This window comes from Monodelphis domestica, chromosome 3, assembly GCF_027887165.1.
Source record: "Monodelphis domestica isolate mMonDom1 chromosome 3, mMonDom1.pri, whole genome shotgun sequence".
Classification (NCBI taxonomy): domain Eukaryota; kingdom Metazoa; phylum Chordata; class Mammalia; order Didelphimorphia; family Didelphidae; genus Monodelphis; species Monodelphis domestica.
The window spans coordinates 434087732-434376089 of NC_077229.1; the positions used below are offsets into that span (position 1 = coordinate 434087732).

The following is a 288358-nucleotide window of genomic DNA, read 5'->3' on the forward strand; positions in this document are numbered from 1 at the left end:
TATTCCACACTCATGGTCATGTTACTTATTGATTATTGTATTTCCAAATCTTCAATCCAAAGGGCAGAGGAATTCCTGGGCAGGGCAATACTTGCCAGGGGGTCCTAGCTCACACATTGTTGGACCACATTCCTTGCCAACTCACATGTTTGTTTAACCTCCTCCTCTTTGATTATGTGATTGTCAATTGAGTCAGTGTTAAAGCCTATGCCATGTCACATGCTCATTGGCTACCTCCCATTCCACATTCCTAAACTCTTCAATAAAAGTTTGAAGGCACATGTAGTGCCCCTTCTCAGTTCCATCAGAGGGGCATGGCAAGATGGAGCCCATATTTTTCAGCTCCTTGTCCGTGAGTCTTTATTCCTTTGTCTCTCTCTTTATCTTCTCTATCCATTTTCCCTGTTTCCAATCTCCTTCTCAGGTGTCCATCCACAAGAATTTTAAGATGTAACTACAGGAGGTTACTTAAGAGAATCATAAAAAGGTAAGAAGGAAAGAGATAATAAGGGTTTCAATAAGATTAAAGTATTTACATTCCTAAACTGGCAGATGACACTTGTAACTCTTAAGAACTTTATCACTTTAGGGCAGTTAGAAGAGTATATGTAGAAAGAGGGCTCAAGAGTAAATTAAGTATGATGAGATGATATCCAAAACAAACAAAAAAAAGTTAAGGGGTGAAAAACGAGGATTGCCCTGGGAGAAGAGGGAAGGGAGAGGTAGAATAGGGTAAATGACCTCACATTAAGAGGCACAAAAAAGCTATTACAATGGAGGGGAAGATGGGAGGGTGGGGGGCAATAATTGAATCATACTCATTAGAATTGACTCAAGTAGATAATAACATCCAGATTTATTTGGATTTAGAAGACTGGATTATTCTATAGGGAACTAGAAGGAGGTGGAGAAAGAAGGGATTGATAGAAGAGAGGGTGAATTGGGCAAGATGGTGATTAGAAGCAAAACACTTGTGAAAAAGAGACAGGGTGAAAATAGACAGAGAAAGAGAGAGTTGGAGGAGAGAGTGAAAATAGGATGGAGAGAAATAGTAATCATAACTGTGACTGGGGTGAACTCACCCACAAAATAGAAGCAGATAGCAGATTGGATTAAAAACCAGAATCCTACAATATGTTATTTACAGAAACACATTTAAAACAGAAAGACATACAGAATAAAGGAAAGGGGCTAAAGCAGAATCTAATATAATTTAATTGAAGCAAAAACAAGTAGGGATAACAATCATGATCTCAGACAAAGCAAAATGAAAACATGTAATTAAAAAAGATAAGGAAGGAAACTACATCTTGTTACTAGTACTATAGACAATGAAGAAATAGCAGTACTAAACATGTGGTTGGTTGGTCAGTTGTTGTCCCTCATACTTGAAGAGGACCAAAATGACATCATTGGTGATGTTTTTTAACTCATGCATAAAATGAGGCAGAGTTGAGGCATGCATAAGTGAGTAGAGTTGCACAGTCATCAGTCTTACTTTCTCTTCCAGAGTTATTGAATTCCAGTGGCAAAAGCGTCAAGACAACTGGAGAAGGCTCAGGATGCAGTGGATGAGCTTGGTGTCTTCTGTGTCTTATCACAGCAGCTGTTTCAACCACCTTAATGGCCATTGGAACAAATTGCTCTCATCTGCCCCTTCTGCTGGGCACAAGCCCAGGGTAGATAGCTCCCTAACTCACAGGTAGTTTGAGATCTGTCAGTCATTCTCAACCTGGTTTTACCTGCCTGCTGAGATGGTTTTGAGACCTGGGAGGCTGGGGGACACCAAAGGTGGAAAGCAGTCCTGAAATGGGCTCAGCAACCCCTCACACCAGAGATACTAGTTTTCCCTGAATATCCTGAACCTCACAATGTATAGGAGCTAGCTAATGTAGTAAAAAGAGTGGCAGGCTTGGAGTCAGGAAGATTCATCTTCCTGAGTTTGAATCTGACCTCAGAAACTTACTAGCTGTGTGACCCTGGGCAAGTCACTAAACTAAACATACATACATTCATATATATGTGTGTTTATATATATAGTAATAGATACTCCTATTAGGATATTTAGCAAATAGGATAGGTAGCAAAGAGGTGTTGGAGTGATAACACCAGGAAATAAGTTAGAAGAAAGGCAAAGGTTTGCACTCCTTTCCCCCACCCCTCTTCATGTTCCTCAATTGATCTTAACAGCTCTTCTCAATATGGTAAGTTATTAGAAGTTTCAGGGGACTAATCTCACACTGTAACTCTTTTCTGAAAGGGGTTTTATTCTTAATTTAGGAGAATAATTAAAGGAGGTAGGAGAGGGAAGAGCGAAATTAAGTTCTCCCTAATCTCCTATGGGGTTCAATACAGAGAAATAAAGTTATTTTGTCTATGAGAGGATATTGCTGATAAACTGAAAAGATTCTTCAGAGCTAAGCTCCAATCTTTTCACTATTAAGTCAATGAGTAGTCAGGAATCCAGAGCAAGCCTATCTCTCAGCCTCTTTCCTACCAATCAGCCAGGAAGAAAAGTCTCTTAGTTCAGCTGCTGGTTTTCCCAACTGCCTTCTCATCAGATTCTATTGGAATCTTCCTTCCTTCTGGTTGATTGACAGTTTCTTCAAAATTCCATCTCTTGTGTTTGCTTGCCAACATCTCTCTGGTGTAGTAAACTCTTTTTCACAATATATAATGGAATAATATCCATTTTTTTCTATAGGTGTATACTTTTTTTTGCATTGATTTCTTTTTTTCCATATTATTCATTTTTGTAAGTGAATAATCTTATAAAACCAAAACCCTAAAGCAGATACCCAAGTAAACAAGTGAAAAATCTTATGCTTTCATCTGCATTTCTACTCCAACAGTTCTTTCTCTAGAGGAGGATAGCATTCTTTTTCATAGGTCCCTCAGAGTTGTCCTGGATCATTGTGTTGCTGTTAGTAACAAAATCTATCACATTTGATTGTTCCATAGTATTGCAGTTACTGTATATAATGTTCTCCTGGTTCTGCTTATTTTACTTTGCATCAGTTCACATAGATCTTTCCAGTTCTTTCTGAAATCATTCTGTTCATCATTCCTTAGAGTGCAATAGTATTCCATCTCCATCATATACCACACTCAGTCATTCCCCAATAGAGGGACATCCCTTTAGTTTCCAATTCTTTGCCAACACAAAAAGGGCAGCTATAAATATTTTTTTTTTTTACAAATAGGTTCTTTCCCATTCTTTAGATCTCTTTGGGATAAAGATCTAGTAGAATAGCACCCAAATTTTAAAGGGGAAGTAGAATGAGTTACAGGAGAAAACAGATAGTATAATTTTAGTAGTGGGGGACCTCAACTTTTGCTTAACAGAACTAGATAAATCTAACCAAAATAAATAAGAAAGAAGTTAAGTAAGTGAACAGAATTTTAGAAAAGTTATATATAGACCTCTGGAGAAAATCAAATGGCAATAGTAAGGAATATACCTTTTTCTTGAATGTACATGCAACTTCAAAAAAATTCATCATATAATGGGACTTGAAAATCTCATAACCAAATGCAGAAAAACAGAAATACTAAATGTATCATTTTCAGATCACAATGCAATAAAGTTATATTCAATAAAGAGCCATGAGAAAATAGATTAAAAATTAATTGGAAATGAACTCTAAACCTAAAGAATGAGTTGGTCAAAGAACAAATCATAGAAACAATAAATAATTTCATTAAAAAGAATGACAACAATGAGACAATATACCAAAACAATAGAATGTAACCAAAGCAATACTTAGGAGGAAAATTTGCCTCCAAATGTTTACAGTAATACAAGGAGAAAGAGCGGATCAATGAACTAGGCACACTACTAAGAAAATTTAAAAAGGAACAAATAAAAAAGTACTCAATTAAGCATCAAATTAGACCTGAAAATCAAAGGAGAGATGAATGAAATGGAAAGTAAGAAAATCATTGAACTAACAAATAAAACTAGGAGCTGATTTTAGGAAAAGCCAATAAAATAGATAGCCATTGGCTAATTTTATTTTAAAAAGAAAGAAAAAAACTAGATTACTAATATCAAAAATAAAAAAGTTGAATTCACCATCAATGAATAGGAAATTAAAGTAATTATTATTAGTTTTTTTGCCTAATTACATGCCAATAAATCTAACAATCTAAGCAAAATGTATTAATATTTACAAAAATATAAATTGCCTAGATTAACAGAAGATAAAATATAATTTTTTTACTCAAAGGTATTTTACTTTCCCAATTACATGTAATGCCAACTTTCAATATAGGTTTCCTGAAATTGTAAGATCCAAATTGTTTTCCTCCCTTCCTTTCTCCCTCTTGTAGATGGTAAGCAATTTGATCTGGATTATATATGTGTATTATCATGCAAAAATACTTCTATATTGGTCATTATTGTAAGAGAGTACTCATGTAAATCTACAATCCCAAAATAAAACTGCAAATAAATCAATGTGAAAGATAGTATGCTTTGATCTGCATCTGACTCCAACATTTCTTTCTCTGGAGGTGGATTCTTTGGACAATATTTTCTGAGTTCTATTTATTTCATTCTATATCAATTCATGTAGCTCTTTCTACCTTTTTCTGAAACCACCTTCCTCATCATTTTTTATAGCATAATAATATACCATCACCAACATATACCACAATTTGTTCAGCCATTCCTCAAATTGATGGACATCCCCTCAGTTTCCAATTCTTTGCCACCACATAAAGAGCAGCTATAAAAAATTTTGAACAAGTAGGTCCTTCCTTCTTTTTAATGATCTTTTTGGTATACAGACTCAGTGGTGGTATTACATGATCAAAGGGTATGCACAGTTTTATATCCTTTGGGCATAGTGAAAATACTGTGAATTGTGTATTTAATCTATTCCACTGATCCACCACTCTTAGCCAGTACTAGATTGTTTTGATGGTTATTACTTTATAATATAGTTTGGAATCTAATATGGCTAGGCTACTTTCTTTCACATCTTTTTTCACTAATTCCCTTGATATTCTTGATCTGTTCTTCCAGATGGATTTTGTAATTGTTTTTTTCTAGCACTGTAAAATATTTTTTAATAGTTTGGTTGGTATGGCAATGAATAAGTAAATTAATTTAGGTAGAATTGTGCCATAGGTTCGTCAGCATGGGTCTAGAGTGTTTTGGAATACAGGGTGTGTGATTCAAAAGTCCTAGTGTAGTTTTAAGTTATTAAAGTGTAAAATTGCACTAAGATTTTTGGGACATGCTGTAGGGTTAGTAACAGACTAAGAAGATCATATTAGTTTATGATAGCCCCCCCCCCCAAAAAAAAAAGTTAAAATCACTCTTTGACAATGTTGTAAATAAGGCAGCAGGAATCTCTGCTGCTGCATGGGTTTAGTTTTCCCATGGGGTAGGTGGCCATTTCTCCTAGCTTCTGGAGCTCATGTAGATGACCTCAACTACCAAAGTAGAAAGAATCAAGAGCTGAGTGGTATCACTGATGCTCTAAGTATCATCAATAGGAAGACTTTGGGAAATGTTGGGGGGGTGGGGGGGCAGAGGTGATTGCTGCCCTAGTGGGAACACTGATATACCAGCAAACATTTTATCTCAACTGGCCTGATTTGATAATTTAGCTAGAGAAGTTTAAGCTCAATTTATATACCACATTTCCCTTCCCCCTCCAATTACCTGGTCTTTCAGACCATCCCAATTTTTATCCTACTAAGAGATTATAAATGGGAGTGGGTCTAAAATGTATCTGAAAGGCATTTTGCTTTTTTGTAATTGAATTTAGGTCAATTCAACAAGTATTTGTTAAATTCCTACAGGGCGCTCTTAATAGGTTTTGGGGATACAAATACAAAAATGAAAAGTTCCTTCTCTGGATCTTTTTTTTTAAACTTTGCAATGTTAGGAAAATTTTGTTTTATAATACTCTTTTTAGTTAAGGGATCGACATATTTTTGACTGAGGCATATAAAGAACAAAAATTTAATTTAACTTTTGAAATGGACAGATTTTAAGTACTAAAACAAGACTTACATGAAAAAAGTTCAAGTGTAGTAAGTTGAACATTTGAGATAAAGAATAAGGTGAAGTTGGAAGTTAGAATACTGTGCATCAGCATTTCAATAGTTCAGTATTTGAGGTTGTCATTGTAGGTCTCTCCCTACTGATGGAAATCTCACTACCTTAGTAAATGGTTTCTATTTGTTCTGGTCTCTCTTTTTTATCTTTATTTTATTTTAATAACAAAATTCCCCATAAATTGTCTGAAGTTATATGATTCATGTCTCCCTCCCCTTTTTCCTCCCTTCTCCTGGGATTGACAAGCAATTCAATCTGGGTTATACATGTGTTTTCACACAAAACATGGTTCCATAGTATTCATTTTTGTAAGTGAATAATCTTATAAAACCCAAACCCCAAATCACATAAATATAAACTATTTCCTGCACAAAAGTCACAATTTCCATTTCTTACTGGATCAGCTTTTCATCAAAAAATGAATTTCCCTTTAGTCTTCCAAAATTATTTTCTAAAAACAATTTTTATGAAAATCAGTAGCAAGTACAAAAGTTTTGATTGGACTTTTAGAAGTCATTTTCTACTTTCCTCAAGTCCTGCTTATGTAGCTGCTAAGATAGGAGCTCCTCTAATATACTCAGATTTCCATGAAGGAGTATTCCGTTGGCCACAGGATTGTAGGACAATCTTTGAAATGATCTTTATTCTAACCAAGGTCTACATCAGTCTCCACTAATCAGGCAATTGTGCTGAACCAGAACCATCTGTAAGATCTATCCACTAGGTGGCGCTCTTTGACTGCCATTTGGTGAAGAGCATATTAACTGCCCAAATAGAAGGGAGTATATAAAAACAAAAAATAGTAATTCTATGAAACTGACATTTAGATAGTACTTTATGGTTTACAACATTTTATTTCAGTGAAATGACAAAAGAAATCAGGTTTGCATTTTTTGGGGGGAAACGGGGCATATTGCAGGGTGGGTGGGCAGTGTGATTCTTGTCATGAATGCACAAAAATATCTGTTTCTGTTTTATGGGCTAAGGATGTGGCCAATACTACATTCTCCAGACTCCGACCCAACTGCAAATTTCAATCTAATGACAAGAAATTTTGCTAAAGAATAGGATAATTAGGGGGCAGTTGGGTGGCTCAGTGGATTGAGAGCCAGGCCTAGAGACAGGAGGTCCTGGGTTCAAATTTGACCTCAGATACTTCCTATCTGTGTGACCTTGGGCAAGTCACTTAACCCCCACTGCCTAGCCCTCACCACTCTTCTGCCTTGGAGCCAATACACAGTATTGATTCCAAGATGGAAGGTAAGGGTTTAAAAAAAAAGAAAAGAAATATGCCCAAATAGGGGTCTATCTTTTTGCTTATGTATCACCCCTTTGGGCAGCTAGGTGGCACAGTAGGTAGAATGCTGGGCCTGGAGTCAGACATCTTTCCGAGTCCAAATCTGGTCTCAGATACTTGCTAGTTGTGTGACCCTGGTCAAGTCATTTAACCCTATTTGCCTTGGTTTCCTCATCTGTAAAATGAGCTGGAGGAAATAGCAGACAACTTCTGTGTCTTTGCCAAGAAAAGCCCAAATGGGGTCATGAAGAGATGGACACAATTAAAAAACAACGGAAAAAAACAACCATCCAGCCCTGTGGGATATAGGTACATTAAGATTGGGAGTAAGCAATACCTTTCAGGGCTCATAAGAACAAAAATATCCCCCTAATACTTATTCATGATGCTCTTTAGCCCATAATAACCGTCAATTGCCTACTATTAACATTGCTCTTCAGAAAAACGAGTGTTAATTATTTTTCTCTAGAGAGTGAAAATTAACTCAATTATGGTTTCATGGGGAATGACATTTAACTGTTTTTCTCTTCAGAGTGATAGTAAAAACTCAGAATGGAAGTGAAACTTTCCCCCTGATTTGCACACCTCCCTCAGTGCTTCCCAAATCTGTCAGCTTCTTAATCAATGAATGGGTGTTTAAAATCTCTGCTGAGTGCTTACTTAAGCTCAGATACACTCCTATTTAGTAGACACACCTCCAAAGCTCCAGAATTCCCTTTCCTTTACAAAGTCTGGCTCTCCTCTGACTTTACTCTTTCTGTCCCCAACAATGTATCTGTCGAGAGCGATCTGGAATTTTAACTCTACCCCCTTCCCCTTATATGTCGATCCCCATCCATCCTTCCTTCCACAATCACTCTCACATTAATTCTCTCCTTTCCCCATCCCGTCGATCCAGTTTTTAATGGTTTCTGGCCTCTATTGCTGTACTAACTTCCTAACTGGTCCCCATTCTTCCCCTTTTCCAGTTCATACTCTACCTGGAGCCTTCAGCTCCTTAGTTCCAAAATATGAGAGGCTCCCCACTGCCTGAAGCACAAAGTCCAAGGCTGAGACAGTTATTCAAGGCTGTCCCTGATTCTTGATCTCACATGACTTTAATTTATGAGCTGATCAACCAAACTGGATTTTTCAAGTTCCTCATGTCTCATTGTGCCTCACTGAGGCTATGCCCATACCTAGAAAAGCCATTCCCCAAAGGAAAAACGTTTGTAAAATCCATTTTGTTGGTCTTTTTTAAAAAAAATCACTTCTATTTCTCATCATATTCTTCTCCTACCCCCTTCTACGAAATCCATCTATCCTGTATATAAGAAAGGATGAAGGATGGGGAAAACAGGTCCACAAGACTAAAAATATATAAAAATGTCTGACATTATATTCAGTATCCCATACCTGGGGCCCCTCACCTCTACATCCTGCCACACTTCTGTTGATTGAAATCTTTTTCTTCTCTCCTAGTTGCCACCTCCTCCATTGAGCTTTCCTTAATCAATGGATGAACAATCATTTATTGCCTACTGTGTGCCAGGCATTGTGCCAAGTGCTGGGTACAGAAAAATAAATCTGTCGCTTCCCCTGCCTTCCCCCAGCCTTCATTATAGGGCCAGAGCTTTAGAGGGGGAAGGGACCTATAACCTTATTTTATAGATGAGGAAATGGAGGATAGTGATTTGTCTGAGGTCACACAGGCTACCATAGCAGAACTTCGATGTCAACTCATGCCATCTTATTCCAAATCCAGTGTTTTTTCCCATTATTCCATGAGGCTTCTCTATCTAAATTTGGCCATGAATTGTATTCTCTCCTTTATTTCTTTCCCCTTGCCCCCTCTCCTGCCTTGGAACCAATACACAGTATAGATTTTAAGACCAAAGATAAGGGTTAAAAAAAAAGTAAATATATTTTGAAAACAACCCAATTTACCTTGAAGTAGTCAGCCAGAAGGGCAATTATAGTGCCCAAAATGCCAAAGCTTAAATCTGGAAATGGACCTCGCCTCCTCATGAGCTTCCCCTAGAACTCCTGAGAAGTGAGGTCATCTGGTGCAGCATGTCACAGAGGAGACCTTTCCAATATAAAAAAGGGGCCACTGGGAGTCATTTTGGTTGTTGCACATCCACGAGCTGATCTGACATTGCAGATGTTTGCCTGGGCAGCCAGGAAAGGCTGGTCTTGACATGGAGACTTGAAGACTTTGAGCATCTCTAACTCCCCTTCTCCAGTCCTCCTGGCTGTAAGAATTATCTTCCAATAAATCTTACTAAGATACACATTTTCTGTTTGAGCTTCCTTTCCTTTCCTAGTGTGGCCACTGAATTATTTACCAAAACCTTCATTTAGGCAAATAAATATCTGCTGTTAAATGGAAGGCATGACAATGAATTGAAGAGATAAATCAATAATTTATTCCTACACACCCCAAAGAGCATTCATTCAATGGCTTACTCTGACTTTGTGCATTTTTCAGCTGTGCCCGACTCTGCCTAACCCCATTTGGGGTTTTCTTGGGAAAGATCCTGGAGTGGTTTGCCATTTCTTTCTCTAGCTCATTTTACAGATGAGGAAACTGAGGCCAACAGGGTTAAATGATTTGCTCAGGGTTACACAGCTAGGCAGTGTCTGAGGCCAGATTTAAATGAATGACGATGAGTCTTCTCACTTCAGGTCCAGCACTCTCCACTGTGCCACCTAGCTGTCCCTTATCCTGACCACTACATTATTATCTAATGGGGAAGGGACTGGGCTTTTTAACAAATCTTTGTATCCCGAGGATTTAATACAGTGTAGGTGCTTAGTGGATGTGAGTTGAATTCCATTGTTTCACTTGGCAGAGTGCTCTGTTCCTACCTCATTTTAATGGGGGAACTCACAGCACTGATCAGTCTCAGACACATTTTTTGGTGTGTGAGTATTTTAAGACATAACCTTGTCTGTTTCCTAGAAAACATATTATTCACAAGCCTGGCTATTGAACCCCAATTAAGAATATCTCTATTTTGAGGGGTCAGCTGGGTTGCTCAGTGGATAGAAAGCCAGACCTAAAGACAGGAGGTCCTAGGTTCAAATCTGGTTTGGAAACTTGGCAAGTCATTTAACTCCCATTGCTCAGCCCTTACCAAGTTTCTGCCTTGGAGCCAATACACAGTATTGACTCTAAGACCAAAAGTAAGGGTTTCAAAAAAAAAAAAAAATATATATATATATATATATATATATATATAAAACAATCCAATTTAATTCAGTGCCTTGTGTTTACCTCGAGGTAGCCAGCCACAGGGATTTTTGTCATCACTATCTCAGAGAACTGGTGACATGCAAAATCACCCAGGTAAGATGACAACAAAAGGGGCTCATATCCAGGACTTTGACTGTTAAGTCAAGTGCTCTTCACTTCCATGCCTCAAAGTATATTTACTTCTGCTTTAAAACTCTAAAGTCATTCCTCAATTTCTAGACTCATCATTTTCAACTATATATCACCTAAGCTTCAGATTCTCTCTTCTAGGAAAAAAGCTTTATACACCTGTGAAAAGATGATCACTTTCCAGCATATATTACTAAAGCATTTATTATTCTGTAAACAAAATATTTACAAATAAATCTCAGATTTACAAATAAAGGGAAATAATTTTCCAAAGCAATTTGCATATTCAGATTGTTGATATTGCACCCTACAGTATAAGTCTTTGACACATTCGCATTGTCAATCTTGCCCCACATTCAATTATGACAAAACAGAAGCAAAATATGAAATTGACAGAATTATAGACTCAGTTTTTACCATTGTTAAAAAAAAGTGAATTTTACATTCCTTTTTATTCACATGATAGAGGAAAAGTTGTAAACTTTCTTAATTTATTTCAACAAAATGAAGAACTATACATTCTCTTGTCGCACCTGGAAGAACTATATACATTTTTAAGCTCCTTAAAAGGAATTGATATGACAGGCAGACATTTTTAACATCAAGTAGCAGCGTGTTGGTAGAAGGCAGTACTGGTGAAACGTGTTTATATCTTCACTAGCAAAAGAAACTAGTTTATGTACTAGACAGAAGGAGGAAAGCCTTTGGACAAAAATGGTTTTTAACCTCATTAGAGGATGCTTCCCATGATTAAATTAGAATGATCATTTGAAATGAACACATACTACCATCCTTCGAAATGTGGTTAATAATATTTTTTTCTTTCTCTCAAGGCAATTCTAGAAACATCCAAGTGAAAAAGAATGAGGTCTCTGTTACTCACTTCTCTTATAAAAATACTTTACAATTATTTATAGGCAGGCACAAAAGTTTGCTTTTCAGAAGAAAGCTCTGCAAAATACTAGGTGATTTATCACTATCTCCCACATTTTCATAATTATACACATAAACAACAAGTTGTCATACAAACAAAAAATGTAGATTTTCCTTTAGAGGAAAAGAACGTTTTTTACAATAGGATTCTAGGAGGATCCCTAAACAACATGCTTTGAGAGGATTAAAAGTTGTTATGATGCACTGTTTTAGACTTGCACTAAAAAAAGAAACAATGCCAAATTCAACGTATTTCTTTGGGATTGCACTCATTTGTTAAATCAAATATCCAAAAAACAAGGAGAGCAGAAAACCATGCAGCCCATTTACAACTCCACAAAGGCCTTCAGAACCCTCAGTTCCCAGATAATGATTTTTTTAACCCTTACCTTCTGTCTTAGAATCAATACTGCGTATCAGTCCCAAGGCAGAAGAAGAGTAAATTGGGCAATTGGGGATAACTGACTTCCCCAAGGGTCACACAAGTAGGAAGTGTCTCAGGCCAGGTTTGAATCCAGGACTTCCTGTCTCTAAGCCTGCTCTCTACCCACTAATTCACCCATTTGCCCCAGTATTTCTAAGTAGACTCTTTTACCAGTATCTTCTTGACTTAGTTTTAATTTTGTTATACATCATTAATATTAACAATCCTTTTTTTTTTTTGCTGTTTCACGTCACTCCCTATGAGTATAAGGTTTAAAAAAAAAACCCTTTGAGTTAATAGCTTTAGTTTCATGAATATGTTTAACAAATGGAATTTTTAAAAAATATCCATACTTGGTTTGTTTAATTTTTAATAGTCCCAACCGAGTAGATTTTTATGTATATCTTCAATATCCTTGTGTCAAATTCAATTAAAAAAATCCTGAGAGTCTGTCATAAAAATATATAAATTTTTTTCTTTGTGCAATTATTTCAGTAAAACTATTTCCATGGAAAAATTCACATCAGCTGTCTATGGTTCGTCTATATTCTGCAGTTCCTTCAGCTATTATTGCATCCAGTGGGGCTCGCTTTTTGCATATGCTCCGTCCTGAGGCGATGAGGTCAGCATATCCCCGTTGATGGGAGAAAGCGTAAGCAGAGCGACGAGATGATACTCCCCGTCGAAACACATTTTGCCTTCGTTTCCACTGCTCTTCTGCTTTATACTTCTTACGATTCTTCTGAATCTGCAGCAAGGGAATGAACACATGGGATTAAGGCAGATGGATCATTTGAATGTTCTTATAGGACCCACCCCAAGTCCCACATTCTACAAGAAATCCTTCTTAGTCCTCCTTAATCTTAGTGCCTCCTGACATGGTTCTCCAACGTATCCTGTATATGTCTCGTTTTTAATAATTACATGCATGCTGTCTTCCTCTTTAGACTGTGAGGTATTTTTAAGCAGCAATGATTTTTTGTCTTTTGTCAAACCCTCAGTTCTTAGCACAGTACCTGACACATAGTAGGTACTTATGAAATGCTTAATAAATGACCAGGTCTTCGAATCAATAAAGCATAAAAGAAATCAGGCTATAGGCAAGAATTATAATGGAGGCACAAATCTTAAGTATATAAATCACAAAATATTGGGAAGTGTGTATAGAATAGTAGATATTTTACCATTTCCTATAGTAGATTAAAAAAAGGCTAACAAGAAACTGTTGGCTTAAATTGATTTGCAAGATATGCTGAAAAAAGATGAGAAAAACAGAACACAAACAGAACACTCTCCTCAGTTCAAGTCTAACAAAATTCCAAGCAAGAGAAATAACTACATTTTGAAAATCATGTTAGCATCTATATAGATTATGTCCCTTTCCTTCTGATAAAGGCTTGACCTCATGGCTGGTCATTGTCATGTTTCTCTTCACTGTCACCCTTGAAGCCATCCTTCTCCTCTTGATTTGTTAAATTTCAACCTTGGGCAACACCTTTTATTCGTGCCAAGTTGCCCAGTACAGCTGACAGAATGTATGAAGTCATGTGGACTGCTCTACTGCAAATTTAAGCTGCCTAATCTCATGTGGACTAACAGTGCCCATAGCAGTCCTTTTATTCATCCTTTATTGACTCTATTACATTCTATACAGCAGTTGGGTCAAACCTTTTTCATTCACCTTGAACACCAACGTGCATTTCCATCCCACTCTAGACAGATATTCTTCTACTTTATTGGGAAAAGTGAAATAGTCATTTGGGAGTGGCTCAACTACTCTTTTACCTTATAGCCTCTTTATATCTTTCCTCTTATTCTTAAAGGATGAAGTACATTTGCCTATCATCGACAACAAAAATCCCTCTGTGCTTTGAATCATTGATCATTCTACCTGTGGCTTTCATTTCTGATGTTCTTTTTTTTTCTTTTGGGTTTTCAACCCTCTGTCTTCAAATATGATCCAGGTTCTCCTATTCTTCAGGACTGATCACACCCTTAGGTTTTAGTTCAACATTTCCAATTATCTGCTGGATAACTCCGTAAGACATTGCTACAAAAGTTAACATTTAAAAAGCAAACTATATATTCATACTTTAAAAACTTCTTACCTTCTGTCTTAGAATCAATACTAAGTATGGGTTCCAAGGCAGAAGGAAATTTGGGTTAAATGATTTGCCCAGGGTCACACAGCTAGGAAGTATCTGAGACCAGATTTAAACCCAGGAACTCTTATCTTCAGGCCTGGATTTCTATCCACTGAGCCACTTAATTGCCCCTCATGTGTTCATTCTTCAAATAAATGTCTAATGTGCACTCAGTCTTCTTACCATGCACCAGGAGAGGTATAAGGTCTAAGTAAGGCATGGTTGCTGTCCTCAGGATCCAACAGAGAAATAACAAACTCTGATGATTAGAAAATGATGGGTACTTTTTTTTTTAAACCAGGCACTGTCCTGAACACTTTTTTTGGGTAATTTTATTTAAAGATTTTTTATTTCCCCAATTATATGTAATAACAATTTTTGACATGTTTTCTGAAATGATAAGATCAAAATTGTCTCTCTCCCTCCCTTCCCCCTTCCCCCCCAGATGGTAAACAATTTGCTCTGGGTTATACATGTATTATGATGGGTACATTTAAAAGGTGCAATACTTAACAACAAAAATACTATGTGAGGACAAAGGGACAAAAGATTGTGGTATGGAAGCAAGAGCTTAAGGATGTTTTATCTGTGCTTCTAGAAAAACTGACATCACTACAAAGGCCTGTGCGTAGATGAGGTATTGTCAACATGAAGAAACTGTGGGGAAATGTGTAATTACAGGAAAGAATGCTGTCCCTAGGCTGGACAATAGAAAGCACCTGAATGACTTGAAGTTCTTGTTCTTAGAATGTGCCCAACACCCTTTGGTAATTGTGATCCACTAAACATGCCCTCATCCGTTTGCTAACTTTGTACTTCCTTTCACTAGCTTTTTACTATTCTCTCCCAATTCATCTTTCAGTTTTTTGGAGGGTGATGAGTAGCATTTGTTTTAGACGTGTTAGTTCATGTTTATAATTGGGGAAAATGCAGGAAGTCAGACCCTGAAAGTGAGTCCTAATTAGTTCCCCTGTAGCAGGTGGAAAGTAGCGGATGAATCTGGTGATAAGTAGCAACTTTCAGCCAAGAGCAAAATGTTCATCTTTCAATTCTGAACTACCTCAATTTATTCCTTTTCTCCTCCTCAACCCAACAATAAGAATATAAATTGGCCAGCCATACTCTATTTCAGGAGAGTATGACTGTGAATCCTATATGGATGGTCATGATCAAATTTGCCCCTTATGTAAACAGGTTAAAAAAAATCCTTGGTAAACCTGACAGAACATAAATCTTTGACAGTGGAGAGACAGAGATCAAGAAAGACTTCACAGAAGAAGTAACGCTGACCTGGACTTGAAAGGATGGATAGAAATTCTACAGATGTCATAAGACACTAGAAATTGAGGGGAAACTTATCAATTGGGGAAGGGTTACAAACTGTAACATGTGACTGAAAGAGAATACTACTGCTCCATAAGGAATGAGCAGATTAATTATTTTACAAGCATGGAAAGACCAAATAGAATTACAAAGAGTAAAATGAGCATAATTGAGAGAACATCACATATAGTGTCAGAAATATTGTTTGAAAAATGACTTGTGTATGTCCACCTCCAGAGAAAGAACTGATAAATAGAAACAAGCAAAACATAGTTTCATATGTACATATATATCTTTTTGTCAAATGATGATGGGGAGCGAGAGAGATACCTGCTGGGAATTTTAATGTATCTAACAAATAAATCAATATATTTAAAATTTTAAAAAGCCAAGGAAACAAACAAACCAACCAATCAACCCAAAAACAACTCTATAGGAAAGGGCAGGAAGGGAATACATTCTAGGATGAGGAAAAGTATATGAGCCAAAACAAAGAACTGGAAAGGAGAGGATGTGGTCAGTGGCAGAGAGCAGACCATTCTGGTTAATGCATAAACTGTATGGCACAGAACAATGTAAGATAGGAAAGATAAGAATCTGCTGAATATTAAAGAGCAATGAATGCCAAGTAAAGTAGTTTCACTTTTATTCAGGAGTCAATAAAAAGCCATTGAGTCTTTTGTTTTTATTTTTTAGCATTCCATAAGATCATAGATTTATATCTGAAAAAGACCTTATAGGTCATCTAGTCCAATTCCCTCATTTTGAAGATAATGAAAGTGAAACCCTTAGAGTTTAAGTATACGATACAAGGCCATATAGATGATGAGTCAGGATTTGAACCTGGGTTGTCTCACTCTATAGTCAATGTTGTATCTATGGCTTGTAACATTTCCTTCTCCAGCTCATTTTACAAATGAGCAAACTGAGGCCAATAGGGTTAAGTGACTTGTCTAGGATCATACAAATAGATTTGAACTCATGAAGATGAGTTTTCCCAATTCCAAAGCCAGAGCTCTAGCCACTTCACCACCTAGCTGCCTCAGAGTCAGAATAACACCAGTTTAAAATGCAAAAAGGTGCAGGGAATTGTGGTGTATCTGACAGAAATAGTGAAGTAAGTACAAAGAGAAGGTTTAAACAGAAATTGCTTTGGGTCATATTGAGTTTGCAGTTGCAGGGAGACATATCACCTAAGAGCTGAGGAAGAATGTCAAGGCTAGAAATGGAACTTTAGGAGTCATCTGCATTGGATGGGAAGATGAAACAATAGTAAATGAGACTAGCAAAGAAGCCAATATAGAAAGAAGAAACAAGGGCAGAAACTTTGGGAAAACCACTTCAAGGTGACAGAAAGAAGAAAGAAAGTTAGGAAGAAAAACAAAAATAGTATTCACAAATGAAGGAAGCGAGTCAGGAGAGTTCAATATCTCCTTCATTGTGGGAGCAGTGAGTCAGTAGACTCAAGTGATGTAGAACAGTGCTGTATATGCCTGCCAAGAGGTCAAAGAGTATGAGGACCAAAGGAATATGACTAGATTTGGAATCAAAGTCATTGCTGATTTTCCAGGGAGCAATTTGGAATGATGGGGATAGTAGTCAGATTTCAGAGAGCTGAGGGGAAGAGTGGATGATGAGAAAATAAAAGTAGACTATATAGGTAATTTTCTCCAAAAGTTTAGACTGAAGAGGGGGAGAAATAGAAGAGTGGAGGGGAAAAGAAGATTATTCTTAAACTAGGGAAACATGCAGGCAGAGGAAAGGGAGGAAATTCTCTCCCCAAACTCACTCCTCTAGCAAACTTACTCATTTCTGTCCATGGGAGAACCTTCTTCCCAACCATTCAGGTAAAAAAATCTCTCATGTTTGGCTTTGACCTTTTTCTCATCATCCCACTCTACCACCATACATAGCTGATAAGTTCCTAAATTCCACTGAATCTATATTTTCTTTTTCTTTTTCAGTCTTGTTACACTACCACATTCCTTCCTCTTTCTCTCAGGAAAGGTCCTGACCCTATAAGTACATGAAACATATTTGTTTTTCAATCATTTCAGTTGTATCCAACTCTTTTTGAGAATGTTTGGGGTTGTCTTAGCAAAGATACTGGAGTGGTATGCCATTTCCTTCTCTTGCTCATTTTACAGATGAGGAAACTGAGGCAAATAGGGTTAAGTGAAGTGACTTGTCCAGGATCCTACAGCTAGGAAGTGTCTGAGGGCCAGATTTTGACTCGGTCTCCCTGACTCTGGCCCCAGAGTCCTCTGTGCTGTCTAGCTGTCCTACAAGCTCATTATGCTTTGCCTTAACTATTGAAACAGTCTTGTAAATGATCTGTCTCTTAGTCCTCTTCAAACCAAATTTTTACAATGTTACTAGAGAGAATCTTTCTCATGCCCAGGTTTGTTCCCCTCAACATCCTGCTCAAATATTTTGCATGGCTACAAATAGCTTACCACATAAAAATATAAATGTCTCAGCCTGGCAGTCAAAGCTCTCTATGGTCTGACTGCAACTTGTCTTTCCACTATTATCTCACAGTCCTATATTTACCTTCATCTGTTCTATCAAACCGTACTACTTCATGTTTATCAATTCTTGTTCTGTCTTCCCCAGTGTTGTTGTATGTGTCCATCCCAGGAAGAACCTTCTGCTCTTCTGTCTATTGAAATCCTTCTTTCTTCAAAGCCAAGCCCAGTGGTCACCTTTTCTATGATACTTCCTCTGATCTGCCCTGCTGTGCACAGTGATCTCTCTCTATGCACCCATCACATTGTACCTACCATTTGACTTCTAGATCTATCATATCTCCCGCATTCAACTATAAACTCCTTAATGGCATTTTTGCCTTGTTGTCTTCTTTCCTCTTTGATTCCCTGGTACTCAGATAGTGCATTCTATACAGTAGATGCCTAATAGATCCGAGTTGAATTAAAGGAGGATTATGCTTCTACCTACCTTATCGCTTTCTGATGGCCAGATTGTCATACATAAGAAACGTAAGGCGATAATTGGAAGCAAGCATACTGCAACAGCTAAAATGATGGTCAACCAAAGATATGGCTGCCTTAGGGCATTTGGAGCAGTTCCTATGGAGAATAAGATGAGAGAAATATAACTTTTGTCAGTTGGCAATGACAGCTTCCCTACTGTTAAAAAAACACAGAATCAACTCCTGAATATTCATGACTCTACAATATACATAGTGATTTTTTTTGAAATGCCTCCCACCCCCAAATTCCCATAGCTCCCAGAGCATTTTGATGGAACACAACTAACCGAGTACCAGTCCATGCAAAGCAAAAAAAAAGTTAGAAGTAAATGTGCTTATTTCCACCCTCCATGCCCCTTCTTCTGGGGAAAAAAGAAGAGCATGTATTATAAGACTTTTTGGATTATGCACTATATGGATCTATTATGGAAAAAATAGTAGTCCATATAATTGAAAAAAGTTCAAAATAATAATATTCCTGTGCTATATATATTATACATATGGGAAAATCAAATTATGCTCTTTCATCAGGGTATTTTTTTTTTAAAAAGGGTTGCCTGATTTATAGTTTTGGTCAGACATAATTTTAAAACTCCAATGAACATTTATTAGGTCTGGGAAAAATACAATATCAATTCAGAAATAAACATAGTCATCTGACCCAAGTAACCAATTTAGATGCAATAATTAGCATCCCCTATGGCCAAATTTGCTTGGTTATTGCTTTGTGTGTTATGACTAAGTTTAAAGGAGTCATGGAATAGTCTTTTTAACTTTAACTTTTGCAGTGCTAGTAATTATGGGTACTCATTAAATGTAGTGAACAGCTTCTGACAATTGTTTACCAGGACACTGGGATTATTTTGGGTTTGAATAAAGGCAAGAAGAAATGAGTTATCAAAATTTCTGAACTGCCATAGAGAAAAAGAGGTTTATAGCAAATTTCTTACAGAATCTTAGAATTTACGTAGATTTTTAAAACCCCTTACTTTCTGTCTTAGTAACAACTCTAGGACAGAAGGGTAAGGAGTAGGCAAATGGGATTGAGTGACTTGCCCAGGGGCACACAGCTAGGAAGTGTCTGAGGCCAGATTTAAACCCAGGTCCTTCCTCCAGGCTTGGTGCTCTATCCATTGTGCTACTTAGCTCCCCCCAAAATAGATTTCAATTTTTTTCTTTGAACTAGAATTTTAAAGATGGAAACTTAATTTCTAGGACCACTGACCAATTCAGCAATATATAGAAATTAGAAAATTGATGAGGCATACTTTCTTTTAATTTACATTTGAAAGTGAAAAGAACTGACCTGTGAACTGGAAAGCAGATGGGAAGAGAACATGGATTCCTGCACTGTGGAAGTCAAACATGATCCCAAAGTAAAGAGCAATGCTCCCAAAAATGGAGAAAGCATTTACAAAAGTCCAGTAGGAAGTGTCCAAACCTATCTGTTGGGAATCCAAAGAGAAAATAGTACTAAGTTAGGGGTTAGTGGAATAATGAGTAACAATTCACATTTAGCTAAAGGCTTGAAGGCTGTGAAGCACTTTCTCTACAACATCTTATCTGATCCTCACAACCACCCTGTGAGACAGATTAGTAATATATTATTTCCATTTTATAGAAGAGGGAACTAAAGACTCAAGAGAGATAAAATGAACAAACTTAAATGACTGGTAAAGAGGTAAAACTTAAACTTGAACATGGATCAGATTCTGACCCCAGGTACAGAGCTTTAGCCACTATAACATGTAGCCTTTCAAGAAGAAAAGAATAGAAGGGCTTAACATTTAGCAATTTGGATATAAATTGATTTGAAGGTGATTTAGCCTGAAATCAGCCTTGCCATCCTCAAGTGTTGGGGGGGGAGTTATCAAAATTACATTCATAGTACAGAAAGTGTCAGAGAAACTTGGAGAGAGGACAGAAAATCATGCATAAACAAAATATATTTTATATGCAGAAATTATTCAATTAAATTTGTTTACCTGAAAATTGACTGTTATTACAAGGGCAGATGCTACTGTAACAGCAAAGGATTGGTAATCTGAAGGAGCTTCCCCATCTTGCCCCATGGTTTGCAGATAAGCCCCAAGTGGTATGAAGAAGAGGATCATTGAGGTTAAGACTCCATGGAACAAGCTTATAAAGAATTTCTTATAGTTAAACAATAAGTCTTTTTGTCCTACTTCGTATAGGCTGGGGAACCGAAGACTCAGTTTGTCACTCACATCCTTAAGAGAAAAATAAAATAAGAGTTACTAGCCATTGGCACAAAAAGGAACCAAAGCAACATTATAGTGCCCAGGGCACAACCAGAACTTATGGGCACTTTATGCCTATGATTGATGTTTTCTACTCTACAGATGGAAATTTCATTTAAACCCATGTATTACTTACTCTTTAAACTGCTTCAACCTGCTACAGTATGGAAATGTTATATTGTTGTCATTTTTTGACCCCACTATCATTTCCTCTTACCCAACTCCATCCTTGCAACAAAGGAAAATATTTCATCAAACCCAACTGACAGTAACTATGTCTGACATTGTGGAAACACCACACTCTACATAAGCCACCATTCACCATTCACTACAATTCAGGGTTCAACCATAAACCACCTTACTAATCATTCACATTATTTTCTTGGTTTTGTTTCCTTCAATTAGTATTATTCTGACAAAGAGCTCCAGGGATGGCAAAAAACTTCACGGTGGTCTAAACATCTAGCTGCCCCGTAAGTACATAGATTATTACTGAGTGGGTACTTGAAGTGTTTCCAGGCCCTTCCAGATTTACCTATATGTTCTTCCAAGATTACCTACACAAATTCTCCCATTAATGTCCTATTCCAGTGAATCATCATGAACTGAAGGTGACAGTTGAGTTTGGAGAAAGGTATGTCAACAGTGCACAAACTTTGGAAAGTTTTATCAAGATGAAAAGGCTTCTAGGATTTGACTTAGATCATTATCTTAGATAAGTATCTTATACCAGAGATGTCAAACTCCCTGCCCTCAGCTGCATGTGCCAGTTAAAGGTTCTCTGGTGACTCAGAATTGCATTAAAATGTAATTGAAAAATGTTTAACAAGATAAGTAAAAATACAACACAGCAAACATAATGTTAATTTGTAGTTTACTAAGACAGAATACAGTGGCAGGAATATGTTTCTATTTGAATTTGAACCACTGTCTTATACTGTATCCAAATGGTTGTCACCTAAATATAAAAGGTCACATCATGTAAAAAAATTGGAAAAAATGGAAGCAGTTACTACCTTGCATAAGGGGAGGTAGAAGAATTTTTAACCAAATAATGAATAGATGACCATAAAAGACAATTTTGATTACATAAAATTACAAAGCTCTTCCAAATCAATTTAGCTAGGTTAATAAAAGCTGCAGTAGTCTGGGGGAAAATCTGTTGTAGGTAACATTTTAAGTTACATCCCCTGGGTAGCTAATAATGTTCAGTGCCCCATCCTCAACTTTATAATGAGCAGAAAGCTGGGAAGAGAGGTGATCCTTGCTTATTTGTTACTTCAGCAGCATAATCGCTCTTATTGCACTCAGGAAAACCAAATCATAAATTAAAAAAAAATTTAACTTCCTCAAATGTGCCCAAGCTCTCTAACTAAAAGTCTAAACAAGGGGTCATACCTGATCAAGCAAGCCAACTAGCAACACAGGAAGGCTGGAATACAGGACGTTGTACAGTGTAATGAACCAGTCTTCATAAACAGTCTAATGTGAAAATAATGAAAACAGATATTTATGAAGCATTAAAAAATTTGCAAAGTATTTCATGTTAATTATTCATTCTTTATAAAAACACAGTTAGGAATAATGGGTTATATAATCCCTATTTGATAGGTGAGCAAATTAAAGCTCAGGAAGGTAAGAAATTGGTTCATGTTCACATCGTTAGTATTACAAGGAGGAAGGATTTGAACCCAGTACTTCGTGACTTTATGTCCAGTACTCTACTAGGCCACAAGGTCTCAGACACACAGTGGCCCCAAACTACATGTTGTCCCATTTTGCTAAGGGGAAAAACCAGTAACAAGGGTTTCTCTAGCTGGGAAAGGTGTTTGATCAACATAAATCTTAGTCAATTCTACTATTCAAGAAATGATAAATTCAGTAAGTCTCTTTTTATAAAATGCATATAGGCACAGGCTATTCCATAAACTAGATCATAATTTCCTACTACTAATACATTAAACACTCTCTTTAATATCATTCTGTTTCCTTATGAGAAATATAAATGGAGGATGATGTGAAAATGAACACGACAGGGATAGAGACTCCTCAAATGGATGAAAATATTCCACCTAGGGTAATATAACTTAATAGCACAAAAGATATTAGAGATGTTTATATGTTTCCATTACTACTTTGTATTTCCATTACTATTCTTATTTCTAAATAAACTTAATTATTTTCCCTCTAGGCTCAAGATTTTAAATATATACACACTATATATATACATATATTTTATACTATATATATGCTATATCAAACTGGTAAAAAATTCAGAAAAACACAAAACAAATGACTATTTTGAAACTACAAGAAACATTAAGAAGGGTAACAGAAGCCAAAATAATGTCATGCACTATGCTTCAGCTATAAAGAACAATATCCATCCCCACTCCCTACAACAGCCAACTACAAAACAAAAATGAGCTATTATAACCAAAAAAGCCAAAGTAGTTGTAATTATTTATAACTTAAAGTTTTATGGAAATTCACTTGGTAGTAATCCCAGTCACTGAAAATTTATATTAATTTAAAAAAAGTCTCATATTACCTGTGCTGAGTACCCATTGAAGAAGGAATACCAGAAGTGAGCCAAAGTGAATGCAAAATTCTTGTAGAAGAAGTATCTGAGGAACTTGCACATCCTGATGTAGGACCATCGACCATGGACCAACAACAGTCTTTGCAGATATCTGAACTGAGCAAAAGAGTAATCACTAGACATGACCGCTTGCATACCTTCTTGTCCACTTATGCCAACACCAATGTGAGCAGCTAAAGGAGAAAAATACAAAAGAAATTGTCTTAGTTATGGACTTATTAGAAGAGAAAATACCAATCCAAATGGCTAAACTCCACTTCACCCATAACTCCCTCTCATTTTCTCCTCCCACAACTGTAAAAATGAGCAGAAAATACCTTAAATGGAACACAGTCCTATATTAATAGCACAATTGTTCTCTGAATCTTTTCTCTGTATAGCGAGGTTCTTCACCTGAAGTTTTTGAATTAACCCCAGAGTTGAATAATTGAATATTTTTTAGCACCACTTGCCCATCTAAAGTTATTTTTGAAAGTTGTTAGGCATAAAATGAAAAAAGGCCCAATTTTTTTTACTGATTTTTTTTACTTTTCTAAGAGTCATTAGATCACTTTTTTTTTTTAGGATAATGAATAAGAACATTGAGAATCAAGTTTACAGTAGTGTTAAACAACAGCTTTTTAATACTTTTTCTCTGATGAATCATTAGAGAAAATTACTGATCCTGGATGATGCAGTGTTAGGCCAGTAGAGTACATGCTTTATGAGGTCCTTCCTATGCTGGAAAGATTTTGAGTGCTAGCTCCCAAATAGATTGCGTCTTTGGCTCAGCCAACCTAGCTAAACATGGATAGGTTTATCACCAAAAGTTCACTCCAATTCATGGTCTTTTCATACTGCAAGTATACTTCATCCTTGTGGTCCCTTCCTCTGATTGGCTAGTTCCTCCCCAAACCTCCATTTTAAGGAAAACACCTAACCCAGTCACATCATCATCATTCCTTTCCAGGCTCTACTACTGAGTCTAGATTTTCTCCATCATGCTTATGTGTGGGTATTTTCCTCCTCTTTCTCTCTTCCTTTCCAGCTTCCTTTTCTATGTGTCTTCCCCATTTGAATGTAATCTTGAGGGCAAGGATTGTTTATCTTTCTTCTTGAATTTGTATTCTCAGTTCTGAGCATAATGATTGGTACCTAACTTGACTTGATTATCAGATGGCAATTATTTATGATCTCCACTAACTCATAAGGAACCATATACTAGGGAGCAGAGGGATTGTAGTCTGCATTGGTTGAGGTGGTACCCAAAAGATGTCATCATACATCTTCTGAAGCACTTAAGCATTAAAAAATTGCTATGATGATGAAAAATAATGAACAAATGCTAGGGAAAATGTAATAGAGAAAATTAATTGCTTCTTAAGAGTCCAGGAGGTGGTCAAAATCCAAGCAAAATGATAAGTAAAAAAAAAGGCTTTCAAAGATGAATTTCAAGCTTCAAATTGATCTGAAACTTAGACAAACAGAAAAATAACTTCATGATTTTTTGACTTAGTAAAGCTATTCTAAAGGATATTTAAAGTAGTTACAGCCTGTTAGCTCCTATTTTCTTCTATGTGGCATATCATCAAATTAGAAAAAGACATAGAATTTAAATGAGACAGGTATTTCTAGATCTGTGGCTCTAGGACTGGTAGAAGAGAATAGTGTATAAGACCATCACCTCCATATTATAGATGAAGAAACTGGCTCAGAAAAGTTCAATGACTTGTCTGTTGGTTAGTCATTTTAGTTGTGTACAATTCTTTTTGACCTTACTTGGGGTTTTCTTGGTAATGATACTGGAGTAGTTTGCCATTTCCTTCTCCAACTAATTTTACAGATGAGGAAAATGAAGCAAACAAAGGTGACAATGTCCAGATCACATGCCAAGTAAGTATTTGAGGCTGGACTTGAACTCAGATCTTCCTGGCTCTAGGTTCATTCTCTATCTACTGTACCACCTAGCTGACCTGTAATGACTTGTCTACAATCAAATATCTAATAAATATCAGAGGTAATGTTCTTCTCTCTATCTTCTTGTTCCAAGGCCAAGGCTCTTTCCAAAGCAACAGAGTCTCCAAGAACTTAATTTTAAATAATATATATTTCTGGAAAAGTTACTACCATTTCCTTAGAAAACTCAAACTTTACCAAGTTTGCATTTAATATCTTCTATTTTGTATGGTTAAGTATAGTGCAAAGTTACAAAGAAGGATGTAGGTAGGGGATGTATAATCTACAACTATCACTCACTTGTGACTTGGCTGACTTATAGAATTAAAACGTTTTTAGTTAGAAGGAACTCTTAAGCAATCATCCAGCTTAATCATCTAATTTTAAAGAGAAGCTAATACCAAAGGAAATTCAGTGCCCTCATTACTAACCTGAGCTAAACAATTAAAATGATAAATCTGGAACAAAACTCAAAAGTAAAGTAAAAGAAAAAGAAAATCTCTTTGTTTAACTGGAAAACAAAAACATGCTCCAAAGGAAAGTTAGAAACCATCAGTCAACATAAGAGGTTCTGATGAGTGATGGCCTTGAATGTAGAAATGTAAGCTCCTTGAGAGCCAAACCATATTTATATCCTAGTATCTTAACACAGTGTCTTGCACATAGCCGACTTTAATAAATGCTTGCTGTTGAAGTGAATAAACAAATGTAGAATATATTGAAATGGGTATATCGCTGGCTTGTAAATTTAGAGAAATTCAAAAAGTTAGGTGTGTGTGACTTCCAAACTCAAGTTACTATTCTAGGCTAAAAGTAGATGTAAAAAAAAAGCCTCAATAGAATTCACACCAAATAAACCAAACATTGTTTTTTAAATATATTCTCCAGAGCCAAATAAAAAAAAATATGGTTTATCTGCTATTTTGCTTTATCTGTGACATTATCCAAACCATTCATGTGGCTAAAGGAAAGCATCTCTAGCAGTCCACAAACTAAAAAAAAGGTCCTACTAATAATAACATATGTCACATAAGGTGTGAAAATACATTTTAAACAAAACTGAATTGGAATAGAACAAGAAGTGGAGACAGATTCAAAAGGCAACGAGACGACAGTAAGAAGGCATACATCATTCAGCAGATTCTTGCGAAGGAAGCTAATATAGTCTGAATACATATTGAGAAGAGGAGGAGTAGTAGAAGATTCTAGAAGAAAAGGAGATATGAGTATGAGTCATTAAATAGTCTGGAAAGAGAAAGCACAGTAATAAATGATTACTATTAAGCTACTTAGCAAGATATTGTGACCTCAATTGTAGCTATAGAACACAAGATAGATCTAGATTCTGGTGTTTTTGTTGGATTTCTACTATCTTTTTGAATGACCTAAAAACAAACAAACCCTTAATTTATTTCCATTCCAGTTCTTTCATTGACAATCCTTATAAAAAGTTTAGAAGACCTGTGACAAAACTTCCCTGGAGCTGTTTTAGTGAAGCTTCATATTTTTGGTGAGACGATATAGGTTTCTTTAAGGAACTTATTCTTTTTATATGGTGTCCTAGATGGACTTTTGTCATCCAAAATAATAGGATTATAGATGTACGAAATAAAACAATTTCAGAGTTGGAAAGGGCTTCAGAGAATCATTCAGTTAAAGCACCTCATTTTGAAGACAAGTGAATCGACATGGAATAGGTCACATAAGAGTAAAGTTCCAATAGACACAGAAAGCATTAAAAAGTTCCCAGGACTGTCTGCCCTTTGATCCAGCCATAGCACTGCTGGGCTTGTACCCCAAAGAGATAATGGACAAAAAGACTTGTACAAAAATATTCATAGCTGCGCTCTTTGTGGTGGCCAAAAATTGGAAAATGAGGGGATGCCCCTCAATTGGGGAATGGCTAAACAAATTGTGGTATATGTTGGTGATGGAATATTATTGTGCTAAAAGGAATAATAAAGTGGAGGAATTCCATGTGAACTGGAACAACCTCCAGGAAGTGATGCAGAGCGAAAGGAGCAGAACCAGGAAAACATTATACACAGAGAATGATACATTGTGGTACAATCGAAGGTGATGGACTTCTCCATAAGTATCAATGCAATTTCCCTGAACAATCTGCAGGGATCTAAAAAAAAATACTACCCACAAGCAGAGGATAAACTGTGGGAGTAAAAACACCGCTGAAAAGCAACTGCTCGACCACAGGGTTGGAGGAGATAAGACTGAGGAGAGACTCTAAATGAACACTATAATGCAAACTCCAACAACAGGGAAATGGGTTCGAGTCAAGAACACATGTGATAACCAGTGGAATCATGCGTCGGCTATGGGAGAGGGAAAGGCGGGGGGGGGGGGGAGGGGAGGAAAAGAAAACGATCTTTGTTTCCAGTGAATAATGTATGAAAACGACCAAATAAAATAATATTAAAATTAAAAAAAAAAAAAAAGTTCCCAGGCAGGAAATACTAGAGTCAAGGAGTTTACATATACACACATACTACAAATCCATATATGCTTGTTTAAACATTGCCTTTTAAAAATATCATGGCCATTGTCCCTTAAGATTGCTGTTCTAATGAACTTTTTTTCATAAAAAAGAAGAGCGTTTAAGCAAAACCAAATGATGTCAATTAGTGTGTACCACATTCTATGTCTATAGGTTTCTTCACTGAGAGGAATGAGGGTATGTTTCATTTTCTGGAAATGACCTTGTTTGTACAATTCAATAATTATATGTTTGAAAAATAGGTCGAGAGAAAAGTAAATTCAACATTTTACATTGAGAAGATATACAAAAATGTATTGAATTCCATGCATTAGAAAACCTGGGGAATGACATCTATAAAACTTCCAAGTTGTTTTTCTGATCATTTCTTTTCAGTAGGAGTTTCTGCAGTCTGCCAGAAGGAGCTCTTTCAACAACTTTGAGTGTATTACTTACTCTTAATCATATTCACGTCGTTGGCACCATCTCCAATAGCTAGTGTTATAGCTTTCTTGTATTTCTTCACAAGATCTACGACCATGGCCTTCTGCTTGGGAGTGACCCTGCAGCAGATGACAGCGCTGCACTCACATGCCAAATCAACAAAATTTTTCTGCTGCTGTTCTTTATTAGCATCAAGTCTCCTTCTACTCTCAGTACGTATTCTTCTTTCTTCTTCTGTTCTGGGAAATTTCAGTTTCAGGATTTTACTTCTCTTTGTCTTCTTTTCTAGGAGAATTTCATTCTGTAGAACAGGGAGAAAAGATTAACACTCAACAACATTCTTTTTTTGGGGGTAGCTGGGTGGCAGAACCAATATTTATTTGTGATTCTAGGACAGAAGGTAAGGGTTATATAAAATGTTTTCCCCCCCTCCAAAATTACCACTCTCTAGGAATCTGACATGAACTTAAATATTTGCCTTTATTATAAAAATTAATGATAATGATGATGACAGTCAACATTTATATAGCACTTATGTTCCAGGCACTGTGCTAAACACTTTACAATTATTTTCTCCCCTTTACAATTATTTTACCACCTGGGAGGTGGGTGCTTTTATTATCCACATTTTAAACATAAGGGAACTGAGGCAGAGGTCAAGTTAATTGCCCAGGATCATACAGCTAGAAAGTATCTGAAGCCAGATTTGAACTCAGGAAGATGAATCTTCCTGACCTCAGGCCCAGTACTCTATCCACTGCACCACCTAGCTGTACTTATAACAAAGAGTCACATGAAACAAATTCCCCTATTGAGCCTGTCTAAAACTGTATGTCTCATTTTGTACCTTTATGCTATTGCCTTTCTCTCAGGAGTTCAGTAGCCTGTTTCAACAGTTTTCTTGAGTCATAACTGGTTATTGTACTGATTGGAGTTCTTAAGTCTTTAAAAGCTGTTTTTCTTTTGTTGTCATCATATGAATTGTTTCCTTGATTCTACTGACTTTGTTCTGTATCAGGTTATACAAATCTTACAAGTTTCTCTGAATCTGTCTTTCCTGTAATTTCTTTGGATATAATAGTACTCCATTGCATTCATATAAGAAACTTTGTACAGGCATTCCCAGTTAATGCACACTAATTCTGTTTCCAAATAGGCTATGAACATTTTTGTACTTATGAGTTCTTTCAACCTGTCTTTGTCCTATTTGGACATATATGCATAGTAAAATAATGTTGCTTGCTCAAGGGGCATATTTTAGTCATTTGGGGGGAATAATTTTAAATTGTTTTGGAATGATTGGATCAATTCATAGTTCTATTAATAGTGCATTAGGATACTTGTTCTCCCATGGTTTCTCCAAGAACTCTCATTCTCCATTTTTTGTCATCTTTGCTAATATGGCAGTCTCATCTTAGCTAGAACACACAGTCAGGAAGTGTCTGAGTGCAGATTTGAACCTGGGATCTCCCATCTCTAGATATACCTTTCAAATCACTGAACCACTTAGTTGCCCCACTTCTTACTTTATGAGAGCTGCAGGCTAATATTTCTAACTGCTGGTTAAACAAATCCAATGATGTGTCCTGCCAGAATCTCAAATTCAGTATGTTCCAAATGGAATTCACCATGGTGCCCCCCAAATCTGTCCTTCTTCCTCATTCCCCTATTTCTCTCCCTTAAAAAAACTTTTATCTTCTGTCTTAGTATTGGTACTAAGTATCAGTTTCAAGGCAGAAGAGCAATGGTGGGTTAAGTGACTTTCCCAGGGTCACACAGCTAGGAAGTATCTGAGATCACATTTGAATCCAAGATCTCCATCTCCAGGCCTGGCTCTCTATGCACTGAGCCACCTACCTCTCCTTGAGGAGGTAAGTTTTTTTGAAACCCAGGACGGCATTTGTTATGTGCATTCAAGGAAAGTTTAAGCAAAGGCTTAGAGATTGGAGGAAAAACACAATCCGGATATATGGAGAAATCTAACCTGACTGGAATAGAATTTATGCATGAGTTAGAAGAAGTTTTTGACTAACAACAAGTGAGAGATCTAAGAGATTAGTTTGTGTCAGTTTTTTCATGTGTAAAATGAACTGGAGAAGGAACTGGCAAACACTCTAGTAATTCTGCCAAAAAAAACTCATAATGGGGTTATGAAGAGTCAAACAAGACTGAATGACTGAACAGCAACAATCTAAGAGAGAGCTTTTATTGAAACATTTAAAAATACACAGAAGAGAATAGAAAGAAGTTCAGAAGGGGATAAATAGAGAAGGACTCTACGCATAAGAAGTAAAGAGGGAGTATACTACAATGGCCATGGGAGATGGCCAATACAATGGAAGATGGAATGTCATGAGTGGAAAACAGAGAGAAAGCCAATTTGGCTGTATCATAGAGGATGGGGAGCAATGACCATTTAGTCTGGAAGCATAGATTAGGACAATGTTGTGTAGGACTTTCAATGAAAAGTTTATGTTTTATCCTAGAAGTAAGAGGAAGCCACTGAAAGAACACAGAATAACAGGCACACTAACACACCATTGGTGGATCTGTGAATTGGTGAAAGCAATTTGGAATCATGCTTTTAAAAAAGTGATTAAAATGCCCATAATCTTTGACCTAGAGGTTCCACAGCATGGTATATATCACAAAAAGTCAAATATACTATGCTACCTGAGTATGAGTACCATGAGTGGAATAGAGAAGAGGGGAAGTAGGCTCATTAATGAATTCCTAGAGACTACAGATATTACAATAAGAAGTTGAATCAAGAAACTTCAAGAGAAAAGTGGTTTCCTAACTAATGACGGCAATGGTGTTGTCTGAAAGAGAGTAAAAGACGTATACATTCTCTTTCTGACCAGGAGTATCAAAGGCAAGAGAGAAAAATCACCTGGAACTGAAGTGGACAGTCAAGGAAGTAGTTTGTGAGTGCTAAAAGATAAAAAACAAATTGTGAGAGGATGAGACCAAGGTTGAAAGCAGTGTATGGATGGAGTAGAAGCAAAGAGAAGTGATAGGTTACAAGACAGTTTATAAAGGTAGAAATGGCAATAAGTGGCAACTGGTTGGTTATATGGAATGAGTGAGAGTGAGAAAACAAGGATAATGTCAGTGTTATAAACCTGAGACACTGGAAGGGTGATGGTACTTTCTCAAGAAACAGACATTTTAGAGGGAGAGAAAATAAGAGTCCAATTTTGAACTAGTTGGGTTTATGATTTCTTCAGGACATTCATCTAATATTTCCATTAGAAATATCCAATAGGCAATTGATTTCACAGGGCTAAAACAAAACAAAGAGATTAGGGTTGGATATGTAGATCTTGAAGTCATCAGTAGAAGGATAATAGCTAAATCAATGAGAACTGATAAGGTGACTCAGAGAAAGAGAAGAGAAGTGGGATCATGAGGGAACACTGGGAAATAACCTGAGTTAGGAGGTATGATATAGACAATATGAAAGCAAAGATGACTAATTTCATTCAGGCAGGAGACAAACCAGGAAAGCAGTGTCAAGAAAACCTAGAAAGGATTAGAGTAACTGGAAGAAAAGAGTGGTCACCAGTGTCAACCACAGAAGGATGAGGACTGAGAGAAGACTAAAAGGTCTGGGAATTAATAGATCATTGGGAACTTGGATCAGATTGAGACTGTAAAATGTGTAGATGAATGAGAAAAGAGGAAAAGGAGGCAGTGAATGTAGCTTTTCTATGAGATAGCCAGTTTTGTTGACAATGAAAATTGTTTACATTTACATGTATTGGATACTCTTTCTTTGCCTAGAGATGCTTTTAGATATGTGTATTGAATGAAAAGCACTTCACAATATAAGAAAAAATAAATCAGATTGTAATAGCTAAGCATATAATGCATTAAAAGTTCCAAAGAACTTAATGAACTACCTCACTTTATCTTCACAACATCTCTGAGAGACAGGTGTTATTATTATTCCCATTGTACAAATGAGGAAACTGAAGTCAGAAGTTAAGGGATTTGCCTATAGTCACAAAGATAGTAAGTGTCTGAAGCTTATTTTGAACTCAGATCTTCCTGATTCTAGGTCCAGTATTCTCCCTACTGTACCTCTTATCTGCCTCAAAAGAACATTGGAAAATTTATCAAAGAAATAAAGAAAAACTAATCCCAGTGGCTGCTCTCTATAGTTCATAAGATACATACCAACCAGGAACCAGTGATGATCAAAGCCCGGTTTCCACCAGTTGGAAAGAAAGGTTCATTCATGACAGGAGCGAATTTTGCATAAACTCCACCTCGATTCTTCTGGTTTTCTCTCCTTGTTTGAAGAAGTGCACTGGGGGAAAAAATAACCATGAGTTTTAAACCTAAAACTTTCTAAGAACTAAACTTGGGAGATTAATGACACATCATCTTATTGAGACTTGATTATTTTATTCTAAATATGCTGTACTCCTGGAGAGAAATTTGTCTAGGCAAGCTTATGGAAAATAGAATAGAGGGCGAATTTTTTTCCCAGCACAATAAGGAAAATAACAATGGATTGGATCAGGGTGCAATGGGGTGGCCTTTTATTATGCAAGTCCCCAAGTTCACCCTCCCCTTTTTTCCACCAATGAGTGATTAAACATGAGCTTGTGCCAGCATAAAAGAAGAGGAAGTTGCTGGATGAAGCAAACAAAAGAATTAGAATGCCTAATGTGAGAGGAGTGACATAGGACCTGGCCAATATGAAAGTCTGAAAAGAAGAGCAAGGATTGAGAAGGGAACGTGGGGTAATAGTGTGGTGACACCTGGATCTATTTCTTAAACAGGTCAGAAGGTGACTCCAGAGGCCCTCAGTCCCTGAAATTTGCTAGAATAAAGGAGAAGAATGTCAGAAAAGCAGCAAGAGGAGCCAGCAGAGAACAAAGCTGAATTGCTAATTCTATTCCTTTTCCATAGAAGCAGGAGATGGAAGCTGGGAGCTAAGCATCTGACCTCTGTTCTTTTTGAATGTCTTATAGATAAAGGGTGGGTTTGAATGTAAGTATGCAGAATATTTTTTTCTAATATTTATTTTTTCCCCAATTACATGTAAAAACACTTGACATTAAAACAAAACAAACAACTTTCTTTTAAAACTCATATAAGGCAAAAAGAGTCTACTATGTGGTGATTGTTAACATTTGGATTTTATAGCTTTTGCTTCTAAGGATACCAATCAAGAATTGTATGCAATGATGCCATGCTTTAGTGATTTTAATGCCACTATGTCATTCTTGTATGATTTAATTCCATTGAAATGTAGCATCAAAGGGTAAAAGGTAGAGTTTCTCAGTGGGCGGGGTCACCATAAGTCATAGGAGTCTGTCTACATAAATCCACAAAGAGCAGCCTTGACTAACAAGGCTGGAGCTACCATTTACAAAGAGGTCTTGGAAATAGAAGCAGCCTGTCTTCTGAGAGCCACAGAAAGCATGCCAGCCACCTCCAAGGCATCCTCTGTTTATTACTGCACAGTTGGGCATGAGATGGTCAGCGCTAAGCCATCATTACCAAATAGGGTCAGCCTGTCAGCCAGAAGAGCCTTGTGATAGTTAAACTTACTGGGGGGATCCTGTACAACAATGGCTTAAAGCCTGTTTCTATTCAAATAAGTAGCTTTAATTTGAAGAATCTGTAATAGTGTCATATGTAAAAAATAACTGAGTAGATTAACATAGCACTCCTAACATATACATGAATTTTGGAATTTTAGGTTAAGTTCCCTTTCAGCTTTAGCTAGACTCATGTCTTTATAGATGAGAAAACAGAGGCTCAGTGATAAAATGATTTGGTCAAGATCACAAAGTTCCTTTTAGAAAGAGCTGAGTCTAGAATCCACTGTTGATAACCAATTGAATGCTTTGCCTACTTTTCCACAATAAGGGTTATAAGAGTAGGGGCAACTTGGTGGCTGAGTGCATAGAAAGCCAAGCCTAGAGACAGAAAGTCCTGGGTTTAAATCTGCCATCATCACTTCCTGGTCGTCACTTAACCACCATTGCTTCGCCCTTCCTCCTCTTCTGCCAATACTTAGCATTGATTCTGAGACAGAAAATAAGGGTTTCTTTAAAAAATTACATGAATACAAAGAAATACATGTATGCTACTTCATCAAATAGATTAGAAATAAATCTTCTTTATTATGGGCTCAAAGAACATAACCAGAAAGTATTTGAGAAGTTATCGAACTCAAACCCAATCTTCTCTTGAAAAATAAAGTGAAGCCCAGAAAGGTCAAATAATTCCCCAAATATCACTCAGCTAGTAAATGGCAGGGCTGAGAGTAGACTGAACCATGCTTCTCTTCACCCCCCCCTCCCATCACTAGTGATTCTTACACTAGTATCCTTCCACCTTGGTTCTCCAAGTCAACAATCTAGTACAATCCCTTCTTTTTATATGTGAGGGAAATGGTTTAGATTCATTAAGTGACTTATTCCAACTGACAGTGAGCTATTCACAGAATCAAGACTAGAACCCACATTCTCCAGCTCTAAGTCCCCTCCTGAACCAAATTTTCAACAAATGATCTATGATCTAATATTGAATTTAAATGACTAATAACATGAGGTAACTATGACTTGCTAAGAAATCCAAGAAATGGATGACAAAGGAAGAATGGGTCAGGCTAAAATACAGACTAACTCCTTGCCATGACTATGTCATGCTAAAAATACATTATACAGGATTAACACTTTCATAGACTACCTGGAATATCAGGATATAGCAACTGATATCTATACCTAGGAGAAAGAAAAGATAGCTTGAGTATGAGGATTAAATGATAAAACTTGCTACTTTAAAAAAATTATCTTATCACTAAGGTTCAAATTTAACTACCTTCAAAAAAGAGATTGAATTTTCATTTATTAAAATGATGATTTGCAAAAGGCCAGTAAAATAATCAAGAGAAAAATAAATTTTGCATACATCAACATGTATGCCATGGATGTGTATATTTTTCTCTCAAAACTATGATTTCATTGATAAGGGAAGTTCCTTTGATGATTGATAACATTTGTAATTTTAGTAATATTTTAAAAGAGTTTCCTAGAGGTAGCTTGGTATCTCAGTGGCTAAAGCCAACCCTGGAGATGAGAGATCCCAGGTTCAGATTTGACTTTCGACAATTCTTAGCTGTGTGATCCTGGGAAAGTCACTTAGCCCCAATTGCCTAGCCCTTACCACTCTTCTGCCTTAGAACCAATACTTAATATCAATTCTAAGACAGAAGGTAAGGATTTTAAAAAACAAAAAGAGTTGTCTGAAGCACTCGGTATCTAAGTGATAGGGATCATACAGCCAGTATGTGTTACAAGTAGGAACTGAACTCAAGGTGTCCCAATACCACACTATTTCTCTATATGCTATGAGAATTATAGATGAGGAAACTGAGCCAAACTGGGTAATGGGACCTTTTGGTGAACCTGGAATCACACAATTAGTAAATGTCTGAGGCCGGAGCTGAACTTAGGAAGATGGGCTTTCCTGACTCCAGTCCTGGCACTCTATCCACTATGCCACCTTGGTGCTCTGCCTAGATAGATAACAAATCCCATAACTTTGCTCATCTAGTTTGGCAAATCCTAATACAGTGCTCTACAATCTCTACCATCATCTTATAGTTAGCGGAATAAGTGTATTCACACAATAAGTATAAATAGCATATTAGCAGGACTATCAATGATCACCAATTTCCTCATTATCTTTGAAGGGTGAGACATATAGTTTTATGTTAAACTTCTCCCTCTGGTTTATTACCCCTTATGGGGATGTCTATGAACCAGGTTGGCAGTAAATGGAGCTATCAGTTAGTAACATTTGGATATGCAAAGTCTCTCAGTATTTTCCCCTTTAAAATAATAAAATGAGGCATTTTCTGCAGATGCATTAAGAGTCAGCAATTAACATGAATAATTTTTGATGCTTCTATCCTAGGTTAATTAATTAGCATTTCAGCTTCAGTCTGGCATTTGAAAACAGACCCATTCTCAACTGGAGGATAATGCCTGGTTACTGCAATAGCTTGAGAAACAACCCACTTCTCCCAAAACATTCCTTATAACCCAATCCAAAATATATTCATTAGTCTTTTTTTCAAAAGTGAGTTTTTGGATTAATTTATACTAAGGTATTAGGAAATGCATCAGACTTACTTTCTACCTCCCAGCAAGGAAAAATATCCTTTAAAGGAAAGACAGATTTTGCTCTAATAAAATAAACTCTAAGTGAGGCTTATTGGCTTTAAACTAATCATAAATTTTTAAGAGTTCCACAAAATATCCACTGCCTGACTTCACTGGAAGGCATATACTCTGTACGCAATTTTCCCCATCATGAGCATTCTTATCAACTACTCTTGATTTGTACCAGATTTAGTGTTAAATGTCCTAGAATGCATTCTCTTTACTTACTTAATATCTTCCCCATAGCAGATTGTAGTTTCCTCTGTCAAAAGTTCACAAGCAAATCCTATGTTTTCAGCAGTTTCTATAACGAGACAATATTAAATCAAAAGATGTTCCTATTAAGGCATTTGGAGACAAATATACAATGACTTTGCCTAATACTCATGATTTTTAAACATAGCCTGAGAATAACTTTAAAAGAGAATTTGCTATGCCAATTTTTATGCAGAAAGACTATTCATAAAGTAGACAAAAATAAACATATTCAGAAACTTAAAATTCTTTACCCTTTAAAATCTGGACTATAAAAACATTATGATATAATTTTACTCATAAAATGGCAAATGTATTCATATTCGACTTTTTGAAAATTTGAAATAAACTCTTATCTCAAGTACACAATGAAATACACACTCTCACCTAAAATAACTATCAGTGAGTGACACATAGGAAGGAGACAGGGAACCTCTATGCATGCCTCATATAGCAGTATATATCACGTGCTGAACTGTGTGGTGCAGAGTAGGTTTTGGAAGTTAAGAAAAGGAAGTGATTGGTATGGGCTGGAGTACTTATGGATCACCGTAAGTTTAAAGGAATTAATTTAGACATGAGAAGAATGGAGAGAGGTAGTACAGTGAAGGACACCAGCCATAAATTAGATGCTGAATTCATAAATTCACTTTTATTTACAATGTACCTTTCTTGTCACCAGTAAGCACCCAGATCTTAATGTCTGCTTTTGCAAGTTTTGAGATGGTTTCTGGGACTCCATCTTGTAGTTTGTCTTCAATAGCAGTAGCTCCCAACAACTGGAGGATACAAAGTTAATTGTTCAGTAACAAATCGAAATACTATGATTGCATGAAAAAAGTAATATTCTATGAGTACAAATTATGTACAGTAGCTAAAGTTCAAGAGTAGGCTAACATCTGATATTAATCAAAAGGCTGGCTAATACTTCATGGAAAATTACACACACATACACACTGCTCTCATGGCTGTGGGGCCACTTTCATTAACTTGTTAAAAGGCAAATGTGCAAAATACAATCATGATGATAACAATAGCATGTATATCAAGTAAAAGTTACACTGCCATAGTTTAAATGAAATCACTAAATTCTCTGAACTTTAACCATAATGAAAATAATTAATAGGTCATATGCTAGTCTTGGGATTATACAGGAAATGTCACATATAACCAGAAAGACTTACTATCACTAGTCATCATGTTAAATAAAATACCATTCATAAAGAATACTGTTTTCTGTTGTTTAAGCTGATTTGCAAGAATAAAAAAAATCTGCCATACATACAATAACATTTATATAATAAGTACATCTTGTTTCATGTAAAAATTCAATTTTATTTAAGATATTTGATTTTGTATTTTTATAAAAACATAGCTTTATATTTTAAAAAATGTTTCAATAAAAATATATTTATCAGATTAGTACCTTCTCTCCCCTAATTTGCTCAGGAGTTTTATTCTTTTCTTGATGGTAACACACTAAGCTTAAATATATTACTTCTATCCTACCATTTTCAGTTGTTGAAATGATCCCTTCTCTTCATCTACTAGACAAAAAATGGAAAGTTTGGTACAGTAATTACCATTATTATAAGAATAGGAAAAATTACTAGTTAAAACTCACAATTAGATCTTTTTCAATTTCTTCATAAACTTTATCCAAGGCTTGATCTCGGTTAGTTAAGGCCAAACTGGCAGCCACGAATTTTTTATACCATTCTGCAAATTCATTTTCATCAATTTCTTTGTAGCAAAGGCACAATGTTCTAAGTGTCTCATTCGCAAAGACCTGTTTTGATTTAAAAAGACATTCCAATTACATATTAATTTTTTGGAAAACTTTTGAAATATTCCTTGGCAGTAATAAAATGAGAGATGATTTTATGAGAGAATATTGATGGTGTACAAACATCACTGATAGATTAAATTAAGATATGTCTGAAAATTTACTTCAACTTTAAATATATCATCTTTGGGGCAGCTGGGTGGCTCAGTAAATTGAGAGCCAGGCCTAGAAATGAGAGGTTCTGGATTCAAATGTGGCCTCAGACACTTCTTATCTGTGTGACCCTGGGAATTCACTTAACCCCCACATTGCCTAGCCCTTATTCTTCTGTCTTAGAACCAATATTAGTACTGATTTTAAGGCACAAGGTAAGGGTTTACAAAATAAAAGATTTTATACTTGACATTTTATTTTAAACAGAAACGGGTCCTCCTCAGGAACTAACTTCTTCCTTCACTCAAATTAGCTAAAGAAAACTTTGAAGTGAAAAAACATACTACTCAATTTCATTTAATATTTTTATAAACATACATTCCTAAACATAGTAACTGTGATCTCCACTAAACTGAATACCAAAAGTATACAATGATATATTAGTGACAAAATGATATTTTAGAAAAAAATATTGACAATTCCTGTGATGGATTCCTATAAAACCCACAAGGAAACCATACCTAGGATCCCAAACCAAATGATAATCCCTCAAACCAAATATGAAACCATCATTTGAGCCCTCACTAAAGTAAAACTGGAAGGGCAAAAATTCCAGAAACTTTTCCATAATGAAGAAATCTATATCATTATTACTTTGAATGTGAAAATAAACTTTTATAAAAATATTCCTATAAAAGTTTATTTACATACTATTCACAGTTGAGACTCATAGGAGTTAGGAGACAAATAATATATGCAGTTTGTGTAAGCGTGTTGCTAATGTTAATGGTTATCAATAATACTTTGTTGTATATAACAACTTTTTGATGTGATGACGTGATGTTGAAATAAGGCTTATTTTTGAACATGCACGACACAGATTATTCATCCAAAGAACTGTCATCCTTCAAAGTAATCATCACTTTGAGAATTTGCATAATTATTTCAATGAAGCCACTGTTATTCACAAAATTTCAAAAGTCCTTTAAATACCAAATTATGACTATATGTGGATATCATTACTTTATAATCAATCATAAGTCAGTTGAAAGAAACATAATTTTATAGATCACAAACATCTAAAACCCAGAAATACTGACAAATATAATGTCTACATCATAAATCCTGGTAGTACATTTTATTCTGTAGTGGTCAAACCACAACAGGGATACTATGCACAATTTTGGGTACCATATATTAAAGAGGATAGAGGTTTTCCCTAATCTGATTGAAAAAACACAGATAGAGAGCCCTCCACACTTCCATCCAAATCTTCTAAAATCTATGTTAGAGGACATTTAAAAAAAAAAAAGGGTGCCCTGAATGGTGAAGGGTCTGGAAACTTCCCTAAAAAATGATCCCAGGTATTAGGGATATTTAGTTTAAAGAAGAGAAGATGAATTCTTGCTTCATGTTTTTATCCTTGGTATCTAACAGAGTTTGATACAGTATGAGCTTAATCAATTTTTACTTAGGAAATCGAAGGGTAGCTATTTTCAAATATATGAAGGGTTTTTGAAAGAGGAGGGAAAGTTATATTATTCACTGGCCTAAAGGGTAGGACTTAGAAAAATGGGCTTCCAGTCTATAATCCACTCACACCCCAAATTTATAAGAATTTAGAATGGAATACCCTTTTAAAACTATTAGAACAACAGAGGAGATGGGAAGTCCTAGATTTAAATCTGACCTTGGACATCTCCTATATCTGTCCCACCCTGGGCAAGTCACTTAACCCCAATTGTCTAATCTTTACTGTTCTTATACCTTGGAACCAATACTTAGTATTGATTCTAAAATGGAAGATAAGGGTTTTATTTAAAAAAAAAAAGAAAATGGAACAGGCTCTCTTTTTAATTTTAATTTTACATTTTTGATTGTTACATTAAAATTCCCAGGTAACTAACTCCTCTATACCCCTTCACTAGGGAAGCCATCATTGAAAAAAAAGATATGCATATATAAAACTATGTCTTGTTTGTTTCTATTTATGAGTTCCTTCTCTGGAAGTAGGCATATACAAGTCGTTATTCAAACAATATTTCTGTTGCTGTATATATTGTTGTCCTGATTCTGATCATTTCATTCTTCATAATTTCATGTAGGTCTTTCCATGTTTTTACATCCTCATTTCTTATGGCACAGTAGTATTCCATAATAATCATATATACCAACTTATTTAGCCACTCCCCAACTGATGGGCATTTCCTTAATTTCTAGTTCCTTGTCATCACAAAGGAAGCTGCTATAAATATTTTAGAACACAAAGGTTCTTTTCCTTTTTCCTGATTGCCTTAGGAAATAAATCTAATAATTTTATTGCTGGGTCAAAAGGTATTACCAGTTTTATGACTCTTAGAGCCTTTCTCTTTAAATAGTGAATATCCCATCAACCAGAGACAGGGATGACTACTTCTCAGTTATACTGCATAAGATATTTATTTCATGGTTAGGAGGTTGGACTAGATGTTTCCTTCCAACTTTTAAGATTCTCTACTCAACTTAATCATCTACCTTATTCACCAGATTTATGAATGACTTTGTTTAAAAAAATTACTCTTTAAAGAATGAAAACTTGCTACCACTGTAGTTAATAAAAATATGTAGTTCCAAAGAAAGATTTCTGCCTGAGGTAGGTGAAAGAGAAGTGGTGTTAATCTTATTTTACCTTAGAAATTGAGGTGCTAAGAGGTTAAGTGACTTATTTATTTTTTAATTTCATGCAAAATCCACTTCCATATTGGTCACTATTGTAAGAGCACACTCGTACATAACCAAAACCCCAAACTAAAATCAAGAATACACTGCTGTAAAAGACGATTCCAACAGTTCCTTCTCTGGAGATGGCTAGCATTCTTTGTCATAAGTCCTACGGAATTGTTCTGGATCATTGCATGTTAAGTGATTTATTTAAAGTCACATGGGAATTTATGTTACCATGCTGGATTAACACATTGATTCCAATATCATCTGACAGTGACAACCAAGGGTGATCCTCTGCATATGGGTATGGATATTCATATGTAACTAGTGACAGAGAAAACTTACATTTTCTTCTCTTAGTTTGATGCTTCTTCCATTATATAATGTTGAATGATGGATGTGTTAGTTAAAGCTTAACTTTACTGCTGGAATTGATGAAGTCAATATGAAGAAAAAAAAACACTTACATCCAGGGCATCCTGCGTTTCCTGTTTTGTAGGATTCATTGGATGTAGTCGTTCATAAATAACAGTGTCGGCACCTTTACAATAAAGTCTAATATGACCTTCTGGTGTTCTTACTATTATTGAAAAAAGAAAAAAAACATTCAGATATTTTCTTTGAGGTAAGCTTCATGCTCATTTGATTGTCAATATTGGGAAACATTATTTTTAAGATCTTTTAAGGGAAACACCATTGATAATGACTTTTAAAGAAGTATCAATCTGTCCTAATAATCATGGACTTCTGCACACAAAGAATTAAGCAAACCATCTAAATTAACAGGATGAAACTAGCAAAGTGCATGTGATGACTGCCTCCTCATCTTTTAGGGCTCAACCTTGATTCTCATTTCCTTCACAAAGTTTTTCTTGGTTGTACCACACTATAGCAATCATTCATGAAAGGATGATTCTTGTTTTCCCCAATCATTTGGAATTATCATTTGGTGTTTTATGATATCTTTTACAGGTATCTAGAACTACTTAATTTTCTATGGATTTCCTATTTCTGGGAATAAATTCTAAGTTTATTGATGAGAGCCTCCATGTGTAATATTTCTTTTGAACTGCCACAGCAACTACAATCATGATGAGCAGATGGTCAGTTAAGTACTTATTAATGAATTACTACAAGATTAGATTTAAGTGTTGTAAGGATTAAATTTAAGAAACTGATGCTTAAATTTCTTAAAGTTTATTTGAATCACTTAGGTAAATGATGAGAAACAGGTAGAAATATAAAAGATTTAAGCCTAATCTAAGTCCCCGTGTGGGCTCCCAAATCTGTCTTCTTGCACCAGAGAGAGAGAGAGAGAGAGAGAGGAAGAGCTCATTTCCTTGTTTCAAATCTTTTTATAAAATCCTTTCTCTGCCTACTAACTCTCACACAGCACATCTCAGGAACCAATCATGGCTTTCCATCTTGCCTGTGCCACCCAGGGGGCAGTCCAGGGAAGAGTATCCTACCCTTCTGGTCTTATAATATTCTTGACTCCATTGCTCTATTTTTCTGCCTGTTGTTCTACCCTCATGACTAAATTTATTGAATGATTTCCCTGGCACAGTCCTCACTTCCAGGCGTGTGCCTGGAAACTCAGATCAGGTATATGTAGTGAAAAGAGGGGAGGGGAAATTTTCTTTTGCACAGTGTCTAGAACTTTTACTTTCCTAACAAATATAACAAGATGACAGAATTCTTATTCATATCAACTGAAAATCTCTAGGGTAGGTGGAGGTAAATGTGGTATTTGACTCATTTTAGAACCCTTCCTCTCTAATAACTTGGCCTTTACTTTGAATATATTTACATATGTAATGGTGGTTTCTCATGATAGAATGTAAACCTGTTGAAGTCAGGAACTGTTTCACTTTGTGGAGCCCCAGTGCCTAGCATATAGTAGGTGCTTAAGAACAGTCTACTGGTTCATTAATTATATTCTCTGCTTACTAAGTCTTTCTCTTGCAGAGCACTACTTCTGTAGGTTGGGATATACTTTCAAGTTCCCAATCACAATCTTTTTCTCAAGCAGTGGTCCTTTGCTTTTTTGCCCTTCCCTTGTAGGGAGTGGAATACAAATATTTATGTTTGAATATAAATATGAAGCCATGGTTCTCTCCAACATGGTATTAATGGTAGTAACTCCATTTAAAAATATTGTCTTCTCTTTCTGTGCATCATCTTACATGCCCAAGACCATCACTCAGCATCCCAAATTTGTTTACTATAAAAATATTCAACAGAATGAACTGAATATTCCATATCCTGAATGTAAATGAAGGACATGTTATGCAAAAGATGGGAAAAGGAAATAGACCTGACCCAATGTAGAAAATCCTCAGATGAGTAAAATCTTTACCAAATTAGGCCAGAAACTTCTCTGCAACTTAAGTGTCTTAGAGAGTTAAATAACAAAGGAAATTTCAGTATGGGACTTAAATTTTCCAAGAACCAAATAATTAGTTTATCAAATGCTTCTACCATGGAGTCAAGCTGGATTAGACTATCAGTGCATAAATTAATTATTATAGAATATTCTTTAAAGGTATTCCTTTGAATAGGTTTTCAGTGAGACTTACCAATTACAGACATTCTCTTTCGGTCACTGTTAAAATCTAAGAGGGCCAGAACATTGTATGTCCTTTCTATTCCCATCTCACTTATCGTGATAGTGTTCTGTGTTCTTGCAAGAAATGCAAAACCAAAGTTGCGGGCAGCAGTGACCAGAGCCCCTTCATCTGGAGAAGCTGCTTGATAGTTGATCTGTCCTAGAATGAGATAATGAAAAGATGAAACAGAGGCAAAGAAAAGCGGAGAGAGACAGTGCAACTGAGACACAATAAGAGAGATAATGATAATTAGAGCGAATAGGCGGAAAAGAATCCAGAACGTGTCAGGTGTGAATGAATGCATGTACAGGTCAGAGGCATGGGTCAAATATCAATTAAATGAAATGTTTTATACCAAGTCTATACACCTTTATTATTTTCACCAAGAGTTTACTGAGGGCTCTTAAGGGCAAGGAGCTGTATTAACATATTTAACAAAATTAGATTCCTGACCCTGATTTTGAATGCTTGGATTCCAATAAAAATATTGATTTATGCCTGAGGGAGAATTAGTTATTGCTTATCTTCCTCTTTAAAAAGAAAAGACTAATTCAGGAAAATTTTCTCTCCCTAGGTCCTGAGTTCCATTCACTAGATACAAAAGAATATAATTTCCTATATCCTCTGGGAGTCTTCTTTTAGTATGACTACCAATTAGCAAGAGACATGAATAGGAACAAGTTATACTGTGATAAATCAAAAGGGAAGGTTCAGAGTAGTGTGAAACTCCTAGGTCCCTCCATACCAACATGTTTTGAGTTACCTTTTAAAAAAAAATCCCTTGATGCTTCCATCCTCTCAAGCTATTGTTCTATATCTATTCTATTTCCTTCATGATTTCTGAAGTCATCTGCACCAACTAGCTTTCTTGCTACTCACTAAGGTCTAAGGCTGAAGTCTGACTTTTGATTCAATTGAAACTAGTTAATCAACAGTTACCAATGATTATTCTAAACAGCTAAATGAAATAGTTTTTTTTTTCTTATTACTTAGTCTTTTGCAGCTTTCAACTCTACTGATAACCATCTGATACTCTCTTAGATATACTTGCTTCCTTTAGCTTCTGGAACGCTATTTTCTCCTGGACTTATCTGACCCCTCTTTCCTAGTCTTCCTTGGTCATCATTTCTGTCCCACAGATGCTAGCAAGCTACAGCACCAACTATTCCCGTCATCTGATATTTTCACTGCTATTTCCTGGTATCAATACAGGATACAATCTTCAAGCCTAGAAAGCCTTCTATACTTCTTGATTCCACTGTCATAATTCTTCTCTTCCTTTGAAACACATCTCATGTGACATCTTTTTGAAATCTCATCTGCTCTCTACCACCACAAATTATCTTGTCTTCAATAATCATACATTTGTATCCCTTCAAAAATATGTAATTTCCTTTACAGTGGAAACTGTTTTTGTTATTTTATCTCTAATGCTACATATGTGTAGGCTTTAAAAATTTTTTTTACTTTCTGTCTTAGTATCAATTCTAAGACATTAGAGTGGCAAGAGCTAGGCAAACGGGGTTAAGTGACTTGTTGTAAAAAATAGACTCGAATACAGGACTACAATCCCCACAAGCCTTTGCTTCACTTCCCCAAAATGCTTTGTAATCTCACGGGAATTCTGAGGTGGGCTGAGATCGAGGAAGGATTTAAGCTGGTGGCAAAGGTTTTTGTGGCTCTTTTGGACTTCCGTTTTGGAGCAGATGCATCTCTTCGGTGATGTGAGGTTATCTGGCCTAGGTCTCTGGCCCAGGCACGTGTCTTTTCTTATTCTGTATTTTCTTTAATCTTTAACCTTTAATAAACCTCTAAAAAATATAATACGCCTTGCAGAGAGAAACTAATTTCTACCTGCCTCAGTCTCCCCATATTGCTAAATTTTAACTGTTACATTGTCCAGGGTCACATAGCAAGGAAGTGTCTGAGGCCATGTTATCCAAACTCCAGGCTTGGCACTCTATCCACTGCATCACCTAGTTGCCTCCCCCATGCCCAACCCCGGCCCCACGTTTAATAAATTCTAGTTGATTAACTGCCATGGAAACATAGGATTAGGGGTTGATGAGTAGTCTAATTCAACTGAAATGTAGACTACTTGGAGCTATTTAGTATTTATTAAGTGGGAAAGATAAGATGGAGTTGGGGCTAACATGAAGTCCTAGCTATAGAGTGGGGAGTGATGTGTTCAGATCTGTGGTAGAAAAAGATGACTCTAACAGCAATGTGAAAGATAGAATGAAGCTTGGGGAATTAAGATGTAAGATAACTAACAGTATTACAGTTTTTCAGGAGAGAATTCCTGAGGACCAGAACTAAGGAAGCAACACTCATGGAGGTAAAAATTAATGGATCTTGGTACATTACTGGATGTAGGGATTGAGGTAGAAATAAGAGTCAAAGACTTTTAGAGTTGGAAAGATCATCTTTTCAACTTCTTACTGCTTGATTACACACATGCCATGACCCTTACCCTTGCTTTTGGAGACCTTGATTTAGTCCAAACTCCTGAATTTATAGCTCAGGAAATGGAAGACCACAGAGGTCAAGTGATTTGCCTAAGGTCACAAGTTGTAAATGGAATAGTTAAGATTTGAACTCAAGTTTGTTGACTCTAACTGAGGTGCTCTTCCCACTGTGCCTTAGTGATACCAGGTTTTTTCAGCTTGACAGAAACAGGAAATTCAAAAATTACAGAATTTGGATGAAAGATGGTAAATTTCATTATAGATATATTGGGTTTGAAATGACAGAAAAATCCCATTACTATCTACCCAGGCCTTTAAATTCATGATGTAAATTCCCTAGAGAATTTAGGAAATATATAAAATCTGGGAAAGGGAATTTCGCCTGCCTCTCATATAACTGTGCACTTATTTTTTTTTTAAACCTTTACCTTCTTGGTTCCAAGCCAGAAGAGCAGTAAAGGCTAGGCAATGGAGGTGAAGTGACTTGCCCAGGGTCACATAGCTAGGAAATGTCTGACTGTGCACTTATTTTGAGAATGAATCATAACCACACATTTACAGAGGAAACTCCATGTAGATTTTTTAAAAAGTATCATCAATTTTTCAAGGCCAAAGAACCAGGTGGCTTTATGACACTGTACTTTGTCCTTATTCTGTGAGTAGATATCACTCAGCTAGTCAAACAGACTTTAACCTCATCTTCTCTGACTAAGCTGGTATCGTCCCTTTGCATCATTCTCCACTATGATCTCTGATAACCTCCTTCTATTTCTCAACCTCAATTTGAACTCTGATAATAGTTTTATTAGACTCCTTAAATTCATCCTTCAAGAATAGTTTACTTGGAATTTATGGAATTGTAACACATCCTATTTCTATTTGTTCAGCTTTTAAACGTTTCTTTCCTCAAAATTGATGCCACATTTAAGAGAAATTAAATCCGTGCCAAGTAAATACTGAAGTGTTTTTGTTAGTTGTATTGATTATAGCACAAAAGTGAGGCTGCTTCATAAACAGATACAAGTTAAGCCTGAGCACACAGAGAAGCAGGGGAACTAGTCCTGCCCCTTTCTTCATACTGGGAATCCATAGTAGTATATCTATATGGAAGGATTTCAAATGGCCACCATTTGTCAATGATGCATCATTTTAACAGCACAATTTAACTGTCCGAGTGTGACTTCAGACAACCGATAGTTATATCTCTAAAACAGACCTTAAATATAACCTTATTTAGAACTGAAAGTGTGAAGAAGAGGGTAGATTTTAAGCTAAAATCTTATACTTCTTGGAATCCTGTACAAGACCTTATATAGAATGAAAGCTCAATCATTACTTTTGCTGGATTAAGCTTCTGAGAAACTTGGTAGGTATGACATTTATATACATTTCAATCTTCAACATGAAATCCAGAGAGCAGATTATATGTTTTCAGATTTTTTTTTCTTAATGCCAGTGAAATGCTTACTTACCATCAGTCCTATCCACCATGACAGTATGACAAATTGCAAGCAAAAAGAAGAATTCTCGAACTTCAGGCTCTTTCCCTGACCGAATTTGTTCAATCAGATAATGGTCATAAAATAAAAGCTTCCCATCTGCAAATGTATTCCAACTAAAATCAACTTCCTGAGAAAAAGGAAGAAAAAATATCAAACATGAAAATGGCCATCTTAGAGCTTCAAGTAGGCTAAAATATTCATTCCGAGTATAGAAAAGAATCATTGCATAATTTAAATGCATTAAAAAACACACAGAACTATTCGCAAGCTAACATTTGTTCCCAAACAAAATGTCACCAACCAAAAACCTTTGAAGTAAGTGAAAGAACTCACATCCATCCTGCTGTGTTGATGCTGGGATGCGTCCCTGTTGTCCCCTGAAGTAAAAGCAAATATTAAAATCACAAGGTAAATCAGCAAAAAAGAGATCCTGTTACCACAAAGATCCCTCTTATCTCTTCTGTTACTCTGTATAGAAGCATTTAATTTGGTCCAATCGAAAAGAGCGCTGGTCCTAGAGTCAGGAAGGTCTGAGTTCAAATGTGGCCTCAGACACTTACTGTGAAACAGCAGATGAGTCATTTACTATCTCTCAGTTTCCCCATTTTTAAAATTATGAGACTAAAACCATTTACCTCAAAGAGTTGTTGGGAAGATTAGATGAGGTAACATGCCATGGCACTTTGTAAACCTTAAAAGTGCTACATAAATGACAGTTATTATTATCTCTCTCTAGGACTGATTAGGTCTCTATCCACAATACATCTGCCACAAATGGTCAGTGAAAAAATGAAATGGTAGTGAAATAACGGCTAATACTTACCATATATTTGTCCATTTATGCAGCACTTTTTAAATGTCATGATATTCTGTGTTAACGTTCCTGTCTTATCAGAGAAAATGTAATGGATTTGCCCAAGCTGCTCATTCAGTGTGGTTGTCCTAGCCTTTGCTGGTGTATCCTTCTCAGGATAGTACATTTGTAGGTCCCAGTTTATGAAATAACTCTGCCCAAGACGAATGACTTCAACACTAGAAATGAAAAAATAACTCTTATTGGACTGCTCAGATACAAAATGTGCACACTGGGTTTTGTTTTCCCCATCCTATCTCCATCACATTTCATCCATTGATCTCTTTCTTTTTACTCACACAAGGGACCAGCTTGGTCTTCTTGCTATTCCTCATCTTCAGTACTCCATCTTTCAACTCAGTGCCACTTAGTTAGCTGTTCCCCGTGTCTGGAATGTACTCATTCTCTCATTTCTGTCTTTCTGAATCCCTTATGCCTTCCAAAACTCAGCTCAAAAATTCCCTTCTTTGTCAAACATTTCCCTGATGTCCCACTTGCTAATATTACCCCTCGTTACTTTAGCTTATTTTGTATATTTGTATGTATTTTGTATATGTTTGTTTATTTATGTTGTGTCTCATTAGAATGTAAGCTCCTTGAGGACAAAAATTTCTTTGTAACACCAGCTCTTGGCATGATGAGGGACACAAAAAAATGCTTTAAAAATGTTATTGATGAACAGAATGGTATATGTACATATTGAATTGTTTCATTTTTGTCTTTGTTATCCAAAGCACCAAATCTATCGCCTGGCATATAATAAGCACTTACCAGATGCTTACTGGCTGGTTGACTAGCTGTAGAGCGATAATTTTCATCTTCCTACAATTTAGTGTCATATAGATTCAACTAAGCAATACTATCAGAATATTATTGGAAAGGAAGAAAATCTTTGCTCCTTCTCCCTTCCTTGAAACTGTATCTAAAACATTTTATCTTGGGACACCCCATTCCTCATCTCAAATGGGGTGAGCAAAGTAGGGCTGATCATATCACAGAGCCAGAGAGCAAAATAAAGCATGCATTTCTAGGCTATGTAAATATCTTGGAATTACTAAGGCCTACACTGCGATTCAAGAGCTGAAAAGGAAAGTTCCTTCAAAACCAGTGTTACCAAGGTTAAGGAATATCTAGAGTAAAAGAGTATAGGGAATTTTCCGAGTCAAGAGTCTAGAATTTCAAGCACTTATTAGACAGATATAAGAAAGTATTCAGAACTCTCAGTGGCTAAGGAAAGAATGTCTCCAAAATTGCTGAGAAAGATGGAAAAATAAATTCTAGGAAAACAGAAAATTCATGTATTCTCTTTATAAAGTGAAGTAATTCATAAGATATTCTCTTTATGTATATCTCTGTTTCTGTCTATCATTGTCTCTCTGTCTCACACCCTGACCCCAGGCTGTACTTTGTACTATTGTTGTAACTGTACTTTCATAAGTGCTTACCATGGTGTTTTGCACACTGTAGGCAATCAAGGTTGAATTTAATGAATCTGTAATACTGCACAAAGCCATAAAAGTATATGTAAATATCTTTAAAACAATCTATCAGAGATGAGTTTAGATTTCTTACTATATAAACAGATGCCTGATTCAGAGCTTTACTTCATATGAAAAGTTTTCCCTTAAGTACATACAATGAAATATAAAATGAGACAATTATCATTACATCTAATTAAAGAACACTGTGCCCATTTGTCTCTGGACTATTTATTAATTCAATTCAAGAAGCAGTTTATAAATATTTATGTGCCTAGGCAATATAGTAAACATTAAGGGTCTATGTTCTAGGTGGAAACCTGAAACTCAAGACATAATAAGATGCTGCTCCAAAGGCATTAGCATTAAATACCAAAATAACACAAAGAGAAAGTTTTGGAAATTAAAAAAAAAGAAAATCACTAAATTAAGCAATGATTGTTTCAGAGGCATGAGGTGCTTGATACTTTTCTTAAATGCAAGGGAGAATAAATCCCTTCTTTTTCTTTACACCACCTTAAAAAGTAGGAGAAGAAGCAGTTTGCCAAAGTGAAAAAGAGCTTCAAATCTGAGAAACAACATGAAGTGGTAGAGTCATGCCCTCCACACATTCTTATGAAGCCACAGTAAAGCGAGAATGCTTCAGAATAGTGTGTGTCCCAGGAATTGGCACAAATGGAAGAGCAGGAAGCATTGGAACTCCTCAGGGAGTGATGAAAAAAAAATCTCTGAAAAAGATAAGATGGGCTGCTAGGTCGCTCAATGGATTGAGAGCCAGTTCTGGAGACTAGAGATCTTAAGTTCAAAACTGGCCTCAGACATTTCCTAGCTATATGATCCTGGGTAAGTCATTTAACCAGGATTGCCTAGCCCTAATTGTTCTGCCTTAGAACTGATACCTAGTATTAACTCTAAGAAAATAGGTAAAGGTTTTTATAAAAAAAAAAGGTAAGAAATGAAATCTCACCCAACACTGATTTCTGCTCTTAAGCCTGATTATGAAAACACTTTAAAGCTCAACACATTTGAGGATTTTTCATAGGGGAAATTTTTTTACATTACAAGAGAGCATAATAAATGAGCATAAGTACTCATTTAACAATAAATTGTGGACTTTCCCATTAAGCTTAACACAAGAAACAAAAGAGGACATTTCATTACCTGACATAGAGGGAGATGGGTACCATGGTGTTCAGAACGATGATGTAGCCCCAGAAGTTAAGGAATCCACGATATGAAGGGGAGTTATCTTGTCCATCATACAGGTACCAAGAATAATTACCAACCTGTGCCTCCCAGTAAGCATGTCCAATAGCTAGACCAGCAGAAAGGAGTATAAGGACAACAAAAATCTAGAAAGTGAAACATGTTTATATGTATTACTCAGATCTTCCTTTGAACAAGAGTTGGGCCATGTTAGATTCCTAGTTCTGTCTATTCAAAAAGCTATGCTTATTCCTTAATTTATAAATATTTGATAAATCTAGAAACACTAATAATAAGCAGCAAAACAGTACCAGAACACTTTCCTTGAAGGTTTTTCTTGGCTTCTTTAATGATTTCTAATAGTATCTCAATTATTTGTTTGCTGCCTTCCAAAATTTGTCTGCAAAAATGATTATGAGAAAACTTTACTGTTGTTGTTCAGTCATGTCAGACTTTTTTGTGACTGTAAATTTTGGGGTTCTCTTGGAAGAAGATACTGGAGTGACTTACCATTTCCTTCTCCAGTTGATTAAGACAGAGGTTAAGTGACTTGTCTAGTGAATAAGTCTCTAAGGATGAATTTGAACTCAGGTCTTCCTGACTCCAGGCCAGTATTTTATTCACTGAACTCCCTAGCTGCTCCAATCAGTCCTTGAGAACTAACATTTGGAACTAAAGGAATCGTGGAGCTCATCAAGCCCAATATACTTATTTTATAGACAAGGAAACTGAAATTAAGAGAGAGGAGTAAACTGCTCTAAGCTGAGCTAGAGATCTTTGACCCCAAACCCAGCAATCTTTCTATTTTACTTCACTCACTATTGTAGCTAAATACTATTTTTAAACTGACAAGTGGAACAGGTTAATTGTTTGTACAGTGAAATAAAAATATTTTACCGTGTAAACCATATAATTCATCAAGTAATCAATTTTGGTCCTTTTAAATCTAGTCTTCCCACTGTTTTTCATTATTTTTGTGTCAGCTCCTGAAAAAACAAATTCAATGTGATCAAAATATGAAAAACAACAATTAACTATGTGCTAAATTTTAAAGTTCACTGTATGTTTTTGATGTTGAATGGGCAGGCAGGAAATATTTTGCCCTTCATTTCAATTATTTACCTCAGGTTACTAATGACATAAGAAAATAAAGTACCTGCAAAAACAATCAAGCCATGGCAGAAATCAGTATTTCTGATCACACAGCCTCTCAGCAAAATTTTATCTGAATCTAAAGGATAACTTGAGTTTCTCCAGAATAGTGTTCCTGTAAACTTATCCAGTCGATTATTTGGTTCTTCACATTCAACAAAACCTAAGTTGAATAAAAAAAAATTTCAATCTAAGAAAATGCTCAAACTTTATTAAAATTAATTTAAGTTAAAAATAAATTTTTAATTAATATAATTTAAAGTAAATTTATTTAAAATAAAAATTTTTAATATTTTTAGAAATTGGCTGGTAACTAAAACCTCTACCAAAGTTACAGACAGAGAATCTACTTTGTACAAACCATCAAATGCTGCCAATGCACTCTCTTTTTGGAGATATCGATCTGTTACATCAAGTGACATCTTGAACTTTAAATTTGTTTCTCTAGAGGGAACAAATTAAAACAAAAAAAATTTAGTTGGATCAAATCAGTCACTTAAAGAGAAAAATACTCATGAAGAAAACTAGTAATAAAAATTATTTAAAATCTTACAAGATTTCATTATATATTCTTATTCTTTCTATATTGAGAATCAGTAACATGTTCTAGTTGGTAGTTTTCAGTTATTTACACAATCATATACAATAGATATGGTTCTATTTTCTAATTCCAATTTTAATTGAAAGTTTTGGAGAGAGAAGAAGTAAGGGGTTCACTGGACTGGAGCCAAATCTTTGGCAAATTAACATCAGGTTCCCTATGAAAGCAGCTTTCTCTGAGCTAATATATGAACAAATATTTGAACATTTTAAACTATCAATTCACCAGACTGAATGGCAAATTAACCAGATGAACTGGCTTTCTCTCTACCTACCTACCTACCTACCTACCTGGTAAGATGGCTGCTATTTCTGTTATTCATCCCAAACTCTCTAGAACCTTTGGCAAACCAAACTTTTGATATTTTACCACATTCAATAGGCATACAATTAGAATGGCATTGGTTTGCCTATGTTCAAAAATGAAACTCAATTATTTCCTATCATCATAGAAACCAAATCATTTTCTTTTTGGATCATTTGACCTGAGAAAATAAGGGTGTAATTGTTAATGATGACACATTACATTTTGTTGTCCTGTTGTGTCCAACTCTACTTGACCTTAAAATAGCATTCCAGTACTGTCCATGGGGCTTTCTTGGCAAAGACACTGGGATAGACTGCCATTTCCTTCTCTTGTGGAATAGACAAAATGAGATTAAACTATTTGTGCAGGGTCACACAATAAAAATCTCAGGCTAAATGTGAACTCAGGTCTTCTTGATTCCAGGGCTAGAACTCTATCTCCTGAGCCACTTAGCCACCTCCATTCACATCAAACCAAAATATGATATATTCTCAGACCTCACTTGGCAAGACACTAAAAACATATGGAAAGGTCTAAGTCCACACAACCTTGCAGGTAATGCTTTTTACCTTCTAGAAATCTCTTTCTCTTTTTTAAACCCGTACCGTCTATCTTAGAATTGTTACTAAATATTGCTTCTAAAGCAAAAAGGCATGAAGGGCTAAGGAATCTGGATTAAGTGACTTGCTTGGGATCTCACAGCTAGGAAGTGTTTGAGGTCACATTTGAACCCAGGTCCTACCAACTCCAGGACTAGCTCTCTATGTAGTGAGTCCCCTAGCTGTCCTTAGCAATACTTCTTATTAAGGATTTTATTTCAAAATTTCCACAAATAGCATATTTAGTTCTGCCTATTAGACAAACGGCTAACTGGGTTTAACATAGTCTAGTAGGCGAGTCATGAGAAGTTTTTCATATTTATAAGAAGTCACGCATCTTTTTCTAGAGATTCCTACTCAATTATTAAGAACTAAAATTGTTCATATAGAATATCACATTTGATCCTTCCAACCAACTTTCTGAGGTAGACAGAGCAGGATCACAGAATTTAACAAGGACCTCAGCAGTCATTTCATTCAATCCACGCTTGAAAGAAATCTCCATCTTACTGCCTTTGCAAGTGATCCTGCAGCATCTGCTAGAAGATCCATTGATCTCCAAGGAGAGGGAACCCACCACCTATTGGGGCAACTTATTCTATTTATGCAGAGCATTAAATGTTAGAATATTATTCTGATCTCTTCTTGCCTCCCACCCCATTGCTCCTTTGAGGTGAAATAGAACACGTGTAATTCTTTTCCACATATTTGTCAGCCCTTCAAATGCTTGAAGCCACTTATCATATTCTCCCTGAGCTTTCTCTTTTCAGACTATAAATCTCTAGTTCCCTCAGTTGGCATGGTCCTTCATCATTCTGGTTGCCAGGAGGTGACACAATCCTGAGAAATAATTTTAGCTACATAGACACCAACTGGAACTCTGCTGCTAAAGGTGGATGAGCTAGGAAATTTCTCAGCTTTCCTTAATAATAATTTCTTCCTTGGACATCTAGGTGGTTCAGTGGATAGAGAGCCAGGCTGGAGAGATAAGGTCCTGGGTCTAAATCTGACCTCAAACACTTCCTAACTGTGTACCCCTGGGGAAGTAACTTAACTCCAATAGCCTAGTCCTTATGGCTCATCTGTCTTGAAATTAATTCTTAGCATTGATTCTAAGACTGACGGTAAGGGTTTAAAACAAATAAAAAAGAAATTTCTCATCTGTTGGATGTCTACCCACAGAGGCCAAATGGCTAATTATCAAGGACATTGTTTAGAGGATTCATGTTCAGGCAGTAGAGGCTAGATTAGAAGATATCTGAAGTTCAATCCAGTTATGGAATTCTTTCCTCATCTTTACTTTAGAGATGAGATAACCAAAGATTGAAAAAGTTTTAAGGCAAATTGCCAAGTTCCCTTTGCTAGAAAGTAGCAAAGCTGAAACTTGAACCTAAGTCTTTTGATTCCACATTCAAGAGACATTCCAATATTTATGACAGTCCTGGAACCTGCGACTTCAATATTCACATGTAAATATAAATGCATACGTCTGTAACTACAAATATAAGCAATATGTATGCTATACTTGTACTTCAATGCTTGAAATTAAGTCACCTTTCAAAAGGTATATCCTTACCCATCTAATTCAGCAGTTTCTACATAACAAAGGCTGTTAGGCTCTGAGCTGGACAGGAGAAGAATGTCAGCCTAGTGAAAACAATAAACACAAGTTAACACATTAAAGATCAAGGTGAAACTATATTTAAGGTCATAAATTAAGGCAAATTTGGATTAAATGATGAAGACTTGTTCACTTACAGGAATAAAGTCATTCTTTTTCAGACGAATTACATCTCCAACTTGAACCTCTTTCCACTTTACAGTTTTGAACCTAAAAATAGCATTTGAAATAGTAACAATTATTCCTTTAAAGACTCATGTTATAAATTTATATTAGAAATATCTAAGAATTAGAACTATGTGGCTACTCTTAAGAAAGATAGTAGAAAATCTGCATTTTTTGCTTAAAATATATTTTATTGGTGGCATAGAATCAAGAAATAATGAAAGCATTATTAGCCTACCTTAAGCTAGCATCTTTAGATCCTGGAAAAAAATGTATCAAGGGCTCACTAAGGATTGGTTCAGGGAATCTCTATTTTGTTGAGGGACTTTCAAGAAGCTACACTACTCTTCAGATTCCCTCTCTTCTCTTCCTCCTCCAAGTTGGCCTAGCAAATAACTATACTATTGATGACCATTCTTGACCCCTCCACAGTCTACTTTATATCACTGAACCTAGGATCTCTTGTTACTTGCCAAGTTCATCTAGCCAGCAGTCATATATATGTTAGAATATTTAACTCAGCAAGAGTTTGGTTCTCTTTTAAAGCAAGGATCATCTAAAATCTAGGGCTTTATATTTTGGTAGAGTTACCAGAACTTTGACACTGTAGACTGCAAATGTTCATTTGTTTGCTGTTTGATCTTAAAATTTTAATATTTTGCAACTTAAATCTAGTCAGTCATCTGTGGAGCTAAACAGGCCACTGTTCTTATTCATCCACCATCTACAAAGGGAGCCTCTGACTAACAATGGAAGATTTAAGAGGACAAATTACCCAAAGGGTGAAACGATCTTTCTTTTTGTTTTTTTGTAAGCAACTAGCCATCATTCTAATCTAATTGAGTGGATATATTTTATTTTGGGGGACTACAGAAGGGGAGAATGAAATCCTTAGATTCCAAAAATGGAATAATTCTCATATTCCATATTCCAACTTCCATAATTCTCAGATCCAAATTGCAAAGGAAGTTCCCAAATCCAGTTTCAAGTAACTCAGAATTTGGAGGAAATTTTATGCATTTTGGAAATAGAATAGCACCAAAAATTTATCCATTCAAGAATTTCACTAAACTTAACAAGATGCCTCTGGAACCAATTATTAGAGGCAAAAAATCAAGGCACTGTGGTCTCCCTAATAATTTCTGACTTAAAATGCATATAAAGAGAAAATCTCACCATGTTGATTTTTCTAATTTGCTAGGATTTACAATCAATAATCATAAGGTTTTTAAAATCTGGCTTCAATTGATTCAGTTTTCACTATTAGCCAAAAAATCAACAAGAATGTATTAATAAACATCCATCAACTTTGTTGGACCATGCCTGGCTCTGGTGATATAAAAAGAAAGTAACAAATGATGATGATGATGATGATGATATAAGCTAGCATTTAAGCACTTTTACAAATATTACCTCATTTAACTAGTGAAAGAATACTTAAAAACAGTTTACAGTCTGTACAGGAAAAGCAACTTGCACAAATGTGGATAAATACAAGATTGATACAATAGAGAGAATTTTTTTTTGGAAAAGGCACCAGCAGTTGAGGGACTAGAAATTGTTTCATGATTTAAGTGGTACTTGGACTGATCCCTGAAGGAAATTATTCTTCTAAGAGGCAGAGGGGTTAGAGAGAGTACATCCCAGGCATGGGGGATCACCACTGCCAAGTCAAGGAAATAAAAGTACTATGTGTGAAAAACTGAAGGCAGTTTGGTTGAACCACAGTGACTAGGAAATGGATTAGTATGACCTAAAGCTGGAAGGTAAATTCAGGGCTGTTGTAAAGGGCTTTAAATGTCAAACAAAGGAGTTTATATTTTTTCCTAGAGATAATAAAGAACTATTGGAGAATATTTAGAATGAAGAAGACATAGAACTGCACTTTAATGCAATCCCTTTGACAGCTGAGTGAAGACAGCATTGGAGTAGTGGAGCAGGGAGACCCAATTAAGAAGTCATTGAAATTGGCTGAGAGGTAATGAGTATATATATGAAAGGTACTACAGAGCTAGAAATGGCAAGTTAAACAACTGATTAGTTATGGGGGACAAATGAAAGTGGAGAGTTAAGTACTGCACCAAAATTGTTAACCCAGATAACTGGAAGGATAGTAGCGACTAGGCATAAATAAGACACTCTGAAATAGGGGTGGGTTGAGAGAGAGAGAAAATTAGTTCTGTTTTAGACATGCTGAGGCTGAGCATGGGACATGCAGTTCAAAATATCAAAAAGCATTTGGTGATGTGTGCCTGGAGCTGTGCAAAGGGACTAAGGCTAGATGTATAAACCTGAGTCATCAGCAAGGAAATGATCATAAAACTCATGTGAGCTGATGAGATCAGAGAGAGATAATGCGGAGAGAGAAGGGGATGGGAGCCTGATCATGATATAGATTTTGAGTCAGCAAAGGAATCTGAGAAGTAGCAGTCAGACAGATAGGAGGAGAACAAAGATAAGGCAGTATCAAAAAAAGTCAGAAAGGAACAAGTGTTCGGGAGAAAAGGGTGAACCACAGGTTTAAATGCTGCAGAGGTCAGCAAGGCTGAAGATTAAGAAAGGGTCACTGGATTGAACATCCAGAAAATTACAAGTAATTTTGGAGAAAGTAGTTTCAACTGGGTGACAAGATCAAAAACCAGATTAGGAAGACTTGCAAATAAGGTGAGAGGAAAAGGATACAAATAGTAGTGAGCATATTTTTTCTAGAAGTTTGGCTGAGAAAAGGAGGAGTGATTTTGGATAATAGTTAAAGGGATGATAAGAGATCATTGCAAGTCACTTGCTAGAGAATAATGAAGAGAAGAGCTAACAGGACGTTGATTATCAATAAATTTGGAGAGAGTGAACCTAAAAGGGAAGAATTTGCTGAGAGGCCTTAGTAGAATGAAATTCTGGACATAGCAAAGGGGATCAAAGAATAGTCTAAATTAAAATAAATTAATACTTCAATTTTAAAACTTGGGTTGGAATTCAGAAGGTCTTTAAGCTACAAATGAACAAATCAATTCCTTCAAATTTATCATCTGTTTCTAATTAAGTTATTTTTAGTAATCCATTGAGGATACAGAATAGCAATTCATATTACAGGCAATCCCGATCCCTGACTTATACTCAATTTCCTTAGGGGAAAAAATTAGACCCTTACCCTTTGTCTTAAATTTTATACTAGATATGGATTCCAAGGTAAAAGAGTGACAAGGGCTAGGCAATTGGGGTTAAGTTACTTGCCCAGGAACACACAGCTAGGAAGTATCTGAGGATAGATTTAAACCTGGGACCTCATCTCCAGGCCTGACTCTATCCACTCAGTTGCCTACCTACCCCTTCTACTCAATTTATTAACAACTCAAAATGACCCCTCTTTCTCATAGCAGCTACTGAAGATTCCAAATTTCATTTTTCTTCACAGGATCAAGTAGTTTCAGTGTCAGTATTTTTTCAATAATTTCAGCTACATTTTCTTTTTTTAAATGTATTTTGTGGATTGGTCTGAGAACCTTATCACTGCTTTTTAAAAATATTAACAAGCATTTCTTTTCTTTTTTTACCTCCCCCTCTCACTTAAAAGAAGACTCTTGTAGCACAAAATGCTGTCAAACAAAACAAGTTTTCACACTGGCCATATTTGAAAATGTACATCTCTTTCTGAATCTCATATCTATCACCTCACCACCACCACAACTTGTAACAATTTTCCCATGAGAGAAGGTATTCTGAGTTTCAAATAAATGGCTTACAAATACAAGTATTCACATTTTAACGTCTGCACTTACTGCAAAAATATGATGCACAGATTCACAACCAGTGAAAAAGCTTTTGTTTAAACATGTCCTTTTCTACTAATAGGTCCTATTCCTTCCTACTAATATCTGACATTGTTGAAATATAAATCAAAAGTAAAAAATACAACCAATAGTTCCCTCTATGTCTTGCTTCACAAAAAAGTTCAGGCCATTGTTAAAGGGCAACCTTTTCTCCTCAATTCATCCTATGTCATTCCATCATCTTTCCCTACTATCTCCTCTTTCACCTCAGTTTCTGATAGGGAAGTGATTCTTCAACTTGCCAAGGACAAATGCTTCACAAAGAAACCTGACTCCATCCTATCCTAAAGTCTCCAACAGATTGCCCCTACTATATTTCTTATCTTGAGTCTCTGTCTTTATTGAGTCCTTCTTGTTAGCTGCAGACTCTGATGTCTCATTCACTCTCACAACTCTCACATTTTACCCTACTACCACACTAGCTATCATCTCATATCTCTCCTCTCCTTCTTGGCTAAATTCCTTAATAAATCATCTACCCTGGGTACCTCTACTTCTTCCTATTGCTCTATTCTAAATCCTATGCAATCTGGCTTCCAAACTCCTTTTTAGTCTCCTTTGCTGGTTTTTCACACCAGGTTATTAACTGTTAATGGCCTCCCATGATTCTAGTCTGGAGCTGCTTCTTGATTCTCTCTATATTCTCCCACAGAGTGATCTCATTAACTACTTTGGGTTCAATTAAAATCTCTACGCAGATAACTTTATATCTAGCCCTAGTCTCTTCTCCTGATTGTGAGTTTCTTGAGGGGAGAGGCTGTTTTTAAAAGACAAACAAACAAAACCCCTTTATTGGTATCTCCCAGTGAAAACTACTGGCATAAAGTAATTGATAAATGCTTTTTTTTTTTTTTGACTGACTGCTGCACATAAAGACTGCTTTGTGCTGCTTCTGTGGCCATTATTTTCAATGCCTTTTATACTTGGATTCAAGGTCTTTTAAATCTAATTTTTTAAGACTTGCACAAAAATCAACCTTATTGGTATATCTACCATCATTAATTATGATCAATCTTCAGTTTTATCAAATAAATTTAGAAAAAATTTTATAGAGTAAAAAGAAATAAAGTTACTTTTACAGTACCTGCCATCCTTGATAACTTCACATGTCCTGTTATTTATCTCTTTATCCATTCTATGACGAGCCTTGGTGGGGAGGAAGAAAGAAGAATTGACACCTTAATAATTCTAAAATTTTAAGTGCTGCCAAAAATTATAGGCTAAAATAATCTGAAAGCATCCAGCAGAATTCTTAGCATAAAAAAAGAACTTACAACATCATCCACAAGATCTTTGATTGCAGTGATGCCCAGCACCAAAAGTAAAGGCACAAGTGTTGTATACCATGCCAACGTGGATATTTGAGGAATTGCCTTAAAAATAAAAGTGTTATAAAATACATAACATTTCCATAGAATTCATTTTTAAACTTAATTTAACACTTGATTTGGGTGATTACACCTGAATTAATGAAGATATATTGGTAAAAGGCTCTTGGTACCTGTTATAAAACTTGTCTAAAAAGTCCCTGCAGTTTTAAGCTTTAATAATAATAATAATTAGACATATTATATATTATTATTATACAGGGTGCTCCAAAAGTCTTAGTGCATATTTAAGTTATTAAAGCTTAATGTTATTAACACTTAAAATTGCATTATGATTTTTAAGATATTCTGGAAAATAACGATGACAACAAGACTATATGTCAATAATAATTATAATGGCACTTATGTAGCGCTTTAAGGAATGCAAAGCACCATACATATTTTATTTCCTTTGAGTCATATAACAACTGTGTGAGGTCAGTGCTCTATTCCTTCTGAGTTAAAATCCAGTTCTCTTATCCATTCTGCCACCTATCTGCTTTTATAATATACATAATAATTAACCTACAACATGCAATATATAATTATTAAACATAATTAGTTCAATATATGTAATAATAACAATAAAATCCCAGGTTTTCCCCAGCAGGTCACCTGGAGCAGTGACCTAAAGAAAATAGTTCTGGTTTCAGTCCTAAAATGAACATTATTGAGGGTTTTTAGCTCTCAAGTTAAAAAACACTTCAATACTCCCGAAGAGCTAGGTTTCATCCACATGGGATATCCATTAACTGGTGCAGACTATAAGCCTCCTATGACTTAAGAAGACATTCTCGTGAATTGTTCTGGTCAAAATAAATACACTACTTTGTAGATAACCCTCTGTGGAAGTTAATCACCAAATCCAGGAATGCCTGGTCCTCAGATGACATATTAGTTGTTTGCCAGGTCTTTACACTTTCCTAGGAAATGATCAAATTTGTGTAGCTTGCTGGAGCCGAGAATTACATTCATGGCATAAAAGGTACTGGAATAAGAGTGAAGTAAAGGTTTGAGATTTGAAAAATGTCAATGGATTAAATCCAAGGACACTGTTAATCCATGACTGTAACTTCAAAAGCATGATGTAGTCCAGGTATAGTATTTTTTTTTCTTTTGCGTGTAAGACAATCTATATCTTTACTTTTCATTTTTACCTTTAAGGATCCTTAATCTTGGTCCTGGGTTCAAATCTGACCTCAAAATACTTCCTAGCTCTGTGACCATGGGCAAGTCACTTAACCCCAATTGCCTAGTCCTTACCATTTTTCTGCCTTGGAACTGACGTTTAGTATAGATTCTAAGACAGAAGGTAAGAGTTTAAAAAAAAGGGGGGATACTTAATTCTCTTTTGAGACTCAGCTCAGGTACCATGGCTTCTTTATGTTACCTCTCATTCCTTAAATACCAAGAGAGAACTCTGTCCAGATGTCCACCTCATATCTTCCCTCTCCATCATCTATGGTCATTCTATTAAAGTAGCATTTCTCTCCCAGCCCTGCTGTCCTTATCTCCTGAAGGAGAATTTTAGTTTCTTAGGGCAGGCGCTATTTTTGTCTTTATCTCCAGCATCTAACCTTGCTCATACAGAGTAGGTTCTTAGTAAATATTTGTTGAGTTGAACTTTAGGACAAGCAGACAGAACTTTCATTATCAGTAAGAAGAGTCCAAACTGGAGAGTTGTGCAAACATCTTTTTTCCCGCCATCTTTTCAGTCAGTCAGTAATCATTTGGCCTCTCACCAGTGTATAAGGTGCTGTGATACTATTCCCTTAAAAAAATCAAATCCTCAGAGCCATCCATCTTTTACAAATTAAACATTATTGAGCAACTATGACTCACAAGAGATTTAAGATCTCAAATAGTATTATTACCTGTAAGATAAGAAGGACCAGGAAGTAGAAGTTGGCAGCTCTCTTGAACTGCTCAAATAAGTTCATTGGTAGAAAGGTGATTGCATTGTATTTGTAGGTTTTAATTGCATTATTCTGTGGAAAAAAGAAGAATCATTTTAAGTATTTTCATTCACTTATCACCAAATCTGATACTGACCCAGACACAGAATACTATAAGGAAATGACCAATAAAAGTTAAGTTTAACAGTCTCATACTTGAATCGTGAGTGACATTTACCAGGCAGAACGCGCTAGTGAGATTTCTCAAATGTGCTTTAATTCTTTATGCCCCAAATGACTCCCAGAAAGCTTAAAGAAGATATATAACTTTTAAAGTAAAAATCTACCAAGTTCCATATTATTGTTATAGATAATTTCTCTTTTGGTCTGGACGGTTAATATTTCTTTAGTGTGGGGAATGCTTGGCAAGGAAATCTTGCCTACCAATGCAATGCAATTGCTCTGCAATGTACACTCTTAGGCATTTGCCCAGGGTGGTAGGAGGATATATGACATTCCCAGGGACACAGAGTAGGCATTTGCCAAAGACAGGACTTGAAGCCAGGTGTTCCTGACTCTAAAGTCAGTTCTCCATCCACTAAGCCATGTTGCCTCTCACTAGTAACAGTAAAGAGAATAAATAATTACTCAAGTTCATACAGTGCTTAAAGTTTGAAAAGTGCTTTTCTCACAACCATCTGAAGAATAGCCAGTAAAAAATACTACTCATCCTCACTTATCAGATGAGGAAAATGAGGCCCATTGCTCAAGACCACATAACAACCAAGTACTGAGGCTGGATTTGAAGCAAAGGACTCCTCAATCTCCAAGTCCTGAACTGACAGCATCTGGGTAATAAGTGTCAGATTTAGGGCTAGATTGAATGTTTCCCAGTCTAATAAACTGCCTCATTTTTTTCAGACTGAGGGAAGAAAAGTAATAGTTATTATAAGATTTTAAAAGCTCCTTTAAATATCAGAATTTATTGCTAGGGGGAAAATTCATATAAATAAATAAACAATAATAACCATGTATTTTCTAGACATAAATATATAGTGTATGATAATTAATAATGGAAAATTAATATAAATATATCTAATCATAACTACTCAATGGAAAGATTTCTCAAACTGTACATGATATTCAACATCATTTAAATAATCCATTTAAATAATAATTAATATTTATTATTTTATTTTATATTTTATATAATAGAAACAATTATTTTATATTATGTTTATTATTATTATTAATAATTAAATAATAACAATATTAAGCATTTATATATCATTTTAAAAGCTATAAAGCATTTTACATGTATCATCTTATTTGAACCTCACAACAACCCTATTATTATCTACATTTTAGAAAGGAGGAAATGGAGTTTTAGAGAGTTTAAATGACTTGTCGAGGGTCATGCAGCTAATAAGTGTTGATTTTCTGACTCCCAAGTCCAGTTTATCCTTAAAGTATTTCTAGAAATCACTTTCCTTCTTTAATGGGAAATATGCGGGTGAGGGAATAACCACAGAATTTTAGTAGTCAACACTTATCTGCTTATCAAGGTAATTATAAAAGCATGAAGTAAATAATAATGAACACTCTATAGAACAGACAATCACCATAAAGACTCTTATTGATAATGAGCAACCACAATTTAAAGACAGTTTGGGGAGTTAAAGACAACTTACTGCATATTTGCTCTCTTTTAAGCAAAAGAATGTTGTGTTCATGAACTGGGGCTGTTCATGGAAGCTCCGATCATTTGCCTTCACTTGCCATGTACATTCTAAAAAAGATAGGGAGGGGGGAAAGAGAAGGAAACAGTGAAACAACTTTTCAAAATAAAAATAAAATATATACACTATTTTACTTGACTGCTCATTTAAAAGGCATTATATTTTTGGATAATTCGCTCTCAATTATGAGAAATTTATATTGTACTTTAAGGTTTGTGGAGCACTTTACATGCAATATTTCATTTAACCTTTACAACAACACTATGGTGTAGGTGCTTTATCATCCCTATTTTACCAGTGAAGAAACTGGAGTCAGGAAAGGATGCGACTTGACTAATCTGAACCCAGTGGCAGGCAATACTAGATAGCTCAATGGATAGATAGAGTGCTGGGTTTGGAGGTGGAAAGACCTGAGTTCAAATCTAACCTCAAACATTTACTAGCTGTGAGATCTTGGGCAGGTCACTTCACCCTGCTGACCTAAAGTTGCTCACCTGTAAAATGGGCTGGAGAAGGAAATGGTAAATCAATCCAGTATTTTTGCCAAGAAAACCCCAAATGGGGTAACGAAGACTCAGACACAACTGAAATGACTGAACAACAAAAATTTGAACCCAGGTCTTCCAGACTCTGTGTCCAAAACTCTATTTTAGTTCCCAGAATTCCTCTTTTAATGAGCTTCTTTCTCTCTAGATTTCTTTGATGCATACATTTTTTAACCCACCAGAAAAAAACAAACAAACAAACCCCAAATACCTACACTTTGATTAGTTCATCCTTTTAAAGTTTCAATCACGGATAAAATGTATACTTAGCTTTAATCCATTAAACAATGACTGCTGACAACTCTGGTATTCTCACAAGTCCCTGCTCTTACTTTAGAAACAACAGAGCAACACAGTTTAACAGCTGCATTTGGACAAACAATTCTCATACCCAAACCAGAGTGCTTTATAACTCCTTGCTCTCCCTCCCCTCTCTCTCTGGTTAGCATATGCCAAAACTTTCAGTTCCCTGTGCAAAGTACTTCCTCCTTTCTGTCTAATTTTTAAAATTTAACAAAATTCTATTTAAAGGCAAATTTCTCCTGAAAAACTTATTGTTAGAAGCTTTCCCCTTGTATTCTCAGTTTATTTGATACAACTAGGTATTGCTGAATTCAAATTTCATCTCTTCCATCAAGTTACTTCACCCAATGCATTCCCCTTCTATAACATTTATTTTCTATGTGTGCACACACACATATTCACATATATATATACACACACTCATCCAGTGTCCCCCAAATCTTATGGCACTTCTAAGTTATTAAAATTTAAAAGATTTAAGCTATTGAAGCCTTATCAGGCTTCTGGGATACTCTGTATGTACATATACACACTCATCTATACACCATAGATGAAAACGCACAAAGACAATCGTCATCCTCAGTTACCGAGAGACTACTACTACTACTACTACTACTACTACTACTACTACTACTACTACATATACACACATACTAGCATAATGAATAATAATTATTTCTGTGTCTTATTTCCTCACTAGTTGGTAAAATTCCTGAAGCACAGGGACTTAAAAAACTGTCGCAAAGCATCTATAAGCCAGTGCCTTGCGCAAGATCTTCTGAATTCATGAATATCAGAACTTTTTCTCCAGAAAGTAAAAAAATTGTTTCTTTAGTTCATCTTTTCCCCTTCCAGTACAATGAAGCACCTGTAACACTTGAATTCAAATTATGATGGAGTTCTCCCCCCCCCCCCTTATAAACAGGTTCTTTGATAATAAGATCCCATTTGCCTAGATATAATTTTGAATTCTCTTGGCAAATGGGCTCTTGACTATTACAGGTCTTGGAACATATCCACCATGGCCCTACTGTATATGTACATATTTATGTGTGTGTGTGTGTATAAAATAAACAAGTGTTTTCTAAGTTAACATGCAGCCCACAAAGATCTTTATGTCCAATACTTTTTCTATTTGAACTTTATACTACTGTTCTTGGCAACTCTATATGAAGAGATGAAAACATGCTTTAGAAGAACATTTCCTCATCCGAATGAAATGAGTAGTTATTATTGGGACTACTTTGTTGTTCGTTCATTTCAGTCATGTCTGATTTTTTTGTCCCCATTTGGGGTATTTGTGGCAAAAGATACTTGAGTAGTTTGCCATTTCCTTCTATAGTTCATTTGATAGATGAGGAAACTGAGTTAAGTGACTTGCCCAGGGACACATAGCTAGTAAGTGTTTGAGGCCAGATTTGAAATCTGAAAGATGTGTCTTCCTGACTCCTGGCCCAGTGCTCTAGTCATTGTACCACTCTACCCTACCTATCCTATTGGGATAGTACACTATGCTTTTCTTTCAATGTTTGGTTTCCTTGCTTCTGTCTTTCACAACTGATTTAATGACTACACATTGAATTCATCCTATTTTCATGGCAACAGTTCTGGTTCTCTCCATCAACTCCTTTTCTGAACTATGACCATTACCTCCATGATCTACGGTTTAGATTCATTTGGATATATGTATTTATATTCACAAGCACATTCACTTAGGAAGCACCTCATTCTTATTTGGACACATTTTAACACAAAACTAAAAGTTAAGAAGCATCATTAATTTCCAACTACTGTGTACATATATATTAAAAAAATCACTGGAGAGCCCCCCCCAATAAAACTATGGGTGTTCTTCCCATTCTATTATAATTCTCTACAGATGTGCAGATATGAGGGGTTTTATGCTCATCAATTTTTAAAAAACTTGTCAATATCTAAGCAAGTGGTAATCCTAATATGTAGTGTGCCTTCTTGTTTGTCTGACCTACTTCAGACAAAAGAAACAGAAAGCTAGCTGGTGGATTGATCAATGACTTTACCTTCCCATTCCTTTCTTTCTTTGTGCTTTCAGAGCTAATTGTTTTAGTATAAGCCCTTCAGCAAATAAAAGAAAAAGGTCCCCTGCATGTTGGGTTTCTAACACTTGAATATTAAGTAAAGCACCCACTGTGTGCCCATATCCAAATGCTTGGTGATCACAGGGAAATCTATCTTCCATGTCCACATAGAACTTGTTCACTAAGCTGGAAATATAAAAACAAAGAAAAGAAGCCTAACAATAGATTTAATAGCAAAATAGTCATCCACATCCACATACTTATGTACAGTATAATTTTTTTCATCAAATGTTTTGCCCCATCCCCACTCCAGCACAGTGTAACTCCTTTAGTGAAGGTAAAGTTTTGCTGTGTCTTTCTTTAGTGCCTGGCACAGTGATTCCTACAGAGAAGGTACTTAATAAATGTTTGTTGAATTTAAAACCTTAAAAATTATAAATGAATGGGCACAGATTGAATGATTTTGCTGTTTCATGTCAGTGAAGATTTAAGGAAGAGATATGGCTCATAGTCCCAGGGAACTTAATGAAATATGATTTACTAGAATAAAAAAAAGAATTCTTTGATGATATTGGCATGTCTATGACATAGGCAGCTTTTGTTCTGATTTTAGGACATGCTATAGCACATTTGAGGTACAATTAGGACTTAACAGACTATGAGTAACCAGAAACTTTAGAGTTTACACTGTTTTATCCTAGGGAGAAAACAAAGGGAACTAGAGTTTTTTATAAATCATCAACCAGGGGTAAGGCAAGTCCCACCAGCTCTGACTGTACCAAACACGAGTCAAAGTGAACATACAGGGGTTGATATAATTCCTTTGGTGCTTAAAATTTATAACTCTGAATTTATGTCACTTTTTCTATTTATGTTTTTTTTTCTTCTCCATGGGGAAAAGTACCCAAACTGGAAAGACTTGTTTCAATATTTGTCATTCATATGCCCCTCAACCCTCCCACACCAAAGTTCCAACAAAACACCAATCTCCCTTCCCACAGTACCCCTTGGAATGCCTGTTCTATAGGCAATAACCTTCCCTTGAATTTAAATCTCTTCTTCTCCCAGTCTTGTTGTCTTCTAGCTCTTACTGCAGCCTGGCTCCCCTCACTGATAACATATCTACCCTGGCAACACTTTCCATTACCAGATACAGTCACTCATTTCCCGTGGTTCACTGGTGAAAGTTGGGGAGTTGGAATACCTAGTTCTCTCCCTAACTTTCATCACTCAGTGATATCTCCTTTGAAATCTATGTTATTCATCTCTACCACTCAATCGAAATACTAGAAGCTGTTGCTTACAGATATGCCCAGGTCATTCCCCTTCCTTTTTCAATCAACTTCTGCCCTCATACTATGAGACTTCAATATACATACTCTTTTTTAAAAATGCTAACCACTCAGTTCCTTAACCTCACTTCCCATGACCTAGTCCTGCACCCCATTACACACACACACACACACAAAGATGGTATGAACCCTTGATCACTCACAAATGAACTACCTCCATATTGAATTCCCAAATCCCCTTATCTGAACATAATCTACTGGCTCTTTACTTCTCTCCCTGTCTTCCCTTACCAAATCCTATACTTTCTCCATCCATAGCATGACCCTTGACCCCTCAATTCTTTCAGACCATCACATCCTCTCTGCACTAGTCATTGTCTCCTCTTCCTCCATTCATCCAGATCAGAAATCCTCTAACATTTAGTAGATGATTCATAAAACTTCCAGTAACTAAAAAAATCCATCACTCAATGATCGATCTATTGCTGAGCTTTTTATCAGTTAGACTATTCCCTCAGCTGATAGACATGTATGATTTGTGGTATAATACAGTAAAGTAGGGCTTTTACATTCTACAAATTTATAATATAATAAAAATGCAATAGATTTGTTATACATAAGTTTTATGATATAGGACAAGTAGGGTGGTAGGGGCCACTAGGTAGTACAGTGGCTAGAGTACCAGGCCTGAAGTCAGAAAGACTCATCAGCAACAAAAGTTGTGAGGTACAGCAGAAAGAATTGTGGCTTTGGAATCAGATAAACGGAGCAAAATCTTAACTCTACTCCTTATTATCTGTGTGACTTTAGGATAACTCCTTTGATCCCTTTGTTCTTCAGTTTCCCAATCTATAAACTAGGTATCAGGCTTGGTGATCTCTCTCTCTCTCTCTCTCTCTCTCTCTTTCTCTCTCTCTCTCTATATATATATATGTATATATATATGTGTGTGTGTATATGTATATATACATATATTCTATCATAGTGATATTAAAGGATAGGGATTAAGGAGAAAGAAGGAGATCAAGGCTGGAAAAGTAAGTAGGCAAGGAGAAGGGAAAGGAAAAACAAGAGAACATGAAGAGTATTCATATAGATTAAATGTTTTCTTAAAGAAATATGGTACAAAATCATAAAGATTTAAGACAAGACAGAAGTTGAAATGAGACCTAGTTTTTCCATTTATTACTATCCAATTCTGAATAGTAAATATCAGAGAATATAGTGGCCATGAAAACACATAGACTTATTATTATTGTATGAGGAATTTTTAATTGAAAAAAAAAACAATAAAATTTAAAATGTCAGTTAAACTACCATATCAATGCTATAGACAAGCTACTATTCAAGATTTCTACTCCCACAGTATCAAGTCTTTATAAAATAGAAATGTGGAGAGAAATTAATTGGTAAAAAAATCCATAAAAGCAGATAAGTAAATCTTATAGCAAGCCAATTATGGCCATTTCTTTTCAAATAAGAAGGCTAGCATTCTTCAACAGTTTAGTAAATAGTTCTTAATATTTAGAGAAAATGCTATCATTTCATAACTGATCTATAGAAAATAAAATGTGGATTTAACATTTCTCAATGTTAAATTATTTCACCCTGTATTTAAGAATAGTTGTCTTCTAAATTTTTATCACATAGTCCATTAGTTTAAAAAAAGTAGCATCTCTAATAAGTGTGTAATATTCATATAAATATATACTATAACAATAGCATATATTATAAAACACAAATAAAAAGAAAATTCAAATAATAAGCTAAAATTATATTATTTTTAAAATAAAATTTTATTTAGCAGTACAAAAACCTTACTGAGTAGAAAATTCTGTGTCCAAGTCTCTTACATGCATAGATATAATAGTGTTTTCCTCTGTGATACAACATTTTAAGTAACAAAAAATTAATTTAAAAAACCCTTACCTTCCATCTTAGAATCAATATTATGTTTTGGTTCTAAAGAGCTATAAGGGTTAGGCAATGGGAATTAAGTGATTTGGTCAGGGACATACAGTTAGGAAGTGTCAGAAACCACATTTATATCCAGGACCTCCCATCTCTGGGCATGGCTCTCTATCTACTGAGACACATAGTTAACCCCCAAAAGACTGGTTTTTTAACTATCATTCTAATTGAAATTGTTTCACAATATCTCAAGTCCCAATATACACAGAGAGTGAAGTTTATCATTAACAAAAGGAAATATATGTTCTTATTTTTAAAACATTCTTAATAATTAAAAATATTTCAGATGTGATTTAATCAGAACTTCTTAACCTGAAGTCTGTGCACTTTAAAAAAAAGTGTGCTTTTAAAAAATGTGTATTTCAATGTAATTGATTTCTTTTTTATCCTATGAATTTTTTTATGCATTTAAAAACATGGTTCTGAGAAGGACTTTAGCAGCCTGCAAAAGGGATTAGGACACAGAAAAGCTTAAGATTTCTTTGATAAGAAGTTTTGTTTTATCCTCCAAAGCAGCTGATGTTACTAATTAAAGGAACATGAGAAAGAAGGGTGTTCTTTGCTACCTTGGTTTCACATTATTATTATGCTCTTCAGATCATACCTTTTTCTTTTTGTTTAGTTTGTAGGAATCATCTTAAGTCACTTATTTTGTAAGGATAAGATTTTAAAATTTTTATTTAGAATATTTTCCCATGATTACATGATTCATGATTTTTTCTACCCCTCTCCCCTACCAGAGCTGTTAAGCAGTTCCACTGGGTTATACATGTATTATTGTTCAAAACCCATTACCATGTTATTCATATTTGCAGTAGAGGGATCTTTTAACATCAAATCCCCAATCATGTCCCCATCAAAACATGTGATCAATCATGTTTTTTTTCTGTGTTTCTGCTCCCAGAGTTCTTTCTCTGGATGTGGATAGTGTTCTTTCTCATAAGTTCCTCTGGATTGTCCTGGGTCATTGCATTGCTGCTAGTAGAAAAGTCCGTTATGTTCAATTGTGTCACAGTGTATCCATCTCTGTGTACAATGTTCTTTTGGTTCTACTCCTCTCACTCTGCATCAATTCCTGGAGGTCATTCCAATTCACATGGAATTCCCCCAGTTCATTATTCCTTTCAGCACAATAGTATTCCATTACCAACAGATACCACAATTTCTTCAGCCATTCCCCAATCGAGGGACACTCCTCATTTTCCAATTGTTTTGTCACAACAAAGAGCACAGCTATGAATATTTTTGTACAAGTCTTTTTCCTTATTATCTCTTTGGGGTACAAACCTTGCAGTGGTATGGCTAGATCAAAGGACAGGCAGTCTTTTAAAGCCCTTTGCACATAGTTCCAAATTGCCCTCCAGAATGGTTGGATCAATTCACAACTCCACCAGCAATACATACGTGTCCCAATTTTGCCACATCCCCTCCAACGTTTATCACTTTCCTTTGCTGCCATATTGGCAAGCCGGCTAGGTGTGAGGTGGTACCTCAGAGTTGTTTTTATTTGCATTCTCTAATCAAGAGGGATTTGGAATACTTTTTCATGTGCTTATTGATAGTTTTGATTTCTTCAAGTTCATATTGCCTATTCATATCCCTTGACCATTTTTAAGCTGGGAAATGGCTTGATTTTTTGTAAATGTGACTTAGTTGTAAGGATAAGATTTTTTGCTGTTGTTGCCGAGTTATTTTTCAATTGCATCTGACTCTTCATCACCCCATTTGGAGTTTTCTGGGCAAAGACACTGCCGTGGTTTGTCATTTCCTTCTCTAACTCTTCCAGATGAGGAAACTTAGATGAGTAGGGTTAAGGGACTTGCCTAGGGTCACACAGTTAGGAAGTTTCTGAGGTTAGATTTGAACTCTCAAGAAGATGAATTATTCCTCACTCAAGACCCAAAACACTATCCACTCACTGTGCTACAGGTTAGCTAAAACTAGATAATACAAATCTGTTAATTTGGAAAGAAAATTAATTCAGACTATTCATTGGAATATCAAATACTGAAGTTGAAGCTTAAATACCTTGGCCACACAATGAGAAGACTGTACTTCACTGGATAAGACAGACCCTGAGGTTAGGAAAGATTGAAAGCAAAAGGAAAAGGAGATGAATGAATAGATGAAGTTATGGAAACAACAAGCCTGAAGTTGGACAGTCTTGAGAAATAGTAGAGGATAGAAGGGCTGGCATGCTGTGTTCCATGGGGTTACAAAGTTGGCCATGACTGAACAACTGAACAACAAAGGCAATATAATCCATAAATTCACCTAAGAAGGCACACAACAACCACTATATGTGCAAAATATGGAAAAAGAATGCATGAGTGTCTAATCATTCATATTGTCAGAATCCTATTCTTCTCTCCATGCTAAATGTGATTGCTGATCACATAATGGTTCTGGGGTCAATCCATAGAGTAAAAAGCTAGTAAAGCTTCTTTCTCCCCCTTTTTTCTTAAATTAAATAATATGGAGAAACTAATATTTTCTTCCTTTGCCCCAATGAGTCACATGCCACTCAATTCTGTATACTACTCTTCTAGAGTTTAAGATTTTTTTTTTCTTTTCTAGCTTAATATATTTCCAGCTTAGAGCTGTAAGGATCCTAAAAGATCATCTCAGTGAAAACCTTCATTTAACAAGATGTTCTAACAGGGGCACAAGGAAGTTCAGGATCTTGTCCAAGTTCACAGAGCTAGTAAAATGGACCTAAAATCTTAATTTGTCTGATCTCCACTTCAGTGTTCTTTCTATTATATTGTGTTGCTTCTCTTGGAACTTGGAATTTAAGAACTGGGTTCAAAACTCAATCCTCAGTATTTACTAGCTATGTGGCCTTGGTTTAATAAAAAACTCTTCAAGTCTCAATTTACTTAGCTGCAAAATGAAAGTGAGAGGTAGTTTAATATAGTGAATATAGACTTGGCTTTGTAATGATATAAACTTGTCAGAATCTAATTTTTTTTAAATTTAAAATCCTTACCTTCCATCTTTAGAATCAATATTGTGTATTGGTTATAAAGCAGAAGAGCAGGACGGGTTAGGCAATGGGGGTTAAGTGACTTGCCCAGGGTCACACATCTAGGAAGTATCTGAAGCCAGATTTGAACCTAGGACTTCCCATCTCTAAGCCTGACTCTGAATCCACTGTCACCCAGCTGCCCACAGAACCTTACTTTTAACACATATTGGAAGGACAATTGAGTAGACACTTCTTAGCTGTGTGACCCTAGGCAAGTCACTTAACCCCATTTATCTAGCCCTTGTTCTTCTCTCTCAAGTGTTGTTACTAGAACAGAAGGTAAAGTGTTTTGGTTTTTTTTAATTGGCTATGTGACTCTGGGGTAAATCACATCCTCCATGTGTCACCAGAGATGAAGGTTCTTAACTCAGAGACCCTGGACTTGGTAACTATTTCAAAACCATTAGTTCCCTTTACATTTTGTATTTAGTTTTATGTATTCAAAAACATTCTGAGAAGATGTCCATAGGCTTCCCCAGGTAAAACATGCCCATGGCACGAAATACTTTTAAGAATCCCTGCTCTAAAACTGTAAACTGAAAAGCAGTTGCTGATCTATAATATGAGAAAGAATTTCCTCATAGGAAATGTCTGCACCAAAGAAACCACAAGTAGGGATAGAAAAAAAAGGAAGGCTAACAATGCACGCACAACCTACTTTTTGAGGCTGGTGTGGGTGACAAATGAGAGTTGCTTTGTAATAACAAAATGATGACTGCTATTATTGGTGTTACCACCATCGATAATAATTATTAAGTATATTTTACAATTTAAAAATATCTAACAGTTAATTTCAGTGGTTTGGATCTTTCATATTGGAATTGGCAAATTACTCCTACATAACTAGATCTCTTTTTTAGCTGTCCTTATAAAAAGAGTTCTCTGCTGATTTTAGAGGAAGCATGATATGGTGGCAAGAGCACTGAACTCAATGTCAGGAGACTCATGTTCTACAAAGAATTAGTTGTGTGACATCAGGCAAGTCAACTCACCTCTATCAACCCCAGTTTCCTCACTTCCAAAAAAGGAAGTTGGGAATGGGACTTAAAGGTCTCTATGGTCTTTTTCTGTTTTATAGCCCTAAGATTCTACAATTCCAAATACACACTTTTGTACTTTAGAAATGCTACTAAAATGGTAGCTAAAATTTCAGCATCATAAATACTCCTTCCATTTAGTAGAATAAAAAAGGAAAAGGTCAATTACTATACAAATGAAATGTTGGCTTTCCTTTCAGCAGCAATTCAGTATAGAATGTTTGCACATACAGACTTTTCATAGTTAATCCTCCCTTTAGTAACCCAAATCAACACTGGGCCAAAATTGAGTGAATGACTGCATGAAACAAGTCTTCATTTAGCCAAAGCTCTTTCTTCAAAGTTTTCCAGACGTCCCTCTGCATTCTTCAAGAGCAGAATTGAGTTTATCCTACAAAGAGAATAATCCTAGTTTTGATTCTTCTCCTACTTTTCTAAGTGTGGGATAAAAAGTGATGCCATTTATAGAGTGTCAATTAGAACAACTACTAAAAAGCAGAAGCAGGACAGCTCCTCTAGAAGGAAAACAAAACAATCCCCCACCCCACAAATACCTTAAAGTAGTTAAAGCAGAATTTCAGTACATGAGCTATGCAGAGAAAGGGGTATTTATCAAATATAATCCAGTTTCAGATTTCATAGCTTCCCCATGTTCATTAATTTTAATAGTCTAGATTGATTATTTCATAGTTCTAAGTAAAAAAAAAATAGATGCACACCCTCATAAGCTCTTACTACTTCTCTGAAAAGATTGGTTTCACCATGTAAAATTATGCAGTCACTTTGCTTACTTTACAACCAGACTTCAAGACTGAAATAATGCCAAGAGAACGAAAACTTCTATTCACTCTATTATTGGTATGGTGATAGGCTTAAGTACATCTTAAATACTCTTAGCACCTGCTGACTATTATTACCAAAGACTGATGGGATTTAATAAAACTCATCTGAATTAGAGGAAAAGATCATTATTAAATAGTAAAAATTTATAGATTAAAAAAATAATGTAGTTTCCAAATGAGTCAAGAAAAATGTCCGAGGAACTTGCTCTGATGGATAGAATCATGAAGAACTGAGATGGAAAAAAAAAGAGCATTGGGCTTAGAATAAGTTTTAAATTTAAATCCTTAATGTTAGAGAAGAATAATCTAAAAAGAAATGCAAATAAAAACAACCAAGCTCTCCATACTCATTAGATTGACAAAGTTGATAGGAAAAATAGAAAATGGCAAAACTGGGAGGAGACTGTTGGAAACGAGGTCCATTAATACATTGTTGGTAGAACTGCAAAATGGTCTAGCAATTCTGGCAAATAGTTTGGAACTATGTTTTAAAATCTATTAAAATATGCACACTCTTTGCCTCAGCAATACTGTAATGGTCTACACCCCCCACGAGACCAAAGAAGGAGGAAAAAGACTCATCGGTACAAAAATCTAATAGTGCTTATGGTGGCAAAGAATTGGAAACTGATGGAATGCCCATGAATTGGGGAATGGCTGAACAAGTTATGGCATATGAAGGTGGTATATCACTATTGTGCCATATGAAATGATTAAGAAGAGGTTTCAGAGAAACAATGGGAAGATGCATATGAAGTGAGCAGAAACAGAACAATGTATACCACCACATTATAAAGACAACCATCAAAGACTTAGAACCTCTGATTAACATAATAACCAACCACAATTCCAAAATAGTCATAATGAAACACACTATCCACTCTCAGATAAACGATGGACTCAGGAGCACAGACTGAGACCCCCCTCTCCCCACATACATCCAATTTGTTTTGCTTGACTATACATGCTTGTAATGGGTTTTGTTTTTCTTGCTTTCTCAGTAGGAATTGGAGGGTGAGATGGGGAGGCAGAGGAGGGCAAAGAATGCATACTTAAAAATAAAATTGATTTAAAAAAAACAAGTTGAGACCCAGAAATTTTTAATGTTTTACCAAGATTACACAGCTTGTGAGTGTTCATGCTAAAATAAGAATGCAGGTATTCTAAGACCTAGTTCAGTGCTTTTTCTACATATCCCACCTTAGTGCTACAGATCACAAAATCTAAGACTTTAAGAGACCTTATAAATTGTCCAGTATAATTCTTATCTAAATAAGAACTTATTTTATAATATCATTTCTCTTCTTAAAGACCTACAGTGAGAGGAAGCCTACTAATATTTAAGATCATTTTCTTAAATTAAAACCTCCCAGTTAAAGACTAATGAAAAATTTTGACTTAATAAATCATTTTAAAAACCAACAAGGAGTAACTTGAGATGAGCTCCTGTGTTAAAAGGAATAAAAAATCTAGCTAATTTAAGTGAGACTTTTTTAAAATGGAAGAGAAAAGAAAGGAGTCTGAAGGGGAAATATAGACAAACAGAATAGTGCTAAAACCACCAACATAAATCCAAATTATACCAAAAATATGAAATTATGCATGGTGGAGATATATGGTTTCAATGAATCCTTCTTTTTATGTTCTTCATTTAGTATGTATTTTTTGATTATGGATATTTGCAAAGTTTTAAAAGAATAATATTAATTAATGAGATTTTCCTATATAATAACCATAATATATAGCTGACCAAAAAGAAATTTAAGAACTTATAGCCAATATAACAGGTTGAAGTAAAGTAATGCTAGAAATGAGACTTAGATTATAATAACAATAATAATTGCTGATATTATGCAGATTGTCCCCAAAGTGTCAGTGTAGTTTGAAGTTTTAATTACTTTAAATTGCCACAAAGACTTAAAAAAGAATTACTTTCTGAGAAACAACTCTAGGACAGAAGGGCAAGGGCTAGGCTAACAAAGTTAAGTGACTTGCCCAGAGTCACACAATGAGGAAGGGTCTGAGACCCTTCCTTTAAACCAGGTCTTCCTGAGTCAAGGCCTAGCTCTCTATCCACTGTGCCACCTAGCTGCCCTCTGCACTAAGTCTTTTTGGGACATCCTATATAATACTGTTACATATTGCAAAGGACTTTAAATATATTATTTCATTTGAAGCTGATATTGAATGATGTACTAGAGGTATTATTATTATTATTCCTATTTTTCAGATCAGGAAACTGAGGCTCAGAGGTTAACTCACTCACTCATCATCAAATGATTCCTAAACGAGAGAATCAGGAGTGGGAATTGAATTAAAATCAGGAGCAGCCTCAAAGCAATGGTGACTCCTCTGCCAGAGCTGATGGCTGTCTGAAGGATACATGCTCTGAGTTCTCAAGCCTTACATGTTTTTATGGATTAAATTGATCATTACCAACACCCAGGCAGCACATAGCACAATTTGCCAATTCACCACTTCCCTGCTCCCAATTCACAAAATCTTGATATATATTAGTCTGGAAAGATCTCACCCAATACAATCAACTCATCTCTTCCTTGACTATGGAGATACTTAATAACTAACACTCATGAACTAATTTAGAGAAATCAGAGAAGAAACATTTCTAAAAACAAAGTACTAAAAGTATCTATTCTTTAACAAGAACTGATTTTAATTCTTCAATTTTATACTCTGTTGCTGCTCAGTGAAGTAATTCATTAAAGGTCAATGAACAGCAAGTGAATTTATCAGAATTCTTCTAAGACTGACGAGAGATAATTACATTTTTGCCTTCTATCTCACACCCCACTGTCATCTGACATCTTTAGTTTATAACTTTACCATTAAGTTTGTGTATCTCTAGTGTACCCCCTGCAAATCTCACAAAGTAAATTCAAAATAAAGCTACATAAATACATGAATTTTTCTCTTCCTCATTGACTTGTGCTTATTAATGACCACAACTCATGTACGATAAAAGCCATTTTAATTTTCAGTAGTCATTTAAAATTTTTTGCCTGATATTAAATTTTAATTTTCCTTTGATATTTAAAGATAAAAAACCACAAGTGCTAATAGCTCAGATCAAAATAATATAATTTAAAAAGATAGGGGCCTGCTATAATCCCAAATTATTCACCAACACATGACTCTTCATAAAGAAACTGATTTTGTTGGTATAGTATTCTGTCTATAAAATTATAGCCTGGTTAAACTGCCAAAAAAGCAATATAGTTATAAGTTCAGAGCAGCACTATTCTCATCATACATATATATTAATACATATGTGTATAAACATACATATAAAATTTTTTTGTTATGTATACTAACATGCATTTGTATAAGCTAGGAATTAGGCTTCTAATTTCATTGCAACAGGAACTATCAGATCTACCAAGTCAGGATCACAAGATTTCTGAAACATAACCTTAGAGAGTTGCCTAGAATTCTGAGAAATTAAAAGGCTTTCTCAAGGGCACATAGCCAGTACGTATCAGAAGTAGAATTTGAATTCTGAACTTTCTGGATTTAAATTATAGCTCTCGCTTTCCATTGTCATGATATTTCTTGAAATCTTCTTTTATCACACATGGAACATACTATATATACACACATATATGTGTGTGTATATGTGTTGGGATGTGGGGTTAGAAGTAGGGGATGAGTAACAAAATCATCAATATCTAGAGTTGCTCTGGAAAAAAGAATAAAAACTCCAAGTAAAGCTATGTTAAAAAAAAAAAAGTCAAACTGACCACTTAATGAACCCAAAGTAACATCAAGAGTGAATTTCCATAGGTTAAAGAGGGCAGTCGTCTGCATTAATTGTCCTCTACAAGTTCAGCAGTCAACCCTAATCCTGGAACATTAGGCTGTGTGAACACAGGAAAAAAACAGAGTTGACAGTTTTCTTCCACTACGTGCTTCTATTAAATTTCTGAATGCAACTGATCCAGAATCATTTTCTGAGTCTTAACCAACTTATGTGATTGTGTGGTCTTAAACAACAAAGTACAAAGTACCCAGCCACTCATTGTGGTGCCAATTGATATAAAGTACTTTATCAGCAGCAGGCACAGTTATAAAAATGTCTATATGACATTGCAGGAAAGAATGAGGAAGAAATCTGTCCAGGCAATCAGCTGGAACTAAACTGTTAGCTTGCTTGGTTTCTTCAACTTTATTCCAATTCTACTAACATCTAGATTCAGCTTCTCCTCACTGAGAGTCATCTCCATTTTCATGTTAGTTCATTCGCTGATTAGCATTTCTCATAAAACATTTTAGCTTTGTGCTCATTGCTTTAAAACTAAAACATACAACTGAAAGCATATGGCATGGCTCAATAATCTAACATCTAAAAGTTACCAGAACGATGAAATTAATAATTAGAATAAAAGAAAACATAATTTTAATAGTTTTCAGAAGCCTCAATAGAGTGAGGGAAAATAGTGGATGAGAGGGAGCTACAGCCACAAAATACAGAGGAGAAACCAAAGCCAAAAAGGGAAATAAATGCCTTGTGGATTCTTGGCACATTCTTGTTATGTAGTAGATGTGATATCTCATGAATCTAGGTAGAGGTTCATGGCTCTAAAAGCTAACAGGGATTTAAGACCATCTAGACTGATTGCCTTGTTTTATAAATGAGGAAAACTAAGATCCATTAAGGGCAGCAAGGTGGTACAGTGGATAAAACACTGGGTTTAGAATCAGGAAGAATTATCTTTCTGAGTTCAAATCCAGTTCAGACACTTATAAGCTGTATGACCCTGGGCAAGTCACTTAACCCCGCTTGCTCAATTCCTCACCTGTAAAATAAGCTGGAGAAGGAAATGGCAAAAGCGCTCTAGTATCTTTAGTAAGAAAATTCCAAATGGAGAGTCATGAAACAATTGAACAACAGTAAAAGGTCCATCAAGCTTGACCAGTTCAAAGTCACACAGATACGTTAACAGTGTCTCAGCTCTAAGATTCCAAATCTAAAGCTCTTTCAGCTAGTCAACAAAAATTTATTGAGTGTTTACTATGTGTCAAGTACCGTGCAAACCATTTGGAGTACAAAGAAAGGCAAAAACAGTCCCTGACCTCAAGCAGCCCCTGCTCTAATGAGGGAGGTATCATATAAACAACAGTCAATGATTGGAGTTGAACTCAGGTTTTCCTGACTCCAGATCCATCATGTCTCTAGAGTAAATGGAAGGCACTCTCAGAGGGAAAGGTATTATCATTTGGGTGAACTGAAAAAGGAATTTGGGGAAAGGTGAGACTTGAAGAAAACCAGAGAAAGCAAGAGGTGGAGAGGAGAGGGAAGACTAGCACAAAGGTGCAGAGAAACAAAACAATCTTATTCAAACTGGAGGAAGTAAAAGTAGATGAATGTTTCTGAAATGTAGTGAATGAAAGCACATAAAATGTAAAAAGACCAAAAAGTCAAGAAAGGTCCAGATTATAAACAGCTTTAAATGTCCCCCAAAAGGGTTTATATTTGATCTTAGAGGTAATAGAGGAGCCATGGAAGCTTACTGAGAAAGGGAGTGCCATGGTCATATCCACACTTTGAAAAACCATCTTGGCATATGAGTGAAAGACAGACTGGAATGGGGAAGAATCCCCAGCAGGAAGACCAGTCAGAAGGCTACTGTTATACTCCAAGTGAGAGGTGATGAAGTACTGAACTAGGATTATGGTTGTATGAGTGGAAAGAAAGTAATACACACACACACACACACACACACACACACACACACACACACACACACACACACACACAGTCACTCAACAGTGATTGTAACTCCAAGGAGTGAAACAGAACCATGTCACAAAATGGAGGGTAGGGGGACCATAATCCTTAAAAGATTCAGTAAGGATAGGTCTGTCTAGTTAGCCAAGTACTGATCTGTGACTGGTGGACTTCCTTATCCATAGCCCATGCAGGACCAGCTGCATTGCTAGAGAAGAAGGAGAAACTAGACTGAAAGAGATGGGTCTCCTTTGTTTTATCTCGAAGTATTCCTTTGAAACAAGGTGATTAATGAGACTCTTCACTTTACCTAAAGCATCCTGTTTTCTCCACCTTGCCTTTGCTTTGGGTACCTACTTCCTTGATAATTGTTCTTGTTGGTAAAGGAGAAATAACCGGGAGGATTGGTTGGGGTTTTTTCTGTATTGAATTTTTAAGGTAATTTTGCTTAATGGACAACTTTGACAGTAATAGGGAAGTTGGGAGCGGGGGAGATAATGAGTTCTTTGTATAGGACATGTTGAGTTTGAGAGGGCTAGAGGACATCTAATGTATGTTGGGATTCCAAGGTTCCATAAGAATAGGAATTGGACTTGTGATTTCACTATAGGAAACTTTCCTATGAGGAAACTCTAATAATACACATCAGTACCTTCTCTGAAACTTATTCTTGTTTTTCAGTCATGTCTGACTCTTCATGACCCCATTTGGGGCTTTCTTGGCAAAGATACTGGAGGCATTGCCATTTCCTTTTCCAGCTCATTTTATAGATGAGAAAAGTGAGGCAAATAGGGTTAAATGCCTTGCCCAGGATCACGCAGATAGCTGCTAGCTGCTAGCTTTTAGTGCTCTCTCTCTCTCTCTCTCTTTCTCTCTCTGTCTCTTTGGCTATCTCTCTCTCTCTCTCCCTCTCTCTCTCTCTCTCTCTCTCTCTCTCTCTCTCTCTCTCTCTCTCTCTCTCTCTCTCTCTCTCTCTCTCTCTGTCTATCTGTGTGTGTGTGTGTGTGTCTTTCTGTTTGCCCCAAAGTTTTTGCCTTTTTCTAAGTTATTTCTTTTTTCATAAGGAAGTACTTCTCTGTACAGTAGGAAGTTGGGGCAAGATAAGTGACTTTTCAAAAGGAATAACCTTTGATTAGACATTTCCTTAAGCCTAAGCTACCTAGAGATTTAGTAAATAGAAAGGACTTTATTAGCCCTCTCTCTCTTTTTCAAAAATCTCTCCATCTCTTTCTCTGTCTCTCCTTAGAACCTTACCTTCTATTTTAGATTTGATACTATAGTATCAATCCCAAAGCAGAAGAGTAGTAAGGATCAGGCCAATTGGGATTAAGTGACTTGCTCAAGGTCACACAAATCTTGGACCTCCCATCTGCAGGCCTGGCTCTCCCTCCACTACCTAGCTGCCTTATGGCTCTCTCTTCTGCACTACACTGTTCATTCTAAGGTTCTTCTGTTAATATCAATTGCTGTGTGACTGAACAATACTGAAGCTTAGGGTAAAGAATCTGATATTTGGAAGATCTCTTTTTTCCTGACCACTGAAGTTTCAGTGCTAAGCAATCTAGAACAGAATGACACCTTCAGGATGCTGTGACTTGTTGAGAAAGCTTTTGGAGGTCATGGAGAGACTTAGTAGAACAGAAGACTTTTGATGGAATTTATCATTTTGTTAGATATTTTATATTATTTTTAAGGCAGTGGTTGTAAATTACCCCTATGGATGACTCCTATTAACAGATTTATATTGACTATATAGTTAAACAAGATAAAAAATTGGTTCTGTGCTTATCTTGTTAGCACGTGCCCCTTTCAAATTCTGGGTCATAACACAGAAATTATTCATTTTCAACTGAATTTTTAAAACACACATGCTGCTGAGAACAAAGTAGATGAATTTAATAATAAAATTAAGAGATTCCCTGGGCTGGGTCGAATGAGATGTGCTTTGTAAAAGTCCAGAGTATATCTGGAATGGGGTGCATATTAAAAGTTTACAATTCTACCCATTTGTTGGACAGCCCTTATACTCTTGTAACTTTACCTTTTCTGACTGGCTCTCGGTTTTCCTCTGCTTCTCTATTGACTCTGTTTTGCTCTGGTTCAACTGCAGGCTCTTGTTCTTCAAGTTCATCCTCTGTTTCATCATCACTATAGGGAACAACTTCATCATTGGGCTGAGAGTCCTCCTCAATTGTAGTTTCTGAGTCTCTTTCCCTATTCATTCTGCTGGCAATCAGGAACTACCTAGTTTTAAAAGAAAGGAAAGGAAAAACAGAACAGGCTAAGATGGGGTTAATTATTACAATTATTCAGCTTGTAATTAACTTTGGCTCTGTCCCCTTACTTCTATTAGAATAGCTTACCTTTCTAGAAATATAGTAAAGATCACAACCAGGATCCAATGGTTTAAATTTACACAATAAAATGGGGCAGCTGGGTGGCTGAGTGGATTGAGAGCCAAGCCCAGAGACAGGAGATCCTGGGTTCACATCAAGCCTCAGATACTTCCTAGCTGTATGACCCTGAACAAGTCACTTAACCTCAACTGTCTAGTCCTTACCATTCTTCTGCCTTGGAACCAATACTTGGAATGGATTCAAAGACAGAAGGTAAGGATAAAAAAAAATTCACACAAGGATAAAAAGCAACTTCTTATTTATAGCCACCAAAACTTTTTTATGATGATAAAGTGTAGGAGCTTAGAATATAACTTAAGGGAGTAAAAAATACTTTAAATGGAAGAATAAAAGCTACATTATATCAAAGTTATGTTTTAAGTCAGTTCTCTCCCTACACTACTTCTGCCTCTGAGGTACTCTATTTCCATTCTAACATCCTTTTCTCTCTACCTTTCAATCTCTCAAATTTATGATTATGTATACATTTTTACTGCAATCTATCTGTACATAAATGTTGAGAATATTTTAAAATTAATTCTTCCATTTAAAAAACCTTTTTTAAAAACCTTGAACAAATTTAGAATTTAGAAGAATAAAAATAGAGACTGTCACTGTTTTTCTATGTTATAATGCCAGGCAAATTGACCTGATTCACTTTGATGATCATAGATCCATCATATATTTTGTTATAATTTGGTTTTTCATAGTCAACTGCAATCTCTGGCAGATCCTGGGTTATGAACAGAATCGAATACATTAAGCAATTAAATTCAACTTGAAAGCAGCAAGAATATACATAGGCATCAGTTTTTGGAAAGGTTTTTATCTTCCTTGTCCATGCTTTTAAAACTTTTTAGAATTCTGAGTAACAATAAAGTTCTCTACCCATGTCAGTTATTATCAGTAAGTTATTTCATCTGAGCCACATCACCATTCTATGAGCCGAGGTACTACAGGGTTTTTGGTCCAAGTATATCATTTCAGAAGTAGATAGCTTCCTACGTGGGAAACTACTACTTTACCCTCAATGCACTTAATCTAGGAATTATTATTATTGTTGTTGTTGAATTAGGAAATGGAGGCTCAAAGGGGTAATGTGCCTTCCCTATGGTCATATAACTGCTAAACAATGGAAGCACACATCTTGGTCCTCCTGACCCCAATTTCTACAGTCTTCCTGCTATCTGTCCTGCCTCTTACAATAGATTTATTTTTTTAAGCCTTACACCTTCTATCTATCTTATTATCATTTCTAAGAAAGAAGGATGACAAGGATATGGGAAGCTAAGTGGTTCAGTAGATACAGAGTTAAGTCTGGAGATAGAGAGGTCCTGGTATCAAATCTGACTTCAGATACTTCCTAGCTGTATGACCCTGGGCAAGTCACTTAACCATAATTTACCAGCCCATACTACTTTTTTGCCTTGGAACTGATACTTAATATTGATTCTAAGACAAAAGGTAAGGGTTTTTAAAAAAGAGCAACAAGGCCTAGGTAATTGGGGTTAAGTGACTCACTCAGGGTGATGTAGCTAAAAAGTATCTGAGGCCAAATTTGAACTAAGATTCTCCCAAGTGCAGACCTGATGCTCTGTCCACTGAGATACCTAACTTCCCTCTATTTCAAACTCTCTTTCGCTTGCTACTTCTTTCTTTGCAACAAGTGTACAAGGTCAATACACTGGAAATTTCTTGATTTTACAGTTAAAATGATTCTGTTCTCTAGATTAGCTATGACTAAGCCATATTTGTTTGGACATTTTCAATTAGGCTTATGTGAGATGCTTTACTATATTAATGACTTAGGTAATATATTAGTAGCATAAAGTAATTTCACATAAATATTTTTTATTCATAGAGTTATGACATATTTAAAAGTGAACAATAAAAGTGTTAGATAAGGAAAACTATCCAGAGATAAATGAAAAATGATTAGTCTAATAGTACCCAAACACATCCTTTTGTAAGTAGAAATTTATAATTTACTACTTCTCAAACTTTTTATCTTTTTTCTCAGTATTTTAACATATTTCACCTTTGTAGAATGTGTTTACAAACATACCTACTCATACACATATAATTGATTTTTTACAAATACAGCAGAGAAGCAAACCAAAAATAGAAGCACTTCCACAACCCACAAACTACATGTGGGCAAAAATGCGGAAGTAGCACATAAACTGAGTAGATCATATCCTATAGATCCCAAAGAGGTCAGCCCAAAACAAATCAGTCTTTGCAAATATCCAGAAAACCTCAAACTGGGGCAGCCACAAAAAATGTCCCACCTTGAGATTTCTTGTGGGGAAAGGCAGAGATACAAAGTTCATTAGCTCCACTGGGCTCAAGAAAGCTAAGAAGAAAGGAACTGAGAAGAACAAAAAGTAAACATTATGATCCCCCGTGGACTCAGAATATCATAATATATTTTCAATTGAAACTAGGGCCATGAGAGTAAGAATTATGGATGATACGAACTATGCAAATTTCATAGGCTGTTATGTTATAGGTAGCATTTTGCATATGCAATTACATGTGCCATATTTCTCATACGTCTCAATATCATGAAAAGTTCATATTTTCAATTAGGTAGGCGCCACAAAATTTATATCCTTTAATAAACAGCCAAACATTGTGAAAAATAGTTCACAAAAGAATTGCAAAACATCAGCAATTATTTTGGAGCTGACTAAATAGTCAGGCTCAAAGAGCAGTCACATTGATGACATATTCTAGGTTATCTTAAAGGATGTCTTAAATGGAGTGATCCAGTGATCTGAGTTGTCCTTGTGTTGTTTTATATATATATATATATATATATATATATATATATATACATATACACATATACATATATGTATATATATATTATCAATGACTTGGATGAAGACATAGCTGGCATACTTATGAGGCTTGCAGATGACACTGGCATGAGAAAGTTGGACAGGAACACCTGAGTTCAAATGCAGCCACAAATACCTATTAGCCAGGTGACCCTGGACAAGTCACATATCTTCTATCTGTCTCATTTTCCTCAACTATAAATATGGGAATAAAATTATCATCTACCTCACAGGGTGGTTGTGAAGATCAAATAAGATAATATTTTTAAAAGCTCTTAGCACAGTGGCTGGTGCATATTAGGCATATAATGTTTATTCTCTCCTTCCCTCTCCATAAAGAAGAAGAATAGATGATACATTAGATGACAGTCAAGATCCCCAGGGTGTTTTAACAGGTCAGGATACTAGACTCATTCTAAAGAGGCAAAATTTAACAAGAATAAATGTAAAATTTTGCATCTAGGTTAAAAAAATTGACAAGACAGTAATACAGAAGGACTGATAAAACTCTGGGAGCATTGTGGATTGCAAGCTTTCTATATGACATCAATGCAATATCAGCCCCCAAAATAGGTGGTGATGGTTCATCTGTTCTGAAATTTTTTTATAAAGTTCCAAATGTCCCCCAAAGTAACAAAACTGTGCTTACTCTTTGACTTGGGAATACTACTATTATTAGTCTTCTATCCTAAAGAGATCAAAGAACAAGAAAAGGACATATATGTTAAGAGCAATTATTTTGATTGAAGCAAGAAGTGCCCAGCAATTGGAAAAAGGCTAGACAAATTATAATATTTCAATATAACTACATGTTATTATAGCATAAAAAAAGATGAAACTAATGATTCAGAGAAACCTGAAAAAACTTGTGTGAACTGATGCAGAGAGAAATTAATAGAACCAGGAGAACATACAATAATAGTAGTATTGTACAAACAACTTTGAAATAATGCTATTCAAATTCACAATCTATTAACTTCTCCAGAGGGTTGATGCCAAAGAATGCTATCCACTTACTGACAGAGATAAGGACTCAAGATGCAAAATAACATCCTTTTTCAGACATGGTCAATATGGGAATTTGTTTTGCTTTACAATGCATATTGCAAAAGTTTTGCTTTCCTTCCCACCTTCCCCCTCAGTATGGAGGGAGAAGAGATTTTGGTGGGACAAAGAATCTAGGTATTGAGTTGCCCCCCAAAAGAAAAAGTGGATCATTAAGGTATTTAATAGAAATAGAATAGAAGGAAGGCAATGAGAAATCACAAAAAGTAGCTTTGAAAATTGTCAAATTTATTATATACTTTAAAAGATGATCAAGGTGCATATAATAGAGATTCACATGTTCCTTGCGTACATGTCTATTCTACCTTACATATTTATAGAGACCTCTTTCTGTTCTATTATGTATATGGAGATGACCATTTTAATTGGTGGTTATTTAATAAAATTCCACCTCCATCTTCCTCCTTTAGTCTTATTTCAAGTGTATTTGTAAAGCACATAAGGTCATTATGGAAGTTCAAAAGAACCTGTCACCCCATCGCTACATGGCTCCTTTTCTGTTTGTTAAGTGGAGGTCCTTGTTAATAGGATGGTTTGAAACAAAGTAGACTAATCACTGAGTCATTGAAAGCCATTTTTCTCATCTCCAGTCAGACACAAGGCTGGGATCAAGGAGTTTCCACTTCAAAAGAATGTTTAACTTTAGGACAGACAATTTCAGGGATGTTAATTGCAGCTATTGTTAATGAACAGTATCAGAAGATTGCGGTTAAAACCGCTGAGGTGGTTTTATTTGGGTGGATGCAAATACTAATTACTAATTTCAGTCTAAAAGATTTATTCAAGATCTAGAGAAGACACTTCCAGGTAAACATGGTGGCTGTCTAGATTCAGGACTCTTCCTCTTTTCATCACCTACTGATACAGACTACCTCAAAAAGCCCCAAACACCCAAATTCATATGAAAAAAAGGGACTCTACAGTAGGGCGCATCATTGAAGGTACATGGGATTTGAGTATTTCCACACCATGAGGGGGTAAAAAAGCTTCCACCAAAATGCGAGCAGATCCACCTTCCCCTACCCCACCACCTACAGAGCCAGAGTCAGAGCCAGCTCTCTCTAGAATCAGTGAATGAGTGAGGGGCACTGCTGGAGTGAATGAGGGGCACCTCTGGGTCCTTGGCATCTGGCTGAGACCACCAAAGGCCTACCCCTGAGAGCAGCTAAACCTGAAACCCCAGCAAGCTGAGGAGTACAGACGTTGGGTGCCGGCAGGGAGATAGCACAGAGAGGGGCAGCAAACAGTGGAAGCTGCAGAGACTCGAGAGCTGGCCTCAGCCAAAATCTTTGCTCCTTAGCTCCTTAGAGAGCCTGCCCATCTCACTCAGATTTCTAATTGGAAAGGGAAGGGAAAACCACCACATTAATGGCAAAGAGTGCCCAGGAACAACAACTTCTCAACACCAAAAACAAACAAACAAATAAACAAACAAAAAACAAGAAGAAGGGGTTGACCCTGGATAATTTTTATGGAGGAAAAACCCAGGCTACAGAGGAAATAGAAGGAAATACAAATCAATGCACCAAAACCTTCCCCAAGAAATGGAAATTGTCCACAAGCTCTTGAAGATTTTAAATTGGAGCTTATCAAAAAGATGGAAGCCTTCTGGCAAGAAAAGTGGGAAATAGTTCAAAAAGAAAATAACTGTTTAAAGGACAAGAACTCCCAATTGGAGAAACAGCTGGAAGCCACAAAAAGCAGAATAGACCAAACTGAAAGGAAGCTGAAGATCTTGCAAAACAGCAAAAATTAATAAAGCAAAGTCAAAAGACTGACAAAATAGAAGAAAACATAAAATACCTCACTGAAAACATGATGGATCAAGAAAACAGAGCACAAAGGAACAATTTGAGAATCATTGATCTACCTGAAAACCCAGAAATAGACAGAAATCTTGACATCATAATACAAGAAATCATCCAAGAAAACTGCCCTGATGTTCTTGAACAAGGGGGAAAAATAGACATTGAAAGAGTTCATAGAACACCCTCTACACTAAATCCTCAAAAGACAACTCCCAGGAATATAATTGACAAATTCAAGAGCTTCCAAGATAAGGAGAAAATTTTACAAGAAGCCAAAAAGAGACAATTCAGATATCAAGGAGCACCAATCAGGATTACACAAGATCTAGCAGCTTCCACACTAAAGGACTGCAAGGTTTGGAATATGATATTCAGAAAGGCAAGAGAATTGAGTCTTCAACCTATCCATCACCTATCCATCAAAACTGACTATATACTTCTAGGGGAAAGTATGGGCATTCAACAAAATAGAAGATTTCCAAGTATTTGTAAAGAAAAGACCAGAACTAAGTGGAAAGTTTGATATCCAAACACAAAGATCAAGAGAAACATGAAAAGGTAAATAAGAAAGAGAGGGAAAAGGAGGAAAATGTTTTTTTATTCAAACTTTCTTCTTTAAGGGCTTCAAAAAGATCAAATTATTTATATTAGTATATGGGGAAAATGTTATTTGTAACTCTCAAAAGTTATATTCACTATTATAGTAATTAGAGGAATCCTTCACAGGAAGAGATTGGGGTGATAACTGCTATAATATGATATGCAAAAAAAGAAAAAGGGAGGGGGAATCAAAGATGGCACCAAGAGATACTTGAAGAAATAAAATAAATAGGATAATCTTTATCACACAAAGATACACGTGGGAAGGGAAGGGAAGGGAAGGGGAAGATTACTCTTATAAGAAGAAGAGGAAAAGAGTGCTAATAGATAATACTTAAACCTTACTCTCAGTGAAATCAATTCTGAGAGGGAAGAGCATCTAGATTCATTGGGGTATTGAATTCAATCTTACCCTACAGGGAAAGTAAGAAGGGAAAACTAAGGTGGATAGGGGGGAAGGGAGTACAAAAAGGGAGGGAAAGAGAGGGGGAGGGAACTTAACAGACCCTGAAAAAATAAGAAGGGAACAAAAAGGGAGGGGGAAGAAAGGGAAGCTTATCAAGTGTGGGGATTAGGGAGACTGATTAAAAGCAAACCACTGGTTTAAAAGGATATAGCAAAAGAAGAAGGGACAGAACTAGGAGAGGATATCAAAATGCTTGGGAATACACAAGTGGCATCATAATTTTGAATGTGGATGGTATGAACTCACCCATAAAACAAAAACAGATAGGAGAGTGGATTAGAAATCAAAATCCTACCATAAGTTGTATGCAAGAAACACACTTGAGGTGGGTTGACACTCACAGGGTTAGAATGAAAGGTTGTAACAAAACCTATTGGGCCTTAACTGATAGAAAGAAGGCGGGAGTTGCAATTATGATATCCGACAAAGCCAAAGTAAAAATAGACCTGATTAAAAGGGATAGGGAAGGTAACTACATCCTGATAAAAGGCAGTATAGATAATGAGGAAATATCAGTAATCAACATGTATGCACCAAATGGTATAGCATCCAAATTTCTAAAGGAGAAACTAGTGGAGTTGAAGGAGGACATAGATAGTAAAACTATACTAGTGGGAGACCTAAACTTACCACTATCAAATTTAGATAAACTCAAATAAAAAAATAAATAATAAAGAGGTAAAAGGGGTGAATGAAATCTTAGAAAAATTAGAGTTAATAGATATATGGAGAAAAATAAAGAGGGACAAAAAGGAATACACCTTCTTTTCAGTAGCACATGGTACATTCACAAATATTGACCATGTACTAGGGCATAAAAACATGGCAACAAAATGCAGAAAAGCAGAAATAATAAATGCAGCCTTTTCAGATCATAAGGCAATAAAAATAATAATCAGTAAGGGTACATGGAGAGGCAAATCAAAAATTAATTGGAAATTAAATATGATTCTCAAAAATCAGTTAGAGAATAAATCATAGAAACAATAATTTCATTGGAGAAAAGGAAAATGATGAGACATCCTTTCATACTCAGTGGGATGCAGGCAAAGCAGTACTCAGAGGAAAATTTATATCCTTGAGTTCATATATTAACAAATTAGGAAAGGTCAATGAATTGGACATACAAATCAAAAAATTTGAAAGCAAACAAATCAAAAATCCCCAGATAAAAATTAACTTAGAGATCCTAAAAATTAAGGGAGAAATTAATAAAATTGAAAATGAAAGAACTATTGAACTAATAAATAAGAGTAGAAGCTGGTATTTTGAAAAAACAAACAAAATAGACAAATTACTGGTCAATCTAATAAAAAAATGAAAGAAGAAAACCAAATTAATAGTATCATAGATGAAAAGGGCGTATGGGGTGTTCAGGGAGGGGTAGTATCTCTGGTATGGAGGGCTTGTCATGCCCTTCTAGGGCAGCTCTCCAGCCTCTGACCCCCACCTGACACCCAGCTCTCACTTGTGGCTCCTAGTAGCTGCTAGCATGAGGCAGCGGCCACATCCCAGGCAACAGCTTCGACAGGCCAGCTAAACCTTGTGAGAGTAGCCATCGTGTCATAGACCCCTGGTGAACCAGGGCCTTGCTCAGCCAGCATGTGAAGACTGCTTTGGCCGAACAGATGGAAGAAACCAATAAGAAGATTCAGCAGCTGAGAGGGTGATGCAGCAAAGCACTGTGAAGTGCTTAGGGCATGTTGGAGCACAAAAGACAATACGGCCATCCAATGCAGCTGAGGAAGTCTCCAGGTGTAACGACTTTTCGTGCCACGGGACCCAGGCTTCCAATGCCGAGAGAGGGGGACTGTCTCTGTGCATCGACTTTTCCACTTAAATCTCCTTCATGCACAAGTGTCTTTGTGCACACTCATCTATCATAGATGAAAACACACAAAGACAATCATCATCCTTGGTTACCGAGAGACTACTACCACCTCCAATGAAGAGGAAATTAAGGCAATCATTAAAAACTATTTTTCCCAATTATATGGCAACAAATATGGCAATCTAGGTGATATGGATGAATATTTACAAAAATATAAATTGCCTAGATTAATAGAAGAAATAGAATTCTTTAAAAATCCCACATAAGAAAAAAGAAATTGAACAAGCCATCAAAGAACTCCCTAAGAAAAAATCCCCAGGACATGATGGATTCACAAGTGAATTCTAGCAAACATTCAAAGAACAGCTAATCCCAATACTATACAAACTATTTGACATAATAAGCAAAGAGGGAGTTCTACCAAATTCCTTTTATGATACAAATATGGTACTGGTTCCAAAGCCAGGCAGGTCAAAAACAGAGAAAGAAAACTATAGACCAATCTCCTTAACGAATATAGATGCAAAAATCTTAAATAGGATACTATCAAAAAGACTCCAGCAAGGGATCATGAGGGTTATTCATTATGATCAGGTGGGATTTATACCAGGAATGCAAGGATGCATTCAATATTAGGAAAACCATCCACATAATTGACCATATCAACAAGCAAACCAACAAAAATCACATGATTATCTCAGTAGATGCAGAAAAAGCCTTTGACAAAATATAACACTCATTCCTATTGAAAACACTAGAAAGTATAGTAATAGAAGGTCCTTTCCTAAAAATAATAAACAGTATTTATCTAAAATCATCAGCAAACATCATCTGCAATGGAGATAAACTAGATGCATTCTTAATAAGATCAGGAGTGAAACAAGGATACCCATTATCACCTATATTATTTAACATTGTACTAGCAACACTAGCAGTAGCAATTAGAGAAGAAAAAGGAATTTAAGGTATTAAAATAGGCAACAAAGAGACCAAGCTATCACTCTTTGCAGATAATATGATGGTCTACTTAAAGAATCCTGGAGAATCAACTAAAAAGCTAATGGAAATAATCAAGAACTTTAGCAAAGTTGCAAGATACAATATAAACCCACATACGTCATTGGCATTTCTATATATCTCCAACACATCTCAGCAGCAGGAATTCGAAAGAGACATTCCATTCAAAAACACCCTAGATGATATAAAATACTTAGGAATCTATGTGCCGAGACAAACACAGGAACTATACAAACACAACTACAAAACATTTTCCACACAACTAAAACTAGACTTGAGCAATTGGAAAAACATTAACTGCTCATGGGTAGGATGAGCTAACATAATAAAAAATGACCATCCTACCCAAACTTATCTATTTATTTAGTGCCATACCCATCGAACTTCCAAAAAACTTTTTTACTGAATTAGAAAAAAACATAACAAAGTTCATTTGGAAGAACAAAAGATCAAGGATATCCAGGGAAATCATGAAAAAAATGCAAAGGAAGGTGGCCTTGCAGTACCAGATCTCAAACTATACTATGAAGCAATGGTCATCAAAACAATACGTTACTGGCTAAGAGACAGAAAGGAGGATCAGTCGAATAGACTTGGGGTAAGTGACCTCAGCAAGACAGTCTATGACAAGCCCAAAGATCCAAGCTTTTTGGGACAAAAATCTACTATTTGATAAAAAACTGCTGGGAAAATTGGAAGACAGTGTGGGAGAGATTAGGCTTGGATCAACACCTCACACCCTATACCAAGATAAACTCAGAATGGGTAAATGATTTGAACATAAAGAAGGAAACTATAAATTATGTGAACAGAGAATAGTATACATGTCAGACCTTTGGGAAGGGAAAGATTTTAAAACCAAGCAAGGCTTAGGAAAAAAATCAGAAAATGTAAAATAAATAATTTTGATTACATCAAATTAAAAAGGTTTTGTACAAACAAAGCCAATGCAACCAAAATTAGAATGGAAGTAACAAATTGGGGAAACAATCTTCATAACAAAAACCTCTGATAAAGGTCTAATTACTCAAATTTATAAAGAGCTAAATCAATTGTACAAAAAATCAAGCCATTCTCCAATTGATAAATGGGCAAGGGACATGAATAGGCAATTTTCAGTCAAAGAAATCAAAACTATTAATAAGCACATGAAAAAGTGTTCTAAATCTCTTATAATCAGAGAGATACAAATCAAAACAACTCTAAGGTATCACCTCACACCTAGCAGATTGGTTAACAATGCAGCAAAGGAAAGTAATGAATGCTGGAGGGGATGTGGCAAAGTTGGGACACTAATTCATTGCTGTTGGAGTTGTGAATTGATCCAATCATTCTGGAGAGCAATTTGGAACTATGCCCAAAGGGCACTAAAAGACTGTCTGCCTTTTGCCCTAGCCATAGCACTGCTGGGTTTGTACCCCAAAGAGGTAATAAGGAAAAATACATGTATATTCATAGCTGTGCTCTTTGTGGTGGCAAAAAATTGGAAAATGAGGGGATGCCCTTCAAATGGGGAATGGCTGGACAAATTGTGGTATATATTGGTGATGGAATGAATACTATTGTGCTCAAAGGAATAATAAAGTGGAGGAATTCCATGGGAACTGGAACAACCTCCAGGAAGTGATGCAGAGTGAGAGGAGCAGAACCAGGAAAACATTGTACACAGAGACTGACATGCTGTGGTGCAATTGAATGTAATAGACTCCTCCATTAGTGGCAATGCAGTGATCATGAACAACCTGGAGGGATCTATGAGAAAGAAACTATCCATATGCAGAGGAACAACTGTGGGAGTAGAAATACTGAAGAAAAACAACTGCTTGACTACATGTGTCGAGGGGGATATGATTGGGTATATAGACTCTAAATGAATATCCTAGTTCAAACATCAACAACATGGAAATAGGTTCTGATCAAGGACACATGTAATACCCAGTGGAATTGCAGGTTGGCTATGGGAATGGTGGGGGTTGGGAGGGTGAGTTGGAATATGATTCTTGTAAGCAAGGAATACTGTTCTAATTTGACTAAATTAAAAAAAAAGAAAAAGAAAAAACCTAGAGAGGACCCAAAGAAGCTGGATATATGAATACCAATAGATGGTAAGAGAGACCTACTCAGTGCAGATATCTAATACCAATATCAAAGCAGAAAAAAATCCTGCAATAGAGGACCCTAGTTCAGCAGAGAAAGCAGCTTTCCTGAAGACACTGCCATAGTTATTTAGGAGCAGGGTCATGAGTTGCCACAGAACATATTCCTTGGGTACATGCATATCCCACCTTGAACACTTCCTGGTCATGTAAGCTCCCTGCATATTCTTCCTCCCTTCATAATGATATGGTTACGTGTGGCAAGGTGACCCTCTATGTACAGCACAATTTTTCTTGTCATGTATTTTTACAGATGTTGTTTAAGTAGCTCTTGTTTTGAACTAGTATGCCCTTTGTTTTGCTAGTAAAAGGAACATAGAAATGAGGAATCATGAGCTAATGGATGGAGTAAATGATGACCAACATCCACAATAGACCTCAAACCTGGCATAGTTTTCAAAGGGCCAAGTATGAGGAAAGGACTGATGCTAGAGTAACAAGGACCATTTTACCAATGAGGAACCTGAGACTCAGGAAGGTTGAGTGACTTACTCAAGGTCTCAAACTAAAAAAAAATCAGAGGAAAAATTAAACTCAGATCTCTCACCTCCAAGCCCATCATTCATTCAAACATATCATATTGCCATAATCTATATTAAGAAATGCAGATGGTTTATCTTATAATAACTTGACAACTGGCTAGGGTAACTAAATGGAAATCCTTCTACTCCCAGATGTTCATCCTTAAGAGGTTCTTTCCACACATCATGATAATGCTTTCTTTTCCCTTTCATTGCCATTGCTGTTGTTTTTCAGTAGTGTCTGACTCTTTGTGATTCCATTTAGGGTTTTCTTGGTAAAGATGCTAAAATGGTTTGCCATTTTCTTTTCCAGTTCATTTTATAGAGGACACCACAAACCAATGGTAAGTGAGTTGCTCGTCAGGTCACACAGCCAGTAAGCATCTGAGGCAAGATTTAAACTTTGGGTCTTTCTGATGCTAGTCCTGGCAACTCTATTCACTATGCCCTTTCTCTCCTCATATTTAAAAAAAAAATCAACACCCATATTAAATATATATACATATATATATATTGAATGAAGATTCAATTTATAACATAATCATGTTATCACTCAAATAATCTGTAATGTTTGCAAAGCACTTTACCTAGGTTAAATAATTTCATCTATTGATTTCTTTCTGAATTTCTTTCCTTTCCTTAATCAACAAGTCATCCCTCTATAACAATGGATGAAGAAAAAAAATGTGGCTTACCAAAGCTAAGCAACATATCATTTGAATCTGACATGTTATAATGTCCCACATCCTTAATCCCTTACCTCTTCAAAACGGAAGGGAGGTGCATGTTTTCATGTCTTCTTTTTTTAAAACCCTTACTTTCCATCTTAGAATCAATACTATGTAATGGTCCCAAGGCAGAAGAATGGTAAGGGCAAGGTAATGGGGGTTAAGTGACTTGCCCAGGGTCACACAGTTATGAAGTGTCTGAGGCCAAATTTGAACCCAGGACCTCCCATCTGGCTCTTTATTCATTGAGCCATCTAGTCGCCCCCTTTACCTTTATTATATAGCATTTAAAATATGCCACTAACAATTCTCTTATTGATGGACAGGTGGTTGGCCACAGTTTTTAAAAATAATAGTCTTTTATTTTTATATCACTGTCTCTGTTGAATATATCTCTTCCCCTATATTTCACCATCCCTGATTTGAATCCTCCCTTATTACCAAGAAAACAAAAAACAGGTCCAGAAAATATCTGATAAAATGACCACAATCCACAATGTGTACAAATTCTGCCCTAATAGTTGCTCAGCCCTCTGCCAAAAGGAGGAAGACATGTTTCATTATGCCCATTATCAATGGATATCTAATTTGTTTCTAGTTTATTGCTAATGTACACACACAAACGTCAGGGCACATTTTATTGGGGGAGACGAGAGGACAAGATCTAGCAAGAATTTTTTGAGGTCACCAAAAAGGTAGTGGCAATAATAGGCGTGCCCCCAGTTCAGTCTCTGTCTATACTACCAATATTATCTTTGTTGTTAGAAATATTTAGAAAAACAAGAGGGAGCAAGACCTCTCAGTTGTTCTCATTTTCCCTCTGCATATCTGAAACTTGCTTTCTCTTATATTATGACTTAATAGTGAAAACCACTGATGAAAAAAAGTGAGGGCTGATCCATTGGAGAATGGATGAAGAGATTGTGGTACATGAATGTAATGAAATATCGTTCAATAAAAAATGCTGCTGAGTAAAACAAACAAAATCACAAAAGCAATATGCATAATGATTTTAATAAATGGAAACTTACTAAAAAGAAGTCAAACACAAGTAACTAAAAACTAAAACTGGTCTCCAAGAACACATAGTGAAGACATGCCTTTTCTATTTCAACAGAGAGATGGATAATAGGGCAGAATCTTACAAACATTGCAAATTGTGCCAATTGTCATTTCCAACTCCAGAATTCTCTTTTGCACACCTTTGCTTCTCCACTTACATAGCCACCACTATAGTTCAGGCCATGATGGCAACTCACCAGGACCAGTGTAATAGCTTCCTAATTGGTCTCTGTCATGTATCTTCCTACTTGAGATAGCACAATATGGACAGTCAGGAAAACTTGAGTTTAATTCTCACTATAGACACTAGCTGTGTGACCTTGGACAAATCACTGAATCTCACAGAATCTCATTTTCCTTATCTGAAAAATGGAAGGATTATATCTGATGCTTCCAAGGTCAGCTCCAAAAATCTGTGATGAGATGCCAAAGTGAATTTATTGACCTCCTACTCTGTAAACTCCAGGGGCTTCCTATTACCTCCAAGATCAAATAAAAACTTCCCTGACACTGAGTGTTTTTCAGAACCTGATCCCTTCCTAACTTTCAGGTTTTATTACCCATTTTCCCTGGCCACACGAGCTATGATAGAGCCATCCTGACCTTCTTATTGCATACACGGTCCTCTATCTACCATAGCAATGTCTTCCACTGGTTGTCCTCCATGTCTGAAATGCTCTTCTTGGAATCTCTCATTTTCTTCATGACACAATTCGAGCACCTGCTTTGGGATCTTTCCTATTTCTGCAAGTTTCTGGCGCCTCCCTTACAATTTTATCTCAGACCTATTTTATATGTTTTGTCTAAATCTATACTTATATGTGCTTGCTTCCTCATTAGAATGTAAATCTCTTGAAAACACACTTGGGTATTTGTAAGTCCAGAACTTAGCACAACACCTAGTACACAAGCCCAATAAATGCTTGATTAGTCAAAAAAGACATCAATACAACTTTTAAAAAAAGATAACAATTAGTAGATTAACTTTCTTGAGACAATCTCTTTTATGTTATTGCCCCATTCCAAACGATATAGAATCTCATCTGGCTGGGAAAAATCCTCGAGTTTTATAGACGTCCAATTGCTTAAATCTACAATTGCTAAGGTATCAAATAGACTTTTGGAAGCGCTGGGAACTACAAAAGTGCAACCTACCAAAGAACAAACAAATGAGTAAGTAACAAAAATAAATGAAATCCCTGTATCGTCTGTTTCCAGGTTCCTTCCATGCCCCTCCCACATTATCAGGCATAGGAGGTTTCCAGGTACTAGAGAAGTAGAAGAACCTTTTCAACATTAACTTCAAGGAAATCCCCAGTCTCCATCATCCATCTTAAATAGGGAAAGAGAACACAAATGAACTTACACTGACCTTTGCTTCATTAATATAAATGGATTTTTTTCACAGATATAAACTCAAAAATGTTTTGTTCATGACAATAAGCAATAAGTCATGTCTATGGAGCAATTACATTGTTATAAAGTACTTTTCATGTTTGTTTATTAGAAAACAGCCTTCAGCATTTGGAATTATGCCCAAAGGGCTTTTGATTCTGCAACACCACTATTAGGTTTGTATTCCAAAGTGAATTAAAAAATGGGAAAGGACCTGTTTTGTATAAAAATATTTATAGCTGCGCTCTTTGTGGTAGCAAAAAAAAAAAGGAAAATGAGGGGATGAACTCCAATTGGGGAATGGCTGAACAAATTGTGGTATATGCTGGTAATGGAATACTATTGTGCTCAAAGGAATCATGAAAAGGATGATTTCAGATCAGAAAGAACTGGAAAGACCTATGTGAACTGATGCAGACTGAAATAAGCAGAACCAGAACATTATCCATAGTAACTGAAATATTGTTGGTTGTTCAAATATGATACACTTTGCTACTAACAGCAATACAATGATCCAGGACAATTCTGAGGGGTTTATGAAAAAGAATGTTATTCTCCTCTAGAGAAATAACTATTGGAGTAAGAATGTAGATGAAAACGTATGATTTATCACTTGTCTATTTGGGTGTATGATTGGGGATTTTGGTTTTATAAGATTATTCTCTTACAAAAATGAACATAGAAATATGTTTTGAGTAATCTAATATATGTATAACCCAGTGGAATTGCTTGTCAATTCTAGGGGCGGGGGGAGGGGGAGGGAGAAGAGGAAGACAACATGAATCATACAACCTGAAAACGTATGTGTAAATTTGTTTTTGGAATAAAGGTAAAATTTAAGAAAAAAAAATAATTGGCCTTCAAATGATAAAAGCTTCAAATGTTTTATGGAAATTAAAAGCTCTCAAGCATATGCTCTTTTAGTAAAGATTTTAATATGATATGCATAGAGAGCCAGGTGCCTGAGAATGAGCAATATGTGAATAAACAAATTAAAAGGCTTACTTGGTATAAATGCTTAGTGCCAATAAATAGCTCCTTTCCAAAGTTAAGGTATCATTTGAAGAACCACAAGAAATTTATGGTGAAATACCTGAATAAGAATGCCTTTCAACTAATCTAATCTCAGTTTGTCTTCTGTAATATGGTCCAGATCTGTCTTTTCATCACTGTGGTGAACTTCCTGGTTTGGAAATTCTTTCCACTGATACAAATTGGTACTTTGTCCAAAACATTTTTTTAATACAAATTTGTTTGTTACATCAAAATACTCAGGAAACTCCCTCCTTCCATCCCTAGACTAAAGAAGGCACAATCTGACAAAAAGATACATGTATATATAAAACTATGGCTTATTTATTTCTATTTATCATCTCTTTTTCTGCAGGTAGAAATATTCAAGTCATTCTTCAACTATTTCTGTTGTGGTATATAATATTTGCTTGGCTCTGCTACTTTTACTCCTCATAATTTCATGTAGATATTTCCATGTCTTTCTAAAGTCAATCTACTCATCATTTCTTACACTGAAGTAGTATTTTACTACAATATATCACGGCTTGTTTAATCATTCCCCAATTATTGGCCACCCCTTCATCCAGTTCTTTGCCACCACAAAGAAAGCTGCTATAAATATTTTATAACATGTAAGTTCTTTTCCTTTTCCCCAATCATCTTAGGAAATAAACCCAATAGTGATATTGCTAGATCAAAAAGTATATACAGTTTTATAATTCTTTGGGTATAATACCAGATTGCTTTCCAAAATAGTTAAACCAGTTTACAGTTTTACCAACAGTAGGGTCCCTATTTTTCCATATCTCCACTAACATTTGTTATTTTGCCCCTTCATCATTTTAGCCAATCTGATAGATATCTCAGAGTTGTTTTGATTTGCATTTCTATAATCAATGATGATTTACAGCATTTTTCTTATACCTACACATAGCTTTGATTTCTTTATCCAAAAAGTCTATTTGTGTCTTTTGACTGTTAATCAGTTGAAGAATGTCTTATAGTCTTATACATTTGACAAAATTCTCTATATATTTTAGATATGAGACCTGTCTATAAACTATAAACTGTCTATAAACCTGTCTATAAAAAAAGAGAAACTGTCTATAAAATTTTTTACCACTTTCCTGCTTTCCTTTTGATCTTAGCTACGATAATTTTATTTGAACAAAAAATTTTAAATTTAATGTATTCAAAATTATCCATTCTAGATCTCACAATGCTTTCCATTTCTTTCTAACTCATAAATTCTTCCCATATATAATCTGATAAGTAAAATGTTCCCTTTTCACTTAATTTGCCTACATCATCTCCTTTTATATCTAAATCGTGTATTTATTTTGATCTTATCTTAGTAAACGATGTAAGATATTAGTCTATATCTAGTGTCTGCCAAATATTTTCTAATTGTCCCGTTAAGTTTTTCTTTTACCAAATAATGAGTTCTTATCCCTAAAACTAAGATCTATATTTTTGTCCAATACAAGGTTGCTATAATCTTTTATTATTATTTGTTGCATGTCTCTTCTGAAACACTGATCTACCTTTCTATTTCTTCCTATGACTTGTTCTTTAAACATACTCATTCTCAAAGATTGAGTTATTTAATCTTCATTTATCTTTTATTCTGTGTTTCCATTGTCTTTTTTTCAAGGGAACATTAATAAGCAAAACTATTAATATAATTACATATAACTAACATAATAATAATAAACAAAAATAAAAACATTCCTACATTTTTACAAAGAAATGACAAGAAATAAGACAAAACATTAAGATGGACAAATAGACAACACAATGGGATGTCTACATGGTACATATTTTACTGCCCTCCACTCTTTTAGGGAGGGAGTTTTCCCTAAGGGCTTAAAAACTGTTATTATAGAAATTCCTTCAAAGGGAACATCTCCCAACTTTATTTCAAATACATGGATATGGAACTCTGAGGACATTTCCCACCTTTTAAAATTTTTAATTCCCCCACATAAATTGGGGAGCTCTGAGCTCCAATTTGGAAGAAGGGCACAAAATAGACAAAACACACAATTGTTTGCTTACCCTTTTCTGTTTCTCCAAGAAGAATTGACTGTAGTTAGAGAGTTTATATACAACTGTCACCCTGAAAGCTCTCTCTTTGGGGACAAATTTGTCCTTCTTTTGGACTCCTGGATTAGAGAAAGGTTTCTGGCAGGGTTCTGAAACATTGTTCTACTCCCTATTCCACCCAGAGTTGCCAAACTGTAGCATCCATATTTTTACCCAATAAAGAATATGAGGCCAGATCTCTGGGAATAACATTGTTTATTAAGAGATTAACATATCTGCTGACAAAGAATGACTCTCTCACTGGCCTCTTAAGTGAAAAGATCATGGAGAGCTGGGTTTATAAAGGGAGGAGCATCCCCTTTCTGACTGGCCTGACAGTTTGACCTTAGGATCTCCCCTGCAAGTCTGCATTGGTGGATATTTCAAGAAAGAAAGTGGACTTTTAGACCTCAACTTTTCTCTTCTTATATATGGATCTCACAAGGTTAGCTAGAACTCACTGATTTCCCTTAAAAAAAAAAGTTCCTGTTTATAGATAACTAAGGAGCACAGTCTCCACCTAGCCTCGAACAGAACCTAGACCAGTGAGATGCCTTCAGGACTTGGAGTAAATTATGTTAGCTTGGAAGCTGGAAGGCCTCCTAAACAAAAGATTTAAGAAAGGTTTCATATAGAAATTATTACAATTCAACATTAATTTTCCTCAACTTTCATTCATTTTATATAATAGAATGGTTAATTACTCTAAGTTTCCATTTTGAAAACTCTGGGGATGAAATTATCATCCATTCTACATTAAATTAATTCTTAAGTCATTAAGTCATCACACAAAAAAGTATCTGAGGCCAGATTTGACCTTAGGACCTCCTGTCTTTAGGTTTGGCTCTATATTCACTGATCCACCTAGCTGCCCCCTTTACCTTTATTTTTTAAACATAGTTTGCATCATGGACCAGAAGAGCTTTGTTAATTAATAAGAGGGCTAAAAATGTAGTAAGAATAGTAAGAGGGCTGACTCTAGCTGGTTTGGGAATGCAGTGTTGCATCTTCCACCTCAAACCATTTTCACAGGAAGTCTGCTCCTATACCTGAAATGTATTTCTTCATTTCTACCTGGTAATTCTTGTTTTCCATCAAATATCAGCCACCTCTTCCAAAATGTCTTCCCTGGTTTTTAGTACTCTCCTTCACTTCAGTTTTCTTTATACAACTCTTATTTGTATACACATGACATCCTCACCCCCCTACTCCGACCCTCCAGGAATTTATAAACCTCTTTAAAGCAAGGTCTATTTCCTTTGAATCTTTGTTACCAGAGACTATCATAGTATCTTGCAACAAAAAGTACACCATAATTTTTTAAACCTGAGCTATAATTTCATTAGTGTAGAGAGATTCTGGTGAAGAACTTTCTCTATTAATACTTATTAGCAACTATTTTGCAATTTATCATCTTAGAAGGGCTAAATGCATAGAGAACCAGACCTAGATTCAAATCTAGCATCAGACTATTCCTAGCTGTGTGACCCTGGGCAAGTCACTTAAACCCTCACTGCCTAGCCTTTAGTGTTGTTCTGCTTTGGAACCAATATAGAGTATTTATTCTAAGATAGAAGGTAAGGGTTTAAAAAATCTATAATTCTAGAGAGTTGTGTGGGTCACAGAGAGGTAAAGAACTTGCCCAATATCACCCAGGCATCTCTCCTGACATTTTTTTTTTGTGAATTGTTCAGGTTTCTGGGACCAAGAAGGACACGTATAAGTCTTTTTTCTCCCTGAAGCATTTGTAGGCAGGGTATTCCAAAAAATCTAAGAGAAATTTTTAATTTTAGTAGCTTAAAACTGTATTTTTGAAGGGTGCTGAACTTGGAGCTGTGATGTCCCTCCCAAATCTTGTCCTCTCCAGGCTACCATTCCTTCAATTGAAGTCTTCTCATAAGACTTGTTATTCAGGTCCCTCACTCTCCTGATTGCCTTTTTCTAGGTCCTCTCCATCTTGTGAATGTCCTTCTTTCAAATATGGAGTACAAAAATAAACATTATATGCCTGCTATTATCTTACCAGGACAGAATTAATCCCCTTTCCTGCTGTCAATGATGTCTCTCTCAACAATATAAGGATAAGACCTGTCAACTGAGGCAAAGTATTTTACTTTAGCTTGAAATGAAAATTTCATCCTATCTTTATTTTCTTTGCAAAATGAATGGAAAAAAAAGCACTGTGAGTTAATAGCACTTGCTCTAAGTATTTTAAAATTTTAGTCTCTCTAATGTTTAATGCAATCTAAGATTATGTGAATTTTTTTGGCTACTGCATTGTGTTGTTGAATCATAATGAATTTGCAGTGCACTAAAACCCTCAGCTCTTTTTCAGACAAACTTCTAAAGACACGCCTTCCCAACCTTGCACGAATTAAGATGATTTTTTGGAACCTAAATACTGTATATGGCTTTATAGTTATTCCTATGAAATTCCATCTTCTTCGATTCAGTCCATTTTTCTTAAATACACACTGTCACTTGGCATGCTGAATATTCCTATGAGATTTGTTGCTGGAAATTTGATGAGCACACAACCCGTGACTTTATCCAAATCATTCACAAAAATGTTCAACAGCACAGTGCCAAAGATAGATCTGTGAAGCATTCCACTTACAGCTTTATTTTCTTCCACCTTCACTGACATCCACCATTTAATGATTATTCTTTGGGCCTGGCCACTAGCCCACTCTCTAACATGACTATAAGGAACTCCATTTTGTCCACTGTAATACCATTCCCCACTTTTATCTTCACTCCCTCCTGCAACCCTTCAGTGAAAGCACTAATTAAAGAGTAACTCTAAGGCAATCTCCTAGCAAATAAACCAGAGAACACAAAAAAGGGCATGCAGATAGGTGGTTAGTCAATAGTGTTGGGTCCAGAATCAGGAAGGCCAGAGTTTAAATCTGGTCTCAGACACTATCTAGTTGTATGGCTCTGCAAGTCATTTAACCCTGTTTGCCTCAATTTCTTCATCTGTAAAATGAACTGGAAAAGGAAATGGCAAACCACTCCAGTATCTTTGCCATTAAAACCCCAAAAGCAGAGACATAGAATTAGCCATGAATGAAACAACTGAAAATACAAATAAATTTGATCCTAAAAACTGCAACAAGACTATTAGAACATCAGCATCAGAACACAACCATTTCTCCCCTTTGTATAAATTTATTTCTGGCTTAGAAAATGTACATAAGTACAGGCAAAAGAAGCACTATTCATGACCCATTTGTGACAAAAAAGAAAGATTTAGGCTAATGGATTCATCTTAGTTATATTCATGAACTAGTCATTAGGTATGTATCGAGAAAACTCAGAAACAAAGTGAACAAAAAAAAAAAGATGGAACATCAGAATGGATACTATCCTCAAACATGAGCTTTTGGGTATTCCTAAAATGTTTTTATTTCCAAAATGTTTATCATGGTGAGTCACAACTTGGGCTTACAGATGGCTTTTGTAATAAATAACAAAAGAGAAAGGAGAAGATAGCATTGTTATTTTACAATTCAGACTCTATCTTGTGAATAAGTTAAGGACAATGGCTCCAGTTTAATTCCATTTCTATCACCTCTATAATTATGTGTACATAGCTCCTGTTATAAGCAGGTTTAAGGAACACTAGATAGGCATGTGTTTTGTAAGTTATACCTAACTGGAAACAAAACCTCTATGATAATAATAATAATAACATCTTGCTTCTAACAAGTCTTTCAAGTTGGATTAGTTGTAATGTTAGAAGAATCCATCTATTGATATAGAACCAAGGACTACTGTGTAAAAAGAAATGCCAGTTTGGCCTCTGAGAATGAATGTTCCCCTGATGGCTTTCCCTTCTCCAAGAATCTATTTCTAGTTTTGACATAAATTTATTAAGAAATAAGCACTTTGTGAAAAAGGCATACTGAAAAAATAAAAGGGTGAAATAAAGGTTCTTCCTCCCTCCTCCCCCCACCAAATGAGGAAGGGAAGTAGCTGATCCTATGCTCCAATTGCTAATGATCTAGAAATCTCAATCAATTGACTACAGGGAGTTAATCAGTCAACTAGCACTTACTAAGCTTCTCCTACTGCCAGTTAGGTGACCCAGTGGAGACTGCTGAGTCTGGAACCTGGAAAACTCATCTTTGTGGAATCAAATCTGGTCAAACCTGGACTCAGACATTTATTAGCCGTGTGACCCTGGGCAAGTCACGCTGTTAGTCTCAGTTTCCTCATCTATAAAATAGTTGGAGAAGGAAATGGCAAATTATATCAGTATCTGCCAAGAAATCCCCAAATGGAGACACAAAGAGTCAGACACAACTGAATAACAACAATGATGAATTAAGGAAGAGTTTGACATGACTGAAAAAATGACTGAATAACACCACCTAGAAAGGGGGAGGAGGGAGACTTTCATAAACATGCACAGTCAAGCAAAATAAACTCATATATTAATGGACATGGATAGTATGTTTCATCATGAGTCCTTTGGAATCATGTTTCATGTGTTGAAGGGAGTTCCTAAGTCTTTTGAATTTGTTTGTCCTTATAATATTGTTTCTTTTTGTAAATTGTTCTTCTGGTTTTGTTCACTTCACTTTACATCAATTTCTGCAAGTCTTCCCAAGTTTCTCTGAAACTATCCTCATCATCATTTCTTATATTTGAGAAAGACTTCTTGTAAAAGATGGGTTTTTAACTGGGACTTGAAAGAAGACCAGGAAGCAAGGAGGTGGAAATGATCATTTTGAAATTTAAATAAGTATCAGAGTAAAATACACTAATATTAGGTGAGATTGAGGTCAGCATCTAACTTCCTTTTTATATTAACTCTAATAAGCACAAATTGTTAACAGTACCCTCAAGATGTCGGCAGAATAATACCAAACTCAAAGGAAAAGGTCTATACTGGATACTAAATCACTATTTTATTCCATATCCAAAGTTCACACTGTGCTATCCAATTTAGATTACAAACTCTTTGAAGAAAATGGTTCACACCCTCATTCAGATTCAAGTAGATTATGTGGCAACCATTCAACTAATATAACTCTTTGAAACAGTGATGAGTTTTCTTTTTTATTGTTGTTTTAATCATCTATACTTGACAAATCTTATTAAATAGGACAAATTCCAAACTAACAGAAGAGAGAATTGTACATTTCAAAAAAATAATGCAATAAATCCAACATGCCCTGCTTATCTGTGACTCTTGTATAAGTATGATTTTTCCTTTTCCTTTTTGGCATCTCATTGACTAGTTCTTCTGTCTCATGAAAATAATACCCCTTCCAATTAATAAAAAAATCTACCATATCATAAATATGCAAAATCAAGCAAAAAAATCAACACATTGGTTGGGATGGAAGTTTTATTTTGATCTCTACTCTCAACCTCCCATCTCTATAACATAAGGCTAGTTTTTCCTTATGTACGTTTAAAGTTTTTTTGAAACTACTTTGAGACTTAATTGGCTCTGGGAATTAAACAATGGATCAGGCTGTTGACATCATCACAACCTGAGTACAAAACAGTCATAAGGAGCTACAGGTGTTTCTGGCTCCTCTTATTCTGGCTGACTACCATAGGTAACTCAGGGTAAGGGAAGCTTGACTCAACTCAACTTCAATGTGTCTTCAATGTGAAATCCTTCTCCCTCCAGGGCTATACAAATTTATTATTTTTGGGGGGTCTGTTGAAAGGAATATAAGTATCTCATTTTACTTCCACATTCAACTTACACTATCAAGGAACTGGCCAGAACATGGGCCATGTAAAAAATCCCTTCCTTCTTTAATCCATCTGGGTTATAGGCCTAGTAACAATACCATTGGGTCAAAGGGTATTTTAGTAATGTCTGGGGTACCAATCCAAAGCACATTCCAGAAATGCTGAATTTAGAGCTCCCCCAGCACTGCCTAAGTGTGCTTGTCCTCATAGCCCCTCTAATAGTCTTCACTTTGCTTCTTTGTTGTCTTTAGTATCACCATCTGAGGCAAAAACTTTAAGCCCTTACTTTCTGTCTTAAAACTGATACCACCCATCATTTCTAAGGCATAATAGCAGCAAGGACTAGGCAACAGAGGTTAAGTGACTTGCCTAGGGTCACACAGCTGGGGAGTCTCTTAGGTCACATTATTTTAAACCCTTATCTTCTGCCTTGGAATCAATACTGTGCATTGATTCCAAGACAGAAAGAAGAGTGATAAGAGCTAGATAATAGGGGTTAAGTGACTTGCCCAGTGTCACACAGCTAGGAAGTGTCTGAGGCCAGATTTGAGGTCACATTTGAACCCAGTACCTCTTATCTCCAGGCATGACTCTCTATTGATTGAGCCATCTAGCTCCTCAGAGTCATTATAATTTAAGTTTCTATTACTAACAGTTGAAAGCATTTTAAGAAAATATGGTTGTGGAGTTTGTTTTTTTAGGAATTTTCATACCTACATGTTTCTTTCTTTTTTACCTTAACCCCTATATCTACTTAGTTGCCAAATCTTTTCAAAATTACCTTCCCAACATTTCTAATATCTATTTCATCATCTAAGCCCTCATCAGCTCTGACCTGCGCTATTCTTGTCTCCTAATTGTTCTCCCTTTATCTAAGTCTCTTACTTGATCTCCCTTTCTCCCTCCCCTCAAAAATCCACCTTTCACACAAATGTCATATCAATATCCCCAAAGTGTAGATCTAAGTCATTCCACTAATCAGGAACCTTCAGTGGTTCCCCACTGACTTTAGGAGAAAATAAAAATGCCTTCATTTGCTAGACCTTCACAATCTGGTTTTTCTGGATTTTTAACACATTATTCTCATGTCTCCTATGATCCTGCTAAACTGGCCTACTTATACTATTCCCCCTATAATATTCTATCTCTTTTACCTCCAGTCTTTCTGTAAGCTCTCTCCCTTGCCTAGAATGCTCTCTCTCTCCTCACACCTCTCTCTCTCTCTCTTTTAAACCCTCACCTTCTGTCTTAGAATAATTATTAAGTAGTTATTGGTTCCAAGGTAGAAGACCAGTAAGGGCTAGGCAATTGGGGTTTATTGGGGACTTGCCCAGAGTCACACAGCTTAGGAAGAAGTAGTTGAGGTCACATTGAACTTTGGAGTTTCCAGGTATGACTTTCTATCCACTAAGATACCTCACTGCCCTCTCACACCTATCTCTTATAGCCTCTTTCCTCAGGTGCCTTCTAACTCCTTTCCTGAGGCTACTTCTTCCTTTAAGGAGTTGTTCCCACAATCTCTGTTTTGGAGAAAAGATACAGGATCAGTCATCCCTAACTCTGAACTATGCCACAGAACCTCACTCGCCTCCTGACTCTGCTCCTGCAATATCCTTCCGCCACTAGTGAGTTCTTTCTAGAACCTCTCTTTGGGGGAAGGATCCATCTTAGCCACCCCTCATTCTCCAGATTTAGCTAACTCCTCTCCCCTCTCCCAGTTTTCAGCTACCATTTCATGTGTTGTTCTCCCCCATTAGAATATAAATTCCTGGAGAGCTGAAACAGTCTTTTTATTTGCACTTGCATCTCCAGAACTTACCATAGTGCTTAATAAATGCTTATTGGCAGAGTAACTACTTCCCTTCTGGCTCAAGTTCTTAGGTAAAATGAAAGGCAGAACAGCAAAGAAGAACTACCTCCTTCAGGAAGCTTTTCCTGATTACTCAAGTTGTTAATGACTCTCCTTCCTCTATCAACAGGTATTAATTTTATACATATTCGGCCAGCTGGGTGGCTCATTGGATAGTCCTGGAGATGGGAGGACCTGAGTTGAAATCTAGCCTCAGACATTTTTCTAGCAGTGTGACCCTGGGCAAGTCACTTAATCCCAATTGCCTGGCCCTTGCTATTCTTCTGCCTAGGAACTGATACTTAGCATCTAAGACAGAAGATAAAGGTATTTTAAGAAAGAAATTGCATATATCTTGTTTTTATTGTATTTTATTAGCCATAGAGGCCATGGTATTTCCTTCTTGTAGGATTCAAGTTCTCTGAGGATGAGGTCTGTCATACTTTAATATTAATATACACAATGCCAGCTGTGTGGAGTGAGAAATTAGTGTTATTCTCAAGTTATTAAAAGTTGTTAATGCCTTTCTATTTTCATCTTGTTATCCCTACCCAGTACCTCCCAAATTAAGAATTACTTCTTTTTAAATGATATTTCTTCTTCCTCACTATTTCCTCTCCTTTATACCACAGATAAATGGACTTCCTTAAAAACAATGGCGTACTTTTAACAAAGGGCACATTTCCTCCAAAATTCAGAATTTATAATAATATACAATTGTGTATGTGGAAGGGGCAGGGCTAGGGAGAGGAGTGACTGGAAATTTATCCTAAAATAACTTTGTTTTGGTTTAAATGCGATTAGAATTGATTTACTCTCTAAAAGTTCTTTCCTTTAGAGTTACAAGGGATATTAATTCCTCTAGTCTCTTATTCTACAGATGAGAAAATTAAGGTCCCAAGCAGTAAATAAAATGACTTTTTTGGCATCACACAAGTTTGTGAGTGGTAGGGCTAGGACTTGAACTCAAATGTCTCACTCCAAAGCCAGTGTTCTTTTCATTTTATCACTCTGCCTTCTTCATTTCCAAACAGGGTAGAAATATATGAGTATGGGGAAAGGAGCAGCCAGGATGAATTAGTTCAGAGCAATCCCTCATCCCCACCCCATCAGCCATTGCCTCCTCACTATATTCTTGCCCCAATTTTCCAAAGCCCTTCTCTACAGGCTTAGCCATTTCATGGCAGCAACAATAATTGGAAAACATTTTGTTTTCTAGCTTAACAGAACTCTCCATCTTCTCAGTTATTGATCTAGCTTTCCTCTCCATGCATTTGAACAAATGGGCTAGCCCCTTCCCCACCCCTGGAATACTCTCTTTCCTCTCATTTCCTCTTCTTCAAGACTCACCCCAGAAACCATTTTCTCAAGGATGACTTTCTTGACCACTTTTTCCAAGAAGTGATCCGTCACCACCACCCCAAGACCTTAACCCCCTTCTTTTTTAAAAACCTCTTTCATATTTATTGCCAAGAACCCAACCAAGCTGGACTGAGAGACAAGAGGTTCACTATGACAGTCACCCCCAGAAATGGGCAAAACGATTCACTGACCCCAGAGATACAGAAGGATCTTGTCACAAACATCAATGAAAAGCCCCAAGTTTATCACTGATTATGAGCATTACCTATTCCTTCCTAACAACCTTAGGGTAAGACTAAAGAGTCATTGCTCTCAAGCTGCCAGGGAAAGGCATTAGAAAGTTGATTGAGGACCAAAGGCATAATAGCAGTTCATTCAGATTGATTTTGCCTGGAAGAGTCTCCTTTACCACCAGAATCAATGTGTTTCTTTTTCCAAGCCAAACATAGTTATACAGACATTCTTGGGGAAGAAAGCTTCCAAATTAATACACACTATTAAAAATAAACAGTTCTTGCTCCCCTCCAACTTTGCAAAGTAAATTATTCAACCTTCTTTTTTGGAAGATTCAGGATCTAGAATAAAAACTCTTAATTTTTCTCTTTTTTTAACATTTCTCTTTCAAGTAATAGCTAAGGACTTTTTTTATGTGCCTCATGTTAAAATGGTATTAATTTAAAAGAAGTTTTAAGGGAGAAGTTGGCATGGAAGAGGGCATCAAAGGAACATTATTCCCTGTCTTGCAAAGACATGTCACTGATTTAAGTGGCCTGTGTTCTATTTCCAGCCCCTCCCCATCCATTGAGAAAGCAAGAAATGGTACCCCTTGTACATCATGCAAATATTTCCAAATTAGCCATGTTAAAAAAAAAAAAGGAAAAATTGCTTCAGTCCTCGTTCACTATAAGTCCATCAGTTTTATGTCTGGAGGTGGACTGCATTTTATATCACGAGTCTTTTGGAGATGTGGTAGATATCTGTACTGATCAGTTACTAAGTCTTTCATAGTTGATCATCTTTACAATACTACCGTTTCTGTGTAGATTGTTCTCCTGCTCCCAAGACAGAAAGTAAGGGTTAAAAAAAAAAAGCCTATTACTCAGGATAGCTAGGTAGCACAGTGGATTAAGCCTGGAGTCAGGGGGACCTGGGCTCAAATCTAGCCTCAAATACTTCCTAGCTATGTGACCCTGGGCAAGTCACTTAACCCTGATTTGCCCAGCCCTTTTGTTTTTCTGTCTTAGAATTGATATTAGGACAGAAGGGTTTTAAAAAAAGAAGTCCATTATTTTACATCACTGGGAGACCTTTAACCTCTTTTAGGAAATGTATACCATAGGGAACAGATGAAATTCAACTCAACACTTTTAAATGTTAAAATTCCACTTTATTAGCATTAAATGAATAATCTGGCACTACTAGAAATGCTTGAAATGTCACTAGAAGCCAGTGCTAGTTCCTCACATTTATTTTCATTTACTGAATCTCTGATAAAAAGAGGAATGCCTAGATGGTGACCTATTGGTGTGTAGACCTTAAGAAAATGTCACCTTAGTAGTGAGAATGACATTAAATATTTTACTATAGCAGCTGCTCAGAACAAAGCAACGTAATGTGTATCCATTACCAAGCTGTTTTCAGATGTGCTGAGTAAAGAAGTACCTTCTCAGAGGCTTCATAATGTTTTTCTAAATATCAACCTATAAAAAGGTGCTTTCTAGAGAGTGCCATACAATGAAGAATAAACCTTGAATTTTGCAGAAATATTAAAGTGTTAAATTCAGAAACAGAAACTGTATTTACACCTGACACCTACGTCACAGTATACTCCTTCTATCTTGCCAAGAGAGAAACTCCATACCGGATGGCCCAAAATAGACACCAGTTGTTTATCAACAAGTGAGTAAAATGCATTTGTATATAGGAACAGCTCAATGTAGTTTTTAAAGCATTTTAAGCATAGCTGATCTTTTCATGGTTCTATTTACTTCTTATAGCCTAAATATTTCAAAATTGTGAACCATACAAATATTACAACAGTTAGGAGAAAATATGAAGTTACTATAACCTAAATTTTCCATTTTCCTCCTCTTAAAGAAAGCAGTTTTGTACAGTATAACCCCTTTATACTTTTCACAGTTTCCTACCATTTGTTCATTCAGGAATTTAATGGTTGCTTCCTGATTATCTCTTATCACCTGCAACAATGTCTCCCTTCCCCCAAAATTCTCCTAGACCATATGGAATAGAGTTAATCCACAAAGGTACTGAGATTGAGTATGTGAGGCTTTCCCTGGCAGAGGTTGTACTCCCAAGGTACAACTGTAACTAAAATGGTGTTGGATTCTTAGGTTTCAAAAGCCTGTATAATCTACACTATGCTTTAAGATAAAACTGGCTACTTATATTTCACTCTACAGTTTACAAAATATCTTCAAGTGCATTGCCTCATTTCATAATAGGATTCATAAGAGCACATTAAGATTTACAAAGAATTGTACAAATAGTATCTCAATTGATTCCCATGCCATGGGAGGTAGATGCTATTATTAACACCATTTTAGAGATAAGGAAACTAAGCATATTATTTGCAAAGGGTCACATAGCTAGTAAATGTCTGAAGCTAGATTTGAACTCAAGCCTTCCTAACTCCAGCTCCAGCACTTTATGCACTGAGCCACCTCCATGTTCCATAAAATACTAGCAATACACTGAACATGGAATGAAATGTGACAAAATGGGGTGGGTAAACCACCCAGATTTGGAGTAGAGGTCCTAGGTGCAAATTTCAGCTCTTTTAATATGCTCTTGCATCAAGTCACTTAACCTCTTTTGGTCGCAGATTCTTCACCTTAAAACGAAGAGGTTGGACTAGATAGATGACTTGTAAGATCCTTTCCTAGCTTTTATCCTATGTCCTAATTACTAATTATAATTATTTCTACTGAAAAATAAACTCTTAACTCAGACATACTCAGAATGCCAGAAACACATCTTTCTCTTCATGAAGTGAAGGGCTGCCTCCCTTAGAAACAACACCAGAGAGAAGATGTTCCACTTGGATAGGGAAGGGTGACCTACATACTTCAGAATACCAGGATTCTACTCCTGCACATCTGTATAATCTCAGATCAGCTTAAGAGAAGTCTGTCACTCTAAGTCAATCATTTCCAGATGATCAATAGCATAGAACAGTTCCTAGGATAAGAGATTTACATTTGGAAGGAGACTTCATGGCCATTTGGTCCAATCTTCTCAATTTCAAGATAAAGAAAATTGAAGTACCTCAGAGGTTAAATGACTTGCTAAAGGGCACTCATGGGGGAAATGACTTGATTTGAATCCAGATCCATTATCCCTGTGCAATCAGAGAAGAAGCTTCTGACTCATATGTCACATATGACTGATGTTCACAAATTGGTACTAAAATTGGTACTAAAAGAGGAAAGCTAGATGGTACAGGGGATAGTGTGTCAGGTCTGACTAAGATACACTGTGGTACAATTGAATATAATGGACTTCTCTACTAATAGCAATGCAATGTTCCAGGTTAATTCTGAGGGACTTATGAGAAAGAAAGCTTTTCATATTCAAAGAACTGTGGGAGTAGAAACCCAAAAGGAAAATAGCTGCTTGATCACATGGGTTGAGGGGGATATGATTGGGGATGTAGATTCTAAATGATCACCCTGGTGCAATTATCAATAATATTGGAAATGGGTCTTAATCAATGACACATGTAAAACCCAGAGGAATTGTGTGTTGGCTATGGTAGGGGGGAGGATGAATGGTTGGGGAGTTGGGGGAAGGGAGGGAAATTACACAAATCCTGTAACCATGGAAAAATATTAATTAATTAAATATAAATTTCCAAAACTTAAAAAAAAGATGACTCTTCTTCTTAAGTGCAAGACACTAGCTGTATGACTGTGGGCACATCACTTAACCCTGTTTGTCTCAGTTTCCTTATCTGTGAAATGAGCTGGAGAGAGAAATGGCTAATCACTCCAGTATCTGCCAAGAAAACCTCAAATGGAGTCTGGGACAGTTGGGCACAACAAAACAACAAAACTCATAATACTTGAGAGTCTCATTCTGGACTAAATAGGAAAGAAGAAACAAATCCTCTTCTGCTCTAGGACTTTTGCTGTATTCTCCCAAAAGTTGTTACTTTCTGCTAGTGAATAAAATCGTAGGTTGTATAGCAGCAGTGGTATGATGAGCTAGGCTTGGGATTGTATTATGTGATGATTTAAGGTTTGCAGAGCTCTTTACAAACACGTCAGCTGATACTGGCCACAGCCCTGGAAAGAGATGGATGCTACCATTATCTCCATCTTACAGATAAGGAAGCTGAGACTGATAGAGGTGACCTGACTGAACTAGGATCATCCAACTGGTAGGTGACTGAGGCAGGATTCAAATTCAGGTTTTCCTGAGTTCCAGCCATCTATCCACGATTACACCTGACTCTGAATTAGTCACTTATCAATTATGAAACCTATATAAGTCCTTCTACATTGTGGAAAGTATTCTCTAAATCACAAAATGCAATATAAATGAGTTATTGATATGCTATAGTAGCATATAGAAATACCAGAATAATAGTAAAAAATTTAAAAGAAATAGGCATAATTCACACAATTCTTTCTGCATGGCTCTTTTTTAAAAAGAACTCTTACTTTCTGTCTTAGAATAAATACCAAGTATTAATTCCAGGGCAAAAAGAGTGGTAAATGCTATATAAGTTGGGGTTAAGTGGTTTGCCCAGGATCACATAGCTAGAAAGTGTCTTGTGCCATATTTGAACCCAGGACCTCCAGCATGTGGGTCTGACTCTCTATCCATTAAGCCACCTAGCTACTGCCCCACTTTCCAATTCTAATTGTACATTGTTCCTTCCAGAAATATCAATAAAGATATTAAAAGATGATAGTAAGCATATAACAAAAAATAATGTTCTGATTGTAAAACTTTTCACTCCTATGAAATCAATAATCTCTCAATATTCTTATTAGGAAAGATGAGAGAGACCCATCCAATCTTCAAGTTCACAGACAAGCAGATTGCTCTGAAGCTATTCTTGAGGGAGATGGGAAGACTAGACATGAATGTTAATGAATCATTTGCATATGATTTCTATATGAATTGGTTATACAGTTGGCCTATTCTCAGAGCAAGTAAATTACCAGATTAAATGCCACTGCTCTGAAGGCTATAACTAGAAGCAGGTTGAGTGGAAAAGTATGAGTTTAGCCCTAGCATTACCACTAACTAACCCCATGTTCTTAAAACAAAGCACTACTATGGACGTTCATTTCCTTTTCTGTAAAATAAAAGATTTAGATTAGGGCATCTCTGAGATCTTCCTTGCCAAGGCTAAGAGTTGTTGAATAGGAGAGCAGAGTGGATAAAATGCTGAAATTGGAATGAGAAGGAATTTGAACTCTCCCTCAGACACTTATGAATTGTGTGATACTAGGCAAGTGCCTGACTTCTCTCAGCCTCAGTTTTCTAAACGGTAACGTCAGGAAAAGGAGAGCATGTAGTTCACAGGGATGCTGTTAACAAATGCAACAATATAGACAAAGTATTCTGCAAGATATAAAGTGGTAGTTATTTCTTTTTATCCACCCACTCTCAAAGATTTAGATGCTTTAATACCAGAAATATAAAGAAAAAGTGTATGTATATATACACATATATATATGGTAGCTAAGTGGCTAGAATGAAAATGCCTGACCAGTCCCTCCCACATGCCTCCCCCTCATGCTACCCTTTAGTGATCAGATATATAGCAAAGGGAAGACAGGTTGGGCTGGCTCTTTGTTCCAGTTCTACTGAATCTAGGTGCCTATGAGAATTACAGATGGACTTGCAGTCAGCAAAGAATCCTGTGAATGGTTTAAAAAAATGTGGTCGATTGGTCAGAGAAGGGGCTTTAAGAAATGTTAAGGTGTTGCTTCTATAGCAGGATTCCTTGGGAATATACCCTTGACTTTTAATAAGCCTTACTGTTAGGTGATCTTTCTACCTAACCTAATCTACTATTGCAGCCTTCTTCCTCTTGTCTACCCCCCAGGAAGTTCAGACTGTAATCTGTGCATCCTCATATACTGAAGAGCTGTCATAAAATCTTTCCCCAGTCTTCTCTCACTCTAGACTAACTAAAACCATTTCCCCCTAGACTTTGAGTAAACAAAGGTCTTCATCCCATTTCCCCACACGTCCAAAAGGCAAAACTGGAAGGACTCAGAAAGACACTTAATTTCCATGCTGATTATAATCAGGAGGGCCAGGCAAGGGAGTCAGTTGGAAGCTCCTTGTGGTGTCAAGTTGGGAATAAGAAGCTTTGGGAGAGATTGAGTAGGAGTGAATAGTAACAGAGGGCAAAGAAGCACTACCTCCACTTGGATGGAGAACAAAGATAAGAATTAACTGTTTAACCTCAAGCATCTCCCAAAATCATTGGAAGTCTACATACCAAGGAAAACTGGATAGGTGCAGCTAGGAGTCATGAAATCTAGTGGGAAAGGATTCTTCTTCTCCAGATAGGGCAGAGATAGGGCAATGAGTTGAAGGTCAGTCAGAAAATGTTAAGGATGTTTTTTGTTTGTTTTTAAACCCTTACCTTCTTGGAATCAATATTGTGTATTGGCTCCAAGGCAGAAGAGTGGTAAGGGCTATGCAATAGGGGTTAAGTGACTTGCCCAGGGTCACACAGCTGGGAAGTGTCTGAGCCCAGATTTGAACCTAGGACTTCCCCCCTCTGGGCCTGACTCTCAATTCACTGAACTACTCAGCTGCCCCCAGGATGTTTTTCAAAAGAAGCAACTATTGCCTTTGGGGACATAGATTGATTTGTATCTACATTCCCTAACTCAGCAAGTTTATGTGCTCAGAAATTACTACTTATTAGTGGTTTGAAGTCCCTAAATTTCTTCTATTGGCAGCCTCCAAGAAAACTATTTAATGAGCTACTTTGAAATTTTCCAGTCCTTGTACTTAAGAAATTTCCCAAAGACTTCATTATTTTACAAGTGTATAGGGGAGATTAGTACTTCTGGGGTGAGGGTTTCCCAAGCCTTTTTCAGGTATTCTTTCCTCCTTTGGTATCCCAGCTGTCATCTGAGATTCCAAGAAGCTGTAACATGCACATTAGTCACACTCTAGTAAACCATCTTGGCAGATGGGCTAAACCAAGTAAGTTAGGGGGATGTCAACCACAGGCATGTGAAGGCTTCTCCCAGTGGTATACCAGATAAGAACAACTTGTTCCTAAGGCCATGAAGGGGGCAGAGGCAGGCTCTGTGGGGTACTAAGAGCTTGGGTCAGACATCTACGACACCAAGGTCAACCACTGCATCCCCAAGTCATCACCAAATCATCTTGACTTTCTCTTGCCACTGGACTCCGATAACTGGAAGAGAGTGAGGTTGACAATTCTGTGCAAGTCTGCTTCATTTACATCCAGTATATGCATAAGTCAAAAAACAGCAGCAGTGATGTCATTTTGACACTCTTCCAGCTAGAAGGGCAACAATGAGAAAATGGTTTCTAAAGTAATAATGACTGGACAAGTGACCACTCCATCGCTAAGTTCCTGACAGAAACTGGAGAAAACCATGCATAGCTGGGCATATAACCTAGTTCTTTGCTATTGATGGATGGGTAGATAGATTTGTAACGGGTTAAAGGACTAGACCCAAAGTCATTAACATCTCAGTAGCAACTTTAAGGGAGATATCTAGTGAAGTATTTCAGGGATATATTATTGTCCTTGTGCCATTTAAAACTTTTAAGTCATTGGACTTAGATAAAGATAAAGAACACATGCTTTTCCTACACATGTGGGAGTTAGTGTTAACAACACCAGATGACACAGTATAGACCCAACAAGACTTTAATAAGACCGAATGTTGGTTTCATTCAAACATGATCAAAGTTAATAGGGATAAACAAGAAGTTATCTCACAAGAACAAGATGGGGAGCATGACCAGACTGCAGTAGTTCCTGTGAAAAAAGATCTGAAGGTTTTAATGTACTTTCAGGTCATTATGAGTCAAAGGTATAATAAAGCAATCAGAAAAGGCAATTATCTCAGATTGAAGTGAGAAAGGTTCAGCATTCAGGATGAGGGAGAGAGCAAAATCATAATTGTCATTAGTGGTTGATTTAAGTTCACTTTTTAGGTAAGTGCTGAAGTGCATTCATAAAGAGTGACCATGATGAAAAAAGGGGCTCCAGTGCTACCCCACAATCAGCTGATGGGAGAAGGGCTATTGACCTTGGGAGAAGAGAAGAATGGGGTGGGGTAAGATATTTGAAGTATTTGAAGGGCTGCCATATGGAAGAACAATCAAATCTCTTCTTTATACTTGAAAAAGTAGGGAGAAACGAGGAGCATTAACTAGAAGTTACAAAGAAGCAGAATGCAACTAAATAATAAGTTCAAGTTTCCTGACAATTAGAACTATCCAAAAAAAAGTGGAAAGAGGGGCAGCCAGGTTGCTCAGTGGATAGAGCACCAGGCCTGGAAACAGGAGTTCCTGGATTCAAAGACAACCTCAAACACTTCCTAGCTTTCTTGACCCTTAGCAGATCTCTTAACCCCAATCACCTGGCCCTTACAACTCCTGCCTTGGAACTGATACTTAGCATCCATTCTAACATATAAGATAAGGGTTTTTTGTTGTTTGTTAGTTTGTTTTCATAAGGGGAAACAACTGCCCAAAGAACAAGAGGGTCTCTTTCACCCGTTATTTTGGAGCAAAGGCAAGAGGACCACCTCTGAAGGATGCTATAGAAGAGACTTTTGATCAGGTATAGATTGGACTAGATGGCTTCTGTGGTCCTTTAAAGCTGAGATTCAGTAATTCTATTATATAATATTATTCTTTACTTTCATTTTCAGATCAACAATTAAAAGGAAAGTTAAGATCTACTCCCACTTTCTCTGTTTGCCATTGAAGAACTGACAGTATTTCTAAACATCCCACTGATTAGGTGACTGGAGAACTGACATTCCATAAATGGCTATTACAATGAATCAAAAATGGAGACTGCCCTTGCAAAATCACTCACAGATTTCAAGAACCTAAAGACAAATTATGAATGTCTTTACTCCCTGTGAGTGACTTAATTTAAACTAAATTTATGAGCTATGTATATTATATATACTTATTAATATGTTTTATTAAAATAAGGTGGCTAATTGAAGGAATAAAACTTGTTACCATATCAATCCATCTCTGTTTGATAGCTAAGAGCCAGCTTCAAATCTCTTAAGGGGAATCTAGTTAGTAGCTAATGGGACCCAAAAGGGACAAAAAGGTGCCCAATTTTCCTTTCTTCAAGCCTCTAAGATTTGACCAGAGATCAGAGATTGACGAACACCCCAAGTATAGTGCCTTGAACACAGTAGAGTCTTGGACTCTTTGCTGTCCCACCTTTACTGCACCATCCCTTACAATATGATGAGAGAACAAATGAAATATGTTCACTTGAATTACAAAATTAGGCAAGAGTTTCAAAAAACTTGTTTTGAGACACATAGACCCAAACAGATGGTAATGGATCTCAAAAAATTTATTTTTGGTTCTAATTTATTTTTCAGGATCCTATAACAAAATAGCCAAGGGGAACTACTTCTAGGGAAGATGTGAAATAAAGTTGTCCAAAAACTGCAATGAAAATCATCCTTTATAGTAAATATATTTTGAAACAAACATGCAGAGCATGTTTCTGACTAAAGACTACCAGAAAATATGTCACATAAAATCTGTGAATCTAAAATACATAACTTAAGGGGGTCAATTATTCATATTATAAGAGTATTTGTCTTACAAAAGATTTAGTGCAAATTTCCTTTAAATAGAAAGTTCTGGGGGCAGCTGGTGGCTCAGTGGCTTGAGAGTCAGGCCCAGAGGGGGGAAGTCCTAAGTTCAAATCTGACCTCAGACACTTCCAGCTGTGTGACCCTGGGCAAGTCATTTAACCCCCATTGCCTAGCTCTTCTCACTTTTCTGCCTTAGAACCAATACACACAGTATTGATTCTAAGATAGAAGGTAAGGGTTTAACAAAAAAAAGTTCTAAAATACTTTTTAATTCTTTAAAAAAATCAAAATAAAATTTGAATGTTTTTTCAAGATCAATTGCTTGTATTTAAAAAGGTGCTTGGTGCTTTATAAAATGCTTTTCATGCACTGTTTCACTTCATTCCTGTGATCTAAGTCATGCAAGCAATGTTACCATTTTACTAATGATATGCAGAAAAATTCATTTGTCCAAGGGCAAAAAGCTAAGAGTTTTCAGACATAGTACTTAAACCCCATGCCTTCTGACTCTAAATCTAGAGTTGGTACTAGGAAGATCTTAACTCAAAACCGTCCTCTGATATTTAATGATTTTATGACCATGAGTACAAAAGAATTCTGAATCTTGATTTCATAATTTCCAAAATGGTGACATCCTCTTGAGGTTATGAGGCACATGTCAAGAGTTTTTTAAAACTTAAAGTTCTATATACAATTGTTAATTATTTTTATAACCCATTATCTGGAAATTTCATCAAGTGAGATTCAAAAATACATAATTTGGGGGGCAGTTGGGTAGCTCAGTGGATTGAGAGTCAGACCTAGAAACAGGAGGTCCTGGGTTCAAATATGACCACAGACATTTCCTAGTTGTGTGAAGCTGGGCAAGTCACTTAACCCCCATTACCTAGCCCTTACCTCTCCTCTGCCTTGGAACCCATACACAGTGTTGCTTCTAAGGTAGAAGGTAAGGGTTTTAAAAAACAACAACCCATAGGCTTACACGAAAGAACACTATCCACATCCAGAGAAAGAACTGTGGGAATAGAAACACAGAAGAAAAACAACTGCTTGATCACCTGGTTTGATGGGGATCTGATTGGGGAAGTAGACTCTAAATGATCACTCTAGTGCAAATATTAATAATATGGAATTATGTCTTGATCAATGTAAAACCAGTTCAATTGCTCATTGATTGTCGGAGGGAGGAGGGGAAGGGAAGAACATGAATCATATAACCATAGAAAAATATTCTATATTAAATAAATTTTTTAAAAATCCCATCATTTTATATAGCTTTCATTTGGAAGAAAACTCACATTTTAAAAGATTAAAACGAGTTATACCCAATAAAGTAAACTCTGATAATACCCTAGATTGAGATATTCTCAATGAGTTGTGAGCATTAAGAAAATAAAACAAATAATGTATTTGGTCACCTTAATTCAACTCAATTGCAGGTTCAGCTTCACTACAACTTATTAGCAGGCCTATCATTTTTGTTTGTGATGATCAAAGTGTAGAATCTTGAGGTAGCAGTATTTTGTACAACCCAGTGGGCTTTCCAATGGGTGGCACAAGTTCCTTTCATGTTTTCTACAGTCCCCAACAGCTACTTAATTCTAACAAGGAAGGCACCAGAATTGAAACAGTAATGAAAATAAAGATTGTTCCAATTCTCATGCCATATTGTCAGCGATCCTGGCCAAACAGCCTAATGGAATGTTACCCTTCATTAAAGATATATTAATCAGTTCTTCTACCTGTAACAGGATATTCTACTTATAGTCAGCCAAATAATAACTAGATATACATCTAAAAATATCTATTCAGATAGGATGGCCTTCTTTGGCAAACATCTATCATTCCGATCAAAATATAAAGGAAACGCTGCTTTTTGATAGGAGGATTTAATATGAATTCAGTACCATTCAAAAGAAGCCCAAGACCCAGTAATGACTGGTTATTTAATAATAGTTACTACAATAGCATTTTTCTTCCAAAATGCTATCAATAGCAAATGAAAAGGACTTATTTGTCAACAAAACATTAGCATAATTTACAATTCAACTCAATTTACAGCTGATAATTCAGGCTTAAGAAAACAGAAACACCTAGACTTAACTGAGTTATATACAATTGCTGTTTCAAACTTCATTACAATTATTGTCTGTCATGCTTGCCATCAATTTTATTACCAATGATAAAAATTAACAAGACTTTTAATTTATGAATTGCCCTTACTTTAAGGCAATCAAAAGTGCTTCAACTTTATCATCTCAATTATCCTCCCATCTGTGAAAAGGAAGAGCATCTATAATTATATCTATTTTGCAAGAAAGAAACTGAGGCAGAGTGTTTATGAGGTTTGCCTGAAGTCACAAAAATGTCAGGGAAAGATTTCCTAATAGAGTGAAAGGTTCTTTCTATTACATTACCAACTCCAAACAGTTAAATTGCATTTATTGCATATGTTGAAAAAAGTAAGGAAGGACAAAAAACATGGTCCACTGCCTTCCACAGACCAGGGATCAGATTGAAGCATATGAACCGGTCATTTCATGAGCTACTTCTTTCCTGTCACTCCAACCAAGCTTCAAGACTCACTTTTCCATAACCTCTGGTGAACTGTCTTAAACCAACTAATGATGCCTACTAGCAAATGACAATAAATAATTGACAAGGTCTTTCAAGCATATGGAAGACTCAGAGAGAGTGGTCAAATCTTTTCCATGACTACAAAAGAGAAAATGAGCCTAAATCATGGAGAGTGCTCTCATCCACTGGGAAACATTTATCTGTGGGGTTAGGATCATAGAATCCTAAAGCTACAAGGGTTCTAATAAAGACCCAACTTATGGAATCTCTTTCTCTGGAGATCTTTGAAAATTTCTTTTTGTTGTTGAGTCATTTTAGTTGTGTCTGACTCTTTGTGGGGTTTTCTTGGCAAAGTTGCTGAATGATTTGCCATTTCCTTCTCCAGTTCATTTTACAGATGAGGAAAATGAAGCAAACTGTGAGTTGCCCAGGACCACTAAGCTAGGAAGTGTGAGGCCAGATTTGAGCTCGGGAAGATTTCTTCCTGACTCCAGGTCTGGTGCCCTATCCACTGTACCCCAGAGCTGCTCTTCTTTAAAGATTCTCAAATACAATGCAATCCTGTCCAATGGCAGATGAACACGCCAAATAACCTCTTAAGATTCTTTCTTGCCCTTTGGCCATGCATCACACTGACCTTCTCTTTCCCTTAAGAGTTTTGCAGCATTTCCCCCAAATTAACTTTTCTTCAAATATGAACCCAATAGGCAGGAGCTGTGTCTCAATTTATTTTCCACTCTTCTATAGTGCTGATATACAACAACTATTAAAAAGTCAAACACCACTAAAATAAATTCCAAGGAGATTATTTAGCTATGTTTGAATTTCACTGAATCAAATATAATTCAAAATAAAGAAAATAACACAATGTAGGGATGGGGGAATATTATTATTAGAAACAAAATTAATGAGTGTAAAGTGTTTTTTAAACAATTATATAAAACTCTATATAAAATGTCAGTCATGCTCATAGAGGTTTTCATGGAAGCAATATAATGGTAACTGTTTATCAAACATTTTACAGATGATTCTGTAATCCCAGAAGCCACTAAATAACAGTGTTAGACTTAAAGGAAGACTTGAGTTCAAATCCCACTTCCAACACCTACTGCCTTCCTTCATGATCTCAGGAAAATTTAACTTCTTACAAGTTTAGTTTCTTCAACTATAAAATAAGAACAATAATAGCACCTATTTTTATTGGGTTCTGGTGATATCTAAAGACAACATATGTAAAGCACTCTGCAAATCTTAAAATGCTATTAAATGCTAGCTATTATTATTGCTATCTCGAGGTCATACTCTGTGCTTTGTAATGAGGTCACACATCAAAAGAGCAGTTAAGCAAGTCAGTTTACACAATGGGCTTAGCCCATTTATGGTGTTTTTTAAAAGGTAACCTAAGCCAAAATTTATGCCCATTTTTTTTGTTGTTTGTTTTTCCCCTGGGGTGAAGGGGCCTCTTATCTTCTTAGTATCGATTCTAAGGCAAAAGAATAGCAAGAGCCAGGCAACTGGGGTTAAGTGACTTGCCTAGGGTCACATGGCTAGGAAGTATCTGAGATCACATTTGAATTAAGGTCCTACCATCTCCAAACCTGGAACTCTAGCCACTGTCATACCTAGCTGTCTCTCCCATTTATTTCTACAACTAAATACTACTCATGTATCAATTTTCCCAAGATATAGATATGTCTACCTGAAAATATACTTGCTGCAATTTTGTTTCAAGACAGTAGAATGCCCCACAAAACAAACTCAACTTGAATACTAATCAACCACCAAACACTTATTAAGTGCCTACTACATGCTAGGGGTGGTTTTAGGTGCAGGGGATAAAAAAAACAAAATAGTCCCTTCCCTCAAGGAGCTCATTTGAATTCTATTGATACCCCTAAGAAGCACAGCAAATTAAGATTTTTTAAAGTTAATTCTTTGTAAAGTTATCATGGTGAAATGGTGAAAGACTAAAAAACAAAGCCATCACTTTGGCCATTTAACCTTCTGATGTGACTAGAGCTCAATTAAAACCCTGGGACCTAGGTCTAATTAAGAAGGTTTCCCCTTATCTTAGCTGGTCCCATCATACCATTTTCTATCCATTTCCAAGCCATGCCTCCATATATCAAAACTGTCCCCCCTTTTCTTCTCTTTCCAATTTTTTTTCTCCCCAATATGTGTTTCCCTCCCCTACTAGAATTTAAGGTTTTGGAAGGAAGAAATGACTTACTTGTATTCTGAGTGCTTAATACAGAGCCTTGCACATAGTAAGTATTTAATAGATGCCTTTTCATTCATTTGGTTAAATTTACCATGAAGAATATATGCATTCTCTAAAGTAAACTTCCATGGTTCCTCTATCTTAAACAGCAATCTTGCCTTAGAAAAATATTTGCATTGTTGTAAGATCACAAGATTTATGACAGGTGGATAGCTAAGAAATCATGAATTCAATCCTAATTTTACAATTTTAAGACATTTCTCAAGATTTCAGTGTTTTCAGAATTCTGGTTTAACATTTTCCCATGATGAAAGCCAAATCTTGGGGCAATAATGAAATCAGACACCATCATAGCTAAGTAACACCAAATATAGTTTTGTACATACCCTATCACTAGAATCTTACCTTTAAACAAACTGTTCTCTAATAGCCTGCAGAACAAATACATCTGGTCCTCACCTGTAAGTGTACATAAAAAAGTAAGAAGTATATTTTGTATGTGGGAAATAATTATAGGCAAGGCACTTATATTTCCCTCTGAATGTGAATCTTTCCACTGAAATAGTTCTGCAATGGGGCCAAAACAAGTATAATTAGGCTATCTAGGATTGTTTGATACCTCAAAAATGAAAGTGGCAAATGCTTCAATTCATCAAAATATTAGTGAAATTAAATTATTGAGACAATTTAAGTACATATAAAGCTCTGATGGAAAGAGGCTGGCTGAAGGGAAGAGAAAAAATTCCAACATTTTAGTTGATGTCTTTTAGCGTCATGTATTTCACCGATGTTCAGGTGCCATAAGGAATTTATTATATGGTATAAGTGTTGGACTAGAGTTCAGGAAGAACTAAATTTGAATACCACCCCTGACATGTATCACCTATGTGGCTCTGGGAAAGGCAGTTAACCTCTGAGCCTCATTTTCATGTCTGTAAAATCCAGATAGTAATAGCAAAACACCTACTGCACTGTGGCTCAAACAAGATAACAAAGGTAATCCCTTTGCAAAACTTTGAATTGTTATATCAACATGTGCTATTATCACTATTAAAAACCCTGTCACACCTTCAGTCACCAGGTGTTGATAAAGAATCAGTTTCCTTATGAGTGCTGCACTTCCTCCTTGTTTGGAATGGTTAGGGGAAGAGCAATCCCAACTTCTAGATTTCCCCATACTATAGACATTCAGTCCCTTGTGATTTCTGGTTTTTTGGTTTTGCTTTACAAATGTTGGTGCCTGTAACAAAATATGAGTCTAACGCCAGAGATGAAAAGAACTATTTGCCTTGAAACCACCACCAACATGAATAAATATTATATTAGAACGATAAGACTAGCCATTCCCCAATGGCTATGAGGTCAAAGGATATGAACAAACAGTTCTTAAGAGAACTGTAAGTTATTAAGAGTCACATGATAAACTGCTCCAAACTATTAATAAGAGAAATTCAAATCAAAACAACCCTGAGGTTCCATATTACAACCACCAAATTGACAAGGATAACACATTGAAATAATCAATTCTGGAGGATCTGTAGCAAGAAAAGTATAGTGATACACTGTTGGTGGGGTGAGAAAGTAGTCTAACCATTGCAGACATCAATTTGGAATTAAGCCAGAAACCTGATTAAAATACCTATTTTTTTGAGCCAGAAACCCCCTTACTAGATACTCACACACACACACACACACACACACACACACACACACACACACACGTGCATGCATGCATGTATCCACATCAAGGAGGTCAAAGACAGGAAGGTCATAAATATACCAAAATTCTCAAGACAGCACTTTTTGTAAGGACAAAGAACTGAAAACCAAGTAGACACATTGTTATCGATAGGAAATAGCCAAATAAATTTTAATACTTGACTATAATGAAATATTACTTCCCTGTAAGAAATGATTATGAAGAATATAGAGAAGAAAGGTTAGATTTAGAAGAATGGATGCAAGGTGAAGTAAGTAGAACAAAAAAATAATATACACAATGATTGAGTTTTGTTGAGCTCTTTGTGACCTCATGGATTTTATTCATAGGATTTTCTTGCAAAGATATGGGAGTAGAGTAGTTTGCCATTTCTTTCTACAGTGTGTCCCCATTTTACAGATAAGAAACTGAGACAAATAGGAGTTAAGTGACTTGCACAGGGTCATAGAGCTAGTAAGTGTCTGAAATCCTGATTTGAACTCAGATCTTCCTGATTCCAGACCTGGTGCTCTATCCACTGTACCACCTAGCTACCCACCATGATTAAAACAACACAAATTGGAAAAACAGCAAAGCTAAACACTGTCCATGCTTGAATTAAGGACTTGAGAAAATGGACATCTCTTTCTTTGTTGCACTGGAAAGGGGCCATGATTAAGGAATATTGTACATTCAATCAGACTTGATTAATGTCTAATTTAGTTGGTTGAACAGTATTTCCTCTATCATTTTCTTATTTTTTGTTAAAGAAAATGATCATCTCATTAGGAAAGGGGAAAATTGATAAAGAAATGAAGATAATGTCAAGAAGAAAAGATATCAATGCAATTCTTAAAAATTATAATTCTAAAAAACTGAAGACTATCATTAGAAAAAAAGGGGGGAAGAGAAAATTTCAGTTAACTGAAGAATATTGCAGGAAAAAAGATATACTTGGTAAATCAAGGAGGGGAAAGGGAGTAAAAATTTCTTTTTTTTTGTGGGGGCAGCTAGGTAGTTCAGTAGATAGAGAGGCAGGCCTAGAGATGGGAGGTCTTGGGTTCAAATCCAACCTCAGATACTGCTTAGCTATAAGACCTGGGCCAGTCACTTAACCCCCATGGCTTAGCCCTTACTACTGTTCTACTTTGAAACCAAACCATAGTATTGATTCTAAAACAGAAGTTAAGGATTTTTTAAAAAATGTTTTTGTTGCCTATGTTTTGAAATTTTAAGTTAACTTTTCTAATTTTCATATTCCTCACAATTAATAGTCATGATATCATCAAGATCTAAAGTATGAATTTTTAACCTGAGTTCCATGAATAGTCTTTGGGAGATCTGGATGGAGGAAAAATATTACATTTTTATTTTCACTAATCTCTACCTGAAATTTAACTATAATTAAAACATTATTCTAAGCACCCATAAACTTCATCAAACTGCCAAAGAGGTTCATGATTCAAAACAGCTTAAGAATGCCAAGTATAAGACAACTTAGGAAATGATTTGTCACATCACGTAGTATAAACTAAATCATGTTGGGCAGTATTTTAAAATTTCATTGCACTTCAAGCATCACTATCTAAGACTGTGAGTAGTTTAAGGAAAAGCTTTGCGCTAGCTCCTTACAATGTTTGTCTTTAGTTACCAGAAAGATCTAATAAAATTTTTTCTTTTAAAGAAGCTGTAGATTACACATTTCCCTTAACAGCTTTGGACATGGTTTATGATTTTTTTCCCATAAATGTACAAAAGGGTGTAACATTCTGCTAACACTTTATCTGAACAACTATAAAAGGAAGTGTCTGAATGAAGTTCTTATCCTGTTTTTTTTTTTTTAAATTACACCTTCTTAACTCTTTGGGGGTAAAAATAAATGCCAAACTGGCACATTACATTTCCAACAGAATAAACTGGAGATTCTGCCATATTCTGAATTCAGCAATTAAATTTAAAGGAAAAAGATAACATCTTATGAAGTACTTGTGCGGAGTACATATATATGGTACCAATACTCTAGACAATTACAGAACACCTTTGCTCTTTAAGACTTGACTATATGCCATCTTAATGGAAGAATTGTATTAAAAATATTTAGTTCTCTGGTTCAGCTAAGATCTTATAAGCTTTAGAACATGTTTAATTCGGACCAATAAATTATATTCATTTTGTTTCAAGATGGCCCACTAAATCAATTCCAAGTATATTTTGATACCCTTCAGAAGTATATCAAATCTGGTCAGTTACTCAATCTCTGAAATTTATTGTAGAACAAAGAAGTTACTAGGAATGATCAGCAGGAAAACTGAGATTCCTCCCTCTTCTAGACCAATAAGAAGGAAAAAAATGAAGTATCTCAAACCATAGGAAGGTCCACTCAAATAAAGTGATAGATGTATACTAGAGCTTTCTTTGTTGTTGTTCTTTGGCCAGAGAGGTGGCACAGTGGAAGTCAAGCCTGAGTTATGAAGATCTGAGTTTAAATGTAGCCTCAGATACATAATAGCTGTGTGACTCTGGACAAGTCACTAGTCATTTTTGCCTCAGTTTCCTCACTGGTAAAATTTGTTAAATGAGATTCTTCTCCATCCTGGACCAATAAAATGGAATAAAAATGAAGCTTCTCAAACCATAAGAAGGTCCACTCAAAGAAAGAAATGCTTCCCAGAGCTATATATCATTTACTAATCATTTGACAATAGACAAATCACTTAACTTCCCTAAGACTCAGTTTCTTTGTCTGTAAAATAGAGATAGGAATATTTGCACCATCTATATCTCAAGGGTTTTGTGGGGGGAAAATAATTTTATAAATGATAAGAAATTATATAAATAAGACTAATTATTATGATTACACATGAGTTAACATTTTAAGGGATTAAAATGTTTTCAAATGTCAGTAAATAAGGGGAATAAATTTTCTCTTTTAAGACAAAAATTCATAAGCCTGCAATTATTCTTAAAAATATAATTAGCACTTTCAGAAAACTTTCAAAGATTGATTAGTGCTGAATCACAACCCCAGTGCTCTAATGAGCAGCTGTAAGAAACATCCTGTTGTGTGTTTACATATATCAATGGCTTTACAATTTAACCTATTTTTGTCATGATTTGGCCTTTACGCTGAACCAAGCAGGCAGCTTCCAATTCAAGGCTGCCAAAAAACACAAAACCTGTCAGAGGTTGCTTGCTGAGACAGGATTACATTTGTTATCTGAACTTTTGTATGTTTCTTGAGTATTGTAGAAGAACAGGACTGAACAAGAAGATTGCTACACTTGTAGTCATAGATATCCACTTGCCTAGTCCTTAAGCATTTACTAATCTCATAATCGCATAACTTTATTCCCCTTCATATTAGTCAAATGAATTGCATAACATAACATTACTTTAAATGGACATAGTAGCCTACATTGGAATACCTTTGGTCTCTCCACAGTTCCCCTGGAAAGAAAAAGGTGCAACTTCGAAGGAAAGGATGGGGGCCATATGCTTTCCCATCCTCCTCTCTGCCGCCCTTCAAAATCACCTCTCCATTCTGCCCTACCACCAAAACAAAGGGACCCAAGCAGATTGGAATATCTGTCTGCTAGGCAGTTGAAGGTTCAGTTTGAGTTCTCTCGTGTGGTGGCTCTTTCACGTTTTAAGGACAGTTTTTACAAGAGTATGCTGCCTAACCCTAAGAAAGTCTTTGAAGGATGTTAAATTTTGACATCCGTTTCTGATCAAATATGCTAGACTGAGAGGACACCTCCACAGCAAGCACGGCTGGCAAGCAGGGAGATAACCCAGCATGGAAAAAGAAACCCATTTTCACATCACTTTACTGGTTCTAGGCCACCAGCCTGCCTAAGGGCTGGTCCAGTTGGAAACAGAGCAAGTTAAAGCTTCTACATCAATTAGTAGAGGGTGGGTAAAACAGTGAAACCAGATCTCAAAAGCAAAAGCAAAACCCAAGTTCACAGAACCTAGGTTAAGAACTCCGTGAAAAGCTCTATCACCTTGTATGCCTGCTAAGTGAAACGGGAAAGAAAATGCCCAGCAGCCAGACTTCAGCCACAGAACTCAGTTCAAGCTCAATTCAAATCCAGGTGGTTGAGTTTCAAGCCACCCAATAAAAGGGAACCCTTTCCTTCAAGGAAAGCAGCACACAGATCAGGAGTGGTACTTAACAACAAGCTAGCTTCAGGGTATTTACCAGAAAAGGAAATTGAAATCGAAATTGAATGAATGCTAAGATCTCTTTTATAGACCCTCAGATTGAACAGTGGTCCCCTTTCCGCGGGCTTATGTATGTTTATTGGTCCAGGCACTCTGTATGCATGTGTTGGGAAGAGAGGGAAAGCTCAGAGTGTTTTCAGTTTCTGAAAGCTGAAGAGCCAATACCATGTGGACTCACCCTATGCTTCAAGGTCTGCTCAATTTGCTTATGTAGGTCCTTTCTTAGCAACAGGAGGAAGCAATCACTTATTTTTCTACCCTCCTCATATCCAGCCAAGATAAACTGACTTTTAAGGACTGAATAAGATGCAAGTGAGCTACTGTGAAGAATTATATCGTTGGTCATTTAGTCTTGATTAAAGTATCATTAAAATGGGTCCAAAATTCAAATGTGATCTTTAAAGGCAGTTCCATGGATTAATACATTTGTTGAAACAGAGTTTTCACTTCAGAGAGTTTGAGTCCAATCTGAAACCATGGAGAAGCCAGCTCAATTGCTTAAGACTTCCTAAAAATTCTTTTCATCAGGTCATTCTCCTGCTCAAAAATCCCATTGTCTATTGCCCCAAATTCAGATTCTTAGCTGGAAATCAATTTGATTCTGAGTACAATTTCAATCTGATATTCCTAAACTCTTTTAATGCATTACCCTCCATTGAGTTTTGAGTTTGAATTCCATTTTAGATATAGTGGATTGAACTGGCACATGCAAGCTTCTTTAATGCATTTAAAATGATTTAGTTTACACACAACTTTGCAAGAGGAACACTTCCTCTATTTTGTAAACCATGGATGCCAGTATTTTGGGTTGGGTATTGTTCTTCCTTATCTTACACAATGACACAATTTTTATTTTCCCTTCTCCGTTTTCCAGCTTCTCCACCCATTGCTCAGTTCTGACCCTGAGATGTTAGAGAAATCTTTATCTTGGTGCAAGCTTACATTACACTGGCAGAGGCATCATTAGATTATCAATCCCCAAAATTGGTCTAGTGTTGTGGGCAGAAACTTTCAAGTTTGCCAAACCTAAACTTTGAATACATATAATTATATAATCACATGAAATCAGCTAAATAAATCTGGAATCATGATTAACTTTGTTCCACTTAACAGGAAACAAGCCACATAGAAAACAATCAGTATTTTCAAAATCAGCTTCCCCATCACAATCACCATCATTGGCAATGATTTCTGCTGCCAAAGATCTTCTTATACTTAAATCTGCCCTCTTGAGCTCATCAGTTCTCTTTCTGGAGGTGGATAGCATTTTTTCATCATGAGTCCTTTGAATCACTGTATTGAGTACAGTAGCCAAGTCTTTCACAGTTGATCATCATTACAACATTGCTGTTACTGTGAACAACTATTTCCTGGTTCTTCTCACTTCATTTTGTATTGGTTCATATAGTACTTGACATGTTTTCCTGAAACCACCCTGGCCTCACAATCCCCATCATTTCTTATCACACAATAATACTCCATCACAAGCATATGCCACAACTTGTTCAGTCACTCCTCAATTGAAAGGTATTCCCTCAATTTCCAATTTGCCACCACAAAAAGAGCCTCCATAAATATTTTTGTATGTATGAGTCCATTGTACTTTTTGAGTACAAACTTAGTACTAATCTCACTGGATCAAAGGGTTTGCACATTTACAAAAGGTATTCTTCACAACAACCTGGTAAAGAAGCCATTCTTTTCATTTTACAAATGAAGAAACTGAGGTTCTATGTGGCTTAATCACAGTAACATAGCTAGTGCCTAAGGTGAAATTCAAAATCAAGAACTCCTGATTCCAAGTCCACATACTCTCCATTACACTACACTATCTCTAACTATTGATAGTTAATACCAATAAATACAAATACGTAAGGAGAGGATACCATTTTTAGAGAAAAACCTAAATAGAGGTTGCCAAAATGTTTTGATTCACATTATCCTTAGTGTCTCATGAACTTACTAATTTTTTCAGTGTCCCTAAGCCAAAAGAAATACTTACCAATTAGATTTATTCGGTAGTTAGACAAAAAAGGTTTTAATCTCCCCCATGGCACTTTTTAATGAGCCCTAAATTTTATTTAGCAGAATTGATTTAAAAACCCCAAACTATTAACACTAAAGGATGATAAGATTAATTTTTCATAAAATTAAATAATCATTATATGCCTTTATTCCCTTTTCTTCTATATTCCTTAGTTCTTTTCTCAAATAAAATGTAGGTTCATTGAATTGTTCTGTCTAGAAGGAACCTGGGAAACCATCTAGTTCAGGGATTCTTATTCTAGGACCATGAACTGATTTTAAAACTATATTTTGATAATACATGTCAATATAATTATATTATGGTTGTCTTTGTAATCCCATGTATTTTGTTTTATGCGCTTAGAAGGGGTTCATAACTTCCACCAGGAGTCCATGACATACACAAAAAGGGTAAGGTCTCCTAATCTAGTCTGATCTCCACATTTTATAAATGAGGCAAGTAGCAAGGGAAAGATTCTTTGCTCCAGGTCCCAAAGCAAACAGGTGGCAGGACTGGAACTCAAATTCAATATACTCCTGGGTCAGCCCCTTTATACTCTATAACATGCCTTATTCTTTATAATGCTGATCCAATAAACTTCAAATATTAAAAATCCTAGAAGAGCAGCACAAATTTATATATTATTCCAGAGTCGTTAAAAAAAAAGTTACACAAGCTGTCCAGATCTAAAAGTTAAAGAGCCTGAAACTGAACAAATCCTACAGTTGTGCCTATTGTGCCTATTTTACAGACTTGCATCTGGGGAAAATGGCTTAATAAATTTGTTATCATGATGAGAACTCAAAGTTCCACTTTATGTAAAAAGTTGATAAAAATCAGGGTAGATTGTGATAAAAGTAGAGATGTCACTTTTGCAATTGCTATCAGGAACTCTTTTAAAAAAATACAATTAAATGAAGAGAATGAAACAAAAGTGAGGCACGTTGGGAACATATAGATTCAGTAGATATAAACCATAATCAAATATTTGATTAAAAACAAAGCTTCTTACACACATGCAGATGGTGGCAGTAATGCAACAATAGAAGATCATTTGGAAGCTCTAAATGTACTTAATTGCATTATAATTTTTTGAAGAACAGAAAATTATCAACATAAGTCTTAGAGATTCTGATGAAAAAATTATCAGTTGTAGGATATTCAAAACAATAACAAAAGGAAAGTTTATTCTTTAATAGCAAATAAAATGTACTTTTATCCTTAGGATTAGTAATAGATATACTACTTTAGGCCTTATAAAGTGTAAGAAGATTTGCTCATATGTATTCATATTCATGAAATAATGATCATATGATAAAATTATTCATATTAATACCCCTCAAAAGAAACTCAACTGAGCTGAATATGAAGTATGATTCTCCTTCACCTGATACTTTGCCTGACTATATTTCAGTGAGTTGATACTTCTTTTATGTCTTGTAAATGCAATCTTTGACCAGTAGACTTGAATTATTTTTTTAAAGTCTGTTTTCTAAAGAGATCTCTAATTTCATTTTGTGGACATGAACACTCTTAATAAGGGAACTATATGTATATTAATGTTATTCTATTTTATAAGTATAGTATATTTATGGGGAATTTGGAAGTCAGTAAAGGTGCTTCACAATTTCCTGGAAAGCAATCCAGACCACACTCTTCCTTTTTTCCAACTCTGGGCACAGTTCATTGTTTATCTGCAATGTCTGCTCCAGAAATGCATACTACTCAACAAGCTGTAGAAAGTATTCATTTGGATTCAAGTTGAAATATGAGGAAAAACATTGTTCACCCATTTGAACTTTCCTGTGCAGACAGACTAAACTCTTTTAAGTGATTGCTGAGCCTCTGCAATATCATGGAACTTGTTTAAATCAACAGGATGTCATTAACAAATGAGCAATTTGGGAAGACGGCATCATTTGCCTGATCTCTTCTATCATAGTGGTGGGTACTTTATAATCAAGCATCCATGCCCTTATTTTATGCCTCTCCTGATTTTTATTATCAAAGGATCAGTAACCAGGGTTATTTTTCTACTATTATATCTTTCAAGAAATCTTGAATAACCTTAAAAACAAGCTTTTTTTTTTTTATAAGAGACTTATAAAGGATTTCTACCAGTTGAATGCTTTCCATAGTCAACAAATAGTAAAGACAATGGGATATATTTACTTCATCTTTCAATGGTTAGATGGTAAAGCTGTGATCCACTGTTGAATAACATTTGCAAAAATATTATTCCTTCATTTTGTGTATATATGAATCACATGAATATTGATTTGGGAGAATATATAGATTAGTCTTATAGATTGCTAACAGTTCATGTTTTATCAGTTATTATTTAAAAAAAATTAAATTAGGTCTGCTGCTTCAGATATCTTGTAAATCAGGTCCTCAGTGCCCTCACAATTTCATCACTTCCAGAACTGATTTACTTTATGTATATTTGAGTCAACCTTACTGCATTCTCAGGTATTTACAGTCTCTTTAGAGACATTTCTACTTCTTTTTAAAGTATTTTTTAAACCTCATGATCTGTGATGCCAGTGTTTAATGGAGACAACAGCTTGCTATTTTAAGTTTTGAAAATCTTTTCCACTTTTCTTCTATCTGTAGTCTTCTTTCCATTTTCATCCTTGAACAACTTTAGAATGACTTTCTTTAGTTGGATATATTCCTGAACTAATTTTACTTATGTCGATTTTACCCTGTGCTTCTTTATTTGAGAGGATCCTATTTATTTTCGTCCATGATCCTTCTTCATTAAGATTTTACAGATGAGTTCATATTTTTATATGGTGTTGCCTTGGAGAGCCATATCTCTCCATTTGAAAAGTTAATTTAAATGTTTGGTGATTAAAGCACCTTCTAGGGTTTTTTAAATCTCTTTGTTGAAGTAATTGTAGTAATTAACTACTCTAAGTACATTAAGTGCAATGTCTTTATCAAATGACCAACAAATTATTATGACATTTGAAAAACAAAATCATGCCAAAATTGATACTAAAATAAAACCAGCCAGAAAAAATAAAATTAGAACCAAAAGAAAAAACAACTTATAGGTTCTCCTTGGGAAGAAAAAAAGGCAAAGAAGTTGGAAGAAGACAACAAAATCATTAAGTTGGATGTATTGAATTTTCTTTTGTGGCATTTCCCCCCATAAAATGTAAACTCTTGGCTTTTTGCAGCTAAAGGAGTAGGCAATTAAAAAAAACCAATTTCTCACATTTTAACTCTGCCCTCATCCCATTATGGGAGACTAAGAGTCTTCTTTCTCTTCCACTTTTCAGGCTGCTTGTGATTGTCCAAAATCAGGGATGTCAATCAGAAGGTTTGATGAGAATATATGAGGATAAAAGGAGTAGATGAACACTGTTCACATCCTAAAATATTCTTATCAAACCCATAATTTATACTTCAAACAACACAACAATACATAAAAATTTTTAAATTAAAAACCTCTGACCCAGTAATCCCAATAATTGGGAACACATATCAAGGAAAGGATGAGGAAAAAATATTTATACTTAAATGTTTATAGCTGCCCTGAATTTAATAGCAAAAAGCTACAAACTACTAAATGAAAAACAATTGAGGATGTAACTAGACTTTAGTTTATTATCAAAACAATAAAATTAAAAAGTACATGCCAAGTTACAACTTTATCTGTGCTCCTCTAAGTTCACCCTTTTAACAGAGACATATCTTCTGTCTTGGCCTAGCTACAATTTGTATTTTCTTGGACATTATGGCATTAAATACAATCCTGTGTGTGTTTGTTTATTCTAATAAATTCTAATAAAAGAAAGGTCAGTTTGATCCGCATTTAATAAAGCTTTTATGAAAGCTTAAAAAAAGCTACTTGCACTAAATAAATTGATATTGTTATAAGAAAAACTCCAGACCTACCCTACTATGGTGAACTTCTGGCCCACTCTGACCAATTGATTACATCCACTTGGTCTCCTCTCCTTATGATCAGACTCCAGCAGCTTTATTAAACAAATGCCCAAGCACATCACTTGCTACAGATACAATGAGCGGGAAAAGTATTCTAATTCTCTTCTAACATGGTGTCATGCTTCCCTGCCTTTTGGCTAAAATTGAACTTAGTGTAGTAATAAAACTGAAAGGGAGCTCCAGAAATCATCTGGTTCAACTGCCCACTTCCATGTAAGTGAATGATTAAACCACCCAAGAGAAATGATTATCTGTTCTCACACACAAAAAGCAAATAGTATTTTCAGTGGCCATAAGGAATAGCCAATTCTCAGAGTTCTCTCATTAAACAGCTCAGTGGCTTTTAGGAGTCAGGTTAAGAGTTTGGATAGCATTGTACAACCCAGTGCCATGCTAACAAAAGAAAAGAAGGCATCCTGTGAATGTTGGAACACATAAGTGCCTGCACAAGTAAGCAACACAGAATTTTTACGCACAACTTGAGAGGCTAATGTCTGAGTGGTGCTATTAAGAATTATAGGGACAGCGAGGTGGATCAGTGGATTGAGAGCCAGATCTAGAGATGGACCTAGTCCTGGGTTCAATCTGTTTGCAGACACTTTCTAGCTGTGTGACCCTGGGCAAGTCACTTAACCCCCATTGCCTACCCCTTTCCACACTTTTGTACTGATTCCAAGATGAAAGGTAAGGGTTTAAAAAAAATTATATAGCTCAAACTCCGTAAAGGAAAGGATGGGAAAAGTATTCCAAACAGTGCCTACTTACCTAAATCAAACAAACCATGCAATTTGGATGGAACAAAAACTAGTCAAAGAAAAAATGCCAGAAGCAGAGTCCTACAAATAGTGGATGGCCAAAGGTCAGATTACACATGCATTCAATGTGGAAAATGAAGTCTTCTCATAATGACCAAGTGACTACCTAGGATAGAACTATAGAAGTCCAAGAAAGAATCAGTGACTAATTAGCTCCTGAATTTAGCAAAATTGATACTATGGGTTTTCACAAGTAATTTCTATAGCAGAGGCAGTCCACTGGAGAAGAAAGTATGTTGTACTTGGAGTCAAGAAAAATCTAAATTTAAATCATATTTCTGACATGAGTTGTGTGCCTAGGGACAACTTGAGTCTCTGAACCCAAGTTTCCCCATTCATAAATTGAGAAGAATAACAACAGTTGTTGGTAGGATCAACTGAAACAGAATACATATATTTTTAATTCTCATTTTGATTATTATATTGGATTGTTGATTATTGTAATATCTAGATCCATTTTACATGTTAAAATAGTATCTTAATTCCATAAAGAGAAGATATTTGCATACTTTTTTATATTTTTCAAGTGATTTGCTTTAGAGAATGGAACATAACAAAACAACCTTAGTTGGAATTCATGAATTGCAGGAAATCTGTTTGAAGGAGAGAGATTCTGGGGATACAAGGATTTCTCATTATGATTAGGGCACAAGTATGCTTCCTTTCCAAAAAGATTTCTGGCCACTATAATCATGGGATAGTGGTGGTGAGACTTTCCAAAGTCCTTAAAAAAGTGTTTTAAAGACATAACTTATGTCCCAAACTCCAAATTAATAAATTTAGATGTCTTCAGTTGTTTTTTGTTTTGTTTTGAAACAAGGTACATTTGGGGGATGAAGAGGGATAAACTATTCATGAGTTAAATGTGACCTATAGGTCATATCATGATAGAAAAAAAAAGTACCTAGTCTACCATGGACAAGGACACTGATTCAAGATGGTAGTACAAGGGGTACCACCTAAGGCCAAAGGTCATGATGCTAGGTAGGAATTCCTGTAAGTGCTACCCTGACACCCATACACCAAAAGCTGTTCCCTAATGATTTAAATTTTACAGCCTTGTTTTACAACTGTTCATATTCAGAGCATCTGCAAAGTTTTTCTTGCATCCATGAGAGTAGATGACTTGTAGGAAAATCAATCAACAATTTAATGAAGCCCTACAACATTTACAGCACTATTCTAAAACTATGGAAACCCAATAGCAAGTTTAAGCCAGGCATAGTAAAGTCATTCTTTTTTAAACCTTTACTTTTCGATCTTAGTAGCAAGTCTAAGACAGAAGGACAAGTAAGAGCTGGACAAACAGGGTTATGTAAAGATAATTTTAGAGTTGTGACTTAAAATCTAAATTAATTGGTTGCCAGGGAAAAATCCCAAATAAAATACCCAAGTCAGTCTAGAAATTTATGGCAATTTTAATTAATATAGAGGGAAGGATTTAAGGAGAAAGAGGGAAGAGGGTAAAGGATTTTGGGCCAGGCAGGGGGAGGAGTTCAAGATTTCTGCTGCTAGGAAGATTAGAGGCTTCTAAGAGGATAAGTTTGGAAAGTAAAGGAGAAAAAACTCAGCCAGAAACTCACCACCGAACTGGACAATAGCTTGTAGCTATGCCAAGATGCTGAAAGGCCCAGCATGCTGCCACCAGTCAACTCTCCACTGCCAAAAGGTCCCAGAGAGAGGAAGTGAGCCAAATATATAGACCTTTTACTCTTGTGTCCCCTCCTCTAAATGCCCATTCTTTAGTTCTCATCTTCTTTGATTAGATTATATCTTTAGAGTTACTTAACACTTCTTTGTTAAGTACACCTGTTGTTAGTTACTTGACCTTTTTGTGATTAATTTAAACTTTATAGTTAAGTGATTTCCCCAAGGTCACACAGCTGGAAAGTGTCTGAAGTCAAATTTGAACTCAAATTCTCTTGATTCCAGATCTGGTGCTTTATCCACTGTGCCTTCTAGAGGCCCCAAAGTGAAGTCTTAAAGATAAAACAAAATGTCTTCAAGATTATTAACATTACTAGAGCATGAATATTCATACTATCTGAATAGTATGTATATTTACATTCTGCATTTATAATTTTTTGAATAGTAGTTATTGAATAATTCTAATAAGAATAGTTTCTGGGATATTTCCAAAATATTAGATGACAAAAAAGTCTTTTAAATATTGCAGAGAAGCCCTTGTACTCCTTAAATTTGCTCATTCATGTATATTATTGAAATTGGACTTTCTACAAAAGGAATTATATAAACTTCTGAGTATCTTTGAAATTAATGCCACAATTTCAGAGGTATAAAACTTCAAAGCAACTTGGACCAGGTATTTTGAGAATATCTCAAACAAAGAGGAGGAACTCTCTTCTACTACAAAACTCCTCAGACAGCAAACTAATTTTTTCTTATTTTATTTGAGACAGGGAATGCAAGCAACTGCAACAACTTTCAAAATAAATGGGGCCATGAATCACAAATGATCATAGAATGCTTGGATATTAGAAAGGAAACCTTTTAGTCAAGGAAATAGCAGATAAACAAAAGGAAAAAAATGAGCATGGTTGGACACTTTACCAAATTGTCATTTATATGATAAATTAAAATTCTTTATACATGTAGAATATAAAAATGGAGGCTATAGAACTTTCACTGAATCATTAAAACAAGTTATTACCCATTCTTATCCTATAATTATTTTACAAGGACCATAATCCTCCCCAGATTAAAACTATAGAGCAGAGGTCAATAATCAGAGTAGTATCTCTTGAAGCTAGAGACATAAAAATCATTAATGCTTAGCTAAAAAATTCTGGTTTTACCAATCATTAATACTTAGCTAAATCCAGTTTATGAAAGAGTAAAATGTTAAAGTCAATACAAGTATAAAATATATTCAGTTTTCACTGGCTGTCCCCCAAGCCTGCAATAATTATTCCTCATCAGTAAATATCTTGGAGTCATGGGCTTCTTTCAAAATCCAGTTCAAATGCTGTCTTCTACTAGAGCTCTTTTCTAGTCCCTTCAGCTGCTATTGCTTTCCCCTCTAAGGTTACCTTCCATTTATTCAAGGAATTCTTAATCTTTTTTGTGCCAGTCTCCTTTGGCAATCTAGTAATGACAATGAGCTCCTTCTCTGGATGCTCTTAAAAGCATAAAAACATATGGGATTGCATATTTATGGTCTGCATTTATAATTATGTAGAACAGTAATTATTGAATTTGCTTTTTAAGAAGCTCACAAACAGAGAGCTAGGCAACACAGTGGATAGAGCACCAGACCTGTAGTCCAGAGAACTTGGGTTCAAATCTGACCTCAGACATTTCCTAGGTGTGTGACCCTGGGCAAGTCACTTAACTGCAACTACCTAGCTCTAGCTGCTCTTCTGTCTTATGACTGATACTAAATCAATGAATTGGAAATTGAGGGGATGTCCTCTAATTGGGGAATGGCTGAACAAATTGTGGCACATGTTGGTAACAGAATACCATTGTGCTATAAGAAATGATAAGCAAGATGATTTTAAAAAAGCTGGAAAGGACTGCAGGAACTGATGCAGAGCAAAATAAGCAGAACTGAATTAACGTTGTACACAATAACAGCAATATTGTACAATGATCATCTGTGAAAACTTGGCTCCTCTTAGCAATGCAATGGTCTGGGACAATCCTGAAAGACGTATGACAGGGAATGCTATCCACATCCAGAGAAAGAACTATTGGAGTTGTCTTTCACATCAGTGTATTTATGGTTTTATTTGGAGTTTTGGTTATGTATGAGGGTGCTCTTACAACAATGACCAATATAGAAGTATGTTTTGTATGGCAATAAAAATAAAATTTAAAATAAATAAAAAGAACTCATATGGTCAGAAGGTAAGGGTTAGAAAAAGAAGCTTGTGAACCCCAGGTTAAGAAGCCCTGATCTAGGTAATATATATATATATATATATATATATATATATATATATATATATATATATATATACATATACACATATACATATATATATAATTTATATTTTATATATACTATATATATTTACGGATATGTTATAGTTCTCCCCGTCTTGCTTCCCCTCCCCCATGAGAAAGTAAACTCCTTGAAAATGAACTTTTTTTTTTCCTTTGTAAACCTAGGATATAGCTCAGAGCCAGGCAAGATAATATGTATTTAACAAATCATTATTGAATGACATTTAGAAATATCCCAACCGTCCTATATAGAGTAGTTTAGCTAAGGATGCAAAACACATACCCACATTTACACACACCTCCAAGGCAGAATTCAAGCAAAGGGAATGCTTAGGGTGGTTTGGACCTTGGGCTAGCTGGGAGTTAGAATACTACAGAAGAAAGAGCAGCACCTAAGAACTTGGGGTTACATCTTGATCCTGTCGTTTTCTACCTCTATAACCTAACATCTGGTAATTCAGTGTCCTCATCTGTAAAATGAGAGAACTGGACTAGAAGGCCTCACAAGTCTCTTCCAGCTCTAATATGACCCTATGATTTTAGTCTCCTAGCAGCCCTAACCTCCACATTGTTCTGTAGTAGTCTATACAGAATTGTGTCTGTAGTAGTTTATACAGAATGCTAGGGGATGCTATGATGAAAGCTAGATTCCAGAGCCTGAAAGCTAGACCAAAGCTTGAACAGCCTTAAGTCTTCCTTTTGACTGAATTCTGCTGTTTAAAAATTTTTTCTCAAATCTATAAAAAAATAATTACTAAGAGGAAATAAAAAACAAGATTTTTTCCCCTTAAAATAAAAAAAAGAGGCTGGACCTTAAGAGCAACCAATATTAATAGTAACACCATATGCTAACGTGTACGGAACAATCATGACTAGAGGTCCCGTTTAGTCCTTTATAGTGGTGATACAAGTATCTAGTTGCAATAAGCTAAGCTCTTTACTAATAATAATTCAAAATGTAATGCTTAAGACCCTTCCTTACAGGGCCCCTTCTTCATCTTAGCCTCTTTTCTTTCTGAGTCTCAATTAAAATTACACCTTCTGCAAGAAGCCATTCCTGTCCTCCTTAATCACAGTGTCCTCCCTCAGAGATCATCTCCAGGTATCCAGTATATATATTTGTACACAGTTGTTTGCATATCACCCCCCCCCACCCCCATCAGACTGTGAGATCCTGGAGAATAAGAACTGGAGATTTTATTTTTACTTTTTGTCTTTGTTTGTATCCCAAGGACTTAGTGGAAGCCTGGTATACACTAGGTGCTTAATAAATATTTGTTGCTTGCTTGCCTGGAGTATAATCATTTTCATCCCATTTAAAAATATTCATGCATAACTTCCAGAAATTGATAAAATATCAGAATATTTAAAATTCTTAACTAAAAATAGAAAGTACCCTCAAATCCCACCACATAATTAAAATTGTTAATCAAGAGACTTCATAATATGATTTCTCTGAAAATAAACCAAATAGTTGTGATTAAATCACTCATACGAAGTTCTTCCACTGCCACATACTGTAAAGGTGTTTAATAATGGATTTATAATAAAGACAGCAACAATAGCTCTAGCAATAACAACTATGTCTCTGTATATAAGATTCAACTGAACAATTCTGAGGAGCCAAGGCACTGTGTTGAGTACTGGGGATATAAAGATGAAGAGTCCTTGCACTTAAGTAGTTTATAGCCAATGGGGTGGTGGTGGGGGTCATCTTTACAACTTTGACTATATAGTAGTGCTTCCTTCTATCATGATCCTGCATCTAATGTAAGATTACTTCCTTTTATAGGCATATATTTTCTTTCAATTATTTCAAAGGAGGTAGAGGGGCTTTTCACATAGAACTATCACTAGAAAGTCTCTGTGATGGCAGCACTGCATAGATAATATGCATATTTCAGTGTTTCAAATATAAGAACGGAGGAAAAAATAAGGTAATTTCCCCACTCTGAGCATTTTTAAATGGCTCGGGTCACAGCTCAGGAAAATTGACTATAGATGTCAGATTAGGATAAAGGTATGGGAGAAGATAAATGCAGTTAGAAGGGGATCCAAGGTTAGAGGCATTTTCCTTTGCCTCTCCCCTCCATAGTATGTAATCTACCCCCCCCCCCGCGACCCCCTCCCCCCCCCCCCCCCCCCCCCCCCCGTCTTCCGTTGTCCTCTTTCCACCTACAACTGTCTTCAGCCTGGGTTCAGTCCCCATTACACCATGCACTTGACACCCTAAGCACCTAACGAGGGGAACTCGGGCAAACCGTTTTAGATCCTTGTTTCAAACATAAATTTTCATTCTACGCCTCCCAACAGCCAGAGAAAAAGCTTCTCTGACAACTCTAGGGATGAAGACGGGAGAAGTAAGGAGTCTTTCTACTGGCAGCAGTTGGAGAGAAATGGTAAATTATAGTTAAAAATAAAGTATGCCCGTTCCTAACGAAGCGAGTAGGGCATTCTTGAAGAGTATTATTTGCAGTCATCCTGTGATCTGATCTGGGATCTCCCCTGTCCTTCCCTACAGGAATTCCCCTAATCTGCTGCCCCCACCCCCTTTACTTCTCTTATGCTCCCGAAACCTTAGGAAGGGGATTCCATGGATCTCGACTCCGGCATTCCCAAGAGTGAGTGAGTGTGTGGAAGCCGAGTTTAAATGCCCTTCCTGGAGGGACATCCTACCAAGAGGCTCGGGTGCCAGAGAGCATAGAGAACTCCTAGTCTTTTCTCCAGAGGCTTTCGGGATTAACGCCCACCACCTTTTAAACTCTAATATGTGCCTTTTAAAAATTTAATGAGTACATCCCCTCGCCCCCCCGCCCCCAGAAGTTGAGTATCCGTTCTCTTTCCCTTTCCCCCTTTGGTTGAGCAGAAGGATGAAAACGATGAGGTCTTCTCCCGCTCCATTCCCTCGAATACCCTGACCCCAAGGGTCCTCCTGGCATCCGACTTCCATCTTCTACGACTCCCCATCCTAGCCCCAGCTTCTGTCGCTGCCTCCGCCGCTGGCTCCAAGAGCCGAAACTTGGGGACGCTAGCGGCACTGGGGTAGGCTGGGGGAGCCCCAGCCCGGGTGACTCCTTACCTTTTTGACGTTCAGCGCTTGGAGCCGACTTTGGCACCCACCGAGCTCCTCGTTGCCACTGCTCCTCCCGCGTGTTCCGCCGATGTACCTGGTCGCAGCTCCCCCCACCCGCCCCGGCCCCGCCACCCCAGCAGCGGGCTATTTAACACTTCATGGCGCGCAGCTCTTGGCCCCGGGCCCCGCGGAACGTGTGTCCGGCTTGGCTGTGGCAACTGCGGCTACTGCCGCTCCTCCTCCACTCCAATGGCTTCTCGACTTTCCCCCGCCCCGGTCTCGTCCCCTCCCTCCTCCTGCTTTCCTCTCTCTCTTTCCTTCCCTCTTCCCTAGTCTCCCGAGGACCGGATGAACAGGTTTCGCCGCTCCCCGGAGGTGCCTCTCCTCTCACTACAGCCGAGGCCACCACAGCCCAGGTAGAAGGTGGTGAGAAGGGGGGCAGGAAAGAGGGAGTGAGAGAGACTGGGAGGGGTCTTCTCTTCGCTGCTGGGGGTGGGGGGAGGAGCAGAACTAAGTGGGAAACACCGACTAGGAAGAGCGGGAGGAGAGAAAAGCCCTAATCGACCCTGGCTGATTCTCTTTCACCTTCTGCACACTTGCGGTCCCTCACTCCCACCGTGCTCGTCCGGGGCGTTTAGATCAGCCCGGTTTGGTTCCCCCGCCCCTAACCTTGGCTAGCAGCCTGGAGCGACTGCTGCCCCCCCCTCCCCCTTCCCCTCCTTGCTGGGACCACAGCAGCTGCTACAGCTCTCGATTTACACTTCGTGTATGCCTTCAAAAAGGGCCCAGGAACCTACACTCCCTCTCCGTTCCCTCCACCTCCAAACCCGTGGAGTGCTTGGGAAGAGCAGAGTTCGCTTTTAGCTTTCCATCTGCCCTCGAGTTTCTCTTTACGAAGCCTGAAACGAAATTCTGGTCACTGGGGTGCCCCTGGGAGTGGGGAGGGGGCAAGATAGAGAAGGACTGTAAGCTGCCCCATTCTCATGCCACTAGTTTATTGAACTACCTCTGAATGGCAAAGTGCTCCAAGCGCCAGTGACGAAGGGTAGGTGAAAATGCAGAAAACGAGAACACACTCAAGAGTTTTACTCTTATATTGATGGCCAAGCGAAGGTAACTCATGCCAGCTCTACAAACCTGCACAACACAACTAGCACACACGGATATGCTGTATTTGATTCAGTTTCGTGTGAATTTGACTTAGAACCAACATGTATTTGAACACCACTTGTTTGTTACCTATATGACCTTGAACAAATATCTTCTCCGAGCCTTAGATTCTTCATCTGTAAAATGAATTGGACCAGAAGGTCTAAAATCCCTTTCAGCTGTCTATAATTTCCTCCCATCTCAAAAATAAAGACTTGCTTTGGTATATACTTATTTTGTGTCTTACCCTCCTCTTGCTAAGAGTTGCGCCAGTAGGTGTTCAGTTTTCTTTCATCTAAGAAACATTTATTTAGCTGCCTGCTGAATGGTTAACACTATGCAAGGCTTAGGAGTCTGTGCCCTCACGGAGCTTCCATTCTAGAAGAAAAGATGGCCCGGCCAATTATTGTGCTGGTAAATGTTTAACCAGGGGGTGGGGTGGGGTAAGAGGGCAGCTAGATTTCTCTGTGGATTGAGAGCTAGAAAGGAAAGGTTCTGGCGCCTTATGACTCTTCTGCCTAGGAACTAATACACGGTATTGATTCTAAGATAGAAGATACAAGATAAAAAAAAAATGGAGTGGGTGGAGGCAAAGAAAATCTATAAGCATGGCAGGCTTTTAAGTTTAATACGTACTACCAACATTTTCTACATCATATAATATTACAATCAACAAAATGATAAATCAATCCCCTATTTGTTTACAGATTTCTGGGGTGTAAATGCTCACAGTGAAAATTTAACAATGAAGAGAAAGTTAGAATTGACTCCAGCACATCCCTGCTTGCACACACACATATATGGTAATTATATGCACTAAAAAGAAATTCAAAACAAAGTGCTATGAGAAATCAGAACAGGAATATGAATCTGGAAAGACTTAGTGTCACGTTTAAGTCTTGAAGGAGTAGTAGAACTTCAAAAGTTACTGCAGGTGTGTGTGGACAGCTAGGTGCTACAGGCCTGGAGTCAGGAGGACCTAGGTTCATATCTAGCCTCAGATATTTCCTAGCTGTAAGACCCTGGTCAAGTCACTTAATCCCATTTGCTAGCCCTTGCCCTTCTGTCTTAGAGTTGTTACTAAGACAAAAGGTAAGCTTTAAAAAAGAAAAGAGGAAAGCAATCTCCAGATGGACAGGCAACCTTAATCAAAAATAAGAGGACAGGAAGCAGAGAATTTAAAAAATATGTATATTTTGGATTCCACACTTAACAAATACCAAAGATCCCCAAGCATTTCCACATGACAAAGTATAGCATAAAAGGGGATTATATGTAAACACATGGATCTCTATTCTAAAAGTTTTTAAAGGTATATAATAAATTCAATACATTATTTCAAAACTGCTTTACCCATCCTTGTTTTCTTGTGGACTGCCTTAAAAAATATATCAAAGACAATCCTCTTTTTTCTTTTTTTTAAAGAGGCAATATTATTGTTATCTTCTTTCCCACACAAAGCCCCTCCCAATTAAAAAAACAACAAATCTTGGAACAAGTATCATCAAGCAAAACAAAATCAAATCTCTGCCATATCCATAAATGTATGTCTCCTTCCACACCTTGAATCCATCACTTCTCAGTTAAAAAGCAGGTTATAGCTCAAGTACCAAACCTAGTCTACAGACATGGCTGGTCTTGTATTCTTGTTGAGACACTTAAAGTCTTCCAAAGGTTGTTTTGTTTGTTTTTTAATTTTTATTCTATTATGTTGCTGCTGTTGTATGAATTTTTCTTCTGGTACAAAAAGGAGAGATTTGTTCAGGAAACAGGAAATGGCAGGAGTTATGGGGAACCTAGAGTGTATGAAAACTAGGTTGAAGCCTGGTAATAGAGTGCCTGTGATATCTGAGTACCAGAATACCAACTTGAACAGTTCCTCAAAGTCTCTACACAAATTCTCCACTTATTTTGACTTCTTAAAAAAATCCTTCCCTTCTGTCTTGGACTCAATGCTAAGTATTGGTTCCAATATAGGAGAGTAATAAGGGCTAGGCAACTGGGGTTAAATGAATTGCCTAGGGTCACACAGCTAGGACGCATCTGAGGGCAGATTTGAATCCAGAGTCTCCCATCTCCAGGCCTGGCTCTCTAGCCAATGAGCTACATAGTTGCCCCAGTTATTTGACTTCTCTGAGTAGTAGGAATTTACTTATCTGTGTTCATGTGTATATCCTCAGTCTGTTGTAAATTCCTTGAGGGCAAGTATTATTCTTTTCTTCTTGTCCAAATCTTTAGAACACCATTTGGAGTTTTCTTGCCAAAGATACTGGTATGGTTTGCCATTCCTTCTCCAGCTTATTTGACAGATGAGGAAACTGAGGCAAATAAGATTAAATAACTTGTCCAGGGTTATACAGCTAGCAAGTGACTGAGACTGGATTTGAATTTAGGTCTTCCTACTTTATGCTGAGCACTCTTATCACCTGGCTTCCCATGCCTTGGAAATAACATTTTAAAATGTTTTTTTTTTCAAAGTAAATTTCAGTAATAACTCATTTGGTTTTTTGTTTGTTTGTTTTAATGGGGTAATAAGTAACCCAAGTTGTACTTTAAGAAAATTAATCTGGTTTCTGTTCTGAATTGGAAGAGAGAGTAGAGGACTATTGCTGTAGCTTATTAATGTAATGATTGTCTAAGCAGGCAGATAGGTGGCTCAGTGGATAGAGTGCCAGGCTTGGAATCAGGAAGACTCCTTAGTTCAAATCTATCCATAGACTCTTACTACCCAGGTTACTCTGGGAAAGGCACTTTACTCTGCTACAGTCTCCTCATGAAAAAAATGAGTTGGAGAAGGGAATGAGAAATCACTTCATTACCTCTGCCAAGAAAATCCCAAATATCTCTCAGACATCACTGAAAAAGGACTGAATCGGGGCAGTTTCAGTGGAGTGAGAGCCAGACCTAGAGATGATGGGAGGTTCTAGGTTCAAATCTGGCCTCAGACACTTCCCAGCTGTGTGATCCTGGGCAAGTCATTTAACCCCCATTGCCTAACCAATATACAGTATTGATTCCAAGACAGAAGGAAAGGGTTTAAAAAAAAAAGGACTGAAATGAAACACAAGAAAAAAGAGGCTGGATTGGTGATGAAGGTGCTCCAAGAAGAGACAATCAGGTATATCGGCAAGAGCACTGGATTTGGAGTCATACGACTATTTAATATACCAACTAGACAAATTATGTAAATTACAAATAAAAAATTCAATTTCCTCAATAAGCCTCAATTTCTTATCTGTTATTTTTAGACTAGCTAGTCTTCTGTCTCTAAATCTTATGAATGGAAAGATATCTTGGGAAGAATAAAATTGACAGGATTTCACCATAATGGGATTTCAATAGAAAAGCAAAAAAGAACTTTGCAACTTTTAGTCATATGACTGAAAGAATTATAAAAAGAAAACTAAGCTAGGATGTGAGTAGGGAAGGTGAGAAAGATGAAAATTTTGGTTCTGTACCAGGTAAGCAGTACCTGCCCTGCTAGGCCATCTGGAAGATTGTAGGTGGCCACAGGAATTCTCCTTTTATCTAACAATCAACCTTACCTGAGGCAAAAGCTACCTATCTTCACCTCCAGCAGACCCAACTCTCAAAACCTCCCCAAACTGAGACAGAAACAGCTTTAGCCAGAAGCCTTGCGGGCTCGTTTCAATTTGAACAGGTGAAGGCAGTCAAAGGATAATTAATTGGGCAGCAGTTAGAAGGGGGATGTTAATACACCGGCTACCTATGCAACAGTTGGGCTTCCCATCAGATCTTTTGTCCTGTATTCTTCAGGAGCCAGCTCTGTCCTCTTTACTTTTTTTCTGGAGTAACCTGACTTTTTCTTTCAAAAATAAAGTATAATAAAAAATAAATAAACCAGGCATTGTAGCATCCCAGTCTTAAGAGTGTCCATATGAATCTAGAAAGGGGTTTAAAAAACAAAACCACCTGGGGTGTGGTAGAGGCATGGAGAGGACTTGTGATCCAAGCCACAGGGGCTAATTTTTTTTAAGTAAGGGGGTAATAAATGACATCAGAAGAGTCGTTAATTTGGCATCTCCCCTATAAAACAGAGGGGGGAAAACACTAGAAGAAGCATTATAAGGAGACAGTTTCTGCCCTTTACCAAGTGACCCAGCTCAGAGAGCCCTTTCCCATCCAGGAAAAAAGACCAGCTACCCCTGGAAGAGACTGTTTTAGTCACTCCAGGCAGACTCAGGATTCTTGCTCTTGCTGCTCCTTTTAAAGAACATATTGATACATCAATGTGTATGGCTCTTTATATGGGTATTTTTGGGGGTACTTATGTACCTCATCTCTGTGCATTTCTCAGTGAGAATATATATATGTATATATATATGCTTGCATAGGTGTTCTGAGCACCCATTTATCTGAATATAAGAATATTCATTTCTGAGTATGTTTATAAAACTGCGTATTGAGGATTGGAGGGGCATTTGATCTTTTTTACTTTCCATTTGGTAAAAGTATTTTCAGACATCGATAATAAAATCCTCTATACATGTAAAAAAAAAAAAGAACACATTGGAGGTGGCTCAGTGGATTGAGAGCCAGGTCTACTTTCGGGAAGTCCTAGGTTCAAAGGTGACCTCAGACACTTCCTAGCTGTATGACCCTGGGCAAATCACTTAATCACCACTGCCTAGTCATTAACACTCTTCTGCCTTGGAACCAATAACACAAGTATTGATTCTAAGATGAAAGGTAAGGGTGTAAATGTGTGTGTGTGTGTGTGATTTGAAAATGAGATTGAATTACATTGCCTCTAACATCCCTATGGGCATGACCCTAAATTTTTTTCCTAAAAGACCAACCTTTGAAGTCCATTCCACCAATACAGGTTTACTTCCTCTGTTGCTCTCTTTCCTCTTTACCAGACTATCTTTTTCTTTTTTTTTCCCCTTCCTGGCTCTCTGTTGAATTTCTAAGCATTATAGCTAGTCATAAAAGGAATCCACTTTTAAACAAAGGTTCTTAACCTTTTCTTGGATCATAGTGCATCCCTTTGGATAATCTGAGAAATCCTGTGGATCCCTTGTTAAAATAACGTGAATACATATGAAATAAAACACACAGGATTTCAAAGAAAATCCAACATTAATGAGAATAAAGATATTATTTTCTCATCTAAGATCAGGTACCCCCTGAAATCTTTGGGGGTCCATGGACCGTAGGTTAAGAACCCCTACTGTAAAGACACCCAATAATCTCAGCAACAAATAACCCATACCCCTTGTGCTTTTTCATTCTACTCTATCCCTGATGAGTTTCAGGTCACTTACTGAAAGTGTCTCAGGCTAGCAACACATTGATTTGGAAATTTGCTTTACATGACTCATTTGAAAGCCGACTTATTTGTCCTGGCAGCAACTCTGATACCACTGCAGCTTAGGTAATTCTCTCTCAAAGTTCCCAGATGGGTTTGGAGACTTTATATGGCTTTATTTAGAAGCCACCCTTATTTAGTAACCACACCTTTTTCATGCAAGCTGCAGGGGAAAGTAATTAAATTTAATAGAAGCAATAGTTTTTAAAGGAAGGCACACAATGCTTTCTTTGCTTTCAGCAGCTCATAATTTCCTCCTATTTTTTTTCTTTCCTCGACAACGTTTACTAAAGGAACCATTGGGAGATCAATTGGTAAAGTAGACTTAGAAATAGCTACTGTTGCTGAGCCTTTTATTGGAAAGTGGTTTCCTGGATTTTTTTTTCCAATGTGATCTTGGCCAAGGGATGAAGGACATGCTTAAAGGAGAGTGGGTACAGGTATTCAGTTCTGTGTGCTTAAGAGTGTGGTCATTTAAGCCAAAGCATCTAATGCCAGTGGAAAGGTATTCACACCTCAGCTGATACCATTGTTAAATCTTTCATGGCAGTAAAGATTAAAGCTGACTAGCCAATTCTTACAGTCATTATTTTAGACAGGTAAGAAGTTCCATTGTGTGTCTACCTCTCTGTAGAAATCCTTGGAAGCTTCAAATAATCAGCTTTGTTTTTAAATTTTGATTTCCAGGAAGAATTTATCACCTTAGATGCAATATGCTGTTCTAATTTCATAATCTTTGAGTTTAAACAGTTTTTTTGAAGTCTTTGTATTGGGCTGATTTGTTGATTTACCTGTTCACTACTTTTGCTCCACCTTGAAACTTCTTTCTCTTAGCCCATAGTTTTTAAATTAGGAAAACTAACAGCTAACAGAAACAGAATATGGCTCATCTTTTTTGAAGAAATAAGACACTAAACATCAAGTGTGTGACTGAGTGATATTTCAGTGACTTGTTGGTTACTCTTCAGTGACATCCAGTATGATGTAATGGAAAGAGAATTTGCCTGGGAGCAAGGAGACCAGAGTTTAAATGCCAATAACATGGTCTTGGGTAAGTCACTTAAGCCCCTGAGCCTCATTTTCCTTCTCTGTAAAATGGGGGTTGAATTAGGTAATTCCTAAGTTTGTTTCTAGTTCTGAACATCCAATGAGTTCATGTAATATTTATTAGAATGTATAGCTTTCATGACCTAATGGATGGGCTAAAGGGCTTAGAGGCAGCATGACCTAAGTTCAGCTCTGAAACAGTAGTTTTGTGACTGTGGGCAAGTTTTTTAACCTCTATATGTCTCTAGCAACTCTACTAAATCATGTAGCTGGTGAAAGGACTTCCCACAGAGGTCACATTCCAACCCTTTAGACCATCAAACCTAAAGGATTTAGGCATGATGCACAGATAACTATAATATAAAAATTCAACATGCTAAAGATTCATTAAAAAGTTTGGGAAGGTCATAAGGTACCATTTAAATTAGACTTCAGGATGGTTAGGAATTTTGGAGATAAAGTAAGGTGGAGTAGAGAAAGCATGTCAGGTATGGAGAATATAAAGAATCAGGGAAGTAGGATGTTTGGACAAGTGATGATGAGTTTGTCATACCTGACAAAAGCTCAGTGTCTAGGAGGGTAGTAATATGAAATGAAACTAGAAGGGTAGAGTACTGTTAGATGGGAGAGAACGGGGGGGGGGGGGCGGGAGGGGGCAGAGAGCTTAAAAGGTAATAAAAGGAGTATGAATTCCGCTGAGGCTTTTTGACTAGAGAAATGACCTGATCAGATCTACAAAGAAGATAGACTAATCTGTCAACAGTGTAAAAGGCTGTTTAGAGATAAGAGTGAATAGAGTTGGGAAGATCTATTAAGAGGACTTGAGTGACCCTTAGCAGTCTATACTGGAATAGAGTGAGGGTCTTTTGGTTCTAAACTCTATGATGTTGAAAAGATATGGCTGTGTTGTTCTGGTTGTAACAAATCTGCATGATCCCATTTGGGATTTTCTTGGCAAAGATACTGGAGTGGTTCGCCATTTCCTTCTGCAGATCGTTTTACAGATGAGGAAACTGAGGCTAACAGGGTTAAGGGACTTGACCAGAGTCACAGAGTTAGTAAGTTTCTGAGGCCAGATTTGAATTCAAAAGATGAGTCTTCTGTGCCACCTAGTTGCCTTGAAAGAGACTTTGGGGAAGATGAAATTGATAGAACTTAACAAATGAATGGATGTTGATATAGAAGAATTGAAGGAGGACTTTAAGGTTTCCATTCTGTGTAACTGAAATAATAATGGGAAGAACATAAGGAAAAATCAGCAAGATTTGGTAACTGATATGATGAATGAGATGAAAGGGAAAAAATGGAAATTAATATTGAATGAAGTTTCTAACGTGGGAAACTGGGTGAATAGTGGTGTCCAGGACAGAAACAGTGAAATAAAAAAGAAACAAAAGTTGGGAGCAAGGGAAGCAAGTGTATTCACATCAAGTTTAATGCTTTGGCTTTAAAAAAAAATATATAAAAACCCTTACCTTCCATTTTAGAATCAATACTGTGTATTGGTTCTAAGGCAGAAGAGTGGTAAGGGTTATGTGACTTGCCCAGGATCACACAGCTAGGAAGTGTCTGAAGTCAGATTGAACCTAGGACCTCCCATCCTGTTCCGGCTTTTTGTAAACTTTCTATGTATTGACACAACTTACATATTTTTTAATGATCAGATATTATAACATGACAGAAATAGTGAAACTAAAAGGAGTAAAAAGTTGGAGGCAGGAAGAGGCAAGTGTGTTCACACAGAGCTTAATATTTTGGCTTTTTCCCCTTCTATGTGTTGATACCATATACATATTTTTCGTTGTTTAACATTCATCTAACATTCCAGGGGGGAGCTAGGGTGATGCAGTGGAAAGAGCATTGGACCTAGAGATATCTCTCTGAGTTCAAATTTGGCTTCAGACGCTTACTAGTGTGAATTTTAGATTTTCTCCATCCTGCTTAGTCTTTAGACCCTAAAATTTGCCCTTAACACTAGCTGTGTGACCCTGGACAAGTCACTTAATCTTGGTTGCCTCAATTTCCCCATCTGTAAAATGAACTAGAAAAGGAAATGGCAAGCTATTTCAGTATCTTTGACAAGAAAATCCAAAATTCAGTCATGAAGAGTTAGATATTACTCAACAACAACATAATATTCTAACATGGTAATATTCCATTATTTGCTTAGTATTCTCCCAAGGGGAAGCAGGGAACTTAGGTAAGCTCCACTTTTACTTTCATAAATTGGGCTAAGAGTATTTTTATACGAATAGCTACTTTTCCCTTTTACACGAACTCCTTGGAATAGATTACCAGACATGGAATCCAGATCAAAGAAAAACTTTGTAACTTTTATATTATGTAGTTCTATATTTCATCTAGGTGATAAAATGTTAGAGCACTGAGCCTGGAGTCAAAAAGGCTCAAATCTGTTCAAATCTGTCCTCAAATTGACTAACTCGCTTTGAGATCTTGGATAAGTCACTTAACCTATCTTTGCTTTAATTTCCCCATCTGTAAAATGGGCATAATAATAGCATCTACCTCCTAGCCTGTGGCACATAGTAAGTACTTTATAAATGTTGTTATTATCATTCTTCAGCAAGGTAAAACCAATTCTGATATTTGTCTGTGGCCCCACAAACATTAGGTTCCTATTCTTTTTTTAAAAAACACTTTTGAAAATACTTTTAAAAGCCTTTCATACATCTATTTCTGCTCTTTTTCAATTGTCATTTGCTTTTCTAATCCTTGTTCTAGAAGTAGCAATGCCCTCAGTGCAAAGAAAGTTTTATGAGCCAAGAAGAGCATGAGTAATCCTTTGTTGTTCCCAATACTGAAACAATAAAAAGAATAGTATTCAAATCATTCTATAAAGTTATGCCAACTTCGGCTTCATAATAGTACTGCCTGAATTATTTTCCCAAATCAAGTGAGGCCCTTTGGAGGGACAACTTAGAGGGCGTGCCCATGTCAACATGCTCATGATTCTGCTGAATTGACAACGCAGCAAGCATTGATTGAGTGCCTACTATGTGTCAGAAGCTGGACCAGTTTTGGAGATACTGAGACGATGGAAGTTCTACCAGGTGTGCCTTTATTATTTATGCTAGAATTTTTACTTTTGTTTTTTTCTAGTGGTACATCTAATTCTTGTGCAATCTATTTAAAGCCCTTCTGGGGTTGTCTCTAAGCTGATAGCTTGACCTTTGCATTCCACTTTTGTTTCTTCTTGCAAACCCCAAATCACTGCCCTCTATTCCCACCAACCTCTCAGTCCTGGGCCTTTTAACTCCTCTTATTTGTATTTGTACTTTCAAGTCTCTGTTAGATAGAGGAGGGAAGCTAATTTGATCAACTAATGCTCTGGAAGGTGTTAATGACTGATAACACACTAATAAATTCCTATACAGATAACTTGTTGGAGGGAATCTGATGTGGAGAAAACACTGGGCCAGATTTTCAGGATGCCTGGATTTATCTGGAGAAATGGAGCTCTTTGGGGGTCTATTTTACTACGCCAGTGGTGAGACTATTTCTCTGAGGATAGCCAAAGATTCTGGAGGAAAAAAAAATCTATTCCTAAATCTGCATTAATTTACTGTATACAGTAGGACCTTGTTTTATACAAATTCAACATGTGAATTCAGGAGCATGCAACCCACAATTAAGGAAATAAAGGCAGAAAAAGAAATAAAATAAAAAAATTTAATTACATACTTTATCCAGCCATTTCCCCAACTCCCACAGCAATTCCCCCAGTTAACACTTATTCTGAGAAACATTAGTAGGAGCCATTACATTGTTTTGCACCAAATATTATCTCCTGCCTCCATCTTTGTTCTTGTCAGAGCAGTACTTCTCTTTGTTTCATTAATGTTATTTAGTTATTAATAACGGCCTCAAAGTACAACAGTAATGATGCTGACAAATCTAAGAAAAGTCATGAAGAACCTATGTATGTTTATATAAGAAATATTGATTAAATAATGGGGTTTGTAGTTATGCTCAGATTTTCAACTTAAGTGAAGGGTTTAAGAATGTAAAATGAGATACTATTATACCTATAAACAGGAGAACTTTGAAGGGGGTGTGTAAAAGTTACTGTATTCTTTTAAAATAACATCTTACTTTTCCCAATTACATGTAAAAATAAACATTTAAAATTATTATTAAAATGTCAATAAATTTCCACTAAGTTTTCCAAAGTTATATGATCTAGATTGTCTGCTTCCCTTCTTTTTCTCCCTGCTTCCAGAACTGGCAAAAAAGCAATTCATTCTGGGTTATACATGCGAAACATAATTCCGTAGCATTCATTTTTGTAAGTGAAATAATTAAAAAAACCCAAACCCTAAATCAACAAGTGAAAAATCCCATGCTTTATCTGCATCTACTCCAACAGTTTTTTCCTCAAGATGTTGATATCACTCTTTTTTCATAAGCCCCTCAGAATTGTCCTGGATCGTTGTATTGCTGTTAGTAGCAAAGTCTATCACATTTGAGCATTCCACAATAGTTCAGTTACTGTGTACAATGTTCTCCTGGTTCTGCTTATTTCACTCTGCATCAGTCCATGAAGGCTTTTCCAGCTCTTTCTGAAATCATCCTGTTCATCATCCCTTACAGCACAATAATATTCCATCACCATCATATGCCACAATTTGTCCAGCCATTCCCTTTAACATTTGTTTTTTGAAATTCTGAATTCCAAATTCCCCTTCTCCTTCCTTTTCTCCCTGAGATGGCAAGGAATTTGATATAAATTACATATGTGCAATCCTGCAAAACATATAAGCAACTTATATATGCTAGAGATGCCGTTTCATTTTCTTTTCTGTTTTGTATACGGAAATTCTCACTTTGGTGATTGTTAAGTTCAGAATTTTAAAAGACTTTATAGCTTCAGGTAGGTAATTTGTAGTTGGGCTTCGCCTTCTTCCACGCATCTTGGCGCCTCTGTTTCTATATTTATCTCTCACTACTTCTCCTCACATACAGAAAGTCAAATTGAAGGATTACTGTCCTCTAGTTGGATCCTAGAAGTGTTTTAGTTCCTGTTCATTCCCTTTGACTAGAGTTCCCTTCCATATGACATATTATATAAGAAGGGTCAGTTTAGATGACCCTAATCCATCAATCACCCACTCAACAGACATTTATTAAGCACCTACAATGTGCTGCACACTCTAAAAGGCATAGGAAATACACAGGAAAAAAAAGTTTCTACCTCCAAGGAGAGGAGCTGTCATTCTATCTGGGGAGACAATGTGTACACGTAGGAGTTTATGCAAACTGTATGCGAAATTCTGGCAATTTTGTGGGGGAAGTACTAGCCTCTGGAGGGGCCTCCTGAAGAAAGGGGCATTTGAGGCTAACTTGGAAGGAAGCTGAGGATTATTAGAGGTAGAAGTGAGGAAGTTGTACATTCCGGGCATTGGAAAAGGCTTAGGCAAAAGCATGAGAATAGCAGATATGAATTGTCATGTGTGAGGAAGAGCCAGATGGCTAGTTTGCCTGGACCCTAGGGGACACAAAGAGGATAACGGTGTATCATAAGACTTTGAGGCAGCTAGATGGTTCACCAGACAGAGTGCCAAGTCTCTGATCAGGAAGATCTGAGTTCAAATCTCGATTCAGACACTTGCTGTAAAAATCTGGCTAAGTCACTCAATCCTGTTTGCCTCAGTTTCCTCATCTATAAAATGAATTGGAGAAGGAAATGACAAATCACTACAGTATCTCTGCCAAGAAAATCCCATGGATAGAATGATTCTTCAAGGTCATGAAAACTTGGACACCACTGAATGACTGAACAATGCTGAAAAATTAGCTTATAAGAAAGTCATTACTTGTAGTATATTCATAGTGACTTTTTATTTACTCTATGAAGGGAACAAAAGGCATTAAAATCCAAAAGAAGAGATTACATTTGATCATAGAGCAGAATTTGTTAACTTAGGGCCTTTAAAAACATTTTATTACCTATTTCTTTTTTTAAAATTTATTAATTTCTGTTGGCTACATCATTATTCCCAGGTATCTCCCTTCTTCCCCTTCCCCTGCCAGAGAAGGCATCACTTGACCAAAAATGTATATATAAACTATGTCTTTCATGTCTCTGTTTTTCACTTCTTTCTCTGGAGGTGAACAGTAACAAGTTATTCTTCAAATATTAACTCTAAAGCTGTATATAATGTTCTCTTGGTTGTACTCATTTTACTCTTTTTTAAAAAAAAGTTGCCATCTGTCTTTGGATTGATGCTATTTCAATTCTTCTTTTTTTTTTTAACCCTTACCTTCCGTCTTGGAGTCAATACTGTGTATTGGTTCCAAGGCAGAAGAGTGGTAAGGGCTAGGCAATGGGGGTCAAGTGACTTGCCCAGGGTCACACAGCTGGGAAGTGTCTGAGGTCAGATTTTAACCTAGGACCTCCCATCTCTAGGCCTGACTCTCAATCCACTGAGCCACCCAGCTGCCCCCTATTTCAATTCTTAAGCAGAAGAGAGGTAAAGACTAGGCAACTGGGGTTAAGTGACTTGCCCAGAGTCATACAGCTAGGATGAAGCTGAAGTCAGATTTTGAATCCAGGACCTCTCATCTCCAGGCTTGGTTCTCTATCCACTGAGCCACCTAACTGTCCCTTGTTTCATTCTTCATAATTTCATGTAGATATTTCATGGTTTTTTAAAAATTTAACCTCCTCATCATTTCTTCTAGTGCAGTAGTATTCCAGCAATCATGTGCTACAATTTGTTCAGCCATTCCCCCATTAATGGTCATCCCCTTAATTTCCAGTCTTTTGCCACCACAAAGAGAGCTGCTAGAAGTATTTTAGAATATACAGGTTCTCTCTCTTTTTCCTTGATCACTTTAGGAAACAGACCTAATAGTGATATTGCTGGGTCTAAGGGCATATGCAGTTTTATAACTCTCTGGGCATAATTCCAGAAACTTGACTTCAATGTAAATGGTTTATTTTGTAATGTTATATATTTTATTTTGTTCATCTAAAAATGTTATTCTGACAAGGCTTCCCCAGACAATTATCTCTCTCTCTCTCTCTCTCTCTCTCTCATTCTCTCTCCTTCCCTCCCTCTCTCCCTTGCCTGCCCTCCCTTCCCTTTCTCTCTCTCTGCCCTCCTCTCTCTCTCCCTCCCCATCCTCTCCCTCCATCTCTCTGCCTGTCTGTCTGTCTGTCTCTGTCTCTCTGTCTCTCTGTCTCTTTCTTTCTCTCTGTCTCTCTCTCTGTCTCTGTCTCTCTCTGTTTCTTTGTCTCTCTCTCACACACACACACACACACACACACACAGAACCCCTGTACTAGAGCTAATATGGAATCATGGTGAGATCTGTGCTTTAGGACTACCCCTTTGCAATGGTGTAGAAGATAAAATAGGAGAAAGAAGACAATTAAGGCAAGGAGACAGATCAGGAGGTCACTGCCCACAAATTCTTACCTGACCTGTAGCTTCTCCTTCTTTAACGGTACTTTACATTCTTCTGCTTTTATATTCTAATTTGTATTTTATCTGTGCATAGTATATAGCAGTGGGTTCAAACTCAAATAGAAACTCAACTCCAAACTCTGTAAGGATCCCCATGAGCTATATATTAGAAAACTTTCTGTTTGTATATTTGCTTAAAAAAAAACCGACATCAACACATTAATGTCAGATAGGAACTACATTTTAATTTTATTCAGAAGGCACTCAAGAGTGTTATGGGCCACATTTTTGACATCTTTGGTTTATAGCATATTGGACTTACAGTCAGGAAGACCTGGGTTCAAATCCTGCCTCTGACATTAAATAGCTGTGTGTTCCTAGACAAATGTCTCTGAGCCTGTTTACTCACTTTAAATAAAAGAGCTGAATTAGATGGTGTCCAAGGTCAGTTTTGGATCTAAATCTATGATCCTTTAATCTCAGCCTACCAGATTTTAATCTCCTTGGAGGAACTTATTGTTCCTTGCTTATCTTTGTATCTACTAGTGTCAAGCCCAGTATTTTGCATATTTGTTGTTGTTGTTGTACACTCATTCCAGTCATTTCCAATTCTGCCTGACCCTATGAGCCATAGCACTGTAGGTGAGATTTTCTTGGCTAGAAACCACTAGAGTGGTTTGCTGTTTTTTCTCTGGTGTCAAACAGAGGTGTTAAGTGACTTGCCCAAGGTCACACAGATAGGAAGTTTCTGAGGCTGTATTTGAACTCAGGTCTTTTTGACTCCAAGCTCAGCTCTCTAACCAGTGTCCACCTAGCTATTTCTACATTACATATAGTAGGTAATTTTTTTAGTTGAATGAATAAATGATTGAATCACTGGCATTCAGCCAAATGTCCTTCTTTCCACCTTTTCTTTCTTTTCCTTTTCAAAAAATCCTTTTAGAAGAACAGTAAGGGGTGGGCAATGGGGGTTAAGTGACTTGCCCAGTGTCACACAGGTAGGAAGTGTCTGAAGCCAGATTTGAACTGAGGTCCTCCCCACTCCAGGTCTGACTCTTTCTACTGAGTCATATAGGTACTTCTTTTTTCCTCCTCTAATAATTTATTTTACTATTTACTTTTTTAGCCTATGCCTTCAAGACCTATTCAGTCATTTTTCAGTCATATCAAACTCTTTATGACCCCATTTAAGGTTTTCTTGGCAATGATATTAGAGTGGTTTGCCATTTCCTTTACCAGCTCATTTTACAGATGAAGAAACTGAGGCAAAAATGTATTAAGTGACTTGCCTAGGGGTCACATAGCTGATGTCTGAGACCACATTTGAACTCAAATCTTCCTGACTCCAGGCCTGGAACTCTCCATCTACTGTACTTCCTAGCTGTCCCTTAAGGATTATTAACTAGGGAGGGAAATTTCACAGGTCAGTTGTAGGTATGATTTTGAAATACTAGGCAAGGAATAGACAAAAATGGAGGGTACGGAGACAGACATATTTTAATGTTATTTTTATACATACAAATGTTTAAGAACCATGGAATTCTAGTCTCTATGACCCATAGATACTTATCTTCTGATAAGTCAATTGTATGTGTGTATATATAGATGTAGATAGATAGATAGAGATGGATAGATAGAAAGATAGATAGATGGATAGAGATAGACAGAGATCCAGAAAGATAGATAGATAAATAGATGGATAGAGATAGATATTAAGATGGATAGATAGGTAGAGACAGATAGACAGATAGATATAGATGATAGATGGATAGATAAATATAGATAGATGGATAGAGATTTATAGACAGCAGATAAAGAGAAAGAAAGAAATATAGATAGATAGATAGATAGATAGATACTGAAGGCATAGATCTTCTGATTGATAGCAAAGTATAAGAAGCAAAAAAAAAATTCCCTATTTTTCTGGTGTTTGGAACTACTGGGATTGACTGTTCACAGTTGTTGATGTGCTGTGCTGGTTCCCTCACCCTCTCCTCCTGGCCACAGAACCCCCACAGTGACTATTGTGTTCTTCCTCCTCTGTAGCCCTCATGGCACAATGATCTTGCACCCTGGGACACAGTCTCGTGAGAAAGGCGGTTCTGGGAACTTCAGTCACTTCTCTTTACATACCTTTTACACGTCCCTTTCCATCAGGATCTGACTCATCATAGTATCATCATTGTGCATGGTGGTGACACTCCTTTGTATTAGTAGCAGAAAAGATTACCTGTGCAATGTAAATTTCCGTATTTGAAAACACACACACACACACACACACACACACACATACGTGTATGTATATACTGATACTGGCTTTGGCTTTTCTCTCATTAATTTGAAGTTAACAGTTTACAAAAGTATTCGATTTAGATTTGGAATCTGATTTCTGGGGCTTCCTGGTCAAGGTCCATACTAATTGCACAGAGTGAGTCAAAGGTCACCTTAAACCTACCCCAGATGATGAATTTCACTAGAGTCCCAGCACAATAATACGTACAAACCCATTTCCTATGACTCACTTAAAAGAACTAAGTTCTCAAAATTATTTGACGATAAATGGGCCATCATTACAGTTGTGTCTATGGGGCTTACTCTTATGCCATGGAAGGCATGGTGGACTTAGTCAAACTTGAAAAAACTTGAAAATGGAATTCTGGTGTAGTAATAACAACTGGTCATCAGTTTACAATAATGATAATGACGTTGGTAGCTAACATTTATACAATGCTTACTATGTGCCAGGTATTGTGCTAAGTGCTTTACAATTATTCTCTCATTTGGTCACCATGACAACCCTGGGAGGTAGGTGCTATTATTATCTCCATTTTACAGGTGAGGAAACTGAGGCAAGCAAGTTAAGCGACTTGCTCAGGGTCATAGCTAGTAAATATCTGAAGCTGAATTTGAACTTCAGGGTTCCTAACTCCAGGCACAGTGCTCTATCCATGGTAGCCTGAGAGTACCTTCTACTTGTAACTCTGCTCTGTGGGTGGGCTTGGAAAGTCACTTTACTAGTAGGGATCTACATTTCCTCCTCTTTGAAATGGGGAAGAGAATATAATTTTGGGCTAGAACTGACCTTGGATGTCATCTATTCCAGTGTCTTCATTTGATATATGAGGAAACAGTTCCTAAGAAATGAATCAAATATTCAAGGTCACACTCAAATTATTAAATAATCGGTCAAGGATTTGAACCCAGGCTTCCCAATTCTACCCTTTTCACTACACCACGCTTCTAGATCAAGTGATTTCTGAGGTTCATCCCAGACTTAAAGGGTCAATTTAGCATATTCGTAATCTTTTATAAGGATTGCAGGTTAAATTGAGGGGGAAGAGGAGAAGGGGGGGAGTATTAGCTATTTGAATTTTTTGAATTGCACATTCCTCTCAGTATCTAATTCTAATCTTTTACTTCATCTCCTACAGAGTCAAGAGAAAATGTAATGAGGGGCAGCTAGATAGATCAAGGAATAGAGAGCCAGGACCAGAGTCAAGAGAACCTGGATTCAAATCTGGCCTCAGATACTTCTGTGATCCTTGGCAAGTCACTTAACCCAAATTGCTTAGCTCTGGCCCTTCTTCTGTCTTAGAGTTGCTCCCAAGACAGAAAGTAAGCAATGTCCTATAGTGCAAATCCAGGTTCTGCCACCTGTTAGCTAGGTAACCTTAGACAATTCATTTAATCTCTTGGGGTGGGGGTGGGGGCTCAGTATTTTCTATTAAATGGAGATGATCTCTATGGCCCTTTTCAGTGCTGATGTCTTAGATGATTTTGAGTTCTTCCCTTCCCTTCCAGCACTTCTGTTTGCATCTGCTTGCTATCTTTGGTTTCCAGGTACCTAGGGACATCACGTTATCCCTTTGACTATCCAGGCCAGGCATTCCTAGGCTTATCTTGCTCTAGCAATATCCCAAGGGAGGGACTGACCTTATAAAAGCTTGTTCTCAAGCTGGCATCCATTGGATAAAGTCTAATATAATTTGTTCACATTGAAGCATTAATTACTGGTGTTGCTTATATATGGTAGGTCTCTTCTAGATATTTGGTTGAATAGTATTTTCACCTTTTCAACCCAAAGGCATAAATCCACCAGTGTAGCAAGTTTGTTGAAGAGACATCTTCTGAAGGGGATCTTTCCACAATCTCTCAAAGGTTTATCTCATTAATGTATTGTGACAAGGAAATCACTTTAAAAGACTGATATATATTCATTTAAGGTCGCCAAGGAATTCAGCTATGTAATTCCTTAATGAAAACTCAAGTCAGCAGTCAACCTTTTATGGAGTTTTTAATTACAAACAGGAGGAAGAAAGGTATGAGAGAGAGAGAGAGAGAGAGGCAGAGAGAGAGAGAGAGAGACAGAGAGAGAGAAAGAGAGAGAGAGAGAGAGAGAGAGAGAGAGAGAGAGAGAGAGAGAGAGAGAGAGAGAGAGAAAGGGGAGAGAAGGGAATAGGGCTTAAATACCCCCTCTATTTAGGCTGGGCCCAAAGGCCCAAGCCCTTAGATAGCTGAGGCAAAGAAAAGAGATCAGTCCCTATTACTCACGTGACCAAAATGGAGAAACAGTCTCAGGGGCCTCCACCTCCAGCCTCCTTCAGAGCCAAACTTCTCAGAGCACAACCTCTCAGAGCAAAACCTCTCCAACCCCTAGTCCTCAGACCCCACTATCTTTAAGGAAACCATCTAAGTTCCCTCCCCTCAGTTCTCACATCTACCAATCACTGTCCATGTCTTCCCTGTGCCAATGGTGGCTCTAGCTTAACCCAGGACTGCCCAGAGGTCTGCCCCTTTGCACATGTCTGTTGAAGGTCATATTCTCAAATAATTAAATCTTGATCCTTTGCTGCAGCCCTTCCTAAATCCTGTTACTCTAAGTAGGGTGGAAATTATATTTTCCAAGACCTGGTTCTATCATTCCAAGTATCTCTATTGTATCAATTCTAAAATCAATCATGACTCAAAGAACTTCCTGTTCTATGCTTAAGCATAGGCCAAAGCCCTTTCAATTGTTCAGCAAAAGGTTTCTGTCCTAAAGGAGTCCCAAGTAGGGAGGAGAAGGATCCTCCCATGCCAAGGGGGTTCTTACTATCAGTAGGAAATTTTTTCCAGTATGAGATTTCCCAATATTTCCAACATTCATAAGTCTAAGAAATTTTAAGGTTTACAGTATCCAGCAGCTCTCATGAAAAGTTGTATGTACCATAGATCTACAGGGCCTTTGGGTTCATCCTGACCTTTGCTATTAATGGTGCTTAGCTCTCTGTAAATGTTGAATAATAATAATAATAATAATAATGATTTTATTTATATTTTTAAAGAAGAAAAGAAATATCACTAAGTAAAGGCTTGAAATATGGCAGAGCAACTGGATTAAGTGATGAGGAGTCCCTCAAATTCTTAGCAGTTATCTGTAGATAATATTCATTTCTGATTAGAATTCCCAGGGAAGTATCTCAGTTTGGAGGTGAAGGGCTGGACCCTATATATGGAGACTTTGTATTTAAAATGGAAAAAAGAATTTTGGGGATTTAAATGAATATTTTTATGAATTTTCATTTCTATCCTAAAGGGTAGAAGAAGAGCTACTTGGACATTTTAACAAGTTCCATGAAATTGGATGTTTGTTTGTGTATTCTTTATTTTTTGGAAGGAGGAGATGCTCAGAGCATGAGCAATGCAACTGTGATTCCTTTTGATGACAAGTGTGAAGTCATCTTTCTACATGCAGCTGATGGGGTCCTGTAAGGCTGAGTCATGTTTTCTATACAGTGTTTGATGGATGCAGATCCTTCCATTAGGCAGGAGTTCATAGGCAGACAAATATGTTCTTCTGTCTTTGGGGTATAATTGTGCTTCCTGGTGCATGCTTTCATAAGCAATCCTTGGAAAGCTGGGTCTTAGTGTTCCTTGCCTCTTTATTTATTCAGAGCTTATCTGGAATTTTTTGTGCTACTTCCCCCATTTATATTTGTGGTGCACCAGATCTAAAGGCTTGGGGTGGGGAGTGATGGGAGGGAGTAGTAATTACCAAGGATATTCTCATTTTTGTTACCCTTAGATCTTAGGGGTGAATTTAACTGCATGACCCTGGGTCATTCACTTAACCTTTCTGAGTCTCTTCCCTCATCTATTAAGTGAAGGGGTGGACTCAATGACTTTTAAGATCACCCCCAGCTGTAAATTTACAATCCTTTGATCTTCCAGCTAGGTGGTGAAGTGAATAGAGTGCCAGACCTGGAGTCAGGAAAACTCCTCTTCCTGAGTTTAGATCTAGCCTTACTAGCTGTGTGACTCTGGACAAGCCATGTAATCTAACTTGCCTCAATTTCCTCATTTGTAAAATTAGCTGGAAAAGGAGATGGTAAAGCACTCAAGTTTCTCTGCCAAGAAAACCCCAAAAGGGATCACAAAGAGTTAGTTGGATATGATGAAAACAACTGAATGACCACATGATTTTCCAGTGTTTTTGAATGAGCCTCAGACCAGACATTAGATCATAGGATCCTAGATTTGGAGTTGAAAGAGACTTTAGAAGTTATTGAGTTCAACCCATTCATTTTCATGAGGAAATCGAGGCCCAGAGAAGTTAAAAACTTGTCCAAGGCCACATAGGAAGTAAGGAGAATCAGTATTTGAATCCAAGTCATCTGCCTCTATGTCCAGCATGCTTTTCATTTCTACAAGGAAATGCCTGTTTTAGTATATTCTATGAGGATCCACGTTTTGGCTCAGTGCATTGGATAGCAATTAAGTTCATAGAATAGTTTGGATCCTTATTGATGTTCATTTGTTTTCAGTTGTATTTGATTCTTTATGACTCCATTCAGGTTCTCTTGGCAAAGAGACTGCCATTTCCTTCTCCAGCTCATTTTGCAGATAAGGAAATTGGGGCAAATGGAGTTAAGTGACTTGCCCTGGACCACAAATCTAGTTAGTGTCTTGAGTTCAAATTTGAACTCAGGTCTTCCTGACTCCAGGTCTGACACTTGATCCATTGGTCCACCTAGTTGTCCCTTAGAATTCTTAAAGATCAATCTAATCTAGTTCTTTCATTTTATAGCTAAAGAACCAAAGACCAAATGTGGTGAAATGAATCCTTAGGCATCTTGTCGGGAATACATCGCATCAGATTTCTAGCTGGAAGGCATTGTGGGGACCATAGAGTTTGACTCCCTCATTTTATAGTGGTTGCATGGCACTAGAATATATGCTGAGATATCACAACCTCCTAATATTGATTTACCAAGGGAAGTTTTCAACTGTCAAGGGAATTGTTTCTCCTTCAGGTCACATCTTTCTATCACTACTCTATTTACAAAATTTTGTCCCTGATGTAACTAAGCTAGAGAGGAAAATGTCAAGGGGTTTAGTGTTGATCTGTCCATCTGGGGGTACCTCTTTTGTAGCCTGGACTTGTTCTTACTTCTCCAAAATGAAATTAGATGTCAAATTATTTGTCATCTCAGGAAGTGAGGAGGGAGGGAAAGAATTTGGAACTAAAATATTAAAAAAAATGCCCAAAATTGTTTTTACATGTCACTGGGAAAGAATAAAACATGCCTGAAAGGAAAAAAAAACACACACACAAAACAAAATTGGAATTAGAATGGTCTTACATTGTTTTATTTGTCGGTTTCTAATTTCTATTTTAGCCTGGCAGTTTGTTGTCATTTCCTTTGCTTTTGTTGTTGTTATTAGCAGTCCATATAGGGAAAAAATTACTTACCTAAAACAGTCACTGGAGGTTTGGCCAATGTTACATTGTTATGTGCTCAACTTGTCATCTAGACATATCCGGTTAAATTCTTCTGGCCACATTTTTTAAAAGCCATGGAATATACTGTGTTGAGGTAGACTTTATAATGACATCACCACCTTGGACCTTGTCCAGCCTGCTTTTAGGTTTGTCATCTCTCACTGTGAGTTCCTAACAACTTGCTAATTTCATGGTGTTAATTACTCTTTTTTTAGTCAAGGAATTTCCCAATTAATCTTAAATGAAAAAGATTAGCAGGTATTGAAGTCCTGTGACAGTGGGTCATCCTCCTGTACAAAGGTCAGTAGAAAGAATTACTTTTGTCTTACTTCATGGCTTCCTTCTGCTCAAAAGCTTCCAGAGTATGGATAGGTTGAATTTTATTTTCCTATTATTATAATAAGTATCTCCTGATCCTGGGAATTTTTTTTATTTGATAAAATTACTTTAAAAAATTATTTCTATTTTTTAATGAATTATTACATTTATTAGTTTGTGCTGCCTATCCTTTGAGTAAATGAAAAATAAAATTACTTGAAAGGAAAATATATTTGAACATTAAAATTCTTTTCTTTCCTATCCTTTCTGAATGATTATTTCACTTGATATAGCTTTTACAATCACTGATCAATATAGAGCCTTTCTGAATAAAATATCTTGGTGGATACTGTAGAAAGAATATTGATAGAAAATTTAAAAAATTGGTTTCAAGTACTGACACATACCTGGGTGACCCTGGGCAAATAATTTCCCTTCCTCTGAGACTCATTTTCCTGTAAAATGAGGGGCAGTGAATTATGAGTTCTGAGGTTCATTCCAGGTTAAAATCTTCTATTCCTATATACTTTAAAGTGTTACTCATATAATATCTGTATCATATGGCTTACTGTCTCATTGAAGGGGCAAGAAAGGGAGGAGAGCATTTGGAACTCAAAATTTAAAAAATTAATAATGAATGTTAAGAATTGATTTTACATTTAATTGAAGGAAAATAAAATATTTTTTAAAGTGCTATATAAATGTGAGCTACTGTTAAATACCAGAATTCAGTATTTTCACATTTCTTTTTTTTTTTTAAAGATAATGGGCAGTTATCTTTATTTAATCAGGTGTAAAATTGAAACTTAAGATTGTTATAATTTGAATTTCTTTTTTTTCTTTTTTTTAATAGTATTTTATTTGATCATTTCCATGCATTTTTCATTAAAGACAAAGATCATTTTCTTTTCCTCCCTCCCACCCCCCGTGGCCGACGTGTGATTCCACTGGTATCATAAGTGTTCTTGACTTGAACCCATTGCCATGTTGTTAGTATTTGCATCAGAGTGTTCGCTCCGAGTCTTTCGTCTGTCATGTCCCCTCAGCCATTGTAGTCAGGCAGTTGCTTTTCCTTGGTGTTTCTATTCCCTCAGTTTGTCCTCTGCTTTTGGATAGTGTTTTTTTCTCCTTGATCCCTGCAGATTGTGCAGGGACATTACACCACCACTAATGGAGAAGTCCATTATATTCGATTATACCACAGTGTGTTTGTCTCTGTGTACAATGTTCTCCTGGTTCTGCTCCTCTCACTCTGCATCACTTCCTGGAGGTTGTTCCAGTTCACATGGAAATCCTCCACTTTATTATTCCTTTGAGCACAATAGTATTCCATCACCAACATATACCACAATTTGTTCAGCCATTCCCCGATTGATGGGCATCCCCTCATTTTCCAATTTTTGGCCACCACAAAGAGCGCAGCTATAAATATTTTTGTACAAGTCTTTTTGTCCATTATCTCTTTGGGGTACAAACCCAGCAGTGCTATGGCTGGATCAAAGGGTAGACATTCTTTTATCGCCCTTTGTGCATAGTTCCAAATTGCCCTCCAGAATGGCTGGATCAGTTCACAACTCCACCAGCAATGAATTAATGTCCCTACTTTGCCACATTCACATTTCTTTAGTTGATTTCCCTGTGCCTTCTGTTTCTTCATCATATTTAGACTCTTCTCCATGCATTAAAGAAGGCTGTTCAAAAATCCTCATTCTCAATTGACTCCACTTTTTCCATAATTTACTGGGGAGATCAATTATTTAAAGTAACACAATGTTCAGCACCCAGGATTATGTTTTCCACATAAATAAGTGTCTTGGATGACTAAAGCTTATTCCTTCAAATATCATTAGCCTGACTAAGTGCTAGATTCTGAGGGCTGGTTTCTTTAAAAGAGGACCGACAAAGAAGATCCTAGGGCAGTGATGGTGAACCTTTTAGAGACAGTACCATTCCTCACCACCTCTCTCTCCCAGACCTTATCCCAGACAGGTGTAAAGGATAATTTTAGCATTGTGACCTAAGGTATAGTAATTATTTGGTTGCCATGGGTATTCCAAATAAAAAAAATTACCCAAGTCAGCTGGAAATTTATGGTGATTTAATTAATATAGTGGAAAGAATTTAAGAAGAAGGAAGAAGGAAAGGGTGTAGGATTTCTCCCGCCTGGCTTGTGCCAGGGGGAAGATTAGAGTCTCTAGGAAGGTAAGGTTTTGGAGAGTAAAGGAGGAAGGAATCAGCCTGAACACCAAGAGGGCTCAGCCAAGATGCCTGAAGCTGAATTAGCGCAAGGGCAAACTCGCTGCCAAAACCCAAATGAATTGCTGCCACCATGCCAATATGTCGGAATGCTTAGCACACTGCCAGCCAGAGCTGCCTCTCCAAGGAAAGAGAGCGAAGAGAGGAAGTCACGTGCCCTATATAGATGATTTTAGGTCACTTTCCTGCATCTCATCTGTACTAATGTTAGTTTAGCTTGACTTAGGACAGCCCAGAGGTCTGTCAGCTATTTCTGCACATGTCTGTTGAAGGCCATCTTTTTAGATACTTAATCCTTGAGTATGGGTGCAGACATTCCTGACCTTGTTAAACTAAGTAGGGTAGAGCAATGTAGAGTTCCCAAGATCTGATTCTGTTAGACCAAGTATCTCCATTGTTACAAATTGGGAAATAGCTAAATCAAATCATTTAAAGTACAGTCTGAGTAGGGTGGAGTAGTTTTAAAATTCACAATCCCCCTGATGATCATTGGGAGACTAGTCTCTCCATTGATCATATAACATAATCATCTTGTAGTCCTAAAGCACTTCCAACTACAGATGTATACAATATTCAATTTTTAAGAGGAAGTTACAATAGTTAGGGATGAATAGAAAAGAGAGAAAGCAAAACCAATGTTTTGCTAGGTGCATTGACAAAAAGCCAAATTTGGCATAAAAGTGTACATTTTCAATAAATGTTCAATCAAACTTCAGTTCAATCAACCACACCCAAAGTTCATTCTTGATCTTCTTGATGTAGTGTAGGTTTTCTGGCAACAGCTCATTCTCTGGATTTAGGAGTTATCAAGCTTCTTCCTTGAAGATCTTTCTCGAACAAAAAAATTTCAAAATCTTGTATTTTTATTAGAATACAATCCCCCCCCGAAGTGGGTATTAAAAAACATCCAGTTCAGCTCAGGATGCATGGTTGAGTTATGGGGTATATGAGTCAATTATTAAAAGAATTGAAAAATATATATAAAGAAAAAAATGGAAGAAAGTTAACCTTTTGGCAGAAAGAAAAAAAATTCAAAATCAGAATCAAAATACCAAAATCTATGTATATAAAATGTTGAGTAAGCAAGAATAAATTTGTAATAGCCCCTTGTATGTGTCCAATTTAAAGTAATTTCTTTCCCACAAATATGTAGGACAGAATGCAGTAATATTTCACTTACCCATTTGCAGCCAAGACTACAGGAAGTTGCCATACTATAAGAAGAAAAGGAACTATAATTTTATTTTGGTAGGGAAGCATCATTCCCTCACCTGATTTTTCCTTCATTCTCAGGGATAGTGGGAGCCAGGATGATAGCCAAACTTTGGTACTTGTCTGTAAGTATTTTCACAAAGAGTGTGGATACAAGGAAGGCCTACGTCTTAACATATGTCAAGTGTCGCAACCTCGAGTCTCACACTAGGTTCAAGTCCTTTGTATTGGCTTAGAAGTGCATCAATCCTACCTGGATTGATTTCTTTCCTTTTTTTTTACCTGTGTGTTATTTTGACACTATTTAGGTTAAGTCTGTGCTCCTTTTTGATCCAGTTTCCTAGAATCAGACACAAACATTAATCACAGTCCCATAATAATTATCAATAAATGGCAGGTTCCCACAGTCTAAAGCTGTTTGGGTATGTATTAATATTATAGCAAGTATATATATATATATACATATATATATATATACATACACACATATATATATTAAACTTATATTATTATAGAATAAAATTAACATTGATTGTATGTACCTTAAGTATAAGAAATGAGAAAAGGGGGAAAAATCAAATATTCTAATCAAAATAAAAGGAAAACCATAATAAAAATAAGGGGGAAAAGTCAGGAATTCAATATGTTACTGAAAACAGTATCCACTTGTCAATGGATTATTATCTCCAATGCATGTGATAGGATACAGTCAATCAGTCTCAACAGAAGATGCTCTCTTTACATGTGAGCAATGAATCCAAGAGTCCTTCTCTCTAATCTTTATAGATGTTGGAGTAGTTAACAATATTTGGAATTGCCCTTCCCAGGAAGGCTGAGTTGCTCCAGTACACAGGAAATTCTTAATATACACCTTGTCTCCTGGGTTCAGTCGTGAAGTGAAAAGTCTAGTGGACTGGCTTGTACTGCAGCTCCGGATTCATGGAGTTCACACAGTTTGTGCTATAATTCCTGTATATAGGAAATAATAGTAGTATCTCCCCCTTATAGTGATGTATATACAGGGGAGAAACACTTAGCTTGTATACGTGGATATCCTAAAAGCATCTCAAATGGTGAGATGTGTAGGTCTCCTCTAGGCCTGCTTCTAAGATAAAATAGGGCCAGAAGGAGAATTTCAGGCCATTTTAAATGTTTCAATGCATAATTTGCCAATCATAGTTTTAAGTTCTTTGTTCATTCTTTCTTCTTGGCCTGAGCTCTGGGGATGATATGGAACATGGAATTTGGGAGTTATCCCTAAGCAAGAATATATTTGATTTAGGACAGAATCAGTAAAATGACTTCCTCTATCTGAATCAATATGTGCTGGCAGGCCAAAGTGAGGAATAATTTCTTTTAAAAGCACCTTAGCAAGAAAAGCCACTGTGGCTTGGGTTGCAAGAAATGCTTCTGGCCATCTGGTCAGTTGATCTACTATGATTAGACAAAATTTATAATGTCCGGCCTTTGACATTGTTATAAAATCTATCCGTAGATGCTCAAAAGGTGTGTAAGCCAGAGCATGCCCACCAAAGGCTTTGCCATGAAAGGCATGTTGGTTATATACCTGGCATGTAGAGCAGGCTGAACACACTTTAGAGGCTATAGTAGTTATACCAGGGGCTATCCATATCTTAACAGAGTTCATGATGCCCTGGGTGCCAAAGTGACCATTTTTATGAATAGATTGGCAAAATTGGTGATAGAAACTTCTAGGGAGCAGGGATTTTCCTTCAGATGACACCCATACTTCATTAATGTTTTGCTTTGAATTTTTGCTTCCATTTTTCCACTTCCTTTTCATTATAGGAAAGTGATAAATTTAAATCATCAGTAGTTGTTAATGTTAAAATTAATTCAGGCCCTTCTATGGCTGCTAGCTTTGCAGCAGCATCTGCTCGATCATTTCCCCTAGAGACAAGGTCAGTGCCACCTATATGGACAGAGCAATGAACTACAGCTAAGGCTTCAGGCAGCTGGAGAGCAGAAAGAACTTCATTAATAATTTCTGCATTAGCTATAGATTTTCCAGCTGAGGTTAAAGATCCTCTCTGGAGCCATAGCATCCCGACTGAGTGACAAATGCCAAAAGCATATCTAGAATCCATATATATTGTTGCCTTTTTATCCTTGGCAATTATACAGGTGTGTTTCAGAGGTATGAGTTCTGCCCCTTGAGTGCTAATATTAGAGGCCAGTGAAGCTGACCGCTCAATGGCAAATTCTGTGACTACAGAAGCTCCAGTGTAATGTATGACATCTCTCATAAAAGAAGAACCATCAGTAAATAAGACCAGATCTGAGTTGTTTAAGGGAGTGTCCAAGAGATCATCTCGAGGCTTTTCTGCCATTGACACTAGTATTTCACAGTTGTGTAATGGTTCTCCTGAAGTTGGTAAATCTGGAAGCAAGGTGGTTGTACAGTGTTTCAAGGTAATGTTTTCATTATTTAACAAGGCTATTTCATACCTTGTAATTTGCTGATCTGAGAATGCCTGTGTTCTAATCCTTAGCAACAATGCCTCTACCTAATGTGGGCACGTAATTATTAATGGGCATCCTAATATTAGATCAACAGTTTTTGTCACTAGTAAGGTTGTAGCAGCTATTCTTTTTATGATATAGTGGTGCTCCTGATGCTACTGGGTCCAGTTGAGCAGAATAATAAGCAATTGGGTGCTGAGAAGGCCCCAAAGTCTGAGTTAAAATAGCTGAAGCTACCCCTCTTCACTCAAGTACATACAAAGTAAATGGCTTGTTGTAATCTGGTATGCCTAGAGTAGGTGCAGACAGGTTAGCCTGTTTTAGATCTGATAGAGCTGACAGGTGTTCTGGTTCTAATTTGAGGGGTTTAGGGACCGAATCCCTTGTTAGTGCTATAAGGAGTTTAGTAATTTCCCCATAGCAAGGAATCCATTGTCTATAAAACCCTGTTGCTCCTAAAAATTGCTCTTAGTGGTAGGAATGCTTAAATTTTGAATATTTTCAATTCGTTTGGGAGAAATAGAGTGGGCACCCACAGTCAGGATGGATCCCAAATATTCTAATTTAGAGAGACACCACTGAAATTTACCCTTCAAGATCTTATGTCCTCTTTTGTGCAATTCACAAAGAAGATGTTTACTATCTTCCTGACATGCTTCTGTATCTGTTGAATCCAAGAGTAGATCATCTACATATTTGATTAATTTGCTATTTTTAAATGTTATATTATCAGTGTCTTGGCTCAAAATTTGAGCAAATAAACTCAGGCTTTCCATGTAACCCTGTGGCAGATGACTCCACGTATATTTAGAGCCCTTCCAGGTGAAAGCAAAGATAAGCCTGGAGTTCTCATGTATGGGTATGGAAAAGAAGGCTGAGCACAAGTCTACTACTGTAAAGTATGTAGTTGTGCTAGGAATAGAAGAAAGAATCATATGCATGTTGGAAACTGCAGTGTCTCTTTATAATGTGGTGGTTCAAAGCCCTCAGATTCTGTATGAATCTATAGAGGTGCTTGCCATCGGGCCCCCTTTTTGTTTTTTTAACAGGCAGGATGGGCTTGTTGTATTCAGATTTATAAGGGATTATTATTCCCTGATCAATTAATGAATTTATTACTGGGGTAATACCCTCAATTACCTCTTTTGAGAGGAGATACTGAGGAATGGAAGGAGGTGGGCTAGATTTAGTTTTTATCGCACAGGAACAGTTGACTTAAGTAAGCCTACATCAGAAGAAGATGTGGCCCAAAGAGACTGCAGTATATCTTCAGGTATTACAAAGGTGAGATGCTCTTTCCTCTCCTGACTCTCTGAAAGAATTACAGGGAGTAAATTTAAAGATTCCTCAGGTACTTCCAAAGATAAGGAACCATCAGGGAGCAAGTCATTGTGGCTCTGAGTTTGCATAAAAGGTCCCTCCCCAGCAAATTTAAAGGGGAATCAGGCATCAAAAGGAAGGAATGTTGTACCTCTAGGCATCCTACAGACACCATTGTAGGGGAAAGTTTTTTAAACCTTTGGGTTATTCCTGACACTCCCATTACATTCTCTGAGCCAACAGAATAACAGTGTAAATCAGGTGTACTCATTAATACAGACCTGGAAGCTCCAGTGTCTAAAAGACAATCATAATAGGTGTTACCCACCTTTAAGGTAACACGGGTTTCATTTGTATAGGGGGGTAGTGGATAGGGACAATGAGTAGTAGGACAGCAGGATCTGGAAAATAAAAGGTTGTATCCTCTGATTCCTGTGCCCCAGTCCCCCACACACCTTCATTGTATTTGGGAATTTCTTTGGGCACCCCCCTGAGGGGCATTAGCACCCCAAGTGTTTTTTGGATAAGCACCACTTAAATTATATTGTTGTGGATTTATTTGGTTTGAGTTATCATTTCCCCAGTATCTATTCCTATAGTTATCATTCCTAAAGTTGTGGTTTCCATTATCATTATTATAGTTATTTCTATAATTATCACTTCCGTAGTTGTTATTAAACTGCAGATTACTTCTGAATGCCTTGAGTAAAGTTCTACACTCTACCATTCTATGGCCCTTCTTCTCACATAATTGGCAGGTAGTGGATCGATAATTAGATTCCTAGAGAGGGGCAAGTACCATTGGTTGAGTATCATGCCCACTTTCCATTTTAGCCATCTTATCTTTTAAACATCTCAATTCTTTCTTTATTTCCTGCATGAGATCATTATTTTCTTCCTCCTTTTCTTTGTTTCCCTTTGAAACATATAGAGCTGTTTTCACAATTCTTCAAGGTCTATCTCTGGCCATCTTGGGCAATGTGTTCTAAAATAATCCCTAATCACTTTGCAAGAATTATTGATAAAGTGCCTTCTAACTTGTCTTATGCAATTTTCTTTAGATAGGTCAAAATCCAGGTATCTACCCCCAAACTCGATTATTCTGTCCATGAATCTGGAGGGTATTTCTTCCTCATTTTGCTTAATTTTTTTCAAATTCTGTCCTCTTATCTGTACTGTCTGCACACTCTCTCATTGCTGTTAAGATGGCCTCTCTACAATGGTATAGTTGTAAAAGATCCTCAGAGTTGTTATAGTCCCATTCGGGATCCTGAGATGGCCAATGTCCTGCATTGTACCCTTGGGTTTTGTTGACATGAGCAATTATTTTATTTTTCTCATGTTCAGTTAAAAAAAACCTGTAGCAAGTTTTTAACGTCCTTGTAAGACGGATTATACTGAAAAAAATATGTCTATCATCTTTTTTGTTGCTAGAAATGGATCTTGTTCATATGTGGGGATATTTCATGTAAATCCATTTATTTCTTGGGTAGTAAATAGTATATTGTGCCTTAAAGTCACCACATCCCCATTCCATCCTATTTCAGGTACTTCTCTTAGAGGAAACATGCCTCTAATTGAATTTGGTACCTGTGGGTCAATTTGACTAAGATGAGTTTCTTTAGAAGGATGAGATTTCCTTTGGGTTGGAATTTGGTTTTGTGTAGGAGAAGGAACATGAGAAACTGGGATTGCAGGGGAAGGGTCTTGGGGATTAAGTTCAGTCAAGATTTTCAGACCATGAGAGAACAAGTCTGTTAACTGATCTATAAGGGAAGGTGTTTTCCATCTCTATTTTGGGGAAGGAAATTTCCTCATTTAGAGGTTCAGAAACAGGTCTGTCATGTCCAGACCTGTTTCTGGTGGGGTAGATGGTTGCCAATTGATCCTGTAAGAAACATTTTAAATTATCCAATTGAATTTGTATGTTCTTCTATGTTTTAGCCTCAAATTTTAAAAAATATTTTCCTGTGTTTTATCTTGCATGTTGTTTTTATACTTTTCTCTATTTTAGCTTCAGATTCTTGCATAATTTCTTGTATTTTAGCTTTGGAATTTTGGGCGTTTTTCTGAATTTCAGCTTCAAATAATTTTTTATGTTAGCATTTCTAAACACAGTACTGAGAAATATAAAAATGACATTACCTAATAATATAAAAAAATTGGAGGCATACTGAATTCCTCAATGTCCCTAATTCTTCAACCCCCATATAAATGTTGAAGAATGTAGTATTCATTTATATATGTGTGTGTGTGTGTGTGTGTGTGTGTGTGTGTGTGTGTGTGTGTGTTTTGTAATTATTTTCCTAATGGGCCTCACAAAAGATGTGGGGAGCAGGGCAAGGCCAAAATTCTCTTTAGGTCCCCTTCACTCCTAATCAAGAGTAATCTAGGTAGTTGTTTCCTGAAGGAAAGAGAATTCATAGCTAAACAGCTTTCCCAGTCCTGCCGCTTTGGATTAAAAAAAAAAGAAAAGAAAAACAGCTGTATTCTATCTAATTTAAGGAGAGAGGGGAAAAAATCCAAATTTACTTACCTCTACAGCTGATCAAAATAAGCTATTAAAAGCTGAATTTAAGGATAGTCACAGTAGATAAAAGGTTTAGGAAAGTTAAGAAGATTGAGGGTATTTCATCATAACTGATGTGGTCAGCCAAAACTGTAAAGGATAATTTTAGCATTGTGACTTAAACAATATTATTTGGTCACCATGGATATCACAAATTAAAAAAATTAACCATGTCAGCTGGAAATTTATGGTGATTTAATTAATATAGTGGAAAGAATTTAAGAAGAAGGAAGAAGGAAAGGGTGTAGGATTTCTCCCGTCTGGCTTGTGCCAGGGGGAAGATTAGAGTCTCTAGGAAGGTAAGGTTTTGGAGAGTAAAGGAGGAAGGAATCAGCCTGAACACCAAGAGGGCTCAGCCAAGATGCCTGAAGCTGAATTAGCGCAAGGGCAAACTCGCTGCCAAAACCCAAACGAATTGCTGCCACCATGCCAATATGTCAGAACGCTTAGCATGCTGCCAGCTAGAGCTGCCTCTCTGGGGAAAGAGAGCGAAGAAAGGAAGTCACATGCCCTATGTAGATGGTTTTAGGTCACTTTTCTGTGTCTCATATGTACTAATGTTAGCTTAGCTTGACTTAGGACAGCCCAGAGGTCTGTCAGCTATTTCTGCACATGTCTGTTGAAGGCCATCTTCTTAGAAATTTAATCCTTGAGTGTGGGTGCAGACATTCCTGACCTTGTTAAACTAAGTAGGGTAGAGCAATGTAGAGTTCCCAAGACCTGATTCTGTTAGACCAAGTATCTCCATTGTTACAAATTGGGAAATAGCTAAATCAAATCTTCTAAAGTACAGTCTGAATAGGGTGGAGTAATTTTAAAATTCACACAGGGGAGGGGGGCAATGCTCCCATTGGGCTGCTAGGTGATGTGAGAAATGTCTTCAGGCATGTGTGGAAAGGGGGAAGGGAGCATCTTGTCCCCAAGTCCTTCTGGCTTTCTAGTAACGAACTCTGGTGGGTCATAGCTCATGTGCTCACAGAGAAGATTCTGCATGCCTTTTCTGGCACACATGCCATGGGTTCACCACCATGGTCTTAGGGACTGACAAGAATAACAGAATCATAGAGCTAGAATAAAGCATCTTAGGAGACAATGATCCCTCACTTATTGTGGGAATTATGTTCCAGAGACTCCTGCAATAGGTGAAAATCCATGAAGTAGCAGCGTTATATTTATTTTATTATTTGATATATATTTTAAGACTTTCTAAATCCTTCCCGGGGTGTATGGGGTACTCAGGGAGGAGTAGTATCTCTGGTATGGAGGGCTTGTCATGCCCTCCTAGGGCAGCTTTCCAATCTCTGACCCTCACCTGACACCCAGCTCTCACTTGTGGCTCCTAGTAGCTGCTAGCATGCGGCAGCGGCCACACACTGTGCAATGGCTTCGACAGGCTGGCTAAACCTTGTGAGGGTAGCCATCGGGTTGTAGACCCCTGGTGAACCAGGGCTTTGCTCACCCAGCATGTGAAGACTGCTTTGGCCGAACAGAATGGAAGAAACCAATAAGAAGATTCAACGGCTGAGCGGGCGACACAGCAAAGCACTGTGGAGTGCTTAGGGTGTGTTGGAGCACAAAAGACAACACGGCCATCCAATGCAGCTGAAGAAGTCTCCAGGTGTAATGACTTTTCATGCCATTGGACCCAGGCTTCCAATGCCGAGAGAGTGGGACGGTTTCTGTGCACCGACTTTTCCACTTAAATCTCCTTCACGCACAAGTGTCTTTGTGCACACTCATCTACATCACAGGTGAAAGCGCACAAAGACAATCATCATCCTCGGTTACCGAGAGACTACTACTAAATCCTTCCCCTTCTCCTATATACCCTTTCCACATTCTTATTAACTTACAGTCACTGAGTCAATCAGTACTCAGGATACAGAACACAGTGCTGTGGTTGGTTGCCTTTTATTCATTAGCCAATAGTGTTCTGTGTACAATCTCATGTCAGCAAACTTGTGCAAGCAGTAGCGGCATACTGCATTGGCATTGTGTACAGTATGGTATTCATCCACAAAATCCCACAATATAATGAAAACTCTGTGATACCGAATTTTATATATATATATATACTTAAAAAGATGTGATACAGTGAAGCCTCAGTAAGTGAACCACAATATAGTGAGGGATGACTGTATTCCTAAAATAAATAAATGAAATAAGAATTTTTAAAAGGGCCTAAGGATATTACCTATGAGTGGAATGTATGAATGTTGATATCCTGACTTGGTAATATCTATTTCATCAGATCAAAAAAGGCTTAGCTGTCCTTTTAATTTTTTTTCTTTTCTTCACTATGTCTCAGGAGGTTAAAATTACCCTAATTAAAATAAAACAAGCCCCAAATTTTAGAATACCTACAAAGGGTTAAGCTTTTCTTTTTCCCCATCAACTTTCATCTGGAAGAGGCAAATGATTAAATAAAAAGTGATTATCTATAAATCACAAGTGATTCATTTTCCCATATATGGACTGAACTATTATAGTCACAATAGTAATTTCCTTTCTTTCTCTTTCAGTATGTAACCAGAAACATTATTGAAAGATATCATAAAATTAAGCACAGATAGGCAATGACAAATCCTCTGAAAATATTCTCTGACAATGTCCTAAAAATAGCCAAATACTTTTTAAGTCAAAGTGAATAATATCACTTAATACTGAGATTTATGGCATAAAGGAGCTCTTGCATGGGTCAGACTTTCCATTTTATTTTTGGAAAGGAAGGATGTTTAAATATTGATATAAAACAGGGTTTCTAAATCTTGGGATACATTTGTCTTTTCATATTCTATTTGGTCTGTGCCTCATCTTTCACATTTTATTTTAGCTCAACCCTACTCTGCAAATATCTGTCTAAAATGTAGACCACTAGAGTGCATATCTACCAAATAGCCTGAAGCAGTATGATTAGATAGACAAAAAAACTGATTTCATTTATTGTTCTCTTCCCACCACGGATACAAATCAACTATCTAACATTGAGAGAGTCAATGTCTTGCTGAGGGCCACCCAACTAATCAAAGGCAGAATTTGAATCTCGGTCTTTCTGACTCCAAGGCTGGCACCAGATCCATAATAATATATCTCTCTTGGGCAATCTTTGGTATCATTTGCCTGGGCCAGTCAGGGGGGCAGTCCAGGGGGCAGTCCAGGCTGTGTCATAGTAAAGATCATCTCACCTTCCTGGTCTTGTGATATTCTTGACTCCATTGCTCCATTTTTCTGGCTGTTGTTCTTGTGACTAAATTCATCCAATGGTTTTCCTCACACAGTCCTTGCTTCAGACTCTTTCCAGGTACCTATAGTCAAAAAGGTGAAAAGAATAAATTCCCTTTTCACAATAGGAAGAAATAAAAGAGAAAACAATAGATTAGGAATGCAAATATATAGAAACGAAGGACAGTCTAGCAGAAGACAAGTAAAGGGACAACTAGGTAGCTCAGTGGATGGAGATCTGGGTTCAAATCAAACACTTTTTAGCTGTATGACCCTGGGCAAATTACTTAAACCCAATTGCCAAAGTCCTGCAGTGGGGAAGAGGGATTAGATTGATTCTGTTTGGCTTGGGAGGACCTATCTAGGTTCCTTAAATGGAAGTTTTAAGAGGAAGATTGTAACTGTTTAACAATGGGAAGAACGTATGGACAGACCAGCAGTTTTCAGGCTAGGTCTAGAGCAGTGATGGGGGGCCTTTTAGAGATAAGTGCCACACCTGTCCCCAAGGTGCACCCCCCCAGGAAGGAGGAAACACTCCCATTGGCTACTGGGCAGAGTGGTAGAGGAAGTGAGGAATGTCTTCAGGTACATGAAGAAGTGGAGGGGAGCAGCTCTGCCCCAAGTCCCTCTGGCTTTCTAGTAATGAACTCTGGTGGGTGATGGCAGGCATGTCCACAGAGAGGGCTCCGTGTGCCCTTTTGGCACATGTGCTATGCATAGGTTCCCCATCATTGGGTCTAGAGGATCACTGGGTATGGTGTAGAAGGAATTTTTGTCTAGGTATGGGTTGGACCAGTTAGCCTTAGAGGTCATTTCCAACTTTGAGATTCAGTGATTCACCACTGTATAAGCACAATGGATAGAGTGCCAGATCTGGAGTCAGAAAGAACTGAGTTCCAATGTGACCTCAGACATTCACTAGCTGTGTGACCTTGGACAAGTCATTTAAATCTGTTTGCTTCAGTTTCCTCATGTGGCAAATGAGCTGGAGAAGGAAATGGCAAAGCACTCCAGTATCTTTGCCAAAAAAAAAGCTAAATAGGGTCACAATGAAGCAGATAGTACTGAAAAATGACCAGACAAAAACAACTTAGTACAATAATGCTTAAAGCTAGGACTGAATCCTGGTTTTAAGCAAGTGAAATATATTTATATATTTTATAAAGACAGAATAGTCTACAATTCTTATCTAGTCAAGAAAAGGTTGAGAGCCTCAATGCATTTGTTCTATGTCTTTCCACCAAGACTAAGATGGAAATATTATAGTTCCAATTCAAAGTTACAAAAAAAAGTAGAGTTCTCAAGTGTTACAAAAGGGCCATTTATATTTGAATGATACCTTAACCTATGGAGAAAGACAAAAGAGACAGCTGGCATGGGCTATTTCTCCTGCCCTTCGTGCTACTTCCTTTCTTTTGCCTTTTGTCTTTTCCGTACTTAAACCAGAATGAATGTAATCCCTAACATTGTAAGTAACTGATCTTTAGTAAGTGGGTAACTAAATCCTTCAAGAGGAGAGCTTTCAGTAAAAGGGAGAGTGATGTGTAAATGCAGGGTTCTAAGATGACTCACAGACAGTCTGGTAACAATGTAAACACTCCTTTATAAATAAGCATAACTTTCAAATAGATAAGGAGTTGGGATGATCAGCAGAGCTACATATCTCAAGTAGGGCAGGCTTTTTGTGATTTCTTTAATTGGACCATAGAGGATCTTGTAGGAAGAGCATGTTACTGGGAAACATGTTAGACCTACTTGTTCAGTCTCCTTATTTTACTTATGAGCAAACCAAGGTACCTAAAAAAGTTAAAATGACATCCTCATACGCACAACTAATTAATGGCAGAACTATAATTAGAATGTCTGTTTCTTGAATTCAATAGATGGGCAGGGAGGAGCTGGAGGGCTCAGTGGATTGAGGGCCAGGCCTAGAGATGGGAAGTCCTATGTTCAAATTTGGCCTCAGACACTTCCCAGCTATGTGACCCTGGGCAAGTCAATTGACCCCCCATTGCCTAGTCCTAGAAGGTAAGGATTTAAAAAAAATAGATGGGCAGTAGCAACCTCTTTTTTCTATAAAATGATTATCTAATAAAACCCAAAACTATGTATTTTTCTAGAAATTTTGCGATCTGATCAAGAAAGATTGAAACTAAAAATGAAATGGTTTGAAGGAAGAGAATTGACCACATAAATCCACTAAGCTGAATATTCCAGTAAGTATGATTTGAGACAAAGAATAACAGTGTAAAGGTCTGATAATTCACAGGAGACAATATTCTAGAGCCATTAAATTCATGATTTCAGATGACTATTCACAAATGCACAGACTATGTATAATTAAGAAACAAAGATAGCTAATGATATTAATGAAAGGAGGGATAGTTGACCTTAGAGCTGTCTCTGAGACAACAGCAAGGTATCCATTGTTAAAATATGGAAACTGATGGAGAAGGAGCAGATTAAATAGAGTACTCAAGTAAGATTGCTTGTCAAAAAAGTATAATGACCCAAAATGAGGGTGGTATGAGGTGTGGTGTGGGGAAGCATTTGTTGCCATTGTTGTTCAGTAATATTTGATCCTTCATAACCTTATTTTTGAGTTTTCTTGGCAAAGATGCTGGATAGTTTGCCATTTCCTTCTCCAGCTCATTGGACAGATGAGGAAACTGAGGCAAACAGGGTTAAGTGACTTGCCCAGCCAGTAAGTTTCTGAGGCCAGATTTTAACTGAGGAAGAAGAGACTTCCTGACTTCAGGCCCAGTGCTGTATCCACTGTGCAACCTAACTGCCCTCTAAAAGCATCATAGTAGGAAGCAGATAGGTGGCCTAGTGGATTGAGAGCCAGGCCTGGAGTGGGGAAGACTTGGATTCAAAGCTGGCCCAAATACTTCCTAGCTGTATGACTCTGGGCAAGTCACTTAACTCTAGTTGTCTAGCCCTTACCTCTCTTCTACATTGGAATATATATATTTAAACCCTTACCTTCCATCTTGAAGTCAATATTGTGTATTGGCTCCAAGGCAGAAGAGTGGTAAGGGCTAGGCAATGGGGGTTAAGTGACTTGCCCAGGGTCACACAGCTAGGAAGTGTCTGAGGTCAGATTTGAAACTAGGACCTCCCATCTCTAGGCCTGACTCTCAATCCACTGAGCTACCCAGCTGTCCCCAGAATTTATATTTAATATCAACTCTAAAACAGAAAATAAAGAATTAAAAAAAGAGTAAACCACTTGTGAGAAAGGAACAGAGTGAAAGGCAAGCAAAAAGTAAAGAATAAATAGGCTGAAAGTAGGATGGTGGGAAATACACAATTAATAATCATACCTATAAATGTGAATGGGATGAACTCACCCATAAAATGTAAGCAGAGAACAGAGTGGATAAAAAAAAAACCCCAGAATCCTGCAATAAAGAAACATTTTTTATATAAGAGGAACACAGATTAAAGGTAAGGAAGTAGAACAGAATATACTGTGCTTAGTCTGAAGTATAAAAGCAGGAGTAGCAATCATGATCTCAGGGCAAGCTAAAGCAAAAATAGATCTAATTAAAAGAGACAAGGAAGAAAAGTGTGTCTTGATAAAAGGGACCATAGTCAGTGAAGTAATATCAGTACTAAACACATATGCACAAAACGGATTAGCATCCCAAAATTTAAAGATTTAAATGACTTATAGGAGGAAATAGAAAGTAAAACTATATTAGTGGGAGACCTCAACTTTCCCCTTGCAAAACTAGACAAATCTAACCAAGAAATAAACAAGAAAGAATCTAAAGAAATGAATAGAATTTTAGAACATTTGGATATGATAGACCTTTGGAGAAAACTTAATGAGAATAGAAAAGAATATACCTTTTTCTGAGCAGTGCACAGCACCTACAAAAAAACTTGCATTTTTGAGTTTGATTAGGGCATGAATTAGGGCATTAAAAACCTAACAAACACATGCAGAAAAGCAAAAAATATTAAGTGTATCACTCTCATACCACAATGCAATAAAATGCATTCAAGAAGGGGTTGTATGTAGATTAAAAATTAATTGGAAACTAAATAATCTATTCTAAAGAATAAGTGGGTCAAAGAACAAATCATAGAAATAATTGGTATTTTCACTGAAGAGAATGACAACAATGAGACAGCATACCAAAATTTATGGGGTACAAACAAAGCAGTACCTAAGGGAAATTTCCCATTTCTAAACATATACATCAATAAATTAGAGAAAGAACAGAACAATGAATTGGGCATACAACTAAAAAGTTAGAAAAAGAACAAATTAAAAATCCCCAATTAAACACCAAATTGGAAATCTTAAAAATCAAAGGTGAAATTAATAAAATTGAAAGTAAGAAAGACATTGAACTAACAAATAAAGAAAATAGCTGGTTTTGTGAGGGGAAAAAAGCTAATAAAATAGATAAATCTTTGATTAATTTGATTTAAAAAAGAAAGAAGAAAATCAAATAACCAATATCAAAAATGAAAAGGGTGAATTCACCATTATTCAGTGAAGGGGAAATTAACGCAATGATTATTTTACCCAATTATATGCCAATAAATTGATAATTTAAGTGAAATGGATGACATAAACTGCCCAGATTAACAGAAGAGGAGAGAAAATATGTAATACATCCCATCTTAGAAAAAGAAATTGAACAAGCCATCAATCAATCCCCAAGAAAAAATTCCTAGGGCCAGATGGATTCACAAGTGAATTCTACCAAATCCCAATATTATATAAATTATCTTGAAAAATAGGCAAAGAAGGAGTTCTACCAAGTTCCTTTTATGATATAATTATGGTACTGATATCTAAATCAAGAAGGGCAAAACAAAGAAAGAAACTATAGGCCAATTTCCTTAATGAATATTGCTTTTAAAACTTTAAATAAAATACTAGTAAGGAAAAATATGTCACAAGGATCATTCACTAAGACCAGGTAGGATTGAAATCAGGAATACAGGGATGGTTTGATACTAGGAAATCATATTTTTATCTTAACAGATACAGAAAGGGAGTTGAACAAAATACAACACCCATTCCTATTATAAACACTATAGAGCACACAAATAAATGGTTTTCCTTAAAATGATGAGTAGTGTCTATCTAAAAGCATCAGAAAGCATTATTTATAAGGTGGACAAGTTAGAAGCTTTCCAAATAAGATCAGGGGTAAAACAAGAATGCCTATTATCATCACTATTATTCAATATGATACTAGAAATACTAATTATAGCAATAAGAGAAATGAGTTGAAATAATTAACAACTTTAGCAAAATTGCAGGATATAAAATAAGCCCAAATAAATCACTAGAATTTTCATCTGTTATCAATAAAGTCTAGAAGCAAGAGATAGAAAAATAAATATTTAAATTAGCAATAGATAATATGAAATTCTTGGGAATATACCTGCCAAAACAAAACCAGGAATTATATAAAATCAATAACAAAATATTTTTCACATTAAGTCAGATACAAACAATTGGAAAAATATTAATTGCTCAGATGTGGTGAAGCAAATATAATTAAAATTATATTACCTGAATTAATTTACTTAGTTAATATACTACCAAATTTTATAGCACAAAATCAAAGTTTTTTTCATGACACTTGGAAAAATAACAAAATTCATCAGGATGAACAGAATATCAAGGGAATCAAAGAAAAACAAATGTGAATGAAGGTGGCCTAAAAGTAATGGATCTCAAACTGTATTACAAAGTCGTAATGATTGAACAGTCTGGTACTGGATAAGAAATAGTGTTGGATCAGTTGAATAGACTAGTTACACAATACTTAGTATTAAATGTCCATAGTAATTTAGTGTTTGATAATCAAGAGATTCAAGCTTTTGGGGCAATAACTTAATATTTGTTAAAAATTATTGGGAAAATTGAAAAATGGTATGGCAGAAAATAGAGCAGACCAACATCTCACACCATGTACCAAGATGATAATGTCAATGTGGGTAGACAATTTTGATATCAAGGGTGATATCATAAGCAAATCAGAGGAGTGTGGAATAGTTTACCTTTCAGATCTATGGATAAGGGAAGAAATCATGACCGAATATAGGAGAGAGAATATTATGAAATGTAAAATGACTAATTTTGATTATATTATATTGAAAAGGTTTTGTCTATTTAATCAAGATTAGAAGGAAAGCAGAAAAGTGGGGGATGGAAAGGTGGGATGGGGAGGATGTGGTGGGGATTGATTTTTACAAATATCTGATAAAGGTCTCATTTCTCAAATATATAGAGAAGGAAGTCAAATTTATAGAAATATATGGCATTCATTTAATCCAGCAATGCCAGTGCTAGGGCTGTGTCCCAAAGAGATAAAAAAAAAGTTGGAGATAAGACTTATTTGTACAAAAATATTTATAGCTGCACTTTTTTTGTGGAGGCAAAACATTGGAAACAGGGAATGTCTCTTGATTGGGGAATAGCTGAATAAATTGTGGTATATTATGGTGATAGAATACTACTGTGCTATAAGGAATCATGAACTGGATGATGTCCTAAAGACTAGGAAGACCTGCATGAACTGATGTGAAACAAGCACAACCAGGAGAACATTATACACAATAACTGAAACATTGTGGAACAATCAAATGTGATAGACTTTGCTACTAACAGCAATACAATGTCCAGGACAATTCTGATGGACTTATGAAAAGGAATGCTATTGTGACAAGGAAATCACTTTAAAAGACTGATATATATTAATTTAAGGTCGCCAAGGAATCAGCTATGTAATTCCTAATGAAAACTTAAGTCAGCAGTCAATCTTTTATGGAGTTTTATTACAACAGGAGGAAGAAAGGAATTAGAGGTAGAGAGAGAGAAAAGGGAGAGAAGGGAATAGGGCTTAAATACCCCTTCTGTTTAGGCTGGGCCAAAAGGCCCAAGCCCTTAGATAGCTGGGGCAAAGAAAAGAGATCATTCCCTATTACTCACATGACCAAAATGGAGCAATAGTCTCAGAGCCCCCACCTTCAGTTTCCTTCAGAGCAAGCTTCTCAGAGCACACACCAACCACACCAACCAACTTCTCAACCACCACCCCGAGTCTTCAGACTCCCCTATCTTTAAGGAAAACCATCCAAGTTGCCTCCCCTCAGTCCTCACATCTACCAATCACCTGTCCATCAATTTCCCTGTGCCAATGGAGGCTCTAGCTTAAACCCAGGACCGCCCAGAGGTCTCTGGCTTTTGCACATGTCTGTTGAAGGTCATATTTTCAAATAATTAAATCTTTGATCCTTTGCTACAGCCCTTTCTAAATCCTGTTAACCTGAGTAGGGTAGAGATTGGAATAATTAAATTTTGATCTAAGCTGCAGCCCTTACTCAATCCTGTTAGGACTGAATAGGGTGGAGATTGATTCCAAGTATCTCCATTGTATCAATTCTAAAATCAATCATGACTCAAAGAAATTCCTGTTCTATGCTTAAGCATAGGTCAAAGTCCTTTCCATTGTTCAGCAAAAGGTTTCTGTCCTAAAGTAATCTTAAGAAGGTAGGAGAAGGAACCTCCCATGCCAATGAGGTTCACATTCCAATAGTCAAGACCCACTATCAATAGGAAATTTTTCAAGTATGAAATTTCCCAATGGTGAAATTTCCAACTTTTATAAGTCTAAGAAATTTTGAGGTTTACACTATCCACATCAAGGGAAAGAACTGTTGGAATGGAAATACAGAAGAAAACCTGATTTATTACTTATTTATTTGGGTATATGTTTTTGGGTTTTGGTCTTATAAGATTACTCTTACAAAAATGATCAATATGGAAACAGGTTTTGAGTGATAATACATATATAACCCAGTGGAAGTGCTTGTTAACTCTAGGAGGGGGGAATAAGTGAGGAGACAACATGAATCATGTAATCTTGGAAAACTTAAATTTGTTACTGGAGTAAAATAAAGAAAAAAATGTGTCTTTATAAAGTGGAAGTTTTCAGATAAAGCAATCAAAGCCATTTATAGTCATGTGAAAAATTCTTTAAATAACTCTTGATTAAAGAAATGCAAATTAAAACAACTCTTAGGTACCACTTCACACTTATCAGATTGGCCAATGTGACAGAAAAAGAAAATGACAAACGTTGGAGGGGAATTGGGAAAATCATGCCATTATTGCAGTCTTAGTAGAGTTGTGATCTGATCTAATCATTTTAGAGAGTAATTTGGACCTATGACTTGTGAATCTTAAAAACTACTCAGACTGGACTTTAGAAAATTTCGTCTATGGAGATTTTGGTCTAACAAGAATCAGGAATGTATTGGGAGCTTTTAAAATTATTCCTCCCTACTCAGACAGTGCCTTAGGGGAAGATAAAGTTGTAAACTCCTGATTGAACAATGAAAGTCCCAAACTCATACCTTATAGTAAAGCTAGAACCTTAAGCTAAGGTCTATTTTTAGATCTAATACAAAAAGGTGTTAAGTACCTGTAAAGGTTAAATTAAGCACAAAAAGGTCAAGTAATTTACAAAAGGCAAACTTAACAAAGAGGTGTGAAATACTCAGAAGATATAATGAGAACTAAGAATGGGCAGTCCTGGAAAAAAGCGTCTACTGTAATTGGTAGACATAAAAATTTAGGGTAGGTGACATAAGAGAAAATTTCTTTAAAAGGAAGGTGTAAAAAAATCAGTTGAGCAATTTCAGTTGAATTGAGTAAGATTCTGAACTCAGTTCAGGAGATTCAGTGAAGGACTGGAGCTTTCTTGGAGATGGTCTTGTGGTGAGTAATAAGACTGACTCCCTCTCCCTTAGGCTCAGGGAGGCCAGTTTGGCCAAGGCCTTTAATTACTGCTTGGCTCAGTCTGAGCCAAGTTTAGATTAACTCTCTCTCTCTCTCTCTCTCTCTCTCTCTCTCTCTCTCTCTCTCTCTCTCTCTCTCTCTCCCCTCTCTCCCTTAATTCCTTCTCTCTTTATTAATTAAAATCTCCATAAATCCTCAGCTGACTTGGCTATTTTTCATATTTGGGAATTTCCCATGGTGATCACTTATTTATATTTTAAGTCAAAACACTAAAATTATCCTTATAGTTTTGGCCTTTGCAGACCAAAGAACTCTAAAACTGTGCATATTTTTTGGTCCAGCAATACCACTACTAGGTCTGTATCTCAAAGAGATAAAAAGAAAGTGGTGAAAAAGGACCTATTTGTACAAAAATTTTTATTGCAGCTGAACAAGTTGTGGTATGTGATTGTAATGGAATACTATTGGGCATATGAAATGATAAGACAATCATAAAAAAAAACTGTAAAGACTAACCTGAAATGGTACAAAGTTAAGTGAGCAGCATGAGATTAACATTTATAAAGATTAAAACTGGGGAGTCTGGCCATAGATTTTAATATTTATTATGGTTTATTGATAGAAAGGAGGAGGTGAGAAATGAGAGAATGTGAGAGGCTGGCAGTAGGTTGCTCTTAGAGAAAGTTTACCCTAAATATGGCTTCTCTATTCAGCTGGCAGCAAAGTGGCACCTCCATTCAGTTCCAATGTGGAAGTGGAAAAGAGAGCTAAATATGCTCTGATTTTAGTTTATTAGACTTTCTTTCTACCCACTGACTTTCAGACATCACCCCTCATGAGCCAATTATTTCCCTTTCTCCTTCACCTGCATGCATAGTGATAGAGTAATTGAGGGGAGTTTATTATTTTGGGGGAGTAGTTAGAAAGTAGATTTAGTAGCTTGGTAAGTATAATAAATATAAGTGACCCTGGGAAGGTCACAACAAAAAAAGGGGAGGATTGGGGAAAGGAAAACGGAATCAGGCTCTGGATTTCTGCCACTCAGGTGGAACAGATAGCAGTTGGAATGTTGGAGTGAGGATACTGACGAAGGGAAAGGGCAACTGGGAGAGTGACAGTTGCTCTCGAGGTCTCTCTTTCCTGGCCCTCAGATTGGAAGGAGTGCTTTCTCTCCCTGTCTCTGGATAGAAGTACCTCTATTCCTGATTTTTACCAAATGTTTGCTCTACCTGGTTTCCTGTCATTATGTCATCTAACAAAAGGATTTTAGGGGAGCAGTTTGAACTGTAAGGCTAGTCTTTAGGGTGTCAGCTCTGAAGGTCAGAACCTTTTCTTCCTCTTGCTGTCTACTGCTAAAGACGTTGAACTTAAGAAAGATAGCATAGATTAGCATAGACAGGAATAAAAGAAACCCTCCACCAGCCTTTGAGATCTGGCCTTGGCGCAAAAGCTGAGAAAGACTCAAACCCAATCTGGGGAAAGGTATAGGGAACCCCTCTTCCCTCTACCCTGATACCATCCCTATCCAAACTTGTTATTAAATTCATCTTTATTTAAATAACCTCAAGTCAGGTAAGAGGAGAACTATCATTTCAGAGAAAGATAGAGGGAGCAGAACCTAAGGACAGCCATTCAACCATAAACCATCCTTATTGGACCCCTGCTTGGTGATCTTGGTCCAGAGGGGAAGGCTTATCACTCAGGAGGGTCTGTGTTTACTTTTCCTGGGGTATCTTCAACATCAATCAATAGAGAAGACATCCCCTCAGGCTATCATAGTTGGCCCATTTCTCGGGAACCCCATTTTTCAAAGATAGCCTCTCAGCAGCTAGTACCTCTCTCCTTTTACCTCACCAGAATCCATATTCCCTCTATCCCTTCAACTCCTCCATTCCCTATTAGAAAAACTTCCTTATGCCCTATACCTCTTCAATCCTCCTAGTCATTTATCTTTTCATTGAGATATTTCATGCTTCCTTCTATTTTTCAATCTTTTTGCTTTATTAATTCTTGCTGTCTCATTAGATCATTACCTTCTACTTGCCCAATTTTAGTCTTTAAAGACTGATTTATAGCTATGATATTTTGATTTTCCTTTTTCAGTCTGGTCTATCCTGCTTTTCTTGGCTTCTAGTAGGTCAATTCTAGTCTCCAGTTTGCTTATTACTTCATTTTATTTCTGTACCTCTTTTTCCATATGAGCATTTTTGTCTTTTAAGCTGTTATTTTCTTTTTGTATTTACTTTCATTTCTTTTCCCCACTTTCCTTCCCATTTTCTTCTATATTTCTTACTTGGTTCTTGAACTCCTTTTTGAGTTCCTCTAGAGCTTGTGACCAATTTCCATTTTTCTTTTGAAAATTTGTATGTTTGCTTGTTTTTCATTCTCTGCTGTTGCTTCTGCATTTTGCTTTTTCTCCATAGAAATTATCCAATGTCAGGAGCTTTTTTTTTTGCTGTTGCTTATTTCTTCTGCCACCAGTGGATTGGGGTTCCTGCATGTTGGTGGTCATTGCTTTCTTATCTTCTGTCTCACAGGGCTTTGCCTTGGTAGTATCTTCCTTTCCCTCTCAGAAGCCTAAGTGAGTGCAGATAGATCTGTGATGTTCTTTGTGTAGCACCAACTTTAAAGCATTTTGACCTGAGGCTATCTTCCTCAGCTTGCGCTGCTTAGATTTCTAGCTGCATTGTGTGTTTTACCTGGAGGCTATCTTCCCAGTTCTTGCTTCTTCAACTGTGGCCAGCAGTGGTTTTGCCCAGGTTCCACACTCTGTGGGCCTGGCATTACCCTTGAGAGTAATTCTGTGCTGCTTTCAGTCATCCCCCCAAGAATTTAGATTGTCTCTGCCCTTCCTCTAACTCTGATGTGGTAGGTGGTGTGGGGGAGGGGTTAGCAGCTGTAATATTTATTGGGAAAGGAAATGGGATGATTGGAAAAATGGGGGATAATGGGAGGTTTGTATGGGGTATGGAGGAGTTAAGGGGAGAGAGGGTATATAGCTTGGTGAGGCAAGGAAGGGAGATGCCCCCTGCTGAGAGGACACAGCAGGGGTCTGATAAGGACTATTTGTCCTGGAATGACTGAATTGAAGTTCAGCTCCCTCTATGGCCAGAAAAGATAGTCCATGTATCTGACTGTGAATTCAAATAATATAAAATTTAATAACCCATTGGGATTGGAGTTTTTTCTCAGCTTCAGACCTGAGGCCAGGCCCCAGAGGCTGGAGGAGGGTTCTCCCACTCCCGTCTACTCTATATCAATCCAGTTTTGTCTTTTTAGAATCTTAGCAGTAGACAGAAAGCAAACAAGAACAGGTCTAACCTTCAGAAGAGACTGGGCCTGAATCTTCTGGCTGAACCAAGAAGAGCATGCCACTCCAGACTGGCTGAACAAGCTCCTCTCTCCTCCAACATGAGGCAGCAAGTCCCCCCTTGGCAGGAAGGAAGTGCTAGTCACAAGACCCAACTGCCACTCCCAGTTGGCCCCTTCCCCCACAAACTGTCAGTCTTGTTTCCTTTCCACACAACTTGAATTTTGATTAGTGCAGTTTCACTCCCTTATAGCATGGGAATCTCCACTCACTGCCTACCTTTAACACTATGTCCAGTGGCAGAGCCCCTTTACTTGTCTGGTTTTGATTTCTGTCCTTTTGAGATACTTTGTAATGATCAGTTGGAAGGAGATTCAGAAGGCTCCTGCTACTACATTGCCATCTTGGTTCCCAACAGCAGTATTTTTGATGAGCAACTCTGAATGAACTAGTTATTCTCATCAATACTGTGATCTGAAATAATCACAGAGATCATGATGAAAATGCCATGTGCTTTCAGAGAAAGAACTGATGGAGTTTGAATGCAGATCAAAATATACTTTATTTTTCTCTCTTTTTTGTTTTGTTTGAGATCAGACCTCTTCTGGAGGACTGGGTTCAGTTCTGGGTGCCATAATTTAAGAAAAACGTTAATAAGATGGATAGTTCCCAGAGAAGGACAAATAAGATGGTGAAGTCTTGATTCTAAGTTATGAGGACCTCTTGAAGGAGTAAGGTATATTTAGCCCAGTGTGTAATTAGAATTTTGTACCACAGGACTCCATTTTCCAGAATCCCATTTCATCTTCAAGTTATATGCCTATGTTTTGGAGATAAAGTTTCTGTAACCCCACTCCCTCTTCTCTCTTCTCCTGCAAACAGGGTTGGGAAAAACTGCTCTTTACTCAGACTTACTTTTCCTCTACCTCAAAAGTGAATATTAATAAATCTTATAAAATATAATACTTGGAGCTATTGGATATTAATTTTGGTCTTACATTTCTTGCAAACCACAAAGTTATAGAGAATTTCTTTTCTGAATTCCTTTATTTATTTAATTTAGAATATTTTTCCATCATTACATGTATCATGTTCTTTCCCTCTCCTACTCCCACCTCCCTCCCATAGACAACAAGCTATGGGAGCAATTTCACTGGATTTTACATGTGTCATTGATTAAGACCTATTTCCATATTATGAATATTTATGCTAGGATGATCATTTGGAGTCTACATCCTCAATCATATCCCCATCAAAACATGTGATCAAGTAGTTGTTTTTCTTCTGTGTTTCTATTCCCACAGTTCTTTCTCTGGATGTGGATAGCATTCTTTCTTATAAGTCCCTCAGAAATGTTTTGGATCATTGCATTGCTGCTAGTACAGAAGTCCATTATGTTCGATTATGCCACAGTGTATCTGTCTCTGTGTGCAATGTTCTCCTGATTCTTGCTCCTTTCATTCTGCATCAATTCTTGGAGGTGGTTCCAGTATTGAATATTTTTTAAAGAAAGTCTTTGAGTAAAGGATAGAAAGCAGATAAATTTTGCCCCTGCTGATAAACTGCTTTTCACTATGCTTTTTTTTCTGTTTTTTTTTTGGTTTGTTTTTTGTTTTTGTGGGCTGTCTGCAAGCTAATAAAGTTCATGCTGTTTCTCCCCTCACTCCTGCCATGGCCTCCCTACTGCTGCTGTTTACCCAAAGGTCTGAGAACTGTTTGGAAGCACCTTCTTTTTCCTGCCAGAAGGGCAAGATCCAACTCCCATTGGACTATCCCCACCCATACCTATGTGGGTCTCAAGCTTGTGTTAGCCACTTTTCAGCAGCAGCACATAGCATGGAGCAGCCAATCCACGCTTCCATCCTAACCCTCAGCCTGGCTAATCCAGTGGGACTTTCATGCTTCTGGCTATGGGGGTGGGGAATGATGTATCATGGGGCCACTGGTTTTATCCCTGTTGAGGGGAAGGAACAGAACTCTTCTCTTCCAGTGCATACTAGAATAGCACCACCTATGAACAGGGAGTAGAAATTGCAAGTACAGCCCAGTTTCCTGACTATCTCAAACAGCTCCTGTTTCTAAAGAGCCTTACTGAGTTCTCACAGGTTACAACTTTAGGCTGCCTTTTCTTGCTGCCATTTCTGGGGCCTTCTTGTACTGATTGGATACCTTGCACCTGTTAGCTTGAGTAATCTCAAGATTCAGGGGGAGTAAATTCACCTCCCTACACCCCCTTGCCATTTTGGACTGCCCAGTCTCTGCAACACACCCAATATGGGGTTCGTTCACACTATGCCCAGTGCAGATATGGGGACCCCTAAATGGATGATGATACTCAAGAGGGGAAGAAACCTTAAGGAGTTTGGAGGTGAATTTTTAGCTTTTCAGACTCCATTGCTAACTGTTTTAGTTTGTTCCCCTCCAAATAGTGAAGAAGTCTCTGTAATGAGGCTATTGTAATTATAGAAAAGGACTCTTGAATTCAGTACCTGTATCCTATCACATATATTGTATTTGCTTATTGTTTTAAAATTTAATTTTGTTTGTTAAGTTCACATATTGATCTAATCTAATATATTCTGTTACACTGAATCATTTTTAGTTGCTGTGTTTTGGCTATTAACTATATGTGCTGTTACATTGTCTTTATCTGTACCTTCCCTTATGACTGGATTGGAGAAAATACCATTGTAAAAGCCCATAGTCTACTTGGACAAACCCTTTTCTGTGGCAAAACCACATGTTCTTATGGATATGTTTGTCACCAGATCTTTTGAGGTCACATGTTGTCTAATCACTTTTTGTTCCCTTTTGCCTTTGTTAATTGTCATATAGATGATTATGGATGGGCTCTATCAAACTGGTTACAACCTGTACACAATCTTTGTAGAATTTAAATACCTAAGATTTTAAATTGATTTTAAGGAGTGTTCAGAAGTAATTTTCAGCTATCTAGTAGCACCACTGCCTCTGACTGACCATTTATCTGCCTTTGAGTTGCTTATAACAAGAGGTAAAGTTTCATTTAGTAATTGAAGTGTAGTGCAATTGTACTGTTATATTCACCACTTCTGAATTTATTAAAAATGTAATGGATGAGAGAGCTCAAGTGATTTTCACTATTGTAGTCCTTGCTTCCATAGTGCAATGAATGGGACATATAAAAACATGCCTTTTATGCTGTTACAGTCCCATACCAGAGGAGGGATGTTTCCCCAAAGGCTTGGTTACCCTGTGATGGGTTATAATCTCATCTTGGAGGTGGGAAGGATTTTCCAATGGAACTTAGCAGTTCATGGATAGTTTTTATATTTCTAACTCTTCAGATTACTCTACTCTTCCACCAGAATGATCTAGATGCTTACTGATGTTTTAAACCCAAAAGATTTTTATCAGCAGTCCAGATGTTTTTTTTTTTTTTCCTGGCCTCCCCTGCCAAGTTTGGAATGATGACAGTAATAGACTTTGTTAAAAATCCCTCAGCCAAGGTTAAAAGATTGGATAGATCTGGATAAATTGTAACAAGTATCCATAAGCTTCAAAGTTGTTGTTTTTTTTAATGTCACACAGCAAGTGGCTATAGAGATTCATGTGAATCCTAATAATAGTGGATTTGTTTGCTATTGTCATTAAATGTGTTTTTGTTTTGGGGGAGAATTTTGGTGTTTCTTTGAATGTGCATTACCTATTGTAACACTGTTTTATAAAGCTGTTACTTGGTGAAAATCATTTGCACTCACACTGTGAATCATGGCCAAATTATAAAGAAAATGGATTTCATTTTTGGGCGAGAAATCTTGTGCCTCTACTTGGCTGACACTTTTTCACTGATTGTGAACTATATTTTTGATTTTCTACAAATTTTACTATTGTTTTTCCTTTAATGTGCAATAGATTATTTGAGTTTTCTTTTTTTCTCTCATTTTTTTTGTGCTTGAAGCAAATGTTACTAGTATTAATGTTTTTTTTTTTTAATTTTGCAGTAGGATAAGTTTAAAATGCCAATTATCCCTAATGTCAATGCATACCCAAAAGCTTTAGACTATGGAAACCTGCCACTGATAGTTAAATATTATGGGAATTTGATAAATGATTGTGTCTGATTCCAGGAGAGGGGATCGCAAAAGAGTCACTACACAGTGCCAATGAGAACAGGATCAAGGAGACCAAACAATCCTGGTGGAATTGATGAGATTCTGCACCAAGACAGGGAACTTGAACTTCTTTTGAGGTGGGAGGAAGTGGTTGTTTGCAAAAGTCAGATGAAGTATTCCCTCATGTCATATCCACACTTCTACCTCATTTTGGTGACCATTCTGTTTCTCCTATCTCTAAGAGTGAAGTTAAATCAGACTAGGGAATGCTATTTCCCATCTTCATCAAAAATCTAGTCCCTTTTCTGTCTTTCATAGTGCAGAAATTTTCTGTAGTCCTGGATGCTCACTGGGTAAGTGCACTGTTGCTACTATAGGTTTGTGGGACATAAATCATTTTACTTGGGCCCTGATTAAAGAACCTGTTATAGGTTTATTTTTCCTTACTTAGAATTTTTACACATAAGACTTTGACATTTTATATTTCATCCAGAAGTTATTTTTTCTCTTTTCTTTGTTTTTTTTTGATGTTTTTGATTTTCCTTTGACAATTGATTCATATACCCCATAACTCAGCCATGTATCCCTGGGTGATTCATGTGTTTGTCAACACCCTCCTTAGGGGTGGTTGTATTATTATATTATAATGAAAAGTTTAAATTCTTTAGATAGTAATTTTTGCATAAGAAACTTGCTACCTCCCCAAATCTAGAAAGTGAACTATTTGGAGAAGGCACCATGAAGATACCTGCAGAGACTATGTGCTGTGCCAAAAGATCCAGAGTGAACTTTGGGATGTAATGAAATTGAACTGTGGAGGGTTGAATGCATTTATTTTGAATTTACACTCTTATGCCAAAGGAGACTTCCCCCTAATTGTTTTTTTTTGTCAATGCACCTAGCAATCATTGATTTTGTTCTTTTTCTCTTTTATTTCCCTCTTATCCTTAACTTATTGTAATTTTCCCTTAGAAAGTGTGATATTGTATGTACCTCTAGTTAAAGATCTTTAGAGTTATAAATTGCTTATGTGTGCTGATTCCATCGGGAAACAAGGCATGTAAATCTGGGAGATTACTACATGTTCATTTTCCATTGGAATCACAGAGGAGATTGTGTAATTAGAATTTTGTACCCCAGGAATCCATTTCCCAGAGTCCCACTTTCATCATCATGTTATATCCTTACCTTTTTGAGATAAAGTTTCTGTAACCCTGCCCCCTCTTCTCTCTTTTTCTGTGAATGTGGTTGGGAAAAAATGCTCCTTAATTAGGCTTTATTTTTTCTCTACTTCAAGTGATTATTAATAAATCTTATAAAATATAATACTTGGAGTTATTGGAAATTTATGAAATTTATGAAATTAATTTTCATCTTATAATAGGGACAGAAGACTCAGGAAGGACATAATAACTGTTATACATTAAAAGGGCTGTCATGTGGAGGAGGAACTAGACATAGTTCAATTGTCCCTATAAGGCAGATCCAGGAGTGGTGATTTTAAGTTGCAAAGGGGTGATTTAGGCCCAAGGTCAGGAAAGATTTCCTAACAGCTAGAGTGGAATGGACTCCCTAGAGAGAAAGTCTACTGCTGAGGTTGCATGACCACTTGTTATGTATGTTAAAATCTATATTCCTTTCATGTATGACTTGGGTTAGATGCCTGATCAAATCCCTTCCAACTCTCAAATTCTATGATTTTGTTCAAAATTCTAGAATACACTATTTAATTTGAGCACCAAGAAAAACAATTTTTCAATAAGCAGTAGCACAAGTTGAATTGTGCCTGCCTTGCTCAATTTCCTGTTTTATAAAATGGGGTTAGGGTTACTAGGAGTCAGAAAAGACATAAAATGAAAATGATAAATGCTAGAGGGAATGTGGAAAAATAGGAATACTAGCACACTATTAGTGGAGTTGTGAACTTGTCCAATCATTCTGGAGAACAATTTGGAACTGTTCCAAGAGGAGTATAAAATTGTGCATACCTTTTGTCTCAGTAGTATCAGAGACCACTAGAACTGGTAAACTCTAAGTATAGAATGAGGCATATGTTTTTCAATTGCTTATTTTCCGTGTGTGTGTATCTGTATTTTCTTTGGAAACTTTGGCTAATATAGAAGTGTTTTGCAAAATAAAAATTAAAAAGAAATGTTTTTAATGACTTCATATGTCTAGTTAATATTATATTGCTTAACTTCTTAAGGGTTGAAGGAGGAGTGAAAGGGAGGAGAGAAGTTGGGACTAAATTTTTTAAAGCAAATATTAATTTTTAAAATTCAATTGCAAAATATTTAATGATTAAAATGATATATTTCAAATATATCAAAGCATTTCATAATATCTTTATTATATTTTGGGGACAAGAGGAAGAACTATAGGCAGGTTAATGATACTGTTGACTAGATTGAGGACTGATAGGATAAGAAATTGCAAAGAGTAGTTGATTAATGGATAAAAGATAATCTGGAAGTTTGTCTCCAGTGAAGAACTTCAGGGATCTGTCCTTGGTTCTATTTTATTCAATTTTTTTTTTTATCAGTGCCTTCAGTTAAGAATAAGCTTACCAGATTTGTGGATGCCACAAAACTAGGAGGGATTATTTACATGGGGCAAGAAAATAAAGGCCCCAATGGATCTGTTTAGGCTAGAATGATGAGTGAGATTTAATAATGTAAAAATTAATGGCTCTAGCAGCCCTCAGTCCACTTCACATCTGACCTTTGCCCCTTCACCTGCCTCCCTGGAAGAGTTAGATCTACGCATCATAGTCCACCAGGATGGCTGGAAAGATCTTAATAATGAAGCTTTACAAATTTCTAGGTGAGACTATGCATTGCATGCAATTAAAGGGGCCTTTGTTGATATTGACTTGGGTACAACTAACTCCTGTGTGGCATTAATAGAAGGGAAACAAGCAAGAGTTTTGGAGAATGCTGAAGATACCAGAACCACTTCTTCAGTTGTGGCATTCACAGTAGATAGTGAACAAAATGACAATCTTCAGTTGTGGCCTTCACAGCAGATAGTGAACAAAATGACAAGTGATTGCCATCCCAACATACCTCATTGGCCATGAATTTGATGATCCTAGAATGCAGAAATACATTAAAAACATTTCTTTCAAAATTGCCCATTCTTTCAATGTGATGTCTAAGTAGAAGCCTATAGGAAATTATATTCCCCAAGTCATATAGACGAATTTGTGTTGAAGATGAAGATGAAGGAGAATGCAGCAAACTATATAGGATATTAAGCAAAAAAAAATGCTGTTCTCACTGTTTATTTTAGTGATTCTCAGAGACAGGCTACCAAAGATGCTGGGCAAATATCTAGTATAAATGTACTTCTATTGGTTAACAAGTCTACAGTTTCTGCCTTAACTTATGGCACAAACAAATCTGAATACAAAATCATTACTGTGTATGACTTAGGTGGTGAGACTTTTGATATTTCTATCTTGAAAATTCAGAAATGTGTATTTGAGGTGAAATCTATCAATGGGAATACTTCCCTATGTAGCAGTTAAAATTAGTTTCTCTGTAAAGGTATTATATTTTTAGAGGCTTATTAAAGATTAAGAAATAAAGAAAATATGAATATAGAAAGCATGTGGTTAGGAGGGCCAAAAGGCCCATTCAATTTCACTCACTACATCTTGGGAGACTTGTGTCCTTGGAAGTGGAAGCAGGGAGAGAGCGGGAGGGGCCGTGCAGTCCGTATAAATACCCCTTCTTGCTCTTGGCCCAGGTGAGACTTTTCAGGTGAGGTTACAAGGCATTTTGGGAAGTGGCCAAAGCCTTCTGGGAATTGAAGTCTGGGGTTCAAATCTCCATTCTTACATTTCTCTGTATGATCGTTTGGGGAAAAGATTTTCCCCAAAGGATCATGAAAACATAATCAATTTAAGGATTACAATAATTTGAGGATAAGAGGAAAAAAAGAAAAAAAGCCAATAATTGCTAGACACATTGACAAAAAAACAGTTAGGGGGAAGTCCCCTTTGGCATGAAAGTATACATAGAAATAAATGTTCAATCAACCATACCCAAAGTTCATTCTTGATCTTCTCGTGCAGCTTGTGGTCTGGAGGAATCTTCATGGTGTCTTCTCCAAACAGTTCAGTTTCTGGATTTGGTGAGGTATCATGTTTCTTAACCTAAAATTCTTCTCAAAAGGAATTTAAACTTTGCAATTTAAAATAATAACATTTTTAACATTTCCCTGTGAAGAGGGTGATAGAAAAAACACAGGGTCCCTTAGGGACACATGGCTGAGTTATGAGGTATATGAATCAATTGGTAAGAGAAATTAAAAAGACATCAGAAAAATCCAAATAAAAAAGGAAATTTCTGGATGAAAATATAGACTACCAAAGACTTATGTATAAAAATTCCAAGTAAAGGAAAAATAAATCTATAACAGATCTTTGAATCAGAGCCCAATTAAAATGATCTAAGCAAGTAAGCATTTACCCAGTCAGTAGCCAGGACTACAGAAAGTTTGCCACACTATGAAAGACAGAAAAGGGACTAGATTATAGGAGCCAGGTTTGGAGCCAAGTTTGGAATACTTGTCTGTAAGTATTTTCAGAGTGAGTGTGGATACAAGGAAGGCCTATTTCTTAATGTATGTTAAGCATAGCAACCTTGAGTCTTCATACTAGGTTCAAGTCCTTTGTATTTGCTTAGAAACGCATCAATCCGTCCTGATTGGTTTATCTTTGGCCCTATGCAATGGCTCTTTTGTATATCTTGTCCTGGAATCAGACAGAAGTATTAAGTAAAGTCCCATAATTTTTTTTCAACAATTAGTGGCATCATTTTTATAGTCTCAAGCTTTTTTTTTTGTTGACATTATAGCAAATGTATTTTAAACTTATATTACTGCAAAATCAAAAGTCAAAGAAAATCTTAATGCTGGTGACATGTGCTTCAAATATAAAAAAAGACAGAAAAACTGAAATAGTATATTGCACATGCAAGAAAAATATGATAAAAGAGTTTTAAGAATTCAAAAATGTAGCTTATAATAATTGACACACTGTGTCAGCTAAATAGAAAATATAGAATATAAGGCTTTCTCACCAAAAATGAGATACATTTCCTCTTCATATCTGGCCATGATCCACTGTGAGTGCAAGCAAATGAATTGAATAGTAGTACAAATATGTAGTTATCAATATCCCCAAAATTCTCAATAGCCCAGTTAATTACAATAAAAAAGAAACCACTATCATATTTCACATGAATTGCTGTATGGCATTTTTTTAAAACTCTTACCTTCCGTCTTGGAGTCAATACTGTGTATTGGCTCCAAGGCAGAAGGATGGTAAGGGCTAGGCAATGGGGGTCAAGTGACTTGCCCAGGGTCACACAGCTGGGAAGTGTCTGAGGCCAGATTTGAACCTAGGACCTCCCATCTCTAGGGCTAGCTCTCAATCCACTGAGCTACCCAGCTGCCCCCGCTGTATGGCATTTTTAAAAGCCTATGAATTGATGGATATTTGTCACAATTTTTACAAATGTGGCAAATCTTTCAACCTTGGTAAACATATTTTTAAACTAAGTAAAGCTTATTTTGTGTCTAGAACATCATCAAGAATTCTAGATATCATTCTGGTGGAAGTAAAATGAGCTGAAGAGTATAAATGAGAGATGCTCCCTTTTTTTGGGGGGGGGAGGCTTCTAGGGATACATGCCCTGGGATTAACTGCCCAGCTTCCATTCATATTTTTTATAAATGTGGGAGGTTGGGGGTTATAATTGTATTTCACTTCAGCTACTAGAATGGGCCTTATCTCGTGGTAGTGGCTGGCAAAATGACCAGAGATTTTTAAGGAAAATTCTAAAAATCATGTCTAAAGAACCCTTAAAATCAATTTGAGATATTTAGTTCATTAAATTTCCCAAAGGTTGTTATAGCAATGCTCTGATGGAGTCCATCTATCCTCTATGTGACAATTTACAAGGTCAAAAATAGGAAAGCTGTTTTTAATATGGGCTTACTCAATAATGTTTGTTCAGTATAGTTATAGGGGAAAAGCAACAGAATATAACAGTAGTTAAAATCCAGTACGTTAAAATGATCCAGTGTAACAGAATAGTATTGAATGCAATAATATATGAACTTAAAATCACAAAGTTAAACCTTAAACAAAACAATCAGCAAAATGCAATAGACTACAGAGATTTTTATAAACCATTGGAGTCTGAAATGCCTTAAAAATATAACCTCCAGTCTCTTTAAAGTTCCTTGGTTTTTTGGTTTTTTTTGATCATCCATTTAGATGCCTATTGTCAGAAGGCAAAAGATTGGTAATGGTTAGGCAATGGGGGTTAAGCGACCCGTCCAGGGCACACCGCCAGGAAGTATCTGAGGCCAGATTTCAACCAAAGACCTCCTGTCTTTAGGCCTGGTTCTCAATTCACTGAGCCACTGAACTGCTTCCCCATAGTGAGGAATCTCAAATTTGGCTAAAGAGTTGCAGGGAGCTGAATTTTTCCCCTGGCACTCAGGTGATATAAATGAAAGAATCAGTATAGTCAAAAGATATCCTCTTAAAGTAGCCATGCTTTAAGTTCCTGTTTGGAAAAGCCTCTTCCTTCTTTTCTTTATTACTTCCTCCCTGTGATCCCCTGCCCCCAGTCCACATGGAGGTTAATTGTAGCCTAAGGGAAAATTACCCCTATTTTTTACCAGCTGGTTTTTGATCCTGAAGAAATTGGGTCTGCTACCAGAAGCCTGGGTCCTAGGGCTGGGCCTGGGGCAATAAGCCATCTGGGTCAGAGGCTAGAGGTGCAGGAATCATCTGGGCCAGGTGAACGAGAGAAAAACCAGGAACAGGTGCCACTGGTATTGGGGTCACAGAAACAGGTAGGCAGCAGTCGGGATGAGTCAAGAGGCTTGCTAAAAAGGCTTGGAGAAACTTGGCTTAAAAAAAACAACTAGGCACTAGCTATTAAGAGCTGAACTTAGTTACAGTAGAGAAAAGAACAGAAGATTGAAGGTATTTCGTCACAACTGATGTGGCTCGCCATACTATAGCAGTTAAAATTAGTTTCTCTGCTGAAGGTATTATATTTTTAGAGGCTTATTAAAGATTAAGAAATTAAAAAAAAATACGAATATAGAAAGCACATGGCTAGGAGGGCCGAAAGGCCCATTCAATTTCACTCACTACATCTTGGGAGATGCGTGTCCTTGGAAGTAGAAGCAGGGAGAGAGCAAGAGGGGCCTTACAGTCCATATAAATACCCCTTCTCGCTCTTGACCCAGGTGAGACTTTTCAGGTGAGGTTACAAGGCATTTTGGGAAGTGGCCAAAGCCTTCTGGGAATTGAAGTCTGGGGTTCAAATCTCCATTTTTATATCTAGGGGATGATGACTTTAACCAGGTCTTGCTCCAGCACATTTAAGGACCTTAAGAGAGATAGGATATGACCTGACCAAAGACAGTAAAGCTGGTTATCATATGTGGAAGGTCTCTTAGAAGATAAAGTATGAGCTTTCTTCTGTTCACACTGACATCAACTTACCATATTTGAGTATGGCTGCTTCTGGGCCAAAGCACTAGCACATGAAATCAACTCAGCTCAGTTTAAAAGGTTTGTCACTGATATCATTAGGAGGACTGATGTTCCATGCTAGGAGACTGTACAAGATGCTGAAATGGGTAAGAGTGACAATGGAGAAGTCATACTAGTTAGTGGCCTGAGCAGAATGCACAATGTTCAACAGACAGTTTAGGAACTTTTTGGTGGGGCTCCTAGTAAAGCTATCAATCCTGATAAGGCTGTGGCTATTGGAGCTTCCATTCAGGGAGGCAAGTTGGCCAATGATGTCACATAGGTTCCACTTCTGGAACTCGCTCCCCTTTCTCTTGGCATTGAAGCATTAGGGGTGTCTTCACCAAACCAATCAATAGAAACACAATTATTTTACGAGGTGTTTTCTATAGCTGCTGGTGGTAAGACACAAGTAGAAATTAAAGAGTTTCAGGAAGAGAGAGAGATGGTTACAAACAGCAAGTTTTTTGGATAGTTTATTTTTGAAGTTACAATTACTTGATTTAAAAAATATATAGTAATATATTTAACATAACAATAATATATAATACACATGATTTGTTATATGTAATTAATCATAATAAAAATGCTTAGCCACAAGAAAAAAATCTCACATTAGCTATGTCCAAAAATTTGTCTCATTTCCCCCCCTCCTCTTCCACCTCCCCCTCATTACCAAGGAAGCAGGTGATATAGGTTGTAACAATATTATTGTTCCATACACATTTCCTTGGTTATCATACTGTGAAACAAGACTCATATTGCTTACACTAGAAAAAAAATTCATAGGGAGAAATAAAGTGAAGAATTCTGTTTCAATCTGCATTAGAACTTTGTTCCTTCTATGGTGGTGGATAGACTTTTCTGCCACAAATCCCTTGGAGTTGTCCTGGATCCTTGCTTTGTTGATAATAGTTAAGTCATTCACAGTTAATCATCATACAATATTATTATTACTATGTACAACTATTTTCCTGGTTCTGCTCACTTCACTTTGCATCACTTCATATAAGTCTTTGCATATCTTTTGGATATCATCTTGTCTGTCATTTCTCTTGGCACAATAGTACTCTATTACAATCATAAACCATAACTTATCCAGTCATTCCCTAAATGATGGATAGCCCTTCAGTTTCCAGTTCTTTGCCACCACAAAAAGAGTTGCTCTAATTATTTTAGAACATGTAGTTTCCTTTCCATTTTTTCTTGATCATTTTAGGGAATAACCCTACTAGTAATATTTCTGAGTCAAAAGGTATACATAGTTTTTTTTTAAATTATATTTTATTTGATCATTTCCAAGCATTATTCGTTAAAGACATAGGTCATTTTCTTTTCCTCCCCCCCACCCCCCATAGCCGACGCGTAAGTCCATTGGGCATTAGATGTTTTCTTGATTTGAACCCATTGCTTTGTTGATAGTATTTGCATTAGAGTGTTCATTTAGAGTCTCTCCTCTGTCATGTCCCCTCAACCTCTGTATTCAGGCAGTTGCTTTTCCTCGGTGTTTCCACTCCCATAGTTTATCCTTTGCTTATGAATGGTGTTTTTTTCTCCTGGATCCCTGCAAGTTGTTCAGGGACATTACACCGCCACTAATGGAAAAGTCCATTACGTTTGATTATACCACAGTGTATTAGTCTCTGTGTACAATGTTCTCCTGGTTCTGCTCCTCTCGCTCTGCATCACTTCCTGGAGGTTGTTCCAGTCTCCATGGAATTCCTCTACTTTATTATTCCTTTTAGCACAATAGTATTCCATCACCAACATATACCACAGTTTGTTCAGCCATTCCCCAATTGATGGGCATCCCCTCGTTTTCCAGTTTTTGGCCACCACAAAGAGCGCAGCTATGAATATTTTTGTACAAGTCTTTTTGTCCATTATCTCTTTGGGGTACAGACCCAGTAGTGCTATGGCTGGGTCAAAGGGTAGATATTCTTTTGTCGCCCTTTGGGCATAGTTCCAAATTGCCCTCCAGAATGGTTGGATCAGTTCACAACTCCACCAGCAATGAATTAATGTCCCCACTTTGCCACATCCCCTCCAGCATTCATTACTTTCCTTTGCTGTTATGTTAGCCAATCTGCTAGGTGTGAGGTGATACCTCAGAGTTGTTTTGATTTGCATCTCTCTGATTATAAGAGATTTAGAACACTTCTTCATGTGCTTGTTAATAGTTTTGATTTCTTTATCTGAGAACTGCCTATCCATTTCCCTTGCCCATTTATCAATTGGAGAATGGCTTGATTTTTTGTACAATTGATTTAGCTCATTATAAATATGAGTAATTAAACCTTTGTCAGAGGTTTCTATGAAGAATTTTTCCCAATTTGTTGTTTCCCTTCTGATTTTAGTTACATTGGTTTTGTTTGTACAAAAGCTTGGTATACATAGTTTTATAACTGTTTGAGTATAATTTCAAATTGCTCTCCAAGATGGTTTGATCAGTTCACTGCTCCAACAAGGTATTAGTGTCCCTATTTTTCCACATCTCCTCCAATATTCGCCATTTTGACCTTTTGTCAGATATGAGATGATACCTCAGAGTTATTTTGATTTTCATTTCTTTAATCAATAGTGATTTAGATAATTTTTTTCATATAGTTACATGTAGCTTTGATTTTTTCACTAAAAAACTGTGTTCAGATCTTTTGATCATTTGTCAGTTGGGATAGTTTTATAAATTTAACAAAGTTCTCTATATATTTTAGATATTAGACTATCTGAGAAACTTTATATAATTTCCCCCCAACTTATTGCCTTTTAATCTTGGCCACATTAGTTTTACTTATATTTATTTGTATAAAACCTTTTAAATTTAATGTATTCACAATTATTCATTGTACACTTCACAATACTCTCTCTCTTATTTATTCATAATTTTCCCCTCTATCCATAAATTGGATAAGAGATACGTTCACTCTTCTTCTAATTTGCTTATAATATCTCCTTTTATTCCTAGTTCATGTATCCATTTTAATCTTATCTTGGTAAATGGTGTAAGGTGTGACAGGGAAAGGACATTGTGCAACAAACTGAGTAATGCATATGTCAGAGTGACTGACAGGAGTATGTGACTAAGAGTCATATGGGAGCCTAAGGCTGGAGATCTGGGGAAAGGTTCTAAGTCCCAACTGTCTGGGCACTTCTCTCCTGAAGGACCTTGGTTGGAGGTTTGAAAAACAGGTTTCTGGCTTGTCCTGATACCAGCTGAAGAGAGGAATCTTTGAACTGGCTGCTGAAAGCTTGAACCTAAGATTGAGGACACTTCACCACTGGACCTGTTTGGACAGTTATCAACTGAAGATCTTGGCCCATTTGATTGGACTCCATTTGTGAGACTTGATTATTGGGGGAAATTACTGTTTAACTTAGAATAAGATAGGTTTAGATGGATTTCTAGAAATTAGAGGTTTAGAAAACTTGTAATAATTCTCCTAACCCCTTTTCCTTCTTCTTCCCAACCAATAAATCAGAATTTTTTATATGTTTCCCTCTTGTTTATTCCTCACCAAAATTCTATTATAACAGTTTGGCAGAGCCAGCCAGATTTATTACATGTGTATTATATGTTTATTATATGTATAATATTTCTGAAGTATAATTAAGTAGTCAACATTCTAATTCATCTCTAGGCAGCTAGAAGCTGAAGGGGAAAAGCCAAATAGAATTCTGCGGCTTGCTTTACTCAGGGTAGTTATTTTGACTGCATCACAGACCCCCAGCAGCCATCTTGGAGTGGCCATCTTGGGAAAACTGTTTTTTTTATTTGAAAAAATTGTAACATCTCCTTTATTGTATGTATAAAGTACATCATAACAATATCATCAGGCATGTTTAGTACTATGCTTATGTTATTGTGTGAATATGTAATGTGTATTCCTTATTTTGTTTTTGTATCTTTCCCTAATTATTGTCACTATATATTCAAAATGGACTGTATGAGGCCTGTAATGAATATGAAATTGTGTGATGTAATGGCATATGTACTCCTTACTGTTATCGGTGGGTGTATTGTGTACAAGTCCTGTGCTTCTGTGTACCTTTGTGTAAATCACCTAAAAGATTTAGTAGCTTGGTTTAGAAGGGATTCTGACTTAAAACTTATGGTTGTGCACATGAAACAACAAATGGATACACTGGAGCAATTTATAAATAACATTAATATGAACCTGGGATGTGTAAATGATAGCAACAACATAAACAATAAAGGAAAAAGACTAAATAGGCTGAAGCAGGAAGAAGCAGCGGGAATAGTGAATTTATGTCCCCTAAGAGACACAAAATGAGGTGCATATGGTAAGAACACACAAAAGATTTTCCCCAAAGGACATTGAATCCATTAAAAGGAGAACCCCAAATTTTAGTGACGAGCCAAATAAAGTGATTAAGGAAATATGTAGGGCAATTGAATTGTATGATCCTACTTTTAATGATTTTGCCCTATTAATGAAAGAGGTTCTAACTAAGAGAGAGAGAAATAGATTTATAAAGGAGACAAGAACAGATCCTATGTTACAGTCCTGGCAGGAGGACTTGAAGCTGGATACTTCAGATGATAGGGTTTATGATATGATAACTGAAGCAAGAGATGCAATCATAGATGTTATGGGGAGATATACTAAAAGGCCTAATGCTTGGTCAAAGTTTGAGGCCATAAAGCAAAAGGTTTCTGAAGCTCCTATGGTTTTCCTGGAAAGGATAACCAAAGCAGCTGACACTCTATTAGGGATGGATGCACTTGAAGAAAGCACCATTGCTCATATCAAATGGGTCTTTGTGAATAATGCAGTCCCAAGGTTCAGGCAATTTTTTAAGTCAAATTACCCCAATTGGGAGGAACTAGATCTTGATGAATTAAGGAGAAAAGCTACTTATTTGACAAATGATCCAGATGAAAAATCTGATGATAAGAATTCCATTGTTGAGAACTTGAAAAGAAAATTAAGGGAAGCTGAAATGAAAGCTAAAGAAAGTGAAATTAAGGAAGTAAAGGCTGTGGCTGCATTGAGATCTGTACAGCCAAAGAATAATAACTATAAGCCTAGTGAAAAGAGATCAGGTCCTAGGTGCTATTTCCTTTGTAATCGGGTCAGTCATATGTATCGAGACTACAGATTCAGAAATCAAGTTAGAAGACAACTAAATAGGAATAATGGGTTTAATAGACAATACAATAACTGGAGTAATAATTATAATTATAATAATAACAACAGCTGGAACAATAATAATAATCAAAATAGATATACAAATCAATGCCAGAATACCTGTTGCCAGGGACAACAAACTCCAGATCTCAGTACTATGCAATCATGGGTAAATTCTAGAGCTAGACCTAAATACAGGCAAGTAGTAAAGGGTGACCAGAGTAAGGGTACAAGTGCCTTATGAAGGTTTCCCCTAGGAACATATGAAAATGAATGAAGAAATGAGTGTGGTATAAATGAAAATGAGTTGAGGATAAATGAAATTAGGAGTAATGAAAATAAAATACATGGTGATACAAATGAATTAATTGAATCAAAGGAGGATATAATTAGTATAAATAATTGTACAGAGAAAGAACATTATTATACAAATTTAATAGAAAATACTAATGAATGTAGAATAAGAGAAATTAAAGAAGAATATAAACTAAATAATACTAATGAAATTGTAAATGGGAACAATGATACTAAGATGGAGAATTTAAGAACCAATGAGAGTAATATAAAAACTGATGTTACAAAATCCTGGGAAAGTCATGTAATTCAAGCATATATAGACTTGGACAGGAAATGACTGAGCTTTTTACTGATGTTACTGTGCTTGCACCAATTCTTGAAACCTTCCAACCTCCAAATAGCACTGAACCCTATATTTCTGTAACAATAGGGGATCAGATATATGATCTTTTAGTGGATACTGGAGCCACTAAATCAGTTTTGAAAAGTCTTCCTAAAGACTGTAAAGCTGTTGGTACTATGGAAGTGATTGGAGCTACTGGAAAACCAGAGAGAGTAGCAAAATTACAACCTAAAATAATAACTCTAGGTCCTTTATCTGTGGAACATGCATTTCTTTGTATGCCAGAATGTCTATTGAACCTTCTTGGGAGGGACTTGTTTTGTAAATTATGAACAATGATTCAATGTACTGACACTGGGGATATATCATTACAACTCCCAGAAGAATCTCTGAAAGCTTTTCCATTGCTGTTCTTAGATTCAGTCAGTGCAGAGAATGAGTTGGATTCCATCTATCCTATTCCTGAGGATATACCAGAAGACTTATGTTTAAAGTCTTCCACAGATGTAGGCCTATTGAAATCAGCTACTCCAGTAACAGTGAGAACCAAGGAAGGACCAGTTCCTTGTGTTCCTGAATACCCTTTGAGTAAAGAAGCTATAGATGGGATAAAACCTATTATTGAGTCCCTAATTCAACAAGGGATCATAATACCATGCTTCTCAGAATACATTATGCCCATACTTCCAATAAAAAAGCAAAAACTGGATCAAGATGGCAGAATTATCTATAGATTCATACAGTATTTGAGAGCTGTAAATGATCATGTAATAAAGACCCATCCTATAGTACCAAGCCCAGCAGCTATAACCTCATCCATTCCAAATCAAGCAAGATATTTCACCATGGCAGATTTATGTTCAGCGTTTTTCTCGATACCAATTCATGAGTATTCTCAAAAGATCTTTGCTTTCACATAGGAGTACTCAGGGGACGTGGACTTGACTTCCACAGGGCTTCTGTGATAGCCTGAGTCAATTCTCTCAAATTTTGAACAGAGACCTTAAAACAATAACATTCAAGGAAAGTAAAATAGTACATTTTGTAGATGATAACCTCCTAGTATCTCCATCTGATAAGGTGTGTTTAAGAGATAGCAAGATTCTTTTGATTGAATTACATAAACATGGACATAAAAATCTCTAAAGCAAAACTTCAATGGGTTTTGCCTCACATTGAATATCTTGGCTTTGTGTTGTCAGAGGGTTCCAGAAGTATCACTAAGAAAAGAATAATTGATATCCAGAATCTGAGTGCACCTAAGACCAAGAAGCAACTCAGAGCTGTTCTTGGAACAACTGGTTTCTGTAGATAATGGATACCTGGATATAGTGAAATTACTAGATGTTTAACAGCTCTAACCAGGAATACAGAACCAGAGGCTCTGAAACTCAAACCTGAAAATCTGCAAGGCTTAAGTAAGCTTGAGGAAGTGATTTTATCTGCATCAGCTCTTGGAATCCCAGACTATACTAAACCTTTTCAATTCTTTGTGAATGAGACCAAAGGAATTGCATTTGGTGTACTGACACAGACTTTAGGACAAAGTTATCATCCAATTGGATACTTTAGTTGTCAGCTAGATCCAATTGCTGCAAGTATAGTTCCTTGTTTAAGGGGTGTAGCTGCTGCAGCTGTGTTAGTTCAGAAGTCATCAGACTTAGTTTTGGGATGTCCATTGACAGTATTTTGTTCATATCAAATAGAAGCACTTATGAGGAAATTTCGTACTCAAGCATATTCAGACCAACAAATATCTAAGCATGAAATTATACTTCTAGGTAGTGAAAACATCGAGTTGAAAAGGTGTAGTGTATTGAATCTGGCTACACTTTTCCTGATTTGCCAAAGAACAGTGAACCATTACATGAATGTGTAGAAATTTTAGATATGCCGAGAATGGATTTAAAAGACACACCAATTGAAAAATCCAGATTTGGTCTTATTCACAGATGGTTCTTCAGATTTGTGTAATGGAATTAGATGTACAGGTGCTGCAGTTGTCACAGAATTTGAGACACTGTGGTATGCATCACTATGTTAAATTTTATTTGTGGTTGGACTGAAATAATTAATTGTTGGTCACCAGGTATTTAATTTCTAAATCTCAAAATGAATTACTAAAGTAAATATAATTTATGGTAGTTTATTTACAATAGAGAGAAGATATTAAGGAATGAGATAAAGGGACAGACAGAGAGAGAGAGAGCTCTGCATCCTCAGAGCCAGGTAGAAATTCTAAGACCCTAATCAGTGAAAAGGAGTCTCAAGACGATGGGCCTTTCACCTCCAGAAAGGCAAGGACCCTCTACAAGGAAAGCAGTCTGAGGTCTCCTGCACGAGCTCCTCCAGGGTCAAGTTCCACAGCCAAGTCTGAGTGTCTGTCTTCTAGTCTCTCCTCAAGTATCTGTCTTCCAGTCTCTCCTCCAAGTGACTCTTCTTTATTCCAAGCTTGAGAGACTGATCATCCAGTCCATCTCCAAGCCAGAGTCCTTTGATCTATCTGACTTGTGTGCCTCTGTTTCCTCTAAGGATATTTTTCTCTTGTGTCACCTCCCCTAAAATTTAAATCTACTAATCATACCAGACACCCTCTCTAGGACTGCCCACTCTTTAGTTCACACCTTTTTTGGTTAGATTATACCTTTTTTTTGTTATATCACACCTTTAGTAGTTAGTTCGCACCTTTTTGTAGTCAAAATGGGTAGATCTACTTAAAATACTGAGTTAACACTTTTAGGGATTAAAATCTAAAAATAGACTGGGGATTACAATTCAACCTTCCCAATAAAGGAAGAGCTAAGTATCTTCATTGTTATAATCAGGAGAGAACTAAATCTAATCCTCCCAATTACCTAGTAACCTTAGTGCTCAAGGCACAGAGTTGATCGAATTAAAGCAAGCATGTCTTCTAGCTGATGATAAAAGTGCAAATGTGTATACAGATTCCCATTATGTTTTTTCAGTACTACAGGAAAGATTTGGAAAAAAAAACCTAGGTTTTATTACTGCATCAAGAAAACAAATTGCTCATGCAGAAATAATAACTGAGTTATTGGATGCTGTACAGAAGTCTAAACAGCTAATGGTAATTTATTGTAGAAGTCATACTAATAGAAGAGATTCAGTTGCTAAAGGAAATCATAGAGCTGATATAATTGTGAAATTTGCTGCCAGAAATGCTCCAGTGTATGCTATGAACTTATCAACTATAGAATCTGATGATCTTGAAAAAGCTTATGGAGACTCAGAAATTTAAAAAATGGAAATAGAAATTTGGAGCAAGAAAAGAACATAGTATATGGTTGACAGATACAGGAAAGCTGCTGTTACCAAAAGACCTATATACCTATTTGTGTCAAGCCATTCACACAAAAGGTCATTTTGATACTCAAGCTGTAATTGACACCGTAAAGAGACAATGGGTTGCTCCTGGAATAAGTACTGTAGCAAATAATATATGCTCAAGCTGTTCTGTTTGGCAAAAATTCAGTCAAGGGGCATTCAGACAGAAAGGTTTAGCTGGTAGACCTTTAGCATATTGTTCATTTGAGACTCTGCAGATTGATTACATCAGCATGCCAAAAGTTGGAAGATACAAGTTTTGCTTGGTAATTGTTGATAGATTAACCAAATGGCTTGAAGCTTTTCCATCAAATACAAATACAGCTAGCTTTGTGGTAAAAGTGTTGATTAAGGAAATTATACCTAGATTTGGAGTACCACTAACAATAGACTCTGATAAAGGATCACATTTCACTCATGACATCCTGAAAAGAGTCTATGAAAATCTAGGAATAACACCAAAATATCATGTTCCTTATCATCCTTAAAGTTCAGGACAAGTGGAGTGTGTAAATAAGGAAATAAAGACTGTGGTGGGGAAGCTCTGTGCTGAAACTCACCTCAAATGGCCATATATTCTTCTCATAGCTTTGTATTACCTATGTATGAGATCAAGAGTAGATTTACATATATCATCCTATGAAATGCTCTTTGGACATGCTCCAATACAAGCAAAAACTTGTAAGACAATCTATACATCTCTCTTAGGAGGAGATTGTCAACTTGCTTCTTACTTAAGTGCTTTGCAACAAAGACTGAAAGAATTACATGATATGGGAGTATTAATTCAAACTGGTCCTTTGGATTATTCTCTTCATAATTACAAACCAGGAGATATGATATATGTAAAAAATTTTGCTAAAACATCAGCAACACAAGAAAGTTGGTTAGGTCCTTACACTATTGTGTTAGTTTCTCCATCTTCAGTAAAAGTGTTAGGTAGAGAATCACAATATCATTGTTCACATATAAAATTAGCACATAGTATAATTAATGAAAATATACAAATGATCAAAGAAGAAGAAAATTAAGAAGAGATGGCAGAAAGATAGAATCATCAGTCAAAGTGAGTCTGCAGTCAAAAAGATCAATAAGGAGAGGACCATTCCTGCGGAAGAAGATAGATGAAAACAATGCAGATAAAGAGGAGAATTCAGGAATTAATGGACATTGTTAAAAGACTGAAAATTTATAAATTTAAAGACTTTGTGAAATTTGCAATGAAGAGGATTACAGGATAAATGGACTAATGAGTTGATACTTTGGGGTAATGCATTATATTTTATAGTACAAAATAACATACAATTTATTCCACATCCAAACACAAATATATTTACTACTATGAAATTGCAGAAGAAGATTCAAAGAGGAGAGAAGAGTAAGAGAGATCTGAAGTAGGGGTAAGTATGTTGCATACAACAGTAACATTAAACTTACATAACAGTAACACTGACATTAAAATAGCAAAATAACACGACATAGCAAAAGTAACAACATTACAAAACATACACACAAAACATAAACATGTTTAGGTTACATTGAATCACTACTTAAATGAGTGAAACAAAGTATAGTTAGGCTACTAATAGTGTTATGATTCGCTTTAGATATTTAGTTACTAACAAAATATAGTTACATACTTAGATTTAGTTTAAGTATAGTACTCTAGTTAGAAGAATTTTGAAGATAGGGCTTAGGTAGGATTAAGTACAATAAGATAAGAAAATTAGATACTGACTTGTACTATATCATACATTACACAACACAAATGATATCACATATCAAACAAAATTGTAAATAAATATGTAAACATATGCAAATAGTGTATATAATAGGATTGTAAATTAATTGTATTATAGTGTATGTATATATGTAAAATATGTGTAAGTATGAAGTGTACATAAGTGCATATGTATTGTAAAGATTAAAATTTAGGGGAGATGGGGAGACTGAGGCAGGTAGAAATTAGTTTCTCTCTGCAAGGAGTATTATATTTTTTAGAGGTTTATTAAAGGCTAAAGATTAAAGAACATACAAGTAAGAAACATGTGCCTAGGCCAGAGGCCTAGACAAAATAACCTCACATCATGGAAGAGACGCCTCTGCTCCAAAACGGAAGTCCAAAAAAACCCAAGCCAAGACCTCTTCAAAAGCCTTTGAATCCACTTAAATACCTTCTCGATCTCGGCCCAGGTGAGATTACAAGGCATTCTGGGGAAGTGGAGCAAAGGCTCATGGGGATTGTAGTCCTGTATTCGAGTCTATTTTTTACATTCCCCCGTGTGATCATTTTGGAAAAATTAATTTTTCCCCAAAAGGATCATAAAAACATAATAAACTTAAAAGATTACAATAGTGTGAGGATAAGAGAAAAAAGAATAAAACCAATAATTGTTGAACACAACATTGACAAAAAGCCGTTAGGGGGCAGTCCCCTTTGGCATAAAAGTATACATACAAATAAATGTTCAATCAACCACACCCAAAGTTCAATTTTGTGCAACTTGTGGTCTGGAGGCTTCTTCATGGTGGCTTCTCCAACAGTTCAGTTCTGGATTCAGAGAGGTAGCATTTTATTTACCTAAACTTCTTCTCAAAAGGAATTTAAACTTTGCAATTTAAATAATGATTTTTTTTTTTACATTCCCCCGTGTTGTGGGTGATTTAAAGATTCAGAATCAGTTAGGGATGCATGGCTGAGGTATGAGGTATATGAATCAATTGGCAAGAGATATTAAAAAGACATCAGAAAATCCAAAAGAAAAATTTCTGGATGAAAATATAGACTATCAAAGTCTTATGTGTAAAAATTCCAAGTAGAAGAAAAATAAATCTATAACAAGTCCTTTAATCAGGGCCCAATCAAAATGATCTAAGTAATGATGCATTTACCCAGTCAGTGCCAGGACTACAGAAAGGTACCACACTATGAGAGGCAGAAAAGGGGACCAGATTATAGAAGCCAAGTAGGAGCCAAGGTTTTTGGGGATACTCATCTTTGAGTATCTTCAGAGTGAGTGTAGATACAAGGAAAGCCTATGTCTTAACACATGTTAAACATAGTAACCTCGAGTCTTCACACTAGGTTCAAGACCTTTGTATTGGCTTAGAAGTGCATCAATCCATCCTAGATTGGCCTTTCTTTGGCCCTATGAAATGGCTCTTGTGTGTAGCTCTTGTCCTGGAATCAGACAGAATCATTAAGCAAAGTCCCATAATTTCTTTAAATAATTAGTGGCATCATTTTTATAGTCACAAGCTTTTTTGGGCATGCATTAGCAAATGTATCTTAAACTTGTAGCACTGAAAATCAAAAGGTTAAAGAAAATCTTAATACTGGTGACATGTGCTTCAAATATAAAAAGGAGAGAAAAAATAATTAAAAACTGAAAAAGTATATTGCACATGCAAGAAAAATATAATAATAAAAGAGCTTTAAAAAATTCAAAAATATAGCTTATAATCATTGACACTCTGTGTCAGCTAAGAAAATATAAAATACAAGGCTTTCTCACCAAAAAATGAGATCCATTTCCTCTTTGTATCTGGCCATGATCACTGTGAGTAGAAGGCAAATGAATTGAACAAGGTTAACAATTTTTTTCATCTTTAAAAATACAGTAGTACAAATATGTAGATATCAAAATCCCCAAAATTCTCAATAGCCCAATTAATTACAATAGCAAACAAACACACTTTCATATTTCACATAAGTTGCTGTATGACATTTAAAAAAAAAAAAAACCTATGAATTGATGGACATTTGTCACAATTTTTACAAACATAGCAATCTTTAAACCTCGGTAATAAACATATATATATATATTTTTTAAACAAAGTAAAACTCATCTTGGGTTAAGAACATAATCAAGAAATCTATATATCATTCTGGTGCAAGTAAAGTAGTGAGCTGAAGATTATAAATAAAGGGGTGCTCCTTTTTCTTGGAGGCTTTTCCCAAGGGTACAAATGCCCTGAAATTAACTGCCCAACTTCCATTCACATGTGGGAAGGTTGGGGGTTATAAAATACATTTCACTTCAGCTACTAGAATGGGCCTTACCTCGTGGTAGGGGCAGGCAAAAATAACCAGACTGTTAAAAAAAATTCCAAAAATCATATTTAAAAAACCCTTAAAATCAAATCATTTGAGGTATTTAGCACATTAAATTTTCCAAAGGTTGTTAATACATTTATAACCAGTTCTGAAGTCCATCTATCCTCAGCAAAATAGAAAAAAGCTATTTTTTCATATATGGGCTTATTCACAATAATATTTTTTTTAACACAGTTATAGGGGAAAAACAACAGAATTTTAAAACTCAGTACATTCAAAATAAATTCAATCAACCTTCAGTTCACAGAATAATATTCAATCCAGTAATATATGAACTTAAAATCACAAAGTTAAACCATAACAAAAAATGCAATAGAATACAGAGATTTTTTTATAAACATTGGAGTCTGAAATGCCTTAGAATATAGCCTTTAGTCTCTTCAAAGTTCCTTGGGGTTTTTTTTTGTTTGTTTGTTTGTTTTTAATTATCCATTTAAATGTCTATTGTCCGAAGGTAGAGTAGTAAAGGCTAGGCTATCGGGTTCAAGGGATCCGTCCAGGGCCCCATAGCTGGGAAGCATCGGAGGCCATATTTTAACTAGAGACCTCCCATCTCTGGGCCTGGCTTCCAGTTCGAGGGGCCACCCATTTTCCTCCCCAAAGTTAAAGTTGAATCTTTGGGCTGAGTCTGCTCCCAGACAGGCAGGCAAAATCAGTGAAATTGCCAGAAGAGTCAAAAATCCTTTTAAACAGCCCATTGCTTTTTAGGTTTCTGTTTGAAAAGTCTGTTTCTTCTCTCTAGTCTTTTCTCTCTTTCCCCTGCTCTGATCCCGCAGTGGTCAATACCCCCAGCCACGTGGAGGCTTAGCCTAAGGGAAAATTGCCCTTTCTCTTTTCCCTCTCTTCTCTCCCCTCAACCCACGTGGCCAATACTGTTACCAGCTGGTCGCAATGAGTCCTCAGCAATCTGCTCCAAGTTTCTGGGTGATGAGCCGGCTGGGTCGGGCTCCTGGGTCTGGGGCACAGAAATAGGCAGGCAGTGGCCCGGTGAGAGGCCAGGAGCAGGAGCGGCTGCGGGGGTGGTCAAGGCCGGGACCAGGTACCAGGTGAGGATGATCAGGGCTGCAGGCTGCAGGCAGGAAGTGGCGGGCCGAGCCAGGTGGGGTGGGCAACAGGTCCGGAGCCTGTAGCAGCTTTGCGAGGGTAGAAAACCTTGGCCAGAGAGATATGGCTCAAAAAATTTTTTTCTAGACACTAGCTATTAAAAGTTGAATTAAAGATCAGAAAAGAATTCAGAAGATTGAGTTTTTTTTTTTCCCATTAGGTCGCCATAACTGTAAAGATTAAAATTTAGGGGAGATGGGGAGACTGAGGCAGGTAGAAATTAGTTTCTCTCTGCAAGGAGTATTATATTTTTTAGAGGTTTATTAAAGGCTAAAGATTAAAGAACATACAAGTAAGAAACATGTGCCTAGGCCAGAGGCCTAGACAAAATAACCTCACATCATGGAAGAGACGCCTCTGCTCCAAAACAGAAGTCCAAAAAAACCCAAGCCAAGACCTCTTCAAAAGCCTTTGAATCCACTTAAATACCTTCTCGATCTCGGCCCAGGTGAGATTACAAGGCATTCTGGGGAAGTGGAGCAAAGGCTCATGGGGATTGTAGTCCTGTATTCGAGTCTATTTTTTACAGTATAGCATACATGTATATATTGTATGCATGTGCTATATGTATATATATGTAAATTATGTACATAGCTCACTTATATTTATTGTTACACGTGTTTGCATGCGAGTTTAATGTTTGGGTTGATTTTCAGTGTAAAACTTATGCAATGTTGTGTTTATTGTAATTTTCAAAAAATTTTCTCTATGTTTAATGTTAATGTACTACAATAGTAGTAAAATTTTCTGTATTAGCTGATAAGAGTATTTTAAGTTTGATGCTTGCATGGAAGTTATGTTCATCTTTTGTTTGATGTTATTTATTGTTTTGATTTTGCTTCTATTTGACATTTGTATTTGTTCATTATTTAATTCCTTTTCCTTTTCTTCTTTCCTTGTTAATATTCCCTAGAATAGGTTAATATTAGTTAGAGTAAGATAGTTGAGTATAGGTTATTTGTTATTTTGGGTAGATTTCTCAGTTTAGGTAATTGGTAAGTATTTTAGATTGTGCACAAATACAAAAATAGTGTTTCCAACATGATTTTTGTTTCGTGCAAAAGGGGGGAATGTGATCGGGAAATTGTGCAACAAACTGAGTAATGCATATATCAGAGTGATTGACAGGAGCATGTGGCTGAGAGTCATATGGGAGCCTAAGGCTGGAGATCTGGAGAAAGATTCTAAGTCCCAACTGTCTGGGCACTTCTCTCCTAAAGGACCTTGGTTGGAGGTTTGAAAAACAGGTTTCTGGCTTGTCCTGATACCAACTGAAGAGAAGAATCTTTGAACTGGCTGCTGGTAGCTTTAACATAAGATTGAGGACACTTCACCACTGGACCTGTTTGGACAGTTATCAACTGAAGATCTTGGCCCATTTGATTGGACTCCATTTGTGAGACTTGGTTATATAGGAGAAAGAACACTATCCACATTCAGAGGAAAAACTGTGGGAGTAAAAACACAGAAGAAAACAACTGCTTGATTACATGGGTCGAGGGGATATGGCTGGGGATGTAGACTCTAAATGAACATCCTAGTGCAAACACCAACAACATGGAAAGAGGTTCTGATCAAGGATGCATGTAAATCCCAGTGGAATTGCGCATTGGCTACAGGACAGAGTGGGGGGAGGGAGGGAAAGAATAGGATTCTTGTAACCAAGGAATAATGTTCTAAATTAACTAAATAAAATTTTCAAAAAAAAATGCAAAAACATGTGAGAGTGAAAACACCTTAAATTATAAGAAGGTAAAGGAAAAGGAAGATTGTCCTGGGAAAGGTAGAGTCGGAATAGAAGCTTTGGCATAGAACACTAGCTGGAGCAGCAGTAAGTATTCTGGACCTAGAAAGAAGATATTTGAGTTTTGAAATTGCTTTCCTGGCTTGGTGATGGTAAGCAAGTCACTTAGTTCCTTTCACCCCATTTCTTTATTTGTAAAATTTAAAGCACTTTGGAAATGTCAATTATTATTAGAGTCCAAAGTCACATTTTGTTTCTATAATTTTGCCTGAGGCCAGCCCTGTCTATATGGGAAAATTGGGTTTAAAAAACCCCCCAAACATAGCATTTGGGATGGAGAAGGAATTGGGTAAGCTGATAGCAGTTTTACATTAATTTCCCCTCTAATAAAAATAACTCATGATGATATTTTACAATTAAAAAACACTTTCAATATGTGATCGCATTTGAATTTCTCAACAACCATGTGAGGTTATTACTTCGTGGGTATCATTCTCCCAATTTTAGAAATGAGAAATCAGAGACTTAGAGGAAATAAGCTGCTTGTCTGTGGTCATACAACAAAAAGTCATCAAACCTGGGACTCCGACTCAAAAATCCTGGTTTTGAGTTCATTAGTAGCCTTTCTGTATCACTCTGAATCTGTATAATTTCCTCTATGGTTTCCTATATGTAAGTCAGATAGAGCCTTTAAGGTTGGATCTTTTTCTGTGGCATGAACTAACATGAGCGACAATCTTAGATCTTACCAGATTTTCCCTTTGCCCTATAGCTAAAGCTACTATGACCAGTTCAGACGAAGAACTTGACAGGCAGCATTATTGTGACCATTCTCCATACCAGTGGGATTTAATCATCTTTGAAAATTACCTTGTTCCACAAGAATAGGCCTTTGGTGGCAATGGAGTTATTTCACTACATGTTAGCAAGTGTTGCCTCAACTTTCATTTCAGGTCAGAGTCCTGTAGGTGAATGAACTCAGTAGCCAGAAAATGATCTTGGATTTTGTCTTCCGCAAGAGCATTAGAATAACAATACTGGCTGAGTAACCAGGCATGATTTTTGACATATTTCTTTAATTATCTATTCTGAGTCACATATCACCAAAAGAATACCAACTTAACCTCCATTCAGCTTGCTTTTGGGAATGAAACAATAGTTTGACCCTTAGTTTAAGCTGATTCCTTTGTTGGCTATCTGACAAGAAAATTGAGGGGGTCAATTATCTCACTTTTATACAGGTTAAGCTATATTTCTGTCTCTTTGCTCTTTTCCCAATGGAGCATGCCTCTTAAGATTATTTTCTTAACTCACTTATCTCAGCTAATTAGCTTTGCAAATAATTCCCCAGGTATAATCAATCCATACCTTAGGGCACTTTCTTTTGTATGACTTTTTTATATATAATAAAGAGACAAAGTGATAACTCCATCCAGTGTAAATGGTTCCTCGTGCAGAGTAAGCATTCATGTGACTGTATCTGAAGCTCTTTTCCTTTATTTGCATGCTTCCATCCTTTACCTTTAAGATGGTGTAACAATGTGCCCTTTGGAAATGTATTATCCTTGAATTCATCATGCTAACTTGGCACATCCTTGCTAGTTCTGCAGCTGGTAACTCCAGCAGTCCAGTAGACTTCAAAGCTACTTAGGAAGCTTTTCTTTGGGGCCCCAGGTGGTTGTGGTTTCAGAACCAGAGAATGCCCAATAAGACATGAGGGAACACAGCTGTGTTTGTACTCCTGGTTACAGTAGCTATATAGTGGCCTAATGCCAAATATTAGGAGAAATCTTGCTCTCACTTCCCCCACTAAATCAACAGAGGGTTCTCCTTTGTGGTGAGAGCATAGCATTTATTTCTTTCATTCCAGTGAACATTTCTTCCATTTTTCTCAAGTACCTGGGCCTCCAAGGCAAAAAAAAAATCCTAGAATAAGTCTCCTTTTAAAGTAAAGGCTGTGGATTGGGTCTGATCATTGCCAAACAGGTTTCAAACTCTTCTCTTAGTAGCTGGTCTTAAGAGCTCACTTTGCCTCCTTACCTTACGGGGCAAATGGGACCCTGGAATCAGGAATGGATTGATTTTGGTAATGTGACTTTGAAAACTGACCACCAGAAAAAGGACTGGAAATGGAGAAGTGGTAAAATTTAGGTATGCTCTGCATTATAACCAACAGTCATGTGAAGCCTGTCATAGCTAGGAAACAGGTAGATTAAGGGATGATTATTAGCATTATGAAAGGATTATGCTTTGGCATCTTCTTTTACATATTTTATTCATTACCCAAGTGCCATATTCTCTGGGCAATAACAGACAGAAGAGTAGACATGGCACAGCCCAGTTGAAAGAATGTGAATATAAAAATACAATTTAGTCCCAATATAACTCTGCCTTGCTTTCTGTTTTTATCCAAAAGGATTCATCCTGTAGTTCCTTTTAAAACATAAGTTTTCCTTGGCCATTTGCAATGTGATTTGAGTTGTCAACATTTGATTTAACAAACTACAGAGTACAGATGAACAATGATTGTGGAAAAGACGATGCATCTGTGCTCCAACTATCTTGTGTGTGTGGCCTCTGGAGTTAGCTTCATTTAGTAGGCTCCAGTGATAAAGAAAACCTGCCTGGTTGTGCTTTTATCTTTGCAAGTCCAAAGTCTAGCTCTTTGTGGGTGTGGACAGAAAGAGGGGAGCATTGTTCTTTTTTCTTATAATGAAAGGTAAATACCAGTAAAGGGGCTGGATTTCTAATGCCTGGCTAAAAAGTCAGGATCAAAGGAAATTCAAACAGATTTCTGGGTTGTTTTTTCTTTTATGCATGTGTTTGGGGTGTGTGTGTGGGTGCTCTACAAAGAAATGATATAATTCATTGAGGTAGATGGTCTGCTTAAGAACTAGTCTTTGTGTTGGGTGGCTGTGTCTTGACTGTGTGATCTGGAGCATATCACTCTACTTTGTGTCTTTTTTTCCTCATCAGAAATTAGGGTAAATCAAATTATAACTCGGGCTGATAGTAGGTCAATTCTGACTCCTGTAGGAGTTGAGAATAAAAATAATTGTGCTGATGAGGAGAACATATCAATTCACTCAGCAGTGTGGTATAACAGATAACATGGGAAAGTTGAGTCAGGAAGATCTAGGTTTTTAATTTCTGCTTTGGATACTTATTATCTCTGAGACTATTACCAAGACACTTCACCTCTCTCAGTTCCATTTCCTAATCTTAAAAAAGAGGGCAATGGACCAGATGACCACTAAGGTGCCTTCCATCTTTAAATCTGGGATCCCAGGTTTCTATTATGATGCTAGTCATGTGACCACCTATGTAGTAAACAGTATATCAGAAAGGAGTCTTGCAGGGGGAAATTCAATTCACCAAACAAATATAGGCTCTCCAGAGTCATCCGAGTAACCTTTACGTGACTAGGAATCCCATCTGTAATAGCTCCAACAAGAATCCTTGAGCTTCTTGGGTCAAAGTATTGCAAGATCACAGAGTATAAGAGAAGGAAGGTAACTAAGCAGCCATTTAGCCCACACCATGCAGTAAGGAATCCCTACTATAACATACGGGACAAATGGTCATTCAGTCTCTGCTTGGAGACCTCCAAGGAAGGAAGTAATCCTTACTTCCTGAGGCAGCCCATTCTACACTGGGGTAGTTCTCATTTTCAGGGACTTTTTTGCTGATATCAAGTTTCAATTTACCTCATTGCAATTTCTTCCCGTTGTTTCTGGTACCAAACAGAACAATTCAAATCCATCATCTATATAATGGCACTTCAGATATTTAAAGAGGGGTGTTATGTCCTCCCTGAGTCTTCTTTTTTTCCAGGCTAAACATGCCCAATTTCTTTCAACACCTCCTCGAGTGACATGGATTCAAAGTCCTTCACCCTCCCAGTTATTTCCTCTGAATACTTTCCAGTTTATCTGTATACTTTTTCTTAACCCTTACTTTCTGCATTTGAATGCATACTAAGCATCGGTTCCAAGACAGAAGAGCAATAAGAACTAGGCAATTAGAGTTAAGTGAGTTGCCTGGAACTACCCAGCTTGAAAGTATTTAAGGTCATATTTGAACACAGGACCTCCCATCTCCAGCCCTGGTTCTCTATTTACTGAGCCACCTAGCTGCCCTCAGTTTATCAGTGTTCTTAAACTGTGGTACTTGGAACTGAACCTAATATTATAGATGAAGTTTAATTCAGTCAGAGTAGAGCATGACTATCACCTCCCTATTTCCCAGAAGTTCTATTTCTTTTACTTGATCCAAAGGTTACATTCTCCCCTCCTATTTTTAGATAACCCTAATCATTAGGAAGCTTTTCCTTTATTGTCATTGTTTACTTGCTTCAGTTGTGTCTGATTCTTCATGACCTGATTTGGGATTTTCTTGGCAAAGATAATGGAGTGGTTTGCCTTTTCCTTCTCATTTTACAGATGAGGAAACTGAGGCAAACAGGGTTAAGTGACTTGCCCAGGATCACACAACTAGCAGGTATCTGAGACTAGATTTGAAATCAGGTCTTCCTGATTCCATACTCAGTGCTTTATCCACTGTACTACCTAGTTGCCCCCAGTTGTTCCTTAGATCCATACTAAATCTTATCCTCTGCCACTGCCAGTCAATACTTTGAGTTTTTTATTCAAAGGCAAATAGGATAAGTTGAATCTCTCTTCTACATGAGTTATTCCTGATAGTTCTCTTGTTCCATATTTCCTCTTTACCACTAGTCATCTCTGTTTCAGGCTAAAAATCCCTGGTATATATTTACATGACATGATCTCATGTCCTCAATACAATTACCTCATGACATCAGTTGACTTAACCCCTACTCTGTACAGAGTACTACATTAGGCAGTAGGGTAAGGAAAGAGAAATTTCCATAAGATAAACTTTAGGGGAAGTTAGTAATATAGTGGATAAAGCACCAGGCCTGGAGTCACAAGGATCAGGATTCAAATTTGGCCTTCCTGATTGTGTGTCAAATCACTTAATCTTGTTTGCTTAGCCCTTGATGCTCTTCTGTCTTCTAATTTATACTAAGATAGAAGGTAAGAGTTAAAAAAAAAAGATATAATCTTTACCCTCATGGAATAATACTAATGAAAGATAACATTTACATATGACTTTGAAATTTGCCATCTGCTTCATATATATTATTGATTTGATCCTATGGAAATTCCAAATAAATATAATATATAATAATGCATAGTGAGCAAGTTGGAGAAATGCAAAATAAAGAAACCTTGAGCTCATTTAGTTCATCTAGAAAGACCTAAAAGTTCCTTTCAGTTCTAAGATTTATGATTCAATGAGACAAATACATTTTTTTTTGTGATGGATAATAAAACAGCATCTTGAGAGTTACAAATTCAGATGTTCAGGAAAATGATACTTTCCTCTTAATATCATAAGTTCTTTGAAATGACTCCCATGGGAAATCTATGAAATGGCAAAAGAATAGAAATTGAAATCAGGAGACATGAGCTCTAGTCCTCAGTTCTAGTCTAGCAACCAAATCATTTAATCTCTTTGGCCCTCGGTTTTAACATCTGTAAAATGATGGGGTTGGATTAATTTTTTTTAAAATTTCATTCAACTCCACATTTATTAAGCATTAAATCCCGTGCTTTTTTCTCCTACAGATACAAAAATGAAAATGATAGTCTTTCCCTTCAAGGAGTTTATACTCTACTAGAAAGGAAAGGAACAGCTAGGTAGCACCATGGATAGAGTGTCAAGCCTGGAATTAGGAGAACCTGAGGTCAAATTTGACCTCAGAAACCTCTGAAAAAGTAATTTAATCCTGTTTGCCTCAGTTTCTTCATTTGTCCAATGACCTGGAGAAGGAAATGGCAAACCATTCCACTATCTTTGCCAAGAAAACTCCAAATGGAGTCATGAAGAGTTGGACATGACTGAAATGACTGAACGACAGAGGACATAATATGTAAATAAGTGTAAGCGTGATACAAACTAATATGTGATAAGAGCAAAGAAGAAAATCAAAGTACTATAAGAGAATTTTAAGAAAGAGAGCTTAGCTCAGAGGACTCAAGGAAGGATTTATGGATGAGATGGCACCTGACCCTTGAAGGAAAAGAAAAAAAAATTCAGTGACCAGAAATGTAGACTAAATTTTTTGCTGTCATGGGGGGGAAATTTTTTTAAACTCACAGAGGAGAGAGAGAACAGGATAACAATAGAACAAGATCAGGCAACAGGAGCATATTTTTATTTGACATTCAGGTGAAATATTCAGAAAATATTTGGAGGGATAAAGGACTGGAGCTCTAGAAGAGATGTGACTGGTAACACCTGAATTTAACATGCCCAGGGGGTAATAATGATTGAAATCATCAGTGGAGAGAGTAGTTGAAAAAGAAGAGAAGGTCCTTTCTATTTCTAAATCTACAAAAGTCTAAAATAGATACATGGCGGGCATGTGCTTTGTTAGAGGAGGAGGTGGATGAACTTGTGTCAGAAGTTGAGGAGGAGCAGCCAAATATGTAGAAAAAGAACCAGATGAAACCATTGTCTTGGAACACAAGGGAAGAGAGAATCTGAAGAAGTAAGGGTTAAAAAAATCAAAGAAAGAAAAAAGGACCTATATGTACAAAGGTAGTCACAGTAGCTCTTTTTATGGCAGTAAAGAATTGCAAAATAAAGGGTTGTCCATCACTGAAGAAGTAAACGAAAAAATATAGTGTGTGGATGTAATATAATAAAATTGAGGCAGAAGAAATGATGAAAGAAAGCTCAGAGAAACTTGAAAACTTGTAACAACTGATGCAGATTGAACTGAACACAACCAGAAGAATAATTTCTATAATGACAACAATGTTATAAAAATAAGCAACTTTGAAAGATTTAAGAATTCTATCAGCACAGTGACCGACCATGATTCTAGGGAATCAATGAGAATGCTACCTACTACTTGTTAGAGAGGGGATGGTCTAAATATGAACTAGGAGGCAGATCTTTTAAAACACAGCAAATGAGGGAATTTCTTTTACTTCACAATTAATATTCATTACTAGGTTTTTATTTGTCTTTTCTTTTTCTTTTCATGAGGGGACATGAGAAGAGAGAAAACAAGTACTTGTTTGTTGAAAAATAAAACTTAATTTAAATTAAAGGAGTGGGGGTGATAATATCAGATTCTTCAGAAGGGTTAAGGATGAGGACTAAGAAATTTCTATTGGATATAAAATGAAGCTTTTGGAATAGATGTTCTTTAAGCTAAACCCCATTCTATGATGCAAATATGTGATCTGGCAGGTAAAAGGTCAGTGGAGATCTTAGAAAGAAAAAAAAATCATTTTCACTAGAGTGGGATGATAGAACCATAGTACAGGGCATCAAAGAGGGGGTGGCCCTCTCCTAGGCATTTATCCTAATGATGTTGGACATTGAGAGAAATTTCTTCCCATATGTGTGTCAAAATACATTGCAGAAGAAAGAAACAAACAAACAGAAAGAGGTAAAATAATTGAAATATGGCATATGATGGAGTATTACTGTTGTAAGAAAAAATATGAGGGCTTCAGAGACTAGAATCATAGAACCATAAATCTAGAGGATTTGATTTACTTAACCCCATTTTATGGATGAGGAAACTGAGACCCAAGAAAGTTAAATGACTTGCCTAAACTCACCCACATCTTAAACATCAGAGGGAAGACTGCTAACTAAATTTTCAGTTCTCTTTCTGCCATCCAAAAACTCAAATGAACTGCTATGAAAAAAAATAGGCAGAACCAGAAAAACATACCCAATCATAACTATAATGTAAAAGAAAGCTATTTTAAAGTTAGCAGAACTCAGATCTGTGCAATGACCAGAAATTACTCTGAAGAACCAATCAACAAGCATTTATTAATTGCCTAGAATGTGTGAAGTACTGTGCTGGTTTCTGAGGATTAATAATACAAAGAATAAAAGTCTCTATTCTCAAAGAACTTAAATTCCAATCAATGAGAAAAGACACAAATATCTATCTATCCAAAGAATAAGTACAAAGATAATTAATACAAAATTGTTAAATGCAGAGGGAGCTAGTATTTTGAAGGAAGAAAGAATTTCTGTAAGGTGGAGGAGGATGTATACTCCTTAATGAGGAACCATGCCTCTCACCTCTTGTAGGGGTAGTGGATTTACTCCAGGTGTTGAAGGCATAAACAAATGGACATGTGTAATGTGTTTGTATTGTTTAACTTGATTTTTTTTTTTTACAAGAAGGATTCTGCCAGGAGAGTGGTACTAGGAAATAACAATGATGCCTAAAGATATCAATAAAACATTTTTTTTTAAAGAATGAGTTGATGAGGAAGTAGAAAAAATAAGGAATTCATCAGTGACAGAGAGAACTCTCCCAGGTGACTCCCAGCTAGGAAATCCTATGCGTCTGTGGGGACAAAAGCTTATTTTTCCACTGGATGATGATATCAATCAATCAACTAGCATTTGTAAGTAAGCATTTATTAAGCCCTTATTATGTGGCAGGCATTGGGCTTTCTTCAAGCATCTTATATCCTAATGCAGAAGACAATACAGAAGTGACTAAGAACATATGAGAAATATAGAGGGTATATGGAAGGTGATCTTGGAAAGGCACTAGAAACTGAGGGAGACTAGGAATGGCCTACTCCAGAAGGTCAAATTTGAGTTGGGTCTTGAAGGAAGCTAGGGAAACAAACAAACAAACAAAACCAGAAAGGGCATTCTAGGCATGGAGGCAACTAGTACAAAGGTAAAAATATGGGAGATGGAGTTTTTTTCTTCAAGAAACAGCAAGTAGACAAGAGTAGCCAACTCTATTATGTACCTATTATGCATCAGGCAGTGAGGTAGGTATGTACTAGGGATAAAAAAAATCAAACTATTCCTCCTTTTATTCATACAGATCAATCAATCTGGGTTTTTTGGATTTACATGAAAAACATAAAGAGAAGTCTACATTAGAGTGTCACATGAAGAATCCAGGTATGACTATTAAAAGGAAAGATGATAAATTGGGAGATTATCTTCAATACTTGCAATACTATCCTGGCTACATTATCACAAAGAAGTTATAAAGTAAATGGAGATTTTAGGAGAAAAGTGATAGAAGCCAGTGTACAGGGCATCTGTTGGACATTTATCCCAAAGGAAGGAGATGTCCATCCAGAATATGAACCAAAACACAAAATATCACTCTTCGTGATGCTAAAAATAACCCACCCTAACCCAAGAATAAACAAAGTAGTAAATGATAGAAATATGGCATATAAATACAATGAAATATTATTGCACTGTTAAAAAATACTATTAGGAATTCAGAGACTAGCATCATGGACCATGGACTTAGTGCTGGAAGAGTTTTCAGAGGTCATCTTGTCCAAGAGATATCAGGGGATGTCTTTGTATTCCCTCACCTTTTTTTGAGGAGGATCTACTTCTCATATATCCTTGAAACTTCGAGGTCACCAGAGATGATTGTAGGGCTGATAATAATCTGTGAGGGAAGAAGTTGCCACTGTCCATTGCTCTTCCATCCTTGTAGGGATGGTGGAGGAACATGGCTTAGAGAAGGCGTGTTGTAGGAGCAACTGGTTTGAAGAGATACCAGGTCAACCTTCTTAAGTGACTGGAAGATCCTGATCTACTTGTTGGGACTCCTGCTATACTTTATTCAGCAAGATACTTGTGGAAAATCCCAAGAAACGGTTAGCTTTCTGGATAGTACAATAAGGCACCAATAAGGGATGCTTATAGGATTTGAGGGACTTTGCCTTTGGATCATTGCATGTGCCATCAGGCACAGACCTTGTTTTTCTGCATTTGCCAAATTACTTACTTTCTGCTTCTTTCATCTTTGTTTAGGAGCAAGGGCAATATGTTTGGAAATAAAGTGATATAAAACAAAAGACATCAATAAAAGTTATTTTGAAAGTATAATTTTAAGAATAGTGGGCAGCTGAAGTTTCTCTTGCTTTTATACTTTTATAAATTTTTGTTGTTACTTGGCATGATTTTATGACACTTTTAGAATTTCCATTCTAAGGAATCACACTATAGATGGTAAATGTTAAAAGAGAGAAGTGGGGAAAGACATAAAGGACTGTCCCCAACAATTAGTATTGGTCAGTGTTACTTGATTTGAGTTTTCAAATACTCAGCTACTTGAAATACTTTGAAATATTCTTTAAGATGTGGTATTTGGTGTGTTAGAAGCTCTGGCTTAGCAATGGAGTGTTTTTGCTGATTTTATTACCTTCCTTGTTTCATTATCAGACCCTTTAATTTGTTGTTGTATTATGACTCTTCATGACCTGATTGGGGTTTTCTCAACAAAAATACTGGCCTAGTTTGCCATTTTCTCCTCCAGTTCATTTTACAAATGAGAATGGTAGGAAAGAGGTTTAAGTGACTTACTCAGGTTCACATAGCTAGTATTCGAGGCTGGATTTGAAGTCAGGAAGATGAGTCTAGGTCTAGCATTGTATCCACTGTGCCAAGATGTTTAATTTCATTAGTTTAAATTTAGTTTAATTTCATTAGGGAGAACTGCGTCCACTAATTCAGAGAGGTCAGCAATTCATCTGAAACTTCTAAACTTAGAGAGAGTAAGCTAGGGGCAGTGAATGAAAGTAACTTGCCTATGCTCCTATAGTCATTACTGTCAGAGGCAGAACTTGAATTCAGATCTTCCTAACCTCAATGCCAGAACTCTAGCCACTCTCCCACATGGTCTTTTATCAGGCCAGTAGGAATTAAAAATAAATAATAAATAAACAGATTCTAATAGTTTACACAGATTACTAAGATCTGGTTTAGACTAATTCTTTTGTGGGGTAGTGAAAAGAGCCCTGAGCTGGTAGTTAAAGGAACCCAGAGTTCTCAAATCTCATTGCAATTGTGGCACTTAACAGTATTTCATGTCAGAGAATAGAAAAGTCAGACCACCTCTCTGATCCATGATTTCTTCACTTATAAAATGAGGGCAACAATACTTGGTATATTAACATAATAGTACTTTGGGTAATAATAGGCTGAGTTGCTATGAGGAAGGAGCTTTGTAAATCATAAACCTCTAGATGAATATGAGCAACTATCTCTTTGTAACTGTATCCTTCCATTTTCATTATCTCTTTTTAAATAATTGCACAATTATTTTGAGTATTTTGAGTATGTATAGTCATAGGTTGTTCTCTGACGTTTCCATGACTTCTTGGTTTTTTGCTGATGTGCAAATGTGATATGTGGTTAATAACTGGATTGACTGGTTAAATTGGATGGTGATTGTTTGCTTTTTACATGTTATGGTCATTCTTGTTCGAGCACATACTCAATGTTGGAGTGTGATCCCACTTGATAACTGAAACTGGTTGCCCATTGGTGGGTGGGTGGCAGTAATAAATGTTACCTGACCTTTTTATTTATACTTACATATATTTGTGAATTCCTCAGACACACTAGCTTATGAATTGTGCCCATAAGATTATAAAGTCAGATATTTAAAATTGTAAGGGAACTTTAAGGCCGTTTCCTTTAACCTTTTCTTTTTTTTTCTGAGAAGGAAAACAGAATGATTTCTAAGCAAGCATTTCAGAATTAAATGTCCAAATAAATGTTTTTTTTCAAAGTAGGCACCTTGGGAAAGTTAGGTATTTATTTTGTAGATGTTACCCTTGTCTGAGATAAAGCCAGAAATCCTATATGAGAATCACCTTGAACTTGATTTAATAAATATTGGTTGGCTTAAATCCTTTGAGGGTGGGTGTGACTTTTAGAAATAGGCACCATGTCATTCTGAGCAAATTCTGGTGAATAACAGAAGTGATCAATGTGGGTCATGATTTTTAGGGATGAAAAATGAAGTATATCCCATGTGGCAAGGAAATTTAATTACATGTCTCATAAAAACCTAGAATAAAAGAAGAATAAAATTCTCAAAGAGAAGGGGATCTGGACATGTTTTGAACAATGCCAGTATAAAAGGAATGAGTGTTCTAGTTATTCTAGTGGAAAAAAAGTGTTAGCCTCAGGGATTCACCTGAAGGTAGAGAATGATAATTACAAGAGGAATAGCTTTAGTGATAGGAAGTCCCTAGTCTGGTTGCATCATTAGTGATAACCACAGGGGACACTGTCTATTGCCAGACCAAGAAAGTTCTTGTGGTGTGAAGATGATTCTCAAGGATAGATAAAACTTTTCAGGGTGATAAAGAGGGGAAGGGAGGAAGGAAGGAAGGAAGGAAGGAAGGAAGGAAGGAAGGAAGGAAGGAAGGAAGGAAGGAAGGAAGGAAGGAAGGAAGGAAGGAAGGAAGGAAGGAAGGAAGGAAGGAAGGAAGGAAGGAAGGAAGGAAGGGAGGGAGGGAGGGAGGAAGGAAGGAAGGAGGGAGGGAGGGAGGGAGGGAGGGAGGAAGGGAGGGAGGAAGGAAAGAAGGGAGGGAGGGAAGGAGGGAGGGAGAGAAGGAGAGGGGGAAAAAGGGAGGAAGGGAAGGAGGGAGGGAAGAAGAAAGGAAGAAAAAAGAGAGAGGGAAGAAGGAAGGAAGGAAAAGAAAGAGAGAAAGGAAGGAGGGAGGGAAGAAAGGGAAGGAAGGAAGGAAAAAGAAAAATGTATCTGAATTCTAAGAGAGAGCCTCGCTCAGCATTAGGAGCCAGGGCAGGACAAAGTATAGCAATATTGGTGACACCTGCTGGGGACAATAGGGAAATACAGAAGAAGAATCTTGGTTATTAGTTAGAAGGTGTGTGTTTCAGTTTCCAAATGTTTTGTTAGAGATTCAATTTTCCTTCCTCAGTCTTTCAATAAAATGTTCTTTCCTTATTAGAGCTATAATCTCATGCTTGCTAAGAGAGTTTTCAGAACTGAATATAAAGGACTTGAAAGAAGAGTGAGCAGTTCTTAAAGTATATAACTGGATCATGTGTTAGAGTGTTTGACGCAAAAGTTACATAAATACATCAATTTTTAAAAAAATCAGTCTTATCCAAAGCCCAGTTCTCTAGGACAGTTTCAGAGTGGATAAAGCACTGGGCTTGAAGTGAGGCATACTTGAGTACAAGAATCCTGCCTCAGATAGTTACTGGTTGTGTGACCTTGGGCAAGTCATTTAACCATTGTTTGCCTCATTTGAAAATGGGGATAACAATAATATCTATCTTCCAGAGTTGTTGTGGGGATCAAATAAGTTAATGTTTGTAAAGCACGTAGCTTTACAGTTTCTGGCACACAGTTGGAGCTATATAAATGCTATAATAATAATAATAATAGTTATTATTATTATTATTACATGCCTTGAGCCTCTGACAAAATTGTATTCCCTATCATCTCTCCACTGTCCTGCCTATTTCAATTCTCTCTTTATTTCCCTCAGCCCAAATGTAGCCTCCAATCCCCAGGTTAAAGGACATATTAAAATGTTTAAATAGGAGAATCAGAGCAAATTTTTGTATTCGTTTTTAAAGTACCTTTCTCTGAATTCAAGTACATGTTCTCATATTTATGCCTTTATGAACCTGACCACATACAACACCTAATTCAGTATTTAATTGATGTTAATTATAGAGACCCGGCCTGGAGTCCCTATATGATTTTTACCTGTGGGTAATAACCTGAGGAGGAGAAGGGAGACTAAGGAAATGGGTGAATAATAAAGACTCAAAGACAACGAGTTAGAAGATATGGGGAGTGGCACGAACTCCAATATTATTTCCCACTGAGAGCTAATGGGAAATATGAGGAATAAAAAAATACATGGGGCGTAACAACTCCTTAATGCCTCCTATGGACAAGACAGTCTAATCATTTAGCAGGAAAAGATAGGACAGAGCACTTTGAAGATACAGGGAATTAGAAGATACAGGGAATTAAGAGCTGTAAGAGAAGAGGAAGTAAGAGAGGGAATTCTCGCTTGTTCCCCAGTATTTATTGGAGGTTTTAGGAATGTGGATTGGGAGGAGATCAACTAATATGTAATATGGCATAGGTTTTAACATTGGTTGAATTGACAATGATAAGATCAAAGTGGTGGAGATTAATCCAACACGCGCTTTGCAAATGAATGTACTCTGAGCCAAGGCATGGCTGTCAAGGTCCAGCCCAAGAATTTGCCCGTCCTTTGCTAGTGCTTCAGACTGTCCCTTACCATACAATGAACATCAAGTAATCTGACCATGTGTTTGGTAAATGAATATTCAGAATACAATATCAATACATCAATCATACTTTCCAGATGCTAACATGCCTGGTATGCTACATTGATTAAATGGAATTAATTAGCTGGTGCTGGATATAAAGGCATAACAACCTCTGGCAAGGAGCTGACTCTACAAAATCCCTTAAAGGTGTGGTTCTTCCTAATTTGGAAAGAGAGAAAACTAATTCTTAGTTTAGCCCTCCAAGAATGGGGTGGAAACTTCTACTTACCAGCTCTGGTAAGAACTGTGGAACTCTCAAGCAAAATGAAAAGAGAAGGGAGAGGGAGCAGTTACCCTTTGGCAGCAGTACCCAGTGTCTTTCAATCATATCTACAATTTCCTTCTTTAAGATCGTGAGAGATGACTTTTCAATGGACAAGCTAGGAGGTGTGACTATATATTTTTATCATAGGTACTTGATGGGAAGCCTGAGAGAAACAAGTCAGCTAAAAGGAATGGATGGGACTTGCCAGCTTTTGGGTGTCTTTTTTTTTTCATTTTCCCCATCACTGAATACATTTTTGGATTTAACATTATTTCTCATAAATATCTGTGGCTGAACCTGTCGCTGTGTTGCCAGATGTCCCTTTGCAAGGGGGTGCAATCAGATCTGCATAGCAAAAAGGGATCTTTCTAGTGCAAGGCTGAGAGCTCAACCACTAACTGATTGGTAGGGGTGATATTCTTTAATTGGGGGAATAAGCCTGAGTCATGTCAAAACTACTCTTCTAAGTGAAGAATTACCATGAACAAGGACCATATTGTATAAACCTGCCTCATAGACACGAGACTATGTTACAAAAGCCGATATTACATACTATTTCCCTAGATAGCATCATTAAACAGTAACTGTAAGTATATTAAAATATAATAAGCAAACTGTACCCTAGCACCACAATATCTCTCCCAGCTGTAACATTATTTACATACACTATATAAATGATTGCCCATTTAAAACACTGGATATGTGAAACTAATTCCCCTGCTATACTAGTTCACCTAACATTAGGTTTTTTATGAAATTAGTAAGAATGTTAGGTGGGAAGTACTTTAGAAATATATACAATAAGAAGTAATGTAACTTTTATTTATTGATAGATAACTGTCCTAGGAGATAGAATGATCTGGGGTTGAGACCTTTTACACACACTGCTTTGAGATCCTGGAGCAAGCCAACCTCTTAGTGCCCAGGCAAGTCTCTTGCTATTGGCTCTTTCATAGGAAATTCCAATTAGTTCTGGTTGAGAACATTAATCCAGGGAGCTCCCTATGTCTACGAAATTGAAGATCTGGTTTTTAAAAAATCATATAAAGGTGCATTTTTATTTTAAAAAATTAAAGGGCATCATATAATACCTCTGTTCCTAATCAACACAAGTAAGTGTAATATTTCAATCCCTTTCTCACCTTAGAAAAAAAGGAAAGCACTTGCATATATTATAGAATTGCACTTACTGAGGAAATTTGAATTCTCTGTCTTTTGGGCTATTTCACTTAGAATAAGCAGTTTTACTGAGGCTAAGGGTATGAGTTAACTCATTATATTAACTACTGGCCTTTTTTTTTTGGAGAAAGACTTCTTTAGTTTAGCCCAAGTGAAAGGTTGAACTTTTTTTTTTTAAACCCTTACCTTCCATCTTGGAATCAATACTGTGTGTTGGTTCAAAGACAGAAGAGTGGTAAGGACTAGGCAATGGGGGTCAAGTGACTTTCCCAGGGTCACACAGCTAGGAAGTGTCTGAGACCAGATTTGAACCTTGGACCTTCCATCTCTAGGCCTGGCTCTTAATCCACTGAGCTACCCAGCTGCCCCTGAAAGTTGAACTTTTAATTTAGAATTTATTCATTCATAACTAGATGAACTTAATGGAACAACTGGAAGAAGGAAAAGGGAGGAAGCTTTAGGCTTACCTAGACCTTTGTAGAGTTTACAGATAAGGGTTAGGTTGTTTTGTCTCTCTTTCTCTCTTATGGGTCAGGTCTAACTGCTTAAATACCAACTCATAGAACACATAGATGCACATAAATACACAAACACATGCCCATACACATTCACATACCCATTTGTTATATACATGCTGCTACAGATTTCTGGGTCACCTAACATGGAGGCACCTTGTTTCTGGGAGAAGATACCTTATGTTTTCCTACCATGTGTGTGGGAGAAGTAGGTATGAACCTGGTAAGAAGCCTCTCTGAATGTTCATAATAACTTATGGAGCATCATCAGGTCTTTCCAGCCTGGAAGGACATTCCAAAGCATTTGCCCTGCTGCTATAATCTTCAATAACCCCAAGCTTTCACCAGGTTATGATGGAACAAAGTGGGCTTTTAATGAATGGAAAGAAAAAAAGGGGGGGGGTGAGAAAGTATAAAACATATATCCCTAAACTCCTAAATAGCCACAGTCTCTCCTATATGACCTTAGTCCTTATAATCAGCTCAAATTTAATGTAGTTGCTACAAAGCGTGTGACTCATCAACTTCATTTCCAAATGTGGTACAGCCAATGGACGATGCTTACAAAATGCTTTCAAATTCTTACAAGAAGCAGCATCTCAGGTGGCTGGATGGATCAAGCAGGTCATTTGGGGCTTCCATCTCCACCAGGCTCCATTTTCTGCCTACTCTGGCATGGATTCTTATTCCTAATTTGCTGGTTCTTGAACCCCTTGAACTTCACAAAGTCTTTGTTTTTCTCCTTCACCAAAGACAAGAAAGGATAGGAGGCATGAAAGGGACAGAAGCAATAGCATGATTGTGTGCTTGCATCCTTCAGACCTTCATGAGAGAAGACAAAGGCCCCTCTTTCACCCAGTGGACCATAGCCACTCACCTTTCATGTTGAAGGCTAGGGGGGAAAAGCTAGGTTTTGTGGTTGGAGCTTTTGTATGATACTTAGTTCTGGCTCAGGAGCCAGGTAAAAATCTTTTCCTTAAGACTAGAAATAAAAACTGGAGGGAGGAGTGGAATAATTACTTCTATAGCCTCTACTATATTTGCCACTTGCCATTTTAAGCACTTTATCTCACTGGATTCTCACAACAGCTCTGCAAGATAGATGCTGTTATTATCTCCATGTCATAGTTGAGGAGATGAGGCAAAGAAAGGTTAAATGATTTGCCTAGGGTCATACAGCTTTTCCGTATCTAAGGTCATATTTGAACTCAATTCTTCTTGACTCCAGACTCAGTGCTCTATCCACTGTACCAACTAGCAACTTAATTTAATTAATGTACTAATCTAAACACTTTATCTTGCTTATTTGTTTATTTAAAAAACCCTTGCCTTCCATCTTGGAATCAATACTGCATATTGGTTCCAAGGCAGAAGAGTGATAAGGGTTAGGCAATGGGGGTGTAGTGACTTGCCCAGGGTTACACAACTAAGAAGTGTCTGAGGCCAGATTTGAACCCAGTACCTTCCATGCATGGACGTGATTCTCAATCCATTGAGCCACCCATCTGCCCCCTGTCTTACTTTTTAAAAAGGTAACATAAATCAATAGATTTATGCAAATGAACATGCAAAAGCATGCATGGCTAAATTCCCTAGGAAAACACAATAATTTAATCCCCAAATTGGATTCAGCCTTGCTTTGTTATTCCTTTTGCAATCACAGTTTTGACTAAGAGACTTAATCTCTGATTCTCAGGTGTGTCCTCATGTAATTGTCATTGATCTCAAAAATAATTTCATGATCATGCACTATATAACTGAAATTAAAAGAATAGCTCTTATCATATTTCTATGGTAAATTTCCAAAGGCCTTTTTTATTAATCGTTGCTAATATCCTTGCAGTCATGCAACCCCAGACTTGGATCCCAGACAAAGAATCTGACTTGGTGCTCCATAAAGCATCAGGTATATTGTTGGGATTCAGTAAACAACAAGTAATTGCAGTGATAGTAAGAGCAGTAAAAGAGTTGGTTTTATGAGCCCAACACAGATATTATAACTGACACAAAGCTGTTCTTGGTCGAGACAGCTGCCAGCCTTCAGGACTTACTAGTCAAATGGTTTGACCTTGTTAAGTTTCAGTTTCCTCATCTGTAAGCTTGAGAAGATGAAGTCTGTCCCATCTAACTTATAGGATTGTTGAGAAAATCAAAAGAGATAATATGTTTTATAATTTTTGTCCTTGTTCCTTCAAAGAAATACTTGACTATATCCTTTGATCCAACAATTTCCTTAAGGGGACCATGCATTGTCAATATTATTTAAAGAAAAAGAAAAATATAGAGATATATCATTTAAATATCTTCAGAGTAGCATTATATGTAATTGCAGTAAACTGGAAGCATCACAAAAGGGAGGTGGTTAAATAATTTGAAGTATATCAATATATTGGAATATTATTTATATAACTCAGGCTGATAAAAGGAGGAATATAAAGAAACACAGAAAGACTTGTGAAATAATACAAACCCCCAAAGACAGAAACCTATGAAAGAAACACATACTAAACATGATCCCATAAGGAAAAAATGAATGAATATAGGCAAAAAAAAAAATCCTGAAAGTTATTTGAAAGGAAGAATTGAAAAAGTTTTGTGGAGCTTTGTGCATTAATTTTTATAAGTAAATTGTTACCAATTTTGAGATCATCTCAACACAATAGATGCATACCCATGACCTCTAAGTAGACTTCTTTTTTAGCTGCCCGATTGTGATAATATTTGTATGCATTATCTTCACATTTGGGAATGCAAGCAGTTTAGCCTTATTAAGTTCCTTATGGTTTTTCACACATTTATCCTTTTATGCTTCTCTTGAGTTTTGTGTCTGAATGTCAAGTTTTCTATTCAGTTATTGTCTTTTCATTAGGAATGCTTTGGAAGTCCTCTATTTCATTAAATATCCATTTTTCCTCTGTAAGAGTATAATCAATCAGTAAATTATTTTTTTATTGCAATCCTACCTTCTTTGCCTTCCAGAATATCCTATTCCAACTCCTCTACTCTTTTTAATTGGTTGCTAATAAATCTTGATCTTATTCTAGTTCTACCATATTTGAATTTATTTCCTTCTGACTGCAGTATTTTTTCCTCAGCCTGGAATCATTAGATTCTGCTTGATCAATTATAATTTTTAAGCAATTATTTTATTCAATGTTTTAATTTGTTTCACTATTTGACTTATTCTTATTTTTAAGGTGTTATTCTTGAGCATGTTTGTGCCTCTTCTAACAAGCTGTTAATTCTCTTTTCATAATTTTCTTGCATTACACCCATTTCCTCCCATTTTTTTCTCTAGTGCTCTTATTTGACTTTTTAAAATAAACTTTTCTTTTAGCTCTCTAAAAATTCTTATTGGGTTCATGTCCAGTCTGCATTTTCCTTTAGGGGTTTCCTTATAGATGTTTTCTAGTTGTCTTCTTCTGAGTTTGTGTCTTGAGCTTACCGGAAATCATTATAGCTTTTATAGTTAGGTTCTTTGTTGTAGTTTGATCATTTTCCCAGTCTGTTTATTGACTTTGGACTTTCTGTTAGAATTGGATTCTTCCGGGAGTGGTAGGGATGTATGAACTGGTCTTCTGATTTTTACATCCTGTTGCTTTTTTGGCTACATTTAGGGCCCTGTAAGATTTTGGGTGCTTCCAAGGCAGTGTGATTCAGGAAGAGCTCAGGTCACTGCACTCTTGATCTACTCTCTGATCCTTAATTAGGTAGGGCCTCTGCTCCCTTGAGACCACAACCCTCTTCTTCACCCTGGACCTGAAACTGGAAACAGATAATGGGCAAAGGAATTCCTAAATGTACCTAGTGTTAGCATGTTAGCATAGAGTTCCTCTGTAATCCCTTTCTGACAAGGTGCTCACTTTCCTTACCATCCCTAGGTGTTCATTTGTTCCATATTGCCAATGCAGCTATTGTTGCTAAAGCCAGCCTCAACTCCAGTTGATTCACTTTGTCTTTTTGTTGTTGTTGATAATCTAACTTAGAATTCTACTTTTTAAAGTTGTTTAGAGAGAGCTGTTGGGAGAGCTCAGAAAAAAAAAAAACCTCTACCATCTTGGTTTCTAATAGTTACCAATTTTATTTGCTTATATTGATATTTAATGTTGTTTATGATAATTTTTAATAAAAGAAATTCTTGAAGAGTTTTAGGAGCTACCATCTGAGCATATTGAATATAATAAAATAAAGGGTCATAGTGAATAAAAATTTAAAAATAGCAGTTAAAAGAATTTAAAGTAAGAATGTGTTGATGGTGTTACATATGTGTGAAATTTTGTATCAGTTATTTTTATTATGGTGAAGATTTGGAACAAAGTTGTCAAAAATTAGGAAACGACTGAATAAAAAAAGATGGAATGTTAGTGTATTACTTTAAGAAATGAAGAAAGATATTTTACAGAAACTTACCTAGACCTGGATTAACTGATACAGTTTGAAATGAACAAGATGACGGAAACAATTTTTATAGTAACAACAATACTATAAAGGAAAATTGTAAAGAAAAACAACTTTATTCACTTCAATGACCACTCCAGAGGACTGGAGAAGCTTGCCTGAGACAAATGTGATGGATCAAAGTACAGAAAGAGATAGATTTTTTTTTTGAAATCGTGAATATGTGGATTTATTTTGCTTAACTATTCCTACTTCATTCAAAGATTGCTTACTTTCTCCACCCTACCTCTTGCCATCAAGGTCAGAGAAGTAGAAATAGTATGACCAAAAAGAAAGAAAGAAGGAAAAGAGGTCACTGAAGTATTTTTAAAAACCCAAAGAAGAGGGGGCAGCTGGGTAGCTCAGTGGATTGAGAACCAGGCCTAGAGACGGGAGATCCTAGGTTCAAATCCAGCCTCAGCCACTTCCTAGCTGTGTGACCCTGGGCAAGTCACTTGACCCCCATTGCCTACCCCTTACCACTCTTCTGCCTTGGAGCCAATACACAGTATTGACTCCAAGACAGAAGGTAAGGGTTTAAAATAAAAAAAAAACAAAGAAGAGAATGGATAAATTGGACAGCTTTTAAAATAACATGTTGAATTTATCATATATTATTTTTTTAAAAGTTGTACATAATAGAAATTCTTGCTTTTACATATAATCTGGTTTAGGGGAAAAATGTTCTTTTTATTGTTAAGTTCCTAAAAAAAAAATTAAAGTTTCATGACCAAATGACTAATTATTGATATATTGTATTTTTGTAATATGCATATATATATATACATTCATACAGCTATATACATATTTATATTAAGGGAAATGGTTCTTCACAAAAGGATATGTTTTCCTCTTGATTTAATTTTTAAAATTTTATTTATTTAAAATTTAATTTAATTTAAAAATATTTTTCCTTGGTTACATGATTCATTTTTTCTCCCTCCCATCTTCCCTCCCCATCCCTGGCGCTGACAAGCAATTCCACTGGGTTATACATGTGTTATCACTTGAAACCTATTTCATATTATTCATTTGTGTAATAGAGTAATCTTTTAAAACCCAAACCCCAAATCCTATACCCATATAAAGAAATGATGGATCATATGTTTTTTCTTCTGCATTTCTACTCCCACAGTTCTTCCTGTGAATGTGGATAGCATTCTTTCTCATAAGTCCCTCTGGATTGTCCTGGATCATTGCATTGCTGCTAGTAGCAAAGTCGATTACATTTGATTGTGCCACAGTGTATCAGTCTCTGTGTACAATGTTCTCCTGGTTCTGCTCCCTCTTGGCTGTAGTCCAGAAGACGGGGTAAAGACTTGAGTGGAGCTTGTTTCTGAGACCAATGACTATGGGATTGGAGCGTGGTGGGGAAGCCTCCTTCAATCAGCTGCAACACTAGAAGAAATGATGACTTTTAAAGTTACTGAGCCCAAACTGAGTATTAAAAAAGGATGACTTACCTATTCCTCAGTGTCTTTCATTGTGGATGAAAGGTGGCAAGATGACTTTGAACTGCATCCCCAAAATCTGAGTATGGAAAAGTCACCAGGCTCACCTCCCACCTAACTCTGAGGACTAAATGCACAGCCACCTTTTGTCTTTTTGTGTTTATTATTTCCTGATCTTAGGGAGAGAGTAACAGACAAGGAACTTGCTGTTTTTAGGAGATTCCGAGATCCCACCATAATGCAGATGTGACAGCAATGGCCATGAGACCATTAGTGACTGATAAGGCCAACTGTCCACAAATGGCTATAGAAAGACAGGCATAAAAGGATTCAGGGAATGTGATCCTTTATGAAGAGATAATTACTGACTAGACTTTTGAAAAAACATCATTCCCCAGAGCCTGTGAAAGAATGATGCTACAGGGAAATTTCATGAGCACTCCATGGAGAGATAAGGACCTCAAGGGCCGACAGCCAGGAAAAACCCCTTTGCCATACATATGCTCAACAGGTGTGCATCCCTGCCACTGTATTCTTAGATGTAAGCCCAATCTCCTCACAGACCTTGTGTGCACAAGGGGGAGAAATATGTCCCTGGTTGGGGTGGTGAGATGTTTTTGTACTAACTTTTAATACTGTATCTTCTCAGTAAATCTAAAAGCCAAATTAAGTCTGGTTGGCATAATTGTTAATAAGGAACACACTGGTGGAGACTTGTGACCAATAATATTAGAAACCTGGTGTAGCTGGGTGGCTCAATGGATTGAGAGCCAGGCTAAGATAAAAAGATCCTGGGTTCAAATAGGACCTCAGACACTTCTCAGCTGGGTGACCCTGGGCAAGTCACTTAACCCCCATTGACTAGCCCTTACACTTCTTCTGCTTTGGAACCAATATACAATATTCATTCTAAGATAGAAGATAAGGACTATATATATGTAAAATAATATTAGAAACTGTGGAAGAGCCATGAAGAGAAAGGTTTTGAAGGACAAGACAAGATGGAAGAGACTAAGCTGGGGACATGTTTTGTCAATCAAGACGAAGATTCTAAAACAGAATGTTCCCAGGAGTGGCAGTTGAGCTGACGAGGGGGAGGGGCTGAGAATGTCACTCTCTCTCTGGCAGTTGAGGCTAGCTAAAGACCCTGATTGTGCTGGCTTGTTTTGGGGGGCTTTCTGATCAAGGGGAGACCCCTGCACTCTCTGAGATTTTGACTGACCAAGAGTTGGGGTTTTTCTGGCCACAGAGAGAGGAGAAGGAGAAAGGGGAGTGTCACTCTCTCTCTGGCAGTTGAGGCTGGCAGTTGGGGCTGGCTGAAAACCCTGATTGTGCTGGCTTGTTTTGGGGGGGTTTTCTGATCAAGGGGAGATCCCTGCACTCTCTGAGATTTTGACTGACCAAGAGTTGGGGTTTTTTCTGGCCACAGAGAGAGGAGGAGAAGGAGAAGCTTGGCTTTTGAGTTGGTTGTCTCTCTCTGAGAGCTTAAGCTGGCCAGGAGAAACTGAGAGACTAAAAGAAGAAGGAAGATTTTAGCTGTTGTCCTCCATTTATCTAACTGTTCCTCTTCTCACCTTTGTTACTGGACTATTTCCATAACCCACTCAAATTCCCCTTATAGATTAGGGAAACCCTCATCCCACTTTCCTCAGTTTCCCATCCTGTTATCCCAAAAAACTCCTATTTGAAAAAGGAAAAGAAAAGAAGATCTTTATAGTTCACTTAGGGGGGAGGGAAGAAACTAAAGGCTTCAAGAAGAATTGGGAGGTGAAGGGGGGCAGGGAGCAGAGGGTTGGGAAAGGGAGGGAGTGAGGGAGGAAGGAGGTTAGGAAGCAGATTGATCCATCAGCCATCAATAGGGATCAATAGGCAAACCCCAGAGTAAACCCCAGAGCAGTCCTCTGGGTATCAGCATTCCTGTGTGGTGGCATCCCTCAGCATTTCTCATTCCTATCTCCATTACCAATAAGCAGCCTCAGGTTCTTGTAGTTAGCTCTCTCTAATCATAGCCAGAGAGTAGAGCAGTCATTGCAACAAGTAATAGTGTCACCACAGATTCGCCTCAGTTTACTTCTAAAAACCTTCTTCAAAACCTTAGTCTCTTGGGGTTACTCCCAGATGCAGGAGGGGAAATATAATCAGTCATCCTCTAGAGGCCAGCCTGTTAGTATGCAAGTGCAGTCAGGAGAGTGAATTAGGAACAGATATACATGCATGTATGTGTACAAACGTGTGCAACACACACATGTGCAATATATGTTCTATATACAAATATTCATTCTTCACATCTCCCATCTTATTTTACCCTGGAAACTGCCTTGAAGGTGATGATTGTTCCCATTTTACAGTTCAGGAACCAGAGGCACAAAGTTTGATTTTCTGTCATAGTGTCAGACATCTGGTTCATGGTCACTACCTTGACTTTTAGCCCTTTCACCAGGCTTTCACAGGCAACCCTGCCTTTGTAACTGTTAGGATATCAGGAAAGAAACTTCCATGTCGATATTTTCTTTTGTGCTCTGGATGGAAAACATTGGAAAATTGTTTCAGTGAGACGTGGCTGTCTGTTCACTAGAGTTCACACCAGACCTCTTGAATGCCTCCATTGTTGTGAGAACCCCGCTTCCCTGCAAGTGCTGATAACGCCAGGTGGGAAAGGCCAAACTGAAGTTTATGAGGTCAAGTGCAAATAAGACACACCTGCCTTTATTCTTCTTCCTTAATCTTCTGTCCAAGGCTAAAAAATGGAAAGGAGCCACATTGCTCAAATGGAGGCAGGACCAAGAGAAATTTGACTCTTCAAATGGAAGTTTTACAAGATTAATGCTTTTTTGAAAAGCTATAGGCAAAAGACTTTAGACTCTATTTGTCCTGCAGGAAATGACTGATGACTTCAGCACAGTTCTGGGTTAGCTTCTTTTTTTCCTTTGCAAGGTATTTGATCCAACATTAACTTTATAGGCAAATGCTTTGATTCATGATGTAACAGTAATAAAAAAAAACAACAACAACTCCACAACTAAGATGAAAATAACCAGAAAATTAGAGACTGTATTCAGAAGTTTCTTTCATTCGTTAACTGCGTGGAATCCAGAATGCATCACCCACAGTAACCATATTACAAGTTCAAATAGGTTTTTAGTTAAGTTCATAAAATTTCATTTAGCCCATTAAACAATTGATCTCCAATTACAAATAAATCCTGCATTAACCCAAAAGAAAGAAGATGTAATTAGTATTGGACATGCTACTAGCTGACCATGATGGTTTGGGGCAAGTCACACACATCTTTCATTCCTAATCTATAAAATGAGATGGTTTAGATCTGATTAAGGGCCATTTGGTGGCCCCGTATAGAGTGCTGGACATGGATTCCGAAAGACTCCTCCTCCTGAGTTCAAATACGCCCTTAGATATTTACTAGTTGTGTGATCATGGGGAAGCCACTTCACCCTGTTTGCCTTGGCTTCTTCATCTGTAAAATGAGTTGGAGAAGGAAATGGCAGGGGTAGCCAGGTGGCAAAGTGGATAAGTTGCTAGGCTTAGAGTTTAAAGGATCTAAGTTTAAATTTGGCCTCACATACTTCCTAACAGTATAACTCTGAGCAAGTCACTTACTCTGTTTGACTTAAAAAAAAAAAAGAAAATTGGCAAACCACTTCAGTATCTTTGCCATGAAAACCTCAAATGGAGTCATAAAGAGTTGGACACACATGAAAAACAATTAAACATCTGAACAGAACAGATTATCCCTAAGATTTCTTTCCAACTTTAAAAGCCTCTGATTTGGCGATTCTACATTACTGAATAAAAGATGGCTTGAATAAAAAAAAGTGTACAAAATGAAATCGTGAATATATATATATGATCAATGAAGAGGCAGATTTGCCAGCTAGGGGATCACGTGTTTACCTTTGAATAGGGATGAAGTAGATACGAATTTGAACTTGCATATTCATGAGTCATGATTAGAAGGAAAGCAGTAAGTTGGGGGGGGGGGGAGTATTTCATAGACACTTTCTTGGTAGAGGGATCATATCTAAAATATACGGAGAACTCTGTCAAATTTTTAAGAATATGAGCCATCTTCTGATTGATTAATGGTCAAAAGATATAATCATGGTTTTTGGATAAAGAAATAAAAATGATATATAATTATATGAAAAAAATGTTCTAAATTATTATAGAGAAATGTAAATCAAAATAATTCTTTTTTCAAGCATTTTAATTGAAAATTTTCATTTAATTAATTAATTAAGAATATTTTTCCATGGTTACATGATTTATTTTCTTTCCCTCCCCTTTCCCCATAGCCAAAGTGCAATTCCATTGGGTTTTACATGTGATATGGATCCAGACCTATTTCCATATTATTAATATTTGTACCAGGTTGATCATTTAGGGTCTACATCCCCAATCATATCCCCATCGATCCATGTGATCAAGCAGTTGTTTTTCTGTGTTTCTGCTCCCACAGTTCTTTCTCTGGATGTGGATGGCGTTCTTTCTCTTAAGTCCCTCAGAATTGTCCTGGATCATTGCATTGCTGCTAGTAGAGAAGTCCATTCCATTTGTAAATCAAAATAATTCCGAGATATTATCTCATACCTATCAATTTGGCTAAAATGCTAAAAAGTTGGAGGGGATGTGGAAAAATGGGAACATTAATACACTGTTGATGGAACTATGAATTGATTGAACCATTTTGGAGAGTAGTATGAAATTATGCCCAAAGATTTATTAGAATGATTATGCCTTTTGACCCAACAATACTGCCATTTAGTTTATTTCCTAAGGTGATGAGGGAAAGAGGAAAAGAACCTATATGTTCTAAAATAACAGTTTTCTTTGTCATGGCAAAGAACTGGAAATTGAAGGGATGCCTATCAATTGGAAAATAGCTAAGCAAGTGTCACAATTAAATTAAAACTCCAGTCCTTAATTTCCATAGAGTTTATTAATATTTACTTGATAAGAGAAGTCAGACAGTGAGAGATTGAAGCCTATTCTGAAACTAGTCATATGGGCGCTCCTCTCATGGCTCTCTCTCTCTCTTAGCCCATGTCCTTCATTTCTGTGTCCAAAGGAATAGAGAGAGACCACTTCCTGGAACCCTCTCTTTTATATCTTCCCCCCAGCCCCTAATCCTAATCTGAACCTTTCCAGGTCCTGAGCCTCGGTCAGTGTCCCATGACCCATGCTGGAGTGTATTAATGTGAATGGTACAATAATGGTGGACCCCAGTTCATGATCCTGGGAGGGGAGGTTCCCTTCACACACAAGTTGTGGCACATAATTTTAATGGAATACTACTATGCTGTAAAAAATGATAAGCAAGTTAATTTTTAAAAACAAGGAAAGACCTCCTTGAAATTATGAAGAGTGAAACCAGTAGAATCAAGAGAACATTATTATATATAGCAATAGAAATATTGTTTAAAGAATGATTTGTGTATGTTTACCTCCAAAAAAAGAGCTGACAAAGAGAAATAAACAAGATGGTTTTATATCTATCTATCTATCTATCTATCTATCTATCTATCTATCTATCTATCTATCTACCTCTCTATCTACCTCTCTATCTATCTACCTCTCTATCTATCTATCTGTCTTTCTATAGACATAGCTTTTGTCAAATGATGTCTTATCTAATGGAGGAGAGGAGCTACCTTTGTATTTTAATGTAATAAACAAATAAATCAATTTAATATCAAACCATTGGAGGAAAAATCACTTCATGGAAGCCGCTTTTTGTTAAGGAAACCAAAACCCAAAGAAAGGAAGTGATTTGTTCAAGGTCACACATTTAACATTTTTTCATCACTGACATTTTTTTCATAGTTCCTAACATCTTAACTATCATGTTCTAACTTCAGGAGGCAGAAATAGAATGAATGTAGCAAAGTTATAAGAGGATGGATAGATCTAAGTTCAATATAAAAAATAAAGAAAAAAACCTTTCCCCAAATTATAGTTTTCCTAATATAATAGACTGTTTTCCTACACAACCACAGCACTGCACATGTTTATACAAAAACTATTTAAATACTTTTGTCCAGGGCATTTGAGCTCGAATATGTCTTCTAACTTCAGATCTTATAAAGAGGCAAGAGCAATGAGACAGGAGTCAGAAATCCTGGGTTCATATAACCCACTATGGTACTTAATGCCCTTGTAACCTTGGGCAAATCCTTTAACCTACCTGGGCCTTAGTTTCCTCCTTTGGAAAGTAAAGTGGGATGGCCAAATAGCACAGTCAGTAGAGTGCTAGTCCTCAAGTCAAGAGAACCTGGATTCAAATATGACCTTAGATACTTCCTAGCTGTTACCCTGGGCAAGTCACTTAAACACATTTGCTTAATCTTTGCGCTTCTGTCTTAGAGTTGTCACTAGCATTTTTGAAAAAGTAAAGAAAGGGATTAGATTACATAGTCTCTGTTGTCCTTCAAGACTTAAAGCCACGATGGAAGTATCATTACCTATCTTAAAAATTACACCAAAAAAAGTATAAATTTGTTTCTGAATTTAAGATGGCACCCCGTTTTTGAGTCAAATTATTTTGTGTATGTAAATACAACTTTCTAATATGGTATTATGATTTCTCATTGGGAAATTTCTCATAGGGAAAGAGAATCTCAGTTTTCAACTAGAAAATTAGGAGAGTGGGAAATATCTGTCACTATCTTGAAAAAAAATTTTTTTTGGACCCTCACCTTCCATTTTAGAATCAATACTGTGTATTGGTTCTGAGGTAGAAGACTGGTAAGGGCTAGGCAATGGGGGTTAAGTGACTTGCCCAGGACTACATGGCTAGGAAGTATCTGAGGCCAGATATGAACTCTGGACCTCCCAACTCTGGGCTTGGCTTTCATTACACTGAACCACCAGCTGCCGCCCTTTCCCATATTATTAATAGAAGACATTAAAGGGACTTTCTCATTTTTTCCCTAAATAAAATCCATAGAGATGAAGAGGCAGTATAATGTATGGAAAGAACTGGGAGTCATAAAATTTGAGTCCTAATCTCAACTATTTGTTAAGTAGGGAGTTGTGTCATGCTTCCCCTCCTCATCTCTATCTCATGGAGTTCTAAGCTCCCTTCAAGATTCAGCTCCAGAGACATCTCCTACAGAAGACCTTTCACTGTTCCCCCACCTACACCAACCACCAACATTGGTTCCTATACATGAATTTTGTCCATCTGGGACTATGTTGTTTCCCCGAGGAAAATGTAAGCCCCTTGAAGTCAAAAACTGTTCTCATTTTTAGTTGTTATTTCCTTAGAACCTAGCACAAAGTTTTTGTTGTTCAGTCATGATTCTTCATGACTTCATTTAGGATTTTCTTGGTAAAGATAACTGGAGTGGTTTGCCATGCCTTTCTCCAGTTCATTTTATAGATAGGGAATTATGTCCATCTGGGTTAAGTGACTTGCCTAGGGTCACCCAGCTAGTAAGTACCTGATGTCAGATTTGAACTCAAGAAGATAACTCTTGACTTGGCATATAGTAAGCACTTAACAAATACTTTGGATTAATTTTATTTGAATAAAGGTTTTTATCTCTTCATTTCTCAGTTTACTCTTCTGTAAAATAAAAAGGTTGGACTATGTGGTCTAGTCTAACTAGATGTTGCAACTCTTTCCATTGTGTTAATGATAACTAAGCTTTAGGACAGCATTTCACATGAAAGAAAAATATTTTCCAGAGGTGTGTTTATTTTGGGGGTTGGTAAAGAGTCATAAAAGGCTTTGACTGATGCTAGTTAAATATTTGTTCCAGAATTGACAGCCTCATTTAGATAGAAGTGAATTGATGAGTATTATTTCTATTTGACCATGAAGCTAAGGGGAAGAGGCATGGTATCCAGAATAAAAACTAAGTTAGTAATGAGTAAAAAACAAAACAAAACAAAAGAGCTTCCCTATCAGCTTCCCTTCCAATTTACTAGCTGCATCCCCATCTTAGTCAGACCTTTAAGGTGTGTGTGTATGTGTGTGTGTGTGTGTGTGTGTGTGTGTGTGTGTGTGTGTGTGTGTAAATGACTGCCCAGCAGCATTAAAGAGTTTTACAACCTGAGGAGATGGGAGAGAAGAGAGGATGCATGGCAATTAAACTTCTCTCTAAGCTCTAAGTGCAGATTGCCTTCCAGGAGAAAAAGATAATGGCCTTTGTAAATGCTCCACCACAGATTCCGCTTGGCTGCTAATATTCTTCTGTTAATGGTCAATCTACCTTCTTCCATACAAAAGAACTAAAGCAACTGGCTTTATATATATTTATATATGTGTGTGTGTGTGTGTGTGTGTGTGTGTGTGTGTGTGTGTGTGTGTGCACGCGCGCGTGTGTGTGTGTGCGTGTGTGTATCTAGAGATTGAAGAATAAAATAAAAGGGGTTCAATAGTACCACATTCTCAGTGTACATTAGTGTCAGTAATGAAATTTCAAATTCAGCCTGTGCTGCCCTTCTGAGTATAAACATTGGCACTCTTCTCCCCTTTCAAGGCATAATACTGAGTATCATGCCCAGTTCATTAGCTGGAATCATAGATTTCCTTGATAAAGTTAGCAAACTGCATGTGTGTCCCAAAGTGGCTGCTCCCAAGCATATCATTTCAGGCTTCCCGATAGTGCAGTTACATCATAAATGCTACTTGCTAATGAGAACTCGCCAGAATCAATCTAGCATTTTGCAAATTGTACAAGCCGTTTACTAAAGTGAGTTGTTTTTTACAGGAAAAAAAATAGCATTAGTGAAATCAATTCATTTCGACCACAAGATTGCCTTTGGAGCAAAAGATCATTAGACAACACTTGGTTAAATTCTCTCATTTCACAGATGAGGAACCTGAAGGTGTACATGATGAAGTGATTTGCCTGTATAATGTCATGTAAGCTGGTAAATGGCAGAACCTAAGCCTCTTGACTATCAATCCAGACTTAGCCTGGCATTCAAATCCTCTATAATCTGATTTTAGGTTTCCTAGTGACGAATACCCTCAGAGATGGTAATTGAGTATATAGCTATATCTATATCTATATGTCTATATATATCAGTTGTAGCTTAGGGAATGTTTTGAGCTGGAAGGAACCTTGGAAATCTTTCGTCACAACCCCCATTATTTAACAAATGAGGAAACTAAGATGCAGAGAAATTAACTTTGACCAAGACGTTGCTTAAGGCTCATATTCAAGTCAACATGTATTTATTAAGCACATCCTGTGTGCCAGGCATTGTACTAAGTGCTGGATAATGTAGTTTGGTAGAACAATTGTATCTCTAAATAAAACTTACAGCCCATACTTGTTTATAGTAGGGATATAAGTTTTAGGGTCATACAGTGGATAGAGTACCAGGTCTGAAGTCAGGAAAACTCATCTTTCTGACTTCAAATATGGCCTCAGACACTTATTATTGCTTCAGTTTTTTCATCTGTAAAATGAGCTAGAGAAGGTAATGACAAACTATTCTTTTAGCCATCTTTGCCAATAAGGCCCCAAATGAGGCCACAAAGATTCAGACATGACTAAAAAGGACTAATGACAATAACAACTTATATGGTGAACCTATGGTACAGGAGCCAAAGATGGAATGTAGAGTGCTCTCTGTGGGCACATGGCTACCCCCTACTTAAGAGATTGTTACTACAAAGGTAGAGGGATTTGGGTGAAGTTGATCCCCTCCCCCTCTCCACCATACCTGACAATTTTTCACACCCCCCACCCTTCTTCCCAGCAGCCAATGGGAGCACACAGGGGTTAAGGTGGGTGGTTCACAGGCAGCAGAGCTGGAGGGGAGCAGAGAGCTCAGGCCACTCCCCTCTCCCTCTCTGCACTCACTGAATATATCCCTCATTTCATCTACCCCTCCTCCCAGCATCCCAATGGGAGTGCGTCCTCCCTCCACTGTGTGGGTTATGAGGGGATAGGGCATACCTAGCATGTGGTTGTGGGGAAGGACATGGCACATCTGGGAGGGATGGGCATGGCACTCAGTCTGAAGGTGAGGTAGGGTTAGGGCCCAGCACACCATCTCTAAAATGTTTGCCATCTCTGACTTTATAAGATCATAGATGTCATTCATTCAATAAAGGCTCCAATGACAAGAACACAAAGTTTAGACAATATTCCATCTCTTCTTTCAACTATGCACATATCCTTTAATTATCCTCTCTAGAAACATATTTCTGATTTTAAGATCAGCACATTCTCTATTATGTTATGCTATCTCTTTAATAATTTTGTATCCATTATTTTAACAAAAATTTTTCTCCCTATCTACCCCTGGGTTATTTGAGGGCCCTAACCCTTTCTTAAATGTCTTTAATGTTCTCCAGGGTTTTGAACACAGAGGCTCTATGTAAGTCAAGGTCTTATAAAAACAACTTGGAGTAAAATACTTCTTAAGAAGGGATAAGAGGAGGGGGCATCTGGGTAGCTCAGTGGATTAAGAGCCAGTCCTAGAGATGGGAGGTCCTAGGTTCAAATCTGGCCTCAGCCACTTTCTAGCTGTGTGACCCTGGGCAAGTCACTTGACCCCCATTGCCTAGCCCTTACCACTCTTCTGCCTTGGAGCCAATACACAGTATTGACTCCAAGACGGAAGGTAAGGGTTTTAATATTAAAAAAAAAAGAAGGGATAAGAGGAATAACATCTTTGTTTAGCTCTCAAGATTATAAATAATATCCACTAAAGTTATCATAATAGTTCACACTTATCAAATTCTTTAGGGTTTAGAAAGCACTTTAGTTAACATTATCTCATTTAAGAGTCACAACAACCCTGCTTGGTGCAGTAAATGAGTATTATGCCCATTTTACAGATGGGAAAATTGAAGTTAAGAGGTTGACTTACCAAGGTTCACACAATTAATATCTCTGAAACAAGATTTGAATCAGGTATTCCTAACTCCAGAGCAGTGTTTCCTCTGCTCTGCAACTTGCTCATCTGATTCCTTGCAATTGGTACCCTTGGATTCTAAAAGACTTAGAAAAGCATAAGCCTCGAGTAGGCCCTACCAAGCTAGAAAAGCTCCAAGCATAAGCTTCTGTATTTGTCACCCAAGGATTAGTTTAATGAAGTCCAGGGAGGCAGAAAATCAAAAGGCTGGCCACCAGGAATTGATTTTTAAAAAATGGCCCATAAGAATTCATAAAGACCATATGCTAATAAGGATTTGTGTTGTTCAGTTGTGTCCAACCTTTTATGACCCTGTATAGGGTTTTCTTGGCAAAGTTGCTGGAGCCCTTTGCCATTTCCTTCTCCAGTGGATTAAGATAAACAGAGATTAAGTGACTTGCCCATTATTACACAGCTAGTAAATGTCAGAGGCTGTATTTGAACTAAAATATTCTTGACTTCAAACCTTTATCCATTCTATCTAGTGCTCTATCTACTGAGCCACCTAGCTGGCACTAATAAGGTTATAAACATATCTATATCTATATATACACATTTACACACAAGCATATATACAAACATATATATTTCACCAATATATATATTTCATATATGCATATGAAAAGTAAGGAACAGATTAAATCCTTTTTGGAAAATTTCTTAGCTTGCCGAATGGATCTAGGCAGCAGAAAATCAAACAAGGCTAGCAAATCTTTAAAACAGCATCTTAAGGATCTACACGATTCTGACAAGATAGCCAAATGAGACATTATTGCAAGAGACTTTGAAGCTGATACATTTCTACATCTAAGAGGGGAAAGAAAGGAAAATGAGGGGAGAACTAACTTAAACCCAAAAGTCAAAGATTTTTACCCACGAATTCCTATAACACTCAAAGATACCAGTTCTGGGGATGGGTTTAGCACAGATCAATACCAAACTTGCAATGACTGTCTATTCCCTGAACCAGAGACTGCAAAACAAATTAAGGGAATGGGAACAGAAGAGTCTTTGATAGAGAAACATCATCCAAGCAGTTCTCAAACTGAAATTAACACAAACTCAAACCTTTCCTCTGAGCAATGTTAGCTCATAGACAGCAGTGGTCCAAAGTGATACAGAGCTAGTTAATTGAATGGTGCATTGGAATGTGATGGAATTGCATTGAATGGTGATGGAATAACTAAAGAGGGGATGGTAGATTACACTATAGCATCTACAAAGCCTGAAACATCTACTAGTTATACATGTGCATTATAAACCATGGGGCAAGAAAAAAAATTCTGATGATAATAGGAAATCCGTGCATGCAAACACCATAATAGCTAATTTACAAGAGACTCCAGAACCATATCTTGGGACAGAAGTGGGAGAACAAAAGTATAAACCTCTCAGTGATACAGGGCAAGGTGGATCTGTATTGAAGTCATCCCAGAAGATACCACCATAGAGGGAATGGTTTCTATGTCAATAGATTCACAAGCGGGAGTAGATAAACAAGAACATGATCCAAAAGATATGGTAGAACCTGTGCACTCCAGTAACATAATAGTGGATCCACAGAAAGCAGTAAACCCACAAGAATCAAATTTGTCACCACAGAACACAGAATTGGAGCATATTACTGGGCAAAAAAATAGAAAAAGAATTGGGAAATACAAAAATCACTGAAATAGGTTCAGACCAAAACGCAAAACCTGATTTAACAACTCCTAATACAGAATTACAACAGATCACTGAATGAAAGCTAGTGAAAGACATGGAGAGTGCAGAAATCAGTGATGAAGAGTCAGACTCAGACCCAGATGATACAATACCAAATGGTACAATAATAGTTGACTAAAACAGTGATGAAGAACAAGAACCCTATGAGTACATCAAGCTCTATAGTAAAGTTCACAAAGATTTAGATGAGTGGGACACAAATTGGCACAGTGAACACTTGAATTTAGAATGAACAATTTTTTTCTGATTCTGATGAAGCAATTGAAAACATAGGAAATTCTTTATCAGTAGAGGAAATACTATATATTACAGGAATCAATAGTTATGAAGAATTTTATAAGAAACATGAGTTAGGGACAGTGACACTGAATTGGAAGAAATTTGATAGAGAATAAACTGAAAAATAGACAATGAAATGCTATTATCAGATCTGCTTTCTCAAACCTTAAGCATCCCATAACACAACAGATACCATCTGCTGAAAAGACTTGGTACCAGGACTGGTTTGAGTTCTATAGGGTAGCAAATAACACGAAGCCTATAAGAACCCAGACTGGTACTAAGCACAAGATCTGACACATGATCCACGAAGAAACCTTAATCAAATCAGGAAAACCCTAAGCCCATAATGACAATCTCTTGCAGAAAGAAAAGAAAAAAAAACTGAGACAAGCCCACGAATCCCAATAAATATAGATGAAAAAAACCCAAGATGCTATTGGATCTTACTCAATCACAGATTATTGCATTGTACTTCTGGGTAAACATGGCTGCAATCTAGACGTGAATCACTTCCTCTCCCCAGCACCCAATGAAATAGACTCCCTCAAAATATCATAAAAATCATCTTTGGAAGAATGGAGGGACTCTACAGTAGGACACAGCACTGAAGGTACGTGGGGTTTGAGCATTTCCACACCATAAGAAAGAGGAAAAGCTTGCACCAAAACATGATCTACCCTCCCCCACCTGACCTACAGAACCAGAGTCGGGACCAGCGTGCTCACCAGAGACAGCGAGTGAGCGAGGGACATCTCTGTAGTGAGTGGGGGGCACACCAGGGTCCTTGGGATCTAACTAGGACTGCCAGGGATCTATCCCTGAGAGCGGTTACACAGGAGACACCTGCACACTGGAGGGCATAGACTGCAGGTGCTCTTGAAAACTGTGGATGCTGCGGAGACTCCAGATCCTGCCTGAGGCAAAAGCCCCGCTCCTCACTATAGTGAGTGAAGGACACACCAGGGTCCTTGGGAACTGACAAGGACTTCCAGGGATCTACCCCTAAGAGCATTTACACAGGAAACCCCAGGACACTGGAGAGCACAGACTGCAGACACTCTAGCAAACTGCAGAGGCCATAGAGATGCCAGAACCTGCCTGAGGCAAAAGACCCGCCACATTACTCCATAGAAAACCTGCCCATCTCACTCAGATTTCTGACTAAAAAGGAAAGGGAAAACCACCAAAGGGATGGCTCATTGGGCCCAAGACCAACCCTCCAAGAAGAACAGGAAGAAAGTGACTCTTGAAAACTTTTATGGAGGGGAAACCCCAGGCTACAGTGGAAAAAGAGAATGAAATTCAAACAAAATCAAAACCTTCCTCCCAAAATGAAAATTGTCCACAAGCTCTGGAAAAACTCAAATTGGAGCTTATCCAAAAGATGAAAACCTTCTGGCAAGAAAAATGGGAAAAAGTTCAGAGAGAGAGGTCAACAGACTGATAGATAAGAACTTGCAATTGGAGAAACAGCTGGAAGCCTCAAAAAGCAGGGCAGACCAAACTGAAAAGGAAAACCAGTCTTTAAAGACCAGAATTAAGCAACTGGAGGACAATGATCTTGCTAAAGAACAAGAATAATAAAGCAAAGTAAAAAAAAAATTAAGGAATTAGAAGAAAACAAAATCTCACTGACAAGGTGACAGATCAGGAAAAAAGAGGAAGGAGAGACAATTTGAGAATCATTGGTCTACCTGAAAAACCAGAGATAAACAAAAATCTTGATGCCATACTACAAGAAATAATCAAAGAAAATTGCCCTGAAGCTCTTGAAGAAGGGGGCAAAATAGAAATTGAAAGAGTTCATAGAACACCCTCTATACTAAATCCTCAAAAGACAACTCCCAGGAATGTAATTGCCAAATTCAAGAACTTCCAAGCTAAGGAGAAAGTCTTACAAGAAGCCAAAAAGAGAAACTTGAGACACAAAGGAGCACCAATCAGGATCACACAAGACCTGGCAGCTTCCACGCTAAAAGACCACAAGGCCTGGAGCATGATATTCAGAAAGGCAAGAGAACAGGGTCTTCAACCAAGAATCACCTATCCCTCAAAACTGACTATATACTTCCAGGGGAAAGTATGGGCATTCAACAAAATAGAAGATTTCCAAGTATTTGTAAAGAAAAGACCAGAACTCAGTGGAAAATTTGACATCCAAACACAAAGAGCAAGAGAAAAATGAAAAGGTAAATATGAAAGAAAGGGAAAAGGACAAAAATGTTTTTTTCTTTTATTCAAACTCTCTTCTATAAGGGCTACAATTAGATCAAATTATATATATTAATATATGGGGAAATGTTATGTGTAACTTTCAAAAATTGTATGCTAATAGAGTAGTCAGAAGAATCACTCATAGGGAAAGATTGGGGCATTAAGATGATTTGGAGAAAAAATTTGGATTTGGAGAAAAAAAGAAAGAAAAAGGAAGGAGGGAATCGACGATGGTACCAAGTATACTTGAAGAACTAGAAATAAATAGAATAATCTTTGTCACACAAAGATACACATGGGAAGGGGAGGGGAAGAATTCTGTTATAAGAAGGAGAGGAAGAGAATGCTAATTGGTATTACTTAAACCTTACTCTCAGTGAAATCAACTCTGAGAGGGAAGAGCATCTAGATCCATTGGGATCTTGAATTCTATCTTATCTAACAGGGTAAGGGAGAAGGGAAAACTAAGGGAGAGAATAGGGGGGAGGGAATACAAAAAGGGAGGGAAGGAGAGGGGGGAGGGAAATTAACAGACCCCCCCACACACAAAAAAACAAGAAGGGAACAAAAAGGGAGGGGTCAGAAAGGGAAGCATAGCAAGGGAGAGGACTAGGGGTACTGATTAAAGTAAACCATTGGTTTAAAAGGTTATAGCAAAAGAAGAAAGGTCAGAATTAGGGGAGGATATCAAAATGCTGGGGAAGCCACCAGTGACCATCATAACTTTGAATGTGAATGGGATGAACTCACCCATAAAACGTAGACAAATAGCAGAATGGATTAGAATCCAAACCCTACCATATGTTGTCTTCAAGAAACACACATGATGTGGGTAGATGCTCACAAGTTCAGAATTAAAGGTTGGAGAAAGACCTATTGGGCCTCAACTGACAGAAAGAAGGCAGGAGTTGCAATCATGATATCTGACAAAGCCAAAGCAAAAATAGACCTGATCAAAAGGGATAGGGAAAGTAAATATATCCTGATAAAAGGGAGTATAGACAATGAAGAACTATCACTAATCAACATGTATGCACCAAATGGTATAGCATCCAAATTTCTAATGGAGAAACTAGGAGAATTGAAGGAGGTAATAGATAGTAAAACTATATTAGTGGGAGATCTGAACCAACCAGATAACTTAGATAAATCAAATAAAAAAATAAGAAAGAGGTAAAAGATGCGACTGCAATCTTAGAAAAATTAGAGTTAATAGATATATGGAAAAAAATAAATAGGGACAAAAAGGAATACACCTTCTTTTCAGCATCACATGGCACATTCACCAAGATTGACCATACACTAGGTCATAAAAACATGGCATACAAATGCAGAAAAGCAGAAATGATAAATGCAACCTTTTCAGATCATAAGGCAATAAAAATAATGATCAGTAAGGGTACATGGAGAGCAAAATCAAAAATCAATTGGAAATTAAATAATATGATACTCCAAAATTGGTTAGAGAACAAATCATAGAAACAATTAATAATTTCATTGAAGTAAATGACAATGGTGAGACATCCTTTCAAACGTTATGGGATGCAGCCAAAGCAGTATTTAGAGGAAAATTCATATCCCTGAGTGCATATATTAACAAATTAGGGAGGGCAGAGATCAATGAATTGGACATGCAAATCAAAAAACTTGAAAGTGAACAAATTAAAAATCCCCAGAAGAAAACCAAATTAGATATCCTAAAAATTAAGGGAGAAATTAATAAAATTGAAAGTGATAGAACTATTGAACTAATAAATAGGACTAGAAGCTGGTATTTTGAAAAAACAAACAAAATAGGCAAAGTACTGGTCAATCTAATTTAAAAAAGGAAAGAAGAAGACCAAATAAATAGTATAAAAAATGAAAAAGGGGGCCTCACCTCCAATGAAGACGAAATTAATGTAATCATGAAAAACTACTTTGCCCAATTATATGGCAATAAATATGCCAATCTAGGCAATATGGATGAATATTTACAAAAATATAAATTGCCTAGACTAACAGAAGAAGAAATAGAATTTTTAAATAATCCCATATCAGAAAAAGAAATCCAACAGGCCATCAAAGAACACCGTAAGAAAAAATCCCCAGGGCCTGATAGATTCACAAGTGAATTCTATCAAACATTCAAAGAACAGCTAATCCCAATACTATACAAACTATTTGACATAATAAGCAAAGAGGGAGTTCTACCAAATTCCTTTTATGACAGAAATATGGTACTGATTCCAAAGACAGGCAGATTAAAAACAGAGAAAGAAAACTATAGACCAATCTCCTTAATGAACATAGGTGAAAAAATCTTAAATAGGATAGTAGCAAAAAGACTCCAGAAAGTGATCAGGACGGTCATTCACTATGAACAAATAGGATTTATACCAGGGATGCAGGGCTGGTTCAATATTAGGAAAACCAACCACATAATTGACCACATCAACAAGCAAACCAACAAGAACCACATGATTATATCAATAGATGCAGAAAAAGCCTTTGATAAAATACAACACCCATTCCTATTAAAAACACTAGAAAGCATAGGAATAGAAGGGTGTTTCCTAAAAATAATAAACAGTATATGTCTAAAACCATCAGCAAACATTATTTGCAATGGGGATAAACTAGATGCATTCCCAATAAGATCAGGAGTGAAACAAGGATGCCCATTATCACCTCTATTATTTGACATTGTACTAGAAACACTAGCAGTAGCAATTAGAGAAGAAAAAGAAATTGAAGGTATTAAAATTGGCAATGAGGAGACCAAGCTATCATTCTTTGTGGATGATATGATGGTCTACTTAAAGAATCCTAGAGAATCAATACAAAAGCTAGTGGAAATAATCAACAACTTTAGCAAAGTTGCAGGATACAAAATAAACCCACATAAGTCATCAAAATTTCTATATATCTCCAACACATCTCAGGAGCAAGAATCAGAAAGAGAAATTCCATTCAAAATCACCCTAGACAATATAAAATACTTAGGAACCTATCTGCTGAGGCAAACATAGGAATTATATGAACACAACTACAAAACACACTCCACACAACTAAAACTAGACTTGAGTAATTGGAAAAACATTAACTGCTCATGGGTTGGATGAGCCAAAATAATAAAAATGACCATCCTACCCAAACTCATATATCTATTTAGTGGCATACCCATTGAACTTCCAAAAATTTTTTTACTGAATTAGAAAAAAACCATAAAAAAGTTCATTTGGAAGAACAAAAGATCAAGGGTATCCAGGGAAATCATGAAAAAAATGCAAAGGAAGGAGGACTTGCAGTCCCAGATCTCAAACTATACTATAAAGCAGCAGTCATCAAAACAATTTGGTACTGGCTAAGAGACAGAAAGAAGGATCAGTTGAAGAGAATTGGTGTAAATGATCTCAGCAAGACAGTTTATGACAAACCCAAAGACTCCAGATTTTGGGACAAAAATCCACTACTTGATAAAAACTGCTGGGAAAATTGGAAGACAGTGTGGGAGAGATTAGGTTTGGATCAACACCTCACACCCTACACCAAGATAAATTCAAAATGGGTGAATGACTTGAACATACAGAAGGAAATTATAAGAAAATTAGGTGAACACAGAATAGTATACATGTCAGACCTGTGGAAAGGGAAAGATTTTAAAACCAAGCAAGACTTAGAAAGAGTCACATAATGTAAAACAAATAATTTCGACTACATCAAATTAAAAAGGTTTTGTACAAATAAAACCAATGTAACTAAAATCAGAAGGGAAGCAACAAACTGGGAAACAGTCTTCATAAAAACCTCTGACAAAGGTTTAATTACTCAAATTTACAAAGAGGTAAATCAATTATACAAAAAATCAAGCCATTCTCCAATTGATAAATGGGCAAGGGACATGAACAGGCAGTTCTCAGTTAAAGAAATCAAAACTATTAATAAGCACATGGAAAAAATGTTCTACATCTCTTATAATCAGAGAGATGCAAATCAAAAGAACTCTGAGGTATTACGTCATACATAGCAGATTGGTTAACATGATAGCAAAGGAAAGTAATGAATGATGGAGGGGATGTGGCAAAGTAGGGACACTAATTCATTGCTGGTGGAATTGTGAATTGATCCAACCATTCTGGAGGACAATTTGGAACTATGCCCAAAGGGCGATAAAAGCTGTCTGCCCTTTGATCCAGCCATAGCACTGCTGGGTCTGTACCCCAAAGAGATAATAAGGAAAAAGACTTGTACAAGAATATTCATAGCTGCACTATTTGTGGTGGCCAAAAATTGGAAAATGAGGGGATGCCCTTAAATTGGGGAATGGCTGAACAAATTGTGGTATATGTTGGTGATGGAATACTATTGTGCTCAAAGGAATAATAAAGTGGAGGAATTCCATGGAGACTGGAACTCCAGGTATTGATGCAAGCAAAAGAAGCAGAGCCAGGAGAACATTGTACACAGAGACTGATACACTGTGGTTCAATCGAAGGTAATTGACTTCTCCATTAGTGGCGATGCAATGTCCCTGAACAATCTGCAGGGATCTAAAAAACACTATCCATAAGCAGAGGATAAATGGTGGGAGTAAAAACACCGATGAAAAACAACTCCTTGACTACAGGAGTTGAGGGGATATGATTGAGGAGAGACTCTAAATGAACACCCTAATGCAAATACCAACAATATGGAAATGGGTTTGGATCAAGGACACATGTGATACCCAGAGGAATCATGCGTAGGCTATGGGAGGGGTGGCGAGAGGGGCGGAGGAAAAGAATATGATCTTTGTTTTCAATGAATAATGTTTGAAAATGACCAAATAAAATAATGTTTAAAAGGAAAAATGCAAAAAAAAAAAAAGATTATTTCATGAAGCCAAGAATCTGAAACCAAAAGCACAAAAACAGATTACAGAAGAGAACTGAAACAGGTTACCCATATCCCTCATCCTCCACCTAAAAAAAAATCTTTCCAGGGGGAGGAAAAGAGGGAGGGCATCCCATGAAGATATTAACTAACAGTTTCATGCATCTCATGTTAAACATCACATTACCATGATAACATGCCAAAAGACAACTTAGTGGAAGCCCAAGAATACATTCAAACACAGATGCCCCAAGAACAACCCTTGATAAATAAACATAGAGCCCATGAATTCAACAAAATAGCACAAGAAGAAATATAGATACTAAGCAGAGAGCGAAACGAAAACAGAATAATGTCCAAGACAGATATTATAAATTTGGGTTAGTTAGATCAGGGAGGATTAGTATAGCCTGTGAAACCCAGGAGAAGTGGTTCCTTGTGGGGAGTTTATTTGGGTGGATTTAGAATTTCTTACAATTAGTAAACATATATACAAATCTCCATCTTAAGCGTAGACTAAAATATCATTAACCTCTACAATTAACCACAAAGGAATATTATAATTGCCTTACTATCACACATTTAGAAAGATATCTACATTCATTACACACACACACACACAATCTCACTTGCACACATGAAGATGGCACAAATATCCTGTATAAAGTTTCACTCATATGCATTAACATATTCAGTCTTACACGCACACACACATTAATCTTACACACAGGCATGATCCTGTAGTTCCAGATACCTGAGATCGTCTTTTAAGGTGAGATGACAGGCAAGTATGTATCCTGAAAAGGTGAAGGTACCCTAGACTGGTGACTACTTTGAGAAACACCAAAGGATGGAAGACACACTGACAACTGGAAAGAATTTTGAATCAAAGGCATTAATTATGGGAAATGAACTTCAGGAAAATGGATCACGTAAGATTAATCGCCGATCATATTAACTTCACATATATGGAAGTACATCCACATATACATTGGAATAAATATGCAACCACTACAACATATCTAGAACACAAACAAATTTCACACTGACATTAGGGGCTGTGCCATAAATAAGGACAACCCATAAATTGAATATCTGTAAATAAATCTCTACTATCAGAGGATGTGTGTATATATATATATATACATATATATATGTATGTGTATAAATAACATGTAACATATATAAATGTGTAGAAAACTCAGACATGTACATAGATAGCATAATAATGATCTAATCCACTAATATGGATAGAAAGGCGAGAGTTAAAATACTAACCATTAACAGACAGGGACAGAGTAGTTTAGGGTGGAAAAGGGAATGTTGTAACTAGAGAGGTAACATAGGGACAGAATAAATCAGATTACATTTAGATACAATTTAATATATATATACATATAATTGTTATGAATTGTTATATTGGAATTAGTATTACATAAGCATAGGATAGTTTAATTTTACTTAAGAGTTAAATTTTATATTGATTGCAATAGGAATAACCTTTGGTTTAAGAAATTGTTATAATGTAAAACTTTGTTGGCACATAATCCTAACCTTCTTCCCACAACTCAGTCTTAGCATAAGATAGGAACTTAGATGAGCAAATAGACAGATTAGGATAAGATTTATTATTTTGGAAGGGGGAGGTTAGATGGGAACAATAAGTAACATAGATTAGAATAGACAGAGAAGATAAGTTACTGGCATGGGCCAGGGTGGCACCACGTTAACAACAGGAAATGGAGGATTTGTGACAGAGACTGGCACTAGAGAAAAAGTACCAGGCTGAAGAATATATGAAACTGATCAAATAGATGGGGGAGGGGCCCCAGGAGTTTGGATTCTTGAGGAGGAGAAGACTCAGAGTGGTAGAGGAGGTGGTCCCACTCAGTCTTGAGAAGCCAAAGGGAGAGGGTGAAAAAAAAAAAGACTTTCTCTTGAGGGTTATGCACTTTCCTGCTGGTGACTGGAAATCCTTCCCTCCAACATTTTCCAATTGAAGGGACTTTCTGAAGAGAAACCTGAGCAGACTTTACCTCAGCTCCTGTTGCCCAGGGATGAGTCAACCTGACTTTCGCTCAGGGGGCTCAGGCTGCCAAGGCCTGAGTTCCCCCCAAACTCTAGGAGGGAGGAAAAGGGTTTAGATAGAGACAGGGACCCTTTTCCCCACTTTCCTTTTCCCATTCTTCCCTGCCCGTTATTCCTTTTGTATTATCTTATTGAGTTGACATTAAAAGTTATCTTTTCCCCAAGCTGAGTGTGAGTGAACAGATCAAGGGGAGACCCTTTGGTCTTGAGTAGTGGAGGGGAAAAAAGAGGGAAAAGAATGGATTGGGGAGAGCAGATTTAGATAAGTAGGGAAGGCAGAAGGGAGAAAATCTTCAAACTCTCTCTCCTCTCTCTGAGCCAACCCTAAATATCAGCTGTCTCCCCTGAACCCCGCTAAGAGGGGGGTCTCCACTCTTTCCCCCCTCTCAATACTGAAAGACTGAACCCCTCTGTTACAAATTAACCTCCCCTTATAATACAGTACTTAGTGTCTTCATTCCTCTTTCAAAGTGGCTTTGAGGTTCATTTAACTGGATAAAAGGGGAGTGGGCATCCTGTGTAATTTTTATCCCATTGTTAAGTCATCTTCATAAAAAGAGTGGACCAAGACTGAGTTCACATTCCAAGAACAACTCAATGGTTCCTGCTATTCCTGCAGATGAAGATCCTTTCAGGAATCAGACTTTGGCGAATAGCTCTTGCCCATGTGTGGTACCTGCAGAAACTAAGAAGAGATGCATCCAATGGGAATTCTGAGCTGGATAAATTTTGTACAGTTCAAGGCCTTATAGGCAAAGGCAAGTCAGGTTGATGTCTGCCATGTTCTAGGAAGCCTGAGAGAGTTCTAGAAGCTGCAAAGCAATGGACCTAATAGTTAAAGAAATAATGTTCTGACTGTCTGTGCCCTAAGAGTAGAGACAGAGACAGACACAGAGGGAGACAGAGGCAAAGAAAGACAGAGGTAGAGAGACAAAGGGCAAGACAAAGGGAAAAAGGAAAAGAGAGCGAAAGAGGTGACAGAGAGATGTAACTACAGACATACCTCTATGCACAATGCTAGTTTCTTTCCTCTAGACACACTACAATTTGTCATTCTCATTCCTACAATGTGGCCCCCATAAGTGAATGCTATACTTCAGATGTGGTCTGACTCCAGGAGAGTGCAGGGCTGTGACCACCTCTCCTGCTCTTGACACTTGCTCTAAGTGTAGCCTAAGATGATTTAAACTCTGTTGGCTCCTGTAAGATTTAAATTAATGCCCAATACTCCAAGTACTAATTTTATAAAGTTTATTAATAATCATGTGAAGTAGAAGGAATAAAAAGGAAATAGAAGTATAAAAACCTAATTATCTTACAGAAATAAGACCACATGGGTAAGTTCTCCTGCTAGCTCACCACACAGCACTTCCACCAAATGCAATCACAGGAAGAGAGAGAGAGGCAGGGCTACCCAAATTTATATCCTCTATTTTAGCACACAATGTGAGAAGGAACATGGGATGCTGGGAATTGTAGGGATCAGATTGTAATTACACACTCCCCTGGTCATTGTGGATGTCTATGTCTGTATATAGCACAGAAGGAACTGCAGAGATTAAACAAGTACATGTTATAGCAGCAAAGTGGCTAGAGCACTAGGTCTCAAGTCAGGAAGATCCAAATTGAAATCCAGGTTCAGACACTTATTAGTTCTATGACCCCTACTTCCACCCCTCTCCTGTAGCCAATGTGCAATTCCACTGGGTTTTACTTGTGTCCTTGATCAATACCTATTTCCATATTATTGATAATTGCACTAGGGTGATCATTTAGAGTCTACATCCCCAATCATATCCCCATCAACCCATGTGATTCTGCGTTTCTATTCCCACAGTCTCTGGATGTTCTTTCTCATAAGTCCCTCAGAAGTGTTTTGGATCTGGTAGGCTACTGGTAGAGAAGTTCATTATATTTGATTATACCATAATGTATCAGTCTCTGTGCACAATGTTCTCCTGGTTCTGCTCCTTTCTCTCTGTGTCAATTCCTGGAGGTCATTCCAGTTCACATGGAATTCCTTCAGTTCATTATTCCTTTTAGCATAATAGTATTCCATCACCAACAGATACCACAATTTGCTTAGCCATTCCCCAATCAAAGGACAGGATGTTATTATTTTTTTAAAGACCAGCATTTAAAAATATTCCTAACAATTCTATTTATAAAGGAGAGAGACAGAGTCAGAGATTCAGGGACTTAGAGAGAGATAGAGAGAGACACAGGGACAGAGAGAGACAATCTATTTTTTAAAAACTGAGGAATGGATGAATGATCAAGTTGTGTTATATTAATATAATGAAATAGATAATCAGAAATGAAAAAATTTGAATGCAAAGAAAAATGGGGGACAGCTAGGTGGCTTAGTGGATTGAGAGCCAAGGCTAGAGATGGTAGGTCCTAGATTCAAATTTGACCTTAGACACTTTTTTAGTTGTGTGACCCTGGGCATGTAACTTAACGCACATTGCCTAGCCCTTACTGCTTTTCTGCCTTAGAATCAATACATAGTGTTGGTTCTAAGACAGAAGGTAAGGGTTTAAAAAACCCCCAAAGAAAAATGGAAAGACATGTGATGATGTTGACCAATGAAAGTAGAGCCAAAATATGCACTAATTACCACTATGTAAATAACAAGAATGAGAATGATAACAAACCCACATAAATGTGCATATATTTACTCAAATATTCACATCCACACAGTCATTCAAAAAGGCATCCAAACAAATAAGATGATACACATTAAAACCAATTTAATACCACTATTGGGTTTATATCCCAAATAGATAAAAAAAAGGGGGGGGGAAGGACCTATTTGTACAAAAATATTTATAGCAGTGTTTTTGTTGTTGTTGTTTGTTTTCTTTTTCTTTCTTTTTTTTGTGGTGGCAAAGAATTGGAAATTGAGGGGATGCCCATCCATTGGGGAATAGCTGAACAAATTGTGGCATATTTGGTGATGGAATACTATTGTGCTATAAGGAATGTTAAGCAAGATGATTTCAGAAAAAGCTGGAAAGATTTGCATGAACTGATACAGAGTGAAATAAGTAGAACCAAGAGACTATTGTACGCAGTAACAGTAAAATTGCATGATGATCAGCTGTGAAAACTTGTTTACTTTCAGCAATGTAATGATCTGAGATAATCCTGTAAGATTTATGACAGGCAATTCTATCCACCTCTAGATGAAGAACTGATGGAATCAGATGGATGCAGATCAAAGCATACTCTCTTTCACCTCAGGATAATTATGGATTTATTTTAGGGTTTTGGTTTTGTATGAGTGTGCTCTTACAACAGTGAACCATATGGGAAGTGAAAGTGTGCTTTTCATGATAAATACATATATAGCCCAGAAAAAAAATAGTCATTGGCTGAAAAAAAATTGACTCAGCAATTATTTGTTTTTATCATGAGCTCTTTCAACATTCCAGGGTATTGGGGATAAAAGGACAAAAATAAAATATTCCCTGTCGTCAAGGAATCTAAAGTCCCCTGGGATGAACAGCATACACCCAGACTGATAACATTAAATTATAGCAAAGGCTTCATGACATAGTGGGCTAGCCCCAGAGTCATAATTACATAGATTTAAGTCTCACTTGTTTTAGTCAGGACTACCTGGTTCAAGTTCCACCTCTGACACCTACTGGGCAATTCACTTACCACCTGGATGCTGCAGCAATTCTTTGAGATAATAACATTGTAGATCATATCCCCATCTACAAGTGGAGGAAGTTTCCTTACCATAGCTACCTACACTAAGGAAATCACAGGTACAGAACAAAAACCATGTTGTTATAAGGGAATGTTCTAACAACTGGTCAGGGATGAGGAAGAATTAGATCCAGTAGAGAAGTTCCCCTCATATTGCTTCTATTACTTTTGGGAGAAAGAAAAAAAATTTAAAAATGAGAGTTGAAGTCAATATTATTAACCAACTATATAAAGGATTTCTCTTCTTCCCTTTGGGAAAAATTAGGATACAAAGACATTTTGGAATTATGGAAAGATTGCTGGCCTTGGAGTCAGGAAGATATGGTTTTGAATTCCACATCTGATATTATTAGCTATGGGAATCTGGGCAACTCATTTAACTTTTTAGGTCCAGAACAACAGTAGACAATTCCTTTAATCTCAGTTTCTTCATCTGGAAAATGAAGGGATTGGCCCATATGATCTTATAGGCTCTTTGCTTAGGGTGGGAAGGATCATATGATCTATGATCCTATAATTCTGTCTTCTATCCTGCAACATGCCTCTTATTTTCTGATTTTTCTAGGTTAGGTAACACAAGTTCATTATTCATATCACACATTCTTTTGGTACTCTGGGATACAGTTAATCTGAGCCTGCTGACTTGGGGCAGCTAGATGCTGTCTTACTACCTCCTCATTTATCTTGATTTTCAACTTTGTATTAACTCTTGTTATTGCCTTGGTAAAGAAAGCTAGCAAAATAGGAGTCCAATAAAATTTTCCTCCTCTTCTCTGTTGTGATTGTCATCACCCTATCTATTCCAGTTAGCAATTATTTTCCCTTCCTTGATTTTTCCCCTGACTCTCCAAAATTCACTCTAGCTATCTATCTACACAAATATATATGTGTTTATATATATGAATATATATATACAAACACATAATCTATAGCATATATGGTATGGAATAGAATATGTGTTCCATAATACATGTACAATATGTTATGTGTTTTAGGTATTGTATATGTACATTTTTATTAATATTGACCCCACACAGGCATTTCTCAGAAATATTATGGATTTGGTTCTAGACTATTGCAATAAAATGAATGCCACAATAAAGCAAGAATTTTTTTGGTTTCCCAGGGCCTATAAAAGTTATTTTTATTCTAAAGTCTATTAAGTATGCAATAGTATTATTTAAAAAAAATAACAACATAGATACCAAAATTAAAAGTATTTTACTGCTCTTGATCAATGATACATGTAAAACCCAGTGGAATTGCTCTTTGGCTATGGGAGTAGGAAGGAAGGAGGCAAGGGAAAGAACATGAAGCATGTCACCATAGAAAAATATTCTAAAATAATTAATTAACTAAATAAAAAACCTAATAAATGCTAATCATCATCTGAGCCTTCAGAGTTGTAATCTTTTGGCTAATGAAAGGTTTCACCTCTGGGTTGATAGCTGTTGATTCATCAGATGATGTTTGCTGAAAATTGGGGTTGCTTTAGACATTTTTTGAAGCTAGCAATGAAGCTTGCTGCATTGATTGACTCTTCCTTTCATGAAAGATTTCTCTGTAGCACGCACGCACGCAATGCTGTTTAATATCATTTTGCTCACAACAGAACTTCTTTCAAAATTGGAGTCAATCCTCTCAAACATTACCACATCTACTATGTTGATGTAATATTCTTCAATATTGTTGTGTCTCAGGGAACAGGGAGGCCCAGGGAAAGGGTAAAAAAGGAAAGCAGCAGGTCAGTGGATTAGTCAGAACACACACAACATTTATTAAGTTTGCCTTCTTATGTGGTAGTGGTTCATGGCGCTCCAAAACAATGACAATAGTAACATTAAAGATCCCTGATCACAGATCTCCATAAAAAATATAATAATTATGAAAAAGTTTGAAATATTGGGACAGTTACCAAAGTGTAACACACAGATGTTATTTGAGTACATGCTGTTGGGAAAATGGCACCAATAGACTTGCTTGACTCAGGTTTGCCACAAAACTTCGATCTGTAAAAAACAAAACACAGTATCTGTGAAATCCTATAAGGCAAAGCACAATAAAACAAGGTATGCCTGTACTTAATCCAGTTCAATTCTACCTTGCCCTCTACTCTTGATTTTTAAAAAACATTAAAAAAAATTCTTCCCACATTTCACCCTGGATTGCCCTTTCCATCTTTCTTCTCTGATCACTTTCATGCCTTAGAACAGAGCTGAAGGAAGTCACTATTGGGGGTCATATTCATTTGTAAGTGGGGAAATGAACTCCATAGCATCTGGCTTGTGGGTTCTATGATCCATAAGATTATGAGGATGACTGTATCATTTTTGCCCCTTAGAATTTTATAGCTAAAATGCTATGATTCCACACTACGGAGACTATAAATAAATGAATATTATATGTTATTGAAATGAATATATACATGCATACACATATTTTCATAAGATCTTCCCTCTCTCCTCTTTATTAGGATCTTCTGTATTGGAGTCTAGTCTCCCTCTTTATATGAACTCTATGCTAATATTCTCATTTAGAATTCAAAGGAAGAAAGCAGTAACTGTATAAAACTTTTGATTCTTCATTTGAGAATATAACCCATGGCCATTCTCTTGGCATTTGCCAGATAATTTCAGATGTATAATTACCTGGGAAGTTTTAAACCCATTTCAATTGATTAGCATCTTTTATTGACTATTCCTTCTCTTCTTTTGCATTCAACCCTAAAACCAGTTGAGAAAGTTTTTCTCTTTTCCTCAAAATAATTTCATAAATAAATAATTTTACAAATAATTTCAAAAATAAATAACACCTGCACATAAATGACTCCTAAACACCTGGCATCACAGAAAAATTGACCCACCTGATCCCACATATTAGTTAACCTTGAATATATTTGAGAACATAGCTTCTTCATACTCTGATTCCTTTCAAGTTTTTACTCTGTTCAGAGTATATATTTAGACATGGATATAGCTAATATCACCTTATTCTTATCTTTGAAATTTTTTTTAAACCTTTACCTCCTGTATTAGAATCAATACTATGTATTATTTCCAAAGCAGAAGAGAGGTAATGGCTAGGCAATGGGGGTCAAGTGACTTGCCTAGAGTCAAGCCACTAGGAAGTGTCTGAGGTCATATTTGAAACCAGGCTTCCCATCTCTAAGCCTGGCTTTATCCACTGAGTCACCTACTTGCACTTCTCATTCTAAAAAAGAGGGAGCACCTCTACCACAACTGGAGATGGGACTTTTTAGAAACAAAAAGGTGAAGATATTAAGCCACCTTAGGAGTTGCTACATTATCAAACCAGTTCATATTTGGAAGATCACAATATCCTATTCTTTTTTTACCTTCTTTTCTAAGACTGGTTGGTTACATAGAGTATCTTTTATTAAATTTTTTTGGGCCCATAAATCTTGTGCATAGGTACACTACAGTTGCTGAGTAACCTCATAGTTATTCATTTGGAGAAGCCTTTGCCATAAAATATAGGAATTCATATGGAGGGACCTCAGCTGGAGTGAATGTTCCTAATTTAGTCACAAAACTTGAGCTAATTAGATCCACTAGATATTTACATTATAGTCTCAAATGGGTTCTGATTGGATCAAGGTGATCCTTTTACTCCTTCCTCATTGATTCTGTTTCAAATTTTCTCTTTTCTCCTCCAACCTCCAAATTGTCTTCTTCACCTTCTCACCTGAGAACTTCAGCTGACTTTCCTTAAGGAAACAGACTATTTTCCCATGAGTTCCCTCTTCTCCCCTTCATTTCCTCTCAAAATCCCATTTCCTTAACTCCTTTTCTCATCTCCTTTAATCTAGCATCTGATACGAAATGTTTTTTTCCTTGCTAAAGCCAACCTCTCTTTCTCTATATGTCTTTGATCACATCCCTTCATATCTATTACAGTAGATAGACAGACTCTTCTTATCTGTGATCCCTTCCTTTTCTATTAGGTTTTCACCCTAACTGATTACAAATACAGCCAACTCTTCTCTTCCTAAAACAAAACCCAAAAAACCCCCAAACACATTATTTCTATTATCTCAACCTCTTATCCTATATCTTTACTCCCTTTCCAAAAGTCTTGAAAAAAAGGATTACCTACACTCACTTGCTATCTCCTCTCACTTGCTTCTCAACTTTGTTATCTGACTTCCATTTTCATCACTCAATTAAAATTGCTCTCTCTAAATTTATCAATAAATTCTTAATTGCCATATCTTATGCTTTTCCTCTTTCATTCTTTACCCTTCTACAGTATTTGCTACTGTTAACTGTCCTCTTTCCTTTACACTTTCTCTTCTGTTTTTTTTTTTCTGACACCATTTTCAGGGGTATTCCTCTAACCTATCTAACTACTACTTCTCAGTCTGCTTTATTGTTTTTTTATCCCTATGTCTCCCTTTAATTGTGGACATACCCCAGGTTTTGTAGTGGTTCCTCTTTTCTCTCTACATTCTCTTAATTGGTGACCTCATCACCTCCCCCAGTGGTATCAAGTACCATCTGTATGTGGATGATTGATTATCTATCATATATTCAGCCCTAATCTTTTTACTGAACTCTCATTCCTTATGACAACCTGATTTTTGGATAATTTTAGACTAAATATTGTATTGGCATCTCAAACTTGGTATGTTTAAAATTGAACTCATTATCTTTGACCCCAACCTACCTTTCTTCCAAAACTCCCTCTGTTTGCCCAGTATCTTAGGTTCAGAACCTTGGCCTTACCCTGATCTCCTCTCTCTCTTTCTTGCTTTATATATCCAATCAGTTGCTGGATCTTATCAGCTCTACCCAACAACTTCCCTGCGATCAGTCCTCTTCTCTATACCCTTACAGACTTCATATTAGTTTATCCCTTAGCCCCTCTCACCTGGACCACTGAAATGACTTCCTAATTAGTATCCTTTCCTAAAGTCTCTCTGCATGATAACCTATTATCAAAACAAATGACAAAGCAATTTTTCTTCAGCTCAGACCATGTCAGATTTGTAGCTTAAAAACTTCTTTGGTTCCCTATTTTCTCTAGGATCACATATCAACTTTGGCTTTCAAAATCTTTCACAGGGGCAGGTAGGGAGCACAGTGAAGAATATAGAGCACTAGGCCTGGAGATGGGAGGTCCTGGGTTCAAATATGACCTCACACATTAGGCAAGTCACTTAACTCCCATTGCTTTGCCCTTATCACTCTTCTGCCTTGGAATCATTGATTCCATAATGGAAGGGAAGGGTTTAAAACAAACAAACCTTCACAACTTGATCCCAACCTATCTTTCCAACCTCATTAAACATTATTTCCCTTCCCATGCTCTACTGTCTAGTGTCAATCTTTCTTTGCTATTCTTCATCTTCCATCCGTCTCCTTGCCTTCACCCTAGCTGTTCCTCATGCCTGAAATGTTCGCACTTCTCACCTCCATCTCAAAGACTCCTTTATTTCCTTGTAGACTCATATGAAGCCCTGCCTTCCTCATGAAGTCTTCCTCCATAAACTCTCCTCTTATTTATTCTGAATTTCTTTTGAAAATACTTATACATGCATTGTTCCCCTGGATGGAATGTAAGCTCCATGAGGGCAGGGATGCTTTCATTTTTTCTTCTTCTTTATATCCCCAGCAATTAGTATACTGCCTGGTACAGAGTAGATATTTTAACACCCAGACATGAATATATTCTATAGCTATAATCTATAAGTTACTTTCATTTAAGTCAAGTAATTTCCTTTTTAATCTTGAGAGACTAAAGACTGTATATTTAAACAAAAGGGGCATGAAAAAATCTTCCTAAAATTCCAAGTTGCTAGAGGAGGAACTCATGGAGTTCATATATTTTACTTCACTGGTGAAGGGCAAAATAAACAGAGATTCTGGTCCCAGATAATAGTTAAATTTTACGGAAATGAATAGTTTGTATAGACTCAAGGCAGGAAGAGTGGAAAATCATATTTCCTCGGTCCTTCTGATTTCTAACCTCAAACTCTGAACCACTAATCAGGACCCAAAATTATTGTGGTCTGCAACGAGATAAATGACATTGGTGTGGGATGATAATATGATACCAGTGTGAAATCCTTACCATCAGATGCCCCTTCATAGTTCAAAGAGTCCTTACTTTCTCTTGGTGGAGTCTCTCAACAGCCCTCTGTAATATAGGCAGGATTTTTGCACTGGTTTTGTGATTCTCATTTTATGAGTGGGGAAACTAATTCACTAACTTATATTGGCTTTCCAATTAAGGCTTACTGTTTTCCATTCCATTCAACAAACATGAACGTTCTACTGTGTGCAAGGTGCCTCTTTCACATTTTACATTTGATAAAATAGCAAAGTTTGATCAAAAGGGTTAAAGTAAACAAAACAGATTGATGTTTGCCAGGATTTAGAAACTCTCTTTTCCCTCAACATCTATCCAGCCAACAAATAAAATAAAACAAAACCATTTTTAAAACATCTACTAAGTAGTTAAAAGTAAATAAAATATTATAAAATTTTACTATAATTCTTTAGTTCTGCCTTATCACTGACATAGTACAATGATATTGGGAATCAGAACATGGATGGTCTCACCAATAAGCTTTTTCTCTCCTCCAGAGCACCTCATCTGGCTTTTGGCTCTGCCAATGACCAATTGTGTTGGCTTGGGCAAAGAGCTTCCCCTCCTTTGGGCCTCAGTTTCCACAATTCCACCTCTTCATCCTGGATGCCCACTCCAGTCTTGGAATTCACAAACTGGAAGTACCCTCTGTCCCTGAAACCTCTTCTTCAGATTGGATGGTTCCTCTTAGGATTTCCATTTAAGGTGGGTGTTAGTTTAACCAAGCCAAGCATAGATCATTCCATTCCAGGCTTCACTCTGGACTTTCTTTACCATCCTCTCCTTTTTTTTATGCATTCTTTCCCCATTAGAATGTAAGCTCCTAAAGAGCAGCAATTGTTTTGTTTTTGCTTGTGTTTTTATGCCCAACACAAGCATAGTGACTGGCACATAGTAGGCATGTAATAAATGTTTGTTGGCTCACTGAAAGATTGAAGATATATTTTATTGACTAAAACCATGTATATTTAAGATTATGCTGGAGAAGATAATTTTCTGGATGGGTCTTAAATAAGTCCTACCTATAACAATTATCGATAACTAAAGAAGAGCTATCCAAGGCAGCTAGGGGATACAAAGGATAAAGTGCCAGACCTGGATTCAGGAAGGCTTGAATTCAATTCTGTCCTCAGACACTTACTATTTATGTGACCCTGGGAAAGTCATAACACTGTTTGCTTCAGTTTCCTCATCTGTAAAATGAGCCAAAGAAAGAAATGGCAAACTACTTTACTGTCTTTGTTAAGAAAATCCCAAATGGGGTTCCAAAGAGTTGGGCATGACTGGACTAATAATAACTATGATAATATTAAATAGAAGATCTAGATCAAAACTTTAGTAATGACCATAAAGAATATTTATGAAGAAACTCCACTGGATTTCATTGTCTTCAAGACATTTTTTTGGCAGATCAAATAGGTAACAGACTACACTTCTATTTCAACTGGTCATTCAATAAATATTTATTAAAGACTAGACCTTGTGTTAAGTGCTGGGGATAAAAGAGAGGCAACAGATATTCTTGCTCTCAAGCAGTTCCCTATCCGATGTGGGAAGATAACAAGTAAACACAAATAAGCTACATACAGGATAAAAAGTAAATATTTAACAGAGGGAAGACCCTGAAATAAACAAAGGTTGGGAAAGGCTTTCTGTAGAAGATGGCATTTTAGTGGAGATTTAAATAAAACCAGGGAAATCTGTTGGCTGAGATGAGGAGGGAGAATATTCTAAGCATGGTGGACAACCGGAGAAAAAGCTGAGTAATGGAGTGTTCATGAAACAGCAAGGAATCTTTTCTCCCTAGTTTGAAGAATATGTGGTAGGGGGTAAGGTGTAAGAAGACTGGAAAAATCTGGAAAGATCTATGGCTTGAGGTTACCATTAAAGAAATGGCTGCTGTACTACTCATCAGGAATTGGACTCTTTACCCATCTCTAAAGTAAGCAAAATAATGTAATGTCATCATTTACCTCATAGGAAGTTTATCAGGCTCAAGTAACACAATAAATATAAAATATTTTTTAAACTTCAAGTTTATAAATATATCTATATTATTTATGGGAAAAGATGATATGTTGATGCCTGATAATTGTACCATACGAAACAGAATAGGTGCTAATTGTGTGTTGTGCCTCCCTTTCCAGAAGGGAATTCATTTTCTTCATAGATTATTGTAATTTAGTTGTTTCAGTTGTGTCTCATTCTTTGTGACTTGTTTGGGCTATACTTGGCAAAGATACTGAAATGGTTCGCCATTGCCTTCTTTAGCTCATTTTACAGATGAGGAAACTAAGGAAAAGGAATATAAGTGAATTGCCCAGGGTCACATAGCTAGTAAATGTCTGAAATTGGATTTGAATTTAGTTCTCCCTGATTCCAGACCAAATGTTCTATCACTGTGTCACCTGGCTAGCCCTGGTGTTTCTGCTTGGATCTTCATAGTCTTTATAAGATGACTGTCTGAGAAAAATGAGAAATAAGAGCACAGAAATGCACCCATGTTTTTAGGGTAGTAAATACCATAGTTAGATAAACTTTATATAGTTATAAGGGGTTTTTTTTGCATTTGTTATATAAAAAATTCCCTTATAAGAGAAATAACTGACATTAAACCTTCATTTGTAAGCTTAAAAAGGCAATTAAAAATGCCAAACACTAAATTTTTGGAGAAAGTCAGAGCCATTTATGATACTTTGGCCATTTTTTAGTCAGTCACTAGAGGGAGTAACACACCACAGAGAATTACAAACTTCATCCAACAGAAGGTGGCATGCCCTGAGATGGCATATTAGTATGGAAATTTACATGGAAATTAAATGTGGGATGTTGGGGAAAATGGCTACAAGTTTAATTTGATTGGAGCATAGGATTATGAAGAAGATAAGGCAGAAAAAAGTCAGTTGGAGATGGCAGAGAATGTGGGAAGGATCTCATGATGGTGGACCCTTAATGTCAAGCCATGGAACTTGGATTTTATTTTATAAATAATGGGTAACTGTTGACAATTTGAGATCTAGCTTAATCATTTACTAGCTGGATGACCTAATGGCCTTTTTGAAACTCCCCTGGAGATAACCATATTTCTTGTGCCTAGGTCACAATATTGTCTAAATGAAAGCATTTTGGAACAATCCTGTGAGGTAGGTAAGATAAGCAGAGAAAAGAGAGATCCAAAAACGACAAATGATCTGCTGTTCTCCAGCTGGTAAATCATAAAGTTGGGAATCAATCCAATGGATACTCATAACTTACCAAATAAAATCTAAGTTCCTTATTCTGGCATTCAAGTACTATCATGATCTATCCTTTTCCTATATTGCTATTCTTATGTCCCTTTACTCTCTTTCATATAACTCATGATCTAGCCAAATTAAATTTCTAGCCATTTCCCAAACATGCCACACTTAACTATTCTCTCCTCTTATGTATTTCCTTCCCTTATTCCTTTAGGTTGGAATGCCCACTCTGATACTTCCAGCAAAAAGAAACATTTCTTCCTCTGAACTCTCAGAACATTATTTCTGACTTACTGTACTTTCACTGACTAACTTGTGCTTTAGCTCATGGTTTACCTCTCCTAACAGGCAGAGATCTTCAGGGCCTGGCCCACTAGTTTGCATTCTCTTGTTGCTGTTGTTCATTTGTCTCTGACTCTTCATGACCCCATTTGGAATCTTGTTAGAAAAAATACTGGAATGATTTGCCTTTTCCTTCTCTAGTTCATTTTACAGATGATGAAACTGAGGAAAACAGGGATAAGTGACTTGTCCAGGGTCACTCATCCAGTAAGTGTCTGAGACCAGATTTGAACTCAAGAAAATGAGTCTTCCTGACTCCAGGCACTCTATCCACTGTGCCATCCAGGGTCCTATAATTGCACTGTAAGTTTAGCAAATGAATATTGAGTGAGGGAATTAATTAATTTGTTTTGTGTCACTTTAGGGTTCATGGAGTTCCCAGGAGGTAATTCTGACACAGGAAATCCTCCTGATTCTTCATCAATTTAATTGTCATAGTTAGATGTGTGTTATGCCTGTGTACATGTAAGTACATAAAACATAAATGTATACTGCATTGCCACTTTAATAACAAGTTTAAAAATTTTAATTTAATTTAAAAATACTAGCACTCCAACTACCTTCTGTTCCTTATTTTCTCACTTATCCTTTCCTGTCACCAATGTTTATACCTCCTTTGTTCTTACCAGAAATTCTATCTAGGAAGGAGTTTACTCTAAACATTGCCCAATCTATTAAGAATCTCTTAAGTGTTTAGAGCCAGAAGGGGGCCTTAGAGGTCCTCTGGTCAGCCTACTCTTCATTTTGCAGAAAGGAGTTTCAGAGAAGTGCCATGTCTCACCTAAGTCATGGAATTAGTGGCAGAGACAGGACTAGCATCTAAGATTTCTGACTCCTAGGACAGTACTTTGGTGGTCTCAAATGACAAACCTTAAAGACTCACTACGGTAGAGAATTGCACTTTTGTTTCTTTAGCAGATGACAGGAAAGGAAAATTGAAAATGCATGAAATGATCTTGAAGTGAGAAGGGAACTGAATGTCTAGGTTGTTGGGATAGTCATCCACTATTGTACTTTCCAGTATACAGTGAAATTCAGGAGAATTGAACAACTATGGAATGAATGTTGCGTCATTTCATTAAGTAACTAGAAATCACAGCAATAACCAAAATGCCCTGCATTGGTAGGGCATGGCAGAGGTGACACAATGCAGAATTCAACTCAGTTGAATCTTAGTTGATATTCTAGATCATCTATTTCTGTCTTTTTCTTAAAGCTAGGGCATCCTCGGCATGTCCTTGAACACTTGTCCTTGAATACTCTGAGTAATAGAGAGCCAGTAACATTTAAAAAAAAATTTATTCTGAATTTTAAAAGACAATGAAATGAGCATTTCAATATAGAAAATAGAAAAGAAAAAAAAGATTATGCATAGAGCTGTGAATCTTTATCATGTATAGCTTGTTTTTCTATTTAATTATAATAAATTCAACAGGTAACTTTCTAAGTTGTTTTGTTTGCCTATGTTTACTCCTGGTCTTCTTTCTGTTTTCTTCTGTGCATTTTTTGAAAAAGAAACCACTCCAATTATTTTCTCTTTTTTTCCTTTTTCCCCTTCCTTCTCTCTCTCTCTCTCTCTCTCTCTCTCTCTCTCTCTCTCTCTCTCTCTCTCTCTCTCTCTCTCTCTCTCTCTCTCTCTCTCTCTCGTTAAATTTTTCTTTCCTCTTGTGTTCTGTCAGAATGGCAAGGGCTAGGCAATTGGGATTAAGTGACTTGTCCAGGGTCACACAGCTAGGTTAGTCTAGATTTGAACCCAAGACCTCCTATCTCCAGGCCTTGCTCTCTATCCACTGAGTCACCAAGCTGTCTCTACAATACTATTTTATTACATGTCATACTGGCCCAAATAGACAAATGATTTATTTCTCAATATTGAATTCTCTCCACCTACTGAGACAGATATTCCTTTGATTTAGGAGATAAATCCTGGGTAGGTAGGTCCCTATGTCATGTAGAGATGAATGACTTGCTCAGGGTCACACAATTAGTGAGTAGCCAAGGTAGAATTTCTTCCTGTCTTCCTTCTTCCTGTCTCCAAGTTCAGCACTCTGTCCATTAGTCTAGATTGTTCACATGCCACGGTTTATTCAGCCGTTTCCTAATTTTTGGACAATGAGTTGTTTTCAGTCGGTGGGGCATTTTAATGAAAGAGCTTCAGATAAAATTAAAATCATTTAATTTAATTTTATAACCTATTACAGATTCAGCAGGGGTCAGAGGGATGGAGCTGGTAGCTAAAATTTCTAGCAGGCCCCTGAGAATAGTAAAGTAGAAATGGGTTGTGCTATACTTAAGAAAAGGGGAACCACCCTCTGAACAAAGGAGAGATAAGGTGGAAAATTTTGAGTAGAAGATTAAGGAATGACTTGGTCAAATGACTGGCAGATGATAGATATTCCATGAGCAATGTATGGTCTGAATTGTTCAAAGGCAAATAAGGCTCTTTTGAATCACAAAACCTCCTGGAGACCAGAGGGAATGAAAATCCTTGCAGTTGAATGACATGGTTATCTGATCCCATGTGAATCACATAATCAGCAGGACCCGTTCTGATATGCACATGATTAAGAGTCATCAGCTGTGACTTACACTGCTGACTTACATGCCTGGAGGGAGAAGTCACCTAAACTGGGTAACAAATGAGCCAAAGCAGATCTATCTCTCATAGAGGCATCATGGTGTACTAGTAAATTGTTGGGTTTAAATAGATTGATACAGGGTGATCCTAGGCAAGTCTCTTAACCTCTCTGAGCCTCAGTCTCCTCATCAGTAAGTGGAGATAATAATACCTTTTGTAGCTCTCTCTCTCTCTCATTCTCTCTCTTTCTCTCATTCTCTCTCTGTCTCTCTCTCATTCTCTCTGTCTCTCTCTCACTCTCTCTGTCTCATTTTCTCTCTCTCTCTGTCTCTCTCTCATTCTCTCTCTCTCTGTCTCTCTCATTCTCTCTCTCTCTCTCATTCTCTCTCTCACTCTCTCTGTCTCATTTTCTCTCTCTCTCTGTCTCTCTCTCATTCTCTCTCTCTCTGTCTCTCTCATTCTCTCTGTCTCTCTCTCTCTCATTCTCTCTCTCACTCTCTCTGTCTCATTTTCTCTCTCTCTCTGTCTCTCTCTCATTCTCTCTCTCTCTCTGTCTCTCTCATTCTCTCTGTCTCTCTCTTTCTCTCATTCTCTCTCTCTGTCTCATCCTCTCTCTCTCTGTCTCATTCTCTCTCTCTCTCTTTCTCACACACACACACACACACACACACACACACACACACACACAAGATTGTTATGAGGCTCCAATGAGATAATGTCTGTAAAGTGCTTTTGCCAACCTGAAGGCCCCACATAAATGTCACCTATTTTTATTCTTTTATGTCTGAAAAACCCTTTGGCATTTCTTTTTATAGCACTATTGTTGCTTTTTAAAATTTCATAAAAATAGAGGCAACTCTCAGGAGTTGTTGTCCTGAAGGGCCCTTTCCAAGACAGGAATGCATCTGGGATGGTCTGTTTTTGGAAACCTGCCCGTGAGCTGAGAAATCTGGTGATTGGAGAGCCATTTAGGACCTCTGAAGATTGTTGGGATCATTAACTTGGCTCAAAAGTGGGAACGAGATCGCACTCTTTAAGTAATCAAAGCTGAGTCCTTGGTTGCAGTGGAATCTTCTAATGACTTCATTGTTGGACCTATTCTCTTTGGCTAAGGAGTAACCTCAAACTGGCCTGCCTCCTGCCTTCTTACACGCCCTAGTTCTCACTTACATTCCTGAATCCTGCCTCATCTCTGGGCTCTGTGTGAAGAGGCTCAGGATTAATGCCAACATCAGCTTGCACCAAGAGAAGGAGATCAAACAGACTCTAAAGAGGCTGATTGTTTGAGGAGACTTGACTATGACTCGTTGGGGTGGGCTGCACCAAGATCTCCTGGGCAGGACCAAGGCAAGGGGTCACTGCTGCCTAGACAAGATTCTGTAGCAGAGCCCATAGCCCAGGGCAGGAAATACATGTAAGTATATGCCAAAGCAAGAGACCAATGTGGCATGATGAAGAGAGTGCTGGATGGAGATTTGAGGAGTCTGAGGTTCTAATCCTGCCTCATACACTGCCTCATACATTGCAGGACCCTGGGCAAGTCTCTTAACCTCTCAGAATCTGTTTCCCTAGTTGTAAAATTAGAGAGTTGGATTCAGAGACTTCCTAAGATGCCTTTTAGCTCTAAATCTATCTACTCTATTACCCCAACTCTTTCTCTCTCTCTCTCCTTTCTATTTTGGCCATCTGTTGTTTTGTCATTTAGACATTTCAGTCATATCCAGCTTTTCATGACCCCATCTAGGATTTTCTTGGCAATGATATTGGGGTGGTTTACCATTGTCTTCTTCAGCTCAGTTTACAGATTAGAAAACTGAGGCCAACAGGGTGAAATGGCTTGACCATGGTCACATTGCTAGTAAGTGTCTAAGGCTGGATTTGAACTCATGTCTTACTGATTTGGGGCCTGGGGCTCAATCCTTTGCACCACTTAGTTGCCTTTCCATCATCGATTATAATTTTATTCCAGAAAGAAATAATGGTAAGTTGACTAGTTCTTCTTTTCTCCCATCCCCCACCACTTTGACTCATGCCATTGCCCAAGATGGGTTCTGTCATGGGGTACTTAATATTTAAATATCCCCACGGAAGATGCAATAGCCTCTTCATCAGATTTGCTTTTGGTTCCAAACTAGGAAAGATAAAGAGAATGAAGAATGACTTAGAAGGTTTACTAAAATAGGGAAATAAAAAAGAAATTAAAATGATAACAAGATCAGTGTTCATTAATTTATTTGTATTATTTAATAGATTCATTTGAGTGTCTTGTACCAAAGCAAGGCAGAAACAAAAGGTACAGATTGCCTCAGCCATGAGCAGGAGTTAAATTGGGCCCCATTCTTATACCAGTGCACTCTGGAGCCACTAAGAATATGCTTAATAAGTCATGAACAGAGTTATTACCACAGTGAGACCAGGAGAAATCAACCATCACCACAAATGCAGGGGGGCTGGAATTATCCTTCTACTTGAAGCACAAGCTCAGCAAATCAGAGAGATCCAAAGCAATCAGTCTTTATTAAGCACTGCAATTAAGGAGAATGAATGCTAGACTTCAAATTAAGAGAATCAGAAGAACTGGATTTGAATCCTGGTTCTGCCACTAAATAATTAAATTTTGACTGACCTGGGTCTCAACTTAAAGCAGTGGAGAAAATGTTCATAACACAGATTAAATTTAAAAGTGTGTCACATACAGATGGCTGGTTGTTAAACATTTATGAGCACACAGCTGGTCTTAGTTTTCTAATACATAAAGTCAAGGGGTTGGTAGAGATGACCTCCAAAGTCTCCTTTAGCTTTAATTCTATGAGGTTATGACATAGCACAAATATATATGTTCTCCTACTTCTTCCTCATGGCTATTTAAATCAGGAAGGGACTTTAGAGTTTGGCTAAACACTTTGTTTTACAACTGAGGGCCAGTGACTTATTGATGGTCCTATGGATAATAAGTAATAAAGTTAAGCATTGAACTCTAATCCTTTGATTCCAAGTTAAGTCAACTATCCAGGTGTCTAGAGCAGCTAGATGGCACAGTAGATAGAATGCTAGGCCTGGAGTCAAGAAGACTCATCTTCCTGAGTTCAAATTTAGCTTCAGACACTAGCTAAGTGACCTTGGGCAAGTCACTCCTTATGTGTAAAATAATTTGGAGGAGGAAATGGCAAAGCAATATAGTCTCTTTGCCAAGAAAACCCCAGATGTCTCACAGAGAGTCAGATATGATGGTAATGAATGAATAATAAATTTATGCTATGATGTTTGCATATCAGTGATTAAAATATTAATTAAGAAAAGAATCAAGATGAATTAATGGATTTCTACAAGAGCTGGAAAGACCTCCATGAACTGATGCAGAGTGAAATAAACAGAACCAGAAGAACATTATACGCAGTAACCGAAACATTGTGGAACAATCAAATGTAATAGAATTTGCTAGTAAAAGCAATACAATGATCTAGAAAAATTCTGAGAGACTTATGAGAAAGAATCACTTTTAGAGAAAGAACTGTTGGAGTAGAAATCCAGAAAAATATATAATTTATCACTTGGTTATATGGGTATAGGATTTGGGGTTTTGGTTTTAAAAGGTTATTGCAAAAATAAATAATATATAAATAGGTTTTGAGTGATAATATATAAACAAAGCAGTGAAATTACTTGTCAACTCCTGGAGGGAGGAGGGAAAAGGAGAGATAGACAACAAGAATCATGTAACTGTGGAAAAAAATTAAAAAGAAAATTAAATTAAAATTAAATTAATTAATTAATAAGTTAATTAATTAAATTAAAATTAAAAAGAAAAAAAGAAAAGAATCCAGATAGTATGGTATAGTAAAAAGAACAGTAGATTTGAGGTCAGAGGACCTGGGTTTGTACCCTAGTTCTGCCATACACATCATGTCTAGGCAACTGTGGGCTAGTCACAAAATCTCTCTGAGCCTCATTTTCAGCAAATGCAAAATTAAAAGGTTGGTTCACATGCTTTATAAACTTCTCATAAGTGTAAAGACCTTGAAATTTTAATGCAGGGAGGTAAATATAACCTTCTGGGTTTCTCTGAAACTTGATGAAATTAAAGACTGGAAAATGACAATAAAAGGTATGCTTTATTTAAAAGCAACAGATAAATCAGAATGGGAGATGAAGTGTTCTTTTGTGTCAAGAACATAAATATATATATATTGTAGAAATATAAGTAACAGAAATTGGAATTGCAGCAAAATCATAGTAGGAGTAAATTTCACATCACTAAGCCCCATGGAGGAAATGGATGTTGACTCTCAATACCAGTCACAAAACTCACACAGAGACAGGTTTGAGACATGAGGCAGCACTTCAACAATCCAGGCAATTGCTAAAAGTCCCAATGCACTAAAAGGGGATAATTTCATAAATTTTTGAATTGCTTGGCTGACAATTTTATTTCTCAGTAGGCCAGTAAAGTAAAGATGGAAGATGTTGTTTTGGACCTAATTCTGACTAGATGGCATAATGGGAGTTAGAGTAAAAGAAAGAACAAAGCAATGGGTTTGCAATCAAAAGACTTGACTTTGAATGTTGGATCTAACAGATAATAGTAGCTAGTGTTTCTGTGATGCTTTAAAATTTGCAAAGTGCTTACATACGTTGTCTCTCACAACCTCTGATAAAAGGATCATTGATTTAAAGCTAGAAGGGAGCTGAGAGGGCATCTAGTTCTAAATTTTGTTTCACACATTAGGAAACTGAGTTCCATAGAGTTGAAGTCACAACATTTCACCTCTCTAGTTCTTGGGAAATTGTCTTCCTAATTTGTTCTATTCCATGGGCGATTCCATACTATGGGTGATCTGTGGTCAAGGGTGTTGAAAGGCATCTGTGGAATCATGAAAAAAGCACTGGATTTAAGTCATGAGTCAGGGATCTGCCATTTATTTCCTACACAACATGGAAAAATTACTTCCCTTCTCTGTGTAAAAGTGTGTAAAATGGGAGCTATAATATTTGTGTAATCTATGAAACAGAGTTGTTGTGAAGAAAGCACTTTGTCCTTTCTATATCTATAATAAATATGAATCCTGTATAAATGCAAGATATTATTGTTATACTGAAAGGGGATTATTACATTGGATGGGATGCTGGATTAGACTTGAACATCCTTTCTAATTTTATGATCATATGCTTTTGCCATATGATTCTTCCCTTCTCTTATAATAAGAAGTTGGGATTGGACCAAATGACCTCTTCATTCCTTCCAACCAACAATTATAGCACTTACTGGTGCTATAATCATTTTTTAAAATCCAGATTCATATCTGAGCAAGACTTGTTATTCAGTCATTTTAGTCATGCTCAACTTTTGGAATCCCATTTAGGGTTTTCTTGGCAGAGATACTGGAGTAGTTTGCTATTTTCTTCTCTAGCTCATTTTACAGATGATGAAACTGAGTTTTAAGGGTCCCACAGCCAGCAAGTGTCTGAGGCTAGATTTGAACTCAGGAAGATGAGTATTCTTGACTCCAGGCTTTCACTTAGCTGCCTCTAGCTTGCCTTGATCAGCACACTAAGAAATAAAACCTTAGTGACTGGCTCTCTGGCAAAAGTGAAAAGGAGAGATCAAGTTGATTACTATCAGCAGATGGAAAGAAATACAACATTTTTAGGAAACTGGTAAATGCTTCATAAATTCTTTTTGACTGCCTGATTAAGTACCGTGGGAATGAAGTCAAAGTACCTGGGTTTGTGTCCCTTCCCTGCCACATACATCATGCCTAGGCAACTGGGCAAGTCACAAACTCTCTCTGAGCCTCATTTTCTGCATCTGTAAAATTAAAGAGGTTGGATAACATGCTTTATAAGTATTTTTAATTCCGTATTTTACAAAACCAAAAAAAAACAAGCATTTCCATATATAAAGAAAAAGATTGTGCATAAATGAAATAGAAATCACATGTACTCAGCTTACTTTTTTCATATCTACATAATAAATCCCATATACAACTGTCCCAACCTTCCCCACCATCTCCAAATCACAGCAGTTATTGTCCAGGAGCCTGACATGTAAATACAAATGAAGACTTTCATGTTTTCTATTTTCAGTTCATTGTCTAAAGATAATGTTCACAATGTATTCTTCCAGTATTAATTTTGTAGCTGTGTATAATTCTTTTGGTTCTACTCATTTCACTGTTCATTATCCTAGTTCTTTCCAAGTATTTTTTTAATTAGCCTGCTCATTGCTTCTTATGGTGCAATAGTATTCCATCACAATTATATGCCACAACTTGTTTAGCTATTCCCCAACAATGAGCATCCCCTCGATTTCCAATTCTTTGCCATTGAAAAGAGAGCTTCTATAAATATTTTTGAGCACTTGGGTTCTTTACCTTTTCCCTTATTTCCTTGGGAAACAGAGCCAGCAATG

The 288358-nt window shown here is 36.8% G+C and overlaps 1 protein-coding gene and 1 pseudogene across 1 annotated transcript; one reads left to right on the forward strand and one right to left on the reverse strand.

The window, feature by feature from the left end:
• Positions 1-10923: 10923 nt before the first annotated feature.
• On the reverse strand, positions 10924-146468 carry ATP8B1 (ATPase phospholipid transporting 8B1). Its single transcript, XM_001366279.4, has 28 exons — positions 145913-146468; positions 83626-83828; positions 64716-64813; positions 63004-63117; positions 61037-61135; positions 60847-60908; positions 55908-55980; positions 55726-55796; positions 53005-53087; positions 52648-52806; positions 52389-52477; positions 51447-51637; positions 48778-48986; positions 48288-48331; positions 47925-48081; positions 43955-44143; positions 41843-41955; positions 38358-38522; positions 37401-37512; positions 36707-36782; positions 32469-32601; positions 28299-28587; positions 23366-23589; positions 22213-22296; positions 20539-20784; positions 19860-19998; positions 18520-18650; positions 10924-12842 (listed from the first exon to the last, which is right to left on the reverse strand). The coding sequence occupies exons 2-28, from the start codon at positions 83804-83806 to the stop codon at positions 12618-12620; spliced, it is 3756 nt and encodes a 1251-aa protein (XP_001366316.1). The 5' UTR covers positions 83807-83828; positions 145913-146468; the 3' UTR covers positions 10924-12617.
• On the forward strand, positions 119439-206232 carry LOC100022198 (stress-70 protein, mitochondrial-like; annotated as a pseudogene).
• The last annotated feature ends 82126 nt before the right edge of the window (positions 206233-288358 follow it).

Coding starts and splice junctions, on each gene's coding strand:
- ATP8B1 (XM_001366279.4), bottom strand. CDS start 83,806: ATGAATAGGGAAAGAGACTCAGAAACTACAATTGAGGAGGACTCTCAG. Junction 51,638..52,388: donor TGAATTATATGGTTTACACG/GTAAAATATTTT, acceptor TTCACTTTCTAG/ATTTTTGTTGTCCTTATACT. Junction 20,785..22,212: donor TAGTTGGCTTGCTTGATCAG/GTATGACCCCTT, acceptor TTTTCTCTTAAG/GATGTGAGTGACAAACTGAG.